Raw genomic sequence first — 288358 nt, 5'->3', positions numbered from 1 at the left:
TATAATCTTTCAGGGCCTGAGGAAGAGTTTTGCTATGAAGGGAAAGATGATGGAGTCTGTATCTGATCAAAGGAACTATGAAACTCATTAAGACAATTTAGATCCGTGTATGAGAAGAGATTGAAGGTTTTGCTTGATTCCTTTATAATTACGAAGCACATCCGCAACAGGTGCGCTCATTGAAGAAATAACCAGCTGGAGGATTTGTTGAAATTTGCACTAGTTATGCCCTTAATGTCAGCGTTTGGAAGCCTACAACATTTGCTTGTTATGTTGTTTATTGTTTCTTTCCTGTTGTGCTTAAGTTTCCCTAATTGCTACTGATTAATTTGCTGTTTAATCCTCCAGGCTTAATTTCTGTAAATTGGCAGCTGAAACAGCACCATTTTCATTAATGCGCCTTTCACAATAAAACAGGAAGTTGTGGAGTGAAATAAACATGGAGGTTTTCTTCAATTTAAATAAGAAATAGGTTAGTTTAATGTACTTAAAATCAAAAACCATCTAAGTGAAATCATAAACTACCCTCCAACGTTCACACACACACAAACAAATAGGTGACAGGTGCAGAAGAATAGATTTACGCTGAATGTAATTTGCGTTTCAAATTCCATGATCGTTTGCACAGGTTATACCAATTTCAGGCAAATTGTACCGAGAGAAACATCATAGGCGAGAGGAAACTCCAAACCTGTATTTTTAATTTTATACATTTTTAAATTAGCAAAAGTCAGAAGAATTCTGTACATTCAGATAGTTCAGTTCAGTTCGCGTGAGTGGATGTAAGTTGTACTAGAGTTGAAATAAATTGAATTAAATGGAATTGAATTCATGGAGGGTGGTACTATTGGATGTTTCCAGTTAGCATGAGAAGGTTTGTTGGACTGTGGTGCAAAGTTGTGTAAGTGATGAGAGACTCTGTTGGAAAGTGATTCTGATAATGCTGGCTGGAAGAAAGATTTTTAAGTGAATGCAAGATTGTACTGACTGGAAAAACAGACTCCACAGGGATGATAGAGAGACTGCTTTCTGGGAAGTGCAGCTCTGTAAGATGGGAAAGCAAGATCGTGCTGTTTGGGAAGAGAGACTATGGGGCTGGAAGAGCAAGTGCTTGTGATATTGGAAATGTCTCCTGTCGTAGTTGTGCTGTCTGCAACATCTTATATGTGATAGGTTGTGTTTCAATTCATGAGCTACTAGCAAGCTTTTTAACACAATTCATGCTAATTCTTTCATAGTTGGTCTGCAAGTAGTTCTGCTTTTAAAAAATATATAGATTCATTCAGAAAAAATAAGTTGCGATGAGTTCTGTTCAGATAATTCCTGATTGGTGAATAATTTCAACACTTCCTCTTGAGGGAAACAACTCAGTAGAAATAAATTACCTCTGATGCATGGAATAAAACCTGATGCGGAAAACAATGGAATGCATCTTCAGCAATACAGATTGCTATTGTTAAGATATTCATTAAAGTGGCTTTTAAACCCAAGTCTGAATGATGCTCGATCTGTAATTGTGAGAGCTTATTCTAGCTATCTTGTTTGTGGCCCTCAAAAGTTTTAGGAAATAAAGAAAGTGCTCCCTTGAATAGGAAAGTGCTGACAAATCTGCTGCAAAATAAGTGCGTGTCTGGAAGACAATGAGGGACCGAGATAATGAAGGAATCCATAGCTTCAGTGTCTGGCTCTCTATTTAATGGTGGAAGTCGAAAGCATGGAAGAAATAAAAAGACTATGAAAATATAATAAATAATCCATAGCATGTGATTGTTCAAAGTACTCAGGCATCAAATATTCTGCCAGTGTAAATAGAAACCCGCATTAAGCCACATGTTTTATCATCATTAAAATTTAAAATTAAAAGCCACATTACTAGAGCACTGAATTCTCAGCTGAGATCCTCTTTCAATAGTTCATTTCCGATATGCATTGGCAATTTTACCATTTCCAGGTTTGTGATGAGTTAGCTGATCACAGCCAGGCTGGGTGAAAGATCATGGGGAAGGGGTGCTACAGTTGGCTTCAAACCCCCTGGCCTAAGGAGGGGAAAGAAAGCAGCCAAGGTTCCCATTCCTGAATTATAGTCAGTAATTCAAGCTGGAATGGTATATGTGTGTATGTTGGATGTGGACATAATTGGTCTCAGCTGTAATAGTCAACCAGTCTACTGACTGACTGACTCGCACTCTCTTTCTTGTTGACTTCATGCACAATGATGGGCTGCTTGGTTGAAGTATTGGAGGGCAGTTGATTGCTAGGGAACCATATTGTAGGGTGAGGAGAGGATGGGAAAAATTGAAGGGAAAAACAGGAATAAAAATCTTAATTGGGAAAGATTGAAGAATCACTGGCCTGGATATTAATTATGTAGGTGAGGTTTTGAACAGGAAACCCAGAATTCTGGGGGTCCCCACATGCTGTGGAGTTATATCTCCACAGTTTGTGCCTTTTGGTCCTGACAGGCTCCCCACCCAGAGGTCAGCTTGATTGACAGGCTTGGCTCCCTGCCAGCTGGTGAGCACTCCAGAATAGGCTGCAGGACCAGGTAGGTCTGATTTTTATTTTATTCATTTGTGGGATGTGGGTGTCACTGACTAGGCCAGCATTTGTTGTCCATCCCTAATTGCCCTTGATAACTGAATGGCTTGTTAGGCCATTTCAGAGGGCAGTTAAGAGTCAACCAATTACTATGGGTCTGGAGTCACATGTAAGCCAGACCAGGTAAGAATGGCAGATTTCCTTCCCTAAAGAACATTAGTGAACCAGATGGGTTTTTACGACAATCGACAACTGTTTCATGGTCACCATTAAACTAGCTGTTTAATTCCAGATTTTTTATTAATTGAATTCAAATTTCACCATCTGTGATGGTGGGATTCGAACCCATGTCCCCAAAGCATTAGCCTGGGCTCTGGATTACTAGTCTAGTGACATTACTACTATGCCACCACTTCCCCTGATCCCGGCGTGGGATCCGACCTGGGAGACGTCCGATACCTGACCCAAGGTGCTGGGATACAATCCTCCACCATGAGGGGAATCCAATCCTTGACCCTGGGTGCAGTGTCCACTCGTCAAACCCAGAGGGGGCCCAAACCACGATCACGAGGGCCTGTGCATGGTGGGGGGAGTTGATGGGAGGGTGGAGCTTGTGGGGCCAGGGGGAAGCACACCGCTCCTCTTGGCCCACAAGAAGTTCTGCGTAGACACATATCTTCTCCCCGAAGCTGTCCTCATCTTGCTTCAGCTGTTGGGTTTCCTGAGGCCTGGGAAACCCAGCTAGCCAATGTAATAACTGCAAAGCAGGCTTAGTCGGACACTGACAACCTGTTAACATATTTAAATTGCCAACCCACTCCTGTCCCTCTCTTGCCCTGCCTCCGTAAATCCCGGAAGTTGGTCGGTTGGAGCTGGCTTCCCGACACGCTCAGAATTTTTACCGGTTGAATCACCCCCACCCCCAGTACCACACCCGACCTCCTGCACTCAGCCATGTTAAAACTCATCCCTCTGTTTCTATTGACATTCTGACTCCAAAAATTCTGGCAGATGGGTAGGAGGAGGAGGAGGCACATGTGGAGAAGGTAACAGGCTGGATTTCCAACATCAGCAATAGTGGGAGAAGGGGGATTAACCAACAAAACCAAAAAGAAATCTGCACATTGTACGCAATTGTATTGGCATACATCACAACAAGATAGGAAGACATTTAAAACAGATCCAAAAAGAAATACTAAGAATGTACCACTCTTTACACGCAGCCAAGCTTTTTTTTGACTACTAATTGATTGAAAGAAATCCAAGGTTTATCACTTCAATCATCTTGGCCCATTACAAGAAATTTTGTCTGCTGATAGCTCGCACTGTATTCCAATTCCTATTAGTTTGTACAATGTTTATAGTACACTTATTGCATTCAGTAACATTGTGTAAAATCTACCACTTGGGAAATGGCCTTTTGATAAATACACCAGGCATCGTACTCCACCTAAACTTTACTAATTGATCAGATTCTTGACCTATATTACTTCCTTATTCAAAGTTAATGCAATAATACAGCACTATGCAAATAATGAGTTGTTCATTGTCATGTACAAAGAAAATTTAACACTTTACTTATTTGGATAAATCATTCTTGTTCATCACCGTAAATGTAATTTGGAATGAATAAGTCAGTCTGGCTCCAACCAATGCCCAGGGAGACAACCACTTGAAGAGAGAGAAGCATGCAATGTTTCCATCTTTTTCTTTCTTGTATAGTAAAACAATTCAGTTTTGCAGAACTACTTGATGTTTCTGTAAAGACAGAAGAAAGAGTTTATATTTATATTAGCACCTATTCTACTTTTAGGGCATCCTAAAGTGCTTTACGTTCAAGAAATTAAGTGTTATTTTGTCGGCAAAAGTGACTGCCAATTTGTACACAGCAGGGTCCAATAAAACAGCAATGAGATAAAAACCATTTGTTTTTAGTGGAGTGATAAACGATGGTTGGGACACTGGAAGAATCCCCTTGCTCTGCTCCAAACAGTGTCATGGGATCTTTTACACTCATCCAAGAAGGCAGATTAAAGGCCTTGCTTTAATGTCTCTTCCAAAAAGCAGCACCTCCAACAATGCAACACTCCTTTAGTGCTGCACTGAAGTGTTAACCTACATTATGTAGCTTAACTAAAATACTGGGCTAGGGCAAGAGTGCCACCCAGAGACTACTTCAGGCGCTAAAGAGTTAAGGAGGTGGCCAAGATGGGATCTTTAGCTGGAACACCGTTTAGCCCATGTTTAGCCCAAGGCGCCCTCTTGGTAAAGCAGAAGCCAACACGAGGAACAGACGCCCAGAGGCTTGTTAAACAGCTAATTGCCACTTAAAATGCCTGCTAGCACTCATTAAAGAAGGTGCACGGCAGTTTGGGGGATAGCACTTTAATTCCCTCTCCTAACCGCGACCAGGTATTTGGAAGTGAACAAGGTATTGATGTTGATTTTAAGCACTATTTAAAGAGATACTCACTGTTTCATGGCCATTGCTGCTGGAGCTGTAAAGAGGACTTATCATTGGTTGGAATCCTATATTCAACTTTTAAAACTGGCAGTTAAGATGGCCACCACAATTTGCATTGAAATACCTCACATACCAAGGCATTGAAGTGGAGAAGTATGTCTAAAAAGCTCTCATCCAGAACAATGGCTTGAACAGTTGAGTGAATTATTTGGTATTACTCTCATTAGCAAGACATTCAAAGCCATCTTGGAGTATTCACTAGTGGAAACGAATCTCCAGGGGGTAAGCATTGAAACAATATGACCTGAGAGAAATTTGGCATTCTTAGACGTTAGATCTCATTAAAGTGAACAAAAAAATATGCTGAAAGAATCATGTGACAGTCTCCCCAGTCTGTGTGAAAACTTGAAGTTTCTGTTACACACAACAGACAAACATTGAGAGCTAATCAGTTCAGTGGGGCTGTCTCTCTCTCCTTTTCTCTCTAGGTATACTGCAAGCTTTGAATCCTGACGTAGCCGATGATCACTACAGACAAAAATCCATGGGGAGAAAGCCACCTACATCACTGTCTCTAAGAAAACCCTGAACCATGTGGACCAGCTGCAAGTGCACTTCCACCAGCCAGGAACTTCAGAACCACGAATTCAGTCGGAAGACAACTTAATTACCAGACCCCCAGACTAAATATTATTTTTACTTGTTCTGTACTCTAATCCAAACAAACTATTCTTCATTACTCTGTAAGCTATTTGTGTGTATGTGTGTGTGTGAAAGTTGCAGCATAGTTTATTATTTTTATTTAGAACAGGTTTTGATTTTAAATACAATAAACTAACCTCTTTCTTGTTTAAACTCAAGTAAACCTGTCCTATTGGTTCTTTTCTGATCATAGGACATAAAGGGTTCACAGACCTGAAACATTAACTATGCTTCTCTCTCCACAGATGCTGCCTGACCTGCTGAGTATTTCCAACACTTTCTGTTTTTATTTCAGCCTTTTGACCCTTTCTCACCTGATCCGTCTTCCTCTGGATCTCGTCCACCAGGACCTCCTGTGCCTTGGTCCCTGAGCCATACTGCAACATGTGTCAGCCAACTCACTCTACAGCTTCAGTGAAAGTGGCTGTGAGGAGCCCACATATTCTGCTGCTTGAAAATTGAGTCTAAACAGCAGTTGAGTCTAAATCTGCAGGTTTCTCATTAGGACCTCCTGGCCAGTTCAAGTTATGGTAATCAGCAAAAGAATCAGAAGTGTATATCAAATTCAGAGTTTCAAACAAGCTTGTCTCATTAACACTTTACCCATTTAGTGCCTGTTTCCATCCTTTAGTCAAAGTAACCCCCATCGATTTTTATAGTGCCTTTCATAGCTTCAGGATATGCCAAAACACTTTACGGCCAATGAAGTACTTTTTGAAGTGTAGTCATTGTTAATGCAGGAAATATGACAGCCAATTTGCCTACAGCAAGGTTCGACGAACAGCAATGAGACAATGACACATAACCTACTTTAGTGATGTTGGTTGAGGAATAAATATTGGCCAGGATACCGGGGAGAACTCCTTTGCACTTCATAGAATCATAGAATGGCTGCTGCACAGAAGGAGGCCATTCAGCCCATCAAATCAATGCCAGCTCTCTGCAAGAGCAATTTAGCTAGTTTCACACCCCGCCCTTTCGTCATAGCCCTGTAAATGTTTTCAAAATAGTGAAGTGGGGTCTTTTACAGTCACCTGAGAGAGGAGACAGGGCCTCTCATCTCACCTGAAAAACAACACCTCTAACAGTGCAGCAATCTCTCAGTGTCAGTCTAGATGTTGTGCTCATGCCTCTGGAGTAGGACTTGAACCCACAACCTTTTGATTCAGAAAGGCAACAGTCCTAATACTGAGCCACCACTGATGGTTGAGGTAGTGGAGGGGTTGCCAGTGCACCATGCGAGTATACCAAAACAAGAACCAGCACTTTGTGGAGAGACAAGGAAGAAAAATATAATAAGGTCAGTTCTGTTTGCACAATAAGGTACCTTGATGATGTTACAATAAGTGCATTTATGGTTCTAAACGGCATGGCGATAAACCTGCCCAGGGACAATGGACATATATCAAATTACTCACCACCTAATTTTTTTATATCTTTGTACACATTGTGAACCCAAGTATTCTGCTCACCACCTGTCAAACCCAAATCTATGTGGTGAGAACTGGGACATGACTGCAATCGTGGGACAGAGGTCTCAACTGCGCTGTGTTGCCTGCAGAAAGTTACTTCTTTGTTGTGGGCAACTTCGCAGCTTTTTTTTTGGAGGAAACATAAAAGTAACAGATTTGAACACCAAAGACAATTGGGATATACATCACCAACACTGCCAATTGGGACAAAGAGTTGTCAAATACACAGAAGCAAGGCAAATGAATGAGCATCATAGAGGCTTCAGGGCATACGAGGCATCTTTTGAATTTCTTTTCCGGTTCATAGAAGATGCACCTCTGACCTCTCCTGACAATTGACATCATGGTGCTGCACACGCTGGTTGATTTATTTGGGCCTTAAAGTCAAGTTGGCAGGCTTCACAGGGCAGCTTCCTCTAAAGCTGAAATTCATGAATTGGTTCTTTGTGAGCTCAACTGGTGCTATAACTTAACTGCTTTGCTGTCCTATTACAACTGTAAAGTCTCGATACCTTCTAATTACATGCTGATTAGTTTTGCATGTCGCTTCAGGCTGAGGCCTTTGTGGAAGACTGTGTTCTTCCTAAGCCTAATGATCTCATTAGTGGACTTGTGTTGGCTACTGAGGAACTCTTGGGCCATGTTGGTCAAGCAGGAAACAAATCATCAATGCAAATGAGAGACAAGACATACACTGTGAATACTAATTACTAAAGTCTAAGCGAGGTATCATTGACATGGTTTATAGCATCTGAATCTCTGACATGCATTTTAGCATCAAAGAATGGGAAATTGTTTGGCTATAGGTCACTTTATGGGCTAACAGAATCTTCTCACAAAAAACCCTTTGATTAGCATTGTAGCATATTGGGCCATTTAAGAATGAGAATCTTCCATCTGTTTAACCCTATGAGGATTGCAGTAGCCATTCAGCATATGGAAATATAAGATTATGCTTCCTTTATTGAAAGATTCAGTATACTTCGGATTCTATAAACTTTTATAATTCTGCTGCATAATAACATAAAAAGATTGAAGCAGGAAGAGACCGTGCAGCCTACCCTGATGTTTAGATGAAGAATGCATTCAAGCCATTTCCAGCTAACTCCTGCGTTACTAGCAATTCCTATCCCTATTTTCCCTGTCAAATAACCTTTTTATTTGCACATTGCTTGTGCTCCTTGTATAGTCTCGCCGAAAATGAGCATCTCTAAGCACTCATCATTAGATGTATAAAGAATTGCATTTTTACAGATAGTGGTATCATTTTGAAAGCTAATAAGTGTAAAATTGCTAGTAATGTCCAATGTTGGGTTGAAGAAGGAAAACAGATGACAACGAGCACTCAGGTGGAAACCCTCATTGGAGAGAGAATGGGGGTCATTGTGACTTTAAGCGATAGTATAAAAGCACATGATAACAGATCAACCACCTCCGAAGACAATGAAAATGAAGAGGGATGTATAATGGGCGGCTGATTCGATTGCCCATCTTACACTCTCACCCTAAGTCAAAATGACCCCTCAATCAGATTTGATGGCAGGCGCTAACTCTGATGAAACATGTTTAATTTTAGTAAGGATAGCAACAGACTGGCCAAGGCTAGTATTATACTTGATGTTATACTTTACATAATTCGAAGGGAATAATGTTTGAAAATAAAGGAGCCAACACACCCACAGAGAGATGAGGAGCAGCACTGGGGCTTTGGTTATTTTTGAATTATTCTTTTCCACCTTTACATTTCCACATGATGTACTACTCCCAACTTTCTTGCCGATAGTAGTCATTACCAGCTGAGGGGTCTGAGCATACCTGGATTAATTGCCTCATAATTTCCATCTTCCTTTTGAGAGGTGCCTTACCTTCTCTTACTACATTTCTATTGATTTCAGGAAGATGAAAACCTTACAGTAAGATTTTTCTTATATGTTAACCATTATCTCCTGTTTTTCCCTTGTATTTTGTTTGCTGTCCCTGTATCCACTGGAGTGCAACACATCAAAAAAAAAGCAAGCCAGCTAATGTTAGATGTGTTTTCAGTTGTGTGCACATTCAGGAAAAATAATAATTTAAAGATTATGACACAGGCCATAATTCTTGTCCCTATTTGTTTTCTTTCTGTTCTTTATTTTTCAGCTGACTTTTTCTGTCCCTCTCCATTTCTCTGTGCTGTCTACTTCTCCTGCTATTTATCTTTCTTCTCTCTCTCTCGCTCTACTTATGCACTCCACACTATTGCCAAACTGCTTTCATGGCCTCATTTGACCTGAATTTAACAGTGAGCTGCTCGATAAAAAGGAAAATGGGAGGCAGTGGCACAGTGGTATTGTCACTGGACTCGTAACCCAGAGACCCAGGGTATTGCTCTGGGGACATGGGTTCAAATCCCACCACAGCAGACAGTAGAATTTGAATTCAATTAATAAATCTGGAATTAAAAAGCTAGTCTAATGATGGCCATGAAACCATTGTCGATTGTTGTAAAAACTCATCTGGTTCACTAATGTCCTTCAGGGAAGGAAATCTGCTGTCCTTACCTGGTCTGGCCTACATGTGACTCAGACCCACAGCAATGTGGTTAACTCTTACATGCCCTCTGAAATGGCCTAGCAAGCCACTCAGTTGTATCCAACCACTACGAAGTCAGTAAAAAAAATGAAACCAGACGAACCACCCAACATTGACCTCGACACCGGAAACAACAACAGCAAATCTAGCCGTGTCGACCCTGCAAAGTCCTCCTTACTAACATTTGGGGGCCTGTGCCAAAGTTGGGAGAGCTGTCCCACACACTAGTCAAGCAACAGCCTGACATAGTCATACTCATGGAATCATACCTTACAGACAATGTCCCAGACGCTGCCATCACCATCACCAGCAGGACAGATCCAGCAGAGGTGGCAGTACAGTGGTATACAATCGGGAGGGAGTTTCCCTGGGAGTCCTCAACATCGACTCCGGACGCCATGAAGTCTCACGGCATCAGGTCAAACATGGACAAGGAAAACTCCTGCTGATTACCAGCTACCGCCCTCCCTCAGCTGATGAGTCAGTACTCCTCCATGTTGAACATCACCTGGAGGAAGCACTGAGGGTGGCAAGGGCACAGAATGTACTCTGGGTGGGGGACTTCAATGTCCATCACCAAGAGTGGCTCGGTAGCACAACTACTGGCTGAGTCCTAAAGAACATAGCTGCTAGACTGGGTGTGCGGCAGGTCGTGAGGGAACCAACACGAGGGAAAAACATACTTGACCTCGTCCTCATCAATCTGCCTGCTGCCGATGCATCTGCCCATGACAGCATTGGTAGGAGTGACCACCGCACAGTCCTTGTTGAGACGAAGTCCTGCCTTCACATTGAGGATACCCTCCATCGTGTTGTGTGGCACCTACCACTGTGCTAAATGGGATAGATTTCGAACAGATCTAGCAATGCAAAACTGGGCATCCATGAGGCGCTGTGGGTCATTAGCAGCAGCAGAATTGTATTCAACCACAATCTGTAACCTCATGGCCCGGCATATTCCCCACTCTACCATTACCATCAAGCCAGGAGACCAACCCTGGTTCAATGAAGAATGCAGGAGGGCATGCCAGGAGCAGCTACAGGCATACCTCAAAATGAGGTGTCAACCTGGTGAAGCTACAACACAGGACTATCTGCGTGCCAAACTGCATAAGCAGCATGCAATAGACAGAGCTAAGCGATCCCATAACCAACGGATCAGATCTAAGCTCTGCAGTCCTGCCACATCCAGCCATGAATGGTGGTGGACAATTAAACAACTAACTGGAGGAGGTGGCTCTATAAATATCCTCATCCTTAATGATGGAGGAGCCCAGCACATCAGTGCGAAAGATAAGGCTGAAGCATTTGCAACAATCTTTGGCTAGAAGTGCCGAGTTGTTGATCCATCTCGGCCTCTTCCTGAAGCCCACAGCATCACAGATGCCAGACTTCAGCCAATTCGATTCACTCTGCGCGATGTCAAGAAATGACTGAAGGAACTGGATACTGCAAAGGTTCTGTGCTCCAGAACTTGCTGCGCCCCTAGCCAAGCTGTTCCAGTACAACTACAACACTGGCATCTACCCTGCAATGTGGAAAATTGCCCAGGTATGTCCTGTACACAAAAAGCAGGATAAGTCCAACCTGGCCAATTATTGCCCCCATCAGCCTACTCTCAACCATCAATAAAGTGATGGAAGGTGTCATCAATAGGGACATCAAGCTGCACTTGTTTAGCAACAACCTGCTCAGTGACGCTCAGTTTGGGTTCCGCCAGAGCCACTCAGCTCCTGACCTCATTACAGCCTTGCTTCAAACATGGACAAAAGAGCTGAACTCAAGAGGTGAGGTGAGAGTGACCGCCCTTGACATCAAGGCAGCATTTGACCGAGTATGGCATCAAGGAGCCCTAGCGAAACTGAAGTCAATGGGAATCGGGGGAAACCTCTCCGCTGATTGGAGTCATACCTAGTGCAAAGGAAGATGGTTGTGGTTGTTGGAGGTCAATCATCTGAGCTCCAGAATATCACTGCAGGAGTTCCTCAGGGTACTGTTCTAGGCCCAACCATCTTCAGCTGCTTCATCAATGACCTTCCTTCAATCATAAGGACAGAAGTGGGGATGTTCACTGACGATTGCACAATGTTCAGAACCATTCATAACTCCTCAAATACTGAAGCAGTCCGTGTAGAAATGCAGCAAGACCTGGACAATATCCAGGCTTGGGCTGATAAGTGGCAAGTAACATTCACCCCATACAAGTGCCAGGCAATGACCATCTCCAACAAGAGAAAATCCAACCATCTCCCCTTGACATTCACTGGCATTACCAACGTTGAATCCCCCACTATCAATATCCTAGCGGCTATCATTGACCAGAAACTGAACTGGAGTAGCCATATAAATACCGTGGCTACAAGAGCAGGTCAGAGGCTAGGAATCCTGCGGTGAGAACTCACATCCTGACTCCCCAAAGCCTGTCCACCATCTGCAAGGCACAAGTCAGGTGTGTGATGGAATACTCTCCACTTGCCTGGATGGGTGCAGCTCCAACAACACTCAAGAAGCTTGACACCATCCAAGACAAAGCAGCCCGCTTGATTGGCACCCCATCCACAAACATTCACTCCCTCCACCACTGACGCACAGTGGCAGCAGTGTGTACCACCTACAAGATGCACTGCAGCAATGCACCAAGGCTCCTTTAACAGCAGCTTCCAAACCCACGACCTCTACCAATTAGAAGGACAAGGGCAGCAAATGCATGGGAACACCACCACCTGCAAGTTCCCCTCCAAGCCACACACCATCCTGACTTGGAACTATATCGCCGTTCCTTCACTGTCGCTGGGTCAAAATCCTGAAACTCCCTTCCTAGCAGCACTGTGGGTGTACCTACCCCACATGGACTGCAGCGGTTCAAGAAGGCAGCTCATCACCACCTTCTCAAGGACAATTAGGGATGGGCAATGAATGCTGGCCTGGCCAGCGAAGCCCACATTCCATGAAAGAGTTTTTAAAAATGTCCATCAGCATCTGAAATGTGAAAAGATAGTTTAATATTTTGAGTTTGTTCTGATACAGGGGTCCTGATATACACGTGGAGCAGGGAGGGAACGAGGGCAGGAGTCAGCAACCAGGAAACCTGGAAATTGAGATAATTCACAGACAATTACTTAACATATTTGTAGATGGGTTAACACTTGCATTAAAATTAGAGAAAAGGAACATTCATGTTCATGTGCTCATCTCACCAGCAGCAATTTCTAGGTTTTGGCTCTGATCCAAGACCATAATATGAAATCTAGCTTTTAGTGCATTATAATCTTCATCATTTCATCAGAAATCTGCAATATCTTTATCGTCTGTCATTATTATCTTTTGGCTTTGGAGCCAGAGTCCGACATACTGCTCTGGGTTACTCAAATAAAAGAAGTAGTCCACTCAGGAATATAATAGAGGACGTTGTGATAGGAGGATATAAGTAACAGAGGACACTGCATGATAGTGAGCAGAATATGAGTGATAACAGACATTGTGCAATAGTGAGTTGTTTAGGGTCACATGGACATCTGATCTAACTGATGTTAGCAGCTTCATTGTTGCTGGTAAAAATAATACGCATTCAGTATCTGTTTCATTCGGTCCTTTGACCATGAACATGGCATAAACTATAAAATGTGCTCATTAAATTAATCAATAGACTTATTAGTAAACTTTGAGAGCCACAGTTGTTATATCAAAATGGGAGAGACAAAAGAAAAATCTAAATATGTGTCTTGACGTTGTTTGATTATTGCATTGAGTGCTGAGCACATGAGCTAAGCGCATGATCCTACCCCTTCAATTCTGAGTATCAGTGGGCTGCCTTTATCTCTAGCTCTGTTTATTTGGTTAGAATAATGCAGTTACAGAAGATCTGAGACATCAATGGTAATAAATGTCTAATAGATGGACAGACTATTTGTCATGCTGCTACATTAGGAAGATTTAATTTCTCCCCTTTCACTAAATTGGGTTTGATGTCCTGCAAATGGATTATGTTTCTTTCTTAACATTCAAGTGGAAAGTCTGTAGAAGAGAAAACTGAAGTATGCTCCAGGATCAAAAATGGTTGCAGTGGGACATGCAATAATGAAATGTGCACTGGGTTGGTCTATAAGATCCTGAACACTTTAGAATTAAAGAAAAGAAAATATTAGCATTTATACAACACCTTTCACACCCTCAGCACTTTGCAAAGTGCTTTACAGCCAATGAAGTACTTTTTGAATGTATTCACTGTTATAATGTGGGAAACCCAGCAACCAATTGCACATAAGATCCCACAAACTGCAGTGTAATAATGACCAGATAATCCAGTTCCGAAGAAGGGTCACTGACCCGAAACGTTAACTCTGCTTCTCTTTTTACAGATGCTGCCAGACCTGCTGAGTGGTTCCAGCATTTCTTGTTTTTATTTCAGATTTCCAGCATCCGCAGTATTTTGCTTTTAATCTATTTTAGTGATGTTGGTTGAGGTGTAAATATTGGCCAGAACACTGGGAGAACTCCCTTGCTCTTCTTCAAATAGTGCCTTGGGATCTTTTGCACCCATCTAAGAAGGCAGACAGGTCTTTGGTTTAACATTTCATCCAAAAGACGACACATCCAGCAATGTAGCATTCCCTTAGTACTGCACTGAAGTATCAGCCTAGGTTAAGTGCTCAGGTGTCTCAGATAAGGCTTGAACCCATGACCTTCTGATTCAGGTGATAGTGCTACTATACCTTACCTGAACAAAAGCCAACCCTACATCTATCCATTCCATATACAGTTCATAAACATTTGTAAGAATGCAAATTTCCATTAGAAAAAGTTTCCCCAATATAATAAGACTGATTATCATTCTGTTGTAAGTATTTTTCTGGGGCTTTTGCTCAAAAGTGTCAGGAGCCCCGCAGGCATGTTTACAAATAGGCAAAGCTGGAGAAGACAGCCCTGCTGCTCAAGTTCATTTTAAAACATGTAAAGAATTTGGCTGCACAGTAAACACTCTGCATCTTCGAGTCGATTTTAATCTCTTCCCCACCCCATTTCTGTTTGTAAAGGGAGCAGTATTGGTCAGAAAATGGAGTGAGATTTGACTCTTATCCGGCCAAATTACCAGGGGAAGGTGGCGTAGAGCTCACCTGTCTGAAACAGGCTGGAGACTTATGAATATATGTAAATTGTAGTTATGTCCTATCATTAAGATGCCAATATGATTTCTCAACCGTTTTGCCAAAATAACACTATTTCCTGATCCTGTCTATAAATCATGGCATGTGGTCCTAATGGCATTTAAAGGGACCAGCAGCTGCTCCCAGGGTTTTTTTATATAGCTTTTGGATAATTTTTTTTTCTTGCAGTCTTACAAACTTATTCCTTGATAATATAGACCCTGATTTGTGAAGAGGGCTTTGGCTCACAAGTCGTCAGGTTTTAAAAGTTTGCATAGTGGGGTACCTCTTAGAATTTCACCCTGGGATGGGGGAGAAGAAAGGAAACAGTGTAGTTGGAGAGCCAGCAAATAAGTGGGATTCTTGTAGAAACCCTTACTTAAACTCACAACTGAGTGTACAGGTCCAGGAGAACATGCTTGCAGTTCTCCTAGGAACAATGTATATGGAGGCTTTGCTGATCCAGCGATGCACTAGCAGGTCTGTGTCGTACCCTGTAATGTGACCTGCAGCCATTGCCAGATCAAGTATAGCCTGCAACAATCAAGGTGACTACTGCCTTGAATTTTTGCCTCCAGCTCCTTCTAGACTTGTCACACAGAAGTTTAGTCATATCAACCAATCTGTATCCCTGCTAGTATTTAACAACTGATCGATGCCTTATTTGCTCTCCCCATGAGATCCAACATTACAGTCTTACTTGAGTTCCTCGCTATTGTTTCTGTGATCAAATGTTCACAGTCAATGTGGAAGACAAGGCATTTAATGTTCTTGGGTTTAATGGGCTGGTGACATTTCCTTCTATCTGTATACTCTATCTGCATGGCTAGTTGCAGGAACTAAGATGTGTGATGGGAATAGTTCACCATGGGTTTGTTTCCAGTTAATGAGTGCCGCTGTATGCAGATCAATTACTTTTGATATCGGGGATGATATTGTAGCTAATATGATTGTCTTCATCACACAAGCATTACCAGCAATAGCACTAAAGTAGAATAAAATTAGATTGTTTTAATATGAGAAGCTGTCACTGAAATGTGTGTGCAGGAGTGGGATTGTCTTTAATTTTCTACATGTTTATTCAGTTTATGTCATTTCTGACTGCCTCTCTGTTTGTGGAGGGTTTATTTTTTCCAGCCATAGCTCTGGTTTTGTCCTTTTTGGAAGCATCGAGACTTTAATCAGGGTGCAAGTTCATAGCTTTCAATTATTCAGCTTTTAATTAGGACTTTCCAAAAGTGCCACTTAGGAAAATAGCACTATTTTAAATTCCCAACACGGAAGACCATGGTCAGAATTTTATGCTCCCCAAATGGCTGGGATGGTGGCAGGGTGGGGGGGGGGGCTTAAATGAGTGGGAGGTGGGGAGGGGGGGTCATTCCCGGCCCCCTTCCTCCCCTGCTGCAATTTTATCTGGGGCGACAGCAGCAGAATAGGCCTGCCCGCCCCAGGCCAATCAAGGCCCTTAAGTGGTCAATTAACTGGCACTGAAGGGCCTCCGCCCACTGGCGCGGGTATTTTACCCTTGGCTGGCGGGTGGCTAAGGCCTCAAAAAGCCCACCTGGTGAAACCAGGTGGCCTTCTTGTGGACTGATGGAGGGCCCTCCTGATCAGACACCCTGTGCTGTCCGGGGCTGTCCTTCATCTTGCTTCTGATGGCCGGGTTGCAGTCCCAGCAGTGGCCACTGTTCCCTGTGGTGCTGCTGGGACTAAGAGCTGCCGGCCCGCTGATTGGTCGGCAGCTCCATTAGGCGGGACTTCCTGCCTCAAGGAGGTGGAAGACCCGCCCAAGACCAATTATGGGCCAGGGGAGCGAAAAATCCCGGTCTGGCTCCCCAGGTCCTGCGGAGGCAGGCTCTCCACCGACTTTTCGACCGTTGGACGGGGCCCCCGCCCAACGACAAATTCCAGCCCATGTTCTTGCCCAAAGCACTGACCTGAATTCCAGCTTCCCGGCACAATGCCCATTGAAAGGTGTGTGCTAATGTCACTGCACCACAGTCTCTTGTTTTATGCTAACTGGATAAATTGAATTCTATTTTTACTTTGGGGAATCACATTCTGCAGCTCCATCCATTCAGAATTAAGCCAGTTATTTTATGATGACTGAATAGGCCAAATTCCATTTTTATTACTTGGGTTTGTAGGAATTACCTGGGCTGTTACCAATGTTTTGGGATTCACATTCTTCCACTCCGTCCACAATTCAGTAAAAAACACACATCAGCACCTAGATTTTGGTCAGATTTTTTTCTGTAAATGAAGTATTTCACCCCCCTGGCTGTGCTTCCTTGTTCTTTTTCTTGAATTTACTGTGTGGCACAGAATTTACTGTGAGGCGACCTCTCATTCCACCGCTGGTAATATAACCCCGGGTTCCTATTCATATCACTGCCTAAATGTTGCCATTATTGCACTAGCAAGTGCAGTGTAACAGCAGCATATCAGGACTCCAGGGAAATCCCATTTCAGAATAGATACGGCTGAAGTATTCTGAGTGACTGGTGAATAGTATATTATTAGTCACAAGAAGGATAATACCCACTGACCCATTACATCCATTTTATTCTCCTAAATAGCACAAATACAATAGAGCTGTCATCTGACTAATGTCCATAATACATGAAAGTAAGTGATTCCCATGTGTCAAAAATCTGAGCTTGCCTTTCATTGTTTTGTGTTTGACTGATTAAGGATTAAATTACTGTTTCATTATACAGACAGATCTCAGCTTTCAAACACAAGCTCCGTTTTTTCTATTCTCTTCTGTCACTGATTTAACGATTAACTATTTCCCACCCTGAGCTGCTAGGAATCTCTATTTTCACTAGTATTGAAGAGGCTGTTTTAATGGAGGAAAAGGTGCAGTAATAGGGATAGTATTCCTGTATTAAAGGCTGGAATCTTCTGGGTTGTAGTTAAACAGATATTAGTAACTGCTACCGTGGAATGCTGATACAAAATTTGAAATCAAGGAGAAGTCCTTGGGTCAATCTGGCATCCGATGTCCTGCGTGTGGTAAGATATTCCTTGTGAATATCAGACTTTTAGAGTAATATGAGAACCCAGAACCTGTATTAATTGGAGGTGAGTCATAGGCTGTCATCATCATCTACAACAACAGATAAACCATCAAACATCATATGTTAGAGGGATCACTGCCTCGAATGTAGAAGCTAAATGCACCGAAATGTAAGCAGTCTGATGGGGCTCAACAGTAGCTGGCTCAATTTGGTTTCCAGTCAAATTCTTAGTGAATTGCAAGTGTTCTCTCCTTGTTTCAGAAAGCTAGACCTGAAAGGACAGCACAATGAAGTGGGGTTACTTCCCATTTGTGTTGTTTAATTTTCTGCAGCAGTTTCACTAGCTTTGATTTTGAAACGGTGGGTTGACGTGAAACTGAGGCTCCTTCATGTAACGTAATGTGAGTGAGTGATTAGAATGGATGCGTCAACTTGCACTGTTTCTGATGTTGGGCATCATCAAGCTCTTGATTGCTCTTTATAATGTCGACTTGCTTGGAGATAAATAATTTAACAATAAATTATCCATGTGTGACAGGATTACTCTTCACCCTGCTAAGTAAATAGGAAGTCTATAAAAGTAGCACAATTCATACTGATTAATTCTTTTAGGAGTTAACTGCTATCTTGATTTCAAATTACAATTATGACAATTAAAAGCTGTCCAACAAATGAATATTGAAGAAGGTTAGAGCGGAACTGTCCATGGCTGAAAAATCTTCCACAGCTGCAAGACTATTGCAGGTCCGTGTGTAGACAGGTAGGAAGAATTCAAGTGGAGGTAACTAGTGTTCCCAGTTCTGGCATACAGCTAGTGATGTTGTACTGTGGAGAAGAGAAAATTTACCAATACCTTGGCTAAAAGAGAACAAATCTCAACTTTAACTTGGTTGGGGTGCTGACCTGTAATTGGACACAAACCTGTCACTGAAGGGCTGTGAACCATGTATCTCACCATTTTGCTAGTTGACAAAATAGCTTTAATAGCTGACACAAAACCTCAGCTTGAAAGCTATGGATTCAGATGACTTTAACACACTTACATTTAAGCAGGGCGAGTTATTTTTTTATCCTTCCAGTTCTTAGTCAGACCACTAGATGGAATGCCCTCTCCAAAGCCCAACTTGTTCTGTTTAGACCACATCTCCTATTGACTCATGATGGAAGTACATCAAAAAGCAGCTGCAAACAAATCCCTGCCTTCTAATTGAGGAGGCCGTAGGATGCTGCATAGCTGCAACGAGAGAAATAAGGTACCTTTTGATAGTGAGAACCACCAAACTTTGGCCAGTTAGCAACACCATTGGTTACATATGAATACTTAAAACATTATTATTACAATGAAAATTTATTCTTTACCTTTTGCGGCTTTTTAAGTTTGTTTCTTCTCTCATTTTCTTTTAAGTCTCCCCACCCATAAACCAGCCATGGTGATCAACCACAAATTTGCTGCAGGGCCATTCTTAAGTCTGCCAGTGTGATGCTTTTTATTTAGCTGATAAACGTGCGAGAGCGGCCCACCTTGACCCAACCATTTTATTTCTCCTCTCTGTTATGCCTTTGCTTAATTCCTGCTCCTGGACCAAGTTTCAATTAGTTAAAACACCTCCCCCATCTGATTACGTAAATTTTCTTACTCCACTTACACAAATTATAGCTGTATTGAAAAAAAGAGCCAACATTTGTTTTCTTTTACTTCTCAAAAAATATTTCTTGCTAAATGTTGCCTGAAGTGACAGCATCAATATTTGCATATGGCCTGTTAGTAGCAACAATGCAACAGATTGATACATCTATGCCTTATGTTCCACCTAAGGACAGGTCTGACACATGGAATTCTTGAGCCAGTTACTAGGGAAGAGTCTAGGTACTTTCCCATTGCTTTCCTCACTGTTTTTACTTTCAGAGTACCTTCTTTAAGATGAGCTGCAACCAAGGCTAAAAGCCTCACTTACCCTTACAATGGGATGGGCCGCCCGCATGCATCAATGCAAGTGCCCTTCCAGGACATCAATCCAGTATTCCAATCTCTGAGGTTGTCTGGAGTGGGGCCCAAACCTGGGTGTGCTATAAGTAAGCCAAAGGCTTACTGCTCAGTTTCATATATGCACCTTCCCAAAAATGAATAGTGAAATCTGGAATTCTATTTAGAACTGGTTCAAGTCGGCTCCTGTTTCGTGAAAGAGGTTAATCAAAACCAAATAAAGCAGCAATTCGCTTGCATTATGAATCATTTCTGTGTAAGTCAATTTGGAGTAATTAAAATTAATAACGTTACACACCACTTGTAAGTACAGGTCTAATAATCTCTAGCTTTAAGCGAATGGAGTGGACATGCCTTAATAAACTCTCCTTTCATGTAACTACACTCTTAGATCAATGCCAGTTGGAATGCACAATGTACTTTTTAACTACTGCAGTACTACAGATCCAAGGAAACAATGCTCTCTATTATACCTTTTGGAAACCAAATACTGGAAACCAACTGGTGCACAATTGTTTTGTGATGCCTGCAGCATTCTGTCATGAAACCTAAAGATTTTCATCTTGAATTAGCCCTTTCTCCATCACTGAAAACTTTCATTTTTACTTTAAAGTTGTCTTTTTTTCTTGAAATTGAAGAAAGGTAGCCAGGTGAGAGCAAAAAGGTTAAGATCTTGCCTGCATGTTCAAGATAAATTGTCACAAGTATAATGTAAGCCAGCCCTGGTGAAAATCTGCAAAGAAATTGCCCAGGATGTCAATGTATCTTTTGAGGTTTTACAGACAGTTGCATCCGAGGACTATTACTCAGATCATAACTAAATGCTAAGTCTGCAAATATTGTAACAGTCACTGTTATAACCATGATAAACTCCAGCAAAGAGAAATCATCTGCCAAAGTCTCATGGGCATTGAGATTTTCCTCAAAACAATTAATGCAGTAATGTCTGCCTGAGGTACTCCTTTAAATTGAACTTAAGCCAATTCGGATAGTTTTCTATGACGTGCTACATTTCCCCTATGATGCTTGTAAAAACCTATTACTTTTGGGGTATCGTGTTTACAACAGATCTGAAAGAAAATTACTTGTGTGCTTAAATAAGAGTCTATTACACAGCTTTGATTGAGGTAATGCAAAATAAATGCGTTGTATGATTGCCTTTAAGAGTGATGTCCCTTTAAGAACTCAGTATGCTAATGAGCTAAGTACCAGGATGTGAATATAAGTCAGTCACTCTGCAACTGTAACACCCAGATGAATTTTCTGTAAATAGTTTGCTCTGTACTGTACATACTAGTTTAGATGTTAATGAACCTGTTCAGAGATCTTCAGCATAGCTGGACTCCACGTACCTCATTTATGTTGCATCAAACAACATAAAGAACTTATTACCAAATGTGGGGTACGTTAAAAATAAAGTTTAAACTCCATTTGAAATAGACTGTAGTGATGGGAGCTGCTAATATTGCATGTCAGAGTTGCAGCAGAGACTTTAGCCACTGAAGTAGAGAAGGCAGAGGACATTTAATAGAGTGTTCATGGAAAGACTACTTCCTCTAGTTGGGGAGTCCGTGATGAGGAGTCACCAATTTAAAATTGTCACTGAGAGAGGACGGACAGAGATTAGGAGAAACCTCTTTATTTAAAGGGCTTGTGTGGTTCATTTTGCATGTGCAACAGCAGAATAGGAAGAAGCAACTAGCTGAAGTCATAGAAAGTCAGACTCTGAATGTACAGTAATACAGAGTAAGAAAGTGATCCTGTATAAGTGGGACTCACGAACTTCATCCAAACCTCATGATTTCAGGAATAAAAACATAAAATGCTGGAAATACTCAGCAGGTTAGGCAGCATCTGTGGAGAGTCATAGAGTGATACAGCACTGAAACAGGCCCTTTGGCCCAGCAAGCCTGTGCTGACCATCAACCACCCATTTATACTAACACTACATTAATCCCAAAGTCCCTACCACATCTCCACCTCCCCTCAATTCTCTACCACCTACCTACACTAGGGGCAATTTACAATGGCCAATTTACCTATCAACCTGCAAGTCTTTGGCTGTGGGAGGAAACCGGAGCACCTGACGGAAACCCACAAAGTCACAAGGTGAACTTGCAAACTCCGCACAGGCGGTACCCAGAACCAAACCTGGGTTGCTGGAGCTGTGAGGCTGCGGTGCTAACCACTGCGCCACTGTGCCGCCCCAAGAGAGAAATAGAGTTTACATTTCAAGTCAATAACCTTTCATCAGAATTGAGAAAAGTTAGAAATGTAATAGGCTTTAAGCAAGTGAAATGGGGGAGGGTAGAAAAGAACAAAACAAAAGGATAGGATGGAAGATAGGAGACATTAAATGACAAAAGCGTTGGTGGTACAGAGCCAAAGGGAGTGGTAATGGGACAAGTAAAGAAAGAAAAGATATATCCAGAGGAGGTGTGAATGGCAGAACAATGAACAGTTACTGTCAGAAAGCAAAAACAAGAGAAAATCAAAATTAAGACTAAAACATGCAAAGAAAGGAAACAAAATGGGGGCAGAAATTACAGGCTTATCATTTCAGGGCTGTCTTATGATATACGTCTATCCATCTATTTATTGAGCACCTGTTATATTCTACAAGTTGGTATCATATTTTACAATTCAAGCATATTGTTCACACATTCCATATATGAATTACATGCCATTATATAGATGTCCAACAGTTGAATAGAAATTGACTTCCATTAACACTGCTGCTGTACTTAAAGAGTATAGTTAGTCTCACTCTCCTAGGAGGTTTGTTACAGCATATTGACAAAAGTGACACTGAGACATATCCTACTCATTAGACCTATTGCACAGTATTCTGTCACAAGTTGCACCATCTATTGGTTCAATTGGATTATTACATCTGATGTTGTGTATTGTCAACAGAAAACTGCATGTATAAAATTAGAATGGTTTATTTAGATAAAACTGATAACAGAAGCATACAATGCTCCTAAAACTAAAATTGGTTTAGAATCTTCATTGATTTGAATACAAGCTTGAAGTTAATGGTTCCGCTGTCTCCCTTCCGTACAGCTGAGATAGGTGTGCAGGTGAACACAAGAACACAAAAAATAGGAGCAGGAGTAGACCATATGTTCCATCGAACCTGCTCTACCATTCAAAACAATCATGGCTGATCTTAGGTCTCAGCTCCACCTTCCCGCCCACTCACCATTTCCCTTGATTCCCTGAGAGACCAAAAATCTGTCTATCCCAGCCTTAAATGTATTCAACGATGGAGCATCCACAATCCTCTGGAAAGAGAATTCCAAAGATTCGCAACTCTTTGAGTGAAGTAATTTCTCCTCAACTCAGTCCGAAAAGTGAACACCTGATTGCATGCAGAACAGTGGATATTGTGGAGGGAGCTATAATTCAATGACTGGTGTTGACTTAAACTTAAAGAGGGGTCTCAAATGATTTAGAACTGTCAGCAAAACCCCTGGATGATTAAAACTTCTATCTTCCTCCATTGCACATGCTATTTTCTGTACTACATAGAATAAATATTTTTAACATAAAGGTGAAAGAGCTAAACAGCTACTGTTCTACTTATAGTCCTGTGCAGACTGAGCACTGTGAATGAAAGTCATGCCGTGCTAATTTTCAGGGGATGGTAAATTAAGTCACCCACAGGAAGGTATAATAAGGACATTAACAAAGGAGAGAGAGATGTGTAACATAATTCTGTACACTGCTGTAAAGTGGTGGTGTGGGAGGAGAACCACTTTGTCATGTTTAAACTCTCTGACCTTCTGCCGCAAGGTATGCACTGCCCAAGGACAAACCAAGAGCATCATTGTGCATATGAATGATAGGTGGATAGCCATGGAACTCCTACCCATAATTACATGGCATGTGAACCAGACCAACAATTCTCACCTTTAGCTTTTGTTTTCTCACATCAATTTGGTTGGGCTGATCCTTTTTACAGTGTCCTATTACAAGAAGCACCATCTGTTGGGTACTTTGGACCATGACTGCTTCCAATTGATCCTTGACGCCTCTAATCGAATGAGCATTGCATGGGATACATAATTGAAAATTAGTGACTGAAACATAAATGTCCCTAGGATTTATAATTGTTTCACATGGTGGCTTGGTTTGAATATTTGAAATGCAATAGTCTCTCCTGTACTGTACTGACTGGATAAAAGGTCATTTGCTGTGGCTGTATGCTAGGTATAGCTCTCGAGTGTCACATTCTGTAGACACATTATAATGTGAGCAAGCCTATAAAATAATATGTGGATGTCAGATAATGATTTAGTGTAGAATAAGATTTCTATATGTATAATAGATGCTCAATAGTGGTGAATGGAAGTGTGTTAGTTTGTCTTGGAGTACTGCTGATATCCTGCACTGAAACACTGAAGACTGCGCACTTTAAGTACTTGTCACACCTCTCCAGTCCCAGACATCCTTTTATTTTTAAGACTTCATTTTCTTATTTGATTGTATGTTTGATTATAAGTTGTGTTCTACAGTTAGGGGAATGTACATGTGTTTCTGTGGCTGCAGGCTTGAAAATCCAGGATGGTATGTTGCCTCCCTGGTGCCAGGGTCAAGGATGCCACTGAGCGGCTGCAGAGCACCCTGAGGGGAAGGTGAACAGCCAGAGATCATGGTACATATCGGTACCAATTACATAGGTAGATAGAGGGATGAGGCCCGGCAGGCAGATTTTAGGGAGATAGGAAGGAGACTAGCAAGCAGGACCTCAAAGGTAGTAATCTCCTGATTACTCCAAGTGCCACGCGTGAGTGAGTATAGAAATAGGAGGAGAGAGCAGATGAAAGCATGGTTGAAGAGATGGTGCAGGAGGGTGGGCTTTAGATCCCAGTGTCATGCAGGCCCCCGACCTGCCAAGAACGAGGCACGTTAATTTCGCCACATGAGCATTGATTTTCTAAACTGTTACTGGAGTAACACCAGACTCTTGACTGGAAAGATATTTGCATAGTAATAGACAGCACTTGGAAAGGACAAAGAGGCCACTCCCTGCTCCAATTTAATCCACAATGGACTTTTGAAGGTGGAGAAACTAGCATTCCAGGTCGACTGCTAAGATGCTCCCAAAATACAGAAGAGACCTGGTCAAACCAGTCAGTCACATGACCACCTGCTGGCCAAGTAGGAGAGTTTTTTAAATTGGAGAAACAGTGTTTGAAGACAGAAAAGCTGTTTGCTCCTGGACTAAAGAGACCTCTCCTGGCTGGCTTGGTGCAGCCTCTGCTGTCTGCTTCCATCTCTTTCTCAAGGAACTGAAGACCCATGAACCCCAAGAGAGAAAAATTTCCTACAGTGAACAAGGTTTAAGAAGAATACTGAGCCCCAACGAAAAGCAAGACTAGCTCCAATCAAGGACTCTACAACGAGCTTGAAGCACTGTAACAAACTCCCTTCAGAGATTGCCTCATACTTTTTCACTTTATTTTTCTTCTGCTCTTTTCTGTCCCTATTTACATGTGTGTACCGTGTGTACCGTGTGTGCATGCTAGCATGGGCGCGTCGTGCAGCCGTAGGCATTAACCAAATTAGAGTTTAAGTTTTAATAAATTTCACTTTTCTTCTTCAAACCTAAGAAAGCCTGTTTGTGTTCATTTCTTTGCCTTATAATTGGAAAGCAGTGAACAAGGATTCACCAAAGGGGGAGCTCAAAACACAATGTGTTTAAAAATTAAATCCTGTAAGACCAGGTGAAGGCTGAAAGAGACCCCGAGACACTTGGAGGGGAATGGGAGACAGGATGCCGCAACAAAAAGGAGAAACAAGTTGCACAAAGGATTGGGAGAGATAGATAGCACTAGAGTAAGAAATTGTAAGGTATTAAGTAGGATCAGAGCAAGAAGTAATGCAATAAGTTCTAAATTAGGCTTGCTTTGCATGTATGTAAATGGACAAAGTATGGTAAATAAATTTGGTGAGCTGCAGACACAGATAACCACATGCATGTATGATTCTGTAGCGTTAGTGGAGACCTGGCGCAGAAAATAGCAGGACTGGGTAGTAAATATTCCTGGATATAAGGTGTTCAGGAAATACAGGGAATGTAAGAAAGGAGGAGGGGTAGCAGTATTGATTAAGAAAAACATTACAGTGATGGAAGGTAAAGAAAATGCTTCCAAGACATTATGAAACTCTCATTGAAGCACGGCAGCATTGACATTGATGGCTAGGAGGAGCTTACTACCAATAGTTCAAAATGCCGATAACTTGTCCATCAAGCTTCATTATGCTTTGAGTCCAAACACCATAGTGATGATGCAGAGCGGCGGCAGAGAAAGAAGGAAAAGGAAGCAAATACCGCACTCTTGATCCGACTACCTCGTGGGATGTCCTGCCCCATGTGACCAAAGATCTGCAGGTCGAGAATCGGCCTGTTCAATCACATGAAGAACCATGGCAGAAATATAGGGGAGCAAATTTGCAGGGAAATTACAGGGAGGTGCAAAAACTATAGAGTAGTGAAAATGATGGGGGGTGGGGTGCCACGGGGCTTCAATTTTCCTAATATAAACTTCAATAGTAATATTATTAAGGCAGAGAGGGGGAACTGTGTTCTGGAGAATTTTCCACATCAGTATGTTTCCAGCCCAATGAGGAAGGAATCATTACTGGATCTGTTTCTAGGAAATGAGGTGGGTCAAGTGGATCATGTGTCAATAGGGGAACCTTTGGGGAACAGTGATCATTTTATCATAAGAATTAGGTTCGCTATAGAAAAGGATACAAAGCAATTCAATGAAAAATGCTTAATTAGAGTAAGGCCATTTCAATGGGGTGAGAACAGATCAGGCTGGGGTAAATTGGTACTAAGGATTGGTGTGCAAAACTGTAATGGAACAATGAGCTGCCTTTAAAGAGGAGATGGTTCAGAAACAGTCGAGGTACATTCCCATGAAGGGAAACGTAGGGCAAGCAAAGGCAGAGTTTACTGGACGATGAAAAAGATCGGGAGTAAGATGAAGCAGAAAAAGGGTGTGTATGACAGATGTTGATAAATACAAGTGAGAAGCAGGCTGAATATCGAGAGTTCAGAGGGGAAGTGAAAAATGGAATAAGAGAGGCAAAGAGAGAGTGAGAAGAGACTGGCAGCCAGCATTAAAAGGGAATTCAAAAGTCTTCTATAGAAATATAAATAGTAAAAGGGTAGTAAGAGGAGGGCTGGTGCCAATTGCCGACCAAAAGTGATCTACACATGGAGGCAGAGGTCATGGCCGAAGTACTAATTGAATATTTTGCATCTGTCTTTGAAAAAGATGCTGCCAGGTCATAGTGAAAGAGGAGGTAGTTGAGACACTGGATGAGCTAAAAATTGATAAAGAGGATAAACAGGGCTGGCTGTACTTAAAGTTGATAAATCACCAGGACCGGATGGGATGCATCCAAGGATATTGACGGAAGTAGGGGAGGAATTTGTTGACGCACTGGCCACAATCTCCTAATCCTCATTAGATACAGGGTTGGTGCCAGAGGACTGGAGAATTGCAAATGTACACCCTTGCTGAAAAAAGGGTGCAAGGATAAACCCAGCAACTGCAGGTTAGTCTGTTTAACCTCAGTGGTGGGAAAGCTTTTAGAAACGATAATCCAGGACAAAATTAACAGTCACTTGGACAAGTGTAGATTAACTAAAGAAAGCCGGAATGGATTTGTTAAAGGCAAATTTTGTTCAACTAACTTGATTGAGTTTTTTGATGAGTTAACAGAGAGGGTTGATGAGGGTATTGCAATTGATGTGGTTTACATGGACTTCTAAAAGACATTTGATGAAGTGCCGCATAATAGGCATGCCAGCAAAGTTAAGCTCATGGTATTAAAGGATCAGTGGCAGCATGCAGACAAAGTTAGCTGAGTGATAGGAAACAGACAGCAGTGGTGAATGATTGTTTATCGGAATGGAGGAAGGTATAAAGTGGGGTTCCCGAAGAATCGGTACTAGGACCACTGCTTTTCTTGTTATAGATAAATGATCTAGACATAGGTGTACAGGGCACAACTTCAAATTTGCAGATGACTCTCAGAAGTATTGTGAACTGCGAGGAGAATAGTGATAGACTTCAAGAGGATGTAGGCAGGATGGTAGAATGGACAGACGTGTGACAGATGAAATTTAATGCATAAAAGTGTGAAGTAATACAGTTACAAAGGAGGAACAAGGAGAGGCAATATAAAATAGAGAGTGCAATTCTAAAGGGGTTGCAGGAACTGAGGGATCTGGGGGATATATGTGCAAAAATCGTTGAGGGTGGCAGGGCAGGTTGAGGATACAGTTAACAAAGCATATGGGATCCTGGGTTTTATAAATAAAGGCATAAGGTACAAAAACAAGGAAGTTATGATGAACCTTTATAAAACACTGGTTCAGCTTCAATTGAAGTATTGGGCTAGATTTTGGCAGCCCTTTTGAGATGGGCTGGGTGGGCTGGAGGCTGTTGGGGGAAGGCATTGGGAGGGGAGCCCGATGTCTTCCAGTCACCACGGTATATCATCCGTGACAGGAACCTCAGCGGCACAGCCTCCAGCTGGGAGACCAATTGAGGCAATTAATTAACCTATTAAGGGGCACTTCCCCTCCCCCCCCCCCCCCCCCCCGCTGGCATGTTACTGGCATCAGGAGGGGCCGCGGTGTGGGGAGACCATCAGGTAAACCCTGACGGCCTCCCAGCGGGTTTCGGGGTGGATGTGGGGACCTCCTTTATGGCCACTGCATGCCCCACAGTATGGCCACTCCCACAGCTAAGGAGCTGCTGCTGGAATTTGCCCCCTCTCCCTGATCAGCGGGGCATGCCTGCCTGACCCCAGCTTGCTCAAAGACACTTACCTTGTCTTCGAAAGCACTTTGGCATGGTGGTGCCCTCATCCTGCAGCCTCAGCAGTGGCCACCGCTCGTGGTGGCATTGCCAAGGTTGCCAAACTGCCAGCCCTCTGATTGGGCCAGCAGCCCTGGGAGGCGCGCTGTCATCCTCAATTGGATGGCAGTCCCAGCGGCAGCCTATTAATCGGCCACCGCCAGCAAAATGCCGCCTTGGGGTCCCGTCACCCACTGGTGTGGGGTAGGATCCCACTTTTAGCCCCAGCAACGGGACTTCTGCCATAGTGGAAAAAATCAGCCCATTGTATCCAATTTTGGGCACCACACTTTAGGAAGGATATGAAAACTTACAGAGGGTCCAGAAAAGATTTGCGAGAATGTCAAGGGATGAGGGACGTCAGCTATGTGGATAGATTGAAGAAACTGGAGCTGTTCTCCTGAGATTGAGATTTGATAGAGGTGTTCAAAATATTGAGGGATCTAGATAGAGAGAAACTGTTCCCATTGGTGGAAGGGTGGTAACCAGAGGACACCGATATAAGGTGAATGGCAAAAGAACCAACGGCGACATGAAGCAATATTGTTTACACAGCTAGTGGTTAGGATCTGGGATGCACTGCCTTGGAGTGTGGTGGGGCAGATTTAGTTGTGGCTTTCAAAATGGAATTGGATAAGCATCTGAAGAGAGAAAATTTGCAGGACTACATGGAAAGGGTGGGGAAGTGAAACTATCTGATTTGCTCTTGCATAGAGCCGGCACAGACAGGATGGGTCAAATGGCCTCTTTCTGTGCTATAACCATTCTATGAATCTATGAGTTGCCATTTTGCTGAAAGAATTTTATCATGTGGCTTGTCATTGCTTGACACAACAGCAGGACTGTCAAATCTGACTCATTTGGATTGCGACTCACTGACTTTGGTTTCAAAATGTTTTAAGAATTATCCCTCATATATACACTGTTTTGTGTGTTTAAATTAGTTTGTACTGTAACTTCACATTTTTGATCACTAATTCTGCTTCTAATATGTCTTTAATGTTGATGGTGCTGCAGGATTTTTTGTTGGGAAGTATCATGTATGACTGAAATACGAAGGCAGTATTCCTGAAAATGAGTACATCGCATGCTTTACCAATACCTACTCTACCCTGTATTTATGCCACACCACAAAGGTAAGATTTATCTTTGGTTATAGGTGTAGTTTTCCAGTGTGGGAACTATTGTAACTGTTAATGCACATGCCTCAGTATCCTCCCATTTGCCTTTGGAGCAACAATTGTTTTCTTCCCAGAAATTTTCATTTTCCTGCTCCATACTGCTTCCCGTCTATCTGTCACTCACAAATTTATTTTTCTCCCCTCCTCTCCTTTCCTGAAGGGAATATTTCATATTTATGTATGGTTTCACAAGTGCCAGTAGCCCTGCTTGTATCTCAACCAGGCGGACCATCTTGCGGTTTAAGCTGGCTATTAAGTCCCACCAAGACATTCAACAATGGATGAAAACGCAACCAAGTCAAATAGGATGCTCACCCAACGTACTTATCAATGCCATTTGCAACAGAGGATCACTGGATGGCAATCTGGAATGGGAAACCTTGCCAATTCCTTTCCCTCTCTAGCCTGGGGACTCTGAGGCTAATGTACTGCCCCTGAGATCACGTCAGCACAAGTCAGAGATTAAACATTGTATATGGTTCTGTATTACACCAAGTGGCTCATTAACCTATAGCGACATCACATTGATTATACATACTCACCATTGATAAGTATATTGTGAGAGTTACTTACTACCTTGTCATTTTAGACTGTGTTCACTTTGCTGCTCCTTGGAATATTGAGTATTGATTTGAGTGCCTATTGTTTTGCATATTCCTGTACACTGCAGGAGACCTTTAGAAGATACTGCCGATGAATATAAACATGTTTCCTATTACTGTGAGCAACATGTATGATAATAAGACTTGAATTAGAAAAAAAAGACTCGATTTGGAGCTGTGAGTGGCCAAGGTTGAAATGGAGCCTATCTTTGTTCTGCTCAAAGTTTCTAAAAAGTACTAAGCAGGGGACTTTAATCATTGCGTTTTCATTCTGTCCTCCATAGTATTAGCAGATTTACTGCAGCCAGACATCAACCAGTTCCTTCAGATGTTTTCACCTTGAGTTGCACAATTAACAAAATTTATTGGCCATATGTGGATTAATGGCTGGCTGCACTCCAAGAGAAGGGGAGATCCTTAGAGAACAAACTCCTAAATTTAAATGTTAGTTATAATAGCTTAAAATTTAAAACACTGAAACACTTCTCGGTTGGCCAGTGGCTTAATTTTCCAGTGCATTACCCAGTGTGCTACTGAGCCATGCAGAGCAGAAGTTCCCAAGTTTGATCCTTGATCCATGTGATCTCAGTCAGAATGACGGGATTGGTGTTCTAATTGACTTCATTACGCTTGGACTAGGGAGGGCAAAATAAAACTAACTGCAGGTGTGTTGACGTGGGATGAGAACAAGCTAAAGCTCAGCTTTGATGCCTCAGACTGTTGAAAAGCCTGCCAAAACTCACAGCCAAGGCTCACGGATGAAAATGGCCATGAAGTATTGGAGGGTGGTCAGAGCCTGTCCAGTCTTAGTCCAACATGTGGAAGTAACTGGGAGAGAAAAGAGGGAAAAATTTAGGGGGTGTGGAGGGTGTGTGGTACGGTGAGGAATATTTAAACAGTTAAGTTTTTAATTGGGATTTAATTTTAATTTAGGATTCATATGGGCTGCTGCTCTAAAGATATTACATTGGAGCAGCCAATAGAGAGTTGCTCGATGTGGGTTTGTTCATCAGATCTAGTGACAGATTCACAAGCCTATAATTTTCATTGTGTGAATGGGCAGATATAGTAATCATACTACTTTGTTTTCATCCACAAGCTGGCACAGTCTGAACCAGGTAAACTAGGCATTCATTTTTTATATATATGTCTCTCCAAATATTATACTGTTCTAAGTTACGCCAACATGGAACAATTCACAGCACAATACGTACCAGTAATTGACAGCCTGAAAACATTTCCTGAAGCATAATTCATTCCATTTACACTCCACAATGTTCCTTGAAGGCCCTGTGAGATTGAAATTACACAGGCCAAATATTAGCATGCTCGATCTCCATTAGAACAGCAGACAAAGGAAGTCATGCTAATATTCACATCATGTAATTTCAATATGTATGTTCAATATAACCTTCATAAGCAGGGTTGAAAGAAGTTATTTTAATCATATTTTACATAGCTCTGTCCTGAGTCTAACTGTTTGGTGCCTCTACTCTCTCCCTTTTCAGTGTCAGTCAGGTGCAATGATTGACATGGGGTCCACCTGTCCCTCTACCACATGTTGCCTAAAAACCTGGGTAAACTGCATGTGGGCAGGAAATACATGACTACAGGCATTTACTCCCATGCAAATTATGGGAGGTAATGTTAGCCCACTTCCACAATTTCAGTGTCAATACATAGTGCATTATATACAGCACAGTTTGAAAAGTGGTGAGTGTTTGTGCGTGACTTGTACAGAACCCTGGTCGTTGATATTAATGTTTCCTCTGTTTACTTGAGGAAGAATTTTTTAAGAGCTATTTGTCATTGACAATAGATCAGGAAAGTTGAACAGTTCCTAAAGAATGTCGAGTTAACCCTTCATCACTGACCTGAGATGTTAACTCTGCTTTCTCTCCACAGATGCTGCCACGCTTGGTGAGTATTTCCAGCATTTCTTGTTTTTATTTCAGCTTTCCAGCATCTGCAGTATTTTGCTTTTATCCAAAAGAATGTCTCCCAGTTCCACGTCGAGGAATGGCAACGTTTTCTCCGAATTATCCAACTTTGGCACAGCCTCAAATCAGGTTGGTGAACGGGGCTCTGTTGCCTCAGTACAGACCTGCACCAGCAAGCAGTAATTAGCAGGAAACCTAGGAATTTGTCACGAGGTGTTGTGCTTTAATGATGAGCTGACTGTTTTTCATAGTGCACTTCCCAGTAGTCCTGGATTCTTTGGGTATGTCCAGAAAGGAAGAGGAAAGAAGGACTTGCATACATAGGGCTGGATTTTACCAGCCCCCCGATGTCAGGGGTCGTGGCAGGGGGCCCAGAAAACACCTCCGGGAGAGGCCTGCCACAGACCTTGACGCCAGGAAGACCCCGTCCCATATTATCAGCGGCAGCAAAGCCTCGTGGCGACGCCCCTGGCATTTGGTGCCGGGACATCATTAACAGATGCTAATTAATTTAAATGAATGCATAATTATTTACCTCATCACGATGGCCGTCCCATGCCGATATTCCGGCCAGTTGTTGGAACTCCAACGCCTTCGGATCTCCATTTGGAGATCTGAGCCAGAAAACTGGTGGGGAGGGGGGAGGAGTGAAGTTTTCAGGGCGGCGGGGAAGCAGGCAAAATTCTTGCTGTTGTTTGAGGGGATGGTGGGAAGGGTTTGCGGGTCAAAATTAATAAAGTTCAAGGGGAAAGTTCGGGATCGGAATAAAATCTTTTTTGGGGAGGAGAGGGCAATTTATAGATTGATTTGTCATTAGGGCAAGTGGGTGAGGGGATTCAAACTGCTACCAAAGTTTTACTTTTATTTTTTGCAGACCAGGACCTTTAAAAATTTAACTGGCCTTGAAGGTCTCGAAGCCCTATAAAAATGGCGCTGGCACCTGCACGGCAGCACACCCTCCATGCAAATGAGCTGCCGCGCTAAATATCACGGCGCCTCAGTGGGGCAAATCCCTCGGGTGCACCCCACCGCTTAAAAAAGCTTGCCCAGGAAAAATCTATCCCATACTGTCTTTCATGACCTCAGGATATCCCAATGTAGTTTACAGTGTAGCCGCTGTTGTAAGTGGGAAATGCAGCAGCCAATTTGCACACAGCAAGCTCCCACAAACATCATTTTATTTTTTCTTGATGTTAGTTGAGGGTTAAATATTGGTCAGGATTCCAAGGAGAAACTCCTTGGGATCTTTCATATTCACCTAAGGGGACAGACAGGCCTTGGTTTAACCTCTCATCTGAACGACAGCATCTCCGCCAGTGTAGCACTCCCACTGTACTACACTGGAGTGCCAGCCTGGATTATGTGCTCAAGTCAGACGCAAAAGAGCTACCACTGAGCCACAGCTGACACAGAAGCTCTGCAGGATTGTGCCTTGCCTGTCAACATCGAACTTCAATATATCTTTGAAACAATTGTTTTATACTGGATTTTCTTCCCAACAGGGAGCTAGGAATTGACGAGCAGCTTCCAATTTGCAAACTTCCCTTGTCAAGCAGCACTTTGACTCTTGATTGTTATCACGCTGATTAACTCACAGCAAATAGATCTTACTTCTTACAATGACACAGCTCCAGCTTAGCACTACATTGGGTTGGGTTTTAAGGAGCCCTCGATGGCAGAAATCGTGGCGGGGGGTGCCTGAAGATGGCCGTGGATGAGGCCCACCATGGACCTCGATCCTGGCAGGGCCTGGCCAGATCCTCCCAGGGGTAGTGGGGCACCGTGGTGGCCCCCCTGCCGCTCGGCGATGGGAGCACAATCACCATTAATTTTGATGTCCTGCTGCGATCTTCGGCCTGGCGGCCGGCACACCCACACCCTTGGATCCCATCCGGGGAAACGAGGCGCAACACTGGTGGAGAAGGTGGAGGAGGTATGTTTATCAGTGCGGGATGGGGCGCACAGGAACAGGGTGAAATTAAAGTCATCAGTGTAAGGGATGGTGGGAAGGGTTGAAGTTTAAAGTTTGTGCAGTTTTAGGGAGAAGATCAGATGGCAAAGGTAAATGTTTTGGGGGGGGGGGAAGGGCAAATAATTAATTTAAGTGTTATTGGGGGTGGGAGAGAGGCAAAAGAGATGTATTTATTTATTTTCATTTAATCTTTCTTTAAATATCTAAATGTGCCAGTAAGGCTAACAGCCTTTCAAAAATGGCGTCAGCGCCTGTGCCGGGGACGGATAACCCACCCCATGTGATCTGGGGGAGGGGCGGCCCGGCCCGGCTATTTAAATGAACCGCTGCGCTTGGAATCGTGGTGGCTCTTTGGTGGTTTTTCGCCCGCTGCCAAAATTGGTGGCGAGCTTATAAAATTTAGCCCATTATGTGTGTTACACTTCTGTGATAATATAACAGTGGATCATGCATAAGCAACACCATGAACAATCTGCTACAGTTAATTATTTCACTTAATAACTGATTACATAATTACAAATGTAATCATTTATTATATAAAGAATCTGTGAAGCAAATTGATAATTATTTCCGAGCGATAATCTGTCCTATTAGCTGCTAAACTTAGTGATTGTGCAGCAATTGCTAATTCTTCAATGTCCCCATAATTAACATCAATTAACCAAAGAACTAGTCAGTGTTTGATTTCGCACTTGGGATCAGTTTAAAGGAAATCAAAATGGAAAAAAATGTGTTCCACCAATTACTTAACCTAACAGTATTGATTTTTATTTACAATTATTTAATTTTGCAGATAGGTGCCCTGCATTGCCCCCTGCTAACTTTTGATCTGTAAATAATTTGAGTCAAGTCTGTTTCAGCTCCTGCAGATTGCAGTGTGATACGTAAAATGTAATAGTTCATCACCCTGTTATAATGGCACTTCCCTTTTCTGACTATAGGCAAAGCAATGTCAGCGTGTGTGTGTTCCTTTGTGTTTGGGTAGGAGCTAGTGATTACCAGAACTGCCTGTGGTGGAGCTTCACAATTCTGCCCATGACCTAAATCTATGCGGAACACGCATAGCAAAAGGGTCAAAAAGACTGCTCTAAATATATAATCAAATCACAACATTTTCCTTGCTACACGGGGTATTAACCATTAACAAATCTGTACTCCAAGGCTTTATTTCTGTCTACATTAAATCATTCACACGGAATACGACATTTGTACTGCAAAGATATGTGGTGTAGCAGGTTGGAACTGAACACATTTGTTACTTTGAGAATGTACAGGCTTATGCCTGTGATTCCCCACATAGTTTAGTTTAGTTTAGTTTAGAGATACAGCACTGAAACAGGCCCTTCGGCCCACCGAGTCTGTGCCGACCATCAACCACCCATTTATACTAATCCTACACTAATCCCAGATTCCTACTACATCCCCACCTATCCTTCTATTTCCCTACCACCTACCTATACTAGGGGCAATTTTATAATGGCCAATTAACCTATCAACCTGCAAGTCTTTGGCATGCGGGAGGAAACCGGAGCACCCGGCGGAAACCCACGCAGACACAGGGAGAACTTGCAAACTCCACACAGGCAGCACCCAGAATCGAACCCGGGTCCCTGGAGCTGTGAGGCTGCAGTGCTAACCACTGCGCCACTGTGCCGCCACTGAGCTGAACTTTCCCTTCAAGGCAAGAAATATGAATCGGGCCTGTTCCTGGGTTCCAAACCCACACCCTGGAGTAATAGTCACGCACCTGGGATTTTGACTGTGATGCCCCGTTAATTGGTATGGGGACAAGTGTCCCTGTCCAGCTAAGGGTGGCAGGCAGGCTCGAAGCTGGAAAGCCAATCAGGGGCCTTCCAGCTTGAGAAGAACAGATGGCTGCAGTAAAGAGTAAGTAACTGAGAGGGTGCTTCAACATGATGGAATTCCTCTACATCGTGGCCTTTGGCTGCAGCCACACACAGGCAGGCAGGGAGGGCCTGTGGGCCTGCCTGAAGTGCTTGCACTCTGGCCTGCCACTGGGTACATGCCTCCAGGCAGTTAACCTGTCTCCCATCGTGATGGGAAACTGGAGGCTGTCTGGAAAATCCAGTTGGCCTCCTTTAACAAGGCTCTTAATGAGCTTAATTAGCTATCTGCCTCATGGGGGTGAGCAGCACTGCCGGGTCCTGAACCTACCTCCTCTAAAATGGCCCCCACCAGGAACATGGTTGGGAACCCAGCATGCTGGCCAGGTCAGGCTCCATCTGCCTCCATTTCCAACCTCAGTCCAGCTCTAAAATTCAGCCCAGTGACTTTGTGATCTAAATGATACTGCCTAAACAATTAGCCTAGTGTAGGTTACACTTCTCCCCAGAGGAAAGAAAACTGGAAGCACTCCTAAGATCCACACATCTCCTTGGTCTAAAGCAATGGTCAGAAAACAGCCTCTGGACATTGCAACACAGATGGAGGCCATGTTTTTCATCAGGTCTGTGAAAAAAAGGATAATCCATAAACCAGACAAACAATTTTTCAAAAATTGCACACAATTTTTTGATAAGGCTGAAGAATTTCCTAGCATATTTCAAATGCTATTTTTTAAATAGAAACCATTCGGACACTACCTCTTTAACTTGTCGCTAGGTTTGTTTTCCTTGCTCCATCTCTTTGATCCAGGTTTCTATTCTAACTTTAGCAATTCTGAGTACCAGCTCCGTATGTAAAATAATGATAGAGTAACGATTGATCCAAATATAGCTTTAAGAATTTATGATGCTCATAGTAATTACTAGCTATGATTTTGTTGGAAAGAAAGACTCTTCATTCTGAAAGGAGAAACAGCCTACCAAATGGAATTTGTGTGACTCCATGGGGACATTAGATGTATTCTCAGCCTCACTAATCATTAAAGCTTATATCAATCTTCCCCAGAGAACGGTACTTTAAGTCTTCTCCAAGCATTGATGTATATAATTTCATGGCTGGGATTCCAATTGTATTTGTGTATGGGAGTATTATAGAGATGGGCAGGGGAAGAAAAGTTTTTGTCATGCATTATGGCTTCGCGAAAGGTAAATGAGGGCAAGCGACCGACAATAACCAAAATGAATGATGTATGGAACATGAGTTCTGTAAAATAATTTGCAGCCAAGGCTTACAACACAGTGAGAAGGGAGCAAGTCACAAAATGCTAGGGATAAAAAAAAAATCGTTAATGTTGGAAGTATTCAGGCCTGGTAAACCTGAAAGAGACAAGGGAATGAATCAAGTGCTACACAGGGTCGCTCCTTGAAATGTTGCTTGACCTTGTTGTGTTTAAGACTATCATCTTTTGATTGAAGTATGTGTATATCCAGCAGAGGGAGCCTCATCTTGGAGGTAATACCATCTTTTATTTGGAAAGTTTCTGGTTGAGAGGTGGAGGGTCAATAAGTTAGAAGGATACTGCTTAAAATTGTGTGATCTGAGCAGGAATATAAATAGAAACAGTGATGTTGCAAAGTAAGTAGTTTCCCTTCAGTTTTATTCGAGCCTGGTTCTTCAAACAGACTTCCAGTGCACTTTCCATTTCTGATTAAGGGGCACAATAGGCCAGATTTTGCAGTAGAAATCAGACAGCAACTGCACGTGACCGCACATGGGCTGCAATGCCCTAATCATCCACAAGCTGCGCAAAACAGAATCTCAGTGTCTGACTCGCCCGGTAAATACATCGAACAGCATCACGTTCCTGCTCTTACATCTTAGATGCAAATTAAACGACTGAAAAGGTTAGGGCTTATCCATTTCAGTGTAAGTACTCTTTAAACAGTCTTAACGTGATGAGTTGTAATTACTGCCAAACAATTTTTTTGGCACTGAAAATTAACTGCTTCAAGGGCGGAGTCTCATTCCTTCAGATTTTAATTATTGTTGGAGTTTCTTCTTTATCTCTCTTTTAATCCAATCTTTCTTTCCCTCTCTTTGTTTTGCTTTCTGTACCTGAGTTAACATTGATTGTAATATTTTAACTGACACTTCCTGGTTCAGACTCTGCATGGCTCATTAAGAATGCTTCAATCAACTTTTTGGATAGTCAGTTAAGAGAAATTTCTGGTGAAAAAGCCTGAAGAAATTCTGTGGGCAAGTGCAAGTGTAATGAACAGTCGGTGCCATTCATTTGCAGCTGACTGCAAAATCCAACCCAATGCTTTTAAGTAAAGGTCTGCTGACTCTTTAATCTGAGTCAAGCTCAAAACAACACATTTGCCTTGCTAGGATTATTAACGTGTGCTGAATGCTAGTTAGCTGTGATGGTAGAATGTTGGATTCCTCTTAAAGTGTACCCAGAGAGGGTTCAACATCGGAACATCTGAAAGTCAAGGATGGGAAAAGGCTGTACAATAATCAAATTGCTCCTCCTCTATAGTAACTCTCTCATTATGGCATCTACAGTGGAACTTTAATTATTTATGCTTCATAGATACAGCGTCATGTTTATCTGTCAGAATATTTGCAAAACCTAGCCTTACTTCTCAATGTTACAATTGAACATAACATACCTTGGTTCAACAGCTCATCTGAAAAATGACACATCTGGTTTCTGGAGTGGGACTTGAATACACAACCCCCAGAGTTTGAGGCAAGAGGGCTACTGCTGAGCTACAGCTAACACAGAATGCATAATAGTTTCCATTAATCATGGTGGACTCATGTGGGGTAGCTCAGGGGAACGAGGGGAAGCACTAAACCTTTTCCCCGAAGCTATCCTCACCTCCCTTCAGCTAGGCCTTGAAAACAGGGTTAAACCTGCAAGTGGGCAACCTGCAGCTTGGAGGTGGTTTGGGGGTCAGATTTTGAGACTTTTTAAGTTTCAACATCTCATCCGACCCCAAGCCACCTGTTTTGGGGAGCTAAGATTCAGCTCATTAACTCTGTTTCTCACTCTACAGATGCTGCCTGACTTGCTAAGTGCTTACAGTATTTTATGTTTTTATTTCAAATTTCAACAGTACTTTGATTTTGTATAATCTTCCTGGTCTGTATGGCTCAGTACCACGCCAGATGATGCATGTAACCACTGAGTTATTGGAGCTGAAAGCTAAGACTTGGTTAAAGCAGTGAATGATGTACTCTGAGCCACACGGCCTTGTAATTGCTCAGAGGGCCCAGATAGTCTATCTGAATTAAAACATGGTGGTGTTAATTCCTTTTAGCATCACAATGCAAATAGAGAAAAAATCTTGATGTAGTTGTGCCTCTGATAGGAACAACATGGATGGCCTAATTAGTAGCTTATTGATGATGGAATGAATGACCCAGTTTTTAGTTTTTCATGCTGTAATGTATGCAGCATGCTAGATTCAAAGCAGCTGTTTTCATGCATGTGCCCTAGGTTATCAACTCCATATTTCTAAGTAACTGTACAGCTGCCCCTGGGCATAATCAACTAAATAGTTGCCGTGTTGGCTTAAAAATTTCAAATCCATCAGAGAATACACTGTGCGCCAGCCAGTCCTATGGGATTATTTCAGTGATCTTTTTATATATGTTCAGGATGCTCAAGACATTGCATTACCCTTGCCAAACATATGGTTGAAGTCTCTCATGATACAGGTTAAGGGTAAATGCAGGCCATTCTTTATCTACCTATCACAAAATGGTATCTCTGAACCCTGGTATGAGATGGCATGATGAAGGTTGTTACCAATTGTTACACATGAAATGATAATTACTCTGCCATGAAAGATTGGCTTCGGTAAACGTATTATAAACTGTAGTATATGGATACTATACAGAGAGTTACATGAATATTAGACTCTTTGTAAACTATATATATAAGTCAAATTTGAAGATCCATTGCTAGTCTTGGCAGGATTTCAATAATAAAACAGCAACAGGCACATGGAGAAATATCAAAGGTATGATCAAAGGGAGAAGTTTTCAGGAGGCTTCTGAAGTTAGTGTAAGTGGTTGCTAAGAATGCAAGAGGGCAGGGGTTTAATGTCTAATATTGAGGCAGAGAGGGCAGGGTACTAGCAGTAATCTATAGTCAGAGGAACAGACTTAGAATAGCAGGGAAAATGAGCCCATCCTCCCTTCTTTCCACGGAACAAGGTCAGCCAGTTAATATTAATATTGAAAATGAATGCACAAGATGGTCTTGAGGAATGAATAGTCAGGTACAGGTTGACTGTGTCCATTACTTTGATAGTAGGCTGGTAAATAAATAATTGAAATGAAATTTAAATATATTTTGCTGTTGGGCAGGGGCCATTTAATTTTTTTTTCATTCAATCACAGGATATGGGCATCACTGGCAAGGTCAGCATTGACTGCCCATTTTAAATTATCCTTCAGAAGGAGGCGGTGTGCAGCCTTCTTGAACTGATACAGTCCAAAATAGTGGCTTGCAAGGGCAGTTAAGAGTCAACCACACTGTTCTGGGTCTGGATTCACTTGTAGGCCATCTGCTGGGTAAGGACAGCAGATTTCCTTAGCATTAGTATATCAGATAGTTTATGTTTTTGACAATTTGGTAGTGTCATGGTCACCATTAGTGATATTAGCATTTTATTTCCAGATTTTATTTAATTAAAATTCCCCAGCTTCCCCAATATATCAGATAGTTTATGTTTTTGACAATTTGGTAGTGTCATGGTCACCATTAGTGATATTAGCATTTTATTTCCAGATTTTAATTAATTAAAATTCCACAGCTGCTGTGGTAAGATTTGAACTCGTATCTCTGAATTATTAGCCAGGCTTCTGGATTACTAGCCCAGTAACATAACCACTATGCTACTGTACCCTTAATGGCAAGTTCATAATATCACAGAGGCGGCTGTAAACAATGGCAGCCTGCAGGTGCGGGCCGAGGTTCGTGGAGTCGCTGCAATATTAAGCACAGCGGCTCATTTAAATGATGACATGGAGGGGGCAGGCGGTCCAGCCCCGGCAACATCGTCAGGCACCACTGCGCAGGTGCACGCCATTTTTAAAGGGCTTTGAGCCCTACATCTCAATTTAAATCTTTGAAGGGATAGTGAGTTAAAATAAATTTGAAAAAATCAAATACATGTTTCCAGCCCCTCTCGCACCTCCCCAATAACCATATAATTCATTCCTTGCTCTCTTCCCTTCCCACCAAAATACTGTGTCCCTGTGGACATGAAATTCCCCCCCCACCTCCCGCCAAACTTCACACAATATGTACTTTACCCCTTCCCACCATCCCCTACACCAATCAGAATAGTTTGGCCCTGCTCCCCCCACACCTCACTGAAATACTTAGCTGCTTCCCCCCCCCCCCCCCCCCACTAACAGTGTTACACCTCGGATCAAAAGGCGCAGGACTGCCAGCCAGCGGCAATAATATCAGAGTGGAACAGACGACGGGAGCGGGTAAGTCATTAATTCGTTAATTTGCATTTTTTTAAATATGTAAATTTGGCTCCGGTCGCCGAACAGCAGGCGGGCCACCACGAGGCCTCACCAACCCCAGCAATATGGGGCCGGGCCTTCCCGGTGTCAGGAAGCATGGCGGGCCTCTCCCAGAGGCATTTTCCAGCGCCCCCCGCCATGATTCCCAACATCAGGGGGGGGGGGGACTGTAAAACCCAGCCCAATAACAGCAGAGTTCTTGAGGTGAGCAAGAATCTGTACTGAGCATCAACAGAGAACACTCACTAATTACAATAATCAGACATTCAGACAGCAATAAAACCATTGTCTACTTTTAATTTAAACAGTCCTAGTAGACAGAACAGCAGTAGGCTACGGCATTCCAGAGGGAAATAAATAGAAAGGTGCCTCTTTTGACCTGCAAAGTGAGTTTTTTTCAAGTATAAAATAAAAGCGAACATTGGAACAGGAGACGGCCATTCAGCCCCTCACACCTGTACTGCCATTCAGTTAGATCATGGCTGATCTGTAAATCAACCTCATTTACTCTTGTTTCATATCTTTTGACATCCTTACTCAACAAAAACAATCAATCTCAGTCTTGTCATTTCAATTGGCCCTGCATTTGATAGAGTGAGTTCCAGATTTCCAGTGAAAAACTGCTTCCTAATTTCATTCCTAAATGGCCTAGTAGTAATTTTAAGGTTATACCTTCTTGTACTGAATTCCCCCGCCAGGGTGCCTCTTTATCTATTCTATTGAATCCCTTTATCATTTGAAATACCTTGATTGCATCACCCTTCAACCATCTAAACTTAAGGGAATACAAGACAGGATAATGTGTTCATAACTTAACCCTTTAAGCCCTGAAATAATTCTGTTGAATCTTCACTGTACCCCTTCCAAAGCCAATATAACTTTCTGAAATGCAGCAAGTGTCTGACCAAGACTCTGCATAAGTGAAGCATCACTTCCTCACTTTTGAGTCCTAACTCCCTTGAGATAACACAATCCTAGAGTGTGCAACATACCATATGTTTCCCGAGCACTATGGCAATCATGGACTCTTGTCCAAACTGTTAGAAGAAAAAGAAACACAAAATCCTATCGGTATCAGTATCTAGGCACTGAGGTACCTAGAGGATTTTATTTTCGTTTTCTTCATTCCAAAAAGAGGGGTGTATCTCAGCTGGTCCCAATCCTGCCTTTCACTGATGTCCAATTTCAAGCAGAGAGTACTGGACAATGATCAAGGCCAGGGGTCCTGCCTATTCCCCACCTCCAGCCCAGGAATGCTGAGGTTACTTGTGGAATCTCACCATTGAAATCAGCTAACTCATCACTGACCACGACTCCGATTAATCTTGGCATCTTCCTGTTCATTATTGTATGACACAGCGATATTTTCTGACAAGTTATCAGGACAGTTGTCTTGTTTTTAATGGTTCTTCATTCTTCTCTGTCAGATCCTTTTGTGCAAAATATTGTTCCATTCCCTAGTTAGAAGAATGTGTAAACAAGTATAGTGTCTGTACCTTTGTCAAGCCTACTGTGTGACCATGACATCAACAGGAGCAGTCTAAGAAGGTTCCTCTCTCTCTCTCTTGTTTTCCTCACTTCCTATTGTTCCAGTATCATACCTCCACTCCTATTGCAGATCACTTTCCAACAAAAACAACTTGCACTTGTATAATGCTCTATAACATAGTGAAACATTCCAAGTTGATTTACAAAAGAGGAAAGCAGACGGCAGATGCACTGGCTCGGTTGTGTCAAGTAGGAATGGAACCATCAGAGAGGTGCCACAAAGGTGAACTAAAAGCAAACCAGTGATGAAAAAAAGTAGAACTGCTCACCATGCTGAAGGCTGCAGAGAGCTCAAGCAAGGATAACTTGTTATGATGTCAGGTGTTTCAGTTTTGATTCAGTGGTAGCACTCTCTCCTTGAGTCAGAATTTGTTGGTGTAGCCCCACTCCAAAGACTTGAGCACATAATCTAGGATGATACTTCAGTGCGGTACCGAGGGAGGGCTGCATTGTTGGAGCTGTTGTCTTTTGGATGAGGTGTTAAACTGAGGCCACACTTGCAATGTCCATTAGACATAAAAGATCTTATGGCACTATTTGAAAAAGAGCAGAGGAGTTCTCCTGGTGTCTTGGTGAACATTTATCTCTCAGCCAATATTTATCTCAAAGCTGTTTGTGGGACCTAGCTGTGTACAAATTGGCTGCCATACTTTTCTGCTTCATGACACCTATTTCAAAAGTACTTAATTGTCTATGGATCAATTTGGGAGGTCCTGAGGTGATGAAAGCCATTATGTAAATGCAAGTTCTTTCATTCATGATGACAGTTACATAAGATATTTTGTGAATCCTACTTGAAAGTGCACATTTGTGAACTTGAATGAAGACAGGTTTGGGCTCAACTGTTAGATAGCTTGCTTACACTTCCTGCATGGGCCAACCATGAAGAATGGGAGGGATGCCGATATCTGTGCAATTAAGCCCCAAAAAGAGTTGGCGCTTTCAGGTAAGGAAGGAAAAAAACCTGAGGAAAAGAAATGTCATTTTAAAAATGACAACAGACTTCATGACCAGGACAGCAATAGTCAGGTCAATGTCAGCCTTGGAGTTTTATACCTTACAAGTACTTTTTTTTTGAAAATGATAACACCGTCCATTGAAGTATCTTCAGACTAGAGAAAAATGTAGGCTTAGCAGCATCATTCCAAATGGTAATTTAAAGCCCAAAGGATGAAATTTAAATTGATAATTATGGCAGAACACTGAATGGACCAATTTGAATCATTGGGTAAGATTCTATTGTAATTGCTACTTAAAGAAAATAAACTTTGGCTTTCTCAACTGAACCAAAGAATGATGAAGCAGTTTGAGGTTGTAAGAGGGTGCAATCTAAATGCACACGGGATTGCTCTGCTTTGAGTTCTGGCCACTAACATCCCAAACAAATTAGTTTACATATTTTTACATCAAAGTTTAGTTGTTTCTATCAAATAATTGAAACCACAAAAATTGATTTAAACATATTTTAATTCATGCTAAACAATATTGCTGAGCTCTTCCCATGGCTTTTTGAGCAAATGCACTGTTCAGTACTGACAGGGAAGGCTGCAGCTTTGATCCTTCATCTGTGATGAGTTAGCTGATCACAGCTGGGTAGCAGTTGGAGGTTGCAATTGTTTTCGGGGAAGGGAAATTATCAGCCAATGCTCACACCAATAGTCACTGTCCAATCAATGGCATTACCATTGCTGATCCCCCACTATCAACATCCTAGGGGTTACCATTGACCAGAAACTGAACTGGAGTAGCCATATAAATACCATGGCTACAAGAGCAGGTCAGAGGCTAGGAATCCTGTGGCAAGTAACTCATCTCCTGACTCCCCAAAGCCTGTCCACCATCTACAAGGCACAAGTCAGGAGTGTGATGGAATACTCTCCACATGCCTGGATGGGTGCAGCTCCAACAACACTCAAGAAGCTCGACACCATCCAGGACAAAGCAGCCCGCTTGATTGGCACCCCATTCACAAACATTCACTCCCTTCATCACCAACGCACAGTGGCAGCAGTGTGTACCATCTACAAGATGCACTGCAGTAATGCTCCAAGAAAGCATCTTCCAAACCCGCAACCTCTACCACCTAGAAGGACAAGGGCAACAAATGCTGCCTTCCTAACAGCACTGTGGGTGTCCTTGTGGGTGTCCCTACCTCACATGGACTGCAGCGGTTCAAGAAGGCAGCTCACCACCACCTTCTCAAGGGCAATTAGGGATGGGCAATAAATGCTGGCCTGGCCAGCGATGCCCACATCCATGAATGAATAAAAAACAGTAACCCTGTCTGAGGTGTGTTGTGATATTGTTTTAACTCCTTTAATACTAGTTAACATACTACTGAGTATGTAAATAGTTTAGTCTACATCATCACAGGAAGTGATGCAAGCTAACAGGTGATACAGTAGTTGGAACTGTGTTAGTCAGCAGATAGCAGCTCTCTGGTAGATCTGCTATTCTGTAATAATTCTGCTATTCTGTAATAAAGGGCCCTTCATTTTAATCACCAGTCATTCACATAGTGGCAGCAGAGCACAACAGAGTGACAAGGATGCAGCGGTGCACAAGGTGTTGGCAGCGTGTTCGACACAGTGACTGTAATCACAAGTGCGACATCGTGGACAACAGGTTCTCCAGAACAAATCCTGGGAGAGCACTGAAGATAACTGGAAGAAGCAGCAGCAGCACGACATAGGACCAGATTTGAAAACCACCCTTGAGAATCAGTACTCCGAGAGTTGGTGAGTAAACGAAAAGGGTAGTTTAAGCCAGATTCAAAAGAGGAAAAAAGAATCAATCTGAATCAGGGCTGTGGGACTGCACCGCCATTAAGTGTCATGGTTTTCCTGCCAAAAGAAGCTCCATGGATGGAATCTCCCCAATCAGAGGTTGAAAGCTACAGCCACAGAGCTCAGTGCGGGGCAGAGGTCCAGTGCTGCAGGCACAGTAGACTTGCATTGTTTTTTCCTTGAAGGAAAGCTATCAAAAAGAAAATAATTTCAGGGGAAAGCTCTGGCAAAGGAATTCTTTTGAGCAAGAAGTTTTGACACCATGGGAACAGAATATCCAACCATGAATTGGAAGGTTCCAGATGTCCTTCACAAATTTCAACTATTTAGACAGCATTTGCATTTTTAGATCTTGCAGTCACAGAACTTGACAAGCAAGCAACAAAAATAGTGATTGGCAATGAGGTCTCCATCACATCAACAATTCTGAACTGTCAGAAGCAGAACAGAGAGACCCATCTAAACTTTGAACAATACTAGAAGACCAACTGAAAACCAAGGGCAATTTGAGGATCCATCAGTTCAAATTGATGTCCTATGGACAATAGTCCAAAAGAATAGTCCAGTTTGTCAGTAGATGTCAAGAAAAAGACGAAGATTGCAATTTCTCAGATGCAGAACTCACTGAGAGGTAATCGCATCAACTCTTATGACCAGATGAGGAAGGGATCTCAGGCTCCCCTCTCACCCTTTTCCTGGTTTGGTCGTAACAGGGTTTAACTTTTGAAAACAGTGTTCTTAGCTTCCCCTCAGTGAGTCCTTGCTCACTGCTCTCTAATTGCAATTGTAAAGGAATCTACCAGACAGGTTTTCACAGGTTTAAACAAGAAAGGTCTAAGTTTATTAAGCTTAAAACTCCAACTCAGTTAAAAGTACTAAGAATACGCAGCGCAACCACGCCAGCATGCATACGCAATAAACACACACACAAATAGATAGAGGAGGAGAAAGAATTAAAGGGGGGAAGGATTGAAGTAGTAGATGGAGTTCAGTTACTGTTGTTGATTTAGATGTTATGATTTTGATTGGAGTTAAGTCTTGTAGTTCTCGTTGGGGCCCAATGCACACATTCAAACTTGTTTCACTGGTACCAGAAGGCTGCAGGGGTGTTCTGTCTTGAGGCTTAAGTTGCTTCTGTGGGTCCCTGGAACTTTGCATGTGGGAGAGAAAGAGAGAGAGAGACCTTGCTTCTCGTTTGGTCTTCAAAAGCAGTCTGCCTCAAAGCTTTACTGTGAGCACAATTCAATCAATTCCCAGGTTGGCCAGCAGATGAGTCATGTGACCAGCTCTTTGTTTGAGACAGCATCACCTGCGAGGATTGTTGATTCTCCAAAGCTTATTAGACACCCTCAATGGGGGTTGGGGTGGAGTGCTGGCTCTTACACAGATAATGAATCTCAATGTCTTTTGATCATCACTATTGACAAAACCCATCTCGCTAATTGAATCAGGGAGCACTCCCATTGTCTCTCTTGGCAACTGTCTCTCAGAATGCAAATGTGCAGCCATGTTTTCAGCCACTGCTCTGTGGTCTTTTTGAAACAAGTTATGTTCAATGTCCAGTAACAGTTCAAATAGTGTTCCATATGATGACATTAATGTGTTTCCATTTGGCAGGTGTGGTTTCCGTCACAACTCCAACAAAGGCATTTAAAAAAGGATCTGCTTGATAAGAAAAATAAATATTGAACATTGACAGTCTCTTCAATTGCATTACAGAAAAGAGGTGGAGGTGCAAGGCAACACATGACAAGAAGAGAGGTGGAGAGATATTGGATTACGTGACAGAAGAGGATGGAGGTATATGGGATTACATTACAGAAGAGAGGTAGAGTTATATGAGATTATATGTAGACAGTAAATGCCTACTGCTGAGTATGTCCTTTGCAAATGGATGTTGTTTCAGTAGCATTGTATTTTGGTAGGATTGAACTGGGTTGTGAAGGTGCAGATACTCTGCTCTCTCACTTGTAATTTTGCTGAATTTTAGCACAATTTTGGCAATGCAGCCAATTGTCACAACCCACCATGTGACTCTCACCAATCACCACCCCACCCCCCAACCAAAGTCAAATGGAATAAATATAGAATAAAAACAGAAAATGTACAGCGTCAATCAATACTTGCGATAAAAGAGAGTTTAGTTTTAAGGTGAAATTCTTCACCAGAATTGGCCATGGAAGGGAATATTGAGGGATCGCCATACTTATGATTGTGCTTCTAATTCCAAGTACTGTACTATAAAAAGCTCAAACTTGATACTGGATGGGACGTTAAGCTGTTTTTGGAAGACTGCCCAGTCTCAGAAGACAACGTTCATGGTATCTAAATAAATTATCACATAATTTATTAGGTTCCTGAATGCCATTTATCACAACTATTAGCAAATACGCAGGAAATGATGCCTATTTTCTAGTACGGTTTATGCATTGAAAGCTATTGTTATTACCTCACAAAACTTCTCAAAATAGCCATTAATTGTTTAATAGTACTTCAGCTCTACACTGCATGATAAATAGCTTCTATTTTAGTGAAAATTGGTCATAATTGATTGCTCCTGTGTTTGCCTTCAAATCCACTCAGCTATGTTTAAATCATGACTATCAAACATAAGCTATAGGAGCTACAATTACACTAGGTTAAACATAAATCCATCACCTAATCTTTATAAATCATTTGTACAACTTTGTAAACATTGTGATTATCTGTAGCATTTAATTGGAGAAATTAGCTGAAGCAAAAAAGATTAATAAAGGACACATTAAATTTGATAATTATCGCTACTGAGATGATAATTTTAAAAGAGATGTGGAAAGAGGTACAAAATGTTTCATGAACAAAACCCTTTACTGGCCTCTATCTTTTAAAAGATTCAGACGATGAAAATCCCTTGCAAGATGGGATTTGGTTGTGTCATGAATCAGGGCCTTTTGTGGTACTAAATAACTGGAATTCATTACAATCCATTCTTCAGGTATGAGTTAATCGATCATAGATATTTGTTCAGTGGCAATTCACACCTACCATATGGTTGCTTTCTAAAACTTTGTCTAAACAAAAGTCATATGTGAAGAGTGGATGATGATAATTACATCTATTCTGATCAGAGTTAATTTCACCACTTTAACCTAAAAAAATATATTGCTTAACTTCTTTGTTAAATGAAAAATGTATTAAATGTCTACTGTTACTACCAATAATAATAATGTCCAGTCGGTAATTCTCTTCTGGCCCTGTCAAAAATTGTTTCTTTCTTTTCTACTGAAACAAAAATTATTTTACACTGCAATGATTAAAGTGCACAAAATGTAATTTGCAGAAACCAACATGTTGGTCACTCAACTTTGGATGGCTAGGTTCTCCCACCATCCCCACCCCCTCTCCCTCACCACGGCCCCCCTCTCACCACCATTACTGCAAAGTAATAGAGAGACCACCACCACTGGAAACAGCGTGTAAAGTTACAATTCATCCACAAATGATGTGCATCATGATGTTATACTTACATAGAATCCTAACAATGGGAATCTAAGTGTAATTTTTTTAATTGATTAAAATTCATCACCATCCCAAGTCATCATCTTATTTCCAAACTATGACAATTCCTCAACTATGCTGTAAAGCCATTTAATGCAGTCATTTTGGGGAGCAACCTTCTGACCTCAAAATAAACTTCAGTTAGTTTTGAAGAAAATAGATTGCCAAAGACATGCCCCCAAAAATTCTTCTGAGAATTTTACTTGAGTGAAATTTTCACTTTAGTAGCTTATTTGTTATATATAATTTCTTTGAGGACATACAATAAATAAGTATATCAGTAACTTGAACTTTCAGAAACCATCAGCCCATTGTAAAATTTTTTCACTTCACATTGACACCAACAGTAGAGGAATTAATTCTGATAAGTTTCATTACTGACTTCATGGATTAATATTGATAGCGTTGATTCTTGTGAAAAACCAACCTGTTGATGCATAAATTAAAACATAGATTGTCAGCTTTAAACACTAGCTTTTGGAATTCCCTCCCTAACCTCTCCACCTCTTGACCTCTTCTTCCTCCTTTAAGGCACACCTTAAAACCTACCCCTTTGACCAAGCTGTCCTAGTATCCTCTTACGTGGTTCAGTATCAAAAATTGTTTGATAATGCTCATGTGAAGCTCCATAGGACATTTTACTGTGTTATAAATGCTATATAAATGCAAGTTGTTGTTGGTATGTATGTAACAAATAAGCAAAGATTCAATGGACATTACATATGACTTGACACATTGTTTATATCTATTTCTCAAATATGTAATGAATGATTATGTAAAATAATTAACTGCTTATGTGTACAGATAGCACTAGCAATCCACAGATTAAAAATCAGAGCTGAAAAATATTATTGTGTTATTATACTGCTGGCATTCAAGGTGTTAACATTCACAGAGCCTACAAGTGCACTTGTCTCTGTGGTGATGATATTCTATTGAAATGACATAGCCACGCCTTCATCCGACAGCTTATTACCTGATATTATCACACACCTGTGTAACTATACAAGGTAACATGCTGTTTTCAATGTATCATCTTACACTGGTCTTGTGAAAGCAAGCACTGATCAAAAATGTAGTGTATTGTGAAAATGTATCTTATGAATCACTTTAAATTATCGCACCATTTGATCATTTCTTTACTCATTGTAAGTAAGCTTTTATTTATCAGCCATATCTAGCAATGGCAAAAATAACTGAAATCAGCAACAACACATCAATCATTAACAACTGCCATACGATACTGCCCTTGACTAGTGCTAAAGGGCTTTTTGTCAGACACATGAAATATTCTAAGCATCTGATTTGAATTTCTGATTATGTGATACTCTGTAGATGCTTAAATTCCTACAGCTACACAGCATTTCTCTAGTGTACTTTCCAATCCCTCACGTGTTAGTTATCTGTTGTCTATTAAGAATTGGCGGCTACAAAATTGGACAGGGCCCAACAACGGAGGCGGGGATCTTGATGCGGGATTATCGTGCACCCATTGCTTTCAATGTAGGCAGTAGGCACAATTTTTGCTGCCTGCTCATTTAAATGATTGCAGCATGTAGCTAGTGCTCAGTCCACTGCTAAGTGGCTGCATGCATGAGCTGGTGATACAAAATCTTGAGAGGCTAGCCTGAATTAAAGCTAACCTGCACTACCGAAAGCCAGCCTGAACCTCTTAAAGGGAAGAAGCATTGTGGCTGCAGCAGCTGTTGGAAGTCATTGTAAAAGTGATTTTGAAGTGGGGAACACTCAATAATGGCATAATATGGATGAGATCAGGCTCCAAGATTTTTCAATGCTGCACTGGAGGCCTTGGTGCAAGTGGTGCAGAGGAGGAGAAATGTTATCTATCCACAGGCGGCCAAGAGGCCCTCCAGACAATCTCTCAGAAGGCAGTGGAATCAAACAGCCATGGCAGGCAATGCCAAGGGTTTAGCCTCGAGGATGTGGATGCAGTACTGCAAAAGGTTCAATGACCTCACACAAGGGACTGAATTTTACTAAAAGCAAAATACTGCAGATGCTGGAAATCTGAAATAAAAACAAGAAATGCTGGAAATACTCAGCAGGTCTGGCAGCATCTGTGGAGAGAGAAGCAGAGTTAACGTTCTGATGAAGGGTCACTGACCTGAAACGTTAACTCTGCTTCTCGCTCCACAGACGCTGCCAGACCTGCTGAGTATTTCCAGCATTTCTAGTTTTTATTACTGAATTTTACTAGCCCTTTAGGAAAGGGCAGGGAGGTGGGGCGGGCCATACAATGGTGAGGAAATGGCGAGGGGTGGAGTGCCTCTTGCCTTTCCAATGCTGTACAATTTTATCAGCGACAGGGAAGGTTGAGGACAGTCTTTCCATCCAGAGGCCAATTGAAACCCTAAAAAGGCCAATTAAGGGCCACTTAAGGGCCTCTCTGCCCTACCACTGGTATTTTACCAGCAGCTGGTGGGCTCCCTGCCATGTCGGAAGACTGCCCAGTAAAGGCTGAGGGTCTCTCTGCGGGCTCGGTGAGGGGGGGGCCATACTGATCGTGCAATCTGTGGATCAGAGGGTCCCCCTTGGTGGCGAGGGGCACCCTCCTGGAAATCACCCCCACCCTAAACATTGACCCCGGCTCTCTGATTGGATGGCAGCTTTTGGAGCGGAACCTCTACCCTTAAAGGGATGGAAGCCCTGATGCCAGACCATGAATTGCCTGAAGTACATAGAATTGCGTTGGGGCTTCCGGAAACAGCCGCTGCAGTGTTGACCCCGGCTTTTCAGCCTGCCTTTGGGGCCATTAGTGCGATCATCAAATTCAGCCCAAGTGTTCAAGGTCAGTGAATGTATCCCATCAACTGCACCACTAGTCTCACGCAGTGCTCAATGCACCACACCCCCATCACACACTTACAGACAATCTCTATCAATCATGACTCATACAGGATATTCTTATGCTTCACCTCACCCACAATTGGTTTGTACTGCTGAAAGTCTCACACTGACATCTCACAGCTTGCACACACTGGCAGGGATTCAACTAGGATTGCCACATCACCCAAACACATTGTACCATACTCACTGACACACTTCCCTTTCTCCTATAGGACAAGGTTGTAAATGGTCTATTAATTGAGTGCTTAATTGTATTTTGGTGATGATCATTAACTGGTGATTCACTTGTGCACCTATATATAGGAACAGACTGAAACTATGGTTGGTGGGTTTGGAGAAGCATGTTTGTAATGTGTGTCTTTCTAAATAAAAGGTTTTAAGTGTGTAAAGGTTCGGCGCCAGTCCTATCATTCACTGCCTGTTTATCTAGAATAGATAAAAGGTGGTTTGTAACCAGAGGCAGCAGCAGGGAACTGATGGGGGAGCAGATGCACCTGCGTGTGCTTACCCTGATGAAGAAGACAGTGGTCTCCATCACTGAAGCGGCCATGGCTGAGGCGGTGGCCAGTGGCGAGGTGAAAACCCTCGAAGGTGATGTTATCCTCATGTCTAATCACTCTTCTCACATCCCACTTCGCCTAATCCCACAATCTTTTCTATTTACAAGCTGAAAAAGGTGTAAGCACACACCTCATGCCTTCCCTCCCCTCCCCACAAAACCATCCTGTGCTTTTCTCCTTTCAGATACTCAAGAACTGTCACCTGGTCAGGCAGTGCTGGAACAGCAAGTGGTGGAAGATCAGAAAGACAGTGATGAAGAAGAAACACTGTCACTGCATGTACTTTAGGGAAAGGTTTAGAGGCAGGACTGGCACGTGGCGAGACATCGGGCAGGAGTGGCCTGCATGCAGGGTAGGGGACAAGGGTAATACAGGTGCCAGCAACCTGGAAGGTGAGATCACACATGATTTCTGCTGCAATGGACTCAGAAGAGGACTTTGATGAGGTGACCTACAGATGAAAGTTTATGGGTATGCATAATGAAATGTTTCATGCAATAGTAGACCTGTCAGAAAGTCTATATTCTATGTCAAGGAGCATGGAGGAATCTGGCACTAACCTGGCACAAGGCTTTGCGCAGAGCTTGGAGCCCATCCTTTCCAGCATGGAAGTGGTGGCCAACTCCTTTACCACACTTACAGACCCAACTAGCTTCAAATAGCCAGCCAACATCTCAGCTTTCATTGCAGCACAAGCAGAAGCCACCCAAGATCTGAGTGCTACATTGGAAGCCAGAGTGAAGTTATGCAAGCTTGGCTTGTTGCCACGTCAGTTCAAACAACTCCCATCATGGGTGCAGATATAAGTGTTCAAAGGGGCTTTCAGGGTCTCACAGCAGTCCAGCAATCTGTCCTCCTAAACTAAAGCCTGGCTACCTGACCCGAAGCCGAGCAAACCTGACTACATGTGTCGGGTTCGGGTCGGGTCTATGTTCTGCGTCCAGCATTCGGGCTCGGGTTGGGTCGGGTTCGGCTTGGCTGTGGTTGGGTTTTGTTTTGTATGGTTTTCTTTTTAATATATGTTTGACATGATTTTTTTCTGTACTAATAACATCTTTGATATTTCGGGTTGGGTCGGGCATGAAAAAAAATTGAAGGACTCTGGCCCGGGTCGAGTTTGGGTTGGCTGTGGTCAGGTCAGGCCTGGCTCAGGTTTTAATTTTATACCCGAGCCAGGCTTTACAACAGACTATGAGGATTAATGTGGCACAGCCCACAGGGAAAGGCAGAGGACAATCAGAAAGGCAGCGGCTCCGTAGAGCCTGAACCTGCTGTCCTTTCAGGATGACAGCATTTGTCCTTACACCACTGCTACTCTGCCAGTGCCCTTGCTGCTGCCTGTCAGTCAGTCAGCCGCCATCCATGTCAAGCTGCAGCAGTTCAAAGCTCCAGGCCCAGAGTGGCTCAAGATCATCCTCTACACTTCGCAATATCCTATCCTTTATTGTGTATTCTCTTGCCTTGTTAGACTTCCCCAAACGTATTACCTCACACTTCTCTGAACTGAAGTACATTTGCCACTGTTCTGCCCACCCAATTAGTCTATTGATATCTCCCTGCAGTCTACAGCTTTCTTTTTCATTATCAATCAGATGGCCAATGTTTGTGTCATCTGCAAACTTCCTAATTATCCCCTTACATTCAAGTCCAAATCATTGATATATACCACAAAAAGCAAAGGACCTGGTACTGAGCCCTGCGGAACCCCACTGGAAACAACCTTGCAGTCACAAAAAGATCCATCGACATTTACCTTTTGCTTCCTGCTTCTGAGCCAATTTTTGATCTAATTTGCCACTTTGTCTTGGATCCAACAAGCTTTTACTTCTGTGACCAGTCTGCCATGTGGGACCTTATCAAAAGTCTTCCTCAAATCCATATAGATGACATCAAATGCACTACCCTCATCGACCCTCCTTGTTACCGCTTCAAAAATTTAAATGCTATCTTTGATTAATCTGTACCTTTCTCAATGAAGATTTATCCTGTCCCCCAGAACTTTTTTCCAATCGTTTTCCCATGACCGAGGTTGGACTGACTGATCTGTAGTTACTCGGTCTATCCCTTTCTGCCTGTTTAAACAATGATACAAAGATAGCTATCCTCCAGTCCTCTGGCACAACACCTGTAGCCAGAGAGGATTGGAAAATAATGGTCAGAGTTATTTCTTCTGTCACTTCCCTTAACTGCCTAGAATACATTTCATCCGGGCCTGGGATTTATCCACTTTCAAAAATGTTAAACCCCTTAATACTTCCTCCTTCACTACATTAATTTCATCTAATATTTCACACTCTTCCTCCCTGATTGCAATATCTGTATCGTCCCTCTCTTTTGTGGAATGGTTTGTAAAGTATTCATTAAGAACCAAGTAAAATCCTTCAGCTCCACACAAAAGTAATCCTTATGGTCTATAATAGGCCCTACTCTTTCTTTAATTATCCACCTGCTCTTTATGTATTTATAAAAAAGAACTTTGAGTTTTCCTTGATTATATTTGACAATATTTTTTCATGGCCTCCCTGTGCTTTCCTAATTTCCTTTTTAATTTCATCCCTGCACTTTCTGTACTCCTCTCGGTTTTTTGCAATATTGAGCCCTTGGTATCTTACATAAGCATCTCATTTTTTATTGATCTCCTCCTTCAAACTCTTGACATCCAGGGGGCTCTGGATTTCTTAGTCCTACCCATTTTCTTTGAGAGAACATGCTTACCCTGAAACCTCATTGTCTCTTCCTTGAATGCGACTGATCTGGCACTGATTTACCTTCAAGTAGCTTTTCCCAGTCCACTTTAGCTAAATCACATCTCAGTTTAATAAAATTACCTTTTCCCCAATTGAGAATTTTTATTCCTGATCTATCTTTGTCTTTTTTCATAACTACTCGAAATCTGACTGAATTATGATCACTTCCAACTAAGTGCTCCCCAACTGATACCCCTTCCACCTGCCCAGCTTCATTCCCAAAAATTAAGTCCAGAACCGTCCCCTCTCTTGTTGGGCTTGTTACATACTGGCTAAAAAAAGTCCACCTGAATGCATTTTAAGAATTCTGCTCCCTCTGTACCTTTCACATTAATTCTATTCCATTTAATAATAGAGGAGTTGAAATCCCCCACAATTATTGCCCTATTGTTTTTACACTTCTCAGAGATTTGTCTACGTATTTTCTATCTCCCTCTGAGCGTTTGGTGGTCTACAGAACAGTCCCAGTAGTGTGATTGTCCCTTTTTTGTACCTCCTCATATGGCCTCATTTCATGATCCTTCTACCATACAGCTATAATTGTTTCTTTAAACTATATTGCAATCCGCTCCTTTTTCTCTCTCTCTCTATGTCGTATAAAACCCTGTAACCAGGAATGTTGAGCTGCCATTCCTGCACTTCTTTTAGCCATGTCTCAGTAATAGCTATAACAATCATTCTCCCACATGTCAACCTGTTCTATGAGTTCATCTGCCTTATTCCCTAGATTTCTTGCTATTTAAGACTGCCAAACACCCTTGCTATCTATTTTCTAGCCTCTGGTTTTCTCTGCCTTCCAAACATTCTTGTTAATTTTCTGTTTTCCAACCTGTGCAACCTGTCCGGCTTGTACAGGTCCTGCAGAAGTGGTCCCAATGCCTAAGGAATCTAAAGCCCTCCCTTCTGCACTATCTCTCCAGCTATGTATTCATCAGCTCTATCATCCTATTTCTGTATTCTCTAGCGCATGGTACCAGCAATAATCTTTGAGGTCCAGCTTATTTTAATCTCTCTCCTAGCTCCCTAACCTGTGGCCTTCAGGACCTCATCCCTCTTTCTGCCTGAGTCATTGGTGCTGATATGGATCACAACCTCTGGCCGTTCACCCTTCCCCTTTAGAATGTCCTGGAGCCGCTCAGTGACATCCTTGACCTTGGCACTGGGGAGGCAACATACCCTCCTGGAGTATTTGCAAGTCACCTAAGATAAAGTACACTAAATATTAAAACCCTGAGGAAGGCAACTGGAAATCACCTCCATTACTCTCCCCTAGTTATGTGCTCAAGAATCTCATGTGTGAGGCATGAGTTAGGGCCTGCCCTGGGGCATAGAATAATGGATGGAATAGCTACAACAACTTCATTGTAAATTACTGTACATCATTAACCTGCAAGTGCAATTCAAATGGATCAAGACCTGCTTTGTTTCCTTTAACTTCCAAATTTTAAACTTACAGCTGATTAATTAATAGGATACCAGTTCATAATCACTCTCATGTGCTTGCTCTCCTTCTCTCGCTCACTTGCTGTTTAATTTTTATGTCGATGACTAGCTTTACTGTTTTTCCTCTCAAATCTGTTCATTGACCATAAGATACAGGAATTCTGATGTATCTGGGAATAATGCTCCCAGTCTTATTCTGACTGTTCTGTTCTCTGTCAGCAGAATCAGAGATGGGAAACCAGAAACTAGAGAGGACCGAAGACCAGCACTAGAAATTTTAGGTCAGAGGGGAGAGCTGGACCAATCAAGGGCACTTCAGGATTATCCAGTACAATTTGAGCAGGGTTATCCAATCTTTTGGAGCTGGGGATTGGAACTGTGTGTCACAACCAGTAAGTGGGTCACATGTGAATACACAGGCATGCTAGTCTCCCATATACAGAGTATCTAAATACCCTGTCCCATACACAAAAATAAAACTCCCTGCATAAAAGAAAATAAACTTCTTGAAAAAATATAATTTCCAAAGCTTCCATACACAAATTGCAAGACTCATATCAAGGAAATTTTCAAATCCTGATTAGCTCAAACTACAGAATCTCCACATACAAAATTGCCAACCTCTCCCCAGAGACAAATTTGAGCCTATCCTTCTCCTCTGCCCTCCCCCCACCACCATCCTCAATTTCCCCTTTCCCAAAATTTGAAAACTTGGAAGAATCTGCTCTTTAAATTTCCTGGCACACAGGATTTGATTTCTGTTCCCTGATTGGTCTAAATCTGCCAATCGGGAGTTGGCTTTTCTAATCTTCCAAGCCCGGAAAATTTAAAGAGGTGAAGCTGAGCTGAAATCTAAATCAGCTAGATGTAAACATTCACAAAGATTAAAGGAACTAGCAGGGGCTTTGTGAGCCACATTTGGCCCATCCAGGCATATTAGATGCTCCCACCCTAGAAGACACTAAGTTAGAGCTAAGGGGACCAGAACCAATTTACAGCCAACCTACGTGGATGTATAATGCAACCTTTTAGGATTGTATCATTTGGATGTCTACTGTAACCAAGTTTGGAAAACCAAAAAAAGTTGTTGGCTATTTTAAGTTTCATTCCCAATACTTGTGGTTGCTTTTGTGTAACATCAACAAGAAAAACGGCTAGAGTTTTTACTGAGATCTCACCATCTTAAGTGCTAGTCTACCCTGTCCTTTTTTCTATATATATTGCATATCGCACCACTCCAAGTTAGTATTTTTCTATTTCAAAAATTGATGTGTTAATTAATTAGTATTACATCCATGTAATCCGACCTGATAGTGCTCATAACCATTGTTACCCATGAAGTAGCTCTCCCAGCATAAACTATGGATTAGGAAATCGCACGCATGTTTAAGACTGTCTGTAAAAATGATCCTTAACAGCCTTAATATTTAGTATACTTATTAACCAGTCTAGCCTAATTCAAAGAAAATGTTCTCCCAGCTTAGTCCTTCAGTTCTCACAAAGACTATGGGTAGCATATTATCTAAACGGTGAGAGATTGCAGAGCTCTGAGATGCAGAGGGATCTGGGTGTCCTAGTGCATGGATCGCAAAAGGTTAGCTTGCAGGTAAGCACATAATTAGGAAAGCTAATAGAATGTTATTGTTTATTGCGAGAGGAATTGAATACAAAAGTAAGGAGGTTATGCTTCAGTTATACAGGACATTGGTGAGACCACATCTGGTGTACTGTGTACAGTATTGGTCTCCTTATTTAGGGAAGGATGTAAATGCATTGGAAGCAGTTCAGAGAAGGTTTACTAGACTAATACCTGAAATGAGCAGGTTGTCTTATGAGGAAAGGTTGGACAGGCTCGGCTTGTGTCTGCTGGAGTTTAGAAGAGTAAGAGGTGACTTGATTGAAACATATAGGCCATAATTCTACCTGGATTAAATGTGTCTCTTTGGAGGCGTCCTGATGGTATAATGATGCGCGATGACGTCAGGCCATGTCCCCGGCGTCATTACGCACAGACGTCATTTTACCAACGTTGGAAGTCGGACGTGAGCGAGTCTGCGCTCTCCGCCCGTATACAAGTAATTGAAAGGTAATAAAGGCATTTACAAAGCAATTTACTACAATTTGACGTACGAGGTCTGATTTAACGTCCGTAAGTCGGTTCGTGGGGCGTGTCGGCCAGCTGGCAGGTTCTTAAGGGCGGCGGCAGGCATTGATTCAGGAGGGAGTTGGAAGTACAATTTTCAGTTTTACTCTGAAATAATTCTAATGCTATTTGTATATCCTGACAAGGTGTGTGACTTGCAACTAGTGCTAAAGGATTCATCTGAATGTTCTGCAATGCTGATGGGGACCGAACAACTTTGATTTATGTGGTGAAAGGAAGGGGATCTCGTGAGCCAGTCCTAACTGCTGGAAGCTAATACTTGTGGTCAGAGCATCTGGTGAGTAGCACAGCAACGGGAATTGCTCAATGTGGAGGTGGATCATCAGATGAAGAGGACCTTGCCCCTATGAGGGACAGAAGGACAAATGTGCAGGGGAACGTGCAACAAGCTGACTCAGTGCACCATCGTGATGTGGGAGGGAGAGCAGGTGGCAGAATTGCCCAGGAGCGAACACATGTCAGGATACGTGCCTACCCACCAGGAGGGGCATACCAAGGCTCATTCCAAGTCTCAGCAGCAGACTTGTGCGGAGTCTCACAAGCAGCAGCGCACCACTGCATCAAGGTTGTGACTGATGCATTGTTCCAACGTGGTAACCAATTCATCACGTTCAAGGCGGACACCACTTGTGAGGCTGAGAGAGCCAGAGGCTTCAGCGCTATATCTGAGTTTCCAATGGAACAGGGCGTGATTGACTGTACTCATGTGGCCTTCAGAGCCCCAGCAGGTCAGTTGGGGGCATTGATTAACCGCAAGAGATACCATTCAATGAACGTTCAGCTCGTCTGTGATCATCGTCAGAGAATCATGCAGGTGTGTGCACGTTACCCTGGGATTTGTCATGGTGCCTTCATTCTCCGAAACTCCCACGTACCTGCACTTTTCAGGCCTCCAGACAGAATGGAGGGATGGATACTTGGCGACAGAGGGTTATCCTCTGAAGACATGGCTCATGACACCAGTGAGGAATCCAAGGGGTCATGCGGAGGAACGATACAATGAGAGCCATGCGGCCACCACAGTGACCATCGAACAAACTATAGGCCTGCTTAAGATGAGGTTCAGGTGTCTTGACCGCTCAGGTGCAGCACTGCAGTACGCACCTTCAAGGGTTGCAAGAATAATTGTCGTCTGCTGTGCCTTGCATAACCTGGCGACTGAAAATGGAGAGGCACTGGAGAAGGATCAGTGTCATCGCGATGTGTCATCAGATGACGATGATGTTTCTGATGTTGAAGCTGGACACCACTGACTTGATGGTCATGAAGAGGAAGCTGAATTTAATTTGGATCTAAGTGCTCGATAGACAAGGGTGTCTTTAAGAGGCAGATGTTTCCACTGAGAGTCTGTAAATTTTACAACAGTTGGGATTACCGTATGACAAGACTAATTGTGAGGCTCTGAAAGGGCAAATTTACTCACCTTCACGGGGAGAGAGAATGCAACGATGCAATCCTTCACATCATGAGGAACGCCACCCAGGTGTGAGACCTCACATGTTGAACTACTTTTGTTGCGCAACGATGTTGGAATTGACTTCAGGAAAGCCATGACAAAATCTCAGAGAACCCGATTTTATTACAATATTTTATAACACATTCAAATAAAAAACCTTTCAATTCACCCTGTGAACCATTAGTGATGTTAAAGTGATTTCTTAACTCTTTTCCGCGTGCTCTTTCGGGTGCATGATCCCTCGCCACCAGACACACCAGAGGCAGGTGGCTGAACTGTTTGCTGCCCTGCATGTGATGACTTTGGCGAACGTCCTCTGCTTGCTTGCGGCCGTGAGGGCCCCGGCATCTCAGGGTTCTCCTGAGAAATCTCATGAGTACCCTGTAACACCCTGGGATTTCGCTGATCACATGTCCCTGGCAGAGGGAGCAAGGAGCTCGACGATGCATCAGAGGCGCCCTGAGAGGAGCTCCCATATGCAATCTGCTGCCCCTGTGTCCTCGTGAGGCTCTGACGATCCTCAGTGGTGACATCAGAGGGATGAGCGGCCTCGACCTGGCGCCAGTGCATCAGATTCTGCTCTCTGATGCTCTGGTCCAGGGAGGCCACAATCGATCTGACGTCACAAAGTGCATCCAGAACTGGCCCTTCCACTGCAGCCGCCAATCTGTCAATGGAGGGAGCCAGATGTTCAATTGCCTGAGAGTGAGCAGAACTCATACTCTGGATGGATGTAGCCAGAGTTTGATTAATTCCGCGCATTGTCTCAGGCAGCTCCGCCAGATTATCAAGGACCGCTTGCTGCACCTGCAACATCTCCCGCCGAATGGATGTTCTCAAAGGCATGTCATCAGCTTGCTGCTCTGCACTGGCCTGGCCTCCCACACTCTTCCAACTGTGTGAGGCAACGGCCGATTCTGCGTCCGGTGGCTGGCCTGGCACCTGTGCTGTGCTGACACCTGGATGTGAAATCGAATCCACGGAAACGCAAATCCCAACCGAGGTGTCTGTATCTGCGCTGGTGCTTGGTACGTCACGAGGATGTGACGGTGCGCCTTCTGAGGCGCCCTCCTCAACCTCAGAGGTGGATGGTGGTACAACTGAGACGCTTCCAGTTCCATGCAGTCACCTGCTGGGAAAATCATATTGATCAGTTTGATCAGAAAGCCAGAGTGGAGAACATGTATTTGAGTCCATTATGGTCACATCAGTGTGATGGGAATTTTGAGGGCTTAAATATGTTCAATAGTAACTCATAACAACATTGGCCCATCAACCTCCCCCACCCTGCCCCCTCCCCCCCCAAAATGCACTAATACACCACTTTCTGGATCACTCACCCTCATGGCCATGTCCACCGGCCTCGCCAACTGCCACGGCTCGTCCTCCTTCCTCCCCTGCTATCATCAATGCGTCCTCCTCCATTCTACTGAGGAATGCTGGACAGGCCACGCCACCACCTGTCCGGGACCTCTCTCGGGCGTTGTGTGCCCTCTTTTCCTAATGAAAGAAAAAAATTAGGTCAAACATTTGTGTGCGCATTTCACGCAATCACCCAGATGGGTTGATGTGGCTTTTAACTGCTGTGCCATTGTTGAGCGTGCCCTCATCAATCCTTCCTAAACGTTCATCTCACATGTGCCCATCTTGCAACCCAATGCAAGGAGACAGCCAGGCAATGATCACACAGGGGTTCCACATTGCATCATGAATACAAATACACCTTCCCTTGACAAAATAACGATTAGATGAATGAGGAATGCCCCTTACCCGGGCAGAGCAAAGCAGGTCATTGAGGCACTTGTGACACTGTATCCATGTGCGCCGAATGACGCCACGGCTGCTGACCTCCTCCGCGACCTCTTTGTCACTGTCGACGGTCACCTTCTACCATCTGGGTTGAAGAGGATATCACGCCTCTCCTCAACCACCTGAAGGAGGACCTGTAGTGAATCATCTGAAAAACAAGGGGCTGAGCGAGTGCTTCTCCCCTCCATGACTTCCTCCGCCTGTGTTTAAATCTCTAACTCCTTCTGCACTAACAGAACTGTAGCCTCTCAGTGAATCACAACTACTACTGCTGATTTTTAAACAATGAATGAGTACCTGGTCAATTTCATTGAGGTAAACATTTTTCAAGGGTTTACGTCAGACATTCCCGGATGTGGCTCCGTCCCCAGTGATGTATATCTTCCTGCCCACACCAGCCGATTCAGGTCTCAGTTACACCGCGGGGCCGCTAATTGGCTGCCCCAAGCGTGATGCCGGTGGATAGGAGACGCAGCGCAGGATCGGAGGCGGCATCCGTTTGAGTTCCACCCGTGCCAGAGCCAGCGATTACGGTAAAATTCCGGCCATAAGATCCTGAGGGGCCTTGACAGGGTGGATGTGGAAAGGATGTTTCCTCTTTTGGGAGAATCTAGAACTAGGGGTCACTGTTTAAAAATAAGAGGTCGCCCATTTAAGACAGAGATGAGGAGAAATTTTTTCCCTCGGAGGGTCGTGAGTCTTTGAAACTCTTTTCCTCAAAAGGCAGTTGAAGAAGAGTCTTTGAATATTTTTAAGGCAGAGGTAGATAGATTCTTGATAAGCAAGGGGGTTAAATGTTATTGGGGGTAGGCAGGAATGTGGAGTTGAGGTTACAATCAGAATAGCCGTGATCTTTTTGAGTGGCGGAGCAGGCGCATGGGTCCAAGTGGCCTAGTCCTGCTCCTAATCCGTATGTTCGTATGTATGTATGTTCGTATGTATGTATGTTCGTATGTATGGATGTTCATATGCGCTATGTTTGGGGGGGAAAAATTGACACTGCTTATCTGCGATAATTGCATCTTCCATTTACTGAAGAGAGAATAATACTTCTAATTTCAATAGCAATTGCAGAGTATTCACAACTATTTATCTGTCTTTACAGCTGATGCTGAAGTGTTTGAAAAGATAAGCAGACATGAGGAATTGAAGGAAAAAATGGAGAAAATGAATAAGGGTAAACTAATGTAGTCAAGATTCACACTGAATTCTACATGGCCTGTGTTCCTGCTCGATTGCGCTGGTTTTTTCACCGCAATTCAGATGAAATTGGTGTAACTAGCACAAAAGATTACGGAATTTTAAGTGCCACTTGCATTCAGCACGCCTTGAGTTTTGTCGATCTTTTGTGCTAGTTTTAAAATATTACACTGGAAGCAGGGCACCGTCCACAAATTTGGCCACAACTCCAGGGTGATTTAATCACCATCGGGAGTTTCTGCTAAGTGCGTTCATTTACAGGCCTTCAGGCAGGCTTTTAAAAATAAATTGGATCTTTTGGTCACAAGGACACAAAGAGGTATGATTTAAGAGTTTTTAAATTGTGATTTTTGTTTTGATTCATTAAGAGACTCACTAATATACCCCAATATAACTGGAAAATAGTTCTATATATTTTTAAAAGTGTATTTCAGTAATTCAAGATTCAGATGTGGTAGATTAACAACATGATTAAATATGCTTATATCTTTTTTGATATACCTATTTTCAGATATATATTAATCAAATTTCACCAAGTTATCACTTTAAAATGTATGAAGAAAAATCTTTTAAAGCAGCATTTAAGAAAGATTACATTTTAAAACATTGACAATTGCATTGGTTCATGGCAGATTTTGTTCAGCAAAATGCAAATGAGTTTTAGCTGAAACTCGGGGGGGAAATAATACTGTTCAAAATAGATGCAATTTAGGGCGCAATTCAAATCAGCAATTGTGGATAAAGGGAAAACTCTACCTCCATATCTTCAAGCTCCTTTTCTGTTGCTCAGTCACAATAATCATGCAGTCGCTTCCTGCACTTTGCAACTATGGTCATCTGTGGAACATAGCTTCTCAGGGTTGAGTAATATACAATCATTGTAATCTTAGACTGACATCCTGGAGTTCTGCAAGACTACCTTGTGAGAAACAGTCAGAAGAAACTTCACAGAACTTTCCCTTTGGGGTTTTCCCTACAAGTATATAGGTTTAACAGCTTCCACATTGAAAGAAAGAACAAACTTGCTCTTTCACAATGTCTCAAAGCAATTTCCTGCCAATGAAATATTTTGAAATGTAGTCATTGATGTAGTGTAGGAAAACATGGCAACAAATCTGTACAGAGTGAGTTCCCACAAAAAGCAATGAGATGTAAGACCAGATAGTCTGTTTTTGATGGTGGCCATGACACTGAGAAAAACCCTCCGCACTTCTTTTAAATATATCCTGCCTGAGAGGACAGATGCAACCCTCTCATTTTAACATCTTGGCTGAAAGAGAGTACAATACTTTTGCAATACAGGACTGAAGTGTCAGCCTAGTCTCTGGAGTGAAGTTTGAACCCATGATCTTCTGATTCCAAGGCAAGAATACTACCAGCTGAACCAAGGCTAACACCTTGTTATGATACACTAATAAGATCAGTGGAGGGAATGCATCAAATGGCCTTTTACTTTCCATATTTTTTAATGTTCTTATGTTTGGCCCATGGCTGATTGAAATTAATGTGTTTGAAACAGTACCCTTCAATTGTCAGCAAATATAAAAGGAATCGAACCATCAGTTTTTCTTTAGAAATTAGAAGTTTGTTTCCCTTTTTTTATTTCTATTGAATATTTTTAAATAAGGAGTGTTGGTACAATCATGGCAGGAACTGGTGTGGACAAGATCCCCTAACCAATGCTACATGCAAGAATTCCAATGGCTGCTAGTGGTCCAGGAATTATAAGCATTATCTTTTAGAAATTTTCTAGAAATAGTGAACAGAGGAAATGTGTTTTGGCCTGTTTACATGGTGGGGGACATCGAGGCCCCTGGGAAAGGTTCAGAAGAGGGCCACTAGTTTGATGCACGGTGGGGTAGCGTAAAATTCTGACCTTTATTTTCTGTTACAATAGTCACATGACACTAGACATGGGCCTTCAACAAATCGTGCACTATAACTCCCAGGTCCTTCACCTGTTCATACCCATGGGAGATGTCTACATGCTTGGAGTTGCACCTGCTCATGTGCATCATGCCAGATTTGTCTATATTAAAAGATATTTGCCAAATATGGACTTACTTTCTGGCATCGAGAAAACCTAGACGCACAATGTCGACCGAGCTTTCATCATCCACCAGCATGATAACCTCTTCAAAACAATTCAAACAATTTGATGAGACAGGGCCATCTAAAGCAGAAGCCATGTTCAGATTCCCTGATGAAAGATTGTACAGTGCATCCCTTCTGGCAACTTGCCTATAACTGGTCAAATTAATGGTCCTATAGCTTCCTGGTGCTGACTTAGTGACCTTTTTAAATACAGGCACCACACGGGCCTCTCTCCATTTCATGGGAAAACCCCTCACCCACAGCAAGCTATTAAATATATGAGCAAGTGGCTTGCATAACACAGATCCCATTTCTTTCAGAACTCATCAGAACTAGTAACCTGATCTATTTTTAAAACTTTAAATCCTAGCAGGGACTACAACCACATCCACCTTAGCACATTCAATTTAAACACCAGCCCTGTGCTGCTGTGTTGACAACCCAACATCATCTTCAATAATGAAGACTGATGCAAAGTAGCCATTAAAAACCTCTGCCATAACTAGGATCCCACCCGAATCCTCCCTGAGGAATCCTTTAGTGGCTCTATACAGTCCTAAGTGATCTGCTGACTCCTAACATTGCTGAAAAGGACCTTGCTATTATTATCATATCTATCCACTCCAGTGCTCTTTTCACTGCCATTATTGCAGCTTCTGTTGCCCTCAGCTGCTTTTAATATCTGTCCTTGCTCCTGTGAGATTTATTTTCCTTAAACCTGTAAAAATATTTCTGCTTTAGTCTAATTTTTTCGGACATGGCCAATTTTGCTTTTGTTTTACCATGTGCCCTTCTTTTAACCATAGGGACGTACAAGTCTGCCTTCGGCATAAGGATTGTTTTACAAACATTCCATATTTCTTCAGTGTTGCTTTTATCATTCATCCCAGTTTGAAGACCCAATCAAGTTGCCGACCACTTATGCAAATTTATTTGTCTGATAAACTTGCCCTTGCGTTAATTGAACCATCCTTACTGTCAGACCTATTTTGAAATGTAAAGATGTCAAACAAGTATGCTTCAAAACCTATGCATATACTTGAAGTATTATGCAGTAAAAACTGAAATAATGGAAATGCACATTAGATCCATTAGCATCGAAAAGAGAGACAGCGATGGTTTAAGGCTGAACTAGCTGCTCTGTGCTTGAGTATTTTCTGTTTCTATTTGCACCTTCTTCATCAAGAGGATCCTTTTCGAGTGCTGTGGATTTCAAGCTACGGACGTCTTCTGCCTGCAGGATTTCCCCAGCAGTGGATACTTCGACGTGACGTTCCAGAACGTGGCGGGATGCATCAAGTTCCTGAAGGCTTTCAAGGAGAAAGGGGACCGGGCGCCACTGTCGATCCTCACAGCGGAGCCGCTCTTCACGCTTCCGTCACAACGGGACCGGGTGGTGACGATTCACCTCTACAACCCCCATGTTCCGGTGGTGGCTGACCGATTCTTTGCCCCCTTCACCATCAGGTCAGATTACCTGAAGGTGCTGGGGATATGGTTCGGAAGGGCCGGGGCGTGCACCAAAACCTGGGAGGAGCGAGTAGCCAAGGTACAACAAAAGTTGAGCATGTGGGGGCAGCGATCTCTCTCCATTGTGGGTAAGAACCTGGTCATCCGGTGCGAGGCGCTCACGTTGTTGCTGTACGTTGCACAGGTCTGGCCCATACGCAACTCCTACGCTGTGGCGGTCACCCGAGCCATTTTCCGCTTCATCTGGGGACCTAAAATGGACCAGGTCCGGAGGGACACAAGGTTCAAATCTCTGGATAAGGGCAGGAAAAATGTACCCAACGTGGCCCTCATCCTGATGACCACCTTCGTGTGCGGCTGCATCAAGCTGTGTGTAGACCTCCAGTACGCAAACTCCAAGTGTCACTACGTGCTGAGGTTCTATCTGTCCCCGGTGTTGCGAAGGATGGGCCTGGTCACATTGCCGCGGATCGCTCCGTGCAGTTGGACCGTGCCATACCACCTATCCTTCATGGAGCAGTTTCTGCGGGAAAACACCTTTGACCACCGGTCCATCAGGCAGTGGTCTGCACGGAATGTCCTCAAGGCCCTACAGCAAAAGGAGACGGTGGATCCTGTCGGATGGTTCCCCGAGCAGACTGTCAGAGTCATTTGGCGGAATGCCTCATCACCAGAACTTTCAAACAAGCACCAAGATGTAGCTTGGCTGGTGGTGAGAAGGGCCCTCCCCATCAGATCCTTCATGCACGCCCCAAGTCTCGCCCCCTCTGCACAATGCCCCCGCGGTGGCTGTGGTGGGGCAGAGACGGTTGCCCACCTCCTCCTGGAATGTGTCTTTGCAAAGCAGTGGAAAGAGATGCAGTGGTTTTTGTCGAGGTTCATCCCAAGCAGCTCTGTAACACAGGAGTCTGTGCTCTACGGGCTGTTCCCAGGGACACACACCGAGACAAACATCAACTGCTGCTGGAGGACTATCAATTCGGTGAAAGACGCCCTTTGGTCTGCCCGAAACTTGCTGGTCTTCCAGCGCAAAGAGTTGTCCACGATCGAATGTTGCAGACTGGCACATTGCAAGGTCCAGGACTACGTGCTGAGGGACGCACTAAAGCTTGGGGCAGCCGCAGCAAAGGCTCAATGGGGAAAGACCACAGTGTAAGGTCCCCCCACCAAGCTGAACGGAGGGGCTGGATCCATGGGAAACCCCTCGAACTGTATCGGAAAAATATTTCATTTGCTGTAAAATGTAAAAATGTTAATGGCATGACAAATGAACTGGAAGGGTTGTGAGGCAACTCATGATTGTATTGAAGGAAACTGATCACCTTTGCACTGTTTGTATTTTTTGGTGCTGTTTGAAACTGGTGATGTATTTTTTACAGATTTTTATGAATAAAGTATATTTTGGAAAAAATTAAAAAATTATGTTTCTATTTCAGTTTCAAGTGTTCACTGTCTTTTTATTTCAGCTAAAATTGAGATTTATGTGTATTATTGTCAGTTACTTTTCCTTGAGAGAGACTGAGGTATTATAGAGGTAAACTCTTCACACTCTTTAAGGGAGCAAAGGAATCAAGCAAGCAGAACCTACATCTTTTCAGAAGAGTTTGATTTGCTGCAAAATTTGTATTTAAAATTATTACCAATCAATCATTTCATGCAAAACTATGTTGAATTCTGTTCTGCTTATATCTGACAGTGGTGCAGCAGCAATCACATCACTGAACTGAAATTGTGCACATCAGGACACTGTAAAAGAAATGATTGATTGTGTTCAAAGCTGATCAGAGAGTTGTTGGCAACAAAGGCATACTCTAAAGCTGCTTGCTTTATGGGACATGGGTCATTATATAGAGCATGTAAGTGGATTTTAATTAATGAGTGCAAGCATTTTATTTATCAGGTTTGAAGAAAAACATGTGCCCTATATTAGGTGTGATTAAAAGAAAAGGCAAATGCATTTTTGTTATAAAAAAAACTTATTTCAGAGCAGTGTGGTTTGGAGTGCAATAATTTAGGAGCTCATAACATTGCTGCAAAAAGGCCACATGTTGCCAGAAACAGCTGACATCTGGTATGCAGATGCTCAGCTACAAAGGCTTTCTGGTTCAGTGGGATAAGGCAACAGTTGGCATAGTCCCAATTCCTACTTCCCACCAAGTAAGCCACCCCACCTGGGTAAGTCACTTCCAGCAGTTGGGCTGTAAAGGCTTGGCTTGAGGGGTTTAATATCACATCTTTGTTTTCTCTCCTGCACTTTAAGACGGAACAATGTGTCACTTCATCGTGGCATGTCTTTGTCAGCACACTCTGCAATGTGGAAGCTGACTCATTTCTGAAAAATGCTCATTCTTTAGAATTCTGTAACTTCTATATACATCTTTCAGATCAAGGGGTTGTTGCAAAGTTAATGAGGAAGTCTCATCAAAAATTACCCTTTGAAACTAAAAACAAGAGGAAATAATTAGAATTAGTTGCAAACATCCTCTTGTTTCTTTCTATTAATATTTTGAGTTTGTTGTTCCTTAAAGATGAATTGGTTGCGGGGAGCCTTTCAGCCCATCTACCGCATCTTTAAACAGCCCTGCCATCGCGTATTCAGCTGCCTCCTGAATGACACCCAGATATTTTACCTCCACTATCATACCAAGAAAACTTTCTTGGCATTGATTATTCTGTGCATCAGTGACCAGAAATCAATAGAGTATTCATGGGGTGGCCTAACCAGAGCACTATACTTTCAGTATGACCACCCTAGATTTGAAAGGGGCATTTTACCCCAGATGTTTGATGCGCGTAAGTCCCTCCAAGGTTGCCAAGATAGTGTCTAAAGCTGAAAAGCCAATTTAACCCACATGATATGGCACCATATTGGTAAAGGAATGGAAGCTTGCTCTAGAAAGACCCTGAAGATCATAAAAAACTGATTGCCACTTAATTTGCTTGCTGGCGCTCATTAAAGAAATTACTTGGTATTTTGGTGGCTAACCCTTGAACTAATGTCCCCTCCTAACAACAATCAGCTAATTGGGAGTAAATAAGTAATTACAGAGGATTTAGAGCACTGCTTAAATGTATATCTCCTTTTACTGTTCACTTGCTGCTGAAGGTTTAAAGACGACTTTTGAAACATATCGGGAGACTTAGACACCTTGCCAAAACTTCACTTAAGCATATTCTGGAAATTCTCTGAAGTTTTCACCTAAAAAGAGTGACTGCTGTGCTATACCTTATAGGAATCACCAGGAGAAAGGAAGTGCTTGATCGCAGGCATCTTGCTGGGAGTCCCCTTTCTTTGCAAGAGGAATGGGAGGAGGCCAGGCAGAACAGCACCAGTTGGTGCAGGAGAGAGGGACAGGAAGGGTCCTTCTCCTCACCCTGGAGGTACAGGACATCCTTCCTCCTTTCGATCTCCTCCACCAGGACCTTCAGTGCCACATCTGAGAACCTGTGCACCCTCTCACTTCGTCCCTGAGCCATTCTGAAATGTACCAAAGTATGTCAGTCAGCAGGCTCCACACCTTCAACAGAAGCGTATGTATTGATCCCACAGGACGGAATTGGGTCCGGTAGCACCCATTTTCTTGGCGCTATGAGACTGCTTAAGGTTCACAATGGTGTCTGCGGCACACTTCTGATGTGAAGTGCGCCGGACACCATATTAGCAAAGCGGTTAGTGCATGCATACTTAACATGCGCTGGGAGTATGTAGACCAGGCACATCATGATATCAATCAGTGTGCAACAATGACTTGACACCAGTACTGGCATTTTAGAGCTCCAGCATCCAGCCTACGCCCGCTGTTAACCTCCCATAGCTGAACACACATTCAGTTGCATGAAGGACCCCAACCCCACCAGTTCTGTTTAAAGGGATCATCAGTGACTTCCAGGCTAGTTACTGGATTATTAATACTGGTTGTTGCTGCAATCCGATGTATTTTAGGTGCTTTCCCATACTTGTTAACAGTTTCAATAATCTACAGTCAGTGATGTGGCTGGTGCTGAAGTACTTTTTTAAGGCTTGTCCACAATGATGGGTGGTCTGATGGAACTTTTTCTTAGCATTGTGCATGACTGGAAGATGAGCATAGGCCACACAGGACAGGATAAGTTGCTAGAAGAGGGGGGAAGAGGATGGGAATAGGGCTCTCAGCAGGATATCATATCTGCAGAGGGTCTTTATAGAGCAGATCTGTTGGAAAACAGATTACATGAGTGTTGTGACCCCCTGTAAACCCCTTTCCATGCTGGTATCTAGACCCATTATGACAACAGTCTGTGCTTCCACTACGCACTCAGAATGGTCCCTTCAGAATGCTGAAAGGGGAGGGGAGATGAAGATGTCTTGGTGGTGGAGCTGGCAGAAATGGCAAAGGATGATCCATTGAATATGGACTCTTGCTTGTGCTGTAGTGGAAGTTGATACATCGACCATCAGACGCTTATAATGGTTGGCTCCAAAGGTACGTTGATGGAGGAAGCCACCATTCCATGCTGGAAGGGATGGGTTCCAAGCTCTGCACAAAGCCCCATGTTGAGTGGCGCCTGACTCCTCATGCTCCTCGGCATTGAATGCAGTCTTCCTGGCAGGCTTTCCAGTGCATCAACCCACCTTCTGCTATAGCCTGGTCCATCAAAGATCTCTTCTGAATCGTCTTCAGCAGAACCAGTATGTGACCTTACCTTCCACTGAGCTGGAACCAGTGCTATCCTTTCCCTCTGCCCTGGCTGCAAGCCATTTGTGCCCAGTGTCTCATCACATGCAGATCCTGCCTCTATCCTATCCACTAAATTACACACAGTGTCAGCATCTGAGCTGATGGCCACAACTGTGAAATCGAGTGACGGTCTGTCTTCATCTTCACTGTCTTCTTGCTCTTCCTGCACTGTCTGGGCAGCTTGCAGTTCTTGAGTATGTAAAATCAAAAAAGCACAAGGATTGGGTTGTGATGAGGGAGAGGAGAAAGTAAGAAGTGCATGCTTACACCATCAGCAACTTGTGAGTCAGGAGGGAAGTGAGATGAGAAAGAGGATCAGGTATTTGGTCATCTCATCTTCAGTAGTTTCAGCCCCGCTGGTGGCTACAGCTTCAGCAATGATCCTTCCCATAATGACCAGCACCATCTCCTCCATGGGTGTTAGAACATGTAGGCGCATTTGTTCCGTGCCGGTTAATTCCTGCTGCCTCCAGTTGTGTGCCACCTATGTCTACAACAGAGAGGGAAGAGCGTCAGTGGGTACAGTGCAACCTGTTTGGATGAGGTGAATGTCATGGTTGAATAGCTGGCAGTGTGTGCGAGCTGTGAGATGGGGGTTTGAGGCTTACAACAGTGCTAAGCGTGTGAGGGTGAGGTGAAGCATATGAATGAAAGGTGTGATTCCTGATTGCTAAAGATTGTTCGTAGCTGACTGATGGGGGTGTGGTGAATTGTGCAATGGCTGAGGCAAGTGGGCAGGATATGGCATTTGAAAATGTATTCACTAACCTTGACCTTCTTCCAGCACTGCATTCAGGTCCTTGGGGCTATGCGCCTGGCCTTGACCTTGTTACAAACAAGGTGGGAGGAGTGTACTGTCTTTTCTAGTCCCACTTCTCTGCAGGTCACAACATATATTTTTGTAAGAAACGTGGCACAGCTGACTATGTCAATATAGTCTTCCAAGCGAGGAATTGGGTAGCAGTCTGCCTTTGTTACTGCATTAACCTTTTCTGTAGTCTATGCAGAATCTTGTTGAACCATCAGGTTTAGGCCCTAACACAACTGTGTTTAATTAGATTCTACATTCGACTACAGAAAGGTTAATGCAGTAACAAAGGCAGACTGCTACCCAATTCCTCGCTTGGAAGACTGTAGTGACAGAATGGGTAGTGCCACGTTTCTTACAAAATATATGTTGTGACCTGCAAAGCAGTGGGACTAAAAAAGACAGTGCACTCTTCCCAGCTTGGTCGTAACATATAACTGGGGGCTCGTTGGGGATATGGAGATGGGTCACTGAGATCTTTTCAGAAGCAATTAATTTTGGAGATATTGAGAAATCATCTAGTAGGCTTTCCAGGAGACATGTGGTAGCAGGCATTTCAGCCAGCACACACTTGAATTGCAGAGTTTTTCCAAAGATGGGAGGAAAAATGATTTGACATACTGGATTTCTCAGGGTTTCCTAAAGAGGTGCTGGGAATATGAGCTGGGGGGTGGGGTTTCTTTCTCCTTGGCAGGCAAAACACCAACTGTCTTCAAAACAGTTCATACTCCAACTGACTTGAAAACAATATCCAAAACCCCAAAACAGAAAGTCAACCCTCTGACCTCTATAAACCTTGACAGGCAGCTTCTCTGTAAATATCTTCCCCAGGTCACCAAAGTTTCTGTTGTTCATTAAACTTGAAACACATGACTTCTATCAAGGTTGTTTTTAAACAACATCTGTGTTCTTTCAATGAATTGTCAACAACAAAGCAAAGTCCAGTTTGTATGAAATCGTCAGCCTTCCAATGAATCCATCTCCACAATTTAAATATGAGTCCTCAAACAAATATAGAAGCATCTTCGTAACAATCTCCACAGCTATCTGTTCCCACAGCTATCTGTTCCCACAGCCTCTCATCTTGTCACTGCAGGGACTCCTGCCCCACTGGTGATACGGGAAATCTCTCTTTCTTTCCACTCCTCCACCAAGACCTCCAGTGCAGTGTCTGAAAACCTGGGTTCACATTCTTCCACAGTCAGCCATTGATCTCTCTTTCCAGGTCAGATTCAGTTGCAGAATGAATCCCAGCATCTGCTGCAGTCAAATGCTACTCCCCTTTTAAAACTGGCAGGCTAGCTTTAAGTCGTAATAAAAAACAGAAAATGCCGGGAATACTCGGCAGGTCTGGCAGCATCCGTGGAAAGAGAAACAGAGTTAATATTTCAGGTCAATGACCTTTCATCAGACCTGGGAAAAGTTAGAGATGTAATAGGTTTTATTAAGTGAAAAGTGCGAGAGTGAAAAAAGAACAAAAGGGAAGGTTTGTGATAGGGTGGAAGACAGGAGCGATCAAGTGACAGAAGAGTTGATGATGCAAGGCCAAAGGGAGTGGGAGTAAAGAAACAAAAGATGTGTGTAGAGGAGTTGTGAATGGCAGAATCATGAACAGCTGCACAAAAGCGAAAACAAGGGAAAAATTCAGACTAAAACCAAAACTTGCAAAGAAAAAGGAAACAAAATGGAGGCAGAGGTTACGGTCTGAAATTATTGAACTCAAGTTTGCGTCCATAAGGTTCTAGAGTGCTTAATCGAAAGCTGAGGTGCTGTTCCATGTACTTATGTTGAGCTTCATTGGAACACTGCAGGAGTCCAAGAACAGGGAGGTCTGTGAGAGCAAGGTGGAGGATTATAATGACAGGAGACCAGAAGCTCAGGGTCACGCTTGTGGACTGAACGGAGGTGTTCCGCAAAGTAGGCTCCCAATCGAGATGTTGTCTGCCCAGTGTTGAGCAGACCACATTGTGAGCAGTGAATACAATATACTAAATTGAAAGAAATGCACATAAATTGCTGCTTTAGCTGGGACCTTGGATGGTGAGGAGAAAGGCGGTAAAAGGCAGGTTTGCATCCCCTGTGCTTGCATGGAAAGGTGCCATGGGAAGGGGTATTGGGGGTGATTGAGCAATGAACCAACGTGTTGCGGTGGGAATGGTCCCTTCGGAATGCTGAGAGGGGAGGGGAAGATGTGTTTGGTGGTGGAGCTGGTGGAGATGGCAAAGGATGATTCGTTGAATATGGAGGCTGTGGGGTCGAAAGTGTGAACAAAATGAACCCTATCCTGGTTCTGGGAAGGAGGGAGAGGAAGGGTGAGAGCAGAAGTGCGGGGAATGGGTCAGATATAGTCAAGGGTGTGTTTAACCATGGTGGAAGGAATCCTCAGTTGAGGAAAAAGGAAGACATATCAGAAGCGCTGGTATGGAAGGTTGCATCATCAGAACAAATGCAATGGAGAGGGAGAAACTGGGAGAATAGAATGGAGTCCTTACAGCAAGCAGGGTGTGAGGAAAGGTAGTTGAGGTGGCTGTGCAAGTTGTGGACCCATAGTGAGTATTCGTTGATAGGGCGGCACAGTGGTGCAGTGGTTAGCACTGCAGCCTCACAGCTCCAGGGACCCGGGTTCGATTCTGGGTACTGCCTGTGTGGAGTTTGCAAGTTCTCCCTGTGTCTGCGTGGGTTTTCTCCGGGTGCTCCGGTTTCCTCCCACAAGCCAAAAGACTTGCAGGTTGGTAGGTAAGTTGGCCATTATAAATTGTCACTAGTATAGGTAGGTGGTAGGGAAATATAGGGACAGGTGGGGATGTTTGGTAGGAATATGGGATTAGTGTAGGATTAGTATAAATGGGTGGTTGATGGTCGGCACAGACTCAGTGGGCCGAAGGGCCTGTTTCAGTGCTGTATCTCTAATCTAATCTAATCTAAAAAAATAATCTAGTCCCAGAAATGGGGACAGAGAAGTCGAGGAAGGGAAGGGAATAGTTAGAGATGGACCAGGTGAAGGTGAGAGAAGGATGGAAATTGGAAACAAAGTTGATGAAATTTTCCAGTTCAGGGTGAGAGCAGGAAATGGCACCAATAAAGTCATCACTATACCAGAAAAAGAGGTGAGGTGGGAGCCCAAGGTGGGACTGAAACAAGAAATGTTCCACATATCCCACAAAAAGGTAGACATGGCTAGGACCCTTGCAGATACCCTTAGTAACACCTTTTATTTGGAGGAAGTGAGTGGAGTTAAAAGAAATCTGAGAACTAGTTTAGCCAGGTGGAGGAGGGTGGTGGTGGATGGAGACTAGTTGTGCCTCTGTTCAAGAAAAAAGCGGAGAGGCTTTAGAGCATTCTGGTGAGGGATGGAGGTGTAGAATGATTGGACATCCAAGGTGAAGAGGAGAGAGTTAGGGCCAGGAAACTGGAAACTGTTAAAGTGATGGAGGGTATCAGAAGAGTCACAGATGTACGTGGGAAGAGACTGGACAAGGGGAGAAAAAATAGAGTTGAGATAGGAAGAAATCAATTCAGTGGGGCAGGAACAGGCTGAAACGATAGGTCTCCCAGGGCAGTCCCCTTTGTGGATCTTGGGAAGGAAGTAGAAGTGAACTGTTCAAGGCTCTGGAGGAAAGATCTCCATAGGAGATGAGGTCAGTGACAGACCTGGAGATGGTGACTTGATGTGGTGGGGTCATGGCCCAGGGGAAGGTAAGAGGAAGTGACGGAGAGTTGGTATTTGCAACGTAGAGGTCAGTTCACCAGACAACAGCTTTAAGTAGTGTAGGCTAAGTTTAAGTGCAAGTTGTTAATGATACTGGGATCCCTGCTGATGTACACAGGCAATGAACAGTACAGTAAGCACTGGCTGCATGCAGAAACCATTACAATTAGCAGGCAGCATGAAGTTGGAGTACTGCCTGCATTTCACTCAGCGGGCATCGGTTAATTGTGCATTGTGATTTCCCCTCCTGTTTTGGGGGGCTAATCAACTTCTAGCCCCACAGATACTGCTCCATGAAAATTGTGTGTAATTAGCGCTTGAATGCAAAACCTGCAGGTGACTGCTTTAGCACCTCCAGGCAAATTCAAATGACGATAATCAGCAATTAGGACCAAAATTGCATTCTAAAACCAGACTGCCAAACAGACGTATTTTATTAGCACAGCACACATTTAACACCTGTTTTCACCCTTTCACCAAAATAATCCTGAAGTCTTTTAATATAATGTTGTGACCAGGTGAGAAAGAGGTCTAGGGTTTCTGTTCAGCCTTCACCTGGTTTTACTGTAACAGGGTTTAATTTTAAACACACCATGTTTTAGCTCCCCCTTGGTGAATCCTTGTTCACTGCTTTCCAATTATAAGGCAAAGAAATGAGCACAAACAGGCTTTCTTAGGTTTAAAGAAGAAAAGTTGACATTTATTAAACTTAAACTCTAATTCGGTTAATGCCTACAGATACACAACGCGCCCATGCTAGCATGCATATGCAATACACACATGCAAATAGAGACAGAAAAGAGCAGAAGAAAAATAAAACGGGAAGGTTTGAGGCAATATCTGAAGAGTTTTGTTACAGTTCTTCGAGCTCACTGTAGAGTCCTTGATTGTAGGTAGATCTTGATTTTCATTGAGGCCCAGTATTCTTCTTAAACCTTGTTCGCTGTAGGAGACTTTTCTCTCTTGGGGTTCATGTGTCTTCAGTGGATTCAGAGGGTTGTGAGAAGCAGACAGGACAGAGATCTTCTCAGTCCAGGAGCAGTTTGCTTTCTGCAGGCTCTCAGTTCCAATTGTACAATTCAGAAGCCCCCCAGATTGCCAAGCAGGTTAGTCATGTGACTAACTGGTCTGACCATGTCTTGGCTCTGTGTATTGTATCATCTTAGTAGGGAATGGAATGCACTTCCCTGCCTTCAATGCCTGTTAGTATGTAATTTCTTTTCAGCCAAGGTCTGGCAGACCTTGTAACAGGCCTTCTCTTCCTCCCAGCAGCAATTTAAAATTTAATGTTCATGTGGCAAAATTAATATGCCTCATTGTTGGCAGGTGGGGGCCTGCATTACACTAACAACATTGGTTCATTCTGTTTGCATTGTTAATTGCTTAAGTATTGAGTATAGGCAACAAGTCAAATAGGAATATGTTTGGATAATTTACAAAAATTGATACTGTAACCAGTATTACAAGAACGTAAAGACCGTGAAAAGGCCACTTGTTCCATAATGTCTATAACTTTCACAGAGCAAGTGCAATCTGAATGATGGACTCCACCTCATCTATATAGCTCCTGAGAAAAGATTCCTCAAAGTATTTCCCACTCCCCCCACCTTTAGAACTGACTCAAAGGTAGATAATATGACATTCCAGAATTCGATTTAACATTCAATCTGACCTCTTATGTCCTTAACTAATTGATTTCTATGTGTTTACCTGGTCCTGACAATCCGGGCTACCATATTCCACATTGTATTTGATCATCTCCAGCTGTTCTTATCAATATAACTCTCAATCCCAATCCTATTCAGATATTCATCCAGGTATTTTTTAAAAATTTGTTGGGAGTCTACTCCACACATTGGTAATTCTGTAGTAAAAAAAAATTTCTAACATCAGGTCTTTCTTGGGACTTAAGTTTATACTCATGTTCTCTAGTTCTGAATTCACAGTCCAAGTTAAGTAACAGTTTATGTCTATTGTCCGTTTATAACATCATCCGTTCCCCTCATCATTTTGACATGATTGGGTAATTTCAAGTTCCTATACTCTATTGAAAAGTGAGGCTTTTTGTTAAAAGCACTAAGTTCCTGGATTGCCTTTGACATTCTTCTCTGAACTTTCTCCACTGTATCTATGACTTTTTTGAAATGTTGGGAACCCAGAATCACATGTAATTGTCAATTGTGGCCTGAACCATGATTTACATCCACAACTTATTTCAACTTACAATAAGGTGCACAGATCAATGACTAGCACCTTAAGTTAATGACTAGCCTAGAAATAACTGTCAAATAAGTGTTTGAACTGTTAGTGCATTCACATGATAGTCTTTGTTTGCAATTTTAATAGAAGATTTGACCCATTTATTTTGAGCAAGTTAAAGCCTCAATTTTGAATTGCAGGAAAAGGAATGTCACATGAATGCTGTAAACATTTGTACACTAATATCGCTTACAGTGGTTTCCAGGTTTGCATCTCTACTAATCTGATTCCAGTGGACATTGTGAAGAGGGTGGATTCTGCATGTTCAGAGACTCCCACTCGTCTAACAAAATTGGGCATAAATAATCAGATTTCCAAGTATTTTCAAGCACTTTTCTTTGGTTTGTGGCCATTGGCTCAGTGGGTAGCACTCTTGCCTCTAAGGCAGAAGATTATATGTTCAGCCCCACTCCAGAGTCTTGAGCACAAAATTTAAGGCTGATACTCTAATGCAGTGTTGGACCTGCCGTTTTTCAGATAAGACATTGGACTAAAGGTCCTGTCTTCCCTTTCAGCTGGACATGAAACATTCCGTGATGCTATTTGACAGATGGGAAGGTGATTTTCCCCAGCGTCCTGTTCACTGTTTGTCCTTTAACCAAGATTGAAAACACAGATTCCCTGGTGATTTATCTCATTGCTGTTTGTGGGACATTCTGTGCATAAATAGACTGATTTTTTTTCCTAAATTACAACTGCATTTCTAAACTACTTCATTGTAAAGCACTTTAAGATATTACTGGATCGTGAAATGTACTATGTAAAAGCAAGTCCATTCTTTTTGTTTCTTTTCTCTTTCTTTCAATATTGCGAAATATTTGACAGAAAGGATTATAGTCAGCATCTTAAATGCATCTATTTGTGCTTAGGCTGGATTAATCTGTCGAGAATGTAGTATAATGTAATATAGTGGTCATTCGGTTGTTACTGGGTAGATTATGTAAACAGACTGCCCTGGATTTTATGATGGCAGCAGCCGTAAATAATGCCGGCCCGCACATGCGGGATTTACTCCGCGGAGCCGCCGCAATATTAAACACAGCGGTTCATTTACGTGGCCGGGGTGGACTGCCGCCCCCGATGTTGTGGAGGGGGCAGGTGTTCCATCTCCAGCAACGGCGTCCGGCACCACTGAGCAGCGCCGACGCCATTTTTAAAGGGCTTCCAGCCCTTACATTTAATTTAAATTTTTTTAATTACCTGCATTTTAAATTTAATGAAAATAAATAAATAAATGTTTTTAGCCCCTCTCCCATCCCCCAATAGCCAGACAGCTCATTCCTTGCCCTCTCCCCCACCAAAATACTTACCTTGTGTACCTGACCTTCCCGACCCCAAAGTTCATTAACTTTTATCTTCAATTGTTCCCACCATCCCCTATACCAATCATGTTAGTTTGATCTCGCTCACCCCTCCCACACTGAAATACAAACCTCCTCTCCCCGCCCCACCAGTGTCCTGCATCGGATCTCCAGATGGAGATCCGAAGGTGCGGGAGTCCTGGCAACCGACCACAATATTGGAGTGGGCCGGCTGGGCTAATTAACATATTTAAATTCAGCTCCCAGCGCCAAGCGGCAGGGGGGAGCCACCACGAGGCCTCGCCAACACCGGCATTATGGGGCCAGGTCTTCCTAGCGTCAAGGCCCATAGCGGACCTCTACTGGAGGCATTTTCCGGCCCAGCCCCCCTCGCCCCACCCCCGACATTGTGTGGGGGGGTGGGGGTCAGTAAAATTCAGTCCACTGTGTATATCGTCACAAGAAGTGATGTAAGGGAATCTGTGCAAAACCTCATGGAGAGTCGTAGTTGAAACCTTAGATGCAAGACGTGAAGAATAAACTCACTTTATTTTAACCATCAGACTCTTATATATTCTGTACTAAGCCTTCATAGTTATCAGAATATGACAAAGAATAATCACGTACACCACAGGATAACAATTATCCTTTTAAGTCCTACACCCATTTACTGATGATGTATAGTTGCGTGTGACAAAGAGTGACTAATATTGATGCCAGGATGTATCCAGCAGAGTGTTGGATGGAGGTATGGGATGAGTTGCTTGCAGTTGTGGACTCCTCCTGAAATTTTCCAACAAAAGGCAACAGTGGAAAGACAGTATTCATTTCCCTTTCCCGAGTCGCATATAAATTCAGATCCTTGAGGTGAAAAAAACCACCTGAGTATCAGAGTACCACACAGAACCTTAAACTTGCTTTCAAATCATTTAAATTGGGCATTGGTCAGCAACTTGGACCTTTGAATTGTTGCAAATTATTGACAATGCTTAGTCTGTTGACGGGTAAGATAGGTTTTAAATGACTGGATTAATATGATCAAATCCTAGAGCTGCGGTTGAGCTGAAAACTGCCTGTCAGATATGAGCTGTGTATAAAGAAATATCTGATGGGACAACTGTTTCTGTTAGTAATTTTCTCTGACTCCCACACACACATTGATTGCAGTCCCATATCTATGCATCTGTGCCAACAATAAGCAAATAAAAACTCAGCATTTTCCTAACCAGCCACGCTTTATAACAAAATTATAACAAACACAATTAATAACTATTAAAGACTGTGGCTTCTTTGAGAATTGTATGATGAGGAGAGAAAATTAAATGATCTTTTTTCTATTTAGCATGTGATTTTATTTAAACAAAAATCGGGTCTGCCAACTGGCTACATGGAAATGATTTTTAATTGCTTTGTTATGCCTTGTATGTGGAACAAAAGCAGCAATTGCAGCAAATCTTAAACCAAGCGTTCAATTTAACATAAATTCGGCCAGATTATTGTGATGCCTTATTTGTATCTGTCTAATCCTTCACACAATACACTTGCAGAATCCACTATAGGTAGTCTATGGTTGACAGGAATTAGCCAACAGATTAGTTATTCATTGAAGTAATCATATTTGTGCTTAACTTCTGTCTGGTAACATAACTGACAACTGACAATATTGTTTTAGATTTCTGCTCAGCACGTTTGTGTGTTGAGTGTTGGAAGAGGGGACTATCTAAACAACAACAACTTGTACTTATAAAGCACCTTTAACATAGTAAAATGTTCCAGTTGCTTCATAGGAACATTATCAAACAAAATTTGACACCAAGCCACTAAAGGAAATATTAGGACAGGTGAGCAAAAGCTTGGTCAAAGAGGTAGGCTTTAAGGAGCAACGAGCAGGATGAGAGAGATGTAGAGAGACAGAGAGATTTAAAGAAGGAATTCCGGAGCTTAGGGCCGAGGTAGCTGAAGGCACACCCACCAATGGTAGAGGGTTGAAAATCGGGATGCGTAAAAATCCAGAATTGAAGGAACACAGAGATCTCAGAAGATTGTAGGGCTGGGGCAGGTGAAGGGGTGAAGCCATGGAAGGGTTTGAAAGAAAGGTTGACAATTTTTAAATCGAGATATTGCCAAACTGGGAGCCAATGTTGGTCAGCAAGCACAAGGGGTGATGGGTAAAGGGGACTTGGTGTGAGTTAGGATACAGGCTGCAAGGTTTTGAACAAGGTCAAGTTTTGGAGGGTGCAAGATGGGAGGCTGGTCAAGAAAGCATTGGAATAGTTGAGATTAGAGGTAATAAAGACATGGATGAGGGTTTCAGCAGCAGATGAGCGGAGGCGGGGCAGAGACAGGCAATGTTACAGAGGTGGAATTGACGGTCTAAGAGACAGACAGGACATGGGGTCGGAAGCTCAGCTTGGGGTCAAATAGGATGCTATGTTTGCAAATCAGCTTCAGACAATGGCCTGAGAGAGGATGGAGTAGGTGGCTAGCAAACACAGTTTATAGCAGGCACCAAAGACAATGGGCTGAAATTTATAGTCCCGCCGCCAAAATCGGTGGCGGGCGAGCCGCATGTCGCAGAGCCGCCGTGATATTAAGCACGGCAGCTCATTTAAATGCCAGGGTGGACCACCCCACAATGTCTTCGAGGGTGCGGGCTGTCCATCCCCAGCAATGGCGTCAGCTGTCTGTGCGCAGACACTGACACCATTTTTAAGCTTCGAGCCCAACCATTCATTTAAATATTTAAAAGTTCATTGATGTAAAAATAAATAAATTTATCTTGCAGCTCTCCACTCCCCCCCAATAACCATAGAATTAATTACTTTCCCTCTTCCCCCCCAAAAACACTTACCTTGTCCAGCTGACCTTCCGCCCCCCATAAACTTTAAACTATAATCCTTCCCACTATCCCCTACACCAATATTATGACTTTGACCCTGTTTCCACTCCCCCCCCACCACCCTACACTGACAGACTTACCTGCTCTTCCCTCCTCACCAGTGTTCCGCCTCGGTTCCTCAGGTGGGGATCCGAAAGCGCGGGCGTGCTGGCCACCGACACGAAGATTGCTCCGGGACAGACAGCGGAAGCGTAACTGTAATTAATTTGGTTATTTTAATGAATTTAAATATTTAAATTGGGCTGCCAAAACAGAACTGCAAGGGCGGAGGGCGGGGGGTGGGGTTGCTGCCACGAGGCCTCTCTGCCACGGGCAATATCGGGCTGGGCCTTCCCGGCGTCCAGGTCCGTGGCGGCCTCTCCCAGAGGAATTTTTTGCCCCCCCCCCCCACCACCATGATCCCCGATGTCGGGGGGGATCTGTAAAATTCAGCCCAATGATTTTGGTCTTCCCAATAATTAGTTGAAGGGAATTTGTGTCATTCAAAACTGGATGTCTGACAAGTAGCATGACAAATCAGAAGCAGCGTAGGGGTTGAGAGAATTAGTGGTGAGGTAGGGCTGGGTGTCTTCCACTTATGCTTTGCATAGGCTTCAACAGTAACAGCACCAAATAAAGATTATGTATTTCACATTTACACACATGTGGGACCTGAGAACTATATATGAAGGTTTGAGAGTCAGGCTCCATGATTTGATGAAAGCACACAACAGAGTCCAGCAGCTTTTATTTTCAATTTAATTTGAAAATTTCCCATATTGCTTTATAACACAGCTTTATAAAACAGAGGTTCGTTGTTCGGGAATGATCACAAAGGAGGTTACTTGATATTCACAGGTGACTTTGCAGAAGATGTGGATGCCTGTGCTCAGTAAGGTGAGGGTTGTTCACTAAGAGCAAAGATATTTCTATTTCAGGCACCTAAAGGTCAATATCCCACTTGTTTCCATTAGTTATATTAACGCAATGTGGCCAGAATTTGCTGAACCCTAACGATGACGATCAGGGAATTTTTAACATTTAAGTAAGCTACAGCCAAAACCAATTCTGCTCATATTTTCTGTGATCATTTATGCTGGTTCAAGACTCAATCTGCCTGAATCAGGCCACGCCCACAAAACTGATCACCGTCCCCAGCTCAGATCAAAATTTCTAGATCCCTCCGATTGCACTAGCTTGGGAAGGCTCTTCACATTGCGTTCATTTTTTTTTAGCCACAGGTACATTTCAGAAGATTTTCATATCAAAAAATAATTAATTTACATAGAAACTGACTATTGTAAACCAATGAAGCTTGACCTGTGACCTAACCAGGGCAAATTCAGGAACATTTTGGGAGCGATTTCCGATTCTGCCCAAAATGCAAACTCTAACCCTCATGTGTTAAGCACTTTGATGACAAGTTCAGCAGCACAGCTGCAGATTAATGGCCACTCTATTGTTGGCTTCACATTTCACCTTAGCCACAGCTTCATTGTCAAATGCAACAATTTCCATCTCCAATACGAGCTATCTGTCTGTCAATTTAGTGTTGTATTAGGGGTACTTTGTGTTGTGGGCCTACAGTTCCAAGGAACTGGAGTTAACCTGCCCAAACATAGTTCACACATCACTCCTAGAGCTGGAAGAGCCTTTCACATCCATCAGTTTCTGCTGGATTCAAACCCAAGGAGGAACTCAGAGGAGAGAGGTCAATGCTCTAACCTTCACCAGCTAACACCCCATAGAACTTTAGTTTGGAGTTTCTTTCATGAAATATGTGAAAAAGCAAGATAACACGAACAAAAACCACAGATTTTATTTGCCGGTTTTATTGATACAATGTGGTCAGAGATGTGATGAGGTGCCCTTGCCGGGTTTGAACAATGCTGACTGCTGAACATCTACTGTAGCTGTTTGGTCAGGCAAGAGCAAAACCAAAAGGAAACTGTTTTAATATACAATCTCAGCAAATAAAGCAACAAATCAGATATATCACCACTGGATCGTTCGCATGGATAGTATTACTTTCAGATGCATTTGGTAAACCCACATCCTGTTTTGAATTGTTTCAAGAGCTTATTTTTCAGGCTGACATGTTTCAGGCAGACAGTAAATTTTAATTATGTAGTCAGGCCATTGTAGAATATGCAAGTGCACAAGTGTCGTTCCAATGTTTACACGAATGCTGTAGATCAAACAAACCAGGAGCCATAGCCTACTTTACTAAAATCAGAAATAAATTGGAAAAAGGAACTCTTCCCTTCTGTTTAATTTATCCTTTCAGGGTGGTCTGCATTGTCACTGAGGGGGATAAACTAAATACTGTGACAGCTAGACCACCGCTAATTTACAGCGAGGCCTGATGTTACAATGTTGATTTTTCATAAAAGCTTCGCCTGCTTCTGAAACCTGCTTGGTTGTTGCGTTTGCAATACAGTGCGACAGTGATCTGATCAGACTCCCGAGAGATTCCTATAAGTTTTTCCTGTATTTTGAGCAGGACTTTGCTGTATTTCCTCACCATAAACTCACCATCAAAACAAAGGGTCAAAACTGTTTGTGACCTTTTGCTGAAATTGCACTATGTGACATTACTAACAAGCTCCTCATCTGAATTCAGTCAATTCATCAACAGAAAGGGATCCCACTCCTCAATGTGTAACTGGTCTGCGACTCTAGGCAGCGCATCGTGCAGGTAAATGTGCCAATCATGATTCTTTCATTTTCTGGCAGTTCTCTGTTCCAGCTGTATTTGATCCAGCACTGCAAGTTAAAGGCTGGCTAATGGGTGGCTAGGATTATCTCCTCATGATATGGCTCATGACTCTGGTCAGAACCCGTGCACACTTGCACAGCAAGCCTACATTGAAAAGGATGCTGCCACAAGGAGCATGAGCAATACCGGTAACCTTACCTACAACTCTCCATTCACCAACCATCCCATACGCCTTACCTCGACTCTCTCACTGACAATGGCATTATATTCTTTCTGACAATACTTACTGGCTCCTCCCTTAATTCACTGTGGAAATAAAAAACACCGCCAAATTCAAATTCCAAACAATATTTATCAATTTACTTATTAAATTCTGCATACAAAATGAAACTAATCACCTTTGTGTACTCCCTTAGTTTCTGTCTTCCATGTGCCTTTATCTTTCCTAGTGCTCCTACGAGATGCTTCCCCAGAAGTATGGGAGGAGGAGGGCTGCTGACTTTCAATTGAGGAGACTGAAGATGGCCTTGGAGGACAACCTCAAGCAGCTTTGGGTCTGTAGGGCTTCAGACTGCATTATCTCGGCCTGGGCTGCAGCTGTCTGGGCCGGCTGGCTGACAGGCAGAAGCAAGGGCACTGGTGGAGTGGCAGGGGTGGGATCACAAATACTGTCACCATAATGCAGGACAACAGGTTCCTATTCTATGGACGCACTGCCACTTCTTGGGAAAACAGGTTGATGGCCTGCTGCGACATCCTGAAATCCCCTTTCAACAGTGGTACCCCAAATGACAATAGGAGGACTCAGATTCCACTGTGGCACTCGGACCATTTATTTAAGCTGTTTGTGCTGCAGTGGAAGCTGTGACATCAGCCATCAGACACTGCATCACAGAGTTTCACAGGTGTGCTGATCCACATTGGAAAGGATGGGCCTCAAACTCTACGCAAAGCACTGCGCCAACTTGGAGGTGGATTCCTCAATGCTCCTTGACATTGAGCGTAGTGATTAAAACATAAGAACATAAGAAATAGGAGTCGGAGTAGCCCATTCAGCCATTCAAGACTGCTCCACTATTCAATACAATCATGGGTGTTCTTCTACTTCAACTCCACCTACCTGGACTATCCCCATATTTCTTAATTTCCTTAGTACCCAAAAACCTATCAAACTCTGTCTTGAATATACTCAACAACTGAGCATTCACAGCTCTCGGGTAGAGAATTCCAAAGATTCACAACCCTCTGAGTGAAGAAATTTCTCTTCATCTCAGTCATAAATGGCCAACCACTGAGACTGTGGCTTCTAGTTCTAGACTCCCCAGCCAGGGGAAACATTTTCCCAGCATCTATCCCAACAAGCCCCTAAAAATTGTATATATTTCAGTTAGATCACCAGTCATTCTTCTAAATTCTAGAGAATATAGAATCATAGAATGCTGACAGTGCAGAAGGAGGCCATTCGGCCCATTGAGTCCATGCCAGCTCTCCGCAGAGCAATCCAGTCAGTCCCACTCTCCTGCTTGATTCCCGTAGCCCTACAAGTTTATTTCCTTCGAGTGCCTATCCAATTTCCTTTTGAAATCATTGATTGTCTCTTCTTCTACCACCCTCAGACAGTGATTTCCACGTCATGAAGCTATGTTTTTTGAGCGGTGTGATAGAGAACAAACGTGCATTTAAATGGTACTTTTCACGCCCTCATGGCAAAGCAGTATTTTGAAGTGTAGGTAATGTTTTGGTTTCGGCAAATGTGGGAGTTGAATTGTGCACAGCAAACGTTCACAAACAGGTGGAAGCCAGGACACGGGAGAATTAAGGTGCTATTTTTCAAATAGTGCTACTGGATCTTTTCCAGCGACCTGAACGGTTAATTCAAAATGGTATTACCTCCAACAAGACAGTACTCCATCTGACTGGACTGTAGTCAAGAACTTTTGGTTCTTTTGCCAATCACCTTAAATCTATGTCCTCTGGTTCTTGGCAAATGTGAATAGTTTCTCTCTATCTACTGTATCTAGACCCATTATGAATTTGAACACCTCTATCAAATCTTCTCTCAACCTTTTCTTCTCTAAAGGAGAACAGCATCTCGAATTAATCCACGTAACTGAAGTCCCTCATCCCTAGAACCAGTCTCGTAAATCTTTTCTGAAACCTCTCTAAAGCCTTCACATCCTTCCTAAAGTAGATTCTCAAAATTGGATACAATACTCCAGTTGGGGAGAGAGTGGCATAGTGGTAATGTCACTGAATTAGTAATCCAGAGGCCCAGGCTGACACCCTGGGGACATGGGTTCAAATTCCACCACGGCAGCTGGTGGAATTTAAATTCAATTAATTAATAAAAATCTGAAATTGAAATCTTGTTTCAGTAATGGTGCCATGAGACTATCATCGATGGTCATAAAATCCCATCTGGTTCACTAATGTCCTTTAGGGAAGGAAATCTGCCATCCTTACCTGTTCTGGCCTACATGTGACTTCAGACCCACAGCAATGTGGTTGACTCTTAACTGCCCTCTGAAATGGCCTAACAAGCCACTCAGTTGTCAAGTGCAATTAGGGATGAACAACAAATGCTGGCCTTGCCAGTGATGCTCACATCCCATGAATGAACAAAAAAAACTTTGTATCCCCTGATCTAAATCATTAATATAGATTGTGACTAGCTGCGACCCGGACACTGATCCTTGCAGTACCCTAGTAGTTATAGCCTGCCAACCTAATATGACCCATTTATTCCTACTCTCTGTTTTCTGTCCATTAACCAACCCTCAATCCATGCTGATATATTACCCCAATCCCTGAGCCTTAATTTTGTATAGCAACCTCTTATGTGGCACCTTATCAAATGCTTTTTGAAAATCCAAATTCACTACATTGACTGGTTCGCCCTTATCTTTATTTTTTATTCATTTATGGGATTTGGGCATCAATGTCCAGGCCAGCATTTATTGCCCATCCCTAATTGCCCTTGAGAAAGTGGTGGTGAGCAGCCTTTTTGAACCGCTGCAGTCCATATCAGGTAGGTATACCCACAGTGCTGTTAGGAAGGGAATTCCAGGATTTTGACCAAGCGACAGTGAAGGAACGGCGATATAGTTCCAAGTCAGGATGGTGTGTGACTTGGAGTGGAACTTGCAGGTGCTGGTGTTCCCATGCATTTGCTGCCCTTGTCCTTCTAGTTGGTAGAGGTCGCGGGTTTGGAAGATACTGTCTAAGCAGCCTTGGTGCGTTGCTGCAGTGTATCTTGTAGATGGTACACACTGCTGCCATTGTGCATCAGTGGTGGAGGGTGTGAATGTTTGTGGATGGGGTGCCAATCAAGCGGGCTGCTTTGTCCTGGATGCTGTCGAGCTTCTTGAGTGTTGTTGGAGCTGCACCCATCCAGGCAAGTGGAGAGTATTCCATCACACTCCTGACTTGTGCCTTGTAGATGGTGGACAGGCTTTTGGGAGTCAGGAGATGAGTTACTCGCCTCAGGAATCCTAGCCTCTGATCTGCTCTTGTAGCCACGGTATTTATATGGCTACTCCAGTTCAGTTTCTGGTCAATGGTAGCCCCTCGAATGTTGATAGTGGGGGACTCAGCGATGGTAATGCCATTGAATGTCAAGGGGAGATGGTTAGATTCTCTCTTGTTGGAGATGGTCATTGCCTGGCACTTGTGTGGCGCAAATGTTACTTGCCACTTATCAGCCCAAGCCTGGATATTGTCCAGATCTTGCTGTATTTCTACACAGACTGCTTCAGTATCTGAGGAGTCACAAATGGTGCTAAACATTGTGCAATCATCAGCGAACATCCCCACTTCTGACCTTATGATTGAAGGAAGGTCATTGATGAAGCAGCTGAAGATGGTTGGGCCTAGGACACTACCCTGAGGAACTCCTGCAGTGATGTCCTGGAGCTCAGATGATTGAACTCCTATTTACAAGCTTAAAAAAACTAACAGATTTGTCAAACCTAATTTTCCTTTCATAAATCAATATTGACTCTGCCTAATCATATTATGATTCTCTAAGTGCTCTGGTTTTGGCAGACATGCCAGTGCATCAAGCATTTGGGTGTGCATGCCCTACAGCTTTCTTCTGTAGCCTGGCCCATGGAAGTCTGCATCTGACTCCTCTACAGCTGAACTAGTATGAGGCCTCGCCCTCCAGCAAGCTGGCACATGTAGTATGCATTCCTCATGCCCTGGCTCCTTCACACTTGAGTCCAGTGTTTCACAGTGTGTAGATCTCTTCTTTAACCTATGTCATTCTCTGAGGGGTGGCAGCAAATGCAATTTCAAGTGACAGTGTCTCTTAATTTTACTGTTTTCTTCCTTTTTCTCCTCTGGCAGGGAAGGTTCCAGTGCTTGGGTATCTGAAATGAAATAGGGACAATGGTTGTATTGTGGTGAGGGAAGAGGAGAAATTAAGAACTGCGCCATCTGCAGCTTGTGAGTCATTAGAGATTGTGGGAGGAGGAGTAAGTGGGAAGAGAGGAGGATTAGGAATGAAGAACCCCTCATTATCGAACCCTCCAGCTCCACTAATGGTCATGGCCTCAGAGATGTCCCTTCCCATAATGGTCAGAACTGTCTCCTCCATGGGGGTTAAATCATGCAGGCACACGTCCACCTCCAGTTCTCTCCTGCTGCCTGCTGCTATACACCACCTTGTCCTACAAGAAAGAGGGAAATGTGTCAGTGAGTATCCTGCAATATGTTTGGGTGATGTGGCTCTAATGGTTGAATAACTGCCAATGTGTGTGAGCTGTGACTTGTTGGTGTGAGGTTCACAGCAGTGCTAAATGTGTAAAAGTAAGGTAAAGCATATGAATTGAAGGGTTGAGTACTGATTGATGCATATTGTTGGTCAGTGGGCAATGGGGATGTAGGGAATTGAACAGTGGGTGAGGTTAATGGTACAGTTGGTAGGATATGTCATTTGAAGATTGAACTCACACTTTGACAACTTGTGACAGATCATTAAACTTCTTCCTGCTCTGCATCCAGGATCTTGCAGCTATATTCCTGGCACTGGCCTCTGCCGTTATCTCTTCCCACTGCCTCCCAAGCATATATCTGAAGGACCTCCTGCCACCCTGCATATGCAGAACATCTCTCCTTCTTTTGACCTCTTCCAGCAAGACTTCTCGTGGGGTGTCTGGAAACCTTGGTGCATGCTCACTCACATGTTCAACCATTCCACAAAGTATCACAGCACAGATTCAATTTTCAATAACTCCTACCGTTTCTTGCAGCCACAATACACATCCCCTTTAAGTGGTGCAGGTTTCCTTTAAATATCGCTAACCACCCCTGACATCGGGCCCCCTGCTGACGCATGCAGGCAACAGACAGTGCAGGTAGTGCCTGCTGCATTCAGAAATCATGTAAAGCAACAGACAGCACTAATTTAACGTGCTGCCTGCAACACAATGAACAGGCAGGGTTAATTGTGTACCATAACCCCTATGCCCATATTTTTGAGATTATCCAATATTACCCCCATTGTGTTTATAATCATGTTGTTCAGTCTCATTTCAGTGCTCTCTTCCATTGTCCCAAGTTCTTTGCTTTTGGCGTCTCTTCTCTCCTATTTCTCTGCTCTTTGTATTCCTGCTGATACAGTGGGGGGTCAAAGAATATTACTGGCAGGAGGAGCAATTTCACCCACCACTGCAATATAGAAAATGTTTTTTAGTATAGGGAATAGTTTGGCTTCATATATCTAGCATGAAACTGGGACACTCTACACTAACCTCCCAGAACCATTCCCTGGCTACCAATGACGTGTACAGCCTGCAGTTGCTTTGATATGGATAAGTATAATAAGGACAAGATGGAAGGAAAAACTGACTCAGGCCAGATCAGACAGGCAGCTGGTCAGGGACCTACTACATCACACTATAATCCTTTTGGATCTTGTTCATCCCAATTTCTTTCCATAAGCCATATTTGGATTTAAAGTCCCATATTGTATGAGAATTCCCTGGGGGCGTGGAAATCATGCTATATAAAATATTTAAAGATTTTGACTGGTGCCATTGATGGAATGCTCTGAAATTTAAACGTGGTGTTTTGCTTCTAATGTTGTCCATTTTCAGTACCTTTCATCCCTGAAAATAAACTCCTCAGTATCAATCTTTCAACTGGATTTATGGGTGAAAGTGTCCTCTATCTATTGGCTGTAAGGTTTCTACATGAAAAAAGTTTGGGTAGTCTCAACTTAGGTGTCCTATAACAGAAATCATCCCTAAATTATTCAAGAGACTGTAGTATCTGTCTGGTGTGGGGAATTGGAACCAAAATATACCCTGGTGCTCTTTTTGAAGTTAAGACTAAGGCAGCTTACTGCAAGAGAGTGAAGGTGGATTTAGTCTAACCACATCTAGCCCGCATGTCCTGGTGTCCAGGTCTAAATTTCTCCCTCAACCAATGTCATCAAAAAGTGGCCACTCATCTTAATGTTCTTTTGAGGTATTGCTGTGCAGAAAATAGTGTTCATCTGAATAACAAAAGTGAACATCTAAGTAATTTATTGCATGAAAAATGTTTTGGGGCATTGCATAAAGATGTAGTAAAATATTATACAAAGGTTAAACTTTCTCCATCTATACTTAGCCTTGGAGTGTTTGGTTCTGATATGGGAAGGGGGAGGGTATATTTGTGGTTATACCACCTGGGCATAAAGTATTAACTGGGAAAAGCGCAGAGTAAGAAAATCAGGTGGGGAGGATCGCATGCCTGGAATGGCAGTCTGCCTGCTTCATGAAAGGAACATCAGATAGCCTCCATTATGAGTAAGCAATCCTCCAAGTTTGATCCTCTTGCTCTGCTCTCTAATCAGATAATTCTTTTCCCAGATAGTACCAATGAAAATCTACCCTGAGGTGTCCGAAATGCAAACTAAAGTCCCTCACCCTGATGAGCAGAAAATTCACAAAATGAGGCATTTCTCCTATGTAAAATATTTAAAAACTTGTTAAAATACACAAACTTAGTTGGGAGAGGTGAAAGAATATAAATCCTAACTTCAGGTTCAAATACCATCACTGGCATTTTAAAGTAGAGCCTGAACAGTTTTTTTAGCCTCAATACTGACCTTGTTTAAAATCCTTAATATCATTTGAATAAGTCAAAATAGGGTGCATTCACAATGTACCCAGTTATAGCCTTTCTGTAACTACATATCACCAACTACATACTGGCACGGACATGAGGGGCTGACTGGCCTTCTTCTGTGCCGTAAATCTTTCCTTGTTTCTATATTTCTGTCATTGTCCATCATTGCATCTTTCCTTTATGTGTCAGTCTTGACTCAATGGTAGGACACTTGCTTTTACAAGTTATAAAAACAAGAAATGCTGGAAATACTCAGCAGGTCTGGCAGCATCTGTGGAGAGAGAAGCAGAGTTAACATTTCAGGTCAGTGACCTTTCATCTCTTCTCTCTCCACAGATGCTGCCAGACCTGCTGAGTATTTCCAGCATTTCTTGTTTTTATTTCAGATTTCCAGCATCTGCAGTATTTTGCTTTTATTTTATTGCTTTTAAAAGTTTGTGGGTTCAGGTTGCATTCCAGAGACTTCAGTGTATGATCTAGGCTAACAGCATCAGTGCATACTGATGGCATCTTAGAAGTGCCATTTTTCAGATGAGACATTAAATTGTGATCCCATCTTTACAGAAGGAACACATGACACTATTTGAAGAACAGCAGGAGAGTTCTCCTGACCACTATTTATTCCTCAACCAACAGCGCTAAAATTGGTCATTTATCTCATTGCTGTCTGTCGGACCTTGCTGTGCACAAATTGGGTTATAATGTTTGACATCATTATAACAAAGGCACAATTCAAAAGTACTTACTTTGCAATGAAGCATTTTGTGATATCCTGAGGATGTGCAAGGTGCTATATCAATGCAGGTTCTTTCTTTTCCATGTATAGTTTTCTCTCTATCCTGAAGAATGACAAAACAGCAAAGGTGACCCTTTGAATAAAAATCAAGATATTTTCCTAAATAGTAGAAAAACAGTAATGATTTGTGATTGAGGCTGGTGTGCCAGGAGGATAATTTGCCAACGTTGTGTAACAGATGGGGAGCCTCACCCCACCAGCTGCACATTTTGGCAAATTGGCCCATCCTTAAAGTCCCACGCATTACAATTGCTAGTTTGCTGATTTTGGATTGTGTCCTGAGTTTACAGCTCACCCACAGGCTGAAGAAGCACACATGTACACATGCATACCACCAACTGTCACCCACTTGAACCTGAATGATCCATGATCCACAAATCTTGCCTGTTCTATTTCACATCTATTGTCCTAGTTTTAGATCCAGTACAGCTCATTACAAGGCTATTAATATGAAATTAGCTGCTCCTTCTCTCTCCTCCTTTCTCACTTCCCTGCAGATGATTGACTTTCTACATTGTCCTTGCTGTATCTTTATCCAGGTCATTTTCTCAGAAAGCATACTAAGTCGATAAGTATAGGAGCATGACATTCAGGAAAATTCAATGGTGAACTTGGATTTGAAAGCAACTTATTAGCTATAAATTATTTAAGCTGTTATTCACAGAGGCCCCTACCACACATAATATTTCTCTCATACTCAGTGCACAAGAGCATTCCTGAAACCAAGACTCATCCCTATGAACTACAGTGTGAAATTTATATGAACAGAGGGATAATTTTAGTGATATGGCATTGCTGTGTGAAGACCCACTTGACTGGGGAAAGAAAGAACTTGCAATTATATGGTACCTTTGAAGACTTTAAGATGTCCTAAAGCCCTTGACAGACAATTATGTACTTTTGAAGTGTAATCAATGCTGCAATGCAGCCCCAATCTGCACATAGCAAGCTCCCACAGACAGCAATGAGATAATGACCAGATAATGTGTTTTAGTGGTGTTGATTGAGGGATAAATATTGGTCAAGGCACTGGAGATAAATTTCCTGTTCTTCTTCAAAATAGTCACATAGGATCTTTTACATCTACCTTAGAGGAAAGGTTGGGCAGCGGTTTAATATCTTATCTGAAAGACGGTATATCTGACAGTGCAGCACTCCCCCATTATAGCACTGGAGTGTTAGCCTAGATTTTGTGCAATAGTCCCTAGAGTGGGACTTAAATCCACGACCTCAAACCCAAAGGTTAAAGTTCTACCACTGAGCCAATGCTGACATCTGAATCAGCCTTTTTCATTTTAAGGAGCATATTTGCCACCCATGCTCACATTAAGCAATACTTCGCACTGAAAGCATAGCATTGCTGAAATAATCCTAATAACTGCTTAAGCAGCATTGCCCAAATTTGAATAGAATTATCTTTGTTACTGTAATTTGCTCACCGGAAAGGCCACAAGCTCGTTTATGTCTACCTAGTCTTTGGACAACAAGAAAAACAACTTGCATCAGATCTCATTAAGTTGTTACATAACAAACTGAGTTGCCTGCTTAGTTTGAGGGGGCACTTGTACAGTTGTCTTTCTATTAGTGGCACAGGCACAGTCCAGCGTCAACCCTAATACATAAGAAATTGGATCAGGAGTAGGCCATTTGGCCCCTCAAGCCTGCCCCGCCATTCAATAAGATCATGGCTGATCTGCCCCAGACCTCAACTCCTCTTTCGTGCCAGCTCCTCGTAGCCCTCAACTCCACGATATTTCAAAAATCTATCTACCACCTTTCTAAATACTTTCAGTGATCTAGCCTCTGGGGTAGAGAATTCCAGACATTCACTACCCTCTGAGAGAAGAAATTCCTTTGCATCTCAGTTTTAAATGAGTGTCCCCTTATTCTGTAACTATGTCGCCTAGTTCAAGATTCCCCCACTAGTGGAAACATCTTCTCAATATCTATCCTGTCAAGCCCCCTCAGAATCTTTTACATTTCAATAAGATCATCCCTCATTCTTCTAAACTCTAATGAATAAAGGCCTAACCTGTTTAGCCGTTCTTAATAAGTCAACCCCTTCATCCCAGGAATCAGCCTAGTGAATCTCTTTTGAACTGCCTCCAATGCCAGTATATCCTTTCTTAAATACGGGGACCAAACCTGTACACAGTACTCCAGGTGCTGCCTCACCAACACCCTGCACAGTTGTCACAAGACTTACCTATTTTTAAACTCCAACCCCCGAGCAATAAAGGCCACTTAAGTGCCTCAATTGGCCTGTGGGTGGGAAGGCCGTCATCGGCCTAACCTGCCCCTAGGAACATTGCATGGCGACGGGGTGGCTTTGGACCCTCTGCCCCCTACACCCCCCCGACATCTCCCTATACTCCCACCCCTCATCGCAATTCTGTGGGCCCCCCAGCCTTGGAGCCTGCCTCAGAGGGCCCATAAAATCCAACCCTTAAAGTGTAAATCAGGCAGCAATATCCGGTGACTGCACATGCCCAGTTTAGGGCGGCACAGTGGCGCAGTGGTTAGCACTGCAGCCTCACAGCTCCAGCGACCCTGGTTCGATTCTGGGTATTGCCTGTGTAGAGTTTGCAAGTTCTCCCTGTGACCGCGTGGGTTTCTGCCAGATTGCAGCAGCTTTTTCGGGAGCAGAGAGTGCGAGCGAGTGAGCAGCTGGGAAGGTCAGTTTAAAGTAAATTTAATTTCCTTTTGTTTTCGGCGGAGACCAGGGGGCTGCTGGGTAAGTAAAACCCTATATATTTGGGCCGTTTGAAATAACTTGCCTTTCATTGCAGCAGCTTTTTCAGGAGCAGAGAGTGCGAGCGAGTGAGCAGCTGGGAAGGTCAGTTTAAAGTAAATTTAATTTCCTTTTGTTTTCGGTGGAGACCAGGGGGCTGCTTGGTAAATAAAACCCTATATATTTGGGCCGTTTAAAATAACTTGCCTTTCATTGCAGCAGCTTTTTCGGGAGCAGAGAGTGCGAGCGAGTAAGCAGCTGGGAAGGTCAGTTTAAAGTAAATTTAATTTCCTTTTGTTTTCGGCGGAGACCAGGGGGCTGCTGGATAAGTAAAACCCTATATATTTGGGCTGTTTCTGAACCCGAGACACTACACCTGTAGTGTCTACCACCTGCCCTCCTCCTCTAACCAAAAAAAAGGACTCGGTGGTGTGTAGATAAGGTAAGGCTTTTTCTATTTCTCTTTTTTTTTTATCGTGTGATTGGTAAAAAACTTTTCGTTCCTTTTTCATTTAACTAAGTTTAAGCTTAAGATTAAAAATGGCAGGAGATCTCAGACCCGTGACATGCTCCTCTTGCTCAATGTGGGAGCTCAGGGACACGGCTGATGTCCCTGACTCCTTCACGTGCAGGAAGTGTGTCAGCTGCAGCTCTTGTTAGACCGCATGACGGCTCTGGAGCTGCGGATGGACTCACTTTGGAGCATCCGCGATGCTGAGGAGGTCGTGGATAGCACGTTTAGTGAATTGGTCACACCGCAGATTAGGATTGCTGAGGGAGAAAGGGAATGGGTGACCAAAAGGCAGAGAAAGAGCAGGAAGGCAGCGCAGGTGTCCCCTGCGGTCATCTCCCTCCACAACAGGTATACCGTTTTGGATACTGTTGAGGGAGATGGCTCACCAGGGGAAGGCAGCAGTAGCCAGGTTCATGGCACCGTGGCTGGCTCTGCTGTTCAGAAGGGCGGGAAAAAGAGTGGAAGGGCTATAGTCATAGGGGATTCGATTGTAAGGGGAGTAGATAGGCGGTTCTGTGGTCGAAAACAAAACTCCCGAATGGTATGTTGCCTCCCAGGTGCACGGGTCAGGGATGTCTCAGATCGGCTGCAGAACATTCTGAAGGGGGAGGGTGAACAGCCAGTTGTCGTTGTGCACATAGGCACCAATGATATAGGTAAAAAACGGGATGAGGTCCTACAAGCAGAATTTAGGGAGTTAGGAGCCAAGTTAAAAAGTAGGACCTCAGAGGTAGTAATCTCAGGATTGCTACCAGTGCCACGTGATAGTCAGAGTAGAAATGAAAGAATAGTCAGGATGAATGCGTGGCTTGAGAGATGGTGCAGGGTTCAGATTTTTGGGACATTGGGACCGGTTCTGGGGGAGGTGGGACTATTACAAATTGGACGGTCTACACTTGGGCCGGACTGGAACCAATGTCCTTGGGGGTGCTTTTGCTAACGCTGTTGGGGAGGGTTTAAACTAATGTGGCAGGGGGATGGGAAACAAATGAGGTCAGTGGAGAGTAAGGATGTAGTAACTAAAGCCTGTAAGGAACTAGATAATGAAGTCAGCATGACTAAGGGAAAGAGTAGGCAGGGAGCAGATGATGAAAGCAAAGGGACTGGTGGTCTGAGGTGTATTTGTTTTAATGCAAGAAGTGTAGTAGGAAAGGCAGATGAACTTAGGGCTTGGATTAGTACCTGGGAGTATGATGTTATTGCTATTACTGAGACTTGGTTAAGGGAAGGGCATGATTGGCAACTAAATATCCCAGGATACCGATGCTTCAGGTGGGATAGAGAGGGAGGTAAAAGGGGTGGAGGAGTTGGATTACTGGTCAAAGAGGATATCACAGCTGTGCTGAAGGAAGGCACTATGGAGGACTCGAGCTGTGAGGCAATATGGGCAGAACTCAGAAATAGGAAGGGTGCGGTAACAATGTTGGGGCTGTACTACAGGCCTCCCAACAGCGAGCGTGAGATAGAGGTACAAATATGTAAACAGATTATGGAAAGCTGTAGGAGCAACAGGATGGTGGTGATAGGAGATTTTAATTTTCCCAACATTGACTGGGATTCACAATGTTAGAGGTCTAGATGGAGCAGAATTTGTAAGGAGCATCCAGGAGGGTTTTCTAGAGCAGTATGTAAATAGTCCACTCGGGAAGGGGCCATACTGGACCTGGTGTTGGGAAATGAGCCGGGCCAGGTGGTTGACGTTTCAGTAGGGGACTACTTTGGGAATAGTGATCACAATTCCGTAAGTTTTAGAATACTCATGGACAAAGACGAGAGTGGTCCTAAAGGAAGAGTGCTAAATTGGGGGAAGGCCAACTATACCAAAATTCGGCAGGAGCTGGGGAATGTAGATTGGGAGCAGCTGTTTGAAGGTAAATCCACTTTTGATATGTGGGAGGCTTTTAAAGAGAGGTTGATTAGCGTGCAGGAGAGACATGTTCCTGTGAAAATGAGGGGTAGAAATGGCAAGATTAGGGAACCATGGATGACAGGTGAAATTGTGAGACTAGCTAAGAGGAAAAAGGAAGCACACATAAGGTCTAGGCGGCTGAAGAAAGATGAAGCTTTGAAAGAATATCGGGATTGTAGGCGCAATCTGAAACGAGGAATTAAGAGGGCTAAAAAGGGTCATGAAATATCTTTAGCAAACAGGGTTAAGGAAAATCCCAAAGCCTTTTATTCATATATAAGGAGCAAGAGGGTAACTAGAGAAAGGATTGGCCCACTCAAGGACAAAGGAGGAAAGTTATGCGTGGAGTCAGAGAAAATGGGTGAGATTCTAAACGAGTACTTTGCATCGGTATTCACCGAGGAGAGGGACATGACGGATGTTGAGGTTAGGGACAGATGTTTGATTACTCTAGGTCAAGTCGGCATAAGGAGGGAGGAAGTGTTGGGTATTCTAAAAGGCATTAAGGTGGACAAGTCCCCAGGTCCGGATGGGATCTATCACAGGTTACTGTGGGAAGCGAGAGAGGAAATAGTTGGGGCCTTAACAGATATCTTTGCAACATCCTTAAACACGGGTGAGGTCCCGGAGGACTGGAGAATTGCTAATGTTGTCCCCTTGCTTAAGAAGGGTAGCAGGGAAAATCCAGGTAATTATAGACCGGTGAGCCTGACGTCAGTGGTAGGGAAGCTGCTGGAGAAGATACTGAGGGATAGGATCTATTCCCATCTGGAAGAAAATGGGCTTATCAACTTACCAACTTAATAGAATTCTTTGAGGAAGTGACAAAGTTGATTGATGAGGGAAGAGCTGTAGATGTCATATACATGGACTTCAGTAAGGCGTTTGATAAGGTTCCCCATGGTAGGCTGATGGAGAAAGTGAAGGCACATGGGGTCCAAGGTGTACTGGCTAGATGGATAAAGAACTGGCTGGGCAACAGGAGACAGAGAGTAGCAGTGGAAGGGAGTTTCTCAAAATGGAGACGTGTGACCAGTGGTGTTCCACAGGGATCCGTGCTGGGACCACTGTTGTTTGTGATATACATAAATTATTTGGAGGAAAGTATAGGTGGTCTGATTAGCAAGTTTGCAGACGACACTAAGATTGGTGGAGTAGCAGATAGTGAAGGGGACTGTCAGAGAATACAGCAGAATATAGATAGACTGGAGAGTTGGGCAGAGAAATGGCAGATGGATTTCAATCAGGGCAAATGCGAGGTGATGCATTTTGGAAGATCCAATTCAAGAGTGAACTATACAGTAAATGGAAAAGTCCTGGGGAAAATTGATGTACAGAGAGATTTGGGTGTTCAGGTCCATTGTTCCCTGAAGGTGGCAACGCAGGTCAATAGAGTGGTCAAGAAGGCATACGGCATGCTTTCCTTCATCGGAAGGGGTATTGAGTACAAGAGTTGGCAGGTCATGTTACAGTTGTATAGGACTTTGGTTCGGCCACATTTGGAATACTGCGTGCAGTTCTGGTCGCCACATTACCAAAAGGATGTGGATGCTTTGGAGAGGGTGCAGAGGAGGTTCACCAGGATGTTGCCTGGTATGGAGGGCGCTAGCTATGAAGACAGGTTGAGTAGATTAGGATTATTTTCATTAGAAAGATGGAGGTTGAGGGGGACCTGATTGAGGTGTACAAAATCATGAGAGGTCTCGACAGGGTGGATAGCAAGAAGCTTTTTCCCAGAGTGGGGGATTCAATTACAAGGGGACACGAGTTCAAAGTGAAAGGGGAAAAGATTAGGGGGGATATGCGTGGAAAGTTCTTTACGCAGAGGGTGGTGGGTGCATGGAACGCATTACCAGCGGAGGTGGTAGACGCGGGCACGATAGCGTCTTTTAAGATGTATCTAGACAGATACATGAATGGGCAGGAAGTAAAGAGATACAGACCCTTAGAAAATAGGCGACAGGTTTAGATAGAGGATTTGGATCGGCGTAGGCTTGGAGGGCCGAAGGGCCTGTTCCTGTGCTGTAATTTTCTTTGTTCTTTGTTCAGATGCTCTGGTTTCCTCCCACAGTCAAAGACTTGTAGGTTGATAGGTAAATTGGCCATTGTAAATTGCCCCTAGTGTAGGTAGGTGGTAGGAGAATTGTGGGGATGTGGTAGGGAATATGGGATTAATGTAGGATTAGTATAAATGGGTAGTTGATGGTCGGCACAGACTTGGTGGGCCGAAGGGCCTGTTTCAGTGCTGTATCTATAAATAAATAAAAATAAATAAATAAAATTCAATTTGCCTTCTGAATTACTTGCTGCACCTGCAATCTAACTTTTTGTGTTTCATGCACAAGAACACCCAGATCCCTCTGTGCTGCACTTTTTTGGAGTCTCTTTCCATTTAAATAATAGTCTGCCTTTTGATTCTTCCTACCAAAGTGCATGACTTCACACTTTCCTACATTAAACTCCAACTGCCAAGTTTTTGCCCACTCATTCAACCTATCTATATACCCTTGCAGATTCCTTATGTCCTCATCACAACATGCCCTCCCACCTATTTTTCTATCATCAGCAAATGTGGATATAATACACTCTGCCCCTCCTCCAAGTCATTATTATAGATAGTAAATAATTGAGGCACTAGGACTGATCCTTGTGGCACTCCAACCTAAAAAAGACGCTCAGCAAAAATTTATCCCGGTCAAAAAGAAGGACTCGATGAGAGGATGAACCACCCGTGGTTAACAAAGGCGGTCAAGGAGAGTATCCAATCAAAATCTAAGGCATACAAAGCAGCGAAAACTAGTGGTAGGCCACTACCCCAATACCGTGAGCTTCTATCTTGTGCAATAATCTTTTATGTGGCACCTTATCGAATGCCTTCTGGAAATCCAACAACACTGCATCTCCTGGTTACTTTTTTATCAACTCTGCTTGTTATATCCTCAAAGAACTCAAGAAAATTTGTCAAACATTATTTCCCTTTCACAAAACCATGTTGACTGTTTGACTGCATTAAGCTTTTCTAAATATCCTGCTATTCCTTCCTTAATAATGGACTCCAGCATTTGCCCAACGACCGATGTTAGGCTGATTGGCCTATAGTTTCCTGATTTTTGTCTCCCTCCCTTCTTGAACAGGGGCATCACATTAGCAGTTTTCCAATCTGCTGCGACCCACCAGGAATCCAGTGAGTTCCAGAATATTTCGACCAATGTCTCCACTTTCTCTGCAGCCACTTCTTTTAAAACCCTTGCATATAGGCCACCTGTCTGCCTTTAGTCCCATTAGTTTGTCAAATACTTTGTCCCTCGTGATAGAGACTGTTACAAGATCTTTCCTCCCATTAGCTCCTTGCTTATCTGATATCTGTGGGATATTTATAGTGTCTTCCACCGTGAAGACCGATGCAAAATATTGGTTTAAATTATCTGCCATTTCCCTGTACTCCATTATCAATTCTCCAGTCGCATTCTCCCAGGGTCCCATGTTCACTTTAGCTAGTCTCTTTCTTTTTATATACCCGTAGAATCTCTTGCTGTTTGTTTTTATATTTCTTGCCAATTCATTTTCATAATCAATTTTCTCCCTCTTTAGTCGCTTTTTAGTCATCCACTGGTGGATTCATCCTTCTTATCGAGTCCTTCTTTTTGACCAGGATAAATTTTTGCTGAGCGTTATGAAATATCTGCTTAAATGTCTGCCACTGCTCATCCACTGACCTTCCCATTAGTCTATCTTCCCAGCCCGCTTTAGACAACGCTTTCTTCATACCTCTGGAATTTCCCTTGTTTAAGTTGAGGACACTGGTTTGAGACCTGAGTTGCTCGCCCTCAAACTGAATTTGAAATTTTACCATGTTGTGATCACTAACCCCTAGAGGATTCTTAACTATGATATCTCTTATTAGTCCTACCTCATTACACATTACTAGATCTAAAATAGCCTGTTCCTGGATAGGTTCTGCAACATATTGCTCTAAGTAACAATCCCTGATACACTCTACAAATGCGTCTTCCATGTTACCTCTGCCAATCTGATTTGTCCAGTCAATGTGCAGATTAAAAGCAGCCATGACAATTGTAGCACCCTTTTTACACGCCTCCGTTATTTCCCAATTTATACTTTGTCCTACCGTGAAGCGACTCTTCGGGGGGCCTATAGACGACTCCCACCCATGACTTCTTCCCCTTACGATTCCTTATTTCCACCCAAACTGATTCCACATCACGATCTATTACACCTATGTCACTACTCACCACTGCACTGATACCTTCCTTTATTAATAAAGTTACCCCACCTCCTTTTGCTTTACGTAAAATAGGGAACTGAAGCTCCAATTTCTCTGCAAATTCTACATTTAAATAGCATGAAGGTTAATGAAGTAATAAGATAAGGTTAAACCTCAAAAGGACAATCAGTTGTCTGCCATTGAACAACAGTAGGGTGCTACCCAGATAATCAGATGCTGTTAAGGAAGGAGCAAGTTGTTGGTCAAAACAGTTCCTGAGAGGGAAAAAAGAGCAAAGGGCCAAATTAATTCCTAAGTTGTGAAGACAATATCTACCACAACATTGTCCTGCCTGGACTTGCAGTTGCCAATCAATCATCACAGGATACTGTGGCTGACTGAAACCCCTCAATGATTAGCTGTGACCCTGTAAAAAAGTTTCAAAATCTTTGAAAACTCCTGGCTCAAGTGAGCAGCAAAACACATTAATGTTATCCAGAGATACCTGCATATTCTATTAAGCACCAGCTTTTTTGAGCCTTTTGTCGTGTAACTTGAACTAGCCAGCTTTCACAGCAGGTGACTAAGGTACCAGGCAGCTAACATACGAGGAAATCCAAAGGCCTTCTGTAGCCATTTATTTTTATTTGCTCACGGGCTGTAGATGATGCCGCCAAAGGCAAGATTTTGAAGGGGCTTGATAGGGTAGACACTGAGAGGTTGTTTCCCCTGGCTGGGGAATCTAGAACCTGGGCACACAGCCTCAGGATAAGGGTCAATCATTTAGGTCTGAGATGAGGAGAAATTTCTTCATTCAGGGGGTTGTGAATCTTTGGAATTCTCTGCCTCAGAGGGTTGCAAATGCTCCAGCTTTGAGTATATTCTAAACTGGGATAGCTAGATTTTTGATCTCTCAGGGACTCGAGGGACAGGGGGAGCAGGCAAGAAAGCAGAGTTAAGGCAGAAGATCAGCCATGAATATATTGAATGGTGGAGCAGGCTCAAAGGGCCTCATGGTCTACTCCAGCTCCCATTTCTTGTGTTCGTATTGTCAATCCCTAATCACCCTTGAGAAGGTGGTGGTGACCTGGCTTCTTGAACCACTGCAATCCATATTGTATAAGTATACCCACAGTGCTGTTCAGTAGGGATTTTCAGGTTTTTGGCCCAGCAAAAGTGAAGGAACAGTGATATAGTCCCAAGTCAGGATGGTGTCTGACTTGGAGGGGAACTTGCAGATGGTGGTGTTCCCATATGTCTGCTGCACTTGTCCTTCTAGGTGGTAGAGGTCGCAGGTTTGGAAGGTGCTGCCGAAGGAGCCTTGGTGAATTGCTGCAACGTATCTTGTAGATAGTACACACTGCTGCCACTGTGCATTGGTGGTGGTTGGAATAAATGTTCAATGTTGTGGATGGGATGCTAGTCATAAAGGCTGCTTTGTCCTGGATGGTGTCAGATTTCTTGGGTGTTGTTGGAACTGCAGTCATCCAGGCAGTTGAGGAGTATTCCAATGTACTTTTGACTTGTGCCTTATGGATGGTGAAAAGGCTTTGGGGAATCAGGTGAGTCTCTGACCTGCTCTTGTAATCACAGTATTTATGTGGCAGATCCAGTTAGGCTTCCGGTCATGACCACTAGGATATTGTTGGAGGGGGAAGTCAACAATGGTGATGGTATTGAGCGTCAAAAGGGGCTAGTTACATTCTCTCTTGGAGATGGTCATTGCCTGGTACTTGTGCGGCACAAATGTTACTTGTCACTTACCAGCCCAAGCCTGAATGTTGTCCTGCATGTGGGCACAGATTGCTTCATTACCTGAGTGAGGAAAATTAATTTTAAATAGGGACAGATGTGTATCATATGGGTTGAAATTAAACATTAATATGCCACACTTCTTGAGTGTATTAATGCTTCAGAATTAGAAGTATCTTTGCAGAAGTTGCTAATGGTTATTTTGACATTTATGATTTCAGCTGCATTTCAATATAAGGGTAAACAGGTAAATTTACTTTTGGTAAGGGTAGCAGCAGCAGATGACATGAGGACAGCAAAAATGTAAGCCTCAGGCTTACAATATAGTATTGATTTGGTATGGTATCATTGAGAACTTGGTGAAAAATGATTTAAGTGGGAAGAAGCAGAAATAACCCAGAAGGTTAAGGAGAAGGAAACTGTAGCAATCAGAAAATAGCTGGAGATTGAAGAGGACCAAACTAGACATGATTAAATTGTTCTTGGAAAATACTGTTACCCTTCTCCAATTATGATTCACCATTTTCTCATCCTCTTGCTTTTATCTACTTCTGGCCAAACATTATATACACTTGAGATAAGGATACTAAATTTGAATGTTATTGAAGTTCAAATATTTATCAGAATACACTCCGTATAATTCAAAACTAATACTTTTCCAGCAGTCTAGGCAAGACTAAGGACCTGAGGAGAAAATAAATGCCTACTGCATTGCACAACATGCAGTTTTGATTGCCAAATTTTTTTCACGCCTTTGTTCCAAGACAGTTTTGTTATTTAATCTCTCCTACCCTATCAAACAGCTTCCCCTTTGTTCTCTCCCCCTCCCCTTCACTTCACTTGCTTAAAACCTAATTCATTTCTAACCTTTGCCAGTTCTGATGAAAGGTCACAGACCTGAAACATTAGCTCTATTTCTCTCCCCACAAATACTGCTAGACCTGTTGAGTATTTCCAACATTTCTTGTTTTTATTTCAGATTTCCAGCATCTGCAGTATTTTGCTTTTATTATATCATTATCTGAGGAGTTGCAAATGGTACAATCATTAACAAACATCCCCACTTCTGACCTTATGATCGAGGGAAGGTCATTAATGAAGCAGCTGAAGATGGTTGGGCTAATGAGATTGCCTGAGAAATTCATGCAACAATCTACTGCAGCTGATGTTTGGCCTCCAAACATCTTTCTTTGTGCTCGGCATGACCCTAGCCAATGAAGAGTTTTCTCCCTGATTCCCATTGATTTCAGGTGCAGCCAATCTCTCCTCACCTCTGGAATTCAGTTATTTTGTCTATTATGTTTGGATCAAGGCTCTAATGAGGTCTGGTGCCAAGTGGTCCTGGTGGAATCCAAACTAAGTGTCATTGAGCAAGTTATTGGTGAGTAACTGCCACTTGTTAGCACTGTTGACGACACCTTCCATCACTTTGCTAATAATTGAGAGCAGACTGGTGGAAGGTAATTGGCTGGATTGGATTTGCCCTGGTTTTTGTGGAAAGGACATAGCTAGGCAATTTTCCACAATTTCTGGTAGGTACCAGTATGTAGCTAGACTGGAACAGCTTGGCTAGGGGTGGTTTTAGTTTTGGAACACAAGTCTTCAGTACTACAGCCTTTTCTCTATCCAGTTGTCAAGAAAACCCGATATGGAAATGAGAAATGTAGATTTCATTGGTTGGAAACTTAGATTAGACTTTTAATGGAAGAAATCTTGCAATTACATTTTTAAAAACTGGCAGTGAAGATTGCCACCTCAATTTGCATCTGAAACACCTTTTCATGTTCAAAAGTTCCACCCGGAGCCAGAGATTTGAGCGACATGGACCCAGGACAATGGCTTGCTCTAAGTGATTGAATCACCTAAAATGGCTTCATTAGTACAGCAGTCAAGGCACTCCTAGCATATTGACTTTGAAAGAGCTAATCCACCCCCCCCCCCCCGCATCCTGTGGCATATGGAGAAAATTCCCAACCTTAAATTTCATTAGAAGGTTCTGGAAAACCTAAAACAACCTTGTGACTTTCTTTCCATCTCTGGGGAAGCTGGTATTGTTTCCTTTGGACAAAGAGACAGGCAGTAACTCAGTGTGCAGCACTTGGAATGCTCTGCCTGATAGGATGTTGGAAACAGATATAGTAGAAGCTTCAGCAGGGAATTGGATAAATACTTGAAGGGGAAAAAATTGCAGGGATATGGATAGAGTAGGGAAGTGGGACTAACTGGATTGGTCTTCAAATGAGCCAGCACAGGCTTGATGAACTGAATGGTCTCCTTCTGTGTTGTACTATTCTGTGATTCTATGATAAGGTGCCTTTAAACTCCAACTAGACAATTGAATATGGATTCCCTTCCAACACTGAGAAGTCAAGTCTGCAATAACTAAATATATATATACTCAGAAAAAAAAATATATATACTCAGAAAAAAATATATATATATATATATATATTTTTTTTTTTTTTCTGAGTTAGTACTACTGCTCTGCTAAGTTGCGAGTGTTGAGTTATAATTCTTGCCCAATGGGTTAAGCTGTCACTGGTAACAATGCCTTAGAAAACTGAGCCTATCATATCCCAAGGATATTAAGCAGGACAGATTTCAAGTTTGTCGCAGCCCAATGATGGTTTGTACAGGGAATGTAGCTCTAAAATTGGAACCATACCTGACCTCAAAATCCCTGATGCTTTATAGCTGCAATGGCTCTGCGATTTGTGCAGGCATGAGACAAAAAGACAGGTTCCTAAATATGCATTGCAATATAAAGCTAGATTCGTATTTCACAATTGGGTTCCTTAATAGTTAAGATGTTTATCCATTGGTATAGTTTCAGTCTGCAGTGGAGACTCAAATGCACTACTGGCATCTGTGAAGAATTTCTCTAGTTCTTGGTCCAGAAATTCCACGACAGGTGAGAGTCTCACCTCAAATGGGGAAAAATAAACTTCCATGTCCTAATCCATCCCAACAAGAAGGAGAAATGGGAAACTCACCCACTCGCTTCCATGTAAATGCAGGAGATATGTAGATGAAAACTTTGAGTAAGAAAATAGCCTGATTTTACATAGATGCCAATGACTTTGTTCCTTCACTTGTGATAAATGACCCAATAAACTAGCTTTATAATACTGTTAGCTTTATTAATTAGTAAAAGATTTGACATTCAGCAATCTAAAAGAAAATCATACATTTTTGACATGGCAATGGAAACTTCGGATGAAATATTTAACAACTAATTGACTGAAATTGAGAATGTTTGCAGAAAGAGTACAGTTATGTTTAGCTGTAAATGTTAACACCTTTTATGCTGCATTTGGTTCCCTGACATCTGTACGCATTTTCAGCTGTCGAGGTACTTTTAAAAGTATCTTGGTGGCTTAATGATGTCCCTCTCAGCAACAGCTGTGGGGCATTGCCATATGAGGCTTCCCCAAAGCACCAAAGAATGATGTTAAGCCAGTGATAGAAACTGACAGCCTGTCATGCAGGAATAGACTGTAAGATTCTTCAAAACCTATTAAAAAAAAAGTTGCCAGACTGATACCAGTGGAACTTCTGTACTAACCAACCAATTCAGAGTAACGTGCTCATCACAGATACATCCTTTTATAAAACAATTTTATTCTCAATATGTGGGCATCACCTACAAGGCCAGCATTTATTGCCTATCCCTAGTTGCCCTGAGAAAATTGCAATACAACGAAATGGCTTGCTGGGTCACTTCATAGGGCACATTGGTGAGGGATGGAGTTACAGATAGGCCAAACAAGGTAAGGGTGGCAGGCTTCCATCCTTAAAGGATATTTTCATGAAGACTTGGGTCTCCACGAGGCACTGAAGTTACAATCGTAGGCCTATGAGGTGGATATTGAGCTGCTGCCCTGACTAAGCATACCCGACCATTTCCAATCTACTTCTGTTTGTAGGTCTCACCTACTTGGTTTTGAAACTATTGAAAATATTGAAAGAAAATGATGCATTAGCAAGGATTACTGGCATAATCAGAGATGCACAATCGTTCAGACATTCTGCCTCACACAGATCACCAGAGTGGCGTTTCTTAACTATTTTGAATTAACAACTCAAAAGTAAATTTTGGTTCTAACCGAAAAGCAGTTTTGGAAATTAGCCCACTGTTGGCCTAGAATCAGGAAAAGTCACTAATTTGATCAAGTGCTAAACCTACTCATTCCAGTAAGCTGACTGCAGATTTATATTCAGAAGTAGAAATTAACACTGTATCTGACCTTGAAACAGATGCTGGAAAAATAATCCCTATATATTTCAATTCTATCCTCCCTGGATGCAACTGAAATAGTTTCAAGGGATGGGCAGAAAAATTCTGTAATGGGACAAATCACATTGCACTCTCTCATCAAGTTGGGTTCCTCAACTCTATTTGTTTTGATCATTGCCATGTGGTTTGGTTGTAAAGACAAATGATAAAGGTCTCCTGAAATTGGTAACAGTGCAACTAATGTCCTAGCTATTTCAGCCTTGATACTGAATCACAAATGGTCAGACTATTGTTAAAAGTTCCAAAGTCATGTAGCATTGCCTTTACAGATAAAATTAATACACCTAAGGTTGCAGAGACCTCAGTGAAAAGACACACACGTCCTGGAGTAAGAATTAGCCGAACATCTCTGGTACTTCGGACTACACTAGAATTAGTTACACAAACACTATTTAGACACATGCGGAGGGGGCTGCTACAATGTACAAGACTGTAACATACTTTTCTGTTCAGCAGAGAGTGCTGAAGCACAAAGAAGATACAATGTCCATGCTTTGACATTTACACATAAGTCCCGTTTAACACTCGGGTTTAATAAAACTTGGCCCATTTGAAAATGTGCGTATGATAACTTTTTCTTCTAATGATTACAGAAAAAACAAAGTTTGACATAATTACATGAAAGCGTTTCTGCTTCTGCGGCACACAGTCACTTTGTAAAGGGGAGAAGGCAGGACAATACAGAAAGTTATGCATCAGTGCACGTAAGGGTGTTCTTAAGCATAGGAATGAACTCCCTTTTCCTTCAGACGTTCTGTTATATCCACTCTTTTGTTTCCAATTCCAAAAGGAACAGTCAGGAGAATTAAGGCTGTTGCTGACTTGTTCACTTTCACACAGCGGATGTGGCTGTGGGTTCACTGTTGAGGCTTTCAACGATGTCGTCCCTTTTCAGTTTCCGTAGGGCAGTGCAAAGTGCGTCCGTAGTGGCAGAGTCCTTGGCTGCCCAATCGGAAAGGAGGGCATGCACTGGGTGTTCTTCCTGTTTGAAAGTGTCTATGTGTTCCTCATCATACCCCAGCAAACCAGCCAGGTTGCACCATTCTGCATCCTCCTCGCAACTGTTCAGCAGCTGCTCTACCTCCTCCTGCTTGTGGAGAGGGAGGGAAGTGTAAAGGCCTGGCTCTGCTCGTGCAGCTACAAACAGAAGAGAGAGACCATTAAGTGGCATAGCAGGGTCAAGAATATCTCAGCATATAAATTCAAGTAGTTGTTTAACAGCAAATGTGTCCAATGCAGGGGAAAGGGGTATATCATTCCAAGTTGCACTTTGAACATCTTGGATCCAGTTTTGACTGCTGGTGATTCTAGTGGGAAGATGGCAGATAAGAGTACAAACCAGAGCTGATGAGACAGATGAGTTAACATGCACACAGTTGTAGTGGCAAGATGGGACTATCCAATGGCTCAAAGGTAAAGTCACCATCTCTGAGTCTTCAATTCAGAATGAACCCAAATATGATCTCCAATCAGTGGTCAGTCAGCTGACCCCAGGTCAGAGGAGTGTTGGAGGCTGTACAGTTGGCTGTAGCACCTTAGAGCTATGGAAGAGAAAATGAATTGAGGTTTCTGCTCATAGAGTTACCTGGAAAAATGCATCTGCAGATGCTGGTTAGGGAAGCCTCAGGTTTGGCTGTGATTGCCCTCCAGAGTTGAATAGCCTACCAGCATTGACTGTCGAAAGCTTATATATGAATAAGGGCCACTTGGGTAAAGTACCAGAGGATGAATGCCATCTGTGGAACTGTTGGGCAGTAACAGAATTAATATCTCCAGGAAAGGAGGGACGAAAAACAACTAATTTGCTGAGGATCACTAAGTTAATAATTTGATGACTATTAATTGTAAGGCATATAGTAGCATTGTGGTTAAATTACTGGAGTAGTAATCCAGAGGGCAGCGCAGTGGTTAGCACCGCAGCTTCACAGCTCCAGCGACCCGGGTTCAATTCTGGGTACTGCCTGTGTGGAGTTTGCAAGTTCTCCCTGTGTCTGCGTGGGTTTTCTCCGGGTGCTCCGGTTTCCTCCCACAGCCAAAAAGACTTGCAGGTTGATAGGTAAATTGGCCATTATAAATTGCCCCTAGTATAGGTAGGTGGTAGGGAAATATAGGGACAGGTGAGGATGTATAGGGACAGGTGAGAATGTGGTAGGAATATGGGATTAGTGTAGTATTAGTATAAATGGGCGGTTAATGGTCGGCACAGACTCGGTGGGCCGAAGGGCCTGTTTCAGTGCTGTATATCTAAATCTAAATCTAATGATCCAAAGACATGAGTTCAAATCCTACCATGGTAGCTGGGGAACTTAAATTCAATTAATTAAATAAATAAATCAGGGATAAAAAAGACAGAAGCAGTAATGGTGATTATGAAACTACCAGATTGTGGTAAAAACCCAATAGCTTCACTAATGCCCTTTAGGGAAGGAAATCTGCTGTCTTTATCCAGTCTGGCCTATACGTGACTCCAACAATATGGATGATTCTGAACTGCCCTCTGAAATGGCCTAGCAAGCCATTCAGTTGTATAGGGATAGGAAATAAATACTGGCCTTGCCACTGGTGCCCACATCCTGTGAATGAATAAAAAAATACCGCTCCCTCATACATTCGCAATCTGTTCAAACCAAATATTCAAGACATCAATGAATAGTGAAATGTTAAGACTTCCTTGGGACCAGCACATCAGATGCATCAATATTGTCAAGGCTCATTTTTAAAGATATCACTTCAAACCAAAACAAACATCTTTAATCTGTTAACATTTATAACATTTCAATATTCTTTATTTGCAGATTTCACCAATTTTCACCCAACCTGACACACCCACATAGATTCCTGACATTTCCACAATAAGGTTGTGGATAGAAGGGCCTTGTCCATGAGTGAACGAACATTCCCGAGGAAAATGCGGAGAGGAGCAACGATCATTAATTTTCTAGCAATGGTGGGTGGACAGAGTGGGATGGGAAAATGGTTGGCGAGATTAACCCACAACAGACATACAGAATGTAAGGCCGGCGAAAGAGAAGAATGGGGCAGTTAAAGGTACTTCTCATAAGGAGGCAGTGACAGAAACTTCAATGGGCCTTTCAGAGACTGCCAAGAAAGGGTAGCTGCAAGCTTATCCAAGAGATCACAACTTTATGAGCCAGACTTGAGAGTCCCACCAATTGAACCAAGATAACAATTTTTAAAAATGCATTTAGGCCTACTCATATAAATACAATTTTAAAAAACACCTGTGGAGAACCGAAGGCATTCCTGTAAACCAGTTGATATTTTTTAAATATATATTTGCTCTCATCTATTGTTAAAAAGGGAAATTTCAAGTTTTGTATAGTTAGTGGATGAATGAAGTGTGTGGACATCAGAAATTACACTTGTTGGGGGTCATTTTAAGTTTGCCAATAGTGTAAATGGAAGAATATCTAAATCAACAAAAACAAAAATTGGGAGAAGTGTATAGCAGGCAACCAATCCCATGTTAAATGACTCCTATTCTTTCTATTGTTAACCTATTGGCTTAGTGTCCGTTAGTGCATCTGTGTATAAACAAGGGAATGCCAGTCAGTATCTCATTGTTATCAGCATGAGACAGGAGGACAGTGTCTGGTATTTCATCTGGCTCTAACCAGCCTAATAAACATTTGCAGGTAAAGTAACGATGTTCTGCAATTAACCTTTCACCAAGTCCGATTTAGAGACAGTGGGCCTGAAATTCCAGCAGCACCACCCACACCACCTTCTCCATTGGCACAAGACCTGCAAGGGTGTGGATCCTGTGCTAATTCGGGGATAAGGCAAGAGTTGCCTGGGTTGTGAAGGCTGGATTGCCAAGGTTTGGGGTCCACACCTTGAACAACCCAGCTTCAGTGTGCTTCTTGCTACGTCACTTTTCAGCTGAATATTGACAACAGCCTGCTCACATCTGACAGCTCTTTTGGTGTTAGCAAGTAACCCGTTAAGTGGTTAGAGCAGGCCATCTGTTTTCAGTGGATGATTGCGTGCATTGCTTAGGCACTTGATTGTAGAGCAATAAGACAGCCCAACAATCTAAATTACATTTAATAGGCAAGATCGCAACATTTCCAGGAAATGCATTATGATTAATTGATGGGGTCAGAACTCTAATTAAGGACAGTTTCACAATATCAAATGGGCAGCACTTTGCTAATTACAATGCAAGTGCTTTATATCATTTGGTTATCTCTCTTTTATTTTACTTATAATTGCATTTTATTAAAACCCTGAACTACATTAAGGAAAAGTTAGGATTAAACAATATGAGCTGGTTTTCCTCTGCCCTACTCCTTAACAGGACCCAAAAAATGATTGCAATGAAGAGGAAAAATGAACACTAATTCTTTGCTCCCATTTTGCTCCTGAACGGCGCAGCACACAAATTTCCTCTATAGCTTTCCTGGTATCTGCACCAGAACAGCAGGCAGCAATTTAAATTTTGTGCAAATGAACAGGTGTTGCACCTAAATTTCCTCTCATAGCATCAGATGCAATTCAAAGGCAAACTACCTCCATTAAGGCTTGGCACTCCTGAGCTGCTGTTTAGGCAATGCCAAGCTCAAGGAACAGATTTCTACCATCAAGTTGGACCTTATTTTTTATTTAATGATTTAAAAAGTTACATTTTTGCTGCTTCAGGACCAGTAACAGATTGCTATTTACCTCCATCACTAAGCATAAAATATAATGCTTAGCATTGTGCTACACCCTTCCCTTTTGTAATTTGGCTTAGTTGGAGGAAGACAAGCAAACAACTTCAATAGCTACTGAAGAACTTTACCTAACCATCTCCCAAGCCACATTCCTGTTTCCCCATCACATAACAAGAACACCCCGTTCCTCCTGACAGTACAACTTGTCTATCCCACACAAAGAATTGATGGACTGTGGAATTCACTTCCAGGGTTACTGGTTGAGGAAAAAGCTGGGAGACCATTCAAAAATGAGGTTGAATAAGTGCATGAAGGAAAAGGCGGTTAAAGAGATGTTGCAATGAGGCAAAGAAATGTGATTAGGACTACTTGCTCGCATGGAAGGTAAATGCAGACTGGTTAGGACAAATGGCCTGTTTCCATGTTGTAATTTCAACACATTTCCTAATATCTCCCCACACCATTCCATACCCACACATTTTTCCTGATTCTCCTCCTATTGCTTGGCACCATGATGATGCCCTCTTACCGTCTCCCTACAAGGCAGATTGTGAGGCACCTGATTGTGGTACTGCTTCTTTCTTCCTGGTGCAGCTACATGAGCACATTGACTGACTGGGGAAGGTACATTCATTGTAATGCAAATTGAACGTAACTAGTTTTGGAAGGTCAAGGAGTCAATAACACTACCCTGGAATGCACATGTGAGGCAAGAAGCTGATCTTGTCCCATAATACATGGCAAAGTTGTGTGGCTGTATGTTTTCAATGGTGAAATGGATGAACTCCATTTGCATCCTTTGCAAACAAGGAAACTGTGCCAAGCATATTGGGAGATTTAGCATACATCTGATGCAACTTAGAAGGACTTCATTAAGTTACAGTTTAAAGCCGCAATTACTTTTGACATTCACTAAGCGAAATGGCCCTGTCTTGAAATGGATTTGTAGGTGTGTATGTAGGACTGTATCTAATTCTTTGGCAGATACCTTTGGAATTAATTGTGGATGTGGGAGCAGCTTTCTCTCTCCATTGTGGGTACGAACCTGGTCATCAGGTGCGAGGTGCTCATGTTGTTGCTGTATGTGGCCTATTAACGGCCAATTAAGGGCCTCTTCCCGCCATCTCCCTGCGGGGGAATCACCTTGTGACATGAGGCATCTTCTCTGCAGGCATGGAGGGGGAGGTCCCTCCCTCCATGGGCAATCTGTGGCCCATGGAGGGCCCCCGCTGGGAATCACTTCACTCCCCCACCCCGGGACACCCCTCCCTGGACTGCATGACCACCCCTTCGGACCTCCCCCGCCAGGGCCTTCCGGACTGGCCCCTCACCTACCTCTGGCTTGGGGTTCCAGCACTGGGCCTGGGTCCGTGGTCTCTGCAGTACTGGCAGTGGCCACCGCTCCCGATACTGCTGAGCTGCCGGTCCTCTGATTGGCCGGCAGCTCTTGGAGGTGGGATCGCTGTCTTTACAGGGACGGAGATCCTGGCTCCTGAAACTTTGATGGAAAAAAACTGGGGGATTGCTCCAGGGGGCAGGAAAAAAAAGCGGGGTTTGTCCTGCTTTTTCAGCCCAGTACCAGGAGCCCTGTGTCCTACACAGAATCGAGCCCCTTGAGTTTCCGATATTGGTCAAGTTATTGTAAACCACTTTGTCATCATATCTGGAATTCTCCAATTTAAATTCCCCTATTGGCTTAGTGGCAGCATGTTTGCTTATAAGCTATGTTCAAACCCTACTCCAGAGACTGGAGCACGTAATCTAGGCTAATACCTCAGTGCAGTGCTAAAGGAGAGCTGTGGGTCTGAAGCTCTGTACACTCAAATTGGATGTAGAAGATGCCATGGCACTACTTAAAGGAACAGCAGTAGAATTGTCCTGGCCAATATTTATCCCTCAACCAATGTCACTAAAATAGATTACCTGGTTGTTTATCTCATTGCTTATTATGGAGTTGCTTTGGCTGCCATTGCAGAAGTGACTACATACAGTATTTCATTGTCTGTGAAACACTGTGACCTCCTGAGAACAAAAAAGGCGCTATATAAATTCAAGTTCTTATGAACAATGTGCAGTCCCAACCCAAACTTAATATATAACCAGCTCTTTGCTGAAGATGCACACAACATTAATTGCTTTAGGTGCACATCTATTTCACATTTTCATGAATTTGAGAAGGGGAAAATTCTTTCTGATCTTAAATCTTGTCTGTGGTTCATTCATGTTTATAAAATGACACAGTACAGGAGGTGGCCATTTGGCCCACTCTGCTGTTCCTGTTCTTTGGTAGAGCCCCACTCCCCTACACCTTCGCCATAGCCCTGTAAATGTTTTCCCTTCAATTATTTATCCAATTCTCTTTTGGATGTTATTATTAAATCTGCTTACACCACTCTTTCAGGCAGCACATTCTAGATCACAACAACTTGCTCTTTTAAAAAATCCTCATGTCTCTTCTCATTCATTTGCCAATCACTTTAAATCTGTGTTCTCTGGCCCTACTGCCACTGGAAACAGATTCTCTTTACTTACTATATCAAAAGTGTTCATGATTTTAAACACCTCTTTCAATGATCTTATTAACCTCTTGCTCTCAAAGTCCAAACTTAATAACCTGTTCACATTGTCCATTCTTCTCAGAATTTTAAAAATCTAGATCAGGGCTCTTTTAACTTTACTCTCTCCAATAAGAACACGTTCAATTCTGTCTGTATCTTTTCACAATTTAAAGCTATACATTCCACAATCGTCCTCTACTCTTCACTGAACCTTTCTCCAAAGCTTCTATGTCCTTTGGAGGAGCCTTAATCAAATGCACATTTAATATAGTGCATTTAATATCGCAAAAAGTCACAAGATGCTTAACAAGAGCAATATCAAGAAAAACATTTTTGATACCGAGCCACAGGAGGAGGTATCAGGACGGATGAACAAAAGCTCGATCAAAGAGGTAGGTTTTAAGGAGCATCTTAAAAGTCGGAGAAAGCGGTAGCAAGGCAGAGAGGGAAATCTGGAGCTTAGGGCCAAGGCAGCTGAAAGCAGAGCCACCATGGTGAAGTGATTAAATTCAAGGATGTACAGAAACCCAGAAAAGCTGAAGCACAGAGATCTCAACGGCTTGTTGTGTGGAGGCTACAGAGATAGGGAGGGGCAAGGCCATGGAGGGATTTGAAAACACGGATGAGAATTTTAAAATTGAGGCGTTGTTGGGCTGGAGCCACTGTAGGTCAATGGGCACAGGCGTGATGTGGAGCAACTTAAGATGGAGAGGAGAGTTTTGGATGAGCACTGGTTTATGTAGTGTGGGAAATAGAAGGCTGACCAGGGGAGCATTGACAGTATATTGTAAATATATTTAAGAATGAACATTAGGAAAATGAGCCATTGTGATCTTTTTGTGGAAATGGTAGTTTTTTTCATATGAACCTACTTAATTTGCAGGCAGGAAAGGACCAACTCGTCCATCAAGCCTGCCCCACACTCATGATAGTGGAAGCATCATGACTAGACGCTTCACTTCCCAGCCCTCAGCTCTCACCACAGCCATGTAATCCCTTGGGAGAGACAATATAAAACAGAAAAAAAAGCCAATCATGGAAAATAATGCTCTGGAAAGTTCCTCCCTGACCCCCTTAGGTGATCAAAAGCAGTACTGGAGATCACATGGACATATTAGCTATAAAGTCACTTACCTTCTATGTTGCTGCTAAGAGTCAACGCTGCATCGAGCTAACTGAATATTCTTGCTCTGAGTTTGGTTTTGGGTCACAGCCTATTAAATGGTGTTTAATATGAATTAGGAGCAGGAGTAGGCCACTCAGCCCCTCGAGCCTGCTCCGCCATTCAATAAGTTCATGGCTGAACTGATTACTCCACATTCCCACCTACCCCCAATAACTTTCCACCCCCTTGCTTATCAAGAATCTATCTTCCTCTGCCTTAAAAATATTCAAAGACTCAGCTTCCACCGCCTTTTGTGGAAGAGAGTTGCAAAGACTCACGACCCTCTGACAGAAAAAATTTCTCCTTATCTCTGTCTTAAATGGGTGACCCCTTATTTTTAAACAGTGACCCCTAGTTCTAGATTCTCCCACAAGGGGAAACATCCTTTCCGCATCCACCCTGTCAAGACCCCTCAGGATCTTATATGTTTCAATCAAGTCGCCTCTTACTCTTCTAAATTCCAGCGGATACAAGCCTGGCCTGTCCAACCTTTCCTCATAAGGCAGCCCGCCCATTCCAGGTATTAGTCTAGTAAACCTTCTCTGAACTGCCTCCAATGCATTTACATAATTCCTTAAATAAGGAGACCAGTACTGTGCACAGTACTCCAGATATGGTCTCACCAATGCCCTGTACACCTGAAGTATAACCTCCCTACTTTTGTATTCAATTCCCCTCGTGATAAACAAAAACATTGTATTAGCTTTCCTAATTACTTGCTGCACCTGCATACTAACCTTTTGCAATTCATGCACTAAAGTTCCAAATGTGAGAGCAGTATAGCAAAGAGCATGGAGTGTTTAAGGGAGTATATTTTGTGTCAAATGTTGGTCCTTTCAGTGGTTAACAAAGCATATATATTGCAGCATTGTCTGAAATAGTTTGTGTGGTTTGTAATGCAGGATTTACATTTTTGAATGGCTGAGCAAGGAGCAGTCATAATAAACAAATCTAACTCACAGGGAGCATCATGAGAAACTGTCAGCATTATATTTAAATGAAATAAAAACAAGAAATGCTGGAACCACTCAGCAGGTCTGGCAGCATCTGTGAAAAGAGAAGCAGAGTTAACGTTTCGGGTCAGTGACCCTTCTTCGGACCCGGAACGTTAACTCTGCTTCTCTTTTCACAGATGCTGCCAGACCTGCTGAATGGTTCCAGCATTTTTTGTTTTTATTTCAGATTTCCAGCATCCGCAGTATTTTGCTTTTATTATATTTAAATGATACAGGCTGGAATTTGGCTTGAGGCAAAAGATGTACCAACACTTCCAGGAATAGGCAAATGATTACATATTACTGAGTACTGTTTTGGTAAACACACTCCTTATAAAGTCCATGCTAAACTTGTACAGCAGCAACAGGAAGTGCATAAACATGGCTAGTAAAAACATTGCTCCAGATGTTAGTCATGTATTTCTAAAATATTCTATGTCTGAAATATTCTGTTTATTTCACTTTTTCCTTGTTATTAAGTGCTTTAATCTCATTACCAGTAGGTTGTTATCACTGTAAACCTTAGAGTAGCAGTGGGCCTGTGACTGAAAGACCTGAATCTTCTACATTGTGGTCCTTTACCGAGTATTTCTTTACCAAATGCCGTCAGGATGTTACAATATTATGATGCCAGAATCATAGTACTATTAGTTAAAGTGAGTACCATATATTATAAAGTGGGAGATATCAGGAGAATGCAGGGACTGAGCTTTGTTTGCCACAGTATCTCCTGACATTGGTATTGGAGATTCGCACCGTATAGACATTCAGTGCCGAAAGAAGACCAGTGTTCTCAACTCAATCTGTATCCCTACATCAGATCCCCTCCTCTGCGATTAGGATAGCATTGTCAGATAAATGTAAATCAATTTTGTAGATATTTAAATTAGATTTGCAAAATTTAGATACAAACTTCATTCCTTCATGGCTTCAGATTATTTTTCATCTACAGGAAGAAAAAAAACCTGCAACTCCACTATCCTGAAGCGATCAGTGTGCATCTCATCAACCAATATTAGAACAGATTAAATGGGCATTAATAGTCTCAGGATTAAATCCAATCAACTTGGGTTTACCTGAAACCATGGAGTTTAGCCCTTTGGCCACTCTCACTTGGGTTCGATCAATCTTAGTGACCATCCTCCGAGGCATTTACTCTTTAATCGTTTATTCTCGCACAACTGAATTGTGCTATTTCAATCTTATTTCATGAATTTAGTCCGATTTACCTCTTGCCTTAAAACAAACAAATGGAAGATACATTTTTGAGGGTTGCATTACCATTTCAGCAGCAAAAATCCAAATGCCCAGACTACAGTTTGCACAGATAAAACTTCAGTTTAACAATATGCTGCACCTTGTAGTTCAAATTAGCTGGGAGATATAATGCTTACCAGCTTCCAACTTACAGTACCCAACCCTTCTCTTTAAGGTCACTATGATTTCCTTAGTTGGTTCCATCAGCTTATGTTCCTACTCCATTGATGCTCTTTTTTTAAGGATAGATTACAATACTCAAATCCAGCGATTATCTGTTATTATCATTTAGCTCCAGTCTTCAGTGCTATATTGACAGGTTTTAACCAGTTCCACATTAGGATGAAGTGTGTGGTTTGCATTGGCTAGGCATACTGTAATACTTTGGTTCTAGCAGGTGCCTCTCAGATCAATTGGTTTCATTAGCTGTAAATAGATGTCAGTCACGTTACTGACAGTTTTGAAAATTATCAGCTGCTTTCACTTATAAACATTCCTATGTAATATATCACTTGATCAATTTCTAAAATTTCAGCCGCTAAAATATGCTATTTCAGAAGAATTTTTCCTTATTTAAGTAGATCTAGCCTGGAGATGTGGCTCAACATGTGTAAATCTGAGTCCATGTTATCTCTTATGTATAACTTTCTGCTGTCTAAGGGTAATAGGTTCTGGAGAGTCTCAACTTGCACATGCGGAACAGGTTTAAACATGTCATAACTCATTCAAGATGTCACAATGCCTGTTGAGTGCTGTTTGCTATGCTGAAGCTTATTCAACCTAAGCATTTTTACCTTTTCTTTATTGTTCCTAGCTTTTCTGTGAATTGTTTCACTCAGTGAAAGATGTCAGTGCTGTGGAATAGAATGACTTTCCATTCCACCCAATGTCAGTATGAAGTACTACCAGGTTAAATATAGCACAGTAAGATGCTAAGTGAAGCTCCCTCAACCCTATGCTAAAGATGTGCCTTCTCCCCAACACAAAAGAGTACACCTCTTTGTAACTTGTTGCATTTTGGGATTGTGGCATAATCTACCTTGGAGAGAATTTTTGCTTTTACTATGATATAATTTTGATCTGAAGTCAAAACTAAGATCCGAAGTTTCCAATGCACAAATTGCCAGTACCTTTTTCTTTTATTATAAAATATAATTACAAAATAATAGGACCATTGGACGAATGTGGTGCCTAGTGTCTTATTGTGTTCTTTTAGAAAGAATGGGTTAGCTATCAAAGCCATTTCAGCCTTCTATGTTTTATTACTGTTGTTATTTGAAGTCTCCCTATAGTATCTCACTGGGTATATGGTCTCTACAGCTGACATCTAACTTAGGCTCTTCTCAATAGTTTTGTGTAAGTACCAGCTAGTTTCTTCGAAAATGTCCAGGTGTCAGGAACATACATCAACACTGACCTTCTAAATATCTTTATCTTGTCTTTCCTACCCAGCTCTTTGCACTTCCAATTTGACCACGCCTCATTAATTCTAGTGTTCATATTCTTTTCTGCTGTTCTAATCCATGATCCCAAGTATTTCAAATTATTAGCCTCCTCTAAAATTTTACTGTGCATAGTTCTCAGTTCTCTTTTTTCTTTGTTATCGTTTAGTATCATGCGTTATGTTACTTTTCTCCATTTATTTGAAGATCAATTTGTGCTGCTCCTTTTCCTACCCTGTTTAGTCATTTCTGTCCATCGTCTACTGCATCAATACAGACAGCAATGTCATCTGCAAAGTCAAGGTCTATGATCTTTCTTGTTGGATATCTTTGACTCTTTTTCATCTGGATAAAACAGCCATATTTTCTTTCCTCGGATTCTGCTATGTTCCTCACTATATGGTCCAGCAATTTATGAAGTAAAAAGGGAGCCATTGGGCTGGATTTTACATCAGGCGGATGGGAGCTGGCCACTGATGTAAAAGCCGGTGGCGAACTCACTTCTGCCTAGCCCGGCGATCATACAGCATTTTATGGGTCCCCAGGCTTTAATTGTTCCGAGGCGGGACTTCCACCCGCTTGAGGGAGGCAGTCCCGCCTCATTGAGCTGCTGGCCAACCACTGGGAGCGGTGGCCACTGCTGGGACTGCAGCCCAACCGCGGACATCGAGCCAGGAGTGAAGGTAAGTTTGGTTTACCTCGCCGAAGGTATTGGTCGGGCCCCGGTGAGGCAAGGTTGGTCGTCCGGCGGGGGCGGGGAGAAGGGGTACATCGGGTCCTAGGTTTGGTTGGGGAAGTGGGGGCCGCCCTCAATCGAGCATGCTATGCCCGATTGTCAGGGCCTCCCCCCGGTGTGCTGAGAGGCTGCCAAGTTTCATAGGGCGGCCTTTCACGTCTCCAGGACACCTGCTTCCCACGGGCAAAATCCCCGTACCCCCCCCACCCTATGTAAAGTGGGGCGGAGGCGGGAGCAGGTCGGGAAGGCCTCCCGGAGCCTCCCGTTCAATTTTACGCCAACCCCCCCATCCCCGCCACCTTGCTGGGGTGGCGTAAAATTCTGGCCAACGTGTCTCATTGAATCTCTTGAATCTGAAAAGGCTCAGTATGACCACCGAGGGGCCATATTATTGCTGTGGTATTGTCACACATCACTGAGGTGCGGCTACTATGATTTTATCTGGAAAATCATATGCCTTCAGAATTTTGAGCATTTGCAATGTATAGTGTCAAAGGCCTTCTTAAAATTCACAAATGTAATAAAACAGGATAGTCCATTTTGCTTTGGCTTGTTGTAGCACCCCATTTTTCCAACTCAACATAAGCCCATGTTCAAATGCCTTCCATTTTGTATTAGCTACAGCTCAGTTGCACTCTTCTTCTTTGGCCTCCTTGTCTCAAGAGACAATGGGCAAGTGCCTAGAGGTGGTCAGTGGTTTGTGAAGCAGCACCTGGAGTGGCTATAAAGGCCAATTCTAGAGTGACAGACTCTTCCACAGGTGCTGCAGATAAAATTGATTGTCAGGGCTGTTACACAGTTGGCTCTCCCCTTGCGCTTCTGTCTTTTTTCCTGCCAACTGCTAAGTCTCTTCGACTCGCCACACTTTAGCCCCGCCTTTATGGCTGTCCACCAGCTCTGGCAATCACTGGCAACTGACTCCCACAACTTGTGGTCAATCTCACAGGACTTCATGTCGCGTTTGCAGACGTCTTTAAAGCGGAGACATGGTTGGCCGGTGGGTCTGATACCAGTGACGAGCTTGCTGTACAATGCATCCTTGGGGATCCTGCCATCTTCCATGCAGCTCACATGGCCAAGCCATCTCAAGCGCCGCTGGCTCAGTAGGGTGTATATGCTGGGGATGTTGGTCACCTCGAGGATTTCTGCGCTGGAGATACGGTCCTGCCACCTGATGCCAAGGATTCTCTAGAGGCAGCGAAGATGGAATGCGTTGATATGTCGCTTTTGGCTGGCATACGTTGTCCAGACCTCGGTGCCGTAGAGCAAGGCACTGAGGACATAGGCTTGAAACACTCGGACTTTTGTGTTCCGTGTCAGTGCGCCATTTTCCCACACCCTCTTGGCCAGTCTGGATATAACAGCGGATGCCTTTCCCATGCGCTTGTTGATTTCTGCATCGAGAAACAGGATACTGGTGATAGTTGAGTCTAAGTAGGTGAACTCTTGAACCACTTCCAGAGTGTGGTCGCCAATATTGATGGATGGAGCATTTCTGACATCCTGTCCCATGATGTTCGTTCTCTCGAGGCTGATGGTTAGGCCAAATTGCAGCTGCAATCCTGTCGATGAGTCTCTGCATACACTCTTCTGTGTGGGATGTTAATGCAACATCGTCAGCAAAGAGGAGTTCCCTGATGAGGACCTTCTGCACTTCGGTCTTCGCTCTAAGACGGACAAGGTTGAACAACCTGCCATCTGATCTTATGTGGAGGAAAATTCCTTCTTCTGAAGACTTGAACGCATGTGAGAGCAGCAGTGAGAAGAAGATCCCAAACAGTGTAAGTTCGAGAACACAGCCCAGTTTCACGCCACTCAGGATAGGAAAGGGGTCTGATGAGGCACCACGATGCTGAATTGTGCCTTTCATATTGTCATGGAATGAGGTGATGATACTTATTAGCTTTGGTGGACATCCTATCTTTGCTAGTAGTCTGAAGAGACCATGTCTGCTGACGAGGTCAAAGGATTTGGTGAGATCTATGAAAGCAACATAGAGGGACATCTGTTGTTCGCGACATTTCTCCTGCAGCTGGTGAAGGGAGAACAGCATGTCAATGGTGGATCTCTCTGCTCAAATGCCGCACTGTGCCGCAAGGTAGACACAGTCAGCCAGCTTCTGGAGTCTGTCTAAAGCAACTCGAGTGAAGACTATGCAATGCATTTGCCAGTGATCCATCAGATAACCTACATCTTTCACCTTCATTCATCCTTATCAATGTACAACAAATTACTATCATCAGATCTACAGAAATAAAGAAGAATGTTTCTTGTAAAAGTTGAATAACTTTTTCAAGCCCTCAGGGTGATAAATTTACTAATCTCATCTCGCCAGTTGGAGATGTCCCTTATGAGAAGCATGTTTTTGAAATAGGCCTGCAAAACTGTAAAGGTCAGTACTGCGACCTGGAATATTCCTGGTTCAAGGGTACAAGTTTGTATTTTGGGGCTGAGCCCTTTTGCCTTCAGGCAGTTTTCAATTAATACTTCCAACATACTTTGGAACAAAAGATTGGGTGAAATGTTTCATCAGATATCCATGTGCCTATAACATATATATTTTGCCTTGTAAGAGATTCTTCTTTTCCAAAAAAAGTTTAAATCCAGTGCATTCAAGTTTCAGGATGGCTCGTCATAGGCGGTGCATAAGCCAAGGAGTTTGAGATTAAAGATCTCAACTAATTTCATATTTTTTTTAAATCACTGGGTATCAAACTTAATTGTCTCATCCCTTTACAAACCTTCCTGTATCCAATTGAGAATGAGGGGTATAGATGAGAACACTTCGATTTGTTTTTTATGTTAATCAATGTGAACAATGTTAATGCTGGAAAATGAAACATTTCCTTATTTCTGGGACCCATTGTCAGCATTAAGTATTTCCCGATCAAGTATAATACAGCCAACTTAGCACTCTGCCAGCAATTTGCCTCAGCCTGAACCTCACCGCAGCATTCTGTCCTGTCCCCAGAGTGACATTTTTCATTTCTCAAGACAACTATCTTTATATCCTTGAAGTTCTTGACTGAGATAGGCAATTAATACTAAATTGGTGGCAGTTTTATGCTGTGTTTGCATGGCCACTCAACATTTCATTGAAACTTCTCAATCACCTTTCATGTAGGACTCTTACAGCCAGCAGTAACATAGAGAGGTAACCTTCATCTTATCTTATGAGCTGGATTCAAACTGTGGTCCTGGAGGTGAATGGACAATGTGCCAGCCAGTCCCAACAACTAAAAATCTTACATCACCTACTTCCCATCAACTTTTTCCATTATAAATTCCTATGTCTACATTTGTAATAGAAACTACTGATGTAAACCTGTCACACTGTAATTACACGTGTAGATGCATTGCAGCACCACCTTTTGCAGGAGGATGGAATTACAGTGTGACAAGTTTCCATGTCTCCAAGTCACTGCTGGCTGTAAGAGTCCTATGTGAAAGGTGATTGAGAGGTTTCAAGGAAATCCTCAGTGGCCGTGCAAACACAGCACAAAACTGTTCCAAATTAGTACTAATTGTCTATCTCACTCAGAAGAACTTCAAGGATACAAGGACAATTGTCTTGAGGAATGAGAAATGTCACTGTAATTACATTTACCTGACAGTGGATGCATTGCAGCACCACCTTTTGCAGGAGGGTGGAACTAAGTGTGACAAGTTTGATAACTTTGATAAATCCAGTCCCAGAGGCCGTGGCATAGTGGTCATGTCACTGGACTAATAATCCAGACACCTAGGCTAATGTTCTGGGGACATGAGTTTGAATCCAACCATGGAAGATGGTGAAATCTGAATTCAATTAGTAAATCTGGAACTAAAAGCTAGTCTAATGGTGACCATGAAATCATTGTCTATTGTTGTAAAAACCCATTTGGTTCACTAATGCCCTTTAGGGAAGGAAATCTGCCATCCTTAATTCGTCTGGCCTACATGTGATTCCAGACCCACAGCAAATGTAGTTGACTATTAACTGCCCTCTGAAATAGGCCAGCAAGCCACTCAGTTCAAGGGCAATTAGGGATGGGGAAAAAAAATGCTGGCCTTGCCAGCGATGCCCGCATCCCATGAAAGAATAAAAAAACATCGGCAGTCTCCATGGTAAATGTGGACATAGGAATTTATAATGGTGATATAATAAGGACAGAATGTATGAATTTAAAAGTGGGTAATGAATAATTATCTTGCATACCTTTGTCCAATTATCCCCCATCCTCTAATTCCACTTTACCTGAAGTCTATACTTGGTCTTGACACCCTGCACAATATTACAGGGCATTGATACATAAAAATCAAGGATGAATGTTGGACTGTTGATTTGCTTTGACTGCTAATAAATGTATTTTATGAGTAATGATTTTGTGGGGCGAACTTTGTTTGCCTTAGCACTGCTCCGCAGATTTACATCAATTCCCCGGGGGCTGGGAGTGCCATGGGCTGCTACCTGCACAGCTCACGCAGTCACATTCATTGATATCATCGAAGAACACCACACGGGCTGTGCAGGTAGCAGCCCAGGGAATCGACATAGTCTGGGTAGCGCTATTAGAAGTGGCGCTATGCGAATGAATTTCTCCCCATTAGACTCTATATCTTTGGAATGTGAGGGGATTTTATAGAAGTATTTAAATATATTAAGTAAAGTAGAAAAGGTAATCCTGAGCATTATTTTAAGTTAAGCCACAACTGTAAGACAAGACGACTTAGGTACAAAATTTTAAAAAGGAATGTTCTGGGCTGGCATCAGGAGGCATTTCATCATAAAGTGATTAAAACATGGAATAGTCTTCCAGACAGGGTAGAGGAGGTGAACTCTCTGCAGTCTATCAACAGGCAGTTGGATACTGTGATGGGGGATTGTAGGTCACTGTGGAAGCAGAAACTACATGGGCCAAATGCCTCTCAGCCCAACCCTTCCCCCACCCCCATCTGCACTCATTTTAGTGTTTACAACCATTGCTGCGACATCCTTTTAGAACTTTAAATTTCAAGATTTAAAGGGAAAGCTACAGCTTTTTTTGCATTGCATGCCGCTGTTATCCTGGAGTTTATGTGTTATTTTGCACAGGGATCTGTACATGTGTTTCTAAACAATTTTGCTGCTTGAACATTAACTGCATTAAGCTTCACCCTGGTCTTTGCTAAAGTTATAATATTGTTCTCAGTCAGAAGTGTCAAGATTCCTGCGGCATTTGAACAGCAGATGAGAAAAATCAATAAATATTGTTTATTGACTTTAAACTTGTATTTTAAAAGCCTGTAGATCACGGATGTCCAAACTTTGGCCTGTAAACCATTTGTTACCTGCAAGCCATGATAGCCCAGCCTGTGAAGCTCATTTGTGCTTATGTTTTGTACTCTTAGTTTATTCTGTTTGAATTTAGTTGATCTGTAAGTTTATAAAGGGATATTATTGATTGCTATTGTCCCATTGGGGCGTAAAACCTCAATTCGGACACAAAGGCTGGGATTTTATACAGGTGACAGGGGTCTCGATGTCCGTAAATCCAGAAAAAGTGACGCCAATATCCCCATGTTGCTTCTTCTCCAGCAGGCCCGCCAAATCTAGTGCCAGTCACTTAAGTGGACAGCGGCGGGCCTTCACAGGATCAAGGACCCTGTCACCCGAAATTCCACCCTTGGAGAGCTGCCAGCTAAGCAGAGGCTGGCAGCTCTTCATCTGAGCAGCGTCACCGCAGAGGTGGTGGCTGTTGCCGGAGGAGCAGCTACTGAAAGCTGAAAAGTGTCGCTGCACCCAGGGTTCAGGTAGGTCAGGGCGGGAGGGTTCTTGCAGAGGGGTGGCGGGGCGGGTGGGGGGGGGGGGAGGGTGTGGGGGCATGGCTCTCAGCAGGCCCCTTCCCCGTTCCTGATACCGAGTCCCTTGTTGAGGCACTAAGTGCTTTTTAACAAGGGACCGCCCCCACTCCCGGAGCCGGGAAGCAGCCCGCACGATTTCTCGTGCTATGCTTCCCATGCAGCGACAGGGTCACTCGTTGCACAGCTAATTGCAGCCCCAGTGGGATGAGGCCCTTAACTGGGGTTAAACGCCCAGTTAGCCTCAATTGGTGGCAGAGTGGGAAGGCCGTTCAAAGGCCACTATCCCACCTGATTTTATGCTCTCCCCACCTCCAGACCCGCTGCTGGGGAGAACATAAGATTCCTCCCTAAGCTGTGTTGGCATCTCTGGCTTAAAATCAATACAAATTAATCCATGTAGGCCCAAAGAGAAAAAAGCTTAGGCACTCCTGATGTAGATAATAAGAAAGGAAGACAGAAAGACAAAAAGTACTACAGTTTTGAGGTCCTTGGAAAGTATGTTAGAGTAGCTTATAGAGAATTAAAATAGTTCCTACAAATTGGACAAGTATTGTACAGCATGCCAAAATCTATTTGAAACAGAAATAGCAAAAAAATAATGGCACAGTGCTTTAATATTCTTAAAAACATTGCATCTCCCTCTCCTCACACATATCGAGAATTGTTTTTAATTCTAAGTTTTGCTTGTTTTTAATTTCACTGTGTCCTTGCTCAGTCTTGTTTCCCAGGACTTTTGGCTGCTTGTTGCTTTAAGCGGAACAATGGGAAGCTGAAGCCGAGTCCCAAACATATCCCTGCATCCATGCTTATAATGTAATGATGGTAGATTTGATTGGAAAATTGCAGGGTTCAAACCATGATTGGGAACATCACTGTCAAAATTTTAGTGTGCTGCTAACAATTTAGCTGAGGAATTTGCTTTGGTGGTCTCCCCCAAGCTGCATCCCTGGCCAAACACCATTAATCAGAAAGAATGGCAGCTCCATAGCACTTTATCGCATCTCTCAGAAACATGTCTTCATAGCTTATTTTATTATATTATGGTGATGGAACTTTAAATTCATTGCATGAAATGCAGCAAGTGTTATGTAGGCAATACAGGTTGCTCACAAACAATGTAATAATGGTGACCACAGTTGGGATGCCTGCCCAGTAGAATGCAATTGAAGTTCCTTCATTCTTCCTCGATCAAAATTTTGGAATTCCCTACTTAACAGCATCGTGGAAGCTTCACTAAATGGACTACAGTGGTACAAGAAGACTCACCACCACCTTCTCAAAAGAAACTAGGGCTGGAATTTTACGTGAGGCGGGAAGCCCCGCCCACTGGCCCAATATCCGGGGGTGAGCCCACCTCCACCGGGCCTGGGGAGCCGTGCCGGGATTATACACTCCCCAGACCCTTAATTGGACTTCGGCGGGACTTCCACCTCCTTGAGGCAGGAAGTCCCGCCTCCAAGAGCTGCTGGCCAATCAGCGGGCTGGCAGCTCTTAGTACCAGCAGTGCCACTGGGAGCAGTGCACGGACTGCATCCAGCCAACGGCAGGATCGTGGACATCGGCCCTGGAACAAAGATAAGATTTGGAGTTTCACCGGGTACAATCGGCCAGCCCCAATGAGGCAAGGTGGGTCCCAAGGGGTGGACTTAATTTCAGTGCGACCAGTTGGGGCTTCAGGGTGGTCTTTCCATGGGGTGCAGGGTGCCCGATCAGGAGGGCCCCCTTCCCAGCCGGCAAGGATGCTGCCAGGTGTGAGGCCTAAGGCTTAAGTTGCAGTTAATTGGTGACTTAAGGGCCTTGAGTGACCTGGGACAGGCAGCTTGTTTCCCGTCGCCCCCTCGCCAGTAAAATTGCAGCAGGGTGGGAAGGCTTGGGAATGGCCCCTCCTGCCTCCCACTCAATTTTACGCACCACCTCCCCCACCCCCACCACCGGACTGCTCCTGTGTGGGTTGGGGGGGGGGCGGGGAGTCATGTAAAAGTATGGCCTAGGGATTGGCAATAAATCTTAGCCTTTCCAATGATGCCCACATCCCAGGTGTAAATTGTTTTTTAAATGCACTAGCTTCTATGTGGACACAACATGATTCCATAGAGAGAAATTAGATGAATAATGAGTTTATCATTTTTGGTGGAGACGGTTGAATGTTTCCAAACAGTTTTTATCCCATAGAACCACTGGAACAGGCAGAACATGGCCTCACTGTCTCATCTGAAGGAGGGTGCCTCTGACACTTGGGCACTTCCCTCAGCGCTCTATTAGAATGTCGGTCCAGAGTATAGGCTGAGGTGAGAATGTAGCCATCTGAGACAGGTTGACACAGAACATCCATTCAGTCAAGAGGAATTGTCGAGCTGTAAATGGCCACAAATTGCTCCTATAGGAGCAAGGAGTAAGCTTACCTTGTACTTTTCTTCAGCCAGTTAGGGTCTCAGAGGGATGGACTCTTGGATCGACTAGTGCATTGTGTCTATAATATAATATAGGACGGTACAGTGGTGCAGTGGTTAGCACTGCAGCCTCACAGCTCCAGGGACCCGGGTTCTGCCTGTGCAGAGTTTGCAAGTTCTCCCTGTGACCGCGTGGGTTTTCGCCGGGTGCTCCGGTTTCCTCCCACAGCCAAAAACTTGCGGGTTGATAGGTAAGTTGGCCATTGTAAATTGCCCCTAGTGTAGGTCGGTGGTAGGGATATGGGATTACTGCAGGGTTAGTATAAATGGGTGGTTGTTGGTCAGCACAGACTCAGTGGGCCGAAGGGCCTGTTTCAGTGCTGTATCTCTAAATAAATAAATACAATGCACGCACCCTGGTCATTTAAATGGCTGCATATCTGCAATTCCGGATAGGATCTGCATCCTCAGCTGTCGGCTGATGAAGGTTCCACCATGGCACACCTGTGCTGATGGAAGTCTCCATGAATTTCAGAGCATAAGTTTTTAAAACATTTTTGTCCATGAACTATGTCTTGGGACATAAGCTAATTTCTGTGTAATTTGCAGGGTAAGCTGCATTCATTCTATAAATTAATATAGAACAGAGAATATGTCTTGAACAGAGATTGATGTTTGACCTTACAACTCTCACACTTTTCAGGATGCTCAACCTAGGAAAATCTCATGACCAAGACCACTGATTAGCGGCTTTCACAGAAAGGTAGATGGAATTGTGGAATACAATACCCAAAATATCTGCAAAATCCTGGAAGATTTCATCATCCTGTGTAATAAAAATACAGTTTGAATTATTTAGTCATCTAATTACTTGCCTAATTATAAATGGATGGAATTGTAAAATGCAATCCTTCAAATCCCAAGTAATAAATATGGAATTCAGTCATCATACAACGCAGGCCTTCATTATGATTCTTTAGTAACCTTCTGACCTTATCTACAGTTAGTCCAAAATAAGTATTTATATAATTAGAATTAATAAAGCAGATTATTATTATAATCCAATTTTTAAAGTGAGCTAATGCTTAGGCAATTTGTATAATTGTGATTTTTCCTAACCTTTAATGTGGAAAAAAGTCCGAAATGGGGCTAACACAGCAGCTCTGAAAATTATCTGTGTCAAGACAGTCCAAGAGTTAATTTTTTTTTTGTCCATTCTTCACTATAACCTGGTACCAAAATATGTAGGTATAAGGCTTAAGGAATATTGAACCACAGTAAATACTACATTGGAACCATTAGGATACAGTCTTAGTGCAACAGAAACATTTTAATGGGTAGATCTTTATGGAGAATAATTGTTCTTGTTAACAATTCTCAATACAGACTCTGGTGTCTCCCTTTTTCCTAGTCTTCCTTTCCTAGAATAACGGGCATCACTTGGCACTGCTTCCTTAGAACTGGCTTGGAAATCTGCCTTCCCTTACTAATCGCAAATTTCTGAAGGCTGTGTCTTTCCTGAAATGTAAAAATTTGATAGCTTGTGCATTTGCCTGGCTCAGGGCATAAAGAATTACAAGAAAGGGACTGAATAATTGAACTTGGACACATTTTCTGCTTACAATACGAAACGAAACCTTTGCATGGCAAGAACCTCACCAGCTATACAAACACTCAGGGATTAGGCAACTGGATCTCTAAAGGATGATATACTTGATCACACCCAGAATACTGAAAGATTAAAGGATTATGGGATAGTGTGGAAGGAAAGAAAATATTAATAGAAACACAGGAAAAGATGGTCATTCTTCCCACACTGCAGAGCAGAGGAGATGCAATAGAAACAAAGAAAATAATTTTCTTTACATGACTCTGGAAAGTTCAGATTATTTAAAACTGCCATTTGAAATAATAATTTATTTTAACAAGTAAGAGCAATAGCTTCTTTTTCATTGCAGCTAAGAGGCAGTACAATAAAGAACAGAGTGTAATGTACTATTATACCTCAGTATAGGTCCTTGATGGGATAGGGATAGGGATAAACACTGAAAGAACTACTCACCGCTAGCAAAGGAATCTTCCATTGATTTTTTTTTTTAAAAACAAAAAACAAAGTAAACTTTCAAAAATTATTGGTATAAGTTCTTGAATAACATTTCAGCAAGGAACTGAACTCCACTGTTTTTATGGACTGAATTTTCCCAGCCCTTTGGCAGTATGGCAGGTGAAGGCATCTGGAGGGGAGCCTGCCGTCTTCCCGCCAACTTGGCATAATGCCTCAGTGGTGCGGCTGCTTGAGCCACTTACGGGCCTACTTAAGGGGCTCTTCCTGGCCCCATGAACCTTTTTCTGCATCAGGAGAGCCTGCCACTGTGGCTGGAGACCAAGAGTAAACCGGCCTCCCAGTGGTATCCAGGGGGGCCCTCCTTGATGGAGGCTCCATAGCCCACAAAGGGTGGCAATGGCCGGCCCCATGCCCAGGCCGCCGCTGCCAGAACAACCCCACTCCCCCACCACCCTCCCCAAATTAGCGGGGCCTGCCTGCCAGACCTCGCTTTCCCCAAAGAAACTCATCTGTCTCTGAGAGCACTGTTTCCTTTGTGATGCAAGCTCAGCTCAGGCCACTGCTAGCTCTGATTGGGCCGGCAGCTCTGGAGGGGCATCTGCCATCCTCAATTGGATGGCCCCAGCGGCGGCCTGTTAATTGGCCACCACTGGCAAAATGTCGCCCTAAGGTCCTGCTGCCTGCCGGATTGGGGCTGGCTCCTGCTTATGGCCCCAACGGCAGGACTTGACCCCCGCCAAGAAAATTGAGCCCTATATGTTTAAACAGCATTTGAAGTGTTTTGCTTTTATTTCAGCAACTCTAAACAACCACCAACCTATACATTGGCCTTCTGTGTTGTAGAAACAGTCATTCCTGAGTGCAGTGAACAAAATGGCTGCTCTAGAAATTGAGTTCGTTGGATCATCACGTTTTTGTGAAAAAATTTCTGTGTCCTGGTTTAAATGGAAAGTCAACTGAGCAGCATAACTGAGGCCAAGACAACTGGAAAAAAGGCACCTGATTTCTATTAAATATACTATCTCAGTGGGTATAACATTGATTTCTCATTGTGCTTTATACTGCTATTGGCATTATAGAATCAATTGGCATCTGATTGGTAAAGCTTCTGATCGTTCCCCTTGTGAATTGTCCTATCATCTTCAACAACTCTAACCGTAGATATCTACCTATAGCACAAAGATCTCAGAAACTGGCCAGCAGGAAGGTTTAACAGTACAACAGGTCAATAATCAGGGCACAATTGGTGGGACAGCCAGTGCTGACAACAGGAAAAGCTAAACACAGGCCCACTTAGTCTGACGCTGTGGGTTTATAAATCAGCAGGAACACCTGCCTTTTTAGCAACTTGGAATCAAATAATATACTATAGTGAATTGATTGACCAGGAGGGACTAGTTCCCGGCAAAGACCCTGACAGCTCCCACTGAGAATGTCATTCTAGGAATGCATTTTCAATTCAAACTTGTACCATGACCATTGTATTCTGATATTACAATGTCTGACTATGCAGATTCTATTCCTGAACAGAGGGCTTACTGGCTGCCTGATAATGAGCTCTTGTAGACATGGAATCTGCCCATTCAGACACCAAGATCACGAAAGACCCAATCCAAATAGATAAATGATGCATATGTGAATTTCAATCTATTGAATCATTTGAATTCAATGCCAGTGGACTCGATTCCTGGCCCAGGTATTTAAATAAAAATGCTGATCCAAAGGTAATCAACTCTATTTAATCATATTTTAAATTACACTGAATATTGACAATCCATTGCCTAGTTTCCATCCAAAGCAGTCGAGCTTTTTAAAAATATAATCATTCTTTAATCTCCTAAGGGCAGACTCAAAGGCAAAACTTCATCACATATTATACATCTTTCATCAATTGCCTTCTTTGGTAATGATACCTCCATTATCCCAGCAGCTCAGGAACAATCATGTTCTACACAGAATTTATGGGCAAATTCACTAATGGCACCCGCCCAGCCGGGAGCTGTGAATTGTGTCATGTATTTTAAATTGTGAAATCAATTCAATCTTTGTGAGTTAAAACAGAACAGTGTTGTAAACCCATCAATGACAGGAACTCCCTTTAAGCACAATTTCTGCCAGCAGTACAGGGATCACAGAATTTACCTTGTAATCTTCATGTTTATCCTTCATAATTCTCCATTCCATTCTTCACCAGATATTTATTCAGCTTTCATTTTGTAAGCGTTAACATTTTTACAGCAGAGACTTTGGGATTTTCCCTGCAGGCTTCTGAGCGCCAAAGTCAGGCTGAAATGTGGGTCAGAAGTCCACACTGGGCTGCATTTAGTTCTCCCCCAGGCATCGGGTTCCAAGGCAGGGTGGGGGGGTGCAGCGTGGTGGTGGGGAGGCACCTGAAGATGCCTCTGGGAGAGGGCCACCATGCACCCCGACATTAGGAGGGCCCAGCCCGATATTACCAGCAGCGGCAAGGCCTTGTGGCATTCCCCCGCATCCCCCCCTCCCACCCCAGCTGCATGGTGACGGGACCGCCATTTAAATATTTAAATAAATGAAAATGAATGAATTCATGATACTTACATTGCTGCCCGTGTTCCCCCTCCAATCTTTGCCCGATGGCAGGCACTCCCGTGCCTTCGGATCCCCGTACGGGGAAACGAGGCGCCATGCTGGTGGGGGGGTGGGGGGGGGGGGGGGGAAGGAGGTAAGTTGGTCAGTTTCACAGTGCGGGGGTGGGGGGGGGGTGTGTGGGTAGCAGGGTCAAATTAACGTCATGTGTGTACAAGATGGTGGGATAGGTTGGAGTTGAAAGTTTGTGCAGTTTTGTGGGAGGAGGGTCAGATTGTAAAGGTAAGTTTTTTTTTGGGGGGGGGGGGGAAGGGCAAATAATTAATTTAATTGTTATTGGGGGGCTATCTTTAAATATTAAAATCTCCCGGTAGGACTGACAGCTCTTTAAAAATGGCGTTAGTGCTTGCGCACAGGCTGCTGATGTCATTGCCAGGGACAGACAGCCCATCCCCTCCACATGTTCGGGGGGGGGGGGGGGTGCGGCCCGCCACGGCTATTCAAATGACTGAAGATTGCAGCAGCTCCGCGACATGTGGCCCACGCAGGAGGGCCGCCATTTTGTGGGGGAAACAGTCACCCATTTTGATTTTCCCCAGGGTGACCAGAGGGCAAACTTGCTGTCCAATTAAGGATGGTGGGTGGGCTCTCGAAGCTGGAGGACCAATCAGAGGCCATCCATGAGGCTTCAATACAAGGTAGGTAAGTTGGGGGGTGGGGGGGGGCTTGAACATGGAGGCACCCTCTCTCCAGCTTTTTGAATTTAAAATAAAAATGGGTTTTACAGTCAGGCCACCACTGTGGGAGGGGTGGAGTAGAAACCCCACTGCAGGGCGGCCTGAGACTGCTGCAGCACCCAGGCAGGCAGGGAGGGCCTCTAAGTCTGCCTGGAGCATTGGCCCCCCTAGGTCTGCTGCCGGGAGGCCACTTCCAGGCATCTAAAGTGGCCACCACCACCTGCAGGAACCTGGAGGCGGACTGCAAAATCCCAGTTGGCCACCTTTAATTGGCCTAAAGTGGGCCAAATGAGCTATGTTTTCTACCCACTGTATGTGGAAAGGTAGCCCTGCCGACCCCACCCCAATCCCACCTCCACAAGGACAGCCCTGGGGCAGGATGGAGCTGGGGCACCATCCAGACGGCAGGGCTAATTTTAGCTCCCGCCCACCTCTGATCCCAGCCCTGGCGGGAGCTAAAAATCAAGCCCCTTGTCTCATTATTTTCATTTCGATGTATTTGCAAAAAAGTTGTGATCAAATGTGCTGAGGCATAAATATTGCAAATTGTCTTTTTTGTATATTCAATGCACTTATTCTTACAGTTCACAATGCTCAACAAGGTACAGGAATGATCCAATAAACAAACTAGTTTGAGGCTTCTCAGCACTTAATCACATGGTTTGGATTAATAATAAAGCAAGAATTTTCAGCAAAACTTGATTCATAAACTCTGCTGGATGACAGGTCACACTTGGGATGGCTTAATGGATATTTTAGGTCGTCAAACTCTTTTTTGATAACAGCATCTTGAGAAGTTTTACGACAGTGAAGGCACTATATAAACACATGTTGGAAACCCATTGTTCAGCCTCACTAACTCGTTAAGTCTGATTTTTCAATCTGTTATTTTAATTCTTTGAATTAAATGGATTAATGTTTTACTTTTCAGTAATTGAGGTGATTTCACAATTTACAACACACCACACAGCTTATGTAAACACTTAGAATTGCTTTACAAGAATTGATTTATATAAATAACTACTTTGTATTTCATTGTTCTCAGCAAATTCAATTTGCAATTGTACATCCAATGTTGAGGTGTATCTGTACTTGTCTACACATATTTATGTCGTGATATGCCTCAAACTGCATTGCCAGTCTAAATTTATCCATCCGTGCCAGTTTAACTGGGCTGGGCACATGTTCAGGAAGCTGAAAAATGAGCTGATCACTCAACCAATCCATTAAAAAAAAAACTGAAGCATGGCTGGCCCTAAGCTCCGAACTGCAGTGATGAACAATGCTAATAAAATCAAGTTTGAATTCCTGAATGACTCAATTTACAATAGGCTCCTGTAGACCAATAAATCTGGATTACAAGTGCAAAATCCATTCATTGATATTTATCAATTTTCCGACCAAATAGTACAAGAAATCTAAAGAAAAGTGCGCTCCCTGGTTTTAACAACATGGGAGACACATTTGTCAGCGTAAGTTCAAAATAGGATATCCTGCATTGTATTCACACTAGCATTGTAACTACAATTCTACGTCGGAAGCATTTTATGCCCATGGACAACAAGTTTAACAGCTTAAGTATGTCAGAACTTATTAGTACTAGAATTGAATTAATCAGAGTATCTGCCCCGATGCCAGTTTTTTTTCTCTAACCCTTACAGGGTTACAGACAAAAAGTGGGTTGTAGGACTAAGCATCAAAGAGCAACACAGGCATGATGGACCGAATGGTCTCCCTCTGTACTGTAAGTTACTGTGATTCTATGTGGTGTAAGTAAAATATGCATTTGAAAGACACTGTTATCTTTATGATGATACTTCTGCCATTAAAATAACATTAATTATTTCTGAACTCCCAATACCCACCTTGGTTCTGTTGCTGCTTCTGTTGCTGTTGCTGCTGCTGTAGTTTTTGTTGTTGGTCCTGTAGACTTTGACCGTCAACCGAGATTCCACTGTCATTGTGCAGTTTCTCCCCCTCTGGAGACGGTGTCTGGTTTACTGTCCTGTTATTTGCTCCCTGCTTGTTTTGCTTACAGCTGTTCCATCTAAGGAAAAAAAAATTAAGAACTGCAATGAGTTGAGGAAATTCAAATCAAGCTCACTATACAAAGAGAAAGAAAGAGAAACAGACAGGTGACAGAGAGGGAAATACATAGGGAATGGATTCTTCTACGGCAGGAATTCAAATACGGACCAAACTATAAGAAGCTCTGAAACAAAGTGGTTCTGGGGTAAGTGCAACAAAGACAAACCCAACCTTAGATAGGTTTGCATTTGCTGGAGACGCATAGACTTAGAAGGGATCAGAGTTGGGTATTTTAAATACTTAAGGGCGCTAACAGTATGTATGTACTGCTTGAGGAAATGGGTGTGATTAGGATTAGAGAGTGGCCATATAAACTGAGAAAGCAGGAAGTGAGTTTGGATGTTGAGAGCTTTTCCTTTTTCAGAGCATGATTGACCCGTCGAACTAAGTTCTAAATGTGGGAGTGAGAAGCAGGATTCTGAAGCTGGAGTGAGGACTAACTCTTTGCAGTCCTTAAAGAAAGCACTAGATGCTTTTTTAGAAATCAGTACAACATGTTAGCCTGGTCCCATCTTTATCTATCCAGTCATAGCCAAAGAATCACCTGCAATGGCTTCTCTTCCCGCTCCCGCACCGTCACCTCTGATGTCTCCCATGGATCTGTCTTTGACCCCCTCCTATTGCTCATCTATATGCCACCTTTCAGTGACATCATCCAAAAACATAACAACAGGTTCCACATGTATGTTGACAACACCCAGCTCTACCCAATGGTCACCTCTCTCAACCCCACCACTGTCTCGAAATTGATAGACTGCTTATCCAACATCCAATACGAGATAAGCTGGCCTCCCACATTCCACCCTCCATAAACATAAGCTTATGCAAAACTGCTCATGTCCTAACTCACACCAAGTCCCGTGGAATGTGGGAGGCCAGCCAGGAGTGTGGTGAAATAGTCAAGTCTATAGGTTACAAAGGCAGGAATGAGAGTTTCAGCAGCAGATGAGTTAAGGCAGGGGCGCAATTGGGCGATGTTCCAGAGGTGGAAATAGGCAGTTATAGTGATAGTGTGGATATGTAGTCAGAATCTCATCCGGGGTCAAATATGACACCAAGGTTACAAACTGCATGATTCAGACTCAGACAGTTGCCAGGGAGAGGGATGGAGTTAGTGACTAGGGAATGGAGTTTGTGGTGGAGATCGAAAATAATGGGTTTGGTCTTCCCAATATTTAGCTGGAGGAAATTTCTGCTTATCCCATATGGATGTTGGATAAGCAGTCTGTCAATTTAGAGAGAGTGGTGGGGTTGAGAGAGGTGGCCATTGGGTAGAGCTGGGTGTTGTCAACGTACATGTGGAACCTGTTGTTGTGTTTTTGGATGATGTCGCTGAAGGGTAGCATGTAGATGAGCAATAGGTGGGACCCCTGTGCTCATTGACTTACATTGGTTCCCAGTTAAGCAATGCCTCAATTTTAGAATTCTCATCCTTGTTTTCAAATCCATCCATGACCTACTCTCCTTGACTCTAACCTCCTCCAGCCGCACAACCTTCCAAGATATCTGCACTCCACCAATTCTGATCTCCTGTGCATCCCCGGTTTTAATAGACCCACCATTGGTGGCCATGCCTTCAGTTGCTGAGGCCCTAGGCTCTGGAATTCTCTCCTTAAGCATCTCCATCTCCTTACCTATGTTTTCTTCTTTGCAACGTTCTTTAAAACCTATCACTTTGACCAAACTTTTGGTCATATGCCCTAATATTTCCTTATGTGGGTTGGTGTCAAATTTTCTTTCATAATGCTCCTGTGAAGCACCTTGGGACATCCTGCAACGTTAAAGGTACAAATGCAAGTTGTTGTTGTTATTCTAAGAACTAATGAGTTTGGCCTCTCCTGGGGAGCCAGAGAGGAAATTGTGCCTGAAAATTCTGGAATTGGTGAAGAGGGTAGGTACATGGGGGTGAGTCCAGCAAAACTCAAGGCAAACATCCCTCTAACATAACAAATACATGCACAAGGTAATCAAGGTGGGATGGCCAAAATAGAGCGATGACCACGGAAAAGGCAATGGGAGGAGGATAGGACAAAAGCTGCAAAAAAATAAAGCCTCATATTACCACCAAGAGGAAAAAATACAAATGAAGAGGGAAGAAAATAAAGACTACTTAACTGAAAGTAAAGAAAATGAATAAATAATGTGACTCTTTTAATGCTACTCCATAATTAAAACAACATTATACAGGCTGCACTTTCGAACATAAGGTATTAGATCACACTGTACTACATATCCCAGTCTTGCCACACACTCCCCATTCTTCACAAATTAATGACTTCATATTATGTCACTTGTCAATCATATCCATGTGATGAAAAATGGAATCATTCAGGAAACACCAACCGTTTGAAAGCCACATAAGCCACGAGTCCCACTACAACAGCAGCCAGGATAGAACAGTAAACAGGAATGATGTTGTCAGTATTGCCCTGCCCAATAAACTGTGGAGAGCTTGGAACAGCTGTGGTGGTCATAATATCTGCTGTTGTAACTGCTTTTGCAGGCATTTCTGTGTGAACCCAAGTGAATCTTGGGTTAACAGCTGTTGAAGAAAGAAAAAAAAATGAGATCCCTTTACTTTCTGTGGTAACATAAAATGTTTATCTCACAATAATTTGTTTTATAATTCCCATATAGATGGAGTACCATAAATACAACACTTTATAACTGACAAACTAAAACTCTGCGAATCGTAGGCTCATGATCCTACATACCCTCAGGTTCAGTGTCACTGTCATCTGCAATATATTACAGCCAACTTCATTCAGAATTCATACCATTCGAATTCCTTAAGTAAATTGGTGATAAACTTAGGATTCCATAACTAAATTGAAGAAATTAGGAATTCCTTTTAACCTTTTATTGCTACAAGATTGTGAAAAAGGATGACTTCATAATAAAAAGCATAAAAAGTGATCAGACATAAAACAATGGCTGGCAGAAAAAGTCAGTTGAATCTCACAATGCTAATCACATTAAACTGCTTGAGCTTTAGTGGTTTTCAATGTTAGTGCATTATGACAAGATGTTCTATCATCTGTGATGAGTAGCCAGCTTTCAGAATGCAATATAAAGAAACAGTGAGCCCCATGTTTACAAACATTACAACTTTAACTGGTTACAATTTCAGTATGGAATGCATTCAGATTAAGAACGACCATTAGAAGAGGAAATTGTGACGGAAACACAAAAGCTAAGGAATTCGAAAAATAAACTAATATGGAAATAGACAAAATTTAAAGCTGAATGTTTATTCTGTGCACTTCTAAATTTATCAATTAAAACAGAGTTGAAGATGACCTGACAGATCCTCCATTCTGTGTCAATCATGGCTCAGTTGGTAGCACTTCATCTCTGAGTCAGAAAATTGTGGGTTCAAGTCTCACTCAAGAGATTTGAAGCACAAAAATCGAGGGTGACACTCCAGTGCATTACAGAGGGAGTGCTGCATTGCCGGAAGTACTGTCTTTTGGATGAGACATTAAACCAAGGACCTGTCGGCCCTCTCAGGTGGATATAATTACCCCATGGCATTATTTCTAAGAAGAGTAGGTGAGTTACCCCCAGTGTCCAATATATATCCCTCAATCAACATCACAAAAACAAATTACCTGGTCATTATCATATTGCCGATTCAAGACATTGTTGAATGCAAATTGGATGCTGTGCTTCCTGCATTACAACAGTGACTAAACTTCAAAAGTACCTCATTGACTGTAAAGTGCTTTGGAATGTCCTGAGGTCATAAAAGGCACTATATGGCCTGGGTTTTACTGGCGCGGGGAGGGGGCAGAATGGCTGCCCCCGATGACGTAGAGGGCGCGGCTGCTCCATCTCCAGCAATGGCGTCTGGCACCACTGCGCAGACACTGAAGCCATTTTTAAAGGGCTTCAAGCCCTTCGAAGATATTTGAATTTTTAAAGGCATTTGACATTGTCTTTAAAATATTAAATAAAAGCTGGAGGCCTTCCCTCCCACCCCCACCCCACCTGCCAATGTTTGTCTTTGGGCCTATCGAACTGAAATAAACTTAATTCCCAACCTGAATGTCGCCCAAACTGTTTACCTTTACCTTTGACCTTCAACCCCTTCCCACTACCCCCTCAGCCAATACAAAGTGTTTTTCCCACTCCCCCTCACCCCACCTCCTGCCCTGATAACGTCACTCCTCCCACCTCCCCACTTGTGTCACGCCTCGGAACCCCGAACAGAGTTCCGAAGGCCTGAGCTCCAGCTGGTGGCCGGAATATTGGAGTGGGACAGCCACCGGGACAAGATAAGTTAATTTGCATGCTTTTAAACTTAATTTTAACATTAAAATGAAGGCTCCGCTGCTGAGTGGCGGGGGGGGGGTCCGCACTGAGGCCTTGCCATCGCCAGTAAAATGCGGCAGGGCCTTCTCGACATCAGGGTGGGCCTCTCCCAGAAGAATTTTCCGGGCCCCCCTGCCACAACCCCCGACCTTGGAGCGTGAGTAAAATTCAGCCCTATAAATGCAAGTCTTTTTTTAATTGCACTGCAAACATGGATGGTATTGGCCATGTACACTGCTACTGAGAACAGATTAAAATGATATGACTTCTGTTCACTAAAAGTGTGACTGGTGTGAGATAGTGGCAGTTTAATCTTTGGAACATGACAAAAGGCTAAGACGGGTAAGGTTGTGTCAGTGCAACAGTATAATTCTATGCTCTAGAATTAAGTGCCATTTACACAATATCATTCAAGGTGTGTGTCTATTGACAAAAGGGTGTTCATTACTGTTTTGGCGAAGATCGGAGAGCAGAAGAGCCGGGCATCAATTTACATTCCACGCAAAAGGTATGTGATTACAACATGACTAATATCATTGCGGTAGTTTGTTGATAAATCCCACTGAGAACCTGTGGCAATAACCTTTCAACAGTAATGCCACAGAAATGATAAAATCTTTAATTTGTTTCATGGTAAGGGTGGATCTCTTTCACAATCATTGATACAACTGGAGATAACACACACGTGACTTAATGGCTTCTGTACTAATCACAGAATCACAAATCCAACACAGCAATGCCCTCCATTCCATTCCCTGCCCTTCTCCCCATCAATTGCAGTACTCGCTGTAAAAAAATATCATATTGCACCATTCCTGAGAGAGTAGCCATCAACAATCAAAAGTCTGCTCTCTTAAGGACGGTATAGTCTTTACAGAAAACTGTTTGTTAGCTGATGATCATTTATCATTCACCTTTGGGACTTGGTTTTGACCCAGCTCAAGACTGTTGCTCATTGTCTGCAGCTTATAAGAGTCCTGTGTGAAGTGAGCTGGACCTGTCTCAGTCTAGGGGATACAAGCCCACAACACATAACGCATACTAATTTAGCAACCTCACTCTGAAAGGCTACAGAATGCAGCTGTGGGAAATGGGTGGATAAAAATTCTGGTGCATTTGGATTGCTCTTCTGAGATTGAGGCTGAGGCACACTGTTGTGTCAAAGTGGAGGAAGTTTTACTCTGCCTCTAACCATGCTACACCTGACCTGGAAGTGCTTGATGCTGACCACTGGTTGCTTGAAACGAAAGCATTCCATCTCCCAACAGAGCACAGAACTCACTATTTTTTTTTTAAGATCAATTAAGTGAAAGGCACTTATTGAAAGTGATCATGAGAAATGTTACTGTAACCAAGAGAAGGATAAGCTTCAGCGGATTGAAAGGTCATTTCTCGTCTGTTACTTTTTTTCTTTTGTTCACATCTAGGTGATTGGCCTAATATAAAGCAGCCTTGTTTACTGATGTTGTGATTGTGCTTAGTTCTGTTGTTTGAGAAAACCTTCAAAAGCCACTGTAAAGTATTTCTTGCCAGTACTCAATATTGATTTACAACTTGTTAGTACCATACTTCATCTAGCCATATAGTAAGACAGACCATCTGGCCCCAGTTGAAAAAGTACCCTGTAAATCGCTATGAACACATTCCTTGTTACAATTAATCGTTCTGTGAGAACTAGTTTTACAGGTCATCTATAGAATTCACTAAAATGATCTGGAATATTAAGGAACTTTTTATCTTTTTTTCAGGATAAAATTATCCTTCGAGCATGGTATGAGTTAGATTAAGAATTGGACTTAATTTAAAAAAGGCCTTTTTAAATCAGCCATGGAAGGTGACAGCAGCTAATGGTTCAAAGACTGAATAGATGACCAATACTTTTGCAGTCAACGCAGCAAAGTTTTATCAGGTGTCACGATCCTGTTTTTTTTTCTCCTCAGGAAATATTGCTGTGTGCCTTTAATGCTGTAAAAGATCAGTACCTCTTTAAGGCAGCAAGTTCCAGAGACTTTAAGCCAAAGTGTATTCTGGTTGCCAGGCAATAACCATACAGAGAGGGAGAACAGGACTTCAATGTATCCATTTTGACTTTGAAACTGGATATCAGTGACACATAGTTGTCAGACATATCCAGCACATGAAGGAAATAGAAGAGCTGTCTCTAAGTCAATTTAAACCCAGGGTAGTTTCTCTTCCAAACTTCTAAAAAGCTTTGAGCCAAATTAATTCCTTACAAAAATAACAAATTATTGATCTACTGTGTTCATCTCTGGAAAAAAGAGTTTATACTACAACTGCCGGACTGAACTGAACTCCCATCTCTGGAAGGACCCTTTTCTCATTGGACCTTGGAAGACTGAAAGTGAACTTTCACTGTTTTGTATCAGAAGACCATTCATCAGAAGCGTAATCTGCAAGGACTTTATTATTTTTTCTATTTTGTTCGGGCAGCTGTGTTGGTAAATTTTGGGGCTTGGTGCTCTGAAGGACCAGCAGCCTCAGACATTGCAGTGATCCAAATTGTTTAAAATGCAAAGTGGCTGCCATGCACTTTAAGCTGCTGCAGGAATACCAGATTCCTTCCCTCCAACCCTCAAGAGGCAAGTTTTCAGTTTAGGGCACAAATAGCACTAGGATGTCGTAATCAATATTTAAATGAAGCTCACTGAAGAAAATAGATTCGGGTCACAATAAAGTCAGAACTGCTGTAAGCTCACCATGGAAGAAAACCTAGCCCCACACAAGTGTTCGATCACAATAAAATTAAGTACTACATATTTATGTTTTTGACACATTGTGTTCCATCAGTGCAAGAGAAATCAGCTAAAGAACATTTTCTATTCTTGGTTAGCGGTGTCTGTTTTAACCCCTCCACCCCCTCACCATGATCAAGTAACTGAGACCCAGACACAGATCAAGGTTCTGTCTGCACTACTCCAACAATGGGAGATTTCCGCTGTGTGCAACTAAGCATATTCTTTATGATTGGGTTTGCTATTTTGTTGCACAAAGCTGAGAGGAAATCTCTCCCTCCCTACCCCACCCCCAGCGTACCTTAAAGTAAATCTCAGCAGAGAACCTCCAATGCTTTCATTTCCCAGAGAGATGATGGTGTGTATCAACTCTGTTAACACGAGCTCAGCTTTAAAACCAGATGTTTCTGTCTCCTGAAAATGTTCATTGTTTTAATGAAAAGGCCTTGCAATCGCAAGCATTTGAAACCTGCAGAAAAATATTGTGGCCTATATATACAGACTGAGACTTGAGCCATAAATTGCTGGTATTTTTAGAAACAAACATTTGAAGAATTTAATCCATCATGAAATCTTTATGTTGCCAAATTTTTTTTAAGTTTTACAGCCATATAGGGAAAAGATTTTCTAAGGCTGAATTGACCAAAAACATCACTTGGTTGTATAATTAGTTTTTTTTATTAACCTGCAAATGATGTTTGAAGGGGTCTCTGCCATTTGTGGGAAGAAGTACTTACTTTCAGTTGTATTTTTGACATAAAACAGGTTTGGCAATAAAACTAATGCAGCTATGGGGAATGCTCGTTCAATTTCCAAGGCTCACCACAGGTTTGTGTTTTCTTCAAAGCCTAAACCATAATTGTTCCCAAATTTTCTTCGAGATGGATATCCTTTCATCATATTAAAAAAAAACTTATCTCTATCCTGCTGTAAACCTAAAATGGTCACAACATAACCATTCAACTTCCGACTCTTTACGCAGGAGACGTTGTTTTGCAGGTTTCAAATGCTCATGACTGCTGGATCATTCAAGGAAATAGCAGATATTTTTAGTAGACATCTGGTCTGAAAGCCAAAATTGTTGTAACAAAATCACTGTGTGCCTTAATCATTAGAAGATAAAACACGGTCCTGTGCACCTTAAAACAGCAAGACACCATTGACAATGCATCTCAAACGCAGCGGTGTTCCATGTTTAGATTGTAAAATCAAAAGGAATTCTTAATCTAGGGGAAAAAGTCACTTAAATGTGTAGTTCCTACCCAATTAAAGGTGTTTAAACCCTACCACTAACGTAAGGAATTTATTGTAAACTCGTCTGTGGGTGTCACAAAGCTATGGATGTTGTAAATTACATTTGAAGCTTAATCTTTGTCTTTTACTTTATTGAATTCTTCACAAAGTCATATTGAATTTCTTGAGTTTATGAGCCCTTCATTCTTTGGTTTCGAAGGTGGTTGAACAGTAGAAGAAGCAGGAAGGAAGGTAGCTGCAGAAAATTAAATAGAATTTAATCCTCCATGCTATTCCCATAGCTCTGGGAAGGTGGGATTGATGGATCCGATTCCTATACGCTCTGCTATAGGACTGGCCTGATACATTCAAACCATCCCAATTCACTTCACCGATATTATGGGATTTCCTTCACAGATTCTAGCACTAACCCTGCCAAGTCTCATCATGCATACATCAGTTTCAATATAAGGGAGTTTTTGCCAACTTATATAAAAATCACGTTCTCCTGGAAGTATCTTGTTTAAACCTTTGCTATACAGATAAATGTAGGTATAAGGGCTTCACTGATCTAGTAAGATATAACAAGCCTTGACTACATCGGAATGGGTGTGACATCAAAGGCCATTTTAGAACATTCACAAGTTAACACTCATATTATGACTCCTTACCTTCCTTAGTCTTCACTTCCTCTTACAATCTCCAGGCTTTTAGACATCAAGCTTGTCATCACCTAGTTACTACCTCCTAAATTATCCACTCTTCCTTATTCTCACCCTGGTGTTGTCCTGCAATCTGGTGTTTAGATTTCACTTAGGCTTCTAAAAATCATACTAGTTATCCAGGCATTACAAAAATACCCAGAAAGACTGAAATGTAACATTACTTTCAGTGTGAAGGATTATTACCAGTTGGAAATCATTGGGACAAGGCATGTTGTAAGCTTTGATCTCACAACTCACTTTACAGTTTATTGCTCTGTCCTAACAAAGCTAGGTTCAAACATTTTAAAGCATTTATTGCAGCTCATTATTCTTGAATGTCATTTCATAACCTTTGCCTCTCATTTCTCTTCACTCCAAATGTCCTCTTGCAAACTGGGCCAAATCTGGTTAGAATGCTGTTAATATCAACAGGAGGGACGCCTTGGAGCAAAACGCTCTCCTGTGGTTTACTCAACAATCAAGGGAGTATCACTGAATTCAGATCTCCATTTATGTAAGAATTTTAACTCCACCACATGAGTGGGATTCGGCAATCTCAAATTCTATATGTCACATCTGTAGCTGATTTTAATTCAATGTATAAGTGTTACCTATTCTTTATAGGGGCTTCCTTTAAGCCAGAAGCAACATCTACGGTGTTATACCAGTATCATTGTGCTGCTCGCATTCATTTGGTGGAAAATTCTAAAATAAATAGATGCATAAACAATTGTGCCACATGGAAAAAATTTCCAAATTTACACCCGTACACAGTGTTCATGGAGTTATTCAGTGCTCATATCTGACATTTTTATAGTTGTCAAAGCATTGCCCTGTACTAGCAGCTGAGCATTAGTCAGGGTCCGTGTGTTCATTTAGAAATTTGCATATTAAAGATGAACTGTGCTGTTGAAAAGGTGTTTGGCAAGAATGTTTACTTTTTTTTTACAATTTATCACTGTCCCATGGAAAAATACCTCTTATTCCTGAATAAATCCTTAGGGATTTCTCAAGGTGAGGCATGTCTGTGCTGGGGAATGGAACACTTCTATTTTAAACACCCTAAAGTCAGCATTGGCCCCTTGCAGGCTGGATATAGCAGCTCGATGTAGAGCAATTCTCCCTCATGCAGACTGCTGATGTTAAATGTTCAAAGGCATAACAACAACTTCATTTTTACAGCAGCTTTAACCTCGAAAAATTTCCCCAAACACTTAGCAGAGCTGTAACCAAACAAAACAGCATTGAGCCAAAGAAGGAGATGTTAGGAGGGGTGAACAAAACCTTTGTCAAAGAGCTAGGCTTTAAAAAGGGTCTTAAAGGAGAAGGTGGTGACAAGATGAAGGGGTTTAGAAAGGGGGATTCAGATCGGGGAGCTTAGGCAGCTGAAGGCATGGTTGCCACTAGTGGAGCAAAGGGAAAGGGTGACACAACAGGAAAAGTAAGAGGAACAAAGAGTTCTTTGAGAGGGGTTGTGAAGTTGCAAGAGGTTACGGAAATGGAAGGAGTGTGGGCATGAGAGGATGTTGTCATCAGGATGAGAAAATTAAATTGGAAGTGGTAGGGGACCAGAAGCCAATGTAGGTTAGGAAGGACAGGGGCAAGAAGTGAATGGGACTTGATGATACGGGCAGCAAAGTTTTGGATGAGCTGTTGTTTAGAGCATGGAGGATGGAGAGCTGGCTATTGGACAGTAACAGTTATTTACAGGTTACTTTGTTTTAACTTGCCCTTTACAGCAGGTCCTACTGCATCAATTTTTTTTTTCCCATACCAACCTTCCTATGGCTTTTGAGTGAGACTGCTAGCTTATATTGGAGTCTTCAGTTGAGACAAAAGAGAAAACTTACAGCCCAACAATCTGGGCATGATAAGTCAAAGAGGGGAAAGGACACTGCCAACTCACTGCACCATCCATTCCCAACAATGCTGCTATATTAAAGGTCATTATCTTTGAAAACTTTCCAGAACAGCCTGTAAACGCCATATTACCCAGCATGAGCTGCAGTTTTCAATAACAACTCGAAAATTGTAAGATTTATATTATAAAGTCCTTTCAGGACGTAAACCAACCAATAAACCACTGAAGTTCGGAAAATTTTCTCTTACGCCTTATCCTATAAACATGTTATCTCTTTTTTTTAAACTCAACAGGTATTCGCCACAAGATTGTATATGAATGAATACATTATCAGTGAGTTGGCAGAGACAGACTCATCTGTATGTTTCTATTATAACAATAGTATCCTTCCCTCTTTAATCCTTTGCAAATAAAGAGGTACTCTATAATTACACCACCATGTCATTATGTTTAGCTTGTTTGTATGCTTCTCCTTCCCTAAATTAATTGTACAGGTGATCATTTGTTGCCATTTGCAAGTGCATGGGAGACATTACAACTCCCAATGTTTACTGATCCCAGTGTCTCTTACACATTTCAATGCATAGAATCCCTATAGCTCCCAGCATATCAGTTTCCCAAGATCTCTAACACCTCACAGTTTATGGATATTCTAGTGTCTCTTACACTATTCCAGTTAAGTGATTGCAGTATTCCTTGTATCTCCGACTGCGTAACTATTGCAGGCTCGAGGGGCTGAATGGCCTACTCCTCCTATTTCCTATTCCCAATGCCTCCAATACTTCCCAGTGTGCCAACAGCACAGTGAATATTACACAATACAGTATATAATAATCACAATATCCCCTATGTCTCCCAAATATCTCAGTGAATACAACATCTCTGAGTGAATTGCTATTCCAGGGCTGAATTTTACAGCAGGCTGGAAGACTGGCTGGAAGGCAGCTGTGGATGCAGGGCTGGCAGCCCTTTAAAAAGGGCACCAGCACCTGCCTCCGCCACCTCGCTTCCCACCTCTGGAGAGCAAGTGGGTGGCCCCCCGCGCCTGCCCAGTCTTAACTGGCCGATCACTGTAATGGACAGGCCACCCCCTCCATGTGATCGGGGGGGGGGGGGGGGGGGGGCAGCCCACCCCAGCTATTTAAATGAGCCACCGCACTTGGAATCGCGGCAGCTCTTGGCGTGCAGCCCGCCATTTTTTTTGTCTCCACCAATTTCGGCAGCGGGCCTATACAATTCAGCCCCTAGTTTTGAATACCCTCTCACATGAAAACATCTCTATATCTGCCCTATCAAACCCCTTTATAATTTTAAAGACCTCTATCGGATCACCCCTCAACCTTCTCTTTCTAGAGGACAGCTCCATAGCCTGTTCAGTCTTTGATAGTTATCACCTCTCTGATCTGGTATCATTATTGAAAATCTTTTTTGCACCTTCACCAGTGTCTCTAAATCCTTTTTATCTCTGTCCACTAGCAACACATATCAGAAAATCATGAATACCACGTCCAAATTTCCAATATTTCCAATATGCACCTCTTGGTCTGGATTTTGTTCCCGGCCCAATGTTGGGCCTTCCTGCCCAGAGACCAATTAAGGCCGCTAAGTGGCCAATAGACAGCTGATTAAGGACCCCTTCCCACCGCCACTGACAGCTTGTGTTGTGGGGGCCTCCGCCACGCGTGGAGTACGCCTTGGACAATGAGGCGCCCTCCCTGGGGGCTTGGGGGGGGGAGGGGTCCCTCCTGCGTGTGCAATTCATTGTCCACCGAGGACCCCCTCCCAGGAACCACTGGACTCTCCAGGATCCCCCCCCTCCCCCTGGACCGAATGCCCACATCCCTTCACCAGGGCCTTCTGGACTGGGCCCGGAAATCCTGCCTCACTTAGCTGAAGCCCAGGGTTCCACCGCTGAGCCTGAGTTCGAGGCCTCTCCAGTACCGGCAGTGGCCACCGCCCCCAGTGGCACTGCCGATGCTGTTCAGCTGCCAGCCCTGTGATTGGCCAGCAGCTCGAGGGCAGGATCCCTGTCCCTATTAAGTGTTTAAAGGGACAGGGATCCCACCTCCTTAAGCGTTGACCCCAAAAGACCGGAGGACTGGTCTGGGGATCAGAAAAAATGCAGAAGCAGGACTCCCCCTGACTCTTCAGCCTGGTGCCAGGAGCCCCGCCTTCTGCATAAAATCCAGCCCCAAGTGTGTGTGAAACACCCCCACTCCCCATTGAGAGTACAAAATCAGAAATGTTATTTGAATACATTTAGAGAGTGTATTCTTCCATGTGATTATCATTCCTGATTGGTCAGGACCAGTGCGCCTGTTTACAATCTATGTAATTGTATTGTCAAGAAAATTTGTCCAATTTAATCCGGTGATCCTGTTCCAAATAAAAAATCTGTTTCCATTCATTGCCCATTATTCAATGTTCCAGATTTAGACACCAAGCATTTCAATGCAGAACCCTGGTCCAAATTCATAATTTTCTTCATTTATTTATACAATAGATGACAGGATTTGGAAAGTTAAATACCAATATTAGCTGTCTAAATGTGTTTCTGCTCAGAGATCGAGCAAACTTCACTGCCATTGATCATATTCTGGTATTTTGGCTGGGATAAGTCCAACTGTGGAATTTATCATATTATAGCGACAAAACTAGTTTTTAATTTAAACTTTACTCTATAGATTTACTGCCTATTTTTTGACAATCAGTTAACTATCAGTGAATACATTATAGCATAAATCACTGATTGTGTTGCCAAAGAATACTAGCCATCGTTTGTTGAAACCAAGGTAGAAGGTTAATGCAAAAAGAATACTGGACAGTGTTAGTGTATTATATGTGGTTCATATATGCTTTATTCACCCCTAATATTTTATACTTTTCTACATTAGACCTTGTCCACTCTACCCAGTTCTATATGCAGCAGAACCTATAGGGCCTAATTTCAGCTCATTGAAAACCCACCCATTTGCAGAGTTAAAATCAGGCCGTATATAATGCCAGTTAAAATTTTTAAAAACTTGCATTTATATAGCACCTGATCAATATCTCAGGGCATTCAACGTGCCTCCCGTAAAATTAATTACTTTTGACGTGCAGCCACCATTGTTATGTAAGCGAATGTGGCAGTAGATTTGCCCACAGCAAGGTCCCACAAACAACAATGAGATGAATTATCATTTAGTCTGTGTTTGATGGGTGCTGGTACAGGGGTATGGTCTTAAGTATTCCAGTCTATCCTCCCAGTCGGATCAGAGTCGGTGCTGGGAGAGGTCTATGACCCTGTCTATCCACTCTATTAATTGCCTGTTCAGTGGTAATTTATAGAAAATTTGGCACATAGCATGTTAGCTGAACTGGAGATGGGAAAGATCTGTAATTCTGTCTATTCAACACCATTGTCAGTGAACACAAATGGTGACTAATAATGTCAATGATGTTTCTATCTACATAACTGTATCTTTCCAGTTGAAAGGTGTATTTGTTCTGCGATAACCAGATAGCCCTGTTGACGAATACTGTTGAACAGATTTTTGTTGATGATCGAGGAGCATCTTAGTATTAGAAAAAAAAAACAGGTGTCAAAACCAGTTGCCATAATGTTACACTAAATATAATCTGGAAGAGAATCAGTAATAATATTCATTACAGCATATATTAAAATAAAAGTTCTACTGTATGAGTCAATTTTACATTATTTTGATAAAGACAATAATTGTTTTATTTCATAGAGTCATACAGCACTGAAACAGGCCCTTCGGCCCACCAAGTCTGGGCCGACCATCAACCACCCATTTATACTAATCCTACATTAATTCCATATTCCTACCACATCCCCACCTGTCCCTATATTTCCCTACCACCTACCTATACTAGGGGCAATTTACAATGGCCAATTTACCTATCAACCTGCAAGTCTTTGGCTGTGGGAGGAAAACAGAGCACCCGGCGAAAACCCACACAGTCACAGGGAGAACTTACAAACTCCGCACAGGCAGTACCCAGAACCGAGCCCAGGTCGCTGGAGCTATGAGGCTGCAGTGCTAACCACTGCGCTACTGTGCCACATCAAGTGGCATTAAAACAGCTCCGATTAGATGGAGCATTTCAATCTCTCCTCTAAGTACCTAGATGAAAGTAAAGAGATACTCTGTAAAAAAAAAAGAACAAATGTCTTTTGTTCAGAAATCAATGCAGATAAACAAATACTATGATGGCTGGGACGACAGGTTTCAATGGTCTCAATACATACACTTTGACAGATGGAGATGGAATTTCTGTTGTGCTTCAGTGATTTTGAATTAACTGCAGAATGCAGGCAGTGCTGTTTCCCATAATTGATCAACAGTTGGAGATCTGTTGTAAAGGGTGGTTTATAACTGGCAGCATTGTCACAAAACAATGTGATGCCTAATGCAATTAAAACTGACAGGCAATGTTACCTTCAACGTGCTTGAACTTCAAAGGAAAATAAATCATTATAATGCAGGGCTTCCCTTATTGCCTTTAGTGGTCTATTTGGCAGGCAGAGATAGGAGATCCATAAGAAATAATCTTATATAGTTACCTTCAATGACTGTGCGTTTCTAGGAACTTGGTAAGAGGAGCTGTAAGACCTCAGGACACCGTGGGCTGATTTTACTGTAATTTGTGATCAGGAAACAATTATTCCCTTGGCATAGAACACAGAAAAAAGTTTGGAACTGTCTTCTGAATAGTGAAACATTATGGAAGTGCCATTTATGAACATGAGCTTTTCAACCTAGTGCTTTTTCTTTTAACATAGAATATACAGCAGAGAAACAAGCCATTTAGCCCAACCTGTCCATGGTGGCATTTATACACCACTTGAGCCTCCTCCTATCCTTCCTCACCTAACTATCAGCATAACCCTTTATTCCCTTCTCCATCATGTGCTTATCTAGCTTCTCCTTAAACACATCTATAATTTTCCCATCAGTTACTGCCTGTGATAGTGAGTTCCATATTCTCAATACATTCTGGGTATAGAAGGTTCTGCTGAATTCCTTATTTGATTTCTTGGTGACTGTTTTATATTGATAGTCTCTAATGCTCTTCCCACTAGTGGAAACACTGGGGGAACTTTTCCCAGGATGGAGGCAGGTTTGGCGGCAGGGAGTGGAGTCTGAGAAAATTGGAAAAAATGCAGTTGAACTAGTATCCCAACATGTTCCCGCCTTCAGTCTTTCCCAGGGTGGGTTGGTGGAGACATCGAGAACCCATGTGACTGAGACGGAAAAGCAATTAAGGAGGGTTTTCCAAGTGGGTTCCCTCTTTCCCAACAGTGCTGTTTTTGTTGTAGCATAACTAGGGCGTTATTGATAAAGTCTCGGAGTCTGGATAAGGTCAACTAATAACTCTTATTTATACATCTCTATTTACACTACCCACAAGCCTCTCTAGCCAGCATCCTTCGTGCTGCTACTCTCTTCTTCCAAAGCCCATTACCATGTGACTGTTACATCATCACAACAGTGGGAGGGGTTTCTCCCACTGTCTCCAACATTAACCCTTTCAGGTCCTTATACGACAAACAGCAGAACAGTCCCACGCTGTGTCTCCAACCCAGTGGGTTGGCCAAGGTGAGAGCACAGTGGGAGGGAATTCCTCAGTGTAACTGACAGGCTGTGAAGGATTTGGTCAGTTGCACTGAAGAGATGCAGAGATGGCCAGGCTGAGAGGCTGCCTTGCAAAGCATTCTTTTGTCAGTAAGTGCCACACTGCTTGACAGGTGATTTCCAACTACCTGGAAGCCACTTCACCTGACCAGCACTTAACCCACCCTCAGCTGCACGTCCTTGCTGCAAGCCTTCAGAACGATATGAGTGCAGTTTATGGAGCTACACTGTCCTCCTCTACTGAGGACCGAGGGCAGGAAGCTTCCCACAGCAACACCAACAGGAGCACCAGATGCCTTAAATAGTTCTGTTGATAGGTCACAGACCTGAAACGTTAACTCTGCTTCTCTCTCCGCAGATGCTGCCTGACCTGCGGAGTATTTCCAGCACTTTGTTTTTATTTCAGATTTCCAGCATCTGCAGTATTTTGCTTTTATTATTGTGTGCCCCCTCTAACCTACAGACCATGTACCAGGAGGATCTAGGACATCGGGAGCGCAGGACAGGTGAGTGGAAAACACCGACAGGTGCCAAGCATTAAGTTACACAGCACACTGCCTTGGGTCGTGGCGGGGAGGCCTGTAAAATGTTAGCTGGAGTGGCCCGCCACGATCTATGATGCCCAGAAGGCCCCATCGGATATTTGTGGCAGAGGCAAGACCTCGGTGCGCTTGGTGGCGGGGCCTTCATTAAACTGAGCATTAATAAAATTCAAATTAACCTACCTGCCGCAGCAGACATCCCATGCCAATTTTACAGCCAGACAGCCGCGACTTGGTGCGTTACTCCGTTGGAGTTCCAAGGTGAGACACTGGTGGGGAGGGGGGAGGAATAAAATGATCAGGGCGGGAGGGATGAGGGAGCAGGGAAAACACTTTTTATTGGCTGTGGGGATGGTGGGAAGGGGTTGAAGGGCAAATGTGAGAAAGTTGGGGGGGAAAAGGAATATGTCAGGAATAAAACAAGTTTCCTGAATATAGGGCAATGAAAAGACCATTGGGGGGAGGGAGGTTGGGAAAGGGCCTCCATCTTCTAATTATTTATTAAAAGCAAATGAAATGTAATATCCCTTTAAAAATGTAAATTTCTACTAAAGGCTTGAAGCCTTTTAAAAATGGCGCTGCGCCAGCGCTGTGGCGCCGGACGCATTGCCGGGAACGCGGTGATCGCCCCTCTACATTATCTGGGGTGGTCGCTCCGCCCCCTCCATTTAAATCAGCCGCTACGCATAATATTGTGGGGGCTGTGCAGCGACGCTTCAGTGTCGGAAGGCTGCCACTTTCACAGCACGGCACACTGATAAAATTCAGCCCATGGTGTCTCAGTCATATTTAATTTGTTCTTGTTTTTTAGCAGAATATATTTTTCCTAGGCTCTGTTGAACACAGTTGTAAATATTTCCCATTGTTGTTCTACATCATTGTTTGCCAATATTGTTATCCATTTTGTTTTCCCAAGATCTATTCATAGCCCCTCAAAATCAGCTTTTATCCAGGCTATTGATCTGGCATTTGTTCTTATGTTCTTCTCAATTATTTTCCTCAGCCATATTATTTTATGGTCACTATTGCCTAGATGTTTCCCTATTTTGCTTCTCTTTTCTGTTCCACATTACCAGATCCAGCAGTGAATCCTTCATTAATGGGCTTTGTACATACTGGATTAGAAAGGAGTCCTGTACACATTATAGGAATTCCATTCCCTTATCCATTTTACCTACCTCTTCTGGACAATTCATATCAGGGTTGTTGAAATCCCCGATGATTACCATCTATGCTTCTTACTCATTTCCCTAATTTGTTTGCATAGTTCTTCCTCCACCTGTCTTTCGCTATCAGGTGATCTGTAGTCTACCTCTATTAGTGTAAGTGATCCTTTGATATCTCTTATCCCTACCCACATAGATTCTATTTCTGTCTTACTTATGGCAGCATTAGTTTTTTCTACTACCATTATGTTATCTCTCATAAGTACATGTTTTATTTTGGAAGGTTCTACAAGAATTCACATCTAATCCCTCAACAACTTTTGGCTCTATATTCAAGACTTGCAAATTGTTCTTGTTACTGGAGTGGTTTTTCTAGTTATTCTCCAGTACTCTTGGACAAGATACAAGTAAAGTTTGTTGTTTTACAGATGACTCTTTTACCTCTAGTCAGTTTATTTCTCTCTCTCACCATAACATATATTGTACTATTTTATTCTTACTACTGTTGTCATTGCTTCTCTGAAGTTTTCTGTGTTGTTACTCCTCATTCCAAATATGTCATTTTAAAACTTCCTTCCTTTTCCCTCCATCTTCTCTGTTTCAAAATCAAGATTCATCTCCTGCCCCAGTCATTCTTTCCTGAGGCCTCAAAATTGTGAAACTCTTTACTACTCAGTCTTCCTCTTGCAATCTGCAAGCTTTTAAAACCAAAACTTAGCATCATCTAGGAAACACTCCTAGATTTATATGATCTTTGGTCTTACTCTTTAACCTCTGTTGTATGTTTTACTGTAGGCCTCGGTCCTTCACCTAGCTTTAAAAAAATCTTCATATAATCACCATGTGAAGTAACCCTATCACAAAGAATAAAGATGAAGTTGGAAGTAACAGCAATTCATAGTTAGTCTTGTAACTCTGTTTTATTTTTGTAAGTTTCTTTTACAAAAATGATTAGTTTTTTCCATATATTTAAGTGAAAATGTGAACGAGAATGCAAAAAAAAGAACTATTATCATAACAAATGCTACAGAACACATGGCATCAAAGGTAAAACTGGTCCTTATCACTGCCAAATGATGTCACATGGGCGTTGTATGCCATTTTCCTGGGAAGCATGTACCCGTTCCATGGGCAATGTCCATTGTTTGTACCAATAGTGAGTACTATCACTTCCAGTTCAATGCAGCTGCTCCTTCACTATAATTTAGGTCCTCTATTATCACCTGCATTCCCAGTTAACTGCACAACAGATACATGAATTGTCAAGGGTTCATATTTGTTCCATACATATGGGATTTGAGTGAACTGACAGCTTTTACTTAAATGTACATCAAGATTAAGAAATGTTAACACAAAATATTCATAGACAACATCCATTTTCAAAGTTTTGGTGAAAGATTTTGTAGCAACCAATTTGTGATCACAGTCCTTTGAATATTGAGAAAAGGAAGAACTTGCATTTATATAATGCCTTTCATGACTTCTGGATGTTCCAAAGTGGTTTACAACCAATGAAGTACTTTTGAAGTGTAGTCAGTGTTGTAATGTAAGAACTGTGGCAGCCAATTTGAGCATTGCAACGTTCCTCAAATATCAATGTGATAATGACCAGATAATCTGTTTTCTTTTTAGTAATGTTGGTTGAGGGATAAACATAGGCCAGGACACCAGGGAGAACTCCCCTGCTCAAAATTGGGATCTTTTATGTCCACCTGAGGAGGACAGAGAGGGACGCAGTTTAATGTCTCACCTGAAGGATGGCATCTCCGACAGTGCAGTAAACTTCCTTAGTATTGTGCTGGAGTGTCAGTTTAGATTTTGTGCTCATGTGTCTGAAATGGGGACTTGAACCCATAACCTTCTGACTGACAGGTGAGAGGGCCAACACTGAGCCATGGCTGGCATTGAAATTCATAATTTGAGTTTAGTTCAAATGCCTTGATGATGATATCTTGTTTTTCTGATATAATTTTCAGGCAGTGATAGTGCAGTAGTCAAGTGTCCAGTAAATAGCTGAAATAGGAAATACATCCTGAACAGCAAAACTGATCTGAATAATGTTACAAAGACAGAGTATGGGCAAGCAGCCCAGAGATAGAGCATTACTAGGCATGTTACCAGGCTTCAATTAGTTCCGAGTCAGAAGCAGCATTACCACGCCATGTTCTAGCTCATTCAGAGCTTTATATACCACTAAATCCAACAGATTTCAACTTGGTCACTTCCATAACAGCAAAATCAATACAAAACCAAAGAAAAGCACATGCATATATCTTACACCGTCTTAAAATAGAAGATATTAAGAAAATACATCTCTTCTGGCTGCACTGAATTTTTATTTTTGTGATGTTCCTAATACATAAGAGTTGATCCTAATTCTACAATTTATGGCTCCACATTCACCAAGGCTCACCAAGTGGGATGCACCCAGTAGTTGTGCTGGTTTCAGCATAACCTCTGGAGTTGACAATGTCCCAAACCCAATAGTGTCATGATATATACTGAAACAACCATTATCTACTTATCCTTTAGTGTGGGAAGTATTTAGTAATGATTATCTGCTTATAAATTTAGTATGGTGTGCTGCATCAAAACTATATGGACTACATCCACTTACCAATTAGTATTGGTAGATACAACCATACTAATTGGTGATAATCATGGCACATGTATTTAAGCCATTACCTCAAGCTATTCAGTTCACACTAACAACAACTTGCATTTGTATAAAGTTTTTAATGTGAGGGAAAACGGTTCCAAAGTGCTTCACAGGTGTGTAAAGAAAAAGTGGATTCCAAGGAAAGAAGAAAGATATTTGCTCGGGTATCCAAAAGTTTGATCAAAGAGGTAGATTTTAAAGAAGGAAAAGGAAGTTGAGATGTCAAGGGGTTTAGGGAGGGAAGCAGTGCACGCATGATACAACAAAAGAAGTGAACGATGGGCCTTCCTTTTTTTTAAAAATGAAATTCAGAGCTCTGTTGTCTAGTTACATGCAACTAAGCCTCATATAGGCAAAGCCTATGCCTACACAATGTTACACAGTTTCAGAAAAACCAGAAGTAAATACCATTAACTGCAGCCAGTGTAATCTCACAAACCTAATACCAATGTACTTCTGTATATCCCCACCCTTTTCCTACCCCAGTTCTACCAACAGTATTAACAACACAATGAAAAGCTTTTTTGGTAACCATAATAGATCAATGAAGAGACTAAACTGCACAAACAGCTATTTAGATTTCAGAAAATGCTATTGGATAATAGATAATGCACAGAGGAAGATGTTGGAATTCATCCTCAGATTATTGTTAATACAGCAGTAAAAGGCACCATTTGTTCTGATCTTAATTTTTGTTTGACGCATTGGATTAGTCCACTTGCTGTCCAGGGATAAACGGATGTCTGAGAGTGATTATCAGACAATAATCCCATCAAGGCAATCAGACAACATCATAAACTGCAAGAGCTAACTGGAGCAATTTATAACCATCATGTGAATGCCTAAGTGAGATTACAGCTTTACGATGCACACTGCAGAGTTGTTATTAAGTAGCCGACTACAAATTAAATTCTAGTAATTGGCTCTTGCTTATATCACAAATTGAATCATTCACCCAGGGCATCAGTATACATCAATGAAAAAGAAGGGTCTTGCAGTTCAATTCCACCATGACACCTCCTGCTAACAGGAAAGACCAAACACCAAATGAAACTGCTCGCTCAAATTCCAGTGTAAGTAGTGTATTTCTGCTTTCACCCCTGGGTAATCCGACAGAGCAAATTACTCATCTGTTATAGATCCTGACAATTTTCATTCCATTGATTTCAGGATAATATTTTTATAACCATGATCAACACCATAACGGCGGAATCTTTGATTTAAGTGTACTTTCTTCCTCTTTCTCCAAATTTTGATGTTTACCTTCTTTCTAATTACTTATTTTCTACTGTTGTCATTGAACAGTCATACTGTACAAATATTTATCCCCATTTCAATTTTCTACGTAATCACATTTCACACAAAAATTCAACCCAATCATGTAGCCATGGAAGATTCTCTACAGTACATCCACCACTTCCTAATATTGCATCTGTTGAAAATTTAAATGAAGGATGGTTTGATAAGAATTCTAAACACCATCAAGGCTAATGAGCTAAACTAAATATTTTTAATACATAGAAGGCATAGTCAGAAAAAAATAACATGCATGCTCCACACTTACAATGTAGCTCTGTCTGCATTTAGGATAAACTCTTTGACATAAAATGAGGTCTGAAATAGTTCTAATTTTTGGAATGCGTTCTTTTGGCGGTACACTCCAGCAGTGCAGATCCCAGTCACAGATACCTTGCTGGCTTCAGGCAGCAGTCACATTTTTCATGAATAAATCGTACTTGAAAGCACAAAGTTCATTCAGTATTGTGTTTGGCTTCTAACATATAGCACAGCCACATCTGTGTGCTCCTGTATTAATTGGATGGTGTTGATATTGGATGAATATGGTGGGTTGGTCTTGGGCGCCTAGCAATGGGTAGGCAATCTGATTTCTGGAAATTATCCAATGTGGACTTCAGACAAAATCCCTGGTTTGTCACAGAAAGGTGTCCTCCTGTTGGCCACTTGAATGTGTCTCTACAATGAAAGATCTTCTTCATTGAGATGGAGATCGGAAAATTGAGGACAGGCAAAGGCAGCACAGCCAAACCTTAGAATAACAATTGCACAAAACATGTTTTTTTTAAAAAAAAAAACACGTGGTGGATATCCCATTGCATTGCTTGTGGACTAAAAACAATCAAAAGTAATAATTGCGTATGTAAACAAAAATACACAAAACTGTAGCGGACACACAAGCCAGTTGTGTACAAAATTAAATCTGTTACTCGCCCTGCCCTCATAATATAAAAATTAGAAATAAAATAGAAAAGCATGAGAAAAAAAAGCATATACATCAGATTGGATATAATTATATATTGAATATATGTTAGAAATATATTAGAAATGTCAGAATTGTACAAGTATATTCAGCTATAAATTAAAATATTAATGTTTAAAATTACTTTAAATCATACATAAATGTATGGTGTATATTCTCTAAATTGAGAAATTTCACTGAGTCAAATAAAGAATTGGGAGCAGCACAAATAAAACCCCTAAATAAATCAAACTTTGCCTATAAGACGAGTGTCAACATGCTAAGTGTCACTGACAGCCAAGTTTGTGCACAATTCCCTCTTTACTGGTCGAGGAAAGCTTTTTTCTTCACAGTTTTGCAATGTTAGAAGCAAAGCGCACCTTATTCTGCTCTCAAGCAAGAACTAATGTGGAGTGGAAGCCTCCACATCTTTAAATTAAGATGTTTTAAATGAACCTGCAGGTTGATGCCGGTATCTCTGTGCCATGTTATTCAGAGGAACGTGTAAGAGCTCACTCATGCCACAATTCCCAACATTTAAAATTACACCTTTATGAAAAGTTTTTCTTGTCAGTTTGGGCAAAGGTTAACGTTTCAGGCCTGTAACCTGTTGTCAGAACTGTCCTGAAACAGGCCAGATTTTAACTCATTCCAAACCCATCCACTCACACGCAGTTAAAATTGGACCCAACTCTTTCTCTCCACGGGTGCTCTCTGACCTGCTGAGTATTTTCAGCATTTTCTATTTCTATATCACCTCTACATAAAATCAGTGTAGTGACATATCAAGTAATGAGAGTTTTTACTTTGTAACATTATATTTGCGGAAGTCATCTTTTCTAAAAAAAATACCCAACAAAGCCATATTATAGCAGCTGGTGATGGAACAGTTTCAAAATTGATCAATCTAGTTTGTTTCATTAATTGTTTAACTCCATTCCACTAACGCCACCCAGATCTATCACAGAAATGAAGAATGCAGATTGTAGTGGTGAACACAAGCTATCAGACAGGGCCTACAGTGGCCCAAAGCTGGTCACTTAGCCCTCCACTCTGGACACTAAAGCACCAAAATATATAAAGGGCAATAAATGGCTAGAAGTGAATTGTTAGCCAGTAATTCAGTCAGGCACATCTGACAGTGCTATAAATGGTGAAAGTGAAATCTGTGTGATGAACATCAGCAGTGATGTAAGATTAAGTTACTGCCTTAAACTAACACATTTCTGTTTTCTACTTAAAGTAGAGGCGGGCCTCTCCCAGAAGAATTTTCTGGGCCCCCCCCCCACACCACGACCCGACCCCCGATATCGGAGGGCTAGTAAAATTCAGCCCGATGTGTCAGTGTGCTGAATTTGATATCAATAGCATCATGTAGCTGAAAAGGTACAAATAATAGACTGATTTAAACATGAATTCATGGTATTATATAACTGATATGAAAGGAACACTATTTTTTTCAGCAGTTAATTACTGGGAAGTTTTCCCAACACGATTGGTCTTTTGGTCCATTATTTATTAATGAAAAGTATCTGTAACATTACTTTCTTGTTATTGGACTGCACTATAATTGGTTTATTTATAAACAATGTAAACAATGTGTAATACAACTATTATCATATAAGTTACTTCGATGCTTTTCACTTTTGGTTAGGAAGATTTACCAGTGGCTAGGAAGAATGTGCATCCTCAATCACTCAATAATAGGCTCTCTCCACATGAAGACACTGAAAGAGGACCCATTAGCTTAGAGTGTGGGCATCAGGGGTCTTGTCACATTATGAGTCATCACAACCAGCCACCTTAGCATGGGTTGGCAGTGGAACTATAACATAGCACATACTCTTTTTAAACATTCGTCAATGATGGCAGATTACTGATCATTTCCTCTGTTATACCTCCTTATAGAACTTCGCCATTTACAGCTGATTATTGATCATTTTGTAGTTGATTACAGAACCTTTCTCCAGTCATATCGTTAGGTGGCCATTTAGCTACTTGAGAGGTACAAGTATTTTTTTTAGAGGAGCATCGCAACTGACCGATTACCTTTCATTTCCTCAGCCTCCAGGAAATTGCCTGCAGCAAATTCGCAAACCCATCCTTCTAACTGGCCACTGTTAAAGCTGACAAACTCAACAATGGTTAATTGCTTTTCAATTGAAAACTGGACACATACACGAACCTGCAAGTTGCTTCCCTACCTTCAGCTTGTGTCATGAAATCACAGGCGTGCTGCACAGCATCGCAAATTCCCTACTATAGTCTCAAGACAATGTTGATGGATAATGAATAGGAATTCCAATTATGAAACTTCAAATGACAGATGTTGAAATTTTCAAAATTATACAGCAGATAAATTTTGATATCTGCCTGATGTACTGAAAAATGGACAGGAGGAGCGTAGATTTTCTGATTGGGATACATCTCTGGTGACTCAGCTCTTCTGCCTGCCAGCTGAATTTCTGTCCATGAGATCATTAGCATTTTGAGGGACAGGCCTCACTTCCCACCATCCCCCGCATCCCCCACCCCCCCCACCAGACCCCTCTGGGGAGCTAAGTTGAATCCAGGCCACATTATTGCTGGCCTGCCAATGCAGGAGGAAGCAAGCAGCCTCAGAGATACCTGAAAATGTTAAAACTCTTAAAGACAATGCTATTCCCTCCACTGGGGGCCTGTTCCCACCATGCTTTGACAATAAGTGCACATTGCTGTGGCGAAGTGAATCTCTCCAGTTCCTCCAGCCACCTGAGAACCCAGGGCACCTGGCTCTTACTCATGTCCACCCAGTGTTCAGCTTTCTAAGGACACAGCTACATCCTATCATGTATTTCCCTTGTTTGCCTGTCCCTGCTCCACATATTTCAGGGGCATTTAGTACCGACTCCCCCCAGGAAATGGTGGACAAGTGCTCAGAGTAAAGGATGCAGCAGCATGTGCCAACGAGCAATCTTACAGTCACGTCTGCCCCAAATCATCTGGAAAAATGGGCGCAAGTGGACTGTAATATATAGGCCAGTATTTCTAAATGAGGGAGGAGCAAATTAACTGGAATTCTTGAGTAGAACTGAAAAACATTCAAGATAAAATGGTTATTTTTAAAGACACAACATCCAACAGGAAATGATGCATCGTTACAACAGTGACTATACATCAAAGGTTCTTAATTGGCTGTAAAGCACATTGGGACATCCCGAGGTTGTGATAGAATTTAAATAGCACCTTTCACAAAATCACAGAATTCTTACAGTGCAGAAGGAGGCCATTTGGCCCTTCATGTCCATGCCAGCTCTCTGAATGAGCAATGCCATTTCCCCATCTTCTCCCCGTAACCCTGCACATTCTTCCGTTTCAGAGAACAGTTTAATTCCCTTTTGAATGCTTCAATTAAACCTGCCTCCACCACAGTCTCAGGCAGTGCATTCCAGACCTTAACCACTCACTGCGTTGAAAAGCTTTTCCTCATGTCACTTTTGCTTCTTTTAACAATCATTTTAATTCTGTGCCCTCTCGTTCTCAATCCTTTTATGATGGGAACAGTTTTTCCCTAGCTACTCTGTCCAGAGCCCTCATGATTTTGAATACCTCTATCAAATCTCCTCTCAACCTTTTCTTCTCCAAGAAAAACAGTCCCAACTTCTCCAATTTATCTTCATCACTGAAGTTCCTCATCCCTGGAACCATTCTCATGAATCTTTTCTGTACTCTCTCCAATGCCTTCATATCTTTCCTAAAGTACGACACTCAGTGCTGGTTGCAATACTCCAGCTGAGGCCGAACTATACAAAGACACATTTTAGAATAGGCAGCTGAAGAACCAAGGTAAAGGGATATCAAGAAAACTGCTGGGAATTTGTAGCCTGGTGCTGAAGGTTAAATTGCTTTTTAATTGGATTTACAAGTACATTTTGCTCAAACTTATTTTCAGAAGTGCATTTGCCTGAGTGTGTAGCATTACAGCAGGGACATATCAGGCCACTTACACACTTTATATTATTCCTGTTAGTAACAATCTGAGATGTTAAAAGGAATCTAATGGCTCAAGCAGAAACCTCACAATATTTCATTTCTGATTTGAGAAAGCAAGCACTAATTATAAAACAATTCACTTTGAGTTTCAGGTTGCCACCTGTTAGATTTTGAACTGAAGAGCTGTTTTTTTTGTGTTGGCTGCACAGAAATGTCTACACTGTCAACTGGATTCCGAGGCTCTGTAGTCCTGAAATTATGTTGATGGATAGTAGTGCAGGAATGCTTAATGCATTGGTCTGGAACTCCTCCGAAATTTTAATGTCAGTGATATTCCATTTAACATAAACAGATTAAAATAGTGGAGGAGAGAATTTCAGAGCAACACGTTAAGCTAATAGCCCACATATTACACTTCTGCATGTTTTGCTGTGAAGGTGTTCGCTATTAAGGTTTTTAATTAATTTTCATAGTGCCAAAGCAAACAAACTCAAGCGATAATTTCATTCTCACCAACCGCACCCCCGCCTACTCTGTCATGTCCTGCCTGGGTTTGGTCTTGAGGAAATGTGTGAGGTCGAAATCTGGATTCTTTGCATCAGAACTGGATAAGTTCTTGCCACAGTGCAAATGTTTGACAGCTTTATACAACCTGAATCTCTGTTTATTTTCATTAAATGGTGAAATTCTCAACATATCATACATGGAATTTTTCACTTTCCATTTTTAAATGGAGATTCAGCTTAATGAAAGGTTTTATGTTTATTGTACATGAAGCATGAGGGAGAGATTAGTTAATGCTAAATCTACGGGCTCCAGGTCATGGGCTCGCAAACCGTGTAATCTGCTTATGTATTGTAGGCCCTGCACAAATGGAAACAAGAGACAAAGGAAAAATGCATTCATGGTTTCCTGGAAATTTCTTGGAATTCATCACTTTCATTATTCACATGAATACTACAGTTTCAAAACAAAAGGGAATATGGGCCAATCGAGATTTTGCATTCAAGATGGCTGAATAATTGGCATCAGACACAAAATGGTCCCAGGCCTTTCAAAGATTAAATTAGGATATGGTTGCTTATGCATATGTTGTGACATATGAGGAGGAATGGAGGGAGATAGGTTTTGTGCAATGAAAGATGAAGCTGTAAGTCAAAATTGGCATTTAGGGTTAGAGTGTAACTCGTACACTTTTCAATAATTTCTAAGATTAAAAGTTCATGTCCCTTTATGGGAACTTCCCTTTTATAATGGCCTGAATCTTCATCTGAGATTAGCTTCATTTTTACAGCTCGGGTTTCTGTCCCAATCACACTGGTCCCAATGGTGTGCTTCAGCTGTGCCCACACCAGCTTGTATTGTATCCATGGGGAAAGTGAGTTATGGGAAATATTTGCACAGTAACTGATGGGAATGTCTCGTGGTTCCCATGAACTAAATGTTTTTAAACTGACTTTTAAATCTGAGCACACTTGGATGCAAGGACAGATTTTGTTTTTCCATTAATGTACAAGCTGAAGTGTACTTGTTATTATGAAGCTGACAATATGCAGCTGAATGTGTATTTCCTTGTACATCATGTGCTTTCCCACCTCCAAGACATGACCACACTTGCTGTTTGAATATTTCACATGAGGGCTGTGTTAAATCACAGAAATCGTGCTTACAAAACATCTCGACCCCTTTAGACACAGCTAAATGGATCAAACGAGCTCCTCTAATTTCAATCACAAAGAAGAATCTTAAACAAAGCCAATTACGAAGGTATGAGGGGAGAACTGGCTAAGGTTAATTGGGTAAATAAACTGGAAGGTATGGTGGTAAATGAACAGTGGAAAACATCTAAAAAAAACAATTCAAAGGGTTCAACAGAAGTACATTCCGTTCAAAAACTAAAACTCGTCAAGAAAGACCCATCTGTGGCTCACTCAGGAAGTTAAGGAGAGTATTAGCCTAAAAGAAGAGGCTTACAATGTTTCAAAAAATAGCAACAAGTCTGAGGATTGGGAGTGTTTTAGAAACCAGCAAAGGGCCACCAAAAAGTTGATAAAAAATAGAATGAGAGTAAACTATCCAGCAATATCAGTACAGAGCTTTTATAAGTACATAAAAAGGAAGAGTGTCGCTAAAGTCGACGTTGGTCCCTCAGAGGCAGTGACAGGAGAAATTATCATGGGGAATGAGGAAATGGCAGAGGCATTGAACAAATATTTTGTGTCTGTCTTCACAGTAGAAAACACAAGTTTCATACCAGAAACAGACAATAACCTAGGGGCTAAAACGAGTGAGGAAATTAATATCAGCAGAGAAAAAGTATTGGAGAAACTTGAGGGACTAAAATCTGACAGGTTCCTGGGACCAGATGGCCTACACCCTAGGGTTCTAAAAGAGATAGCTGCAGGGATAGTGGATGCGTTGGCTATGATTTTCTGAATTCCTTAGATTCAGGAATGGTCCCGTCAGATTGGAAGTTGGCAAATGTTACACCGCTTTTCAAGAAAGGAGGGGGAGAGAAAATAGGGAACTACAAGCCTGTGAGCCCAACATCAGTCGTTGGGAAGATGCTGGAAACTATTATTAAAAGTATGATTAGAACAAGTCAGCATGGTTTTGCTAAAGGGAGCTCCTGTTTGACAAATTTATTAGAGTTTTTTGAGGATGTAACTTGTAGGGTAAAGGGAAACCAGTAGATGTAGTATACCTGGATTCCCAAAAGGCATTCGATAAGGTGCCACATAAAAGATTAATAGGCAAGATAAGGGCTCATTGTGTTGGGGCGTGGATAGAGGATTGGTTAACAGACAGGAAGTAGAGAGTGGGCAATAAATGGAGCATTTTCAAGTTGGCAGGCAGTGAATAGTGGGGTGCCACAAGGATCAGTGCTTGGGTCTCAGCTATTTACACTCTATATTAATGATCTGGATGAAGAGACAGAGAGTAATATATCTATGTTTGCTGATGATATAACGCTCGGTGGAAAGGTAAGCTGCAGGGAGGACACAGTGAGGCTACAAAGAGATATAGATAGGTTAAGTGAATGGGCAACAAGATGGCAAATGGAGTACAATGTAGGGAAGTGTGAAGATGTTCACTTTGCTCATAAAAATAGAAAAGCAGAATATTTTTTAGAAGGTGTGAAACTGGTAAGTGTTGATGTTCAGAGAGATTTGGGGTACTCATATACAAGGAATGCATAAAGTTAACATGCAGGGGCAAATGGCATGTTGGCCTTTATTGCAAGGGGATTAGAGTACAGGAATAAAGAAGTCTTACTGAAATTGTATAGGGCTTTGGTGAAACTGGAATATGTGTGCAGTTTTGGTCTCCAGGTTTAAGAAAGGATATACTTGCACTGGAGGCAGTACAGCAAAGAGTTACTAAGTAAGTCCCTGGGATGAGGGGGTTGTCCTATGATGAGAGGCCTATATTGTCTGGAGTTTAGAAGAATGAGAGGCGATCTAATTGAGGCATGCAAGATTCTGAAAGGACTTGATAGGGTAGAAGCTGAGAGATTGTTTCTGCTGGTCAGGGAATCTAGAACACAGGGACACAGTCTCAGGATAAGGGGCCGATCATTCGGGACTGAGATGAGGAGAAATTACTACACTCAAAGGGTTCTGAATATTTGGAATTCTCTACCCCAGAGGGTGTGGATGCTCCATCATTGAGTACATTTAAGGCTGAGATGGATAGATTTTTTGGTCCCACAGGGAATTAAGGGCTATGGGGAGCGGAGAGGAAAGTGGAATTGAAGCCCAAGATCAGCCATGATTGTATTAAATGGCAGAGCTGGCTCGAAGGGCCAAATGGTCTACTTCTGCTCCTATTTCTTGTGTTCCTGTGTAATAGTTCTGTAAGTTTATCTAGTGAATAGATGCACAATATAAATCAGTGGTACCTAGTTTTAATTGCTGGTTGTGCTGAATTAATTGACCTCATTCAGAATGGTGATAGGCAAGGTCGAATTCTACTCCAGGCTCCAGAATCTAGGAGAAGAAAATTAGCCAGAGTTCCTGCTGCTACTACGGCTATCCAGTGATGTATGCATATGCAGATGTGGATGTGGATGGGATCAGGCTCACCTATGGTGTCAATGCAGTTGAAAAACCTGCTGACAATCAACATCAAAGCTCACATATAATTAATTGCCACTTGCACAAGATTCCCGAGCACAACTGACACCTTCCTGTATTTGCAAAGTCAGCAGTCCCATAAAAATTAGCACAAAAATAACTAGTTTTACAGCATTTGCCATCATATGTTTTTAAGTTTTATATATGCAAACCTCTGCAAACCAAGGAGCAGGCGACAACTAGAAAGTGGATGTGTATAGGTACCAGCTGAGGACAAGATTAGCCTTGGCTGTATTGACCATTCAGCTACACTAACTATATAAGGTCACACGGGGTAGGTATCAGAAAGCTGCCAGTGTCTAGAACTACACCCACCCAATAAGAGTCACTGCCCTCAGGAGAGGCGGGTGGTGCAATACAGGAAAATAAATTAACTCGAAAAATGTAACAAAAGTGTCAGGGGAACCAATAGTTTGCTCACCATCATGGAACCATGAACCCTACACGAACTGCAATGATTCAAAGAGTCCCACCATCTGGGCCTGAATTTTATTAGTGCACTGCACTATGTGACGGCGCGCTTTGAACTCGGCAGCCTTCCGTCACGGAACTGCCACCGAAGAGCCCCTGCGATATTACGCGCGGGGGCTGATTTAATTCGAGGAGGCGGAGCAGCAAAGGGGTCTGGCGTCAACGCACAGGCGCCAGTGCCATTTTGTAAGGGCTTTAAGCCCTTACAAGTAATTTTATTTAAAATTAATTGGAATTTTTTTATCAACTGATAAAGATGTGGAGGCCCTTCCCCAAGCCCCCCAATGGTCATTTCATTGCCCGATATGACCAACACTTGCCTTTTTCCCTACCCGCACTTACCCCTCGAACCTTCTAACTTTTGTCCTTCAACCCTTTCCCACCAAATTCACATTCAATAAAATGTGATTTTCCCACTCTCCCACCCCTCCCAACCAGGTTCTCACCCGGGAACTCCATATGGAGTTCCGAAGGCGTGCGAGGTGCAAGCGGCGGCCCTAAAATCAGCATGGGACAGCCGACGCCAGCAGGTAAGTTAATTTACATCTATTTATGGCTAATTTAAATATTTAGATGAAGGTCCGCCATCAGGCGGCGGGGGTGGGGGGGGGGGGGACGGTGGGGTGGTGGGGGAGCCCCATCGAGGAGTCCCCCCTTCCCCCCGCTGCTGGTAATATGCAGTGGGCCCTTCCCGACGTCGCGGGTCGAGGCAGACGTCTCCACACGGAATTTTGCGGGCACCCCCGCCGCAACCCATGGCGTCGAGGGGCTCATAAAATTCAGCCCCTGATCTCTCAAACACAAGTCCAACTCCAGGAGTCAACACTGGGGATGCAAAACCCATTTTCTAGAACCAATGACTCGCATTGTCATGATAAAGGTGAGGAGTGATCTCAGTGAAGACTGACCGCTTGAGAATTGCCTCCCCTTGCTCCAAATTAACTGCTGCGCACTTTCACATGGTTCCTTTCGCCAAGGGCCATTGACAGATCATGCTTGTTATGATGCACAGTCACATACAACAGACAAAACTGGATATGTCATTGCTTTGAGTTTCTTTTTTAAGAGGACTTGTAAATTGCAGCTCCTGTAATTTTGGCACACCTTCAGGAGAGCATCTGTGTCTTAAAATGTGCACCTGCTTCTGGCATTTCCACTCAATCACCACTTCAGAAAAGAATTCTGGCTACACCTTCTTTCTACAGCACTCCTTCAAAAACATTGTGAACTTGTTTACGTTATCCCAGAAAGAAAGTGTTTCTCATCATCTGTTGACTCTTTGACTCTTGCGTCGAGATCTGACTAGACTGTAGATTGAGCTTTCCTGACTGAATTATTTATGAATTGTACTCGCTTCATCTCACCAAAAGCATTTAACAAATAAATTTTTTAAAATCTAAACATTTATATTACAGTGCAAGAAGTAGCTACTAGTTGCGTTGCACAACCCGGTGCTGCCCCATTGGGGGTACAGGGGAGATTGGAAGCTGCTCACGCACGCCTCCCAACAGCCTGTTTTGCAGCAACGCTGAAAGTGGCTTCAGATCCGATTGCTAACAATGTAAGATCGTCTATTGAGTCACAATTTTTTGTGTGTTATTTATAAGACAAGTGATTTGAAGGGGGTGTATGGGGTGTTCAGATAGAGGTAGTACCCTTGTATTTTCAGTTAGCTGCATCCTATTGTAGGATGGACTGGAATCACTGGTCCTCATCTACATCCAGCTCTCACTGCTGGCTCCAAGCGCTACACTCCGGTACACCGTCTCAGCTGACGGGCGAAATGTAGTGAGGGGAGAAATAATGAACATGACACCACCTGGGCAGATATATTTCTTGATAAAGGTAACGGCCAGGGCAGAAGGATTCCAAACAGCTCGAGTGACCATCCTGTTCTGGACCAAAGGCGAACCGCACCATATTGCATGGACTACGATTGTTGGTATACCAGCTGTGTATAAAATAGCAAAGGACGGGGAGTACCTTCAAGCCTTAGTCGACAACCCACCTAGGAGAGGGAAACTCTGAATCCAAACTTACAGCTTGGAGACCTCGCCGCTGCCATCCCAGTTCACTGGGCCACAACACATGAGCTCCAGGCTTAAAGGGTGGGGTCAGTCAGCGCAAACTGTACTTCACCTTTTTTTTCTCACCAAGCCATTTTTTTTTTTTTAAGAGTGCACCACCACAAACTCAAAGTGCAGCCCATGGTATTTGCACTCAGACAATTACAAGAAAAGTGTTGTGAGCAAAACAAAGGCCTGTACGTCACTTTCGTAGACCTCACCAAGGCATCCGACACAGTGAGCAGAGATGGACTTTGGAAAACCCTTGAAAAACTTGGATGTCCACCCTGGTTCCTGGCCACGGTGAAGCAGTTTCATGAAAATCAATACGGACAAGTCAAGCAAAACAGCAACCTCTCAAGTCCCTTCTGTATCTCCAAGGATGTGTGCTGGCCCTGACCTTATTCACTATCTTTTTCAGCATGGTGCTGTAGAAGGCAATGGAAGACCTTAAGGAGGGAGTTTACGTTCGCTTGCGGACTGAGGGAAGCCTTTTCAACCTCAGGCTCACACACAAGACACAAGTAAAACTCATCCGTGAACTTCTTTTCAGCGATGACTGTGCTCTCCTGGCCCACAGCCGGTCAGACCTGCAACACATAACAAGACATTTTTCCGAGGCGGCACAACTCTTTGGACTAAAAATCAGTTTAAAGAAAACTGAAGTCTTGCATCAGCCTGCACCCCAAGAAGAATATAGACCACCAAGCATTATCATCGAGGGAACTGAGCTGAATCTCGTCAAGCAATTTACTTATTTGGGGAACATCATCTCATTTGATGCCACCATAGACAAGGAAGTGGGCAATAGGCTCTCAAAAGCAAACAGTACATTTGGTAGACTCTACAAATGTTTGTGGAGCAACCACAGTCTCAGAGCACAGACCAAACTCAGAGTGTTCAAAGTCATAGTCCTCACCATCCTTCCGTATGGTGCTAAGTCATGGGTCCTATACCACCGTCATGTACGCCTTCTAGAGCGCTTCCATCAGCGCTGCCTCCGCAGCATTCTCAAGATCTGCTGATAGGACCGCATGTCAAATGTTGAAGTCCTAGAAACAGCCAACATCACCAGCATTGAGGCCATCCTCCTGCAAAGCCAACTGTGTTGGGGCAGGTCATATTGCCCGGATGGACGACAGCCACCTGTCCAAGATCGTGTTGTATGGAGAGCTGACAATGGTAAAAGGAACAGAGGGGCCCCATGCAAATGTTTCAAGGACTCCCTGAAGAAGACCCTCTCTGTGTGCCGCATCGACCATCGCCAATGGGAAGCACAGGCCATAGATCATGATGTCTGGAGATGCTACATCAGGAGGGCTACAGACACCTTTGAGACTGAGCGAAGAACCAGCGTGAAAGAGAAAAGGAGAAGGGTAGATCCAATTGCCCCCAGCAGCAACTACACCTTCACTTGTACCCGCTGTGGGAGAATCTGCCGGTCACGGATAGGCCTAACTAGCCACTGGCGGGCCTGCAACCGATGACTGCAACCTTCCCAAAATCTTCGTCTGAGAAGAAGAAGATGAAGACGATGAAGAAAGACGAAGAATTAATGCAAGCAACTTCCCACAACAAATCCCTTGAATTTTCACACTTACTGAACATATCATGATTTACTGCCTAACTGCTGCTATTTTACATACAAGATTCCAAAGGTAATGAAAAATGTTTCTGAGCAGATGTTAGCAATAAAAGTCACGATCTCTCATTAGAGTGGGGGAAAGGGGGGAGGAGGGGGGAAGGGAGTGAAAGGGGATATGGGAGGAAGGGGTATGGGAGAAAGCTGGGGGAAGGGGGGGGGAAGGGGAGGAGGGAAGGGGAAGGGGAGGGGAGGGGGAAGTGGGGAGGAAGAGGGTGAAGAGGGGAAAGGGAGGAGGGGGGAAAAGGGGAGGGGAAAGGGAGAGCATGGACAGAGGGGAGAGCACAGGAGGAAGAAGTGAGTCAGGGTGCAGGGGAGAGTGAGATCGAAGGGGGAAGAGAGGAGGGGGGCAGAGAGGAGGGAGAGGGGAGCAGGGGAGAGGGAGAGTGCGAGAGACTGAAGGGAAAGGAGGGCACGGAAAAGGGAATAAAGGGAAGGGGGAGATAGACTGCAAGAGAAAGAGAGAGAGAGAGAGAGAGCGCGAGAGAGAGAAAAGAAGTGAGGGATGGCATCCAGCTGGAAATTCAGAACCAAAATCAAATGCTACTCGATGCTTGTTTGTGCCCGATAACTTAAGAACTGGTTTGTGTTTTCCAGGCAGAGCTCGATGTAATTTTCTGGGAGAGGATTATACAGCTGGTGCTTTTAAAAAGCCACAATGCAATGCGCTGTGTATTGCAATAGTAATTTAAGTCTAAACATGGGAAATGTTGGAATCACGAGATTAATTTTTCCCAATAAAATTGCCTCCCTTTGGTTGATCTTTCAATCACACAGTACAGAAGGAGGCCAGTCCTGCACCAGTTCTTTGAAAGAGCTATTCGATAAGTTACACCCGCTGCTCTTTCCTCATAGCCCTGAAGTTTTTATATTTTCAAGTATATATCCATTTCCCTTTTGAAAGTTACAGTTGAATCTGCTTCCACTGACCTTTCAGGCAATACATCCCAGATCATAATTATTTGCTGCATAAAACTATTTCTCAACTCCCCTTGTTCTTTTGTTAATTACCTTAAATCTGTGTCCTGTGGTTACTGACCCTCTTGTCACTGGAAACAGAAGCTCCTTATTTACTGTATTAAAACTCTTCATAATTTTAAACATCTCTATTAAATCTCCCCTTAACTTTCCCTGCTGTAAGAAAAGCAATTACGGTTTCCCTAATCTCTTCACGTCACTAAAGTCCCTTATCCTTGGTATAAGTATGGAAAATCTCCTCTGCACCGTCTCCAAAGCCTTGGGATCATTCTTAAAGTGTGATGCCCAGAACTGGACACTAAACCTGAGGTTTAACCAATTATTAATAAAGTTATGGCACAGCTTCTTACTTTTGTAATCTATGCCTCTATTGATAAAGCAAAGGACTGTGTATGATTTTTATAACAAATTCTTCTACCTTCATCATGATCGCAAAACTTTGTCTTTTCATAGTATTTGTTGGCCTTTTTTCTTCAGGAACACATTGAGGGCTGTATTTATTTTTCAGTGCTAATTTTACCAAAAGGTAAATGAGTAAAATATTTTTTTTAATTCATTCATGAGATGTAGGCGTCACTGGCCAGGCCAGCATTTATTACCCAGGATTTTGATCCAGCGACAGTGAAGGAACGGCGATATAGTTCCAAGTCAGGATGGTGTGTGACTTGGAGGGGAACTTGCAGGTGGTGGTGTTCCCATGTATTTGCTGCCCTTGTCCTTATAGTTGGTAGAGGTCGCAGGTTTGGAAGGTGCTGTCTAAGGAGCCTTGGTGCATTATGGTGTGATGTTGACAGGAAATGCTAACAAACTATTACCCATGTCTAGTGCAGCTCTTAGAATTCTCACCAGTCAAAAATTGATTAACAAACATCAGTGAAAAGTGAGAAAATATAAATATACATTTATATAGCACCTTTAATTTAATAAAACGTTCCAAGGTACTTAACTTTGCTTAAAGGTTATTAATGAGGAACTAATTTAGCTCTATAGCTGCGCAGTCATATCTAAAAATGTGAATTTTACTCCAGGCCGAACAGTCTCTCGGACACTTAAGTCCACTCTGAGTGGCTCCCAGTGCTATCCCACTTTGCCCTGTCATTCACCGCGACCCCATCGAATTCCATGAGATAGAAAAAGTCACGAGCAGCACTGACCTTCCCATTCACAGAGACTTGAAAAACCCACCAAGAAAGCGCTTTAAATCATGCTGGACATTTTGGGAAACCGCGGGTAATATTCATGCAGCTGGTATCAACCCACCATCCAGACAGATGGAATCATGGATGCATGCAGCATAAAGAACCAACACCTCATCACTGATCAAATAGCAGAGGTCCGTGACGTTGACACTGCTCGAAAACAGTGAACAGCGCTCAACTGAAGGCATAGAAGGTGCAGCCACCTGCTGCTTAAGTGGTAGATAAGGACCATCCTGGACTATGGAACACATCACATCAACTTACCAACTAAAATCTGTTGCAGGAAGCAGCACATTTCTCCACTCAGCATCTCAAGTGGCTATGAAATGCATAGCCAAATTAGACATCACAAACTCACAAATCACTAAAAATAGCACTGGGGTAGATTTCTAAAAGAATAGAATTGAAGTGTAGAGAAGTTATGTTAAACTATTATAGAACCTTGGTTAGACCACACTTGGAGTATAGTTCTGATCTCCATTATTACAATGAGACCTTATCAGAAGGCTTTTGATAAGGTCCCACATAAGAGGTTAGTGTGCAAAATTAAAGCACATGGGATTGGGGGTAATATACCGGCATGGATTGAGAATTGGTTGACAGACAGGAAACAGAGAGTAGGAATAAACGGGTCTTTTTCCGGGTGGCAGGTAGTGACTAGCGGGGTGCCGCAGGGATCCGTGCTTGGACCCCAGCTATTCACAATATATATTAATGACTTGGGTGAAGGAACTAAATGTAACATTTCCAAGTTTTGCAGATGACACAAAGCTGGGGGGGATTGTGAGCTGTGAGGAGGATGCAAAGAGGCTCCAATGTGTTTTGGACAAGTTGGGTGAGTGGGCAAATGCACGGCAGAAGCAGTATAACGTGGATAAATGTGAGGTTATCCACTTTGATTGTAAAAACAGAATCTGAATGGTGATCGATTGGGAAAGGGGGAGGTGCAACGAGACCTGGGTGTCCTTGTACGCCAGTCACTGAAAGCAAGCATTCAGGTGCAGCAAGCAGTTAGGAAGGCGAATGGTATATTGGTCTTCATTGCTATAGGATTTGAGTACAGGAGCAAGGATGTCTTACTGCAATTATACAGGGCCTTGGTGAGACTACATCTGGAGTATTGTGTACAGTTTTGGTCTCCTTATCTGAGGAAGGATGTTCTTGCCATGGAGGGAGTGCAGAGAAGATTTACTAAGCTGATTCCTGGGATGGCAGGATTGACGTAGGAGCAGAGATTGGGTCAACTAGGCCTGTATTCACTAGAGTTTAGAAGAATGAGAGGGGATCTCATAGAAACCTATAAAATTCTAACAGGACTAGATAGCCTAGATGCTGGGAGAATGTTCCTGATAGCTGGGGAGTCCAGAACCAGGGGTCACAGTCTCAGGATACAGGGTATGCCATTTGGAACCGAGATGAGGAGAAATTTCTTCACTCAGAGGGTGGTGAACCTGTGGAATTCTCTACTGCAGAAGCCTGTGGAGGCCAAGTCATTAAATATATTCAAGAAGGAGATAGATATATTTTTTAATGCCAAAGGATCAAGGGATATGGGAAGAAAGCAGAAACAGGGTACTGAATTAGACAATCAGCCATGATCTTTTTTGAATGGCGGAGCAGGCCTGATGTGCCAAATGGCCTACTCCTGCTCCTATTTTCTATGTTTCTATGTAGGATATTAAGGCACTGGAAAAAGTGCAAAAAAGAGTTTTGCATTTGCATAGCACCTTTCACACCTCAGGACATCCTGAAGTGCTCTACAGCCAGTTAAGTACTTTTGAAGTGTAGTCACTGTTCTAATGTAGGAAATGTAAAGAAGATTTACATGGTACCAGAACTGAGAAGTTACAACCATCAGTAAAGACTGAACAGATTGGGAAAGGAGAAGACGGACGGGTCATCTAATGCAGGTAAATGTAGAGAAAATGTTTCCGCTTGTGGGGAATTCAAAACTAGAGATCATAAATATGATAGTCACTAATAAACCCAGTACGGAATACAGGAGAAATATCTTCATCCAAAGAATGGTTAGAATGTAGAACTTACTACCACACGGAGTAGTTGAGGCGAGCAGCATGGATGCATTCAAGCGGAAACTAGACAAATAAATAGTGCAAAAGGAACAGAAGTTGATGCTGATATAGTTAGATGAAGTAGGGTGAGATGAGGCTCGTATGGAGCGGAAACAGTGGCAAAGACCTGTTTCTGTGCTGAAAATTCAATGTAAAACTTTCCTTGGATTATATCAATGGTAGAATGTTTCAAGTCATATTTGGTTCTGTTAAATAATCTTGCTTATTACGATACACCAATGAAATGAATTAGCTGACAAGACTGTCGAGATAAATTGTAAAACTTAGCACCCATTTGCATAACAGGGTCACACAATGGGAATACGGGTATGGAAGTGGCACTGAATTCTTGGCCCACGCGATTCTCTATTTAGTTGTATTAATGGATTGAAAATGATGCAGGCAAAATAACAAGCACATTGATCCCATAGCTGAATTTCTGACATGCACACTTACATGGATGTAATATTTACTCTACAATCTTGATTCACACAAGTTGCCTTGTTGTACTACTTGTCATAATGATACATCCAAGCACTCAAAGACAGTCTGAGGGGAACAGTAAATTTTTACGACGACTGCTGAGCTAGCTGAATAAAACAAAGTGCCCGTACGCAATGCCTGAGGTGACAGGTGTATTAATATTTAAGGATTTATTTTTGATTTGTAATGCACAGTAGTGATGAAAATACATTCTGCTTGAAAAATAAGAACCTAAGTCTGGTTAAACCATTTAATTCACAAATGGGGACTGCTTCAAGATTTCAAACAACAGGATAAAAACATACAAAACGGATATTTCGCCATCTGGCAAAGATTCCTGGCTTTGACTTTTTTTTCCCCCCAAGCCATCTAAGAATTAAATAGATACATTGCTGAAGCAATGTTCAAATTGTCTCTGTCAGAATCAGCACTGCTCTCTGCCAAGACCATTGTCAAATCTTTTCTGTCAGCACATTCTCTCTTCCTCCTTTACAGATGCAACTTGTCCAATCAGCAGATCTCTGCTCCTGAACGTGACCTGTCAGGAGCTTCTCTTCTGGACTAATCAAGTGTGGTTGAACCAGAAACCGGTTTCTCTGAATTGACAGCCTAATAGCTAAAAAAAATGACAGCTTTCCTTCAGAGCTGAGAATTTTGGGAAAGGCACAAACACCACCTTTTGGCAGAGAAATGATGTAATTGTTTTCAGCCTGTAAGAGTGCAGTTTAGGCATACAATAATGTCGCTACAAGATACCTTGTAGGAATGCCGTGATTTGACTTTGATACTGGGACATGTTACATTGATGGTGGCCTTTAGACTCCAGCTGACCTGAGGCATTAATTTATAGTCTGCTAATTATTGTGGGATCACCCACATATTCTTTGGATATTACTTGTACTGTGAATCTTACAATAGTTCACACACCAAAGCAACAAGTAATATTACATGGTGGCAATATTTGGGATATATTTTTCTGAATAGCACCAAATATTACAAGATGGCAATGTTTCATGTTTTCTGATGAACACACCAAGGAACAGCAGGTTGCTTGCCAGGACGGCAGCTGGCAGAAGTCCCCACAACAGTGCAGTGAGCTAGGACTGCAGACAGGATCCTGGGAGGTGTTGAAAATCTGTGAGTATAGTAGGCAATTTGTCAGGGGATCAGAGCTTTCATCTAATCTGGCACAGGGTCAAAAATTTGAAAAGAAGTAGCAACAGCCATAACTACTTTAGTTTACCCACTTTTTTTTGCTTCCTGGGTAGGGCCTAAGCCAAAAAGAGTGGCAAGAGCTCAACAGCGCCACTGGAGATCCAGGATAAAGTAAAAGGCTGGTTGTGGCAGCTGCCAGTACTGCAAGCTACAGCTCTCTGCAGAGAGAAAAACACTCAGTTTAAAAAATGGCAATCTGTGTAAACTAAGAAAGTGGTTATCTAATTCTTAAAAGGGGTAGGCCTGCAACAAAGAAGCAAAAAAAGAAATAGAAAGCTGTATCTGTGAGACAGCAATCCTATAAAGCAGAGAGCCTGTAAAAGAATTGTGCCTGGTAAAAAAAGAAAATCAGTGAAAAAGCCTATATTTGTGAAAAAGCAGGATCATCCAGAAAATGGCATTCGGATATCCATTTATGGATTGGAAGGCATCAGACATAGCGTTTGAGTATTAACTGTTATACCGGCAGATGGAACTGTGTTTCATGGATCATGAAGTGAGTGAGCCAGAGAAACAAGCTGTGAAAATCAAGATCACACAGGGCAATGAGGGTCTGCAACAGATCAGTACATCAGGATTGTCAGCTGAGGATCAGAAGGACACCAGCAAGCTGTGGGCATTCCTGGAGGAGCAACTTAAGGTAAAAGACAATTTACAAATACATAGACTTGAGCTTATGACCTACCCAGTAAAGGTAAGATGAGTCCATTGAACAGTTTAATGTAAACTGCTGAGGCAAAGCTCGAGAATATGATTTTGCAAATATCGCACTGTCAGAACGGGTTATAGAACTAGTAATCCCTTCTACCCCAATAGAGGCCTTCTAAAAATACCTGCTAGAAAAGAAGAAAGAGCAAACCATAGATGCACTACTCAATGTTAGAAGGTAATTTGAACCCATCATGGCTGGGTGCCAACAGTTACAGGCATTGGGGGTGGCTGCGACAATTATGGTAACCAAAGCTCAGCAGTCTGCTAAGCCTTGTGGCAAATGTGACCTGACTCACCCAATTCACAGCTGTATGGCACACCAAGACCTGTGCAAAGCTTGTGGCATGCGAGGATATTGGGCAAGGCAGTGCAACAGACTGAGCTCAGATACTACACACAGGAATGCTGGCAGATCACATGCAGAGAGAACGTCTGCAAGACAGGACGACAAACACAAGAGGTATGCCAACACACAACAAAAGCCCAAGCAGGTACATCAGGTCAGCAGAGAGACAGATTGTCAGAAGCATACAGATAAAGAATGCACTCATGCGAACAGCAAGCAGGCATTTCACATAGTTAATTTGGATCAACATGTCAACGCTATTAAAGCAACCTGAGGGATTTGCCATGGTCGAGATTATATTTCCAGAGAAGAGTGACAAGCATAAGTATAGAGTGAAAATTGACACCGGAGCAAGTGCAAATATTCCGCCCGTCGGTATACTGAAGGACACGTATCTAAAGAAATGTGAATCTATGGTACGACCCACCACAGCTCGCTGACTACTACAATGGTTCTCCAATCAAGTGCATTGGAATGATAACCTTGCAATGCAGCTATAGGAGCTTCGAATGGGTATCATAAATCTTTTATATCGTAGACACAACTGGAGCAGTTGTCGCAGGACTCCCTGTATGTCGAGGTTTATGAATTGTCACAATACACAACGTCAGTTTTGCACCAATAACGATAGAAAATATCCAGGTTGATGTATCAGGTCGTTCCAGGTAAAAAGGACAACACAAAGGCTGGGAGTCTAGACATGAAGAGGCGATATGACCGGAAGTCTCTCCTCGGGGCTTCAGTTCGTTGCAGCAGGTACCTGGAGGCCAGAGGGATTGCCAGTGATTGGTGATGTTGCCAGTCATCATTTTTCCAAGCTTTCCAAACAAGAGAAGATGAATTGTATGACAAGCAAACAGGACCAGAATTGGCTCAATTGTGAGTAGGACAGAAGGTCAGAGTCCACAATCATGCATCAGGAACTTGGTATCCTGCAGAGGTTGCTAGGATATGCAACCAGCCCAGATCATATGAGGTCCAGGCACCCAATGGTGTGATTCTCAGTTGGAACTGAAATCAACTCAGAGAGCTGTACAACAACATTGGGTGTGACAACCATGTGACATCATAGACACATTTAGCTCCGAGAAGAGGTTTACAACATGATTGGGATGAATAAGCAAACTTCCTCTACATTTTAGAGTGTGTTAAATTTGCTTACTTGCAAATTAAGTTTTGTTTTATTCATGTTGCAGTTCAGACTGTACATTCTTGTATAGTGTACATATGTTTTTTCTTTTGAAAAATGGAGGATGTTGTGGGACCTCCTTAAGAGGCTGTAAGGGAAGTGATGTTGCATCACACATGACCAGGGAGTTATAGGTGTAGCCCGACAGAGTAAGATGTGTGTAGACGTGCTCGTGAAGTAGTTGTGTGTGTATATATGTTTCAGTTAAGTTATAATAAAAATCCACATATTCTTTGGATATTACTTGTAGTCCTGTGAATCTTACAATAGTTCATATACCAAAGGGACAATATTACACTGATATCACAAATGAAGCAACTTGCAACTTACAGGTAATACCATTGCATGCCTGCTTCAACCTCTCATCTTTGTCCCTCTTCTCTATTTTGACACTGTGGCAGGATCAAGGGACCATATTGTCTACTCCTGCTCCTGTTTATGTTCTTATGCGAGTTCAAAAGCCTCGGGTCTGGTAGACAATTTTTCAAATCATTTCTCCAGCATTGTTTTCATATGTGATTCACAAAGTCATCTTGATTACCTCACCTCAAACAGCATTGAATCAAATTAGCAATATCTGTATTACATATATGCATTCATCAAGAATTGATACCTATCATTCAGATTATGTAGTTTGGATTTCCTGTTGGGTAAGTAACCACGTCATGACCCCAAGCTTCCGGTTGCTTGCCATTTTAATTCACCAACCTGCTGCCATGTCAACATTTCTGTCCTTGGCCTGCTGCAATGTTCCAATGAAGCTCAACACAAACTCGAGGAACAGCACCTCATCTTCCGGTTAGGCATTCTACAGCCTTCTGGAGTCAATATTGAGTTCAATAATTTCAGAGCATGATTGTTTTTTTTAATTTTATTTTTTAGCCATGTGCCTGTCATAAGTTTGTCAGGTTTTAGCTTTTGGACAGAGCTGTCCATTATTCTGCCATTAATACTGTCTCTAATGCTTTGTCTTTTAGTATAACTATTAACACTCCCTTTATCTTTGTTCCATGACAATTTTGTCATTTAATCTCTCCTGCCCTCTGCCCTATCACACACCTTTCCTTTTGTTCTTCTTCCCCACTCCCTCTTTTCACTTGCACATAGCCTATTAACATTTCTAACCTTTGCCAGTTCTGATGAAAGGTCACAGACCTGAGATGTTAGCTCTGTTTCTCTCCATACATGCTGTCAGACCTGCTGAGTATTTCCAGAACTTTCTATTTTTATTATTGTGATTTTCTTAATGGAGTATTTTTGAAATGCACCAAATGGTGCACCAAGTGATATTGTACTTGAGCTCCAAAAACCAGGAAAGCCCCTGAGTAAAGAGGATGAGCCAGATTGGATTATCCCAGCCCTATACATTCCTATGTATGTTCCTGTATAATATCAGGCCTATGTCAAGCTTGCTGGTCTCTGGTAGTGATGTTAGAAACGCTAGAATTGCTTTCTCTACACGAGATCAAGCCAACAGTAAATTTGTTCTTTATGTTATGAAACTCTACTGATGTTCTTCACCATCAGCCTGGATGACATACAGACAACTAGGTGATCCTCTGCATTACTACAACGTCCAAAACATTTGGCTCCTTGCTCTCTTTCTCTGTTGGGCACCCAACTCCTGAATCATTCACTCCCACACTCTATCTTTCTCTTCACCATCACCAAACCCCCTCCACCCCTCCCTCCCCCCATCACTGCCATAAGGCTCACCAACCCTATTCATTGTAAATTCCCAGACTGGTAAAAAGATTTCCAATATCGAACTGACTTGAAGACCGAGTGGAATGTTAGCAGCCTCAATCTTATGCAGTGCCCAGGGCTAACTACTGTAAGTCCTTCATCAGGGACTGCTCACCAGCAAGAGTACATGAACATAAACAAAGAAAAATTACATTAATAGGAAACTTCATACATCAATAAGTTCTCATTTAGTTCACCTGTAGTATGCTGATGGCATTATAAAGTTTACATTTAATTATATTCATCCACTTTATGAGCTGCCTATAGAGACAAGTTATTGTCAATCTCAAAATTCCTCCAGGCATAAAAAGAGATTAGCAACTGGATATGAAGCAGAGAGCAGAAGGAGATGAAGTAATCATTTCCATAGTCACTGACTGTGCGTGCAGTTGAATTGCAAAGATTGTGGTTAAAATTTGAGTAGAGAATACTTAGGGGAACTTTGAACATGAGTGAGTGGGTGGAACTGAGTATGAGTGAAAGCTTAAATGGGCAAAAGTTTCAAGAGCACATGGAAGCCAGCTCCAACGCAAATTCCAGGTTTTACTGAGGCAGGAGAAGGGGCAAGCAATCAGCCCATTCCCAGGAGGCGTGTTGCCATTTTAAATATGTTAATGAGGTTGGAAGCCTCAAATTGAGCCTGCTTTGGAGGTTTAACTGGGGCCCACCAGGTTGCCTTGGCCTCGGGGAACCTGACAGCTGCAGTGAGGCGAGAAAAGACTCCTGGAGAAGTTAAGTGTCTTCACAGCACTCCCTGTGAGCCTGGAGGTGTAGGATCATTTCCTACTGACACCCCACAGGTTCCCCCAAACATTAGAATCCCCCCCATACAAACCCCTCCCCTTGAGTTTGGACACCTTCCTGCAGGATTGGGGATCAGACCTCTTCCCATGTCTCGGGGATCAGATGTACCTGGTCTTGCAGAAGTAACTGGAGTGCTCCACCCACCGCCCCCCCCCCCCCCCCTTCCCCCCACCAACAACTGGAAGCCAAGCCTGTCAATCTGGCAGGACCAAACCTTGCACACTATATAGTTTAAAATGCACAGCATGTGGGGAAACCCAGACTTCAGGGTTTCCCGCAAACTATTGGACTTCCCAGCTCCCAATACATCGGCAGGTAAAAACCCCCCACTTAGTGTACCAATTGTAAGAGTTTCTTTTAATAGTCTTTCTCAATGTAGAGGTCACTGGCTAGGCCAGCATTCATTGCCTGTCCTTGGTTGCCCTGAGAAGGTGGTGATGGGCCACCTTCTTGAACCGCTGCAGTCCGTGTGATGAAGGTGCTCTCAGTGTTGTGAAGTAGGGAGTTACAGGATTTTGAACCAGCAGCAATGAAGGATCAATGATATACGTGGCATGCAACTTGGAGATACTGGTATTTGCAAGTGCCTGCTCCCCTGGTCCTTCTGGGCGGTGTTTGGGAGGCACTGCTGATGCAACCTCAGTAAGTTGCTGCAATGCATCTTGTAGATAGTACACACTGCCGCCCTGATACAGCGAGGGAATGGATGTTTAAGCCAGTGAATTGGCTGTCGATCAACAGGCTGCTTGTTACAAATTGCAAATAACAAAAGCTCACCTCTATCAACTTAATTACTTCATTGACAGACAAACAATTCTTTTTATGCCATCATTTGATTTTTATTGGAACTTGAACAATCAGGAACTGTTTCTATTTTCTACATGTGATCATTCACTGATTATGTATAGAGACTTCAGAACAATTTGTCGACATTTTTAATCATTCAGTCACATAATTAAACCTCCGAACTTCTGTCTCGTGCTCCTTGATGGGCAAAAAACACTTAGCTCCCTCTAACTTCTCATTCCATTGCAGTCAGTCAATCATTCCTGTCTCTATCTCTTTCCCCCTATGGACCTTTGAGCTCCAAATACCCCACACTGCACACGCTTCCTCATCCGAGCAGCCTCACTATTTTGAAATCAAATTTTATTGCACTATTTCCTAATCAGGCTCATTCCCTATACATCAAAACTGTGGAACTTCTCATCTCCTTCAGAATTGTCTGTAGATTTTGAAAACCCAGGCTTGGCATCACCAGTCACATCTTCCAGATTTACTTCAGAGCCCCTCATGCTCTTTTCAATATTGATGGTTTAGTTTAGAGATACAGCACTGAAACAGGCCCTTCGGCCCACCGCGTCTGTGCCGACCATTAGCCACTCATTTTATACTAATCCTACACTAATCCCATATTCCTACCACATCCTCACCTGTTCCTATATTTCCCTACCACCTACCTATACTAGGGGCAATTTATAATGACCAATTTACCTATCAACCTGCAAGTCTTTTGGCTGTGGGAGGAAACCGGAGCACCCAGAGGAAACCCACGCAGACACAGGGAGAACTTGTAAACTCCACACAGGCAGTACCCAGAATTGAACCCGGGTCGCTGGAGCTGTGAGGCTGCGGTGCTAACCACTGCGCCACTGTGCTGCAGTGGTCTCCTGCAAGTAAGGGGCTTACCTCATGTTCCAGTCCTCTAAAGAAAATAGGTCAAATGAACCTCCACAGCTTATTTTCATTGCATTTTCTAATACAGTTGAAGCCAGAGGAACAAAGAAACTATAATTGCATTTCTACAAATGTGGTTAAATACAAGAGATTTTAGATCTTTCACCAGTGATCCAACCATTTAAAAGTAACAGAAAGCACAGAATAGAAACAAATATAAAACTGATTAAGCTTTTTTAAAAAAGTGTCACCGTTTCTAGTTGAAATTTATGAATGGATTGATTGCATTAACAATATTTTGGATACCTGGTATTTGACAAAGAATAATGGATACTTGGGAATGATTACAAGGCTGAAATCTAATAGAGGGTTTTGTGTAACAGCATGAACTGTGAGGGCAAAGACTGAGTGGTTTATAGCCATCCTCTTAACTTTGGGCTTACTTTACAGCCTTAAATTCCGTGTGTGTATTTATAAATGTGCTTTTTAAATATAAGTATCATCAGTCAATTTTTGTGCTGGCGGCAACTATTATTGTGCACAACAATCATCTGGGATCTCCAAGTCACTAATGTCTCTTAGACGTGGAGCATTATTAAAACATCACCCAAATTGTGTCCATTATAGTGAGCAATGATTTTCTTAAACAGATAATATTTTTCAATGTTAAAGGTTTATCTGTCTCTGATAGATACTATGATTAGATCCAGCAGCATGTTCTGTTACAAACCTGGTTTTGTCCAATATAGATAAACAGCTGACAGTCTTCTCTCTCTGTCAACTGCAGAGAGATTGTGAAATTAATTTTGGGTAATCATCAACCAATCCCTACTGACTACAAAGGCACACAAAACTGCACATCATTCAACACTGATTGCTACTAAATGGAAATTTGAGAGGCCACAAGGAGTGTCGCTGTGGGAAACTGGAAAGCATTACATTGGTTACAACCTCACCCAGCTTCACGTGGGCTTGGTCCAGTAGCACAAAATGACCCATAATTAGGTACATTGACTAAATTGCCAGTCTCCCTCAGGGAGGCTACATAAAATCTAGTAAGAGAAAAACTTCCCACAATTGCAGTAGGGAATGCTGTTCCGAGGTAGGGTCGAAGGACCATTGTTGAATCAAATTGGCGAAAGTGCAAAATGGGCACAGGATAAAACTATCAATGTGCTATAGATGGCCTAGGTATGTTTGTGATACTCAGTATTCAAAGTTCAATTTCCCACTTCTGATAACCCTCTTAGTGAACTCAAAATTTTAGATAACAAGTTGTGTGCAATGAGTGATTAATAGCATATAGAAATTTTTGAATGCTTGGATTAACTGTATGCCTATTTGCAATTGAGTATTTGTTCAGCATGACAAATCTAATTAGCACCACAACTGAGAAATGCAGGAAACATGTTTGCCATTCATAAGAATATTACATAATTAAAACCAAATACTAACCCAGAGTCCTGATTGTAGATTCTTTATAAAGGAAATTACTCTACGTATTAGTTTCATGCCTGAATTTGTGATGACAAAATCCAGCCATGAAACTGACAGTAATTGTAAGGCCAGATACAATGCAGTCCTTCTTGCATAACATTGCAATGAGACACAATTTTATGACCAGCAGCTAACCATTGATGCATTTAATTCACATGAGTGGAAAAAGATCACTCTTAAGAGTGACTTCTTACCCCAGTGTGAGCAATTTGGTGAAGTTATGTACGACAAGCCATGCTGCTGCAATAGACTTCAAAGAAAGGACAGGTTATGCCAATTCATAAGGATGTGGATCACAGCAGGAGCTTGGTCATACAACAGCATTAATGCATTCAAGTAAGGACCAATGGATTTTGACAAATTAATGGTTGAGACCTGGCCACCCGAGACATGCTAGATGCTGTACGTTTTGCAGGGCATATCAGATCAGGTGTTCAATTTCCGACAGCTGGAATAAACTGGTAGAGATCTAATGACACTCATGATACATACTGGCAAGTAGGGAGTTCAAGATATTTGCTACAACTGAAGGTGAGTGACCATGTGTTTCACCTGACCTGATATAAAATGGTAATGGGTGACTTCTGGACTCAAATTTACAGTTTGATATTTTGGCAGGAAATTGGAGTTTAGTTAGGCTGAAGCAAATTGGCTTAGGTAAAATGTGCATTAGGAACATAGGAATATGAGTCGGCCATTCAGCCCATCAGTCCTGTTCTGCCATTTAATTAGATCAATAATTTTAATATGTTATGGCAACTTGAGAAATAAATCATTTCCCCTTTGTACCCATTCCATTATTTTTTCAATGGATGTAATATTGTGCACCACTGCTCGTCTTAAGTTGTTTGCTCCAAGTCTTTTTTTAAAAAAACTTAAGGATGTAAGCTTGGAGTAAATCCACCCTCTGATTTCCCATCCTTCGCCATTTGGGAATGTTTCTACTCATTGTACCTTGCATCCCTGATAATCCAAGAACTCACTGGCCAGAATTTTACGCCACCCCAGCGAGCTGGAAGGTGGCCACTTAAGGGCCTTCGCCCGCCTCCTCTGGGATTTTACCCATGGCACGCAGGCATTCTGGAGCCGGGAAAGGCTGCACAGTGAAAGTTGGCGGCCTCAGCACACCGGGCGTGGGGAGGGGAAGCCCTGACAATCGGGCACAGGGTGCCTGATTGAAGGCTGCCCCCACTTCCCCAACCACACCCAGGTCCCAAGGCCCCCCCTCCCCCCAAACGAGCACCTTTGCCTCGCCGAGGCCCAACCAATTACCCAAACTTACCTGCAGTCCTTGCTCCATGTCTGCGGCTGGGCTGCAGTCCAAGCAGTGGCCACCAGTCCCGGTGGCGCTGATGGGACTAAGAGCTGCTGGCCCGCTGATTGGCTGGCAGCTCAATGAGGCGGAACTTCCTCCCTCAAGTGGGAGAAAGTCCTGCCACGGAGCAGTTAAAGTCTGGTGACCCGTAAAATACAGGACGGATCCCCAGGCTAGGCAAAAGCGGGTTCACCACTGACTTTTACGTCGGTGGCCAGCTCCCATCCACACGATGTAAAATCCAACCCACTATGTGGGGAATTGTAGATATAACTCTACGCTGTCACTCCACAGACCAGAAGCATGTATGTGAAGTACAATTTCACACCCACTCAGCCTAACCAAACTCTTTGGAATTTCTGCTTCCTGACAAGAAAGAAAATCATAAAGATTTGACCCCAATAGCCACAAGCACCAAATATTGTTTCTTTGGTCCCAATCTGAGAAACCTCAATGTCTCTCCTTAGAGTTTCTCAAAGTGTAGCCTACAGAGAAATGTTCTGTTTCAGGAACATTTGACTGCTGCTCCCATGAGGCAATTTCAAATCCCTTACAGTGGAATCACAAAAGTGGCAGATACTACATGTGCTCATTTGTATTGTGGGACACTAAGCATTAAATTACACCAGGGTTTGACTGCTGTAGGTAATGTTCAGTGACCACTAGCTTCAGCTATAGTATAATCAGTGCTGTGGACCAGTTTGTTAATCAGTCCCTCTCTAGAAAGCATCCAGTTTGATTTATGAATAAATGAACTATATTTGATCATTGAATCTGTATTAAAGTCCAATTTGGGCTTTGTTTTGTCTATTCTAACGAATGCTTTGTGTCTGCACCAGGCACATCTAATAGACTAAATTGTGTTCTGATAGAGTGATGGCTAGAGAGTGGAGAGCAAAGAGAAAATTGATGTTTTAGAGATTGTTGGAATGTGGGTATCTTGCAACCAGTCAGGTTATTGGGATCTGGCTTTATTGGAAAACTCGGAGCTATGAACTTTGGAAAAAGTCATTACTCATCACAGGAAAATGGGACTAAATAAATCACTCTTTCGGAAAGCAAGCAAAGATGTGAAGGGACAAGTGGTCTTCTATACTGTGAAGTTATATGATTCTATGAAATAATTGCAGAAAGAGTAACAAGTACTTACAGGAAGCATTTAAGTTGCTTTAGAAATGCCTTCGATGTGTTGAACTGTGATCATATCATCCTAGAATGTGGTGTTGAAGAATTGACACCTTTTATTCTAGGTGACTATGAATAAAATTGCTATGGACACTTGTCCATAAAATGTAAACTGAATTTATTGGTTAGAATTTTCTTTTCATAACAAATGGCTTAAATAAGATATTGACTTTGATACAAATGTAATTTACTTATTATTCTACAAAGTATTTTTAAGACAATAAGATAAAAATTCTGAGATTTTGATTAAAAATACATGAATAACTGCCTGACCAGTGAGTTGACAAATATATGAATAGGAAGGGAATAGAGGGATATGGGCCCCGGAAGTGCAGAAGGTGTTAGTTTAGGCAGGCATCAAGATCAGCGCAGGCTTGGAGGGCCGAATGGCCTGTTCCTGTGCCGTACTGTTCTTTGTTCTTTGTGTGTTGTTAAGTGCTAATTATCCAGAGTTTTAGCTACAGCCCAAATAATTCAAAAGGGACTATGTTAGATTTTATAACATTATAGGGTGAAAGCAAAGATACAAGGTTACCAGTAAGGAAGTGAAGTGTGAACTGTGTAGTAAAATATTTCCATTTTATAGAAAACCTGAGATAGTCAACAGCTGCTGCTGTTATGCTGTGCAGGAGGCCCAGTCTCAGTAATCTAATATAAAATTATAACTAGGAAATAGTAGTGGAATGTCTGCCATACAAACTGGGAGTTATGGACAGGCAGGGACTTGTGATAATGCACACATGACAATTTCTTGCTCAACTTTACTACTGGGGGAGGTACCGAATGGAGGATCTAGAACTCCATAGAGAAGGTGAAAAAAAAAACTTAGATGGCAAATTGCCCTGAGTAAGTCTGGCACAAATTCTAGCTGCCATCAGAAACCTATTGGTAGCATGTCCACCTTTTTATCCATATGTGAAAACTGAAGACAGGAGAAAGTAAAAAAGAACATAAGCAAAAGCGAATGATAAAAGATACTGGAAAACACAGAAAGACTTCTGAATGCTTGTGTGATTGGTCTTAGATCAGAGTTTCCAGTGACAGCATGTAATGGTGATGAGTGATGTATCACTTCCTTAACAACGATAGATCACTTGCATTATCTGTGCAGACAACTGAATTATCTCTGGCTAATTTATCCAACACACCTGCATCTCAAATGCCCCAACGTAATTCACAACTGTTAAGGATTTTTTGTATAAGTACATATGCCCAAGTTATTTTGCCATGAATATGAACCCACTGCATCATAGTGTGACAGATTTATCCTGCACTTCCTACTAATTTAAACTAATGAGTGGAGAGTTCATTCATCCTATAAAGCAGGGAGTGTGGGCAATGGGGGTCTTTACAAAGATGTTGCAGAAAGAATGGAGTGTCAGATACACTATTGGTACAATAGGGAGCAGCTTTGCTTTACACATTAGATTGCCTTGTCTAGGAATGGCTGATGCACTTTATTGGCTATGAAATGGAAAAACCTACTTCCTAAACTATCCTTCTTCATAATATTGAGGAAATGACACTTTAAAATGTAATACACACCTCATCTTAAAGACCAGAAAGTAGAGATGGTGCTATTGTATGAGTTATAAAGTGAGTGACAACTAATAAAGTACTTTTGAAGTGTGGTCACTGTTGTAGAAATGCAGCAGCCAAATTGTATAAAGCAATGTCCAACAAACAGCGATATAATATCACTACAATTATTTTTACTTCATTGGAGGAGTTTCTTTCTGCTGCATTCAGTTTAATTTGAGTCAATTATTCATAAACAATTTAATATCTTAAATGACATGAAATATGGAAATGATATCCACAATTTGCAGACGGTGTGACTGTCAAATCCCAAAATGATTGCTCTTTTATCAAATTTTGTCTAACACTCCTGTGAAGTGCCTTGGGACTATGTTAAAAGTGCTGCATAAATACAAGCTGTTATTTAGCGATTTTCATTTACACATTAGACTACTGGGGGATTTCCATTTCTATCTTCATTGTCCTTCATCTTTAACACAAACCTTTATTCAAAATATTGCAGGAATAAATCTAGTATAACAATTGACTTGAACAGAAACGTAAGGCAATGGGTGGGTGCAGGGGTTCTTGAAGCACCATTTAAAAAAAGAGAAAGTATTCTCAGAACTGTGAGGTCTTTTATATTGTACATACTTTTGATCATTTGTAGCTGTTTGGAAAGTACCTTTTTAAATTAGGGCTGCAGACTCTAGGGGATTATGACAAGATTCCTGGAAGCCTGTAAGATGCACATTTTTCTGCCTGTCTGTCCAAGGCTAGGCATTGTGTTGGTGTGCCACAAATATAGGGTCAAGAATCAGAATGATACAGCACAGAAGGAGGCCATTGGCCCATCATGCCTGTACCAGCTCCTTGAAAGAGCTATCCAATTAGTTCCAGTACCCTGCTCTTTCCCATCAAGTATTTATCCAATTCCCTTTTGAAAATTACTAATGAACCTGCTTCCTCCACCCTTTCAGGCAGTGCATTCTGAATCATAACTTGATGCATAATAACATGTCTCCTCATCTTCCTTCTGCAGAGAAGTCTGCATTTTTCTGTTGACTTACTAGTATTATTTCCATGGCTGAAAAAACTGTAAAAAAGTGCTTTTCATACAATGATATCCCTGTTTTCCTCTGAGTAGCCGATGTTGTCTTTTGAAAGTTGGAGAGATGGGCCCTCAGTTGTGTGTCTATATTTGCAGGGAACTTCTTGGGAGAGGGTTTAAAATTTGAATGGGGTCCCCATACAAAACAGATTAAAAGCCACTGGGTTAGTAGTGACTAGAGTTACAGCTTGAAGTTTGAGTTACTTGCTAATGCTATTAAACAGTTTTCATGTGTATGTTTAGAATGACTTATGTGAATGGGCATTGAAGCATAGATTGGCATTGAATCAACACAAGTCTAGAACTATAGTAACTATTATGAACACTGGACTTTGTATCATGATTATGCTTTAAAAACTGATTTTTAATGTAGGTTAAAATGGAGTCAGAAAAGGTCCCATCAACTCTACTTAAAGAAAGAAAGGGATCTTGATTACCAGGACAACAAAGAACCCAGATCACAGACCTTTTTGTAAAGCAGAGAGTGCAGGGGTATAAAACCTGAAGAACAATGGGTTTCACCCTCCCAGACCTTCAGGTCGTAAACAAGGAGTCAGTGATTCTGAAAATATAAATATGAATGGCAATTGCTTACACCTGGAAACAATGGAAAGTCCGGGTGGCTCTGCTATTGCCAGACTTGTGGAGTTTGCATATTGGAAGAGACAACTGGCGATTGATTTTTGATTCTGTATAAATTCAACAGATTTTCTGAAGGCAGGCAGGCTGAAAGGAAGACCAGAAGATGACCAGAGATGGCAGCCTCGAGAGAGAGAGAGGGAACCACAGCTGTCAGACGACTGATACAGCGAAAGGCTGCAAAGATTTAGATCGGTTTTGAAAATTGAGGTTTGCGGAGAAGTAAAAGACTAACAGGATCACCAGAGATTGATTTATTCATGGCAGTCCAAGTCAAAAGCATTTGGAAGAAGTGAGTGAAGAGGACATTGACTTTGAGAAAGGTCTGGGAGATCCAACCCATTGCAACTAGGAGGAGTTTGGGACTTTTAGCCACAAAGATTTCGCCATCAAGAAGGACTGTGTAACGTCTAAGTGTGGGGTAAGGCTTTCAAGAGTTTTAATAAGTGAAAAAAATATCTTTCTCTATAATTTGGGATATCAGCTACTTACAGAGTACTATTTAGTTAATGGGAATTTCGTTAGTTTAGTTGATATAATAAAAGTCTTAAAATGTGGAATCTTGTGTCATTCTTTAAATTGTTCTGGGGAGTCAATATCTCGTGTTTTAATGTTAGCGGTTTCACTGAGGTCGTAACAGTAACAATGGATGTGTTTTGGTAGCAAATACAGGAAAGTACCATAGACATGTATTAAATTGTGACATCTTCATTACAGCCTAGCTAGTCCACATGAAGCTCTCAATTACAATGCTATTTGCATTTGGTGCCTGTTTTATCCACATTCTATTTTGTGTAATTGTACTGTGGTTAAAACAAACATGGAAGCAACCAGATCTACTTCTTTGCTGGAAAAATACAGCTGTCTTTCATAATGAAGCAACTGCAGTTTTGCATAATACCGAGCTTTATTCCCTTAGTCTCTCTTGAGAAGAATGAAGGAAGGAACATCTGGTCAGTGTTACATTAAGTAACACTACTGCTGAAGTCTTCCCCATTTGATCCACTCGATCTTTCAGAGTTCAGTGCAGGAATTAACCTTCTAAATTCAGATCTGGAAGTGTTGGTTATGATTACAATACTAAAGATCCCAACCATTCTTGCACTTTAGAAGATTACAAAATAACTACGGATGAGGAAGGCTGTTTGGTTCATCTTGTTTCAGCCAAAGTAGCCCAAAGGCATATCTCTCTCTCTATTGCACTATCCAATTGGTTCTTTTATGATTTCCTGGTCTTTGACTCCACTACTTTATCCAAACGTCCATTCCAAATGTTGATCAATCTTTGTGTGATTTAGACCTTCCTGATATCAGACCTAAATTTGTCTTTTATTAGTTTCTACCTGCAACTCCTTGCTCATCTCTCACTATTTAATTATGTATATTTACCTTTTCCATACTTATCATATCTTAGATAAGCTCATCTATCAGACACCGTCTTTCCAGGCTGAAAAGCCCAAGTCTTTCCAGTCTTCCCTCAGAACTCAGGCCGAGATTTTACCCTAGGCGGACGGGAGCCAGCCACCATCTGAAAAGTCAGTGGCGAATCCTCTTCTGCCTCACACAGGGATCCACCCGCTTGAGGTAGGAAGTCCTGCCTAATGGAGCTGCCAGCCAATCAGTGGGCCAGCAGCTCCTAGACCCGGCAGCACCACTAGGAGCAGTGGCCACTGCTGGGACTACAGCCCAGCTAGAAGTCCAGATGCCTTAGAGCCCGGACGGCAGTTAAGTTTTGATTGCCTTGCTGGGGACTGATAGGGTAAAGGGGAGGCAAGGGTGGTTGGTTGGGGGGACAGGAGGGTATGTTGGGCGTTGGGGATGGTTGGGGTATTGGGGGCAGCCCTCCATCAGGCACAGGGTGCCCGATCATGAGGGCACCTCACCCCCGGCATGTTCAAGAGCTGCCTGGTTTTGTCAGGCAGTTTCTTTCGGATCCAGGACGCCCGGCTTGCCACGCGTAAAAACCACGTGGAGGTGGGTGAAGGCACTTAAGAGGCCGTTAAGTGGCCACTTAAGGGCCTCGCTTGGCCCGGGGCGGGCAGGCCGTTTCTCATCGCCGCCCGTAAAGTGGCAGCAGAGGCGAGAGCGGGTCGGGAAAGTCTCCCGGAGCCTCCTGCTCCATTTTACCCCACGCCCCCACCGCCATCCTGCTTGTCGGGGTGGGGTAAAATTCAGGCCTCAGACCTTCAGTCTTGTGATTCTGCTTTGCAGTGCATTCAGTGCTTGGATGACCCTTGTATTTCAGGGACCAAAATCAGATACAATGCTCAGGTGAAGTGATTTTCCTGTAGCCTTATCCTTCAGATTGGCCCATCTGCTCTCAATTTTCCAGTATGGTACAGATAATTGAATTATTATTGATTTCCTGGGATTAGTTTACATTTCATCCGACTTTAAGACAGACTTCAAATTAGCTGTGTACTAAAAATAACCGATTATTTCACTATCTAGTAATTTCTTGACTGCACATTACAATTCTCATTTTGCCAAACTATCAAATACATTTTGAATGAGAATATTATTTCAGACATGGTGCTCACTGGGAAATGGTCAATTATTAAAATGAAGTGCAGGAGAATTTATAGACTCCTTTGAATAATTTGGAAATGTTTCAGTCTCAACGGATCTTCAGTGTTCAGATTATCTTTGAAGTTCAGTGTAAATTAGATGCTAGTCTGATTTTCAGTATAGTTTGTCATCAATGTGACCCGAAAAGGTAACCCAATATTAACCTTCTACATTGTTTTTTTTATATGTAAGCGAGGCTTTGACCTTTCGCATCTGCTCATCTCATTGTGAGGAATGTTACACATGCTTCTGTGTCTTTATGTAACACATGTAACTTTCTACCCAACAACCACCTCCTCCCACAAAGAAACTGCTCTTCTGTTAATGGGGTCCAGTAAGAATTGTACAAATACCCAGGGGATTGACACAATAAAGTTAACACATTCTCTGTAGCCTAGGATTTATACAGCTTGTACAAAAGCCAAATCATTGTCATTTTCTGTTTCACAAAATGTCATTTGTAATAAAATGCCATCTTACTAAATGTGAGAACTAGCTCTCTTAAAGATCCTTTTTCACTGGCTAAACACAGTTTAGGAATTGTATTTCCCTTGATTTTTTTCCCTAATTGTAAAGGAGTTTGCATACAAATATGACTTGCTACATACTGTGCACAAATTACTGTGTGTGCGCATATACGTCTCACATTCCTGCTAAGTTACTTTCACTCCTTGGTGCTGCATCCACATGATGGGTTTTGCAAAAATGATTATAAAATTGAAAAAAAAGTTAACCATATCATTAACTAAATACCCCAAACTAGTTGTAAAATGCTTTCAATTGAGAGTTTGTTTTCCCACTTTAATGAATTTAATCTCACACACATCAGGCACACAAGTGCTGTGTGAATTGTTTCTTTTAATGAATGTCGAGTTTGTTTCCCTAACTTGTTGGGAGCTGTGGCATAATGACGGATGGGTTAGAGTGAGAGAAAGAAAAAGGAGGTATGTTAAGCTCATTTCGACAAACTTGGAAAGTTTCAAAACGTAAATGGAGTTAAGCGAATATTTTGCAGCAGCTATTTCTTTTGTCATGCGGTATTACCTTGGGGAAAGAAAGTGCAACTTTAAGGATTGAATTTTTATTCACTGGTGTTACTTTCATAAGCGTGCAAGGGTGAGACAGCTGCTTGACTCCTTCTGTTGGCAGATGGTTCCGGGTTCAAATTCCACTCCAGGGCTTGAGCACAAAAATCAAAGCTGGCACTCCAGTGCAGTACTGAGGGAGTGTTGCACTGTTGGAGGTACCATCTTTCAGATGAGACTTTAAACTGAGGCCCTGTCTGCCCTCCCAGGTGGATGTAAAAGGTCCCATGACACTATTTTGAAGAATAGCAGGGAAGTTACCCCCAATATCCTAGCCAATATTTATTCCTCAATCAACATCACAAAAAAGAGTTTCATTAACACAAAGTTGTTTGGGGGAGCTTGCTGTGCACAAATTGGCTGCCGCATTTTTATATTACAGCAGTGACTACACTTCAAAAGTACTTCATTGGATTTAAAGCACTTTGAGCCATCCAGTGGTCATGAACAGTACCATATAACACAAGACTTTTTCTTTTTTGGGTCTCAGTTATCTACTATATTGCATTTGCTCACATATTAATGCTTTTTAATAAAAATATCAAAGGAAGTGGTTCTTATGTGGAAAAACCAACTATATTTTACATTGAGAGCAGTACTAAATAAATGCAACTTTCTCAAAGTAGCAATTGACAACTTCATTCTGAAGAGTGTGATCAGCTTATTGACCTGATTTTAAACTTAAAATATTTTGCATTAAGACATTTCCCAAGTGTCATACACACTCTATACCAGGGGTTGGCAACCTTTTTTTTTAACCTGAAAAGTCTTTTATAAAAAAAAAAATCGCCTAATATAAAAAAAATATTGGGAGCTGCAAAATGAAAATACCTGAAGGGAGTAAAGACTTAAGCATATCTTGAGAGAAAAAAATTGTTTGCTAAGATCATAAGGAACATTCTGCACTTATTTGATGCTGTAAAGAATCCAGTTACTGCATCCCAGGAATAGTTAAAAACTATTATTTTTGTTTTCAAAGAGAGAATCTTGGTGCTACCCAAAAGTTAAATTTGCCACTGGCGTTATCAACTTTTTCCTGAAGAATCATGACAGCGCATTTTCTTTCACTTCTAGGTGGATATTTTTTGGCAAAAGCTTTGCTAGCAGTTGCTGGGCAGAATTAATTTTTTTGTTATCTTGAAACATCTCACCCCATATGAAACACATTAGAGTCCTGCTTGTTTGGTAGCAAAACAAAATCAGGTCATCTCCAGACCAAAGTCACCATTTTCATCTTTGATGATTCTCTGTTTAACGCCATTCAACCCTGAATTCTTTTCAAAATATGATGCTTATAACCCTTTTTTCCCCTGTCAGTGTTTTGGTCACCAAACATTTTTTGATGAACTTCCCCTAAGGTCAGAGGTATATGCACATTAAAACATGTGTTTTTTTTTTACATTTGTGATATCGATTGTTAAGGCTCTTCAAGTGCCATACACTTTTGAAGCCCAACTGTGTAGAAACTAAATTTTTGATTAAGCAAATGAATAATTCAATATGGAAAATGGTGTTGCTATCTAGCTCTTTGATTTGCAATTTTCTTGACTTAATTTTTTTTTTTTTAGGCATTTTTTATGACCATGCAATTCAACTGGATAAGGTTGGGAGCCACAAATGAGAAGTTAAAGAGCTGCTTGCACCTCTGGAGCTGCAGGTTGCCGACTCCTGCCCTATACTGGAAAAGCATCGAATTGTCCAGCCCCACCTTACCACTCTTGTCCCAGGAAGCTCAAGGACGACAGAGAATCGCCAGACCCCCACTATTCACTCATGCAAAACTGCTATATGTGCCCAGTAGCCAAGGTTTCCTGGTACTACCTCGCCCCATCTGGACTGCAGCCAACTGCGAAGGAGCAATTTCACTCCTGTCAATTTGTATGCAGCTGTATATTTGCAAATGTACCATGTAGATATGCAGAGGACAATGAAAGTCTACTTTTAATTTATTTTAAAAGTTTGGAAAAATATGTCAGCATCAATTCATTATTTTTTATTACAATAACTCTGCATTAATTATGAAATAATGACTTTCAGCCTTTATAAAATCATTGTTACTCTTCATACTGAGTCTGACTTCCGTGCCCAGCTCCTAAGCCTAATCGTTGTGTGTTGTGCAGCACTTAAGCACATTGTTGAGCCCTGAATTCTGTGTTTATTCATTAACTGAATAAATGATGCAAAGTTTAAGGTGGTAATGGGCAAGCCAGTGCTTGTCTTCTACTGATCACACATAATAGATTGTGCACTTAGCATCTCAGTTTGAGAGCAGGGGAAAACTCCCAGCGTGTAGATAGATATCTGTATGTACCATCCTGAAATGATATTGCACAGGACAGAAAACATGCCTGCACTCAGAAAACTATTTAGAATGTTTGACTGTCCATTGTCATCTAAGAACCACTACTGTAACTCAGCCCAGCACTACGTCTCATTTATAATTGGGCTGGATTTTATAGTCCTACCACCATGTGCGACAGCGACCGCGGAAAAAGCCAGCCGCCCCACATGGGAGCCACACCGCCACTTTACATATTCATGGCGGCCGCCCCGCCAATTACACGGCTACGGAGCTTCCCCGCCGCCAGGACAATCAGGCAATCCCGACGTTAGGGGTTCTGTGGTGGCTGACGCTGCTACGATTCTCCGATGCTCCACGCCGCCACGAAACCTGATGTCGGGCTGGGAACAAAATCCAGCCCATAAAGTGTTCTGCTCAACCCATCAAAGATTACACCAACATTTTAGCATCTAAGTATGAAGTTCAAATTATTGACTTCTTCAATATAGAGTCCATCTGACTAACAGTCTCTGTGTGAGCAAGAGAGATAAGGCTGTAACAGGATGAGTGACTCTATACAGATAATGTTTTACTGAGATTCAGTACTGGTAAATGACTCATGAGGAGTGAATGTTTTATTGGAGGCCACAGATCACTTGTTATTAATGGCAGCAAGTTTTAAACCAGTTTGTTCCCATAATATTGAACAATTCATTTCTGCAAAAATTCTACCTTTGAGAAAAATATTCCAGAGCTAATGAAAATCACTCACCCTGGAAGGTGAATGAGGCTTGGTTTTACTTCCTTCTGGTGTCAAATCATCTGATTTCGATGGCTGGACTGGGGCCAAGTCAGAATGGCTGAAGCTTGCAGGCTGCTGTCTTATTCACCATGTTATAGTTGGAACTCGCCAACAAGATACGCACGCATTGCCCTCATGGCTATTTGAGCTGTATGTATCATCTCACACCGACAGCAGACTCTCACCATCAGACTGCGCTGGGTTCAGACTCCAGTCTGAGAAATAAAAGGCGGCTTACTGTGCCACCCACTCCCCAAATTTTTCCTTAAGCATCTGCATACATCTTAGAACTTTAAAAAAAAAACAAATCTCCTGAAAGACAATCCCAAGATAACAGCAACTGTCTTGTTCCATTACCAAGTCCTGCTTTGACCACAATTTCTACATGTCTGTTAATTCATATTTGACTTGTGTTTCAGGGCATCTGTTCTAACCTTGAGGCACAGTTTTTAAATTAATGATGCATGAAATAAACTCAACTGGATAGCATATGAGATTAAGGGGGCCTGCTAAAAAGCTTCAGTCATCCTGATTTGGGCCCAGCTATTGAAATAATTCACCCAGTCAGGTGATTTATATCATGTTCCCCATGAAGCTCAACACAGGCCCCCTAGTGGTAGCTCTGATATTATAGCAAGTGGAGGGAAAAGAAAACTGATGCAGAGGTCAAAATGGAGAAAAATATAAGCAACAATATGTAAAGCCAGCATAAAGAGGAAAAATAAGAAAAAAGATATAGTGAGGAGGAACAGATAAACTAAATTTAAGTAGGGGAGAAATAAATGGTAGGAAATGTGAAAAAAGGAGGAAACAGTGGTAATGGAGGGGAGAGAGAGAGATACAGAAGTGGTATAAAGCATGAAGAAACAGCAAGGAAAAATACTGAGGATCAGAAGTAAAGAGAAAAAGCAAGAAAAACAGAAGTAAATGAGAGTGAGAAATAAGCAGAGAGCATGAAGCAAAGTTAGAGGAGGATGCAGACAAGAGTGAATAGGAGGAGAGAAAGAGGAAGAAATGGAAGTAACAGAGTGAAAGACAGAAGTAAAGGAATAGGGAAACTTACCACTACCAGTAACATTAGCTAACAGAACATGAAAGGATGAGGGTTTTTTTAAAAAATAAGCTTGAGAACTGTTGATTCAAAGTTTTATTCCATTTTATTATCACAAATGACAATTGGCTTGAACGAGCCTTGAGCAAAGTTTGGCTTAAATAGGAACTTTGCTCTCAACCTTCATGATGTTTCCCCAATAAAATTAAGCAGGTCCAACCTGCCTTAGGTGAAGGGCACAAAATCATCCCTTCTCACCTGAATGGATCCCTTGTTCTCTCTTTCACCCCAGCTTCAGCATAATTAAATTTCATTTGGCTCTTTCCTGTGTCTGGCTTCAAAATCTGCCCCTATAAACCAAGTAGTGATTTGCAAAGGCTTGGGTGCTTTAACATGACACAGGCTATTCAGCACTACTGGTGCTTGCAGTGAAACCTCTGTTTCAAAAAGGAAAAGTGCACGCTGGGGGGGGGGGGGTGCTCGTTAAAGATATGCTGGCCTGCCAAGAATCATGTGAAGATTGAGGAGAGATATCAGAATCTGAGGATCTGCAAACACATTGTAGCATTTAGAGACACACCTTATTGCAGTCATCAAGAGCTGCCCTTTATGCCCCCTGCCATGTAAGTTAAGTGGCTACTTTAAAGCTCAACAGTGTATGGTCAAATAGAGTCATGGCAAATAGAGTCATGTCACTGTAATGGATACAATAAATATCACTTTGCCATAGACAGTATAATACAATACATTGGGCGATCCTGGCCACTGAAACAATGTCTCACTTTATCAATGTGTTACTGTGCCATGTGATGTGAAGTGCAATAACAGGTCTTATTTCACTGTACGTAACAGAGGAACCTGTACATACTATAAAACAGCATTCATTTTCATATAGCTTTTAAACATTAGATTGTGCAATTAGTGAGAAAAAGATTACATTTACTGAAAAGATGTGCGTTCATTATTATACCATATGGTGTTATTTGCTCCATCTTGCTCCCCATTCACTCCCTGCCTTCTCCTTAAAGGTGGTATACCAGAGCCCAAAATATGAATTTATCTAATCTTTAGTGATTTGGAAGAATATGACATTCTCCTACCACCAATAGTTCTCCTATAGTTCCTGCTCACATCTCAGAAACACCTCAAATGTTTGACATACAATGAATGACCGTTCTGTAAGCAATGTAGCAGCCATTTTTTACACAGAAGGATCCCACAAACAGCAAAGATGACCTCAGTGGAGGGTAAATTGTTAGAATCAATTCTGCAGGACAGGATAAACTGCCACTTAGAAAGGCATGGATTATTCAGGGATATTCAGCATGGATTTGTTAGGGGAAGGTCATGTCTTACTAACTTAATTGAGTTTTTTGAGGAAGTAACAAGGAGGATTGATGAGGGTAGTGCAGTGGATGTGGTCTACATGGATTTTAGTAAGGCATTTGACAAGGTCCCAAATGGCAGACTGGTCAATAAAGTGAAACCCCAAGGGATACAGGGGAATGTGGCAGGTTGGATCCAGAATTGGCTCAGGGCCAGTAAACAAAGGGTAGTAGTTGACGGATGTTTTTGTGAATGGAAAGCTGTTTCCAGTGGCGCTCCACGGGGCTCAGTGTTGGGTCCCTTGCTGTTTGTGGTATATATTAATGATCTGGACTTAGATGTGGGAGGCGTGATTGGGAAATGTGCTGATGACACAGAAATTGGCCGTGTAGTTGATAGTGAAGAGGATAGCCGTAGACTCCAGAATGATATCAATGGTTTGGTTGAGTGGATGGAAAAGTGGCAAATGGAATTCAATCCAGAGAAGTATGAGGTAATACATTTGGGGAGGGCAAACAAAGCAAGGGAATACACAATAAACGGGATGATATTGAAAGGGGTAGAAGAAGTGAGAGACCTTGGGGGTGCATGTCCACAGGTCCCTGAAGGTGGCAGGACAGGTAGGTAGAGTGGTGAAGAAGGCATATGGTATGCTTTCCTTTATTGGCCGAGGTATAGAAAGCAGGGAGGTAATACTGGAACTGTATAAAATGCTGGTTAGGCCACAGCTGGAGTTTTGTGTACAGTTCTGGTCACCACATTAGAGGAAGGACATAATTGCTCTGGAGAAAGTACAGAGGAGGTTTACAAGAATGTTACCAGGACTTGAAAGTTGCAGCTATGAGGAAAGACTGGATAGGCTAGGGTTGTTTCCCCTAGAACAGAGGAGGCTGAGGGGGTGATTTAATTGAGGTGTACAAAATTATGAGGGGCCTAGAGTAGACAGGAAGGACCTGTTTCCCCTAGCGGAGAGGTCAATTACCGAGGGGCACAGGTTTAAGGTGATTGGTAGAAGGATTAGCGGGGACATGAGGAAAAATATTTCCACCCAGAGGGTTGTGAGTGTCTGGAATTCACTGCCAGGATTGGTGGTGGAGGCAGAAATCCTCAATTCTTTTAAAAAGGTATCTGAACATGCACCTGAAGTGCTTTAATCTGCAAGACTATGGACCAGGTGCTGGAAGATGGTATTAGGTTGGGTGGCTAGTTTGTTCAGCCGACACAAACACGATGGGCTGAATGGCCTGCTTCTGTGCTGTAATGTTTCTATGGTTCTAATTTGTTTTTGGTGGTGTAGACTGATGAAGGAAGATTGGCCAGATCACCAAGAGAGCGCTCTGCTCTTCAAGTCATACCATGGTCTCTTCAACATCCATCTGAACCACAGGAGGGATGGAATAGACAGATTTTTGGTCTCTCAGGGAATCAAGGGATATGGTGAGCAGGTGGGAAAGTGGAGTTGAAGCCTAAGCTCAACCATGATCGTATTGAATGGCGGAGCAAGCTCGATAGGCCATATGATCTACTCCTGCTCCTATTTTTTGTGTTCTTGTGGAACAAAGGAAAAGGGCCCTTCTTTAACATCTTACCTGAAGGATGGCACCTCAGACATTACAAAACTTCCTCAGGACTGCATTCAACCTAAGACCACATAAAGCGCTCAAAACTGAAGTGTGACTAAACCTTCTGATTCAGTTGCAAGAGATATAATCAACCAAGACAGGCTGACACCATGGAGCTGCTTGAAGCTCTGCAGGGAACATCATGGTTATTGAGCAAACAAATATTCCTGGCCCAGCACAGTGCCATATCACATCTGCAATGAGGTAGTCTTATGTAGCATGTCTGTTCAAGGGAGAACGCAGGGAGTTATAGTTTGCATTTTATCTGGAAGCAGGCCAAACCTCTCGCTGGTCGACTGCTTCAGCTTGGCACTGGTGAAGTAAGTGGAGACTGCCAGGGGCAAAGCCATTGCCACTGGATGGAGCTGACAGTGCAAAGCTGCTTGTTCAAAGGTGAAGATGGACAATGCAATGCCATCCAGCCAGTGCCAGCAACCTTTACTGCACTGTGGCCAAAACAAAGGTGCAGTTGGCAGGTGCAGGACAGGGTTCTAAATATCCTAAGGAATACTGGCTTAGCAAGTCATTTGCCTGAGCACAGTGCAGTCACAGTCTCCGCAAGCAATGCATCAGCAGCATTCACATATAACCTCTGTTAGGAAGGGAGCAATATGACAGAAATGGAGAATCTTATAAGGGCTATTAGTTGAAAATTTGCTCTTCTTCAAAAATACAGCCTCAGAACAGAAGCCACGCATTAAATAAATAAGGCAACGTATTTGACTCGCAAGTCATGCCAGCCACAGAATTCCACAAAGAAAGAAAAAGTCCTTGAAATTCTAGTAATGATTTGCAAAGTTGTTAACGTCGCTGCCCCACCAAGACAAATAAACAAACAACAGTACAGCAATGGAACAGGCCATTCGGCCCTCCAAGCCTGCACCGATCTTGATGCCTGCCTAAACTAACACATTCTGCACTTCCGGGGCCCATATCCCTCTACTTCCTTCCTATTCATATATTTGTCAAGATGTCTCTTAAACGTCGCTATCGTATCTGCTTCCACCACCTCCCCTAGCAGCAAGTTCCAGGCACTCCCCACCCTCTGTGTAAAAACCTTGCCTCGCACATCCCCTCTAAACTTTGCCCCTCGCACCTTGCCTCGATCTACTTGTACCATTATCCAGTTAAGTGCTGGCTTGACGATGCTCATACTCACTTCATTTTATATCCTTAAAGCCAACACAGAAGAAGATGATTTTTATCGCATGAGCTTGGATTGGATCTGAACTCTGGTTTCAGAGCTGAAAGTGGGCAACATCATGCCACCCAGCAAGCAATGGGTGCTGCCCCAGATCAAAAATCAGATTTGAGCTAGCTGTGACCTGAATGACATTAATTTAAGTTTCAAAGGCTTTTACCTGTTCCATTTCTCTTATATGCAGTGCCCCATTTGTTAGCTGAGTAGGAGGTAGTTAGCGTCACTGTTGAACCAGTAACTAAAAGCAAAGAGAGCGAGGTTGCTCTGCATTGATTCATCTACCAATTAGCTTATCTATGGGTTTGTGTTTAAGTTGCTCTCAACACACTTCCTGACAGCACAGCAGAGATCTGTAATTCTCCATGTGGGGAAACTTGAATTCAAAGCCACATCTCATCAAAACTGCACTTATTATTTGTAGAGGTAGAAATTAGTCTTGGCCTGTTTTCGGGCATGATATAGGTTGGGAGCAAGTGCTAGAAGCTGGAGGCCCAACACTCACAAGCATTGGGCCTCAAGAGAATATTGTCAATCAGATGTCCAGAGACAGCTTGGCAGATAACTGCTAACAAAGTTGGGCCAGCAGGTAGGTCATGAGGTCGGGGCTGGGGCAGGGTGGGTGGTGGGGGGGGGGGGGGGGGGGTGGGGGGGAGAAAGGGGAGAACAGTGGGAGGGAGTGCATTTGTGGGCCAGCAGCAGCCTTTAGGAGTGCTGTATAACCAGAAGGAACATTCCTGTTCCCATTACCTCCATAAAGATAAATTTAAAAATTGTACTTAAATGTTTGGTGATGATTAGGCTGCAGAGCTGGGCTGAGAGATGGCAAATGGAGTTTAATGTGGAAAAGTGTGAGGTGATTCACTTTGGAAGGAGAATGCAGAGTACTGGGCTAATGGGAAGATTCTTGGTAGTGTAGATGAGCAGAGAGATCTTGGTGTCCAGGTACATAAATCCCTGAAAGTTGCCACCCAGGTTAATAGGGCTGTTAAGAAGGCATATGGTGTGTTAGCTTTTATTAGTAGGGGGATCGGGTTTCGGAGCCACGAGGTCATGCTGCAGCTGTACAAAACTCTGGTGCGGCCGCACCTGGAGTATTGCGTGCAGTTCTGGTCACCGCATTATAGGAAGGATGTGGAAGCTTTGGAAAGGGTGCAGAGGAGATTTACTAGGATGTTGCCTGGTATGGAGGGAAGGTCTTATGAGGAAAGGCTGAGGGACTTGAGGTTGTTTTCGTTAGAGAGAAGGAGGAGGAGAGGTGACTTAATAGAGACATATAAGATAATCAGAGGGTTAGATAGGGTGGATAGTGAGAGTCTTTTTCCTCGGATGGTGATGGCAAACATGAGGGGACATAGCTTTAAGTTGAGGGGTGATAGATATAGGACAGATGTCAGAGGTAGTTTCTTTACTCAGAGAGTAGTAGGGGCGTGGAACGCCCTGCCTGCAACAGTAGTAGACTCGCCAACTTTAAGGGCATTTAAGTGGTCATTGGATAGACATATGGATGAAAATGGAATAGTGTAGGTCAGATGGTTTCACAGGTCGGCGCAACATTGAGGGCCGAAGGGCCTGTACTGCGCTGTAATGTTCTATGTTCTAATGTTCTATGTTCTATGATTGTGGGATCGGAATTCCTCCCCCCACCCCCCCGCAACAACTGGACTTTAAAACTGGACTTTGGAGAGTATGGGGAAGGAACCCCAACCCCCACGGACACTAGCACTGTGAATAAGAGCCAAACCTCAGGACAAAGCACACAGAGGCAGGCTGCATTCCGATCAGTCAATTTTCAAACATCCCAACAGAACTGATACTGTTAAAAGGACTGGAATTCGGGACATTATCATAACAGTGACACAGCATAACTGCCATCATGTTAAGTAATTGGGGAGGCCAGTGTTACAACTAATTGGCCCCAGAGCACAGCATTCACTCCTGTCAAGACAGGAGAGAAACCTCTTTCATGGATATTAGCTTCGGAGCCTGGATTACCTCACCGTGGTGGAGTTCATTGTTCTCGGTCAGGGAAATCACATCAGCACTAAATGGATCTGTCTGGACCAGGCAGGTGACAGAGGAAAGAGATTAAAAGGTGCTAAGTGCTGACCATCCAGCAGGATGGCTTCAGGAGGTGTGATTATGATATTTCAATAAGGAGCATCATAAAATGGACAAAATTGAAGGGTTTGGAGCAGCAGTTATGTGAAGAAGGACAGGGACTGGTCTTCTCAGTTCCAGACCTACAATCAACATTGGTCACGACCAACTGTGTGGGTGATTGTAAGTTTCAGTCAAATCTTGAAGGGGTTTGTTCTGTGGGTTCTGCAGTCGAGAAGGAGAGTAAGGAAAGGTCAACTCGTGGACCTACAATTCTCACCGGAAGGACCACCTGTGTGGAGGGATTGTAAGTGATCAGGCAAATCCAAGGGGTATTTGGGGCTAAGAGTTTGAAAACAATTTTAAGTGTAGCAACCAAATCCCAGGAGGGTTTGGGTTTTGAATTCAGTGAATTTGGGGTTTTTGCCTGTGGTTTTTCAAAAGGTTTATTTTATAAGTCATGGTGACTTGTGTTTGGGTGAGTGCCGAGGTTAAATCGTGGGGGGAATTAAATTGGACCAATCAAGGTGTCATTTGGTGTCCTTTAGATTAGTTAGAGGTCTTTGTAACAGGGTTTTAGGAGGGGTGTTGTTTTTTTTTTAAATAAAGAAATTTGTGGTTCAGCCCAACCCTGTGTCTGTGCAATTTGTCCTTTATAAAATCCTAAAGTCAAGAATCATCAGTAAGAGGGGAAATGGGAGCGGGAACCTCTCACATGATCAAGAAGTCTCTTTAAGGATCACTGGTGAGGCCACATCAGGAACCAGAAAACTGAGTGAAACAGGTCCAATGCCAGCTCCACAGAGCACCAACCAATTTTACAGACAGGTCCTTATAAAGGTATTAGGCCCCTCATTAACATATTCAAGGCACCTAATGCCTGTTTACAGCTGTTGCTCAGGACATCTGAATATCCACCAAAACCAATATGGCATCTGACATATTTCAGGCATTCTTAGTCCCCCAAGACTGTATTTATTCCCCCATCTTCTGCCTGGGAAACAGGTGCAACGACAACCAATTTCTCCCCCGCAAAATCTCTAATCTCAAATAAGGCTAGTTCATTCTGAATTTATGTCCTCACACTCTTCACTCACATTTCAAGATACATTACATCACCTTAAACACTCCTCTATCTTTGTTGCCCCCTCAATAAAAAAGTAGTTCAATTCGGCAACTTTTTCCTATAAGCATAGGATGCTAAATTAAGGAAACAAATGAACTGGTTTGACATAGAAAAGTATTCCTGTACTTTAATATCTTTGTCAAAGCTTCACAATGGCCTGGGTTTTGCAATAAAAATGATAGTGAACGCTGAAAGCTTCACTGTTATTAAACTGTAAATTGCACAGCAACTTCTGGTGACAGCACATGCCTAGTTAAAAAAGGAAGAAATCAAGAAGTTGCTATTTGAGTTGCACTGTTCTTCCAGGTGGTATCGTGGCAAGAGACTTGGCATTGAAACACAAGGAAGGGCAGTACTTATGCAATAGATAGCCACCAAAAACACCAGATAAAGTTAGGACTTGTCCATTCCAGTGTAAGCTAATTTTTAGTGGTGTGATCGGTCATAATTACTGCCAAATAGCCTCTCTGATAAATGAAAATTAACTTTTACAAGTGTGGAGTCTCATTTCTTCACTGTTTAATTATTGTTGGTGATTTTTTTAAAAAAATTTTTTTTTTTAAACTTTTCTTTCAGTCTCTTTATCTCATTTTTCTCTCCGTCTCTTTATTTCACTGTCGGTACATGTTTTGCAATGAATTAACTATACTAACTGATACTTCCTGGTTCGGGCTCTGTGTGCCTCTGTTGCTGTTTTTTAGTTGCTAACCACAAAATCCAGCCCATTGATTTGACACGTTCAGTGAATGGCAAACAAGGAAAAAGAAAAGGAGGACTTACGTGTACACGATGCATCTTTGATAGGAGTGCATTCCGAACTCATCACTTCATTATCTTCACAGACCATGCATGGGAGACAAGGATCAACACTGCTCTCCTGATCAGAATAAGTTTCTGCAGGGCATTTCTCACAGACTGTATTCTGTTGATCAGTACATTGTTCCAGTACCCCATGTCCTTCTTTACAAAGTTGACACTGAAGGCACTCTCCACCTACGTCATCAGGGTTCTCATAATACCCATCCATGCAAATGCAAGATGTGTCAAAGTTATCCATGCAAGGGATTGCAATGGTTCTTGTAAATAAACAGTGTGTGCAAGGTTTGCAGGGTTCAGTGTGGCTCGGAACATCTGAATAAGAAACACCTAGGATGAAAGAAAAACAGAAATAACTAAGTACAAGCATACATTTCCTTTATTTCCCATCCCAAAAACTGAGTGGCTTATTAGGCCACTTCAGAGGGTAGCAAGATACCTTGTAATTTTTTTTTTGATTGCACAGACAATTTCTTTAAGCGCGCAGCCCCTTTAAAATAGTTTGCGCAGCAGTATACGCGTGGTAATTTAAAGGGGCCGGCTTGTCCATGACCTCATGGGGACCTTTGGGTTGCTGTGCGGCCGCAGGGCTTAGAGGGATCATTGGTTAAGAGTCAAGCACATTCATGTGAGACTGGAGTCACTTATAGGGCAGACTGAAAACGACACAGGTTTCCTTCCTTACAGGACATTAATGAAACAGTTGGGAATTTATGACAATCTGGCAACTTCAGAGTCTTTTTAAAAATCATACCAACTTTTTTTTTTATTACTGAATTCAAATTCTCAAACTACCATGCTGGGATTTGAACTCACATCCTCCGGATTATTCTGCCCAGGCTTCTGGATTACTAGTCCAACAACATAACAATCTGATGCAGTTTAAAAGCTCCTCGGACAAGCTGTTTGATGGAACTGCCCCTTCTTTCCACTGAAGGGCCGCATGTTGGTTTGAGAAGAGAAAAGCAGGCACAGACCAACAATACTAACTACCTCAGCCTTCTTGTGTATTTTGCAGCATTGATAATAGATTGATTAAATAGCCCAGGATGCCCAATCAGCTAAAGGAAGTTCCGTGAAGATAAGATGGGTCGTTTTACAAAATAACCTTTGGGAGGGCATTTCGTGAACTTGATTCTCATGATTTTCCTTCCACCACCACCAACTTAGATTTATATAGGCCTTTAAATGTAATAAAATGTCTCAAGGCACTTTACATAAAACGAAGTATGACACCGAACCACAAAAGGAGATATTAGGTCAGATGACCAAAAGCTTGGTCAAAGAGGCAGGGTTTAAGGAGTTTCTTAATGGAGGAAAGTGAGATGGAGAAGAGAGAGGTGTAGGGAGGGTATTCCAGAGCTTGGGGCCTCGGCAACTGAAGGCATGGCCACCATTGGTGGAGCAATTAAAATCAGGGATGCGCAAGAAGCCGAAATTATAGGACTGCAGATTTCTTGGAGGTTTGTGGGGCTGGAGGAGATGAAAGATAGGGAGGGGTAAGGCCATGGAGGGATTTGAAAACAAGGATGAGAATTTTAAGATCAAGAGGTTGTTTGACTGAGAGCCAATGTCGGTCAGTGAGCACATGGGTGATAGGGAGACAGGACTTGGTATGTGCTAAGATGCAGGCAGCAGAGTTTTGGATAATCTCAAGTTTACCGAGGGTAGAATGTAGGAGACCAGCCAGGAGTGCTTTAGAATAGTCAAGTCTAGAGGTAACGAAGGCATGAATGAGGTTTTCAGCAGCAGTTGAGCTGAGACAGGGGTGAAGTTATGGAGGTGGAAATAGACAGTCTTGGTGATGGCACAAATATGAGGTCAGAAGCTCATCTCAGGGCCAAATGTGACGCCAAGGTTGCAAACAGACTGGCTTAATTTCAGACTGTTGTCAGGGAGAGGAATGGAGTTGGTAACTAGGGAGTGGAGTTTGGAGAGTCTGTGACCTTTCATCAGACCTGAAACGTTAACTCTGTTTCTGTCTCCACAGATGCTGCCAGACCTGCTGAGTATTTCCAGAACTATGTTTTTATTTCAGATTTCCAGCATCCACAGTATTTTGCTTTTATATAATGTCAAGGTAGCTTCTCCATTGACGATAGACTCTATGCTGAGGGTCTCACCTTCGTTGCCTTCCTGCCCCTCGTCCCTGACCCCTACGCCCTTTTTGCCCATTGGTCTGCCTCTGCTACTGGAGATGCTGCTCTTCATCACTAGTCAACCCTATCCCAGAGTTGCTTAATCCCATGTCCTTTTATGTCCTTCCTTCCTTTCTAATGCAAGGTGCAGTCTTCCTGAGTGTCCGCCCTCATGCCCGCGAGGCCCGTAAGCAGAGGCTCCCGTTAACCCACCCCACCACCCAAAGAGGCCCCTCTCCCACACACTAAATGCTCTTCTCAAGAGTGAGGAGCGATAACAGATAATTCTGAGCTCTCTGCAACTGCTTGCCTGTGATTGAGGGCCTTTTCTAAGCCTTCCATCTTTGGTGGAGCCGCCTGTCCCGCAGCTGAATGGCTTCCCACTTTGTTTGTGGCTCCTCCTCTCTGTTATGGTTCGGATCCTGCATGGACCCTGTGCCTCCAAACGAAAATTGAAATCTAACCCTTAATGAGTTCATAAGCTTGTTAAGTGGTTTAACTGCCCACTTAGCGATGTCAAGCAGGTTGACTCCCTGGGCTCTCAATTGAGCATTTTAAACTTGGAGAATGCCATTTCTGCGTTGGAAAACCGGCATGCCAATGTGAGGGACAGTTTTAAGTGCCAGTCTGCCCCTAAATCCACCCTCTCATAAGTAAAAATCCCACCCATTGGGGCTACAGGAGTAGAGAGAGAGAAATTAGAAGAAATTTCTTTATGTGTGAGCTGTTAGTGTATGGAATGTTTTGCCACAGGGAATAGTTGAGGTAGAGGTCATTGTATCGTTTAAGAGAGGGTAGAAAAACATTTGAAATAGAGGAAGATACAGAATTATGGCATGAAAGCAAGACAATTGGATGAGTTTTGGATAGCTCTAGCAAAATGGCCTTCTTCTATGCTATAAATTTCTATAGTTCCTCACATCGTACTTTTGGAGAGACCCATTAGTTTATTCTTAAGCTGTAAATCTTTCTGATTCACAATAGCCTTTCCTGTTGCATTTTATGCTGCTGCTTCTTCTGAGAGAGAGAGAGAGAGCAGCATTGCCATGACATGTTGCAACACAGCAAGAACACCAAAGAGTTTGTATAGTTTTAAACCTGCTCACATTGGGAAGACTGTAATAACAGTCAACAATTGGGCTGGCTTATCACTAGACTGGATCCACATCCTGTTAATTTACAATTTAACATACAGGGGACTTTTTCTTCTCAAATAGATGGTGGAAGATTTAGATGAAGTAAATTCAATCTGCAATCACAGAATCGTTACAGCGCAGAAGGAGGCCATTCGGCCCATCGTGTCTGCACTGGCTCTCTGACCTCGAAGATTCACCCATATGTCTGGATAAATTTGTGAATGCTTGAGATCATCCCCTACTGTATGAAAGCCTGGTTTAATATTGTAACAATGTTATCCATGGCTGTAGTTAATCTGGCTTTGTGTGGTACTTGAGTTGACCACATAAAGCAAATGGATAATACCCGTTGTACAGTATTTGTTCCGAAAAGTATAAGAGATTCAAAACATGTAATGACAGAAATGAAAGCTGAATTATTTGGAAGTTTAATATAATTTATTTTTGTACAATTGTGCAAAATTAAATCTGAAATGAATCTGCCCTAGAGTTATCCCTGAGGTATTGGGACAGGGTGCTGTTATGACCAGCTAAGAAAGGGGTCTAGGGTTCCCTTTCAGCCTTTCACTTGGTCTTACTGTAACAGCACTTAATTTTAAACACACTGTGTTTTGAGATCCCCCTTAGTGAAACCTTGTTCACTGATTTCCAATTATAAGGCAAAGAAATGAGCACAAACAGGCTTTCTTAGGTTTAAAGAATAAAAAAGTGAAATTTATTAAAACTTAAACTCTAATTCAGTTAATGCCTACGGCTACATGCCGCGCACCTTGCTAGCATGCATACGCGATACACACATGCAAATAGAGACAGAAAAGAGAAGAAAAAATAAAGGTTTGGCAATCTCTGAAGAGGGTTTTTTGTTACTGTGCTTCGAGCTTGCTGTTGTCCTTGCTTTTAGGTAGATCTTGCATTTCGTTGGGGCCCAGTATTTTTCTTAATTGTTTGCTGCACCTGCATGTTAGCTTTCAATGACTTATTAATGATGACACACAGGTCCCTTTGTAGATCTACACTTTCTAATCTCTTACCATTTAAGAAACACTCTGCACATCTATTCCTCCTACCAAAATGGATAACCTCACATTTTTCCACATTATGTTCCATCTGGTACGTTCTTGCCCACTCACTAAGTCTATCCAAATCTCCTTGAAGTCGCTTTGCATCTTCCTCACAACACATTCCCACCTAGTTTTGTGTCATCTGTGACCTTGGAAATATTACATTTGGTCCCCACTTCATTGATATATATTGTGAACAGCAGGAGCCCAAGTACTGATCCCTGTGGTACCCCACTAGTCACGGCCTGCCAATGCAAGAAGGACCCGTTTATTCCTACTCTTTGCTTTCTGCCTGTTAGCCAATCTTTAATCCATGCTAGTATATTACCTCCTATCCCATGTGTTTTAATTTTGTTAACCAACCTCCTGTGGCTATCAAAAGCCTTCGGAAAATCCAAGCATACTAAGTACACCAACTCCCCTTTATCAATTCTGCTTGTAGCATTCTCAAAAAACTCCAACAGGTTCATCAAACATGATTTCCCATTCATAAATCCATGTTGACTATGCCCAATCAGATCATTATCCAAGTATCCATTTATCATATCCTTTAGAATAGATTCTAACATTTTCCCTACTACTGATGTAAGGCTAACAAGTCTAAAGTTCCCTGTTTTCTCTCTCCATCCCTTCATACATAGTGGGGTGACGTTTGTTACCTTCCAATCTGTAGGAACCATTCCAGAATCTATAGAATTTTGGAAGATGATCATCAATGCATCTTCATAGCTACCTCTTTCAATTTACTGGGAAGTAGAATAGCAGGTTCGGGGGACTTATCAACCTTCAGCTCCATTAATTTCTCCAATACAACCTTCTTACTAATACTAACTTCCTTCAATTCCTCATTCTCCCTAGACACTTAGATCTTTGTTTCTGGGAGATTTCTTGTATCTTCTTCAGGGAAGACAGACAGAATCATTTAGCTTCTCTGCCATTTCTCTATTCCCCATTATAAATTCTCCTGACTCTGCCTGTAATGGACCCACATTTGTCTTAGCCAAATGTTTCCTTTTTACGTACCTATAGAAGCTTTTACAATCCGTTTTTATAATTTTTGCGAGCTTACATTCATATTCTATTCTCCCTTTCTTTATCAGTTTCTCCGTCCTCCTTTGCTGTATTCAAAAATCCTCCCAATCCTCAGGTTTACTATTATTTCTGGCAACTTTATAGGCTTTTTCTTTTAATGTTATACTATCTTTAACTTCCTTTGTTATCCACAGTTGACTTTATTTTGCAGTTTTTCTGTCTTGAAAGAATGTGTAGCTGCTGTAAACTATGTAATATTTCTTTAAAGACTATCCATTGCCTATGTACTGTCAGACCTTTTAATGTATTTTCCAAATCCACCTCAGCCAATTTGCCCCTCAGACCTTCATAATTTCCTTTGTTCAAATTTAACACCCTGGCTTCAGAGTGAACTACCTCACTTTCAAACATAATATATAATTCTATTATATTATGGTCACTCATCCAAAAGGTCCTTTTACAAGATTAATTAGCCCTTTCTCATTACATAATACTAGATCAAAGATAGCCTCTAATCGGTTCCTCAACATACTGCTCTAGAAAACCATCCCTAACACACTCCAGAAACTCGTCCTCCACAGCATTAGTGCTCAGTATACCCAGTCTATGTGCAGATTGAAGTCACCCATAATTACTGTATTACCCATGCTACATGCTTCTCTAATCTCCTGATTAATACCATGCCCCACACTACCACTATTATTTGATGGCCTAGAAACACCTTCCAACCAATGTTTGCTACCCCTTGCTGCTTCTTAGCTCCACCCAAACAGATTCCACATTTTGTTCTTCTGATCTGAATTCCTCCCTTACTAATCTACTGATCCCATCCTTTGTATTCAGTGCAACCCCACCTCCTTTTCCTTTTTGCCTGTCCTTCCTAAATGTCAAATATCCTTGAATATTCAGTTCCCAGTCTTGGTCACCCTATAGCCACATTTCCATAATGGCAATTAGATCACACCCATTTCCCTCTATTTGTGCCTTTAAATCATCTACCTTGTTGCGAACTCTGAGCATTCAGGTAGAGTGCCGTTACCCTTGTCTTCTTGACGTTATTCTGCATTCTAAACCTAGTTGATGCTTGCCTTTGTTTTGCCTGCTTTCTAATGTTGCTTGCTACTTTTCTACCTCCTGTTACCAACCTTACTTCCTTCCAATTTGAGCTACCCCTCAGGTTCCCATCCTCCTGACAAGCTAGCTTAAACCCTCCCCAACAGCACTAGCATAACTCCCTGCGAGGAAGTGAGTTCCAATCCTGTTAAGGTGTAGCCCGTCCATCTTGTACAGGTCCCACCTGCCCCACAACCGGTCCCAATGTTTCAGAAATCTGGTGCCCTCCCTCTTACACCAATTCTCCTGCCTCGTGTTCAATTGATCAATCCTTCTATTCATCTGCTCACTTGCATGTGGCACTGGGAGTAATCCAGAGATTACTGCTCTTGAGGTCCTGCTTTTTAAATTTCCTTCCTAACTCCTAAAAATCTGCTTTAAGGACCTCATCCCTCTTCCCACCTATGTGGACCACGACCTCTGGCTGTTCACCCTCCCCCAGAAGGATGTCCTGCAGCCGCTCCATGACACCCTTGACCCTGGCATCAGGGAGGCAACATAACATCCTGGGGTCATGTTTACTGCCACGGAAACACCTGCCTGATCCCCTATCACTATTGCTCTTCCACTCTTCTTCCTCCCCTCCTGTGTAGCTGAGCCACCAGTGGTGCCACGGACTTTACTCTGGCTGCACTCCCCTGAGGAACCATTGCCCTTAACAGTATCCAAAATGGAAAAGTACTCTGTTCCTCCCAGGCCACAAAAATAAAATCAATTTTAAAAAAACTTACCAGCTAGGCTCTTCTTCACATCAACTACCAGCTAGCTGAAATTGTGTGGAGTCTTTACACAGCCCCTCTGCCCAGTTGAATCTTAAATTAGCAATCGGTCCTATGTACATCATAGGATCCGGTTTTCATGTTAAAAAGGACCTTTCAGCCAAGTCAGGCAGAGACTCCTGTGGCATAGGCCCTTGAGAAGATCATGTCGGCCATATTGTTGACTTTAAGTCCACATAACTCTTCAGAAATTATTCAATGAAAAAACTGAAAATAAATCTAAATCTAATCAGAAGTTGTCAAAATATTTTTCGCTGAAATTAATAAAGTACTGACAGGCGAAGTGTATCTCAGAAAATGTTGCTGTTAATTTAAAATGGAATTTAGCAACAGAATTGGCTGCATATTTTGTATTATTGTTGGCTGCTACCCATCCGAAAGAAAGGTAGTCGTGTTATATCTGAACATTAATGCCAAGAGTTAACTGTCAGGGATTTTATGGATGTCTGTGCACATAACATTATTGCCACTACAGAGCAAACTGATGCACATAAAATTTGTTTAAGAAGCTTTGGCCATATTTCCAAAATCAATCCAAATAAATAAAACGGGGTTACAATATTGTATTGGTTCCCAAATATATTATTTGTTTATCTCTCATGCATTTTATGTGACAGAATAGTATTTTAATTTAAGAAGGGGCTGACCTTCAAATGAATTACAACTTAAACAAGTTTTGGTTTCAAGTTTTGTGAAGGCCAACATTACGATTGATTCACAGCAAAACTAAAGGCACTTCAGGATAGAATAATTGCTGCCGCTAATACATGAGTGGGTGGTGCACTGAATTGCTCTTTTTCTTGTTTTAAAGAGAGTAATTAATCCGTCAGAATAAATAGGTTCACACCTCCACCACAAGACAGAGAGGATTTGCGGCCAACACATTGAACATTTGTACTGTAACGTCATGGAACAGTCGTTCCTACCCTTTTGTCACAAAACAGGTTATATTCTTCTCCTGATGCTATTGTCATAGGGCTGTGTGTAAATGTCTTCTGACAGTTTTGACTTCCAAAGCAATTAAGAGGAGCTATGCAGGATGGAAATTGACTGAACAGCACAAAATGCTGTCATGGGCTTCTAGATTTCAACCTCAGAGAGGCCCTTACCAATGGAGTGAAGTCAGACAAACTGGGCTGAAATTTATGTTGGCGGCGAACGTAAACAATGGCGGCCTACACGCGTGGACCGCACTTCGCGGATATTAAATGCGGTGGCTCATTTAAATGGCCGGGGTGGACCGCCCCGCCAATGATGTGGAAGGGGTGGGCGGTCTGTCCCAGGCAATGCCGTCAGCCGCCTTTGCACAGACGCTGACGCCATTTTTAAAGGGCTCTGAGCCCTAACTTGCAATTTAAGTATTTAAATGAATACTGATCTAAAAAAAATAAAGGGAACCTGACCCTCTCCCATCAACCCAAATAAGCATAGAATTAATTATCTGCATTGTCCCCCCTCCCCAAAGCATTTACCTTGTGCTTCTGACCGTCCCCCCCCCCCACCAACAAAGTTCATCAACTTAAAAAAACTTTACCCCTTCCACCAGACCCTAGACCAATCAAATTACTCCAACTGCTTCCCCCCAACACCCCACAGTGTTCCACCTCGGATCCCCATCAGGGATCCGAAGGTGTTGGGGTGCCGGCCACCGGCACCAATATCGCTCCAGGATGGACGGCGGGAGTGGGTGAGTAATCAATTTGTTTATTTAAATAAATTTACATATGTAAATTTTGCTCCCATTGCCGAGCGGTGGGATAGATGTTACGAGGACTCGCTGCCGCCAATATCGGGCCAGGCCTTCCTGTAGTCGAGGCCCGTGGCAAGCGTCTCCCAGAGGCATTTTCCAGCTCCCCTCCCCCCATGACCCCCGACGTCCAGGCGGAGGTGGGGGGGTGGTCTGTAAAATTCAGCCCACTATATAATCAAGAGCATTCTACAATTCAAATCATTTTGTAGAAAAAACGGCATTACATAGTGAAATACTAAAAATGTATTGATACAGTTTCATCAAACCCATACAGTGCAGCTAATCACCCAGATGTAATGCTGAGTGGATGAAAGCTTAAAGATGGGGTAGATTTTCAACTTACTGCTCGAGTGTGTAACCAGCGGTGAGGATCGACTGCTCATTATTGAATAGGCGGTTGATTGGCAATGCCAGTTTTATACCAGGGCAGTTAATTGAAATTCTACCCAATGATCTCTGAAAGCAATAATCCAATCTGGTATTCGTCACACCAATGCTCAAAGTGAAAGGTGTTTGGGTTCAGACAAATCCATGGACTACTTATTCTAAATATATGAGGTTATTATCCTTCAGATTGAAAGGAAAGTATCAAATTTTTAAAAAAGGTGCAGAGTAGCCTTCAAAAGGGAACTAGGTAGATACTTGAGGGGAAAAAAAATTGCAGGGATATGGGAAAAAAAGGCAGTGGGACCAATTAGATTGTTCTTTGAAAGAGTTGGCACAGTTTCGATGGGCCAAATGGCCTCCTTCTGTGCTGCATTATTCAATTATTCTGCAAGATGCTAGGAAAGCTCCTCCCTGACAGCTACTCAGCACCTGGTAGAATAGCTTTGTAAGATTGTAATATAAGCATTTGTAAAATTCAGTCTATGTTAGAGAATTACTTATTTTGTCCACTATTCCAAAAAGGAAGGATTACAGACCAATGAATGTGAGGCTGAAGTCAGGAGACAAAGAAAACCAGAGCTATAAATCATCTGGAATACAACAGAAAAAATACTGATACACAGAGAAACAATAACAGATAAAGTAAAGGAGAATAAGGAAAATGAACACAAGACATGGAGACAAAACTAAAACAGTGCAAAAGTGTTTGAGTCGATTGATCAGTAAAGAGGATGAGCAAGGTCTGAACACATGATTGAACAAATTGGAATTGCCATTAGTGGGAAGTTGCTGGAACTATTTGTTACGAAATTGGTGTAGCATCCCTGAATGGGACTGTACCTATCCAGGCCAAGGAGCGCCATTATTTTCTGTCTCTGCCTATTAGCATGAGGGCTGCAACTGTGCTCCTGGCTGGTGGCATAGGATTTTCTGCAGCTGCTGTAATGAAGTGGCCAGAAGGCCCGAAGCCTGAAGCTGTCCCGAGATGGTTCAGATTAAAATATCTACCTTGCTTACTTAATCTTTGGGCTGTCCCTGGAACCCCTAAAGAATCTCCCATCTGTGGTTCCTAGTTTCCTTGTTTTCCCCAGGCATCCCTCCAAATAGGCACCCAATAGGCTACTTTGCAGGAGGCTTCCCTCCTCAGAGACCTGACAAAGGAGGTTTTTCTCCTTTTCCTTGAGTTGGATCAAGGGCATTCCCTGGGCGAAGAGGTTAGAAACAGTCTTTATATCTGTCACTGGCATCCCATTTACCAGTCAAGATCTCCAGTTATTGATCTGCTTCCCTTAAGACAGATTATATCTAGCACTGTTGAACATCTCGTCCAATCCAATTAGCTAAGCACTGGCTGTAGAACTTAAGAAATATGAGCTGGAGTAGGCCATTCAGCCTTTTGAGCCTGCTTTGCCAGCCAATCAGATCAAGGCTGATCTCCTACCTCAACTCCACCTTCTCACTATTCCCATATCCCTTGATTCCCTTAGTATCTAAAAATTTATCAATCTCAGCCTTGAATATGCTCAACAACTGAGGCCTCTAGGGTAGACAGTTCATAGATTCACAACCATTTGAGTGAAAAAATTTCTCCTCATCTCATGCCTAAATCATCAACCCCTTATTCTGAGACCATGGACCCTAGTTCTAGACTCCCCAGCCAAGAGAAACATCCTCCCAGCATCTACCCTGTCGAGCTGTTTAAGAATTTCATATGTTTCAATGGGATCTCCTTGCATATTTGTAAACCCAAACGAATATTGCCCTGGTCTACTCAGTTTTTCCTCTTTCGATAATGCCCCCATCTCAGTGAACCTTCGTTGTAAACCCTAGAAGGCAAGTATATCCTTCCTCAGGTAAGGAGACCAAAAGTGTGCACAGTGCTCCAGAGGTGGTCTCACCAAAGCCCTATATAATTGCAGTAAAACTTCATTCCACTTACACTCCCATCCTTCTGTAATAAAGGCTAATGTACCAATTGCCGTTCTAACTGCTTGCTGTAGCTGCATGTTAACTTTCTGTGATTCATGTACAAGGACTTCTAGGTCCCTCTGAATGCTAACATTTCCCACTATCTTACCATCTAAAGAATATTTTGCATTTCTAGTTTCCTATCAAAGTGGTAGTAGTTCAAAAAAGAGAATATCTTGTTACATGAGGATTTCAGGTCACTAAGAGGATGAGAAAGATGCAGTGATTTTACAAAATTGCTGTCCCAGCACACAGCCTTGCCAGCAGGAGCATCTATCAGGAATTTAGGTGCGCTCCCCCATGATTTTCCATCCAATAGAATTAGGTGTAGTATGAAATCTCCTGCTGTCAGCTTACTACAGCACAGGTATGAGTTCAGTTTTCAGCTACATGATTCTCAGATAACCAAAAGGACTGGTGAAAGACGGTGAAATCGGTTTCCAAAGCTAATCCAGCCCCTCTATCGCTTTGCTAAGAATGATGGACTATTAAGGATAATTCAGCACTCCTGTGATCCAAAAGGGCAGCTGATGATGGCCCCAATTCACTGATTCCATGCTCCGAGTGCAGCTTCCCACTAGGAGCTTGGGGTTGAAGAATTACCCCTCATATTCCAGACTTTGATATGATAGGGTATTTGAACACCCTATTTGCCAAAAACCCATCTGTTGCCCAATGTCAGATATTAAAAGCTCCAATGACATGTTGCAAATGACTTAGTTAGATCAATATCTGGTCAAAGACAAGCTACTGGCCATGAGAATGAAAATGCAAGAAGTCTCCTTGGAAATAGCTGCTCTTAACCCTCATCTATTTCAGCGGTTCCTGTCAGCTGACTTCACTCAACCTTAGTTGAAAGCATTGCTCTGAATGCTGGACTTTGTAACATAATTATGTTTTTAAAAATTGTGATTGTTAAAAGTTTAAGATGGAGTCCAGACGGTGACTTCACATCCACTCTACAAAAGGACAAGACAGAAGTCTTGGTTATCAGTATAACAGAAAACACAGATAAAAAGACTTTTTGAAAAAGCAGAGACAGCAGGGATAGCACCTAAAGAACAGTGGGATTTACCCCCACCCCCAGACTTTCGGGTCGTAAAACAAGGGGTCAGTGATTTTGATGATGCAAATGTACCAAGCAGGCTGTTAACACTTGGGAACAATGGAAGGCCCAGGTGGCTCTGTGAAACCAGACTTCTGGACTTTGCATATTGGAACAGGATAATAAACTATTGACTTTTGGGTTCAGATAAATTTAATAGATTTTCTGAAGGCTGACAGGCTGAAGGAGAAGTAACCAGAGGTTGCAGCCTCGAGAGAGAGGGAGAGGGAACACTTGCTCTTGGAAGCCTGAGACAGCGAAAGGCTGAGATGACTTGAACCTGGTTTGAAAGTTGAACCTTGCAGAGAAGTAGAAGACCAGCAGGATCACTGGGAATCGGCTTATTCACTGACGTCCAGGTCGGAAATGCTCGTAGACGTGAGCAAAGAGGACATTGATTTGTGAAAAGGTCTGGGATATCTAACCCATTGCTACTGGGAGGAGTTTGGGACTTTTAACCGCAAAGGATTTCACGATCATAAAGGACTGTGTAATGTATAAGTGTGGTGTGAGGTTTTCAAGTATTTTAATAAGTAAAGAAAATACCTTTCTTTGTAATCTGGGGTATCAATTACATACAAAGTACTGTTTAGTTAATGGGGATTTCTTTTAGGTTAGTTGTTATTTTAAAAAAAGTCCTCAAATGTGAAATCTTGTCGTGTAATTCTTTAAGTTGGTCTGGGAGTTCATATCTCGTATTTTAACGTAAATGGTCGCACTGAAGTTGTAACAGCATAAAATTCCCTGCCTGCCCACCATAAAGGATCAAATCAGACTAGTGTCCCTGCTGCTAATTCTGTCAGAACTAATGGAAACAATAGTGAGCAGGGAAGCTGTTGCAATATCTATCAATCTGCCACGGTGGTTGCTTAGCTGGCTTCAGATAAATCAACCAAACTGTGAAGCATTCAAAATCATAGTCCACAAATTAAGTAACTGCCTTTGTAAAATGTTATGCCAGAAACACTTGGCGTTTTAAGAGCTGAGATATGGCATTCTGGCCAAATTGGGAAACTGCCTCAAGTGGCATATCTGTTAAATTGGATACACTGCTTCCTCAGGGAATGAAAACATTTGGCCATAATAAGTGGTTGCTTGCATTGTTACCACAATATGCCAAAGTGCTTGAGGGAGCTTGTTCTGTTTATCTTCATCAACAACCTGTTAGATGCATCACAAGTGACAAGGTTCTCTTTTCCAATTGTTCTTTACAAGGAGAAAAGGAGTGAGATAAAGCAAACCAGCCAGAATAGCTTGCATTACCAACTGGCACCAATTCAGCTTGTTGGTTGATGAACTGAAACCATGATGTAGGTTGTTAAATTCTGAAGATATCAGAGCATTTAAGAAGCAATAAGCCTTAAACTCCTGCACTGATTGTTTGGAAAATTACAATAATTTGAAACATCTAAGTGTTGTGTTGCTCTCAAACTGGAATTTCCTGATCCTCCTGGGTCATCTCTCAATCCTAATACTTCTATTCATTAAAGAAAGATAGAAGATTTGATACACAAACATGACCTACCACTAGTCCAACACGCTGGTTATTGTTATTTGTTTCTCAGTTTGTCAGTGGTTTGTATCCAATTTTTCTGATGTGTCTGCTTGAAAGGAAGATATGCCTCTGACCTATGATAGTCGAATTGTGGGTATACTATTCCTTGTGGTATGGGAGGTGAGTATGCGTCCAGTCCTTAGAGCGAATTTCTCAAATCCATATGAAGGTACACATTAGATCCTTAGTACTCCATTCATTGTTATGCAACAATGTTGATATCTGCATTAGTCTTTCATTGCTTCCCAAAATTTGAATTTAAATTCAGAACCATGGAATACAGATTTTAGAACTGCCAAACTACAATCCAAACCAAAAGTTATTATCCAGGCTACCAACTCCTGTACATTTATATTGTAAACTACATGAGCAACAAGCCTGTTACTTCAAAGCACAACAAACTGTGTCAGTGATAGAGAAGCAATATTAGTTTAGAATCCTATGAGAACATTAACGTGCATCTACCATGCAAATAATGCCAGTTTCCTAGATCAAACATATCATGCATAATGCCATTAGTACAAAATGCACCTTACAGAATCATAGAAAGATACAGCACAGAAAGAGGCCATTCATCCCATCATTCCTGTGCTGGCTCTTCAGTAGAGCAATCCAATTAGACCCACTCACCTGCTCTTTCTCCATAGCCCTGTAATTGTTTTTTTCCCCCTTCAAGTATTAATCCAATTGCCTTTTGAACATTACTATTGAATCTTCTTCCATCACCTTTTCGGCAGTCTACAACTTGCTGCCTTAAAAAATGTTTCTTTACGTCACCTATGGTCTTTTTGACAATTACCTTAAATCTTCTCTGATTACCAACTCTGTCACTGGAAACAGTTTCTCTTTATTTACTCATCAAAATCCTTCATGATTTTGAACACCTCCATTAAAATCTCCTATTAACTTTCTCTGCTGTACGGGAAACAACCCCGGCATCTTCAGTCTCTCTACGTAACTAAGACCCTCATCCCAGGTACCATTCCAGTAAATCTCTTCTGCACCTTCTCTAAGGCATTGGCAACCATCCTAAAATGTGGTGCCCAGTATTGAACACAATAATCCAGCTTTGTATATCTTTCAGATTGATTTATTATATTGCAAAGTAAGAGTCAGAGGTAAAAGGTGGCATCCCTGCTTCTGTTTGCTTAATAATGTTTAAAATCTGTCCTCACTATCTGTAGAACCAATGGCTAAGCAAATGTATCATCATTATTGGTCTTATTAATTTCCAACCAGAGTGCAGGCTGAACTGTTTTTTTTTAAAGGCTGCACCGATGTTTCCAGGCCGTTCAGTTGCTTACAACAGTTTTACACCGTCAGCCTCAAGAAAACGAACATCATGGGGCAGGACGTCAGAAATGCTCCATCCATCAATATTGGCAACCACGCTCTGGAAGTGGTTCAAGAGTTCACCTACCTAGGCTCAACTATCACCAGTAACCTGTCTCTAGATGCAGAAATCAACAAGCGCATGGGAAAGGCTTCCACTGCTATGTCCAGACTGGCCAAGAGAGTGTGGGAAAATGGCGCACTGACACGGAACACAAAAGTCCGAGTGTATCAAGCCTGTGTCCTCAGTACCTTGCTCTATGGCAGCGAGGCTTGGACAACGTATGTCAGCCAAGAGCGACGTCTCAATTCATTCCATCTTCGCTGCCTCCGGAGAATACTTGGCATCAGGTGGCAGGACCGTATCTCCAACACAGAATTCCTCGAAGCGGCCAACATCCCCAGCTTATACACACTACTGAGTCAGCGGCGCTTGAGATGGCTTGGCCACGTGAGCCGCATGGAAGATGGCAGGATCCCCAAAGACACATTGTACAGCGAGCTCGCCACTGGTATCAGACCCACCGGCCGTCCATGTCTCCGCTATAAAGACGTCTGCAAACGCGACATGAAATCCTGTGACATTGATCACAAGTCGTGGGAGTCAGTTGCCAGCGTTCGCCAGAGCTGGCGGGCAGCCATAAAGACAGGGCTAAGATGTGGCGAGTCGAAGAGACTTAGTAGTTGGCAGGAAAAAAGACAGAGGCGCAAGGGGAGAGCCAACTGTGCAACAGCCCCGACAAACAAATTTCTCTGCAGCACCTGTGGAAGAGCCTGTTACTCTAGAATTGGCTTTTATAGCCACTCCAGACGTTGCTTCACAAACCACTGACCACCTCCAGGCACGTATCCATTGTCTCTCGAGATAAGGAGGCCCAAAAGAAAAAGACACTGGTTTTACACCAATGCGAATCCACCTGCCTCAGCAGCACCCACAACTCTCAGTAAGGCTAGCGAGGCTTCAGGGCTGCCAGCCCTCCAATTGACCTGGCAGCATCGAGAGACATTAAGGATGGTGAGGTCAGAGGTGGCTAATTAGGAGGCCCCCTCCGGGAATACTGCTGAGCCCATCACGCTGCCAGCAAGTGTGGGCTCGGGACCCTGATTTGGTCCTGAAGCCTGTGGGAAAATCCTTCCCAATGAATCTGGCTCTGATGTGCAATAATACCTTTTCTTTTCCTTTACATGTTTTGTTTATATGGAGTGGAGAGGAAATCAAACCGGTAGTATTTTTTTCTGGTCAGTTATCAATTGCCTTCATGTAGTTAGCTCAAGAGCCAAGAATCTGGAGTCCTAGGAGGAGGTCAACCTTATATGCACTTGGTCACAAATGGTGACTGGCTTAGTGAGACTGGGGAGAAAATAGATGGTTTTACATCCTCACAACAAAATTACCCCACAAAAAAATTACAGATGCCTGAATGCCTGTGCCAGCCTTCACTACAAAGTGAAACTTGTATTTTCCTTGTAATGTGAATAGACTGCTTTCACATCCTCGATTAAGGATTGCTACTGGGAAAGGTGGCTCTCTGTTTATACTGCAAAAACATAGCAACAAATTACATTTTTATAGCATCCCTCACATGGCACTTTCGGAACATAGGAACAGGAGTAGGTCATACAACCCCTTGAATCTCTTCAGTCACTCAATTACATCATGTCTGATATGTATCTTAACTCCATTTACTTGCCTGTGTTCCATAACCTTTAATACCCTTGCCTATCAAAAATTTATCAATCATCGCACTTTTGGCATGCTCAATTGACGTAGCCTCAAGAAATTTTTTTGGGGTGTGGGGGAAAGAGAGTCCCAGATTTCCACTATCCTTTTGTACGAAAAAGTGCTTCCTGACATCACCTCTGAACATCCTAGCTCTAATTTTGAAAAGGAGTTGAAGGGTAGTTATTTTCCAGAGGGAAAAAGTAACAGTCGAGGATAGGGTTTTGAAGGAGGGAGGGAGATGCATAGGAGTATGTTGAGGTTGAAGTATCAGGGGAAAGCTCCATCAATGATGGAGACCTCAGATGTCTCAAGTCACATTCAGTGATGAGGTTGTGAGTTTAATGTTAAAATGGAGAGTGAGGCACAGGAATACGAAGAAGGAGATGGGTGGACGTTCATTGATAGGGTCCAAGGGAGACGAAGAGGGATTTATCCAGTTGGGAGAGAGAGAGATAGAAAAGATGCAAGAAGGATAGTGGAATGGAGAAGAGTTTGAGAGATCAGCCCAAGAGGCGCAAGGCAGGTAGGAAAGACTCCAGCAGAGGGATATGAGACAGTTTGAACTGACAGGCAATAGATAGGAAGGCTGTAATAGACCAGTACAGAAACTGTTGATCAGGGCAGCAGCAATCTTGTGGCTTTGATTAATCAGATCAAGTTCTACTTTAGCATTGCAATGCCTTGTTTTACGATGGTAAATTTGAATGTTTATACTTTAACTTTTAATTGTCAAACACATTGGCTTAAAGTAACTAATCAGGGTCTTACAACGCTTTGCGTATATTTAAAAGTACAGAGCACAATTAACTTACAGGATCTCATGGACCATGGACCTCTATGTACCCCTTGTATTCCCCAGATCTCTAACCTTCTCAAGGACTCAGACATCTCTGATCTCCTCAAAGACCCTGAAGCTGTGACTTTCAACCATGCTTTTTCAAAATGTATCTGCATTATCCATACCGAGTCCTCGAAATCCAATTCTGATGCAGACATACCGCTTCTCAAAAAAAGCATGTACGAGCATTTGCAAGGGTAGAGAATAGGACAGGCAGACTGATCCCAAGTGTGATAGGGATGAGCTATGGGAAAAGGTTAGAGAAGCTCAAGCTCTACAGTCCAGAAAAAGATGATTAAGAGGGAATCTCATCTATTCAAATTAGTGAAAAAGCATTGAGAAGAACTTTATTCAAAGACCAATCAATATTTGAAATAAGTGGAGCTGTGGAGACAAAGACATTAGGGAGGTAAAAATGCAGCTCACTGGTTTAATGAGAGGGAGTTAGGGAACTAGGGAAATGAACTTTGATGAGTTTGACAACCATTTACTTGTCCTTGGCTTTTCTTATGTTCTTATTTTCTTCAAACAGCATTGTAATAATGTTCCCATTGGGGAATTCAGCTTATAAGATCTCAGACAACCATGAGAACATTGCCAGCTTAAATCTTGTGTCATCTTCCAGTAACCAGCCCTCCGACATATTCTTTGAATAAGCACAAGGGCACTGTGAACAATGCAATTCTTGGCAATGCAAGAAAGCATGAGTAATGGATGTATGTTTGGGAGGTTGTTGCAATGTACTATTGTATTACAAGATAAAGTTATAAATCTGCAAAGAAACAGCAACAATTTTTTTTTTAGTAAAACTTTAAAAAAAAATGCAAAGGCTTTGTTAACACTTGACAGTGAAAGAATAGGTCAGCATTTTGAATGGAAAGTTCATCAGTTCCCTTACAAAACATGACGAGCATAAAATCCAAAGTGAGAACAGGCTATTTGTGCCATCTTATCTATTTAATCCAGAGTCCATGTGTGGTTATTCAGTCATGGATTTCCCTTCCATATCACTTGCTGACTTCCTACTTTAAAGAAACACTAATCTTCTTCCCAGATCTGCCCCAAAACAAAATCCTTGCAATGTTGTTAAATATCTTCGTAACGGAGTCCTGCTTCTCAATATATAGCAATTCAGAACCTTTTACAATAGGTGTCAATTAATCCTAAATGTAGTGATCTTCTGTGGGAATGTGTTCACGTATCCGCCATTCTGTGTGAAAAGGTTACATTTTTCAGTTAGCTAACCTTGTTCTCTTCTTTCAGCCACTGACTGAGATACCATATATTTCCAGTTATTTAAATTTTTACGAAAAAGCAACAATGGAAAAATACAGATCAGGTAGCATTTTGAGACAGTGAGATAAGGCAGGATTGCAATGTGCTATGAAGTCAGATCCAGATGAAAACTGTAATGTAAAATAAGCTAGGTTTAAACTAAAACAGAAGTGGAGTGGCTTTAATTTAGATGCAAGTCTGGAGTCTGGTCAACGTTGAAATCGGCTTGCTGTCATTCTAAAATTGTTGCCCCACCAAACCCTGAATTCAATGTGATCTAAATGAGCTATGACAGTAAAGTCAGTCAGAGTCAGAATAGAGATGATAAAATAACTACTGTCCTATCAATAGTCAATTTTAAGAAGTGGCTCAGCTCTAAAGTTCCACTAAACATTCTGTTGCTCAAAAAAATAATGAAACAGCATTTAATCTGTATGTTAAGTAACTATGGGCGGCACAGTGGCGCAGTGGTTAGCACCGCAGCCTCACAGCTCCAGGGACCTGGGTTCGATTCCGGGTACTGCCTGTGTGGAGTTTGCAAGTTCTCCCTGTGTCTACATGGGTTTTCTCTGGGTGCTCCGGTTTCCTCCCACAAGCCAAAAGACTTGATAGGTAAATTGGCCATTATAAATTGTCACTAGTATAGGTAGGTGGTAGGGAAATATAGGGACAGGTGGGGATGTTTGGTAGGAATATGGGATTAGTGTAGGATTAGTATAAATGGGTGGTTGATGTTCGGCACAGACTCGGTGGGCCGAAGGGCCTGTTTCAGTGCTGTATCTCTAATCTAATCTCATAAAGAGATGATAATATAAATACAGACCAGGGTGGGAATTGGCATATCAAATACTTTTGATGGGCCACGTAGTACCTTAGAGCAACTTTAAATGCTTAAAAAAAAAGAGCATGTCCTAACAATGAGAATGAAAGGGAAGTTCTCATGGTTGCACAGAATTTTTACCTTTTGTTGATCATTTCTATTATAATCCATTCTAATATTAGACTACTCTTAATTCTGAACTATTCATTACTCCAGTGCAGTATGCCTCTACCAGTCCTCTGTGCTACTTGTTTCTCATCTCCATTTCATCCTGGTACCCACTCCCCTGCCAAATTAGTTTAAAACCTCCCCCACAATAATCATTAATCTTCCAGCATGGATATTGATCCCAGCTCTGTTGAGATGCAACCTGTCCACCTTGAACAAGTTCCTCCTGCCCCAGGAATCTAAAGCCCTCCTTCCTGCACCATTTCTCCAGCCACAAGTAAACCCGTTTTATCTTACTATTCCTATACTCAGTGTGTGGCACTCGGAGTAATTCAGATATTTACTACCTTTAAAAGGTCCTGCTTTTCAACTTCCTCCCTAGCTTCTGAAACTCTGATTGCAGGACCTCAACAGTTTTCCTTCCTGTATCATTAGTTTCCACATGGACAATGGCCTCTGGTTGTTCCCCTTCCACCTTCTCAGTGATTTCCTTTACCCTGGCACTGGGTTGGAGGGGGGGGGGGGGGGGGGGTGGTGAGGGGGCAACACATCAAGAACTCCTGTTTTCACTTGCAGAAATGCTTCTCTATCCCCTTGACTATCAAGTGCCTTATGATCACTGCATTGTTCTGCACAAGTGGACACAATCATTTGTTCACAATACCATGGATGTACTCTACACTGCAGCCCCCCCCTCCCCCCCAATGGTGTCATCACTCTCAAAGAACAAAGAACAGTACAGCACAGGAACAGGCCATTCGGCCCTCCAAGCCGGCGCCGATCTTGATGCCTGCCGAAACTAACACCTTCTGAACTTCCAGGGCCCATATCCCTCTATTCCCTTCCTATTCATATATTTGTCAAGATGTCTCTTAAACGTCGCTATCGTATCTGCTTCCACCACCTCCCCTGGCAGCAAGTTCCAGGCACTCACCACCCTCGGTGTAAAAACCTTGCCTCGCACATCCCCTCGAAACGTTGCCCCTCGCACCTTAAACCTATGTCCCCTAGTAACTGACTCTTCCACCCTGGGAAAAAGCTTCTGACTATCCACTCTGTCCATGCCGCTCATAACTTTGTAAACCTCTATCATGTCGCCCCTCCACCTCTGTCGTTCCAGTGAAAACAATCTGGGTTTTTCCAACCTCTCCTCATAGCTAATGCCCTCCAGACCAGGCAACATCCTGGTAAACTTCCTCTGTACACTCTCCAAAGCCTCCACGTCCTTCTGGTAGTGTGGCCTCCAGAATTGCACGCAATATTCTAAGTGTGGCCTAACTAAGGTTCTGTACAGCTGCAACATAACTTGCCAATTTTTATACTCTATGCCCTGACCGATGAAGGCAAGCATGCCGAATGCCTTCTTGACTGCCTTACCCACCTGCGTTGCCACTTTCAGTGACCTGTGGACCTGTACGCCCAGATCTCTGTGCCTGTCAATACTCCTAAGGGTTCTGCCATTTACTGTATATCTCCCACCTGCATTAGACCTTCCAAAATGCATTAACTCACATTTGTCCGAATTAAACTCCATCTGCCATTTCTCCGCCCAAGTCTCCAACCGATCTATATTCTGCTGTATCCTCTGACAATCCTCATCATTATCCGCAACTCCACCAACCTTTGTGTCGTCCGCAAACTTACTAATCAGACCAGCTACATTTTCCTCCAAATCATTTATATACACTACAAAGAGCAAAGGTCCCAGCACTGATCCCTGCGGAACACCACTAGTCACATCCCTCCATTCATAAAAACACCCATCCACTGTTCCCCTCTGTCTTCTGTGACCGAGCCAGTTCTGCATCCATCTTGCCAGCTCACCTCTGATCCTGTGTGACTTCACCTTTTGCACCAGTCTGCCATGCGGGACCTTGTCAAAGGCTTTACTAAAGTCCATATAGACAACATCCACCGCCCTTCCCTCATCAATGATCTTCGTCGCTTCCTCAAAAAACTCAATCAAATTAGTAAGACACGACCTCCCCTTCACAAAACCATGCTGTCTCTCACTAATAAGTTTGTTTCTTTCCAAATGGGAGTAAATCCTGTCCCGAATAATCCTCTCTAATAATTTCCCTACCACTGACGTAAGGCTCACCAGCCTATAATTTCCTGGATTATCCTTACCACCCTTCATAAACAAAGGAACAATATTGGCTATTCTCCAGTCTTCTGGGACCTCACCTGTAGCCAATGAGGATGCAAAGATTTCTGTCAAGGCCCCAGCAATTTCTTCCCTTGCCTCCCTCAGTATTCTAGGGTAGATCCCATCAGGCCCTGGGGACATATCTACCTTAATGCTTTGCAAGACACCCAACACCTCCTCCTGTTTGATAATGAGATGACTGAGACTATCTGCAGTCCCTTCCCTAGGCTCATCATCCACCAAGTCCTTCTCCTTGGTGAATACTGATGCAAAGTACTCATTTAGCACCTCGCCCATTTCCTCTGGCTCCACGCATAGATTCCCATCTCTGTCCTTAAGTGGGCCAACCCTTTCCCTGGTTACCCTCTTGCTCTTTATATATGTATAAAAAGCCTTGGGATTTTCCTTAATCCTGTTTGCCAATGACTTTTCATGACCCCTTTTAGCCCTTCTAACTCCTTGCTTAAGTTCCTTCCTACTGTCTTTATATTCCTCAAGTGCTTCATCCGTTCCTAGCCTTCCAGCCCTTACAAATGCTTCCTTTTTCTTTTTGACGAGGCTCACAATATCCCGTGTTTTCCAAGCTTTCCGAAACTTGCCAAACTTGTCTTTCTTCCTCACAGGAAGATGCTGGTCCTGGATTCTAATCAGCTGACGTTTGAAAGACTCCCACATGTCAAATGTTGATTTACCCTCAAACAGCCGCCCCCAATCTAAATTCTTCAGTTCCTGCCTAATATTGTTATAATTAGCCTTCCCCCAATTTAGCACCTTCACCTGAGGACTACTCTTATCCTTATCCACAAGTACCTTAAAACTTATGGAATTATGGTCACTGCTCCCAAAATGCTCCCCCACTGAAACTTCGACCACCTGGCCGGGCTCATTCCCCAATACCAGGTCCAGAATGGTCCCATCCCTAGTTGGACTATCTACATACTGTTTCAAGAAGCCCTCCTGGATGCTCCTCACAAATTCTGCCCCATCCAAGCCCCTAGCACTAAGTGAGTCCCAGTCAATATTGGGGAAGTTAAAATCACCCACCACTACAACCCTGTTACCTTTACATCTTTCCAAAATCTGTCTACATATCTGCTCCTCTACCTCCCGCTGGCTGTTGGGAGGCCTGTAGTGAACCCCCAACATCGTGACTGCACCCTTCCTATTCCTGAGCTCCACCCATATTGCCTCGCTGCATGACCCCTCTGAGGTATCCTCCCGCAGTACAGCTGTGATATTCTCCTTAACCAGTAATGCAACTCCCCCACCTCTTTAACATCCCCCTCTATCCCACCTGAAGCTTCTAAAGCCTGGAACATTTAGCTGCCAATCCTGCCCTTCCCTCAACCAAGTCTTTGTAATAGCAACAACATCATATTTCCAAGTACTAATCCAAGCTCTAAATTCATCTGCCTTACCTGTTATACTTCTCGTATTGAAACAAATGCACTTCAGACCACCAGTCCCGCTGTGCTCAGCAACATCTCCCTGCCTGCTCTTCCTCTTAGTCCTACTGGCCTTATTTACTATGTCCTCCTCATTTACTTCACTAGCTGTCCTACTGCTCTGGTTCCCACCCCCCTGCCACACTAGTTTAAACCCTCCCGAATGACGCTAGCAAACCTTGCAGCCAGGATATTAGTGCCCTTCCAGTTTAGATGCAACCCGTCCTTCTTGTACAGGTCCCATCTGTCCCTGAAGAGAGCCCAATGGTCCAGATATCTGAAACCCTCCCTTCTACACCAGCTGCTCAGCCACGTGTTTAGCTGCACTATCTTCCTATTTCTAGCCTCACTGCCACGTGGCACAGGGAGTAATCCAGAGATTACAACCCTAGAGGTCCTGTTTTTTTTAAACTACCTAACTCCCTAAACTCCCCCTGCAGGACCTCATCACTCTTCCTGCCAATGTCATTGGTACCGATGTGTACCACAACCTCTGGCTGTTCACCCTCCCCCTTCAGAATGCCCTCTGTCCGTTCAGAGACATCCTTGACCTTGGCATCAGGGAGGCAACATACCTTCCTGGAGTCTCTTTCACGTCCACAGAAGCGCCTATCTGTGCCCCTGACTATACAGTCCCCTATAACTATTGCTCTTCTGCGCTTTGTCCCTCCCTGCTGAACAACAGTGCCAACTGTGGTGCCACTGCTCTGGCTGCTGCTGTTTTCCCCTGATAGGCCATCCCCCCTAACAGTATCCAAAACGGTATACTTGTTAGAGAGGGGGATAGCCACAGGGGATTCCTGCACTGACTGCCTGCCCCTTCCAGCGGTCACCCTTCGATCTGCCTGCACTTTGGGTGTAACCACTTCTCTAAAACTCCTGTCTATGACGCTTTCCGCCACCTGCATGCTCCTAAGTGCATCCAGTTGCCGCTCCAACCGATCCATGCGGTCTGTGAGGAGCTGCAACTGGGTACACTTCCTGCAGATGTAGTCGCCCGAAACGCTGGAAGCGTCACGGACTTCCCACATCTCATAGGTGAAGCATTTCACCTCTCTAACTGTCATTTCTATCACTAATTGGTTAATTGATATAAAATAAATACTTATTAAATCCTTACTAAATTATGATACACTTCACTATGTGGTTCCTAGTGCTAGATTTCTACAATAAATATTAAATGCTGTCTAAATACAGTAATCTCCTCCCTCTGGTTTAGTTACTCTACTTATTAATTAGTTAATTAGTGTTTATCAATTTTTATCAGTTTTATTTTCAAATTCAGTATAGATTCCCTCCCAGCCAATCAGGTCACAGCTTTCCTGTAACGTCACTTTTTCAGGTTTTTTTTCCCACCCTGCCGAATCGCTAGGTAAGTACTTTATACTGAAACTTAGCTTCCCAGCTGCCCCCTGGCTCGCACTCTCACTGGTATTGAGTGCTGAAAACCAGTTTGAGGGTGCCAATGCCTGCCTCTGCCTACCCTGCTGGATGGTCACCCACTTACTCGCCTCCTGAACCCTCCGTGACCACAGTGTGACCACCTCTTCGAACATGTGCGCCAGGAAATTCTCAGTCTTCCATATGGGCTGCAGTGACTCCAGCTGCTCCTAAAGCTCAGTAACCCACAATTTGAGATCATGTAACTGGAGGCACTTCCTGCATGCATAGTGATCAAGGACAAAGTATCCTGAAGTTCCCACATGGCACAGGAATTGCAGACAACGGATCTCAGCTGTCCCATCATTTTGCTTTAAAAGGTCCCTTTAGATCTGATGACTCTGATGATAGATTTATTATTACCCTTCCTTGTCTGGTGGGTTCCCGTCAATATAAACCCTAATATAGAATCATAGAATGGTTACATCACAGAAGGAGCCCATTTGGCCCGTTGTGTCTGTGCTGGCTCACTGAAGGACCAATTCACCTCGTGCCACTCCCCAGCCTTCTTCCTGTAGCCCTGAACATTCTTCCTTTTCAGATAACAATCCAATTCCCTCTTCAATGCCTCGATTAAACCTGCCTCCACCATACTCTCAGGCAGTGCAATCCAGATCCCAACCACTCGCTGTGTGAAAAAGGTTTTCCTCATGTCGCCATTGCTTATCCTGCCAATTACCTTAAATCTGTGCCCTCTTGTTCTTGATCCTTTCACCAATGAGTACAGTTCCTCTTTATACTCTGTCCAGACACCTCATGATTTTAAACACCTCTATCAAATCTCCTCTCAACCTTCTCTAAGGGAGAGTCCCAACTTCTCCTATCTATAACTGAAGTTGCTCATCCCTGGAACCTTTCTCGTGAATCTTTTCTACACCCTCTCTAATGCCTACACATCCTTCCGAAAGTATGGATGATGATGTCTGATGTTACTTTGCTGGCATCTGCCCATATTCACAGCTTTTGGCCATGTGCTGAATATTATAGGTAAATAAAGCAATCTTGCAACGAGAAGCGACAAAATACATTGAACAGTGCAGTAGAAAAATGACACCCCAGTCAATCCAGGTTATAAAAAGGTATAAAAACAATTGTACAAAAATAAATTATATTAACTTCCAACAATTCAGCTTTAATTTCTGTCATTACATATTTTGAATCACTAATCAAACAATTTTTCAGAGCATTTACTGTACAATGGGTATGATCCATTTGCTTTATGTGGGCAATTGAAGTGCCTCGTAAAGCCAGATTAACTACAGCCATAAGTAACATAGTTGTAACATTAAACCAGGTTTTCATACAGTAGGGGATGATCTCAAACATTCACAAATTTATCCAGACATAAGGGTGAATCTTCGAGGTGATTGTAGATTGAAGTTACTTTGTCTAAATCTTCCACCCTCTATTTATTTGAGAAGAAAAAGTCCCCTGTATGTCAAATTCTGAGCAGCGTGTATAGTACACTTTGGTCACAATGCGTTCTCCTCTACGTTGGAGAGACCACAAACGCCGATTGGATAACCGCTTTGCAGAACACCTCTGCTCAGTCCGAAGGCATGACGCCGAGCTTCCAGTTGCTTGACATTTCAATTCACCACCCTGCTCCCATGCCCACATTTCTGTCTTTGGTCTGCTGCAGTGTTCCAGTGAACATTTAATGCAAGCTCGAGGAACTGCGCCTTATTTTCCAATTAGGCACTCTACAGCCTTCCGGACTGAACACCGAGTTCAATAATTTCAGAGCATGACTGGCCCTTTTTTATTATATTTTGTTTTATCATTTTTTACCATGTGCCTGCCTTAAACTGGGTTTTTCATGTCTGTGCTTTTGGACAGAGCTGTTTGTTACGCTGTCATTAACACTCTCTCTGCACTAATGCTTTGTCTTTCACCACAGTACATTCCCTTTGCCTTTGGCCCATGACTTCCTTGTCACTTAATCTCTCCGGCCTTCTGTCCGATCACTAACCTTCCCTTTTGTTCTCTTCACACCCACCCCCCACCACCCCCCCACCCCCACTTCACTTGCTTAAGACCTATTACTTTTCTAACTTTGCCAGTTCTGATGGAAGGTCACAGATCTGAAACGTTAACTTTGTTTCTTTCTCCACAGATGCTGCCTGACCTGTTGAGTATTTTCAGCACTTTCTGTTTTTATTTCAGATTTCCAGTATCCACAGTATTTTGCTTTTATTTCAGGTTCTGAGGTACCTTGGTTCAAAACAAGGGTTCAGATGTCTCTGAAACAGTTCCTTACAACTTTACCAACTAAAATTTTCAAATATATGCATAGTCAGTGCATGTCGTTTTGATGAGGCACTTCACATTAATTCTGCTTTGAAAGCCTGTGCTTTCAATAACCTGTAGCCTCATTCTTGCTACTTGCATTCCTACTTGACTGCATTGGTAACCGCTGCCTTTTGAAGAGTTTTAATTTAATCAGAATCAATTTCAATTATAGCCTCACTAATAGTTAGCAATCCTGTACTGTTGATATAAAAATTGAACTCGCATTATACAAGACTTGACTTTTAGGCCCAGCCGGGGCCAAGGCCGGGATCGGAAGCGGGTGGGGAGCTAAGACAGCACTGACAGCCTGCATGCTGGTTCCCCAACTCTATCCCATCCAGGCCATTCTTGCAGAGGTCGGATGTGGGGGGACGACAGCTGGGCTGCTGGCCCGCACACAGCAGGTAACCAATCCAACGTCTTAAGGGCCATTTAAGGCCAATTAAAAGGAGGCCGACTGGGATTTTCCAGTATTCCAGGCAGGCCCCTCCAGAGGGGCTTTCCCCCACAGTGGTGGCCCAGCTGCAAAAGCCCTTTTTTAGTCTAAATTTTAAAACGTTGGAGAGAGGGCCTCCATTTTGAAGCACCCTCTCCCTCACTTACCTGTCATGGCATTCTGCTGCTGCTTTCAATCAGGAAGGCCTCTTATTGGCCCTCCCAGCTTTGAGAGTCCACCTGCTGTCCTTAATTAGGCAGCGAGACCATCCTTTGGTCATTAATTGGCCGCCCTGGGAAAAATCACAATGAGTGACCATTTCCCACACTGTGCGGGCTTCTGACCCACTTGATGGGCACTGGAGGGAAATACACTTGCAGGACTACTGGATTAGAGTGCGGGAATGGGATTGTTTGGATTGCCCTACAGAGAGCTGGCATGGACTCGATGGGCTGAATGGCCTGCTTCTGTGCCATAATGATTCTTTGCCATTTCAGCCTGATAGCAGGCTTCAGAATCCCACAGGGAAAATCCTGCCCATAGTGTCTTCTTCTGCACATCCCAAAGTGCTTCACAGCCAATGAAGCACGGCCCAGACTTTTACACCACCCCTTCCCCGCTGCCCCCCCACCACCCCCCACCCCACCCCCGCCTGCCGGAACAGACTGGAGGCCAAGGGGGTGTAAAATTAAGTGGGAGGTAGGGGGTGCTATTCCTGTCAACTACCCACCCCACTGCCATTTCACAAACAGCAACGGAGGTTGAAAGCAGCCCACCCGCCCCAGGCCAATTGAGGCCCTTAAACATAAATTGCAAACTAAAGGCCTCCTTGTGCCACTGCTTGTATCTTACCAGCGGCGGCCGAGCATTTCACCATTTGGTGGTGGCCGCCGAGTAAAATCTAGTGGCCTCCTTGCGGGCTGCAGGGGGATGCCTTCCTGATTGGGTACCTTGTGCAACATGGAGGGCCCCCTGCAGCGCAAGCCACCCGCACTGGAGCACCTCCCCCCATCCTTCTAATCGGCCCCCACCCCTCTTCACCGGGATCCAGCCAGTTTTCCAGGTGAAGCCTGAAACCCCACTTACCTTTCAGTGTCAATTTCCATGGTCCTTTTCTGGCTGGTGCAGTCCCAGCAGTGGCCACCATACCCGGTGGTGCTGCTGGGACTGAGGAGCTGCTGGCCCTCTGATTGGCTGGCAACTCCTGGGGGTGGGACTTCCTGCCTCAGGGGGCGGAAGTCCCACCCAGGGCCAATTAAGGGCCTGGGCCATGCAAAAATCACTGCGTGACGTCCAGGCCCAGTGGAGGCAGGCTCATCCCTGAATTTTCAGCTGGTGGGCGGGGCCTCCACCACCACGTAACATTCCGGCCACTATCTAAATAGTCAAAATTGGAAGGTGGTGAAATGCAGAAACCAATATGCAATCAGCAAGATCCCATCAATGGCAATGTGACAAATGACCAGATAATCTGCTTCAGCGTTGTTAGATGACACTGGGGGAACTCCCTTGCTCTTCTTCAAATAGTGCTATCGGATCTTTTACATCCACCGGATAGGGCATTTGAATGACGGCATCACCAATTGGGTGATATCCTAGTAAGTCTTTGTATACTCATTTCACATTCTTGTCCTTTTGAATAGCAGACATTATTTCTACATCAGTCTTTTTGCATTCCCTCATGAGCATTTTAGCTCTCATAATATTATGATTACTAGATTTAAGACATGTCCCTACATTTTGTCCATAACTGGGTTATTGCTAAACATTAGACCAAAAATAATGTCTGATTACACTGGTGACTTCTCTAAATGGTGTAGTTACTCTTCAAATCAGCCTACTTAATTTGTTATGTAAGATTCAATATCCAAGTAATCTGTTTTGACATTTAAAAACAAATTGTGCCTGCCCTGGAGGGAGGGAGGGTACATTGAAAATAAAATTGCAGCTACTGTCTTTATGTACATTCAAGGAACTGTTTACTGCCAAATGCTGACGACTAGTTTAAGATATGTTTAACATATGTTTAAGAGTAGAAAGAATATAGCTAGGCAATTCAGGGGGAAATAATGAGAAAATCCAATCCAGTTCTTTAAGCTGGTCAAAGCAAGTTCAAGAGATCACAGTGACTGTGAGGTACATACCTAATATCCCACCTAACATTTATACACAGTGATATTAGCCACAAGAAAGGAGTTTGTCCACCTCCTTGCTGAACTGTTGCAACAAATCCGCACTCACCAAGTGAGCTAGTAACTCATTCCTAGCACTGATAACATTTTGGATATAGAAAAACTTCCTGACATCTAGAATAAAAGCAAAACACTGCAGATGCTGGAAATCTGAAATAAAAAACAAAGTACTGGAAATACTTAGCAGGCCTGGCAATATCTGTGGAGAAAAAAAAAACAGTAAACATTTCAGATCTGATGAAAGGTCACAGACCTGAATCGTTAACTCTGTTTCTCTCTCCATAGATGCTGCCAGACCTGCTGAGTATTTCCAGCACTTTCTGTTTTTACTCCTGACATCCAGCCTAGTTTTCAGCTTACACAGATTTTATGCATGAAGTTAGAAACTGAATTAAAAATTTAGATCGCCATATTCCAGGAGTCCCAATCTGCCAGAAGTGCAGTGGAACTCTTGGCAGTTGACTTCGTCCTCAGTTGTGGGGTCAGAATCATTAACATAACTGTAGTGGGCAAGTGGCCAGAATCTGAGAGGGTGTGTCAGAGAAATCTGCAACAGCAGCTACCAGGAAATTTGGAGTGGCACCATGATATTCTGATGGCATAAGCCCAGAAGACCAAAGAGAAACTGGTGCAGAATATTTTATTGACACTCTTGGAAAGTTAATCAATCCTCTCTGATATCAATTTCCTTCCCCTAGCGCAACACTGGGGCCTTTACTAGAGATTTCTATTGGGTCTTACAAGTGTGTAACAAGCAGAATTTCTGGGGCAGCTCAGGAACTCCCTCTGACATATCCCTTTAGCATGGACGCTGGCTAGAAGACACGCCCTTTCCCTCCCCTTCCGACCACCGCACATCTCTCCCCTGTCCCAATTAGAATTTCATGTGTTTAAACATGGGGCAGAAACTTTGTGAAACTAGGGGTCACCCCAAATTCCAGTCTCAGTATTGATGCAACCTCTCCCTCTTCACTGGTCCCTGGAATTTCAGTGCCAACTGATTCACTTTGACTTTGTGTTGAAACAAATGCAGATATGATAAGGCTTTAGAAGAAATTAGAGTATGGATTGTGGATTTTCATTACTTGAGAATATATATCCCTCAAGTTTTGATGGAAAGAATACTGATCTTGAAGTAAAATCCCTTTTCGCTGCAAGTGGGCAGTCCTCTTCCTAGGTATGTTCTGTACTAACAATTGAACACTACTTAAAAAAGGTACCAAAGTGCAGAGTGTACTTACTGTCCATGCATTGCTGACATTTAGTGTCTTCATCTCCACATGGTGTTACTACACCTTCCCCAGGAGGGCACTCAGAGCAGCATTTCCCATCGGTGGTATATTGTTCACTTTGACAGTGTTGCTCGGCATTGTACTGAGACACCTTTTAAAACAAAAATCAAATGACATGATATGACAAATTTTGCATACTTTTTAAGGGTTCAGTATATATCATTATTGTCTGTAATCTAGTGTACGGTAAGCAATTCCCCAAAATATTTAAATAGAAAATGCTGAGCAGCATCTGTGGTCAGAGAAACAGGATTAATGTTTCAGGTTGTCAACCATTCATCAAGAAGTGACGACTGATCATCAATCTGAAACATTGGGCAGAATTTTCCCCAGCCCTGTGGTGGCGGGATTAGAGGTGGGGATTGCTGGGTAAATAGCAGGGGAGCCAGGTCGAGACGGCTCCCAGACGCATTCCTGCCCTAAGGAATGCGGATTGGTTGTCCATATTATGGAGGAGGGCAGCCAATTTGTAGAATTAAGGCTCCAATTTGGGATGATTTTACGGCCTCGCCAGCATTTTGCCACAGGCAGGACTGTTCCCCACCTGTGTGAGGAGTCCATCAGCTACAGAAATCCAGGGTGGGGCCATCAGAACCTGAGACTCCCCCAAATAGGTGACCATAGGCAAAGGCTGACCCCATAGCCCCAACGGTCCAAGCAGAGAGGGTTATTTGTTTTTATGCCTCCAAGGCATTCTGGAACTATAATCGCCATTCCTTCACTGTTGCTGGGTCAAAATCCAGGAACTCCCTTCCTAACAGCACTGTGGGTGTACCTGCACCCCAAGGACTGCAGCAGTTCAAGAAGGCAGCTCACCACCAACTTCTCAAGGGCAATTAGGGATGGGCAATAAATGCTGGCTTAGCTAGCAACGCCCATATCCCAGGAATGAATTTTAAAAATTTCAGAACATTAATGATGCAAATCACAATATTTCCCCAGGATTTGGATTTTGCCATAATGAAAAATGATAAACAAACATTCAGAAACTTTCAAAGAACTCATTTCACTGACATTATTTAGGAAAAAAAACAATTGTATTCAGAAAGAACCTCACTTATAAAATAAAAGTGAAATACTGCAGATGCTGGAAATCTGAAATAAAAACAGAAAGTGCCGGAAATACTCAGCAGGTCTGGCAACATCTATAGAGAGAGTAGCAGAGTTAACATTTCAGGTCAGTGCCCTTTGATCAGAGCTGGCAAAGGTTAGAAATGTAATAGGTTTTAAGCAAGTTAATCAAGGGTTGGCAGGGTGGGAGTGCACAGGGCGGAAAGAGAACAAAAAAGGGAACGTGTGTGAAGGGCCAGAGGGCCGGAGAGATTAACTGACAAGGAGGTCATGGGGCAAAGGCAAAATGAGTGTGCTAATGGTGTGGTGAAAGACAAAAGGATTAGTGCTAAGTGTTAATGACAAAACAATGAACAGCCCTAAACAAAAGCACAAACATGAAAAACCCAGTTTAAGACAAGCACATGGCAAAAAAAATTACAAAAATTACATTAAATTAAAAAAAGGGCCAGTCAAGCTCTCAAAATTAGTGAACTCAAATGTTCATTCCGGAAGGCTGTAGAGTGCCTAATCAAAAAAATGAGGTGCTGTTCCCAGAGCTTGCATTGATGTTTAGTTTAGAGATACAGCACTGAAACAGGCCCTTCGGCCCACCGAGTCTGTGCCGACCATCAACCACCCATTTTATACTAATCCTACACTAATCCCATATTCCTACCACATCCCCAACTGTCCCTATATTTCCCTACCACCTACTAGGGGCAATTTATAATGGCCAATTTACCTGCCAACCTGCAAGTCTTTTGGCTGTGGGAGGAAACCGGAGCACCCAGAGAAAACCCACGCAGACACAGGGAGAACTTGCAAACTCCACACGGGCAGTACCCAGAATTGAACCCGGGTCGCTGGAGCTGTGAGGCTGCGGTGCTAACCACTGCGCCACAGTGTGGCAGGCCAAAACACTGCAGCAGGCCAAAGACAGAAATGAGGGCATGAGAGCAGAGGGATGTTTTGAAATGGCAAGCGACAGGAAGCTTGGGGGTCATGCTTACGGACTGAGCGGAGGTGTTCCACAAAGCGGTCACTCAGTCTGCATTTGCGGTGTCCCCAGTGAAGGGGAGATCGCATTGTGACCAGTGAATACGATATACTAAACATTGAAAGAAGTACTAGTAAAGCGTTTCTTCACCTGAAAGGAGTGTTTGGGGCCTTGGATGGTGTGGAGAGAGGAGGTAAAGGGCAGGTATTACATCTCCTGCAATTACATGGGAAGGTGCCGTGGGAAGGGGACGAGGTGTCGGGGTAATGGAGGAGTGGGCCAGGGCGTCGTGGAGGGAACAATCCCTTTGGAATGCTGACAGGGGAGGGGAAGATGCTTTTGGAGGTGGTACCATTTATAAAATGCCTTCTAATGTCCTCAAGAAATCTCAGTGCTTCACATGCAATGAACTACTTTTGCACTACTGCCACTGTTGTCAGGCAGATGCAGCAGAGAATTTGCACACAGCAAGTTCCCACAAACAATAAATGAGGGAGGAATATTGACCAGGACAACTCTTCACTTCATATAGTACCGTGCAATCTTTTTATGTTCAGCTGCACGGGTAGACATGGTCTCCATTTTAGCATCTCCTCCAACAATACTCCTTTAGTGCTGCACTGGTATCAGATTACATTAGGTGCTTAAGTGAATCTTAAAATCTTAAACCCACACCTTTCTGACTCAGTGCTATCAACTGACACAATTAGGCAACAAATACAGAATAACACATGGTGTTTCAAGACTGGAACACACTCAATGAAAGAATGATACATGATTAGGGTGTTGCATGTGGTAATTTGGATGGCACAATGTTTGATAAAGAGAAGAACATTATACCATGTAATTCTGATTCTAAGGCAGGTCAGGTGTGCTTTGAAGGTTACATAATCTATTACCAACAAATATCCTGTGGCTGTGCTCGTGCTAACTCAGATGGTGTGTTGCTTCATAAACACAAGAAATTAAACTTCTACTAAAGGTGTAGGTGAGTCTCTTTAAAATTACGGTTCAATTGTTACATAAACATTGGGTGTGTTCATGCAAAAAATCAATTAAGAGACTGCATATGTTCCAGCAGAGTTCCTTTTTCGCCTTTTTCTTATTTTGAAATGTGACACAGAAGTTTCAGTATGACACTTGAAATGTGAGTGATAGGAAATGCAGGCTAGATGGACAGTTGTTTTGATAGTGTTAGCAGTTCTCCTGTGGCATTGCCCAAGGCGATTGAGAAAATTGTGATAAGAGCATGAGGGGCTGTGACAATGAAAGCCTTCCAGGAAGTAAGTGGGGCACAAAGTGTGCATTATATGCAAGCATTTTAATATCTTAAAAAGATAAATGCATTATAAATGATGAATAATGATTTGAATTTTATCAAATTAACCAGATTATTAACCACAATACACAGACTTACAAATTACCTGTGGCAAAGTTCAATACCTTCCGTTCCCTATGCCATTTTCGATAATCTTAGGCCAGCAGTAACTAACTGAACTTTTTCCGTAGACGGATTACAAATCAGTTTCATTCTGAGCTCCATACAATACTGTTTCCACATGTTGCAACAAAGATTAGCATTTTGCTGTTTGTCTGCAGCACAGTAACTGGCACCATTCAAACATGGCTTGGGTTTCTAGAAGCAAACTAATGTTTTTTTATTCTTTCATAGGATGTGAGTGTCACTGGCAAGGTCAGCATTTGTTGCCCATCCTTATTGTCCTCGAGAAGGTGGTGGCGAGCTGCCTTCTTGAACTGCTGCCATCATCTGGTGTAAGTACACCCACAATGCTGTTAGGAAGGGAGTTCTAGTTTCTTGAGCCAGCGACAGCAAAGCAATGGCAATACAGACCCAAGTCAAGACGGTGTGTGTTGTCATGCAGGCCCCCACTGCCAAGAATGGGGCACAAATATTTCGCCACATGAACTTTGATTTTTAAACTGTTACTGGAGTAAAGAAAGAACTTGTTTTAAAAAAAACACCAGACCCTTGACTGGAAATACATTTGTATAGTAACAGACATACTTGGAAAAGACAAAGGGGCCACTCCCTGCTCCAATTTAATCCACAATGGACTTTTGATTACCAGCCGTTGAAGGTGGAGAGGCTAGCATTCCAGGTTAACTGCTAAGATGGCCGAATACACAAACAGACATGGTCAGACCAGTTTAGTCACATGACTAACTGGCTGTTGGAGTTTTTGAATTTGAACTTGCCACAGAGTTTTAAAACTCAGAAAGCAGTTTGCTCCTGGACTGGAAAAGACCTCTCTCCTGTCTGCTTATCTCTTTCTCACCAGCTTTGGAATCCATTGAAGACACAGAAACCCCCAAGAGAAAAAAGTCTCCTCAGTGAACAATGTTTAAAAAAGAATACTGGGCCCCAACGAAAAGCAAGAATTACCTACAAGGGGTCTTTCTCCGCCTTCAACTGGTCTTATTGTAGCAGGGTTTAATTTTAAATACAAAGAAGGGTTGCCAAGCCCCTGGCTGGAAGGACTTTTTTTTGCATATTATTAACACAATAGTGTTCTTTTCTTCCCAGTAACAATTTTAGATTTTAATGTCCATGTGGCAAAAGTAAATGTACCTCATTTTTGGCAGGTGTGGGTCTGCATGACAATATTCTTGGATTACTTTATCTAAACCATTTACAATTCTATATACTTCAGTGAATTGCCCCCAGAGCCTTTCTCTGTCCACACTGGAGATTTACCAAGCAGAGTTATAGGATCTTCATCATCTGAACAGGAAGATAGAACACCAAGTGAACATCTCTTTCAAAGGACAGTGCTTTTAACAATGCAGCACTCCATCTGTACTGCACCAGAATCCAGTCTATCGTATGAAGTGAACTCCAGGTCTGGGACTTGAATCAGCAAACATTTTGACCCTGAGGGGAGCATGCTACTAATTGATCCAAGTTAACGTTAATTACTACTCCTGATAGGTGAGACTCCTCATTGGGCGCACAATTTCACAAAGTCAGCCCTAAAAAGCTGTCCCTGCTGCTTTCCTGTTTTTCCTATCTTTCAATTTTAAGTCCTGACGTATTTAACTAATTTCCATCTGCAGAGGTGAGGCATATTTCTGTAAACCTTAAGACTTCACAATTTCCCGTAGCCATATGTACATCCAGGTCAATTACTTTACTCCAAATACTTCCTGCATTCAGGTTTAGGAACTTAATTGGAGTCTTTAATTATTGCTTGGTTTATTTACTCTGAGTTTGTGTTTACTTACTTTACTTGGATTTATATAGGCTTTGAGTAATTCTCACCCTTATTCTTGACTAACCTCCAAACTTTGATTATCCATATTTGCAGTCTTAACACCTCTGCCTCCATACCTAGTTTAAAAAGAAACCTCAATTCCTTTCTCTATATTAGATGGATTTTCCAAGTCCCTTGCCATGGCAAAAATCTCAACCATCATGGGCAAAAATTGGAAAAACATGGGTGCATTGCCTATGACTTTTCATCCACTAATTTCAATGCAAGGAACATCAAGATCAGCCATTTGCGTTTTTCTAATCAATATTTGTGATGGGTCAGTACTCAGATTATCTACCCGTTTTGCAAGTCTGTCTGACCCTGCCCTGTGTAGATGCATCTCACTTTTCCAGTAGCAAACCAAAAGCACCTAGTTATTTCAAAATACAACGTTATTTTCCAAGTACCCATTATCCAGTCGTGGCTATAATTTGACAACTGAGTAACTGAATTGATCAGTGTATTTCTAATATCAGGTCATGTACAGACAAAGTGCAAACAAGCGTTTCTTGTTTCTCTATTACCAATATTCTTTGGCCTCCTTATCTCGAGAGACAATGGGTAAGCGCCTGGAGGTGGTCAGTGGTGTGTGGAGCAGCACCTGGAGTGGCTATGAAGGCCAATTCTGGAGTGACAGCCTCTTCCACAGGTGCTGCAGAAAAATTTGATTGTCGGGGCTGTTACACAGTTGGTTCTTCCCTTGCGCCTCGGTCTTTTTTCCTGCCAACTAATAAGTCTCTTCGACTCGCCACACTTTAGCCCCGCCTTTATGGCTGCCCGCCAGCTCTGGCGAACGCTGGCAACTGACTCCCACGACTAGTGATCAATGTCACAGGATTTCATGTCGCGTTTGCAGACGTCTTTATAGCGGAGACATGGACGGCCGATGGGTCTGATACCAGTGGCGATACAATGTGTCTTTGGGGATCCTGCCATCTTCCATGCGGCTCACATGGCCAAGCCATCTCAAGCGCTACTGACTCAGTACGGTGTATAAGCTGGGGATGTTGGCCGCCTCGAGGACTTCTGTGTTGGAGATACGGTCCTGCCACCTGATGCCAAGTATTCTCCGGAGGCAGCGAAGATGGAATGAATTGAGATGTCGCTCTTGGCTGACATACATTGTCCAGGCCTTGCTGCCATAGAGCAAGGTACTGAGGACACAGGCTTGATACACTCGGACTTTTGTGTTCCGTGTCAGTGCGCCATTTTCCCACACTCTCTTGGCCAGTCTGGACATAGCAATGGAAGCCTTTCCCATGCGCTTGTTGATTTCTGCATCTAGAAACAGGTTACTGGTGATAGTTGAGCCTAGTTAGGTGAACTCTTGAACCACTTCCAGAGCGTGGTCACCGATATTGATGGATGGAGCATTTCTGACGTCCTGCCCCATGATGTTCGTTTTCTTGAGGCTGATGGTTGGGCCAAATTCATTGCAGACAGCCGCAAACCTGTCGATGAGACTCTGCAGACACTCTTCAGTGTGAGATGTTAAAGCAGCATCGTCAGCAAAGAGGAGTTCCCTGATGAGGACCTTCCGTACTTTGGACTTCGCTCATAGACGGGCAAGGTTGAACAACCTGCCCCCTGATCTTGTGTGGAGGAAAATTCCTTCTTCAGAGGACTTGAACGCATGTGAAAGCAGCAGGGAGAAGAAAATCCCAAAAAGTGTGGGTGCGAGAACACAGCCCTGTTTCACGCCACTCAGGATAGGAAAGGGGTCTGATGAGGAGCCACCATGTTGATTTGTGCCTTTCATATTGTCATGGAATGAGGTGATGATACTTAGTAGCTTTGGTGGGCATCCAATCTTTTCTAGTAGTCTGAAGAGACCATGTCTGCTGACGAGGTCAAAGGCTTTGGTGAGATCAATGAAAGCAATGTAGAGGGGCATCTGTTGTTCGCTGCATTTCTCCTGTATCTGACGAAGGGAGAACAGCATGTCAACGGTCGATCTCTGCACGAAAGCCACACTGTGCGTCAGGGTAGACGCGCTCGGCCAGCTTCTGGAGCCTGTTTCGAGCGACTCGAGCAAAGACTTTCCCCACTATGCTGAGCAGGGAGATTCCACGGTAGTTGTTGCAGTCACCTCGGTCACCTTTGTTTTTATAGAGGGTGATGATATTGGCATCGCGTATGTCCTGAGGTACTGCTCCCTCGTCCCAGCACAGGCATAGCAGTTCATGTAGTGCTGAGAGTATAGCAGGCTTGGCACTCTTGATTATTTCAGGGGTAATGCTGTCCTTCCCAGGGGCTTTTCCGCTGGCTAGAGAATCAATGGCATCACTGAGTTCCGATTTGGTTGGCTGTATGTCCAACTCATCCATGTCTGGTAGAGGCTGGGCTGCATTGAGACCAGTCTCAGTGACAACATTCTCCCTGGAGTACAGTTCTAGGTAGTGCTCAACACAGCGGTCCATTTGTTTGCGTTGGTCAGTGTTTATGTCCCCTGATTTAGATTTGAGGGGGGCAATCTTCTTGATGGTTGGCCCAAGAGCTCTCTTAATGCCATCATACATTCCTCTGATGTTTCCGGTGTCTGAAGCCAGCTGAATATGACTGCATAGGTGTTGCCAGTAGTCGTTTGCGCAACGCCTAGCTGTTCTTTGTGCAGTACTTCTGGCTGCTTTAAGTGCTGCGGATGTTAAATCGCTGGGGGCTTTGTAGTTCAACAGTGCAATGCGCTTAGCGGCTATGACAGGTTCCAGCTCTTCATTATGAGGTTGAAACCAGTCTGCATTTCTCTTCACACTTTTGCCGTAGGTGGTCAAAGCTGACTCATAGATGTCTTCTCTGATGTGGGCCCACTTGGTCTCAGCATCCCCTGTGGGAGTGTTTTGAAGGGCTGACACAAGGGAATTTAGAAATTTTTGTAACAGCTGTGGGTGAGAAATTCTGCTCGTGTTGATGCGTGGGTGGCCCTTGTGACAATGAGGTATAGCTGGTGCCAATGACGCGATCTTGGGTGCCTCCATGAAACCTGGTGACAGGGTTTAGTGTGAAAGAACGAGTTGGTGATGCAGAGGTTATGATAGGTACACAACTCAAGCAGCCTCTGCCCGTTCTCATTCATCCTTCCAACGCCATAGCGCCCAAGGCAGGAGGGCCATGAGTCATGGTCGGCCCCAACCCTGGCATTAAAGTCCCCCAGCAGGAACAGGTGTTCGGTGTTGGGGATGCTGCTAATGATGTTATGGAGTTCCCCGTAGAACTGATCTTTAGCTTCAGGTGGGGAGCAGAGTGTTGGAGCATAGATGCTGAGTAGGTGTACTGGGCCAGAGGTTGTGAGCAGTCGGATGGACAGTATGCGTTCCGAGCCATTTGAGGGAGGCTCTATCATGCTGAGCAAGGAGTTTCTGATGGCGAAGCCCACTCCATGCTGTCTTGGTTCTTCAGGATCCCTGCCCTGCCAGAAGGTGTAGTCTTGCTCTGCTAGAGATCCACTTGCGGGGAGGCGTGTCTCCTGAAGTCTACATTGAGTCTACTGAGCTTTTGTTAATGATGGCGGTCTTCCGAGAATCGTTGATTTGTGTAAGGTCTTCCGACAGGCCAGGACACATAGTTCTGACATTCCAGCTTGCAAAGCGAAGGGCTGATACCTTCTTTCCTTTTTTCGTGTTGTTTGGTGCGGTGTTTCAGTCCACCTTTCGTGCAATGACCCTGAGCTCCAAGCACCCATTGAAGCAGGTAGACTGTGGCAGGACAGAACCTTATTGACCGGGGGCTGCCCGGTTTGAGGCGGGTGGTAGCTGTCCAGTGAGGTGCGATGACCTCTCCCACCGACAAAGGCAACCCGTGGCACCCAGTTTCTACGCCAATTTATCTGGACTTATAACCCATAACTGCTGCCTTCCGTGTTGTTTCAGTTGCTGTGAGGCAACTATGGAGTGACCTCTCCATGGCGCATGCCTGGGCGAATGTGTGGAGGTTGAGAGTTGCCCAATCGTCAAAACTCCCCTCTCGGCCTTTCTGGTGGGGTCCTAAGGAGTGCAGAGCATGACGTTTGGCACCGGTATGGCTGCAGGAACTGCCGGAAACATGCCAAAGGTGACACATGACCGCCTACGGGGTTCCACTCCGGATTTTCTGTTAGGGTTTACTCCCTTAGCCTTGGTCTCTACCGAGACGCCCACAAGGCAGTGGGGTTGTTAGGGCCCCTACACAGGTGTAGGGTGATGCCGATGGGAGAAGGGGATGAGAGGGGGAGGGGTGGAGTTTACCAATAAACCCATCTTAAACCAACCAAACCTCAGAACAGCACCTTCTACTGCATCAACTCTCCAGACTCAATTTCACAGGAAATGAATAATGAATTTGAAAGAAGTTTTCTTTTGAGAATAAGGTCACCATTCAATAACATTTATCTCATGGTTTCCTGCACTTGTAATTGTTTCCATTTTCCATGATGATATGTTCTCAAAGAAATAAAGATTTAATTGCACCTGACAGCATGGGACCAATGTACTTTGGGCTTCATTATCAGCCACCATATATCTTTCCTTTTAGTTTGTTACAACCAGCACAAGTAATTCACAGCAACAGCGATATTGTAAAGTAAAAAATATATTTAGTATTCCATGAAAAAAAAATCTATGAATTGAAGAGTCAATGGTGTTTCACGTAACAGAATATTGATTGCTTTTATCCTTGAGTGTTGAGCTGACTCTCTTTGCAAGCCAGTTATAGCTTGATAAGGTAATAGCCAAGTTGGCAGAGGGTCAAAATGACCAAGTCAAAGAGAGCTGGCAAGTTGTTCACACTGTCTCTGGAGGGCTTGTTCCTATCAAAATCATCTGTGCGAAAATGTAACTAAATTCTGTGTGTCAGGTATCCAGCTTGCCAAAACTGATGATAAATTGAAAGGAACTCTTAAAAATAGAATCCAGCTGGCATCAACTGCAAAAGATTAATCAGTTATATCCTGGTTAGTAACAATTTCTTGGACTTTTTGGTTAGGCTATTCAGATTGATTATGATGATTTTACCGTGGCAACGTTTTTGAAATTTATAAATGTAACTGCATTGGAAGTGTCCATTTACTTCACTAGTTAATCATCTCACCTCGGAGTCAAAAGTTCTGGGTTCAAGCTATTCCGAGATTGCTTCTATTTCTTTTGTAAAACATGTTTTAAGTAGTTATAGTTGAATTATGGACACCGATTCATCTAGAATCTTGGAGATTGCTGAACTTTGGGGTTTTTTTTTTAAAGAAGTTGCCAGAAGGTTCTTGGATTTGGCTAGTAAACAATCCTTACTGGAAGGCACCTGTCTGTAGATAATCACCCAGCCGGGGTTGTTTTTGATTTGGGGAGATGTTTACAAAGAAGCGACAGATCAAGATTAACAGATATCAGGAGGCTTGACTTCTGGAACATTTTTAATTTCAGTTTGAACTGTTACAACAGACAGTTGTTTTTTTACATGCCAGAAGACAACCCAGATCAGTTTTCTCTTGAAAAATAAATCCTGCATACAGTGTGTCAGTTTCCTATTTCCAACTGTGTTTGAAGAAACCCTGTTTATCGACTGTGTGGGAACTGAAACCTTGTTGCTGCATTTCTGCTGCAATACCTAGCTGAAGCCTCCATAGCTGCATTTCTTGGAAAACCTACCCAAACTGATGTTCAACATCGCCTTGAAAGAACTGTTTTAGGAAGATCGCATTGATAGCCGTCGACACACATTTGGTATGCCAAACCAAAACAAAGGACATCTTTCCATATTTTTTTTTCTTCAAGTATAATCATGTATTCAGCCTAAGTGGGGGGTTTTTTTCTGTTGTTTGTTATAGCGTTTTCACAAAAATCCCTTTTATGTTTCCAATTAACCAGTGTGTATGTACATGTGTGTATGAGGGGCTGAGATAAATAAGGGGCTTTAATATTTCAATTTGTGTATGTATGTTTTACTTGATTATTGGTTAAGACTTGGTTTATAATAAATTGATTTTTTTTTTGTAGTAACAAAGCCCCTGGTTTAAGACTGTAGTGATGGAGGTGTTAACTTTTGGAACAGATCTTAAACTGAAGCCCTTTCTGCCTTTTCAAAAGGATTTAACATTTAGACCCAAGAAAGATAGCTCAGCATATTTACACAGCAGGCCACCCACATCAGCTCCAAGCTTTACGCATGTGCAAATGGTCTCCAGCGCTCAGTGAGTGCTGCGCATGCGCAGCTTCCCACTCGCCAGGGCTAATTGGTGCATGCTCGAGAAAAGGTCATCTGGTACATGCTTCCCCCCACTCAGCTACTCTCTCCCTCCCCGGCCGCTCGTTCCAGGCCTCAACGCTTTCTCCCTCTCTTCCCCCAGACGATTGTTCCCTGCTCCTGTTCCCCTCCACCACCCCCCAGCCACTCACTCCCCGCCCCTCGCTTCCACCCCCAAACCACCCCGTTCTCCAGCCACTCGCTCCCCACTTTCCTCCCCCCTGCCCTCCCTCCAGCTCTACGCAGCGCCACTTCCCTCCTCTCGGCCACTCGCTTCCACGTCACCCCATCACCCCTCACAGCCTGCCTTGCTTCTTTGGGCAGCGCAGCGGGCAACGATAGAACGTGGGAGCGAGTGGTCAAGAAGAGGGAAGTGGTGCAGCCTGGAGCTAGCGGCTGGAGGGAGGGCATGAGGGGGGGCAAAATTGGGGAGTGAGTTGCTGGACTCCGGGGTGTGGGGTGTGGGGGGGTGGTAGTAAGAAAGTGAGGAGCAGTATCATACCAGAGTTCTTTGTCAAAATAAATACAAAACAGTTGAGCAGGAGACATCCAAGAAATTATACAAATGAAGCAATGGCAGGAGCAGCGGGGGACTGTTGGGGGTGGGATGAAGGTGGCGATGGCAACCTTTCAGGGGATTTGCAGGTTGAAGTTGTTTTCTGTGATAAATTGATCAGCACCATCTTTAATCCTAGCAGCTGCCTGAACGTCGCAAACAGTGATGTTTAAGTGGAGGAGGCTGCATTTGCGCATGTGCTAGTACTGCGCCACCTAATGGTTGCATTGTCAGCAAACGCAGCCATTTTCAAATGATGAGAAGTTAGGAACTATGGATGAGAAAAGAGATTTAAGGGTTCAAGTACAGAAATCACTAAAAGCCAGCGGACAGGCACAAACAAAAATTGAAAAGGGTAATGGAATGCTAGCCTTTATCTCAAGGTTACTGGAAAAGAAAGGGGTGCGAGTTATGTTTCTGCTGTACAAAGCTCTGATTAGCCCCCATCTGGAGCACTGCATTCAGTTCTGGGCATCATATCTCAGGAAGGAGAGATTGGCATTGGAGCCAGTGCAGTGCAGAATCACCAGAATGATATTGGGGCTAAAAGGGTTAAATTATTTCGGCAGGTTGTGCAGACTAGGCTTGTATTGCCTTGAATACAGAAGATTAAAGGGTGATCTATTTGAGGAATTTAAGATGATTAAAGTATTTGAGAAGGTAGATAGGAGAGAAATGATTTCTTTTAGTGGGGAAATGCAGAACAGGGAGTATAACCTTAGAATTAGTCAGTCATTCAGGGACGATGTTCGGAATCAGTTCTTCACACAAAAGGGTAGTGAAAGTCTGGAAGTCTCTTCCCCCAAAAGCTGTTGAGGCCAAGTCAACTGAGATTGATAGTTTTTTGGTAGGCAATGGTATTTAGGCTTACAAAATCAAGACAGGTAAATGGAGTTAAGATACAGATCAGCCATGATACAACTGAATGCTGGAACCAGCTCAAAGGGCTGAATAGGCTACTCCTGTTGCTATGTTTTAAAAAAACTCTTATAAAGCACCTCTCAAAACTTATGTTCCAAAGTACTTTACAGGAAATATTTTAATGTAGGAAATACGGTAGCCAATTTTTTTTTTTAAAACAGAGCAAGCTCCCATAAACAGCAATGAGATAATGGCCAGATGATCAGTTTATGTGATGTAGATTGAGGCATAAGTATTGGTCAGGACACCAGGGACCCTGCTATTCTTCAAAATAGTGCCACAGAATCTTTTACGTTCTCTTGAGAAAACAGACGGAGCCTTGGTTTAACATCTCATCCGAAAGACAGCACCTCCAACAGTGCAGCACTCCCTCAATACTGCATTGGAGTGTCAGCCTCTATTTTTGTATTTAAGTCTCTGGAGTGGGATTGTGATCCCACAAACTTCTAACTCAGAGGCAAGAATGCTACCAACTGAGCCACAGCTGACAGTTCCCATAGTACTATTTAAAGCAGAACAGGGGAGTATTTCTACCAAAGCAATTAGTCCCATTTGCTGTTTAAGGAATCATGCCATGTGCAAATTGGCTGTCATGCTTGCCTACAGAACAGTGCCTGCTTTTCAAAAATAATGAATTAGTTGTGAATTGCTCTGGAATGTCTTGAGGGTGTGAACGCACTGGAAAAACCACAGTAAAGGAATGGGAAGTAAATCTGAAGGGAGGAAAGAAGGACTGTCAGACTTGCATTTATATAGCATCTTTCATGATCACCAGATGTCTCAAAGTGCTTTACAACCAATAAATTACTTTCTGAAGCGTGGTCACTGGTGTATGGCAGGAAACGCGACAGCCAGTATGTGCACAGCAATCAATGTGATAATGACTCAATAATCGGTTTGTTCATTAGGACAAGTAGAATAATGGGTGATAATGAGATAAGTGTTACAAATTTTATTTTTATTTATTTTTTATTTCGAGATACAGTACTGAAACAGGCCCTTCGGCCCACCGAGTCTGTGCCGACCAACAACCACCCATTTATATTAACCTTGCAGTAATCCCATATTCCCTACCACCTACCGAGACTAGGGGAAATTTACAATGGCCAATTTACCTATCAACCTGCAAGTCTTTGGCATGTGGGAGGAAACCGGAGCACCCGTTGAAAACCCACATAGTTACAGGGAGAACTTGTAAACTCCGCACAGGCAGTACCCAGAATTGAACCCGAGTCCCTGGAGTTGTGAGGCTGCGGTGCTAACCACTGCGCCACCCATAATGGAGTTATGGAAGGATGCCACAGGGTAGATGGAAGCAGACTGTTTAGTAATTGAGGGATCTAAAACTAGACACAAGTTTTCAACTAGACTCCAAGGGTTAAACGAAATTTACAAGAAGAGATTACACAAACTAGGGCTGTATTGCCTAAAATTTAGAAGGTTAAAGGGTGATTTGATTGATGTTTTTAAGATATTAAGGGGAACAGATAGGGTACCTTTAGAGAAATTATTAACACTGGTTGCAGAGTCTAAGACTAGGGGACATGGTCTAAAAGTTAGAACCAGACTTTTCAGGAGTGAAATTAGGAAACTTTTCTATGCACAAAGGGTGGTAGTAGTTTGGAAGTCTCTTCCACAAATGGCAATTGATACCAGACAATAGTAAATTTAATATCTGAGATTGAAAGATTTTTGTTAACCAAAGGCATTAAGGGATAAGGGGCAATGGCAGATATATGGGGCTGAACTTTACCGGCCCCTTGATGCCACGAGTTGTGGTGGCTGTTAAAATGCTGCAGGGAGAGGCTCACCTCGACCTGCAACGTCGAGAAGGGCCTGCCGCATATTACTGGCAGCGGGGAGACCTCCGTACAGCTCCCCCCAACCCCTGCTGCCAGGTCCTTCATCTCCATATTAAAATGAACCCTAATGATATTTAAATTAACTTACCTGCAGGAGACAGCCGTCCCACACCGATTTTATGGCCACCATTTGGCCTTTGCACACCTTCGGAACTGCATAGAGTTTTGGGCGAGAACCTGATGGTGGTGGTGTGGGGGTGGCAGGAATAATCCTTCCAGGGTGGGAGGGGTGGAGGAGTGGGGAAAACATTTGATTGGATGTGGGGATGGTGGGAAGGCGGTGAAGGGCAAAAGATTGAAGGTTGGAGGGGTGGGGTGGGGTGGAAGTTCGGGTGTTTGAAAAAGCCAATTCAGGCAATGGAATGACTGCTGGGGGCTGGGGAGGGGCCTCCATCATAACTTTATTTATGAAAGTCTAACACTGATACCTCTTTAAATATTAAAATGTTGAAGAGCCCTTTAAAAATGGCACCGGCACCAGCGCGGTGGCGCTGGACGCCATTGTTGCCCCCTCTACATCATTAGGGGCGGCTGCTCCGTCCCCTCTATTTAAATGAGCCCCCGCATGTAATATTGCGGGGTCTCAGGGATGGCGCTTCTGCACAGGATGCATGCTGTTTTTAAGAGTGTGCCATCACAAACTGTGGCGCACTCATAAAATTCAGCCCATGGAGTTAGGTCACAGATCAGCCATGATCTCATTGAATGGCGGAACAGGCAGAAGCGGCTAAATGGCCTCCTCCTGTTCCTATGTGAAACAATCACAAAGTCGACCATTTAAGAGACTAGTCGATGCTTAGTGAGGTGGGCAGGTCAGTGGGTACAGCTTACTTGCATGCCATGATCAACTATTGAATCAGTTGCAGCATGCCATGAAGATTAAGATCCATCAGAGTCAGCATGGTTTTATGAAGGGTAAACCGTGTTTGACTAATTTGCTAGAGTTCTTTGAAGCTATGACAAGCAAAGTGGATAATGGGGATCCTGTAGATGTAGCATATCTAGACTTCCAGAAGGCATTTGATAAAGTGCTGCAGAAAAGGTTAATACACAAGGCAAGATCACATGGGGTTATGGACACTTTATTAGCTTGGATAGAGGATTGGCTAAACAACAGAAAACAGAGAGTCGGGATAAATGGGTCTTTTTCTGGTTGGCAAGATGTAACTAGTGGGGTCCTTGGGCCCCAACTATTTACAATCTATATTAATGACTTGGATGCAGGGATAGAAGGTACTATAGCCAAATTTGCAGATGACACTAAAATAGGTGGGATAGTAAGTTGCAATAAAGAAATAAGAAATTTACAAATGGATATGGTTAGGTTTGTTGAATGGGCCAAAAATTTGGCAGATGGAGTTTAACATGGATAAGTGTGAGGTTATCCATTTTGGTTGGAAGAATAGAAAGGCAAATTATTATCTAAATGGAAAGAAACTTCAGAGTGCTTCAGTGCAGAGGGATCTTGTGCATGAATCACAGAAAGCGAGTATGCAGGTAATAAGGAAGGCAAATGGAATTTTGGCATTTATTGTTAAAATAATAGAATATAAATGTAGGGAAGTGTTGCTGCAAATGTACAAGGCATTAGTGAGACCGTACCCCTGGAGTACTGCATACAGTTTTGGTCCCCTTACTTGGAGGGATGTAGTTGCATTGGAGGCAGTTCAGAGGAGGTTCACTAGATGGATTCCAGGGATGAGGGGTTTGTCCTATGAAGAGAGATTGAGCAGTTTAGGCCTTTACTCTCTGGAGTTTAGAAGAATGAGAGGAGATTTAATTGAGGTATATATGATTAAGGGGATTGACAAAGTAGACGTAGAGAGGATGTTTCCTGTTGTGGAGCAATCTAGAATAAGAGGTCATAGTTTTAGGATAAAGGGGTAGCAGATTTAAAACAGACATGAGGAGAAATTACTTCTCTCAAAGGGTTGTGAGTCTGTGAAATTCACTACCCCTGAGTGCAGTGGATGACGTGACATTAAGTAAATTTAAAAAGGAGGAGATAGACAGATTTTTAATTAATAAAGGGTTGAAGGGTTATGGAGAATGGGCAAGAAAGTGGAGTTGAGGCCGAGATGAGATCAGCCATGATCGTATTGAATGGCGGGGCAGGCTCGAGGGGCTGAATTACCTACTCCTGCTCCTAGTTCTTACGTTCTTAACTATAGCTGCAGTTGTGCAGCCATGCTAAATAAACCTCACTAAAAACATACAAATTTCCAAAAAGTACAATTCTTATCCTCGACCCACATTAGAATAAGCAAGATTATATCTGCAGATTCTGGTGCATAATTGAAGAATAAATATAAACATTTTTCACAAAAGGAAAAAGATTTCAACTAAGGTTCAATTTAAAATCCCTCTTTACCCAGCAGGCTGAGAGAGCTTTAAAGGCATAGGTTGAGATCAAATTAAGTGGTCAACTTCCAGAATAGCAAGTTGATTGAGTTAGCAAACTGTGTACACAGAACATTTCTTTTAAAATTGGACTTTAGAAATAGCAGTCAGCTTCATGGGTGCTTCTGTTTAAGGCACTGTGAAGTTGCAAGGCTCTACTTAATATTTAACTAATTTGAATTAAGGGCTTACAATTTCTATAGATTTTTAAAAATTATTTACCAGTCATGGAGGTTGAATTGTTTCATGCATTATTTTGCATTCAAATTACAGTTTCAATATTGAGACTTGCTCCCATTAATCTGCAGCGAATGTGTACCTTAAAATTGTAAATGCAAGATTTGGAGGCATTAGTTTTGGCTAACTGGACGGGCTCAAATGTAACTGTTGGTTTTGGCCATGAGGAGCAGAGTACTTGACTACAAGAGCAACAGAGCCTCAATGAGTATTCAAACTCACCCCCCATCACTCTCCCTACCCCACCTCCTAGATAGGTAATATCTCTAACTAGGCTGAGTTATCCAAAAGAAAAAAGGGAGACATACTACCATGTGAGGTTTGAGCACCCTTTCCATACTTTTGCCTCCCGTCAGTTAAAGCAAAAAGTAAAATATATGAGTGTTTCCATGGAGTTATACCAATATAAAGTGAAGTAACAGAAGCAACTGCCTGTCCAAATGAAACATATACAAATATAGGATGTACAGTTAAACTGTTTTGTTACGTTTGCTCATTTTCTGATCAGTCTTAATTTTAGATTCACCAGCCATACCTCCATTTTATTATCTTGTATTTTCAGTAAGTTAGTCACAAGAAATTTTTCTAGCAGACTCTTTCCTCAGCATTCATAACATGAACAGAGAATCTCTTTCCAGGGCCTAAAGGCCTTTAGATACCTTCTGTGAGGTGTTATTATGCTGGCTAAAATCTCAAGATCCATATAGGAAGCCAACTGTGCACCTATTCAAATATATTTCACACAAAGCACAATGAACCCAATAATAATGCCCATGAAAACCTACTTTAAATAGGAATTCTCCATTGGTGGAGAAAATTGACAAGATCAAATTGAGGAGTTGTATTGTGATATAGTTATTTACCTTCCGGTACATCATTCACTGCAGGATCAACATTATATGATCTATTAAATGACATATCTTTTGAGTCTAGAATCAGTCAAAATGTGAATCAAAATTTAGAGTACACACTGGTGTTACTGAATAAAAAAAAACTTGTTAAACAATTGATAATGGGAATTACTGAAAATAGATTTATGTTGTCAAAGCTTTTTGTCCTCACTCATCAGGACAATATGCAAGAATAACCAATGTAAGGGAAAGCAACTTATACTGCATGAGACGAGAGAGTGCTGATTGGCAATGGCAATGGCTCTACCATGGAGAATGCACCAGTTTACGTGACTGACAGTTAACTGCCAAGCTTTGTTTGAAATTTATACCAGGCAGCTTGACTCTGATTCCTCAGGGCAATGCCTTGACCAATGAACCAGAAAATGTACACAAATTGTGCCTATTCCAGTTGAACAAAATAAGGGACAGTCATTCGCTGGTTCATTCCTCAGGGCAATGCCTTGACCAGCGAATGACTGTCCCTTATTTTGTTCAGCTAGAACAGGCTCAATTTGTGTACATGTTCTGGTTCATTCCTCAGGCCAATGCCTTGACCAGAGTCAAGCTTCCTGGTTTAAATTGCAAACAAAGCTTGGCAGTTAACTGCCAGTCACCGTAAACTGGTGCATTCTCCACGGCAACACCTCTACCAATCAGCACTCTCGTCTCAAGCAGTATAAGTTGTTGTTTTCCCCTACATAGGTAATTCGTGCGTATTGTCCTGATGACTGCAAGACAAAAAGTTTCGACAACATGTCTCTATTTTCAGCAGTTCTCAAGTTCTGTACTACTAAACGACTAATCGGCAATAGGCCAAAAGCTGGGCTAAACCCTTCTTATCCAAATTGTTTTGCCATAATCACTCCTATTGATAAAATATACTAAACCTTCACTAGCAGCCAATGAACCTCCACACACCATTCTATGACACTCAGGAGGAAGCATTTCTGCTCTTTATCAGGTGAAATCTCTAGCAGTTAGATTTAAACAAAAAAATACATAAAAATCAGATTGGGATAAAATTTTATTTTTTGTAAAGTGTCATACTTGGCCAGGGGAACTTCCACAATGTACAACCTGTAGATGAGATAAAAAGGATCATTTTTGCTTGTGAGCCACTCTTGCAGCAGTCACCAGCTTTTATACACAGGCTTGTGAAACAGTCTATTTGTAGTACAGTACTTGACTGAGGTGCATATTCTTCTGTGCTTTTCTGTGCAGATATCAGCACAAATCAACTTCCTTTCTGTTAATTGACAGCCACTCGATGGTAACAAGCAAAAATCTGTGAGCAAGATTTTGATTCAGAATCCAAAAGGGAAGCAACAATGGCTGAACGTAATAAGATAGAAAATGAACACTCCACGAGGAAATATGAAAAAAACAAAGTGAAAATAGGGTCATAGGAACTGGCTAGTAAGGTTGGATAGAACACTCTCCTTTCACCTCTGCCATCTAAGTTGGACTGTAGAACAGACTTCTGGATGAGGGGAAATGGAAATATCACACTGGTAGAGTAGAAGGTGCACTTCTGAGATTTTGGTTGCAGTCATTTTAATTGACCTTCACCCAGGCTCAGTGTAAAAGCTTTGGGGGCTTGTTTACAGTATCTGTGAGACCCACGAAGAGACAAAATATGCACTCACCACATACATTCTTTCTGCAACTATTTCATACAAATACTGGAATACTCGATGCAATATGATGCAGAGCTTATCTGCCATTACAAGGAAATGCACTTTATTGTGTCAAACTATTTTTCAAGTCTCTTTACATCACACATCCTGTTACAACCAGCTGCAAAAGGTGTCTAGGGGTCTGTTATTATCTTCACCTGGTCTTATTGTAACAGGGTTTAATTTTAAACACACCGTGTTTTGAGCTCCCCCTTTGTGAATTCTTGTTCACAGCTTTCCAGTTATAAGGCAAAGAAATGAGCACAAACAGGCTGTCGTTTAAAGAAGTGAAGTTTATTAAAACTTAAACTCTAATATAGTTCACACCTATGGATATACGATGCGCCCACGCTAGCATGCACACGCAATATACACATGCAGATAGGGACAGAAAGGAGACAAGGAAAAGATAAATAGAACAGTTTGAGGCAATATCTTGTTACTGTTTTGAGCTCGCTGTAGTCCTTGATTGAAGATATGGTCTGGCCTTTCGTTGGGGTCCAGTATTCTTAAACCTTGTTCATGTAGGAGATTTTTCTCTCTTTGAGTTTACGTGTCTTCAGTGGTTTCTGAAGCTGGTGAGAGCGAGATGAGGGTAGACAGGAGAGAGATCTTATCAAGCCAGGAGCTTTCTGATTTTCAAACACTCTTGTTGGAAGTTCAAATCTCAACAGCCAGCTAGTCATGTGACTAAAACTGGTCTGACCACTCCTTCTGTGGTTGTGGATTCTGCTATCTTAGCAGTCAACCCGGAATGCTAGCTCCCCCCACCTTCAAAGTCTGGTAATCAAGAGTCCGTTGCTGCTACAGCATGTCCAAATACCAAAAAGTCCTAAACTTTAAATTCCAGTCCCTCAAAAATCCAAGCTAATCTTCAATTTTTTCACCATATACAAAAGTACTTTGTGTAGTCACATCCACTTTCTCTCGGTCACACACTCTCTCACCCTCTCTCTCTGTCATTTCTCTGTTCATTTGCAGACATGGAAATAAACACAGTTTCCAAAACAACCAAAATGGCAAAACAACTTTCCGACGCTAGAGGGTCATCTCTCATATCTAAGGATGTTTCAGAGGCCAACTTTTAAATGATAGAGTGATTGCAAGCTTTTTCTAAATTAAATTATATGCAAAGAGGCTTCTCTCTGAAAAAATGCTGGTCAGGTATGTTTTTCATTTGTTTACAAGAACATAAAAACAATTACATAAATCATTTGGAAAGGCACCATGATGAGAAAGGTGCACAGTTCCTTTGGCTCCTCTCCCTCACCAAGCTAGAAATAATATTCCATAACATTTTTCATGAAGTCAGTATTCCTTTAAATCTCTATGTACATATGGTCATATGGGGCCCATTGACCCTTGGGCCAATTGCAGTGAGCTTCCTATAAACCCCAACTGCAGCATCAAAACTGGTGATGCCTGACACTAAAGCACTTGCCACTGACACCTCATACAAAAAATGGAAAATGATCCACGTCCTGGACATTCATATCCATCATGTTATTTTGTGCTAAATCTAGTATGAACAAAAGGGAAAATCGGGATAAATGTAATGATTATTTTTAGAAAATTGAAAATACAAAAATGAAAGTGACAAGGGTCACTCAAACTAGACCTATTACTTACTGGTGAATTTTAGCCCCAAAAAACACTGGTGTCCAGAACCTCTGCCCCCACTTTTGGAAACCTGCCCTAGTGAATGCCTTAATGTCACTTGCTGCCATCTGATTTTTAATCCCCCTCTGGATTTCCATTAGAAACAACAAACAGCTCATACATTAACTTGCTTGAAGAATACAGGCTGTGAACAGTACATGTACTTCAAAATCATTATTGAATAATGCATCTTGCTTCTAGATTATTTGATAAAATATGCTGATGTTGAACTATTGTTAATGACTGTTTTATTGGACCAAGGGTAGAACCAATCCAGAAAAATAAGCCAATGAAAAGACAAGCTTTGAAGAACAAAAAAAAGAACACATGAACAAAAGATGATAAAATCATACAGTGCAGGAGGTCGTTACTGGGTGCATCAAGTCTCTTCTGGATCTCTGAAAGAGCTGCCAATTAGTGCAACTCCTCTACTTTTTTCTTCTGCATTTTTTTTTCTTTTTAAGTAAAAATCCAAGATTGCTGAAGTAATAAGTCAGATTGTAGCAGAAAACAGGATGAGAGATCATATGACACAGATACCCCCTCCTTTGGCCAAGACTCATTCCCAAGGAATGATTAATCAGAAACAATACATTTTTGATTATGATCTGACAGATTCCAGATTGAAAAATAGGAGATTGGTACAAAATATATTTTAATGGCTGCGAAAATGCCTTTTTTTTAAATATATCTGTGGAGTTGTGTTTTACGTTGTTTTCCATTTGTTTGTTTTAATGGCCTTTCTCTCATGGAGACTAATTACCAAACTCACTCAGTATATATCTGCATGTACCCGGGTGAAAATCAATCTTGTTAGCACAATTTTAGCTAAATAAACTGCCGTACTATGACATTTGGTGAAAGGGGTACTTAGAGGTTAGATCTGATTCACATCTAATGGAGTTGCACTTGTGAAATTCATTCAGTTTGTTCAGCTGTGTACACAATCGGATTTCCCTAATGCAAAATGAAAAGACTACTGAGGTAATCAGAGCAGCATAAACACACAAATCCAATTATGCTTGTTTTCTGGCGATCATGTTGAATCTTTAAATATTCAACAATAGATTTTAATCAGTTTATGCTGTTAGAACAGTCACCTTTAAATTTTCCCAATCTGTTTGTGCACACTACAATTTTGAAAGCATTTCCCCCCAGTCTCACCCCTCCTTATGCTCAGTGAACCTTACTCTCAGTCACCTCCTTCCTAGCCCATTTCAGCATAGATTCTCATTATCACACCCCATCGGAAATCTTTCGTCTAACTGTACTGCTCCTCCAGCATCTCTCCACTCAGTCTTCTGTTTCTCAACCATCACCGCCTTCAGCCTGGGTTTGACAACCCCTAAAATAATGTGGCAGAGACTAACTGGGATTGAAACCAGGATGTACCAATACTAAAGAAATCTGTATTTTACACATATAATCAGCAGAACCAGGTGCGGCTAATGCACATTTCAGAATGGGATGATGCCAGAATGGGACATCTCTGTCGAAGCATTCAAAAATGCATCAAATTGCTTGTTGATTCAGCAGAGACTGGAGGGATATGTGTTCAGCGTTAGACGACGAATTAGATCCTGAATGAGAAAACAAGCCAGATTGGTTGAAAGTTTATTACTCATTCCTATATTCTCACATGTCCAAACAGGGATATTGTGGGTTTTTGCGGGTGTCCATGCAATTGGGGAGCAGAGGGTGGTAAAGGCACTGAGATTGAGGGTGGGTTTCTCAGATTAAATATTTAAGAGTCTGGGGCATAGATGTTGACTGCGCCGTTCCCAATTTATATTAATTATTGCCTTGAGTCTGAACATTTTACTTCAAATGGGTGAAAAGTGTGAAAGATAATGTAGTAACTTATAAAGGAGGCGATGACAGAGTCAAAAAAGTGAGCGGTTAGAAACACATTATCTGGGCAGAGACAGAAAACTGGCTTCCATATTTTACAAGTCGAACAACAAGAGCCAGCCAACCTAAACATGAATCCTCTACCTTTCACAGATCTACAGTATCCCCAGTATATTTTCATCAGTTTTGGTCGCTAGCCGTAGCACCTAGAATCGCATAAGTTACACGATTGGCTCATTACACGGGTCCCGCTAGATCTTTAACTGGAGCTATATCTTCTAATGCAATTTCACTGTATTTGCCCTGTGTCCTTTTACATTCCTCCTTTCCAAGCACTTATGCCATTCCCTTTTGAATTATGTTAATTGTCTCTGTCTCAATGCCCGGATCTGGCAAAACATTCTATAGTCAAACAAACCTTCTCTATTGAAGAAAATATATAACTTTTGTCTTTGGTCATCCAGTGAGAAAAGTGAATGTGTCCCTTTTTTAAAATCCAATTCGCAGGTTACTTCCGAAACGAACTGTGTCCAGAGAGAGGTGTTTTTTTAAAAACTGAATTGATAGGTGCACCGTAATCTTACTGTTTATATCTACTGACCTGCTCCTCAAGAGGGCAGAAATGTTAATTTAGAAACAGATTTTAAGAGTATTTTAACGTCTCTCGCGGTTAATAGTCTGTCTGCAACTCTCAAAAAAAATCTTTAAACGAGGTCACTAGCAATTGCGCCCCTTGCTGGTCAGATCAATGAAAGAATGGATTTAAAGAGACAGCTGCTTACACTTGGAAGAACTGCCAAGCTCCATTTACGCATCTGGAAATTTTTTGGCATCTGATTCCAATTCCTGATTATAAAGGTTATTTTGGCTAAAAGGACAACTCCCATATGATACAATTTGAAAGACAAAACTTGGACAGAAACCCCCCTTTTTCTCCACAGTTCATACATTATCCATTCTTGTTTTGGGTACCATTCGTTTCTGCAGTTTAGTGGCTCTGCCCTTTCCATTTTTTTCTTCGATCCCTCGAGTTGAAATTCTGCATTTTGGCCATCACAGTGACAGTTCTGTCTGCTTTTTAAACGGTGTAGTTGTCCTATCCAATAGCAGAATGCAAACGGCTTCCAACAAGAACCCTGATTTAAAATATTTCCCAATACTTCATTTTCCCTTTGCTCCACACTCACTCCTCTCTTGTGCACAAGTGTCTTTTAAAGGTCGCCTTCACATCAGGCCGCTCATTTCAGAATCCTTCTGTCTCGAACAACGTGTAACCCGAGATCACAGTGAGGTGGCCAAATTAGTGACACGGGTTTCTGGGGATTCTCCATCGTAATCTGAATTAACAGATTTCCAGTCCCGTCTCATCGCTGCATGGAATGATCCCAAAGATCAGAACATCACTGAGCACATTGTTTTAAGTCTGCAATATCGGGCCACGGGCGGATACCATTAGTGCGTTACCCCCTCCCCAGATCTGAGGACAAATGTTAAAGCGTCAACATGTAAATTGACTTTGACATCGGTTTCGACTGGTTTGAAACCGACAAGAGAGAGAGCACCGTCACCCTGAAGTGAAGGGCAAAGGGACGGACTAATGTTAGAAAATGTTCTTTTAAATCCTACCAAAAACCATCAATGATGGGTTCGAAAGAAAATTCAGAACTTCCCTAAAAACTTTACCAAATGAAAAGACTTGCATTTATATAGCGCTTTTCACGACCACCGGGCGTCTCAAAGCGCTTTTTACAGCCAATGAGGTACTTTATGAAACGTAGTCACGGTTGTAATGTAACATAATGCAAGAATTCAGAGTCAGATTTCGGGATCTGGGTGAAGCATTTTGAACCTGTCCAGGTACTAGTGATCAAATGAAAGCCTTTCAATTTGAAACCTAAATTTAAATGCACGTTTCCCCCGAAATCTACAATGGAGTGAGAGTTTGGATAATTCAATTCTCTCAGTTAAATCTTGCTATGTAGGAAATTGGGGATAAAATGGAGTTGATAAAACGCGAAGGTTTTCAGAAAGTCGCTGGCAGGATCGGCTTCCCTTTGCTGTCAGACCCAGTTAGCTCTGTCCCTGATGTGTTTGAAGTGTTTTTCAGATTAGAAAACGCTTCGTAAAACTGCATCATCAGGACTGACCGTCAGAGGTTAAAAGCCCATTTTAAACAGGAATCTGCGGTGCTGATCAAATTTGCTCTATTTTAAATTTCTAATCTGCCATCTAGGAACTCGCCTAAAATGAGCTGCTGAATAACGACGTGATAATGGTGTGCAACCCCGGAGCCTGTTTTATTTGCCGCTGATTACACGTAGGGGAGAAAGCGTGTCGATTTTAATTCTCATGTCAGCTTCGAGCACTTGTTATTAGGCGCACACAGACGCAGTGCCATTCACCTTGTAAGCCCTCAGGTTCTGCTGGAAACGGACCTCCATAATATCAGGATAAGCACCTAAAAATATCAAAGAAGTGTCACTTACCACTGCTAAAAGCAAAATGAACCGCACGATTCCCATCTTGCTGCCTGTTAATGTTAAGATTGTCTTCATATCCTTTTTGCTACCAGGTATACTGCGTTGTAACTTACTATACGAGCTGATCTGGACTTTTTATCACATCTCCATTGCTGTAGCTGAATATGAAAGGCAGTGACTGACTGCTGGAGGACCAGGGCTGCGCCTCTGGGCTGGACTCGCCGCTTTTTCATTGAAATGATCTCTTCCAGCTTGTCACTGGTTGGCTGACTGGATTCACCATCTCCTCCCCATACACAGCCATCTGACATATTGAAAACAAGCTCGTCAGCAACAATCCCCGCAATGAAAGCCTTTAATAAAGGTGATCTAGAAACGCGCCTCTTTAAAACTGCGATCTGTAAGAAGCCCTAAGGGGGTTAGGGAGCGGATATAAAGCTCCAGGTACCTTCTCTTGAGTTTGGTCTCTGACTGTCCGAAGATTTCTCTCTGCACAACAGCCCTCGAGTTGAATAAAGTTTAGTTTGGGCACAATGTAGCTGTTCAGGCCAATTAGAGACAACCTGCAACATATTGTGGGTTAATGGTTAATCATTTGTCCTGAATTCAAAGTGTAAGTAACAATATACTGCAACACATAAAACTCTGTGTACAAATGTGTTTATCTCGGCAGCTGCCTCATCTGATGATGGTAGGATCTAAGTGACTCCTGCACACCAGATCCCATTCTCCCGCTGTGTGGAGTTAGCAGATTCCAGCTGGAGTGCTACAACTGGCCTCAGTTGAGGTCTCTCGGTGATAGAATTCTCGCCTGAGGCACAGTGGTGGCCGGCGACTCCCAGCTCCCAGAAGGACAGTGGAAATGCTTTAGAGATGTTCTCATAGCATCCCTGAAAGGGTAAAACATCCCCAGTTACTGGTGGAATCCCTGCCTTGTGGCCATCCTAGATGGAGAAAGCTCATTTGGAAGACGTGATACACCTCAAAGGAATTTGTCCAGAACATGCAGAGGTGAAGTCAAGGTGTTGGAGGGAGCCTGCAAACCTCCAATCTACTCATCTACCTAGTGGGTCGAAGGTTATCAGGGGTAGGTGGAAATGTGGAGTAATCAGTTCAGCCATGAACTTATTGAATGGCGGAGCAGGTCCGAGGGGTCAAGTGGCCTACTCCTGCTCCTAATTCATATGTTTGTATGTACCTGACCCTTCAAACCACCACCTGCCCCTCATGTGGCAGAGTCTGCAGATCATGCACTAGACTTAACAGCCATCTCAGAACCCATCAAACTGGAGTGAAAGTCATCCTCAATCCCGAGGGACTGCCTAAGAAGACAATGGGTTTATCCCCCATCATGGACCTTCCCTTTTGTTCTCTTTTCACCCTCCCCCATTCGACCTACTTAAAACCCATTATATTTCTAATTTTCCCCAGTTCTGATGCAAGGTCATCGACATAAAACTCTTCACAGATGCTGCCAGACCTGCTGAGTATTTCCAGCATTTTCTGCTTTTATTTCAGATTTCCAGCATCTGCAGTATTTTGCTTTTGTTGAGGTAATGGGTTTGATTCCCACTCCAGTGATTTGAGGGTGAGGAGCTCGATTGACACTCCCAATGTAGCAGTTGGGTGAGAGGTTAAACGGAGGCCCTGCCCTCTCAGGTGGACACAGAAAGGAAGAGCAGCAGAGTTCGCCAGGCCTCCTGGGCCATCATTTATCCCTCGACCAACATCACTAAAATAGATTATCTGATCATTATCACACTGCTATTTGCTGTATACAAATTGGTTGCTGTATTACCTACATTACAGAAGTACTTAATTAGCTGTAAAGGGCTTTGGGATATTGCTGAGGTCGTGGAAGGCGCTTTCTATGCAATTTCTTTATTTCAGTGACAACCCCACACCGCAGGGAGAGGAAATTAACGAGATCCCAGCCCCCTGCCGCCTATCCAGTGATATGTGACAGTATTGGGCTCAGCTGCCCTGATAGCTATTATTCACTCATACTTTAAAAGTCACCAGAGAGGTGGGGGTTGGGGACCTTGGCAGAATTGGACCCCAGCAGAAGTCAAAGGCGTTCAGAAAGGGAGAATATTTGGATGTAAACTAGTGCCTTGCCTGGAGCTGCGTTGTGGGTCAAGGCTCCTGGCAACAGGTGTAAGCTTGCGGTTTATGGCTAGTGCGCCGAAAACAGCAGGGAGGTTGAGTCGGTTGGGGTTAGCAGTGGAGTCAGATGCCTTTGACCATGAGGTTATAACTGCCTTTGCAGTGTCAGAGGGGAAATATGCGGCCGAGGGTCAGAGATATTCCTGGGGGGTTTGGGGAGTAGAAGCAGGACAGAGAGGGAGGGGGATCCCGAGCTTGTGCTGTGTGGAACTCATACAATCTCATGGACTAAAGCTTCCAATACAGAAAGTAAATACTAGTTTGTGTATGGCGGATCCTTTTAAGCAGATAGTGTTTTCTACAGCAGACACCCCTGCCTAACTTTCCAAGAGGCTGATCCTGTTGATTGTAGTTAAAACTTCAGGGTTTTCTGTACACTTTGCGGTTCCTCTCAATGTTGAGGTTGCTAATCGGTTTATTGTTCATAACGCCTGGGGTTTGGTCAATGTAAACATAATGCTCAAACACCCTGGGCGGCTCTAAGTTAGACCTTCTAGTAAATCTGAAACAGGGCGTTTTGCAAGAAATCAGTTGTTGTATTTAAAGCCTGGAGTTCTCACTCTCCAGCGCCCCCAGTCCATAAGTGAGTGAGATTAATCCTGAACTGGGGGTATTGATCATTTAAATCTCGTCCCCTATGTATTTCACGGATGCCATTTATTAAACACTGGTGTCAGTTTATGGTGCTACATGCAGAAACACGATTTCACTTTACGATACATTTTGTATCTGCCTCCTGGTTAAGTACATTAACACTTGAAAAGGACAGCCCCACTTTAAAATGGATTGAATTCTTCCTTTCAAGACGATGTACATTCTCCTCCAGATGGGCGAACAGTACCGGCCGTTATAATGTTGTTCTGCCGAGAAGTGGGGCTCAGGTCTCTGTGCTACTAACCGGATTGATTCGGTGTTTGCTCTCAGACGTATCAAAGTACAGCAGTGCCACAATGTCAGAAAGTAAACGGTGTTTATAAAAGGACTGCATCGTGGTTTAGAATACACAATGTTACTACCGCAACGCCAGCAACGAAGTTTAGAAATTAGTTGGGAGAAAGTCTAACTGAAGGAATGGACACGTGTATTTTCATGTACTTTCACTGGATGCTTGAAATAGCCGTTCAACCCAGTGTGGCTGGGATTCTATTAAACCCGTTGTGTCGCATGCATAAAAACAGTTCCGGAATAATTCAATCATGAATAAACAAAATGAAAGGATGTGCAGTTTGCTATCAACGAAAACGAGTTTCTTATTCGCTGACTTTTGTAGTGGTCCCTAAAATTTCTAAATACAAATGATATAAGGGGCTATGGGATAGTGTGGGGAAAAGGCATTGAAGTGAATGATCAGCAATGATCATATTGAATGGCGGGGCAGGCTTGATGGGCTGAATGGCCTACTCCTGCTTCTATGTTCTCTAAAATATTTCAAATTATTTCTGAATTGCGTCCCCTTGCCTCCCTACCTCTTTTGAAGATGTTGCTTCCTCCTTGTGTTGCATAGGTAACCAGTACACTCTGATATCTGGCAGACTTGGCTTGTTTTTGTGTGTGGCTGTTTGACCATTCATACCGACAAGCTATCGACACCACAGGCTGCTTTCCCTCCCCCCAGGATCATTAACCCTACATAATGTATGAATTTGCATGGGCACACCATCTCCTTGTTCTCCCATCCCAACTACAAGGAGATGGTGGTGTTGTGGTAATGTCACAGGGCTAGTGATCCAGAGCCCAGGCTAATCCTCTGGGGACATGGGTTTGAATCCCAACTCAGCAGATGGTGAAATTTGAATTCAATTAATAAATCCGGAATTAAAAGCTAGTCTGATGGGGACTATGCAACCATTGTTGATTGTTTAAAAAAAAAACATCTGACTCACTAATGTCCGTTAGGGAAGGAAATCTGCTGTCCTTACTTTGTCAGGCTTACATGTGACACCAGGCCCACAGCAATGTGGTTGACTCTCAAATGGCCTGGCAAGCCACTCAGTTCAAGGGCATTCAGGGATGGGCAATAAGTGCTGGCCTAGTCAGTGAATAAACGAATAAGAAAAACTTGGATGGTGCCTTCATGGTTTGGTCACAATCCTGGAAATCCCAACCTTACAGCATCCTGGGCACCATCATCACATGGACTACCGTGGTTGAAGAAAAAGGCAAACATCACCGTCTCAGGGGTAACTCGGGATGACCAGTGAATGTCGTCCTTTTAGTGACATGCATAATCCGAAGAATTAATTTTAAAATTACATGTAATGTATTTACACTACGGCTTAATTGTCCATGATAAGCACAACCTGAGGTACAGGACAGTAGCTGTCTGACAACCAGTTACAATTGTGAAAATGAAATTCAGAGGCCACGGATTCCAATCAGACTCCTTGCCTAAATCTTTTTAAAAGCAAAATCCTGAAGATGCTGAAAGATTGAAATAAAAACCAAAAATGCTGGAAAGACTTAGCAGGTCAAACTGTGGAGAGAGGAGGGTATGGTTAACAGTTCCTCTCTCCACAGATGCTGTTTGGCCTGAGGAGTCTTTGCATTATTTTCTGTTTTTATTCCACAGCTAAATTACTGCCTTAAACTTACAACACGACAATTGCATGTTGTGTGTGTATTAAATGAGTAAGCACCTCTGAAGGCTGAACAAGTAGATCATTTATCCATTGTGTAGTTGATCTATAAAGACCAAAAATGTCCCAAGTTGGCTGATTTTGTTTTTACAATAATAAATGAATTTTTAAGAACAGGAAAAGACTATTAGGTCTAGCAAGTCTATCCCTTGTTAATGAATCAATCCCACTTACTTGCCTTGTCATTATATTTGCTCAATCCCTTCTTGCTTCAGAAATTGTCACTTGAGCCAAATTATATTGTCCTTTGCAATGGCTTTCTCTGTTAACTTAATCCCTGTAGACAGTTTAGTGGAAGATGTGTCCAACTGGATTGCATGTTTTGCCTAAATCTGAGCTGCTGCGATTCTCATTTACAAAAAAATTACAAAACCAATGAAAGGTCATCGACCTGAAAAATTAATTCTATTTTTCTCTCCTCAGATGCTGCCAAGCCTGCTGAGTATTTCCAGCATTTTCTGTTGTTATCCAAAAAAATTACTTCTAATTGGATTATGTTGCCTTTATACCCCCGAGGACCGTAAAACATGCCAAATGGATTGACTGACTGTATCAGCTGTGACCTTCTGTGGAATGCAGATCAATCAAATTCTACCACCTTCCACGACAGTTTCAAACCTTTCAGAGTTCCACTTGCCCTCTCATCAGCTAATGGCGGAAATCAAAACACTTAGGACATAATTTGAAAAATAAGCTGGTCCTTTGAAGTCTGCCTGACTGTTTATATGACACCACTTCCCATCCATTAATGATGGCTCAGCATTTTCCCCAAAGATTGTTACAGTCAATGTCTTTAGTGTTTACATTGGATTTTTTAAATAAATCTTGATCTAAGGATCCTTTTTTTAGAGTAACCAGTGGCAGTTCAACTGAGAGTTGCCCAATCATTCAGTCAGCTGTACTTTTGTCAGTTTGATACTCTGTTTCTCTGGGGATTTCTGGGAGTTGAACAAGCCCTCGCATTTGCTATGCATAATTTAGCAGGAATAGATTAATGTTTGACTTGCTGAAATACAAGACTACTAAATTTAAAATATGTTTTTTGTTTTGGAATGCTTTTGGCTAAGATTGTACACAGCCTCTACTGACCTTTTCAACTTTATAAGTGTCATGCTCACAAGAAGTACAACATTGAAAATACGGAACCAAACTTAAGAGTAAAAACTAGTCTTTTCCTTTAAAAAGTGGACAATGTGCTACAAAATGGACACCGAAGGTCAGCTGACTTGGCCTGTATACTCAAACTGTCTCACTGCCTGTTAAGGACAAAAGGATACATGCTAGACTAAGAGGTGTCGATTACACCAATCCTGAAACCATCAAGAGACATTTTTGAATTGAATGGGTTCTTCTGAAACAAAGAAGGTCTGAAGTAGCCACATCCTAGTCCATTGGGTGGTCATAGCGGGGAAGGGGGCCATGTGTCTCCTAACAGAGACAAATGAAAGAGATTTTTACCTAAAAAGGTAGCTCTCTGGGGAGAGAGACCATGAGAACATCACAGAAAAGCAGTCCAGCCCAGGGCTGTGAAAAGAAGTCCATCAAAAAACAAGGAAGGTTCCTTGCTGTGAATTCTACACCTCAACCTGGTGCAGCAGAGAACTAAAAGTGACCACCACCTCCAGCCTGAAGTCTTAACCACCATAAAACTATAAATGCCCAGGCCTGCAACTTTAAAGGAAACTGTCCTCCAAGAAGATTCAACAGATTTACCATGAACCCCAAACACTTACCTCACTTCAAACCACTTACCCTTTTCCTTTCTATCAATTCTTGTGTGTGTGTGTGTGTATGTGTATTTGTATCTGTGTGTGTGAGTGAGTGAATGCGTGCCTGGGTGTGGTTGCAACCATTTCGGGAATGACTATTGTTCAATAAATTGTCAATCTTCTGTTTTAAACCTACAAGAAAACCTGTTACTGTCTTTTTTTGACAAAACAGAGGGGATTAAAACACTAGTAATAAAAACATTTGCTGTAGTCAGTTGGGAGGTGAACAGTGCAAACAAGCCATGCTATCACCCACCTGGCTATAACATAGTATGCTAGAATAAACCACAATAGTCTTTATGCTTTACCATGCATATGAAACAGATAACTAATTTTTAAAATTGTAATTTTTGAGTTTATATATGCATGTATATCCTCTCAACTCCTCCTCCTCCTCTACTGAAGGGATTAACTCCTTACTAGGGTATAATTCCAGTGGTACCACCCTCTAATACTTCAGCAAACTCTCTATTCTTCATCTACAATGAAAGAAAGGTTTGCTCTTATATAGTGCTTTTCACAACCTAGGGACACCCCAAAGTGCTTTACAGCCAATTAAGTACTTGTGAAGTGTAGTCACTGTTGTAATGTATAAAATGTTGCAGCCAATTTGAAGACAGCAAGGTCCTACAAACAGCATTGTGATAATGACCGTACAATCTGTTTCAATGATGTTGGCTGAAGGATAAATATTGGCCAGGACACTATGGAGAAATCCTGTGCACTTCTTTGAAACAATGCCATCTTTTGCATCCAGCTGAGAGAGTAGAGGGGACCTTGGTTTAATGTCTCATATGAAAGATGACACATCTAACAGTACAGCAATCCCTCAGTACTGCACTGGAGCTTTAACCTACATTTTGTGCACAAATGTCTGTGTCCAGTGAGTGGTCGTAGACTATTGGATCTTGGGGCCATCAGCCCTGAAGCAGTTAATCCTCAGCTGAAATCTACACAAATGTTCTTCAGCTACTCCCAGTATCAACAAGTCATTATCAGGGAAGTCAATTATTTTTTTAATTTTTATTTGTTCATGGGATGTGGGCATCGCTGGCTAGGCCCGCATATATTGCCCATCCCTAATTGCCCATCTCTAATTGCCCTTGAGAAGGTGGTGGCGAGCTGCCTTCTTGAACTGCTGCAGTCCATGTTGGGTAGGTACACCCGCAGTGCTGTTAGGAAGGGAGTTCCAGGATTTTGAACCAGTGACAGCGAAGGAATGGCGATATAGTTCCAAAGTCAGGATGGTGTGTGACTTGGAAGAGAACTTGCAGGTGGTGGTATTCCCATGAGTCTGCTGCCCTTGTCCTTCTAGTTGGTAGAGTTTTTGGGTTTGGAAGGTGCTGTCTAAGGAGCCTTGGTGCGTTGCTGCAGTACATCTTGTAGATGGTACACACTGCTGCCACTGTGCGTTGGTGGTGGAGGGAGTGAATGTTTGTGGATGGGGTGCCAATCAAACAGGCTGATTTCTCCTGATGGTGTTGAGCTTAAGTGTTGGTGGAGCTGTACCCATCCAGGCAAGTGGGGAGTATTCCATCACACTCCTGACTTGTGCCTTGTAGATGGTGGACAGGCTTTGAGGAATCAGGAGGTGAGTTACTCGCCGCAGGATTCCGAGCCTCTGACCTGCTTTTGTAGCCACAGTATTTATATGGCTGCTGCAGTTCACTTTCTGGTCAATGGTAACCCTCAGGATGTTGATAATGGGGGATTCAGCGATGGTAATGCCATTGAATGTCAAGAGTAGATGGCTAGATTCTCTCTTGTTGGAAATTGTCACTGCCTGGCACTTACATGGCACTTATCAGCCCAAGCCTGGATATTGTCCAGGTCTTGCTGCATTTCTACATGGATGACTTCAGTATCTGAGGAGTCGCAAATGATGCTGAACATTGTGCAATCATCAGCGAACATCCATACTTCTGACCTTATGATTGAAGGAAGGTCATTGATGAAGCAACTGAAGATGGGTGGGCCTAGGACACTACTCTGAGGAACTCCTGCAATGATGTCGTGGAGCTGAGACGATTGACTTCCAACAACCACAACCATCTTCCTTTGTGCTAGGTATGACTCCAACCAGCGTAGAGTTTCCACTGATTCCCATTGATTCCAGTTTTGCTAAGGCTCCTTGATGGCATACTGTGTCAAATGCGAACTTGATGTCACCTCACTTCTGGAGTTCAGCCCTTTTGGCCATTTATGAACCAAGGCTGTAATGAGGTCAGGTGCTGAGTGGCCCGGACGGAACCCAAACTAAGCGTCATTGAGCAGGTTATTGCTAAGCAAGTGCTGCTTGCTAGCACTGTTGATGACACCTTCCATCACTTTACTGATGATTGTGAGTAAACTGATGGGGCGGTAATTGGCCGTGTTGGACTTGTCCTGCTTTTTGTGTACAGGACACACCTGGGCAGTTATCCACATTGCCGGGTAGATGCCCGTGTTGTAGCTATACTGGAACAGCTTGGCTAGGGGTGCAGCAAGTTCTGCAGCACAGATCTTCAGTACTATTGCCGGAATGTTGTCAGGGCCCATAGCCTTTGCAGTATCCAGTGCCTTCAGTCATTTCCTGATATCACGCAGAGTGAATTGAATTGGCTGAAGACTGGCATCTGTGACGCTGGGGACTTCAGGAGGAGGCCGAGATGGATCATCCACGCGGCACTTCTGGCTGAAGATTGTTGCAAATGCTTCAGCCTTATCTTTTGCACTGATGTGCTGGGCTCCCCCATCATTGAGGATGGGGGTATTTGTGGAGCCACCTCCTCCAGTTAGTTGTTTAATTGTCCACCACCATTCACAACTGAATGTGGCAGGACTGCAGAGCTTAGATCTGATCTGTTGGTTAAGGGATCGCTTAGTTCTGTCTATCGCATGCTGTTTACCATGCAAGTAGTCCTGGGTTGTAGCTTCACCAGGTTGGCATCTCATTTTGAGTTGGGTTGGTCCCCCAGCTTGATGGTAATGGTAGAGTAGGGGATATGCCAGACCATTAGGTTACAGATTGTGGTTGAGTATATTTCTGCTGCTGCTGATGGCCCACAGCACCTGATGAATGCCCCGTTTTGCTTTGCTAGATCTGTTCAAACTATCGCATTTCGCACAGTGGTATTGCCGCACAACACGATGGAGGGTATCCTCAAAATGAAGACGGGACTGTGTGGTGGTCACTCCTACCTATACTGTCATGGACAGATGCATCTACAACAGGCAGATTGGTGAGGACAAGTATATTTTTCCCTCTTGTTGGTTCCCTCACCACCAGCTGCAGACCCAGTCCAGCACCTATGTTCTTTAGGACTCAGCCAGCAGTGGTGCTACCAAGCCACTCTTGGTGATGGCTATTGAAGTCTCCCACCCAAAGTATGTTCTGCACCCTTGCCACCCTCAGTACTTCCTCCAAGTGCTATTCAACATGGAGGACTGATTCAACAGCTGAGGGGGGGGGTGGTGATGGGCAGCAGGTGGTAATCAACAGGAGGTTTCCTTGCCCATGTTTGGCCTGATGCCATGAGACCATGGGGTCCAGAGTCGATGTTGAGAACTCCCAGGGCAACTCCCTCCCATCTGTATACCACTGTGCCACCACCTCTGCTGGGTCTGTGTTTCCAGTAGGCAGGACACACCCACGGATGGTGATGGCAGTGTCTGGGACATTGTCTGTAAGTGAGTATGACTATGTCAGGCTGTTGCTTGACTAGTCTGTGTAACAGACTCTCCCATTTTTGGCACAAGTAAGGAGGACTTTGCAGTTTGCAGTGCTTAGGTTGGCACCAGGTGGTCCTTCCGGTTTCATTCCTTATTGACTTTGTAGTGGCTTTTTTGACCATTTCAGAGGGCATTTAAAAATCAACCACATTGCTGTGGGTCTAGAATAACATATAGGCCAGCCAGATAAGCAGATTGCCTTCCCTAAAGGACATTAGTGAACAGATGGGTTTTTATGACAATCAACAATGGTTTCATGGCCATCATTAGACTAGCTTTTTAATTCCAGATTTATTAATTAAATTCAAATTCCACCTTCTGCTGTCCCCAGAGCAATACCCTGGGCTTCTGGTCCAGTGCAAATACCAGTATGCAACCGCCTCCCCGTTATATTGGCATCCTGATTACAGTTGTCATCTTCTCACATGTTGGAGCAGTGAAATGCCTTTATTTCATTTTAGCTTTTAGGATCCTCTCCTCGGCCCATTCCTCCCACCCAACCATTCCAAAGCAGCATCAAGGGATAGGGGGACAATGCGGGAAAGTGGCATTGAGGTAGATGATTATCCATGATCTAATTGAGTGGCAAAGCAGGCTCGATGGGCTGAATGGCCTACTCCTGCTCCTATGTTCCTATATTCCTATTCAGGAGCATACCTTATACTGAGCAAAGAAATGTCATGATTTGCACTCAAAATACCACCAAAATTGAATGATGGATTTTTTTCAGTCGAGTTTGAAAATTAAGAATATTTAATAAATCCTTTTTAAAAATAGGACTTTATTCTTTTACAGACAAAGAAACATAATTGCAATTCTACTTGCCAAAATCTTGAAAATAGATTGCTTTATTTTAATTAACGTGTGGAATGATAGCATGAGATTTAGCACAGGTCATTTATGTTTTAGAGGTCTTCGAGGCTGAAGACTGGTACACCAGGTTGCATAAAGACCTCTCCTTAACATGACACCAAAGTAACACATTTCATTGTGCCAAACCTGCATTATGGCCTTGTTGAGTGAAATTAGCCAATCAATGGCAGAGTGTATGCAGGTACCTATTTGGATTAATATCAGCTGGAGACTGGGTTGAGAACATCCCAATCTCACTTAACTCAGGACTCATAAAAGTCCCTGTAAAGAGCAAAAACTGACTTCAATCCTGCATATATTTAGGTTAAATTCCAAACCAAGCTGGATAGATATAAAAGATAGGTTAATAATCTCACTGTACTCTCTCTAAATGTAATAAACATAATGAATATAAACTAGATTTCTTTGAAAATGTAACATTTTCAAAGTATTATTCCACAGTTCAAATAGAGTTTGCATTCAACGTTATTTCAGCACTGTTTTTAACATTTGTACTGTTTTCCTTTTGTTAAAAGCCTCCGTCTATATTATAAAAGTAAGGTAACTTAGACAGTGGGTGTAATATAGTCTTGAGCTTCAAATGATATCCATAAATCACTAGCTTCACACTGCGTAAAAATGACAACAGTGGTATAAGAGATATATATATTTATAAAAAGAATGGGGCAATGTTGTAGTCCATCACATATCATCAGTGCTTTATTGAATTTAAAAAGAACTCTAGCTTTATTCTTGTGGTTTATTAAGTTATCAGAGCCCTTGAGTGTTTCCGAGTCAATAATACACACATACACACACCCACTCAGATTTAATTGTATACTTAATTAGGAAAGCGCAGTGAAGGCAGGAACTGTTTGAAAACATTAGTTCAATGATAATCTTTCAGTCTAATATTTGCTCACTCTGCACCACTTCCACCATTACAAGTGCACCATTTAATAGATTGAGTATCTTCCATTGCTTATAAAGAACACAGCTAAAAATATTTAATGGGGGTGATAGAGGATTTTTATTTTCCCCTCTTTTCTCCAATTTTGCCCATTTTGCTCAATTTTTCCTCAGTTGTCTCATTTCCCCTAGATGCACTGATTTATCTTGAGATATATTTCCAGAAGTGCTGACTAACCGTTCGCTATCTTGTCCAAGTGACCAGAACTGATATTCCCCTTCCGAGCCCCAAATACACTGCAGCCATGATCCCCTAACCAAATACAGATGAGATTGAGTCTTGGGCCTTCCTGGTCTGTAGAGTTTAGTACTACAGCTGGTGGTGCAATTGCCCACTGAGCCATCAGCAGAGCTATGTTTAAAAAATAGTTATTTAGTTTCTCACCTCTAAAATGTGTAAAATGAGCAAATGACACCTGCCACTTTTAGATGGGACACAGAAGTTTTTTTCTATAGTCATTTTCTAACCTTTTGGTCTAGAATCATAACTGTCTAATCTAAGGCTTTAATCAAGAACATATCACATTAACCTTTAAAATGACTGTAAGGCCAAGATAGTCTCCATTTAATAACATATTCACAACCTTTCATTTTAGCAAAAAGTTTTACTGGGTTTAAACACAACCTGGGGGTAATATTTATCCTCATCATTTGAAAATTGAGCGGTGGGGGCGGGTGTGGAGGAACGGAGACTGTCAGACAGACCCACTACAGATTTGCTGTAGAATGTGCCAACTTTTCATTTCCACTATGGGTTCTATAAGGGCGGGCAACCCTCTCCACCACTTTACTGCCCAAGCTGTGTGTGGGCACACATTTGTAGGAGGGTGGAAATAATGGTGTGAATATGGGTTGGTCTACTTTATTCCAAAACTGGAATTCTGGTTTTAATCCCCATCAAAGAATTCCTTTTTTGGTTATAACACTACAGATTATACAGGAACATCATTTTCAGTTTTCAACTAGCTTCTTGCAGCATCAGACACAGTGGGGGGATCTTTATGCTCTCCTCCGCAGCAGCTTTGGAGGCGGGGAGGCGGGGCAGTCCCTGTCCCTTGTTCAAAGGTACTTCGTACCTGAACGAGGGACCCAGCATCAGGAAGTAGGGGCCCGCTTTCAACTTAAATGCCTGATTGGCACTAAATTCAGCAGGCCTTCCGGAAAAGAGGCGACACAGGGATCTTGGCATCGGTTTCTTCCAAAGTTGAGACCCCCACCGCCAGTGTAAAATTCCTCCCAGTGTATCCACAAAACAAACTTTTGTCAGTTACAATTTCTATGTTTCCCACCAATGTGCCAATATGTGACACCAAGTGGCAGTCATTGAATGATTGACTGAAATGTTGATTTAACATATTACTGCACTCTTAAACTTTATTACACTGCATTTCCATTGGCGTCTCCAGTTTAATGATGCTCTTTCTGATGTAACTTTACATTACATGTAGGATCACATTTCTGTTCTAATTTGTCTTAAGTGCTTTTATTCTTTCAGGCTTGCTTTTCCTGTTAATCTTGGCGTGGTAATTATTTACAGTTCTATGTTTCCAACAACAGAGCCAAATCATATGCTATAGTTTGTGACATCTAACTGGGATCCATACTGTAATGCACCTATCAAACTTCCTGTGCACTGCATCTGTAATGGAAAAGAACAGCCATATATTAGCAAAGCATAAAGAATAATTAGACCAATCTAAATAGAATGTCCAAGTGCATTATGTGGCATAGTGGGTTTGCCCACTGACCATTTACTACTTAGATCTGGGTTTCAACCAGATGAATAGGCTGAAAGTCTATATTCTCTGTATAGTTGTAAAAGTCCTGTGTGAAATGTGAGTGGAAGGTTTAAGAAGATGAGAAAGTGTGAATCAAGTAAAAGTCATTTGGCCCAGTTGTTAAAGAAATCAATTACAATCTGCTCGGTGTTGGACTGCTGTTGAGCTCAATACCCTGGCTTAGAAAGGCTATAATTGGCCCTGCTGATCGTTATCCAGGGCACTAGAAGAAGCACATGTGTCAGGACATTGGGTAAGAAAGAACAGGATGAGGCATCGCTATGATTGAACCCATGGTAAAATAGCCTGCTGGCATTCCCTCTCAAAGGTTATGCATGAATAATGGCAACTTGGGCAATTTAAAAGAAGATGGTGAAGATCTGTACCCTACCAAGGAGTCAACACCTTCAAGAGAGGAGAGGAAGAGAAAAAACTCAGGAAGGAAAATAAAGGTATTTGAGGAAACAGCTGATTTTCAACAAAGAATGAGCAGTTGTGAAACCAACAAAAAAAGACTAGAAACCACTTAACGTAGGTGAGAGAACTGCTGGTAAAGTATTACATTTACTAAAAAGGAATTGAAGCTATTAATGTGATGAAAGCTGTTGCATTCATTAAAGCTTCTCTGACCAATACCCAGCAAACACCTAATTGTAAGAAATAACATTCACTGGCATTAGTGGTTAGATGTAGCAGTCTCTTTAATTGGGTGAAATGTATTATGCTGCATTATTGAAAATTAACCACAGTGGGGCACAACAGCTTGAATCATTGTTATTGAACAGTCAGTGCTTTTCAGGGCTTTTAGGCTGGTTAAATAGTCACAGCACTTGGACTGAACACTTCAAACTATCAACATGCAAGCAGAATCGCCAGTTAAAAGAAGTGAGTCAACAGGACCCCGATTTACTCAGTTGAATCCTACTAAGTGCACAGCTCAATTGTTAAGAAAAATTCTGCTTGGGTTAAGATACCCATTAACTACAAATGGAAACAGGCTAGCAGCAAATATCTGTATCACAACATATTTAATAATTTACTTAACTATTCAACTGAACACTTGTACAACATACTGTTGCCTCCAGGTGCAACCTGTCAGTGAGTTAAATGTTTTTAATGAGCCTGTAAGATAATTAGTGAACATTGTATTCTTTGGTCAAGACTTTCCAGTATTTTCCACATTAACAGACAATTAACTGTTCTGCCAGCTCTTTGCTGGCATTGAAATTTAACCAGCATTTGGGTTCCGCTTGACAGAGTTCTGTGCTTATTGCTTGCACCACACCCAGAGCTTCATTTACTGTGGCCAGTGAGCGGTACAGAGGTGGTATTGTATCTGCTGTATCTCTGTAGCATAACTGTGCCCAAATGAGAAAGGTATTTAGTATTCTCAAACCTATATTGTTACAGGGTAGCATCCCAGAAGTGATGATCGCATCAAATAGAAGGATATGGGCCTTCAAAAGTCAAAGTGGTGAAGGATAGAGGTGGAACTAGTGCAGTCAATAGAGCTGAGGGATATCAAGTATTTGAAGCCTACCAACCCTTAGCATTTCACATGGAGATAGTAAGGTGTTAAAAAAGCTATTCCAGGGAAAGTGAGAGAGGAGATCATTTACACTATGACAAAGGTCAAGTGTAAGTCAGTGGAATCAATTTAGATGTGTAGCATGATCAAATGGGTGATGGGCATCTGCTTCACTTGCCCGATGTGGTCAGCCATGCCCGCGTGCCATTTTTGTGACCAGATCTAATTTAAATGCAATTGGTGAGCTGCCAACGCTGATCATACTCTATATAGATAGGTCACCAATTGGAAGGGTGGATTGGGCAGGCAACTGCTACTTAAAGGCACATTGCAGCCTCTTGAAAAGAAAATGCATTTTCAATAGTGGATAGTGGACAATGATTTTCTGTAGCAGGGGCGCCAGATTCTTTGATACAGTGGTAGAGATGCTCATGAAGCCAATCAGCAAGAGGAAAGAAGTTTCTATTTCTTTCCAAAGGGTGGCAGGTGAACAAACAAATTTCTCTACAGCTATGTAGAGATGTAACAGAACAAATAAATTCCATAAACATTGTTCCCAAGACCTGGCTACAGTGCAGGAAAAAAAATTAATAGCCTTACCAGGACTGTCAAGGCAAGATTCTGCTCTCTCCCTCTTACTCTTTGCACACCACTGCACCACTCTACTATAGCCTCAGTACTGTCAATCCTTCCTTCCCCCACTTCCTATGGCTCTATTCTGACCAGAATAGGATACTTCCCTACACCTCCTACTGCTTGCACTTACACCCTCAAAAGCACCCTTGCTGCTTTTTCTTGTCATCATGTACACCATGCTAAACTGCCGCAGATAACTTCAATACCTTACAACAGGGAGAAACCAGCCCACTTTTGCTGCTCTTTGCAAGAAAAGCTGGCACACAACAGAAGGAAAGAAATGAGTAACAAAAGAAGAGGCCACCATCAATATCACTGGCAGAGAGAAGGCATGCAGTACTGGAGATGGCAAGGCTGGAGGCCATGCACAGCTGAGTGTTGGGAATATTCCCTTCCTTTTCCGTTTATATTTAATTCTCTCATTCACACACTCAGCATGGCATTAAGCTGCCACTTACCTGATACTCATGTAGTAGCAAGGGTAAGGAGCATGAAAGAGTCCAGTGCCAACTTGTGGGAGTCCTGGAACATGACATCAACATCTTGAAGTTAACCATAGAGCGTATGGTCATCTCAATGGAAGCTAAGCCAGACCATCCTTGCAGGAGTCTGCGGCACCAGTAAATGTATTTGTCAGGAATTCTCATATTGTAGGCTCTGGGTTCAACCACTTTGGATAAATTCAGAAACCAAACAGATTGGGCTGCCATTGGATTATAGATCTCCTTCACTTAACCCTCCCACACAGCAGCGAAATTCTATATCCACTTTTTACATGCAGTGTGTTCCTGTGGTAACTGGTGAGTCTACAATGTTAGTTGACATGAAGCACTTCAAGGATGTGCTGAAAGCCAACATGAAGAAATGTAACATTGACATCAACTCCTGGGATACCATCACCCTGGAGGCAGAGTCTATGGGAAGAATCACAGCAGTTTGAGACCCAAAAACAACAACATGAAGAGGAAATGCGAAAGCAGCGAAAAGAATAAGCCACGACCCGATCTAATAACACGTGACCAGACATCCCACATGGCAACAAATCCCAACATGTCATAAAATCTGTAGATCCTGAATTGGCCTCATCAGCCGTCTTCAGATGCACAGAAGACAATCATCCTCGCCTGCCAGGGATAGCCAATAATAGTTAGCATGAATATCAATGTTGATCCATGGGAGGATGCAGCTTATATGAGGATGGAAGAACTGGGAGACATATTGGACATCATAGAATCATACAGCAACAAAGGAGGCCCTCAGACCGATTGTGCCAGTACTGGCTCTTTGGTAGAGCTTTCCAATTAATCCCACTCCCCAGCTCTTTTTCCCATAGCCCTGTAATATTTTTTCCTTCGAGTATTCGTGTAACTCTGAGTGTGACTATTTTATTTATTTAGAGATACAGCACTGAAACAGGCCCTTCAGCCCACTGAGTCTGTGCCAACCGACAACCACCCATTTATACTAACACTACATTTATATTCAAGATGGCTCCTGGGCTGGAAGCTCCCTAGGAAGCTCCCTTGCTGTTCAACTCTATCCATGGCCATCTGCTCCCATCCCTAACGTTTTCTCCCCCAATCTGCCCTCTTAAACTGTTTAAATTCCCCTGGCTCTTTAAATCAGTTCATTTTAGCCCTATCTAAAAGTTAACAGTTAGTTTAGTGTATGTTACCTGGGCCCACTGCCCTCCCCCAGCCACACCTGCTCTTTGTTTTCTCAATGAAATTGATCCGGATGAAACTGACGAGAACAGCTGCCGATACTTTAATCTCCGATCCTGCTGTCTTCACAGTCCAGAGTGTCTGCAGCCACGGCATGCGGTAAGTCCATTGAGGTGAAGAAGGAGCTGCGGGACCCGAGAGAAGTCCTGTGAAAAGGTGCCCCGAACACCCAAAACATCCACGAACGGCCCCCCCGGCCGCAACTTCAAAGCGCCCGCGGGAGATGGCTCGGAGAGCATCTGCAGCGCACTGTCGGCAATGCTGCATGCTTTTATTTAAACCACTGCAAAAAAAAAAACCCTTAGCAAATGTAACCACCTCTAAGTCTGCCAAATGATGCTTCACCTCCCGAAGGACGTAGATGAGCTTTCCGGACGTCGATGGTGGGCACTGAGGAAATGGCTTATTACCTGCACCAGATTCCACCCCCCCTCCCCCCCCCTTTACCCCCCTTCCACCCCCCCCCCCCCACCCCCGTCCCCTTCCCTGCTCCACCCTCTCAGCTCACCCCCTCACAACCCCGTCCCAGCCCGCCCCCCCCGCACCATCTTCACCCCGCACCCCCTTCCCCTGCACCCCCCCCAACCCCCTCCCTCTACCCCTCCCCCTTGCATCCCCTCCTCCCACCGGCACCATCCTACACCTGTGTAGGGGCCCCAACAACCCCACTGCCTTGTGGGCGTCTCGGGAGAGACCAAGGCTAAGGGAGTAAACCCTAACAGAAAATCCGGAGCGGAACCCCGTAGGCGGTCATGTGTCACCTTTGGCATGTTTCCGGCAGTTCCTGCAGCCATACTGGTGCCAAACGTCGTGTCCTGCACTCCTTTGGACCCCACCAGAAAGGCCGAGAGGGGGGTTTTGACGACTGGGCAACTCTCAACCTCCATAAATTTGCCCAGGCATGCGCCATGGAGAGGTCACTCCATAGTTGCCTCACAGCGACTGAAACAACACGGAAGGCAGCAGTTACGGGTTATAAGTCCAGATAAATTGGCGTAGAAACTGGGCGCCACGGGTTGCCTTTGTCGGTGGGAGAGGTCATTGCACCTCACTGGACAGCTACCGCCCGCCTCAAACCGGGCAGCCCCCGGTCAATAAGGTTCTGTCCCGCCACAGTCTGCCTGCTTCAATGGGTGCTTGGAGCTCAGGGTCATTGCCCGAAAGGTGGACTGATACACCGCACCAAACAACATGAAAAAAGGAAAGAAGGTACCAGCCCTTCGCTTTGCAAGCTGGAACGTCAGAACTATGTGTCCTGGCCTGTCGGAAGACCTTACACAAATCAACGATTCTCGGAAGACCGCCATCATTAACAACGAGCTCAGTAGACTCAATGTGGACATTGCAGCACTTCAGGAGACTCGCCTCCCCGCGAGTGGCTCTCTAGCAGAGCAAGACTACACCTTCTTCTGGCAGGGCAGGGATCCTGAAGAACCAAGACAGCATGGAGTGGGCTTCGCCATCAGAAACTCCTTGCTCAGCATGATAGAGCCTCCCTCAAATGGCTCGGAACGCATACTGTCCATCCGACTGCTCACCACCTCTGGTCCAGTACACCTACTCAGCATCTATGCTCCAACACTCTGTTCCGCACCTGAAGCTAAAGACCAGTTCTATGAACAACTCCATAACATCATTAGCAGCATCCCCAACACCGAACACCTATTCCTGCTGGGGGACTTTAATGCCAGGGTTGGGGCCGACCATGACTCATGGCCCTCCTGCCTTGGGCGCTATGGCGTTGGAAGGATGAATGAGAACGGGCAGAGACTGCTTGAGTTGTGTACCTATCATAACCTCTGCATCACCAACTCGTTCTTTCACACTAAACCCTGTCACCAGGTTTCATGGAGGCACCCAAGATCACGTCGTTGGCACCAGCTAGACCTCATTGTCACAAGGCGAGCCGCCTTAAACAGTGTTCAAATCACACGCAGCTTCCACAGTGCGGACTGCGACACCGACCACTCCCTGGTGTGCAGCAAGGTTAGACTCAGACCAAAGAAGTTGCATCATTCCAAGCAGAAGGGCCACCCGCGCATCAACACGAGCAGAATTTCTCACCCACAGCTGTTACAAAAATTTCTAAATTCACTTGTAACAGCCCTTCAAAACACTCCCACAGGGGATGCTGAGACCAAGTGGGCCCACATCAGAGACGCCATCTATGAGTCAGCTTTGACCACCTACGGCAAAAGTGCGAAGAGAAATGCAGACTGGTTTCAATCTCATAATGAAGAGCTGGAACCTGTCATAGCCGCTAAGCGCATTGCACTTTTGAACTACAAGAAAGCCCCCAGCGATTTAACATCCGCAGCACTTAAAGCAGCCAGAAGTACTGCACAAAGAACAGCTAGGCGTTGCGCAAACGACTACTGGCAACACCTATGCAGCCATATTCAGCTGGCCTCAGACACCGGAAACATCAGAGGAATGTATGATGGCATGAAGAGAGCTCTTGGGCCAACCATCAAGAAGATCACCCCCCTCAAATCTAAATCGGGGGACATAATCACTGACCAACGCAAACAGATGGACCGCTGGGTTGAGCACTACCTAGAACTGTACTCCAGGGAGAATGCTGTCACTGAGACTGCCCTCAATGCAGCCCAGCCTCTACCAGTCATGGATGAGCTGGACATACAGCCAACCAAATCGGAACTCAGTGATGCCATTGATTCCCTAGCCAGCGGAAAAGCCCCTGGGAAGGACAGCATTACCCCTGAAATAATCAAGAGTGCCAAGCCTGCTATACTCTCAGCACTACATGAACTGCTATGCCTGTGCTGGGACGAGGGAGCAGTACCCCAGGACATGCGCGATGCCAACATCATCACCCTCTATAAAAACAAAGGTGACCGCGGTGACTGCAACAACTACCGTGGAATCTCCCTGCTCAGCATAGTGGGGAAAGTCTTTGCTCGAGTCGCTCTGAACAGGCTCCAGAAGCTGGCCGAGCGCGTCTACCCTGAGGCACAGTGTGGCTTTCGTGCAGAGAGATCGACTATTGACATGCTGTTCTCCCTTCGTCAGATACAGGAGAAATGCCGTGAACAACAGATGCCCCTCTACATTGCTTTCATTGATCTCACCAAAGCCTTTGACCTCGTCAGCAGACGTGGTCTCTTCAGACTACTAGAAAAGATCGGATGTCCACCAAAGCTACTAAGTATCATCACCTCATTCCATGACAATATGAAAGGCACAATTCAACATGGTGGCTCCTCATCAGAGCCCTTTCCTATCCTGAGTGGTGTGAAACAGGGCTGTGTTCTCGCACCCACACTTTTTGGGATTTTCTTCTCCCTGCTGCTTTCACATGCGTTCAAATCCTCTGAAGAAGGAATTTTCCTCCACACAAGATCAGGGGGCAGGTTGTTCAACCTTGCCCGTCTAAGAGCGAAGTCCAAAGTACGGAAAGTCCTCATCAGAGAACTCCTCTTTGCTGACGATGCTGCTTTAACATCTCACACTGAAGAATGCCTGCAGAGTCTCATCGACAGGTTTGCGTCTGCCTGCAATGAATTTGGCCTAACCATCAGCCTCAAGAAAACGAACATCATGGGGCAGGATGTCAGAAATGCTCCATCCATCAATATTGGCGACCACGCTCTGGAAGTGGTTCAAGAGTTCACCTACCTAGGCTCAACTATCACCAGTAACCTGTCTCTCGATGCAGAAATCAACAAGCGCATGGGTAAGGCTTCCACTGCTATGTTCAGACTGGCCAAGAGAGTGTGGGAAAATGGCGCACTGACACGGAACACAAAAGTCCGAGTGTATCAGGCCTGTGTCCTCAGTACCTTGCTCTACGGCAGCGAGGCCTGGACAACGTATGCCAGCCAAGAGCGACGTCTCAATTCATTCCATCTTCGCTGCCTTCGGAGAATACTTGGCATCAGGTGGCAGGACTATATCTCCAACACAGAAGTCCTTGAAGCGGCCAACATCCCCAGCTTATACACACTACTGAGTCAGCGGCGCTTGAGATGGCTTGGCCATGTGAGCCGCATGGAAGATGGCAGGATCCCCAAAGACACATTGTACAGCGAGCTCGCCACTGGTATCAGACCCACTGGCCGTCCATGTCTCCGTTATAAAGACGTCTGCAAACGCGACATGAAATCGTGTGACATTGATCACAAGTCGTGGGAGTCAGTTGCCAGCATTCGCCAGAGCTGGCGGGCAGCCATAAAGACAGGGCTAAATTGTGGCGAGTCGAAGAGAC

The 288358-nt window shown here is 42.8% G+C and overlaps 1 protein-coding gene across 1 annotated transcript; it reads right to left on the bottom strand.

Moving 5' to 3' along the window:
* Positions 1-108134: 108134 nt before the first annotated feature.
* On the bottom strand, positions 108135-266589 carry LOC137348085 (tumor necrosis factor receptor superfamily member 16-like). The gene is made up of 6 exons (XM_068013265.1): positions 266368-266589; positions 240247-240388; positions 208836-209201; positions 140137-140335; positions 137571-137752; positions 108135-110433 (listed from the first exon to the last, which is right to left on the bottom strand). Exons 1-6 carry the CDS (start codon positions 266434-266436, stop codon positions 110129-110131), a joined length of 1263 nt encoding a protein of 420 aa, XP_067869366.1. The 5' UTR covers positions 266437-266589; the 3' UTR covers positions 108135-110128.
* Positions 266590-288358: the final 21769 nt, after the last annotated feature.

This window comes from Heterodontus francisci, chromosome 33 (genome assembly GCF_036365525.1).
Source record: "Heterodontus francisci isolate sHetFra1 chromosome 33, sHetFra1.hap1, whole genome shotgun sequence".
Taxonomy (NCBI): Eukaryota; Metazoa; Chordata; class Chondrichthyes; order Heterodontiformes; family Heterodontidae; genus Heterodontus; species Heterodontus francisci.
This window is presented reverse-complemented; position numbering and strand designations above follow the sequence as displayed.

Coding starts and splice junctions, on each gene's coding strand:
- LOC137348085 (XM_068013265.1), bottom strand. CDS start 266,436: ATGAAGACAATCTTAACATTAACAGGCAGCAAGATGGGAATCGTGCGG. Junction 209,202..240,246: donor ATGTCAGCAATGCATGGACA/GTAAGTACACTC, acceptor CTTTCATCCTAG/GTGTTTCTTATTCAGATGTT. Junction 140,336..208,835: donor CAAAGATGCATCGTGTACAC/GTAAGTCCTCCT, acceptor TTTCTTCAACAG/CTGTTAACCCAAGATTCACT.